At 44.3% G+C, this 288,358-nt stretch overlaps 2 protein-coding genes and 1 pseudogene across 3 annotated transcripts; 1 reads left to right on the top strand and 2 right to left on the bottom strand.

Moving 5' to 3' along the window:
* Positions 1–309: 309 nt before the first annotated feature.
* On the bottom strand, positions 310–52,111 carry LOC311147578 (sodium/hydrogen exchanger 8-like; annotated as a pseudogene). The gene is made up of 9 exons: positions 52,092–52,111; positions 51,611–51,757; positions 4,904–5,045; positions 2,005–2,144; positions 1,784–1,889; positions 1,573–1,689; positions 1,382–1,458; positions 802–913; positions 310–506 (listed from the first exon to the last, which is right to left on the bottom strand). The product of its transcript is annotated as a sodium/hydrogen exchanger 8-like (transcript).
* Positions 52,112–66,414: 14,303 nt separating this feature from the next.
* Positions 66,415–172,618, top strand: LOC311147909 (beta-1,4-galactosyltransferase 5-like). Its single transcript, XM_084184748.1, has 9 exons — positions 66,415–66,955; positions 132,802–132,921; positions 133,951–134,064; positions 149,269–149,396; positions 150,660–150,776; positions 155,132–155,319; positions 155,448–155,570; positions 156,587–156,688; positions 166,319–172,618. Exons 1-9 carry the CDS (start codon positions 66,850–66,852, stop codon positions 166,464–166,466), a joined length of 1,146 nt encoding a protein of 381 aa, XP_084040874.1. The 5' UTR covers positions 66,415–66,849; the 3' UTR covers positions 166,467–172,618.
* Positions 172,619–178,117: 5,499 nt separating this feature from the next.
* emilin3b (elastin microfibril interfacer 3b) lies at positions 178,118–202,668 on the bottom strand (the record flags this gene model as incomplete). Its single annotated transcript, XM_084184747.1, has 6 exons — positions 178,118–179,260; positions 179,568–179,918; positions 180,180–180,517; positions 180,627–180,973; positions 188,207–188,329; positions 202,469–202,668. 6 exons carry the CDS (start codon positions 202,666–202,668, stop codon positions 178,118–178,120), a joined length of 2,502 nt encoding a protein of 833 aa, XP_084040873.1.
* Between the last annotated feature and the right edge of the window lie 85,690 nt (positions 202,669–288,358).

Here is a 288,358-nt window from a genome sequence, read left to right on the forward strand (position 1 = left end):
ACAGCCACGTCTGTTTGCGATATAACAACAAATTAGTTATTACAAACCACAAACACTGCTTTCTTCCCCTCGGACATCATTGCACGTGCAATAGAAGAGCACTACATTTACTGCAATTGATATTACCATTCTGCACAACGTCTCCTCAGCTCGGCGACAAAAACAATAACAGCGGTGGTGGGGCGGCCGTGGCGCTGTTTCCGCCTACTGCGGATTGCATCTTTAACGTCTGCTTGTGTATGTCTACATGCACTACTCTATACGTGCACACAGTTAAAACGGTGCAGTGTTTTTAACAATTTTCTCAGTCTAGCTGAGGTTGATGTCCTTGCTCTTGTGTCAGGATTGGCTCTCCTCGTTGTCAATAATGTGGATGAGGGGCATGGTCCAGCTGCCGAGGAGGAGGATGGCGAAGAGGATGATGATGGTGCCAATTAACTGCCGCTTCTCTATGGGCCCTAACCCAAGATGAAGGCTCAGGGCATAGGTAATGGCACCTATCAGACCTAACAGAGGAGAGGATTGAGGGATGGAGAGAGAGATGAGAAAGGGAGAGTATTTGTTATTTCAGGTACCATAAAACAGGAGAGAGGGATGTGGTCCTCTGTAGCTCAGCTGGTAGAGCACGGTGCTTGTAACGCCAAGGTAGTGGGTTCGATCCCCGGGTCCACCCATACACAAAAATGTATGCACGCATGACTGTAAGTCGCTTTGGATAAAAGCATCTGCTAAATGGCATATTATTATTATTATTATTAGAGCCAAACAGATGGAGAATTATTAGAGAACTGCTCTACTTACCACTAAACCACATGATGAACATCATCTTAGGTGTGATCTTGTGGTCTCTGAAGACGTTGAGCAGGAAAGAGAGCGGGAAGATGTTCACCGCCCGACCTACTAACACCAGTACCTGGAGAGAGACGGAACAAAAAACTCAGAACACTAACTAACCTCTACCCCTAACCTACCAACACCTGGAAAGAGAACAAACAGCTTAACCCTAACCCTAGCTTCATGTCCACATCTCGGCTCAACCCCTAACACTAGCTTTAACCCTAACCCTAGCTTCATGTCCACATCTCGGCTCAACCCCTAACACTAGCTTTAACCCTAACCCTAGCTTCATGTCCACATCTCGGCTCAACCCCTAACACTAGCTTTAACCCTAACCCTAGCTTCATGTCCACATCTCGGCTCAACCCCTAACCCTAGCTTTAACCCTAACCCTAGCTTCATGTCCACATCTCGGCTCAACCCCTAACACTAGCTTTAACCCTAACCCTAGCTTCATGTCCACCTCTCGGCTCAACCAGTTGTTGTATAGTATAGAATGCTAATGCTAGGCTGTATCTGGTCACTACAGTTTGGGAGTACTTATTATACACCAGATGGCGAAGGACAGCTCAAACTTGTGAGGGAAGCTGAAGAGACCCAGGAAGGCAAACACACACGTCTCTGTGGACAAGAAAACAATAGGATAAAACATACATAATGTACATGCCATCTTACTGGTCTGTTATTACAGGATTTGGGGAAAAGGACAGGTGAGGGAGAAAGAGGAGTGCTGACCACACATGAAGGCCACCATGTGGAGGGTCTGCTGCATCAGGGTCTGAGTGACAGGAGACAGGTTGTGATGTGTGTAGTGTGACATCATGATCCCCGAAAACAGGATCGACATTATACCTGCACAGAGAGATAGGGAGGTGAGAGAGGTTAGCAATTGTGTGGAACAATTCATGACATTCCATTGTGTTTACACTGAATAGAGAGGACTCACCAAACAGTTTGATGCCCTCTACCAGGCCTTAGGGCAGGTAGGCAAAGTTGATCATCATGCCAAACTCTAGAGACGGGGTCTACCTCAGGTCAAAGTGTTTCAGGGACTGGCACAGGGGTTAAGGGTTAAGGGTCAAACTGAAACATGTTGAATGGGAATATTATTAACATATTAACCAAAACGCTCAATCACACACGGGCACACACACACAGAGAGGATACGATGGCAGAGATGAGTATGGTCAGGGCTCTGAGTGCAGCAGAACCGAAGAACATCTTGAGGAAGTATCCCAACGCCTGGAGGAACGTCTCCCAGCCCGTTACCAATGGCATTATCATCCCGGGCAAATCCCTCCGCCATACTGGACGACACAACTAGATAAAGAGAGGGAAAATAATACATTATCGTGATGTTAGGCATAGTGTGTTTAATCTTGTTTTATGTAAACCAATAATTACTTAGGTAATATATTACATTAGAATGGATTACCTTGGGGAGGGAATATGTAAACCAGGACTGCCAAACCCTGTTCCTGGAGAGTTACCGTCCTGTAGGTTTTTTCTCCAACACTAATCTAGCACACCTGATTCTAATAATTAGCAGGTTGATAAGATGAATCAGGTTAGTAACACTTTGGGTTGGAGCGAAAACCTACAGGAGGGTAGCTTTCCAGGAACAGGGTTGGGCAACCGTGATGTAAACCATTTCAACTTAAAAGTGTATATGCTTTTTATTTTGCCAGAGGGCCATAGAGTAATTAATCCAACATGCACTACTACAATGTCACCCTAGAGGGCAGTCACGTTGCACCACTAAATACTGTCTACTGTGTGTGTGTCTGCAATCCCTCTATTGAGAACCTGTTCTCCCAACACAGGGTTATCAGATTGCGCTGTACAGATCTGAGAAGTGACAACAGTCTTCCCCTATGACCGAGTCAGTCAAAGATTAAACAAGGGACACAGTATATCTAATGTCTGAATACAACACAGGAGGTTGGTGTCACCTTAATTGGGGAGGACGGGCTTGTGGTGATGGCTGGAGCGGAATTAGTGGAATGGTATCAAATACATCAACCACATGATACCATGTGTTTGATGCCATTCCATTTGCTCCGTTCCAGCTATTATTAATGAGCCATCTTCCCCTCAGCAGCCTCCACTGGAATACAATAGCTCCTTAGATCAAACAAGTAAAATATACTAAGAACTATAAAACTACCTGTTTACCCTTTTTGTAAACATCTGTCACCGATGGGGTGAAACAAACCCGTTGTCTGTCCCTGTCCCAGTCTCTGAGCCACAGAAACAGATTGGGACTCTTCCAACTGGAGTGGGTATGGCCTGTTTCAACCCATTAGTGACAAGTGTTTACTGAAAGGGCACCACTTTTGTTTTGAGCAAAGGATATTATTGTTTGATCTCAGGATCTGGCACTCCAGTGTCTATGAAGCGTTCTCAAGTGTCTCTCTCTTTGTCTGAATAAAGATCCAATGATGAGCTTTACCATGCTGTTCCCAGAACCTTATAGGTGGCATTCGCCAACTGATCTAACCATCACCGTCATGACATACATAGAGGAGCAGGGTAAAAGCACAGATCTGGCTAGATCAAATAACAGCCAGACGATCATTGATACCACCAAATAGTGCTAATGATCTGGCAGTGGCATGTGTTTTCACAGCTAGTCGAATTACTACCATTAGCTGGCTATCCCACCCACTATCAGCGGTCAACTGCTGGCCTATCCACTATGCATGGGTTAATTTACTTTATATGGGCGAGGAGACACTTGAGGGCACCATGGTTGTGACACAGAGACACACAGAGAGAGAGAGAGAAAGAGACAGAGAGAGGAGTGGCAATAACAGGCTGAATGTTTCCGTCAAACCAGTCTGTCAGGATTCAGTATGTAATGTCTTGTACAGCCGAGGTAATTGAGGTAGATATGACATATACAGTGGCATGCGAAAGTATTCACCCTACTTGGCATTTTTCCTATTTTGTTGCCTACAACCTGGAATTAAAATGGAGTTTTTGGGGGTTTGTATCGTTTGATTTACACAAGATGTCTACCACTTTGAAGATGCAAAATATTTTTTATTGTGAAACAAACAAGAAATAAGGCAAAAAAACAGAAAACTTGAGCGTGCATAACTATTCACCGAACCCTGATCTGTACTTCTCAACAACTTTGTCCCTGACCTGTTTGGAGAGCTCCTCGGTCTTCATGGTGCCGCTTGCTTGGTGGTGCTCCTTGCTTAGTGGTGTTGCAGACTCTGGGGCCTTTCAGAATATACTGAGATCATGTGACAGATCATGTGACACTTAAATAAAGTCCACCTGTGTGCAATCTAAATAATTATGTGACTTCTGAAGGTAATTGGTTGCACAATATCTTATTTAGGGGCTTCATAGCAAAGGGGGTGAATGCATATGCACGCACCACTTTTCCGTTATTTATTTTTTTTGAATTTTATGAAACAAGTAATTTTTTTAATTTCACTTCACCAATTTGGACAATTTTGTGTATGTCCATTACATGAAATCCAAATAAAAATCCATTTAAATTACAGGTTGTAATGCAACAAAATAGGAAAAACGCTAAGGGGGATGAATACTTTTGCAAAACACTCCTCTGCAAACTGTTGATTCTGATTCTGAATAACACCTGCTTCTAATCACACACAAGAAGAGAGATATGTGAAAAGAAAGCTTGGCATGTTCTGGCATGTTTCTGGTGGTGGTTAGGCTGTAGGATTGTCAGAACTGTTACTGTGCATGCCTCAGTCAGGCTGTGAAATAAGTCACTCTCTTTCCTCGGAGCTTTGTGTGTTGTTCTTTGCTATCAGCATAAAGCAAACGTACACACACACACAGCATAAAGCAGAGCGGGTCAAAAGGTCAAAGGTCGGGAGAAGACTGGGGCGCCACAGAGGAGCATGGAAGCTCAGCTGATTTACAAGGACAACACTGAGACAGAGCGTGACTGCACCGACTCTAAGAATAATACTGGCCTTTTCCAGAAGATGTAAGATGCCTGGATAAAATGTAGTGCCTAGATAAAACAGTATGTGGAGGAAGAGAGGAGGAAAGGAGGATCAGTAGGAGGAGTACGTACTCGGTGAGTACGATGGAGACAGCGTTGTTGAGGATGCTCTCTCCAAACACCAGCATGTTGAGTACAGGGTCCACGTTGAGGGCATTGAAGATGGCGATGGTCGCTACGGGGTCCACGGCTGAGATCAGAACCAAACGCAACGCTACCGGAGTGAGAGGTACAAGAATGTGTTGGACAAGACTTTGGATTTGCAATTATTTTAAAAGATAGAAAGGTCAGTGTACTAGGCTATATTCATCACTGTTAAAACACTCAGAGCATGCGCTGAGCAGCTGGCAGGCATCTTCACTGTAATTTTCAAACTCTCCTTGTCGCAGTCTGTAATCGCCACATGTCTCAAGCTGACCACCATCATTTCTGTTCCCAAGAACTCTAAGGTTACCTGCCACAATGACTACTGTCCTGTAGCACTAACATATGTAATCATGAAGTGCTTTGAAAGGCTGGTCATGGCAAACATCACCTCCATCATCCCAGACACCCTAGGCCCACTACAATTCGCATACCGCCCCAACAGATGTACAGACAACGCAATCTCAATTGCACTCCACACTGCCCTCTCCCACCTGGACAAGAGGAATACCTATGTGAGAATACTGTCATTGACTACAGCTCAGCGTTCAACACCGTAATGCCCTCCAAGCTCGTCACCAAGCTCGGGACCCTGGGACTGAACACCTCCCTCTGCAACTGGATCCTGGACTTCCTGACAGGTCGACCCCAGGTGGTGAAAGTAGGTGTCAGGGTAGCTGTAGGTGGGTGTGGTGGTGGAATCAAGCGCAGGACGCACGAAGTAAGTCAAACGACTTTAGTGGCGTAGCAAATTGCACAGCACGAAAACAAATGCCCTGAGGCGAGAAACTCCGTACACAGGCGAAATAAAACGGGCGCACTAAACACGTGCGACAAAATACTCCAAAGTACAAATGGAGAGCAGCTCAACCGAGCAAACTGTAGAGACACAAGCCATACGCATGACAGTGAAAACAATAACACACAACACTAGACAAACACAACGAGAACTTATAGGACACTAATTACACTAAACGATAACAGGTGTAACAACAATCAGACAAAAGCAAACGAACATAGAAACATGCAACGGTGGCAGCTAGTATTCCGGAGACGACGAACGCCGAAGCCTGCCCGAGCAAGGAAGAGAGGCAGCCTCGGCCGAAACCGTGACAGTACCCCCCCCTTGACACGCGGCTCCAGACGTGCGCCGACTCCGGCCTCGGGGACGACCAGGAGGACGCGGAGCAGGGTGCGTCGGGTGCCCACGATGGAATTCCGTCAGGAGAGACGGGTCCAAAATGTCTCTCCTCGGCACCCAGCACCGTTCCTCCGGGCCGTACCCCTCCCACTCCACTAGATATTGGAGACCCCCCATCCGACGTCTCGAATCCAAGATGGACCGCACGGAGTACGCCGGTGCCCCCTCGATGTCCAATGGGGGCGGAGGAGTCTCCCTGATCTCACTTTCTTGGAGTGGGCCAGCTACCACCGGCCTGAGAAGAGACACATGGAACGAGGGGTTAATACTTTTATACTCAACGGGTAGTTGTAATTTGTAACACACCTTGTTCAACCTTCTCAGGACTTTAAATGGCCCTACAAACCGCCGACCCAGTTTCCGACAGGGCAGGCGGAGGGGCAGGTTTCTGGTAGAGAGCCAGACTCGATCACCAGGTGCGTACACCGGTCCCTCACTGCGGTGGAGATCGGCGCTCGCCTTATGACGACGGAGGGCCCGCTGCAGGTGGACGTGTGCAGCGTTCCATGTCTCCTCCGAGCGCCGCACCCACTCATCCACCGCAGGAGCCTCGATCTGGCTCTGCTGCCAAGGTGCCAGAACCGGCTGGTAACCTAACACACATTGGAAAGGGGTTAGGTTAGTGGAGGAATGGCGTAGGGAATTCTGGGCCATTTCGGCCCAGGGAACGTACCTTGCCCACTCCTCCGGCCGGTCCTGGCAGTATGTTCTACGAAACCTACCCACATCCTGGTTCACACGTTCCACCTGCCCATTACTCTCCGGGTGGTAACCCGAGGTGAGGCTCACCGAGACCCCCAACCGCTCCATAAACGCTCTCCAGACTCTGGAGGTAAATTGGGGACCTCGATCAGACACAATATCCTCGGGTACCCCGTAGTGCCGGAACACATGGGTGAATAGTGCTTCGGCGGTTTGCAGGGCAGTAGGAAGGCCCGGCATAGGGAGCAAACGACAGGCCTTAGAAAACCGGTCCACAACGACCAGTATGGTGGTATTCCCCTGTGAAGGAGGAAGGTCAGTGAGGAAATCCACCGAGAGGTGAGACCATGGTCGTTGTGGAACGGGCAGGGGTAGTAACTTACCCCTAGGCAGATGTCTAGGCGCCTTACACTGGGCGCACACCGAGCAGGAGGAAACATAAATCCTCACATCCCTCGCCAACGTGGGCCACCAGTACTTGCCACTAAGACAGTGCACTGTCCGGCTGATACCAGGATGTCCAGAGGAGGGTGACGTGTGAGCCCAATAGATCAATCGATCCCGAACCTCGAGCGGAACGTACTTCCGACCCTCCGGGCATTGAGGTGGACTAGGGTCGGTGCGTAACGCCCGCTCGAGTTCAGCATCGACCTCCCACACTACCGGTGCCACCAGACAAGACTCCAGCAGTATGGGAGTGGGCTCCACGGACCTCTCCTCCGTGTCATACCGCCGAGACAGTGCGTCTGCCTTACCGTTCTGTGACCCAGGGATGTACGTGATCTTAAATGTGAACCGGGTCAAAAACATATTCCACCTCGCCTGGCGAGGGTTCAGCCTCCTCGCTGCCCGGATGTACTCCAGGTTACGGTGGTCCGTCAAAATGAGGAAAGGGTGTTGAGCCCCCTCAAGCCAGTGCCTCCACACCTTTAGGGCCTGTACCACGGCTAACAGCTCCCTGTCCCCTACGTCATAGTTTCGCTCCGCCGGACTGAGCTTCTTGGAATAAAAAGCACAGGGGCGGAGTTTAGGTGGCGCGCCGGACCGTTGCGAAAGCACGGCTCCTACACCGGCCTCTGACGCGTCCACCTCTACCTGAAATGGCAAAGAGGGATCCGGATGCGCCAGCACCGGGGCCGAGGTAAACAGGTCCTTCAGCCTCCCAAACGCCCTGTCCGCCTCGGCTGACCACTGCAGACGCACCGGACCCCCCTTCAAAAGAGACGTTATGGGAGCTGCCACCTGTCCAAAACCCCGGATAAACCTCCGGTAGTAATTCGCAAACCCCAAAAACTGCTGCACCTCCTTCACAGTGGTTGGCGTTTGCCAATTACGCACGGCCGACACCCGGTCTACCTCCATCTTCACCCCTGACGCAGACAACTGATAACCCAAAGAGGAGACCGACTCCTGGAAGAACAGACACTTCTCTGCCATGACATACAGGTCGTGCTCCAACAGCCTCCGCAACACTCGGGCGCACCAGGGCCACATGCTCGACTCAGGTAGGCGAGTACACGAGAATGTCATCTATGTACACGACCACCCCCTGCCCCTGCATGTCCCTGAAGATCTCATCCACGAATGATTGGAAAACTGAAGGAGCGTTCATCAACCCGTATGGCATGACAAGATACTCGTAATGGCCCGAGGTGGTACTAAAGGCTGTCTTCCATTCATCGCCCCCCCTAATGCGCACCAAGTTGTACGCGCTCCTGAGATCTAATTTAGTGAAGAAACGCGCCCCGTGCAATGACTCCGTCATGGTCGCAATCAGCGGGAGTGGATAACTGTACTTCACCGTGATCTGATTGAGACCACGGTAGTCAATGCACGGGCGTAACCCCCCATCCTTTTTCTTCACAAAAAAGAAACTCGAGGACGCAGGGGAAGTGGAGGGCCGTATGTATCCTTGTCTCAGAGATTCGTCTATGTAAGTCTCCATAGCTCTCTTCTCCTCCTGAGACAGAGGATACACATGGCTCCGTGGGAGCGCAACTCCTGCCTGGAGGTCTATCGCACAATCTCCCTGCCTATGGGGAGGCAACTGCGTCGCCCTCGACTTACTGAACACAATAGCCAAATCCCCATACTCAGGGGGAACGTGCAATGCGGGCACCTGGTTTGGACTCTCCACCGAGGTAGCCCCTACGGAAATGCCTAAACATCGACCCACACACTGGGCAGACCACTCCATCAGAGCCCTCTCCTGCCACGAAATCGTTGGGTTGTGGGTACTCAACCAGGGCATGCCCAGCACCACCGGATACGCAGGCGAGTCGATCAGAAATAGCTGGATCATCTCCTGATGACCCCCCTGCGCACACATCCTAAGTGGTGCCGTGACCTCCCTGATCAAGCCAGCACCCAACGGACGGCTATCTAGGGCATGAACGGGGAAGGGAACGTCAACAGGGAGAAGGGGAATCCCTAAGGCTAAACAAAATTTCTTATCAACAAAATTCCCAGCCGCGCCTGAATCTACCAGCGCCTTATGCTGGGAATGAGGTGCTACCTGTGGAAAACGCACAGGTATACAGAAATGTGCAACAGAGAGCTCTGGGTGAGTGGGGCGCCTACTCACCTGGAAGGACTCCCCAGTGCGGGACCTGTCGTCTTCTCCCCTAGGAGGCCATCCCCAGCACCTAGCCGCGGTGTGTCCTCCCCGACCACAGTTGGTGCAGGAGATGGACCCCCTCGTCATCCGACCCCTCCTCTCTCTAGCGCCAGCGCCCCCGAGCTCCATGGGGCACGGCTCGGAGGCGCTGGAGGGTGAAATGGACGGACCCCCCTCGGGACGTCCGCGGGTAGCTAGCAGGGTATCCAGCCTGATGGACATGTCGACCAACTGGTCGAACGAGAGGCTGGTGTCCCTACAGGCCAGCTCCCTACGGACGTCCTCACGTAGACTACATCGGTAGTGATCGATGAGGGCCCGCTCATTCCACCCTGCATCCGCCGCTAGAGTACGGAATTCTAAGGCGAACTCCTGGGCACTCCTCTTCCCCTGCCGGAGGCAGAACAGACGCTCCCCCGCCGCTTTCCCCTCCGGGGGATGGTCGAACACCGCCCTGAAGCGGCGGGAGAACTCGTCGTAGGTGATGGTGGTAGCGTTTATTCTCCTCCACTCTGCGTTGGCCCATTCCAACGCCTTACCGGAAAGGCAGGAGATCAGGGTGGACACGCTCTCGTGTCCCGAGGGCGCCGGGTGCACGGTGGCCAGGTAAAGCTCCACCTGGAGAAGGAATCCCTGACACCCGGCAGCGGTCCCATCGTAGGCCCTCGGGAGCGAGAGTCGAACTCCTCTGGGTTCCGGAGCGGGAATGGGCTGACTTGCCGATGGTGCGGGCAGGGAGGATGGTGGTGGAGGTGTCCCTCGGGTCTCCCAGCCTCGGATGGTGGTGATCACCTCCTGCAGTGCGGACCCCATCCGCAGGATCTGTTCATTCTGCTCGCGGACCCTGTCCTCCAGCGTCGCCTGTGCTGCTGCGGCTCCTGCTGATTCCATTCTTGTGGTGTGTTATTCTGTCAGGGTAGCTGTAGGTGGGTGTGGTGGTGGAATCAAGCGCAGGACGCACGAAGTAAGTCAAACGACTTTAGTGGTGTAGCAAATAGCACAGCAAAGAAAACAAATGCCCTGAGGCGAGAAACTCCGCACACAGGCGAAATAAAACGGGCGCACTAAACACGTGCGACAAAATACTCCAAAGTACAAATGGAGAGCAGCTCAACCGAGCAAACTGTAGAGACACAAGCCATACGCATGACAGTGAAAACAATAACACACAACACTAGACAAACACAACGAGAACTTATAGGACACTAATTACACTAAACGATAACAGGTGTAACAACAATCAGACAAAAGCAAACGAACATAGAAACATGCAACGGTGGCAGCTAGTATTCCGGAGACGACGAACGCCGAAGCCTGCCCGAGCAAGGAAGAGAGGCAGCCTCGGCCGAAACCGTGACAGTAGGCAACATCACCTCCGCAACGTTGACCCTCAACACAGGGGCCCCCCATGGGTGTGTGTAATTAGCTGCCCTCCTGTACTCCATGTTTACCCACGACTGTGTGGCCACACAAGACTGCAACTCAGGCCTACGACATAACAGTGTTAGGCCTGATCACCAACGGCGATGAGACAGCCTAAAGGGAGGAAGTCAGAGAACCGTCAGTGTGGTGCCAGGACAACAACCTCTCTCTTAATGTCAGCAAGACCAAGGAGCTGATTGTGGACTACAGGAAATGGGGTGAAGAGGGGGGTGCACACCACCATCCACATCGACGGAGCCGCAGTGGAGAGGGTCAAGAGCTTCAAGTTCCTCAGTGTCTATATCACTGAGCACTTAACATGGTCCTCTCACACCAGCACAGTCGTGAAGGTACGACAACACCTCTTCTCCCTCGGGAGTCTGAAACAATTTGGCATGGTGGTGGCAGCATCATGGTGGTGGTGGCAGCATCATGCTGAGGGGATGTTTTTCAGCGGCAGGGACTGGGAGACTAGTCAGGATCGAGGGAAAGATGAACGGAACAAAGTACAGAGAGATCCTTGATGAAAACCTGCTCCAGAGCGCTCAGGACCTCAGACTGGTGCGAGGTTCACCTTCCAAAAGGACAACAACCCTAAGCACACAGCCAAGACAACGCAAGAGTGGCTTCGGGACAAGTCTCTGAATGTCCTTGAGTGGCCCAGCCAAAGCCCAGACTTGAACCCGATCTAACGTCTCTGGAGAGACCTGAAAATAGCTGTGCAGCGACGCTCCCCATCCAACCTGACAGAGCTTTAGAGGATCTGCAGAAAAGAATGGGAGAAACTCCCCAAATACAGGTGTGCTAAGTTTGTAGTGTCATACCCAAGAAGACTCGAGGCTGTAATCGCTGCCAAAGGTGCTTCAACAAAATACTGAGTAAAGGGTCTGAATACTTATGTAAAAGTATATTTCAGCTTTTTATTTTTACTAAAATGTGAAGAAGAAAAAAAACTAAAAACCTGTTTTTGCTTTGTCATTATGGGGAATTGTGTGCAGATTGATGAGGAAAAATAACAATTTCATCCATTTTAGAAAAAGGCTGTAACGTAACAAAATGTGGAAAAAGTATTTCCGAATGCACAGTATATTCACATTATTTTAGCATATATTTATATATTCCTGCTACCAGTTAATTTTTTGTATATATATATACAGTGAGGGAAAAAAAGTATTTGATCCCCTGCTGATTCTGTACGTTTGCCCACTGACAAAGATATGATCAGTCTATAATTTTAATGGTAGGTTTATTTGAACAGTGAGAGACAGAATAACAACAAAAAAATCCATAAGAATGCATGTCAAAAATGTTATAAAATGATTTGCATTTTAGTGAGGGAAACAAGTATTTGACCCCCATGCAAAACATGACTTAGTACGTGGTGGCAAAACCCTTGTTGGCATTCACAGAGGTCAGATGTTTTTTGTAGTTGGCCACCAGGTTTGCACACATCTCAGGAGGTATTTTGTCCCACTCCTCTTTGCAGATCTTCTCCAAGTCATTAAGGTTTCGAGGCTGACGTTTGGCAACTCGAACCTTCAGCTCCCTCCACAGATTTTCTATGGGATTAAGGTCTGGAGACTGGCTAGGCCACTCCAGGACCTTAATGTGCTTCTTCGTGAGCAACTCCTTTGTTGCCTTGGCCGTGTGTTTTGGGTCATTGTCATGCTGGAATACCCATCCACGACCCATTTTCAATGCCCTGGCTGAGGGAAGGAGGTTCTCACCCAAGATTTGACGGTACATGGTGTCAAGTTGCGTCAATTCAAATCTGGTATTTGGGACAAAAGAGGTCAACACGACTTCTAAGATATACTAGTATTTTAATTAATGCAAAACCTTCAATGGTAAATATGATGTTCGTATATACGGGTCCACTGAAATACATCGCAGGGCACTCAGAGAACTAATCCATTGTTACAGGTTCTTCTTCAAATACTCTGACAGAGATTTTTCCCACTCCCTGCTGGCCAATCAGAGTAATAATAATAATAATAATAATATGCCATTTAGCAGACGCTTTTATCCAAAGCGACTTACAGTCATGCGTGCATACATTTTCTTTTTTTGTGTATGGGTGGTCCCGGGGATCGAACCCACTACCTTGGCGTTACAAGCGCCGCGCTCTACCAGCTGAGCTACAGAGGACCACGAGAGTAGAGACTGAGCGTGGTTTAGACTTACTCAGCCTATCTGTTGGCGCACCGGCTGGTCCCAGCCCCTTGGCTCTCCATCGTTGCACACTGTTGCCAGGCATAAGTTCTTATCATAACAACCTGTCATGGTAAGAAAAGCCAGCTCCCCTAGACACCATTCCTACGTCCAAGGACGGTTCACAGATCACAAAGAAGCAGTGTAGTCTAGTATTTGGAGACACAAATTCTTATCTTCACCTTCTCCCTAAAACAGCTCCTCACATTAATCACAGCATGCCAGGTGAAACAATTTATATCAGTACAGTACAGACCTTTTATGCTTATCATCAATGCATTCCTTCCAAGGTAGGTATCACATCCAGTTATGAGAAAACAAATCCCAACAATGGCTCCGTCCATCGGCCCTTTGATGCGGTGAAGTTGTCCTGTCACCTTAGCAGAAAAACACCCCCAAAGCATAATGTTTCCACCTCCATGTTTGACGGTGGGGATGGTGTTCTTGGGGTCATAGGCAGCATTCCTCCTCCTCCAAACACGGCGAGTTGAGTTGATGGCAAAGAGCTCGATTTTGGTCTCATCTGACCACAACACTTTCACCCAGTTCTCCTCTGAATCATTCAGATTTTCATTGGCAAACTTCAGACGGGCCTGTATATGTGCTTTCTTGAGCAGGGGGACCTTGCGGATGCTGCAGGATTTCAGTCCTTCACAGCGTAGTGTGTTACCAATTGTTTTCTTGGTGACTATGGTCCCAGCTGCCTTGAGATCATTGACAAGATCCTACTGTGTAGTTCTGGGCTGATTCCTCACCGTTTTCATGATCATTGCAACTCCACGAGGTGAGATCTTGCATGGAGCCCCAGGCCGAGGGAGATTGACAGTTCTTTTTTGTTTCTTCCATTTGAGAATAATCGCACCAACTGTTGTCACCTTCTCACCAAGCTGCTTGGCGATGGTCTTACAGACCATTCCAGCCTTGTGTAGGTCTACAATCCTGTCCCTGACATCCTTGGAGAGCTCTTTGGTCTTGGCCATGGTGGAGAGTTTGGAATCTGATTGATTGATTGCTTCTGTGGACAGGTGTCTTTTATACAGGTAACAAACTGAGATTAGGAGCACTCCCTTTAAGAGTGTGCTCCTAATATCAGCTCGTTACCTGTATAAAAGACACCTGGGAGCCAGAAATCTTTCTGATTGAGAGGGGGTCAAATACTTATTTCCCTCATTAAAATGCAAATCAATTTATAACATTTTTGACATGTGTTTTTCTGGATTTTTGTTGTTGTTATTCTGTCTCTCACTGTTCAAATAAACCTACCATTACAATTATAGATTGATCATGTCTTTGTCAATGGGCAAACATACAAAATCAGCAGGGGATCAAATACTTTTTTCCCTCACTGTATGTATTTTAAATTTATATTAGTATCTGTATTATTATCATCATCAACTGCATTGTTGGGAAAGAGCTCTTAAGGTAAGAACTTCACTGCACTTGTTTACACCTGCACGTGGCAAATAAACTTATGAAACTTAAAAAACAGTAGTTCAACAGTAATTCACTGTATCACAATTCCAGTGGGTCAGAAGTTTACATACTCTAAGTTGACTGTGCCTTTAAACAGCTTGGAAAATTCCAGAAAATGATGTCATGACTTTAGAAGCTTCTGATAGGCTAATTGACATAATTTGAGTCAACTGGAGGTGAACCTGTGGATATATTTCAAGGCCTACCTTCAAACTCAGTGCCTCTTTGCTTGAAATCATGGGAAAATCAAAAGAAATCAGCCAAGACCTCAGAAAAAAAATTGTAGACCTCCACAAGTCTGGTTCATCCTTGGGAGCAATTTCCAAACGCTTGAAGGTACCTCGTTCATCTGTACAAACAATAGTAAGCAAGGATAAAAACCATGGGACCACGCAGCCGTCATACCGCTCAGGAAGGAGACACGTTCTGTCTCCTAGAGCTGAACGTACTTTGTTGCGAAAAGTGCGAATCAATCCCAGAACAACAGCAAAGGACCTTCTGAAGATGCTGGAGGAAACAGGTACAAAAGCATCTATATCCACAGTAAAACAAGTACTATATCGACATAACCTGAAAGGCCGCTCAGTAAGGAAGAAGCCATTGCCCCAAAACCGCCATAAAAAAGCCAGACTACGGTTTGCAACTGCACATGGAGAAATGTCCTCTGGTCTGATGAAACAAAAATTGAACTGTTTGGCCATAATGACCATCGTTATGTTTGGAGGAAGAAGGGGGCGACTTGCAAGCCGAGGGAACACCATCCGAACCGTGAAGGACGGGGGGTGGCAGCATCATGCTGTGGGGGTGCTTTGCTGCAGGAGGGACTGGTGCACTTCACAAAATAGATAGCATCATGAGGGAGGAAATTTATGTGGATATATTGAAGCAACATCTCAAGACATCAGTCAGGAAGTTAAAGCCTGGTCGCAAATGGGTCTTCCAAATGGACAGTGAACCCAAGCATACTTCCAAAGTTGTGGCAAAATGGCTTAAGGACAACAAAGTCAAGGTCTTGGAGTGGCCATCACAAAGCCCTGACCTCATTCATATAGGACATTTGTGGGCAGAACTGAAAAAGTGTGTGCGAGCAAGGAGGCCTACAAACCTGACTCAGTTACACCAGCTCTGTCAGGAGGAATGGGCCAAAATTCACTCAACTTATTAAGGGAAGCTTGTGGAAGGCTACCAGACACGTTTGACCCAAGTTAAACAATTTAAAGGCAATGCTACAAAATACTAATTGAGTGTATGTAAACCTCTGACCCACTGGGAATGTGATGAAAGAAATAAAAGCTGAAATAAATAATTCTCTCTACCATAATTCTGACATTTCACATTCTTAAAATAAAGTGGTGATCCTAACTGACCTAAGACAGGGAATTATTACTAGGATTAAATGTCAGGAATTGTGAAAAACGGAATTGAAATGTATTTTGCTAAGTTGTATGTAAACTTCTGACTTCAACTGTACGTTAGCAACATACGGTACCCTCCATCTGTCAAAGCACATCTTTCACTTCGATTTCATGAGTGCTGCTCTCACACAGACATACACACACAGCCTAAGCTTGCACAGTCACTGCTCCCTTACTCATCTTCAAATTGATGACACATCTCGAGACTCCCCTTACGTCATTTACGTCATTTTTTTTTAGCAGACGCTCTTTTCCAGAGCGACTTACAGACACCCATGTGCACACACCCATGTGCACACACAACTCTGAGTTTGACCTGTTCCTAACCTAGCACCATCACACACCCATGTGCACACACCCCTTACACACACCCATGTGCACACACAACTCTGAGTTTGACCTGTTCCTAACCTAGCACCATCACAATGCACATGTTAAACCCAGAGGCACATGTCTACAAACCTACTCACGCATGCATATCGTACATACAGATACTCAGAGATTTACACACACACACACACACAATGGTACTTAATCTCTGACTCACACACTGTACCCTCTTTCTGATAATTTCTGTGATATAATGAAATCATTGTTTGCTCAGCTAAATTGGCTGTGCTCCTGGATCAGGTGTAGGCATCATGTGCTGTTGCATTACGCTGTTTCTATGTGTTAACTGGAACCACATAAGTGTGTGACATCCCTTTGCCTCTTCATTCATCATATAATCAGTGAAGAGGGGAGCACGCCTGTGTGTGTATCTTTGTGCCCATGTGACTGTGCTAGTGCTAGACTATGCTAGTAGCGCTACACATGAGATTGTGTATGTGACTCATTCTCTATAGGCTCATCCAGTGGCGGGCCCTGACAGTCAGTTCCATTTTCTGTTTGAACTGTGCAACATTTACAGGCCTGGCCTACAGTGTGTTTCCTATTACATGAGTTACTCCCGCCACTCAACAATCTCCCTTATTGTGTGCTGGGAGGGGCTGAGTGCCTAAAACACACACTGCCTGAACCATATTGGGTAAGAGAAGAATACAGTTGCAGCTAGATACTGATCTAAGGTCAGTTTTCCATTCCTTGTCTTTACATTCCTTGTCTAATGGTTAAGGTTAGGATTGGGGAAGGGTACAGTAAGCTGATCGTAGGCCTGTGTCTATGGTGTACTTGTGAGGTTGGGCTGGCTATTTGTTATCTTATGCTCTGTTTTGACTAACCTCTAATGGTCTGCTTTGTGGTGATGGAACAGCTTGGACATGCAAAGCAGAATTCTGAGCAAACAGAAATGGCTTACCTACTGAGGTACAGTATGTGTCACCACCAGTCATCACTCTATATAAGAGGAAGTAGATCTTAGACTGACAGACGCTTTATATTCTGGATAGGAATTAGCAACTGTTTCTAGTTCAGAGTTAATTAGTTAGATCTAGGCCTAATAGAGACCATCCAGAGTGATTTTTGTAGTCATATTTTGTATGCGGTTTATTCTTTTAGAGAAGGGTAGTACTGTACTATTCTGGTTTAGGATATACCATAAGTACTTACATTTACATTTAAGTCATTTAGTAGACGCTCTTATCCAGAGCGACTTACAGTTAGTGAGTGCATACATTTTTCATACTTTCAGGTAGTCAGCCGGCATTTTGCCCAGGCCCGGCTTCTACATCTGCTTTGCTTGCAGTTTGGGGATTTAGGCTGGGTTTCTGTATAAGCACTTTGCTGATGTAAAAAGGGCTTTATAAATAAATGTGATTTAAATCTGATTTATATATACACTGCTCAAAAAAATGAAGAGAACACTAAAATAACACATCCTAGATCTGAATTAATGACATTTTTTCTTTACATAGTTGAATGTGCTGACAACAAAATCACACAAAAAGTATCAATGGAAATCAAATTTATCAACCCATGGAGGTCTGGATTTGGAGTCACACTCAAAATTAAAGTGGAAAACCACACTACAGGATGATCCAACTTTGATGTAATGTCCTTAAAACAAGTAAAAATGAGGCTCAGTAGTGTGTGTGGCCACGTGCCTGTATGACCTCGCTACAATGCCTGGGCATGCTCCTAATGAGGTGGCGGATGGTCTCCTGAGGGATCTCCTCCCAGACCTGGACTAAAGCATCCGCCAACTCCTGGACAGTCTGTGGTGCAACGTGGCGTTGGTGGATGGAGCGAGACATGATGTCCCAGATGTGCTCAATTGGATTCAGGTCTGGGGAACGGGCGGGCCAGTCCATAGCATCAATGCCTTCCTCTTGCAGGAACTGCTGGGACACTCCAGCCACATGAGGTCTAGCATTGTCTTGCATTAGGAGGAACCCAGGGCCAACCGCACCAGCATATGGTCTCACAAGGGGTCTGAGGATCTCATCTCGGTACGTAATGGCAGTCAGGCTACCTCTGGCGAGCCCCCCAAAGAAATGCCACCCCACACCATGACTGACCCACCACCAAACCGGTCATGCTGGAGGATGTTGCAGGCAGCAGAACGTTCTCCACGGCGTCTCCAGACTCTGTCACGTCTGTCACATGTGCTCAGTGTGAACCTGCTTTCATCTGTGAAGAGCACAGGGCGCCAGTGGCGAATTTGCCAATCTTGGTGTTCTCTGGCAAATGCCAAACGTCCTGCACGGTGTTGGGCTGTAAGCACCTGTGGACCACCTCATACCACACTCATGGAGTCTGTTTCTGACCGTTTGAGCAGACACATGCACATTTGTGGCCTGCTGGAGGTCATTTTGCAGGGCTCTGGCAGTGCTCCTCCTGCTTTTCCTTGCACAAAGGCAGAGGTAGTGGTCCTGCTGCTGGGTTGTTGCCCTCCTACAGCCTCCTCCACGTCTCCTGATGTACTGGCCTGTCTCCTGGTAGCGCCTCCATGCTCTGGACACTACGCTGACAGACACAGTAAACCTTCTTGCCACAGCTCGCATTGATGTGCCATCCTGGATGAGCTGCACTACCTGAGCCACTTGTGTGGGTTGTAGACTCCGTATCATGCTACCACTAGAGTGAAAGCACCGCCAGCATTCAAAAGTGACCAAAACATCAGCCAGGAAGCATAGGAACTGAGAAGTGGTCTGTGGTCACCACCTGCAGAACCACTCCTTTATTGGGGGTGTCTTGCTAATTGTCTATAATTTCCACCTGTTCTCTATTCCATTTGCACAACAGCATGTGAAATGTATTGTCAATCAGTGTTGCTTCCTAAGTGGGCAGTTTGATTTCACAGAAGTGTGATTGACTTGGAGTTACATTGTGTTCCCTTTATTTTTTTGAGCAGTGCATTTTAAAAGAGCCATAGAAAGGGCAGAGAGAGAGGGAGAGAGAGATAGAGAGAGAGAGAGAGAGAGACAACAATTGCGAGACAGAATAATCAAATGGGAAGTTTAAACAAACCTTATACATGTCTGGCCTCCACCTGACCAAAGCTTTAGGAAAAACTAATTGTGTGCCGCTGGAAAATCCTTGCAAACCAAACAGCCAATAATGTAGGCCTACACTAGAATACTGTCAATACAATTTGCAGTAAACGTTACTTGTACAAGTTAAACTTCTAAACAGATATGTATATTATTGTGGAAGTGTTTATTCATATCCTTGAAATGCACAACGGGCATTACATAAGCTCCCACAGCAGCGCTTTCGATAAGCGGGAACAAAAAATGTAATGTTTCCTATAAAAAGAATAAACCACATTTGGATACGCTACAAATTACCGAATAAATAAAGTAAACAAAATAACTATGAAATTAACCAAATAAATGACAGTGCAAATAAGTTTAAGGTACACAACAGAATATTTTAGCCTAGGCTACATTTATTGTTGCGGAGTGAGGTAACAATATTGCCTGCTGTAGGCCTCCTGAAAACACGTTCAGACAGAACGCTTTTTGCACAGATGCAGAGGTATTTGATGGTAACGTTGGCCAAGAGCGGAAAGCAACCTCCTTCCCTCTCCACCATGCCAGTGGGTCATCATCTCATATTACATTTTAGAGTAGGTAGGATGTGAGTGCTGCGCTGGCCCGCTGTCGCGCACTGAGTGTGACTGTTTGTATAGCTCTCCCAAGAAGACTGCCCAGTGATGTCTTCTATCGTGAACATGCGCACTCTCAGTTGAAATTGTCTGAAATCACCATTGAAAGGGTCTCGTATCATACTGTCGGCCTACCACGTTTGGTTCCAAATCACCATTCAAAGTTATCGGTACCACATATCACCATACGATTGGTTTATATTTATACACTGCTGTATTCCTGAGGTACTGAAGCCATAGAAGGAGAATAGGGGAACCCAGAGAGAAAATAAACTAAGACGGGAAATAGCTTCTCTCTCAATCTACTATCTGCAATGTGCATCTGTGTGTATCCTTACAATGTAAAACATTTTTTTAAAGCATTGGGAAAGCGCTAGGACTATGTAAATGCAATCAATTCCTAATTACCTTGTGTGAAGTTTAGTACATCGCTTTAGACTTTCTCTATTGTATCAGCCCTAGTGCAACCAGCAATAATCCATGCCTAAACTGGTTCATTATCTGTGTCAATGCACACTGGGGGAAATGGAGAGCGTGGTGGCGGAGAAGGATGAGAGGAGGACTCAGGGGGGGAGAGAAGCACGTAAGGGAAAAGAAAAGAGACTTAACATGTTGGAGTGGATGAGGAGAGAGAAGGACGGGGTGAAAAAAAAGTAGACATGCTGGTCTTGTGGAGAAAAGAGATGGAGGGATGAATGGAAAAATATGAGAGCAGAGTCGTTGCCTGAGGGGATGGTAGAGTATGGCCTTGGCAGTTAGCAGTGTGGTTCTGGGGGTAGCCCCAAAACAACAAGTCTACCATTTCAGTGTGAGGTTATGACTGTGGATATGGGGAGTAGAGCAATTAACCATGGATCATAACTACACTACCAGTGTTTTCCACAAGCACATGGCGTAGCCAGCTAAATAGAAAAAGTAGCCAGCCAGGCTCCCCTGGGCTGGGGGGTCCGGAGGGGCTTCCCACCCCCATCCCCTGGGTTAAGACATCTTTGCCGAACAAGCTCTATTTTGGTGGCCTCTGGTACTTTCTAGTGCTAGATTGTATTTTCAACACTGATACATTTTTTTTCAAACTTTTACAGTTAATTTCATTCGCTGTTGTACAGCATGACATAAAACACAGGAATAACTTAATTTTGACTGCACTGGGCCTTTAAAGAATCCTGTCAGAGTCTGCAGACGTCCACAGGCTTCAAGCTTCCTTTTAAGAGGCATTTTCTCAGCTATCTGCAATCCAGGTACGTATGATTGAAGCATATGTTAAAGATGGACTTTGAAAGAAGCAGTTGACTACTCCACTGTCAACACTTTGATTAAATCAGTAGACCTATATCAATATCTTTGAAAATACCATATTAGCTTTTAAAACAATTCTGTTTTCTTTGTATTTGTATTTATTAAGGAGCCCCATTAGCTGCGGCCAAGGCAGCAGCTACTCTTCCTGGGGTCCAAACATATTAAAGCACTTACATTACATATAAAACAAAAGATAAAACAGTACACCATATAAAATTATTACACCACTACATATCTACAATACAAAATGTTTAATACCACCATACAACAATATCACAATGTGTGCGTATGCATGTGTCTGTACCTTTGTGTGTGTCTCTTCACAGTCCCCGTTGTTCCATAAGGTGTATTGTACCTGCTTGCATCAGTTACCTGATGTGGAATAGAGTTCCATGTAGTCATGGCTCTATGCAGTACTGTGCGCCTCCCATAGTCTGTTCTGGACTTGGGGACTGTGAAGAGACCTCTGGTGGCATGTCTTGTGGAGTATGCATGGGTGTCCGAGCTGTGTGCTAGTATTTTAAACAGACAGCTCGGTACTTTCAGTCTTGATGAAGTCAATCTCTCTTCCACTTTGAGCCATGAGAGATTGACATGTATGTCATTAATGTTAGCTCTCCATGAACTTTTAAGGGCCAGCCGTGCTGCCCTGTTCTGAGCCAACTGCAATTTTCCCAAGTCCCTCTTTGTGGCACCTGACCACACTACTGAACAGTAGTCTAGGTGTGACAAAACTAGGGCCTGTAGGACCTGCCTTGTTGATAGTGTTGTTAAGAAGACAGAGCAGCGCTTTATTATGGACAGACTTCTCCCCATCTTAGCTACTGTTGTATCAATATGTTTTGACCATGACAGTACACAATCCAGGGTTACTCCAAGTAGTTTAACCACCTCAACTTGCTCAATTTCCACATGATTCATTATGAGATGTAGTTGAGGTTTAGGGTTTAGTGAATGATTTGTCCCAAATACAATGCTTTTTGTTTTGGAAATATTTAGGACTAACTTATTCCTTGCTACCCATTCCGAAACTAACTGCAGCTCTTTGTTAAGTGTTGCAGTTATTTCAGTTGCTGTAGTAGCTGACGTGTATAGTGTTGTGTCATCCGCATACATAGACACACTGGCTTTACTCAAAGCCAGTGGCATGTCGTTAGTAAAGATGGAAAAAAGTAAGGGGCCTAAACAGCTACCCTGGGGAATTCCTGATTCTACCTGGATTATGTTTGAGAGGCTTCCATTAAAGAACACCCTCTGTGTTCTGTTAGACAAGTAACTGTTTATCCACATTATAGCAGGTGGTGTAAAGCCATAACACATACTTTTTTTCCAGCAGCAGACTATGATCGTTAATGTCAAAAGCTGCAGTGAAGTCTAACATTCCCCACAATCATTTATCATCAATTTCTCTCAGCCAATCATCAGTCATTTGTGTGAGTGCTGTGCTTGTTGAGTGTCCTTCTCTATAAGCGTGCTGAAAGTCTGTTGTCAGTTTGTTTACTGTGAAATAGCATTGTATCTGGTCAAACACAATTTCTTCCAGAAGTTTACTAAGGGTTGGTAACAGGCTGATTGGTCGGCTATTTGAGCCAGTAAAGGGGGCTTTACTATTCTTGGGTAGCGGAATGACTTTAGCTTCCCTCCAGGCCGGAGGGCACACACTTTCTAGTAGGCTTAAATTGAAGATGTGGCAAATAGGAGTGGCAATATTGTCCGCTATTATCCTCAGTAATTTTCCATCCACATTGTCAGACCCCGGTGGATTGTCATTGTTGATAGACAATAATTTTTTCACCTCTTCCAAACTGACTTTACGGAATTCAAAAGTACAATTCTTGTCTTTCATAATTTGGTCAGATATACTTGGATGTGTAGTGTCAGTGTTTGTTGCTGGTATGTCATACCTACGTTTGCTTATCTTGCCAATGAAGAAGTCATTAATGTAGTTGGCAATATCAGTGGGTTTTGTGATGAATGAGCCATCTGTTTCAATGAATGATGGAGCCGAGTTTGCCTTTTTTCCCAACATGTCATTGAAGATGCTCCAAAGCATTTTACAATCATTCTTTATATAATTATTTTTTTCATAGTATAGTTTATTTGATTTAGTTTAGTCACATGATTTCTTAAATTTGCAATAAGTTTGCCAATCGGTTGGGCTGCCAGACTTATTTGCCATACCTTTTGCCTCATCCGTCTCAACCATACTAAATTCCTCATCAATCCAAGGGGATTTCACAGTTTTTACAGTAATTTTCTTAATGGGTGCGTGCTTATTAATAACTGGAATAAGCAATTTCATAAATGTGTCAAATGCAGCGTCTGGTTGCTCCTCATTACACACCACAGACCAGCAAATATTATTTACATCATCAACATATTAATCACTACAAAACGTATTGTATGACCTCTTATACAGTATACTATGCCCAGCCTTTGGAACTTTGGTTTTCCTAGATATGGCTACTATATTGTGATCACTACATCTTATGGATTTGGATACTGCTTTAAAGCAATTTTCTGCAGCATTAGTAAAGATGTGATCAATACATGTTGATGATTTCATTCCTGTGCTGTTTGTAAATACCCTGGTAGGTTGACTGACAACCTGAACCAGGTTGCAGGCACTGGTTACAGTTTGACGTTTTGTCTTGAGTGGGCAGCTTGATGAGAGCCAGTCAATATTTAAATCTCCCAGAAAATATACTTTTCTGTTGATATCACATACATTATCAAGCATTTCACACATATTATCCAGATACTGACTGTTAGCACTTGGTGGTCAATAGCAGCTTCCCACCAGAATGGGCTTTAGGTGAGGCAGATGACCCTGTAGCCATATTACTTCAACAGTATCTAACATGAGATCGTCTCTAAGCTTTACAGGAATGTGGTTCGGAATATAGACCGCAACACCACCCCCGTTGGCATTTCTGTCTTTTCGTTAGATGTTATAACCATGTATTGCTACCACTGTATCAAACATTTTATCTAATTGAGTTTCAGAGATAGTCAGAATATGAATGTCATCTGTTAGAAGCAAGTTATTGACTTCATGGACCTTGTTTCTCAGGCTGCATATGTTAATATGGGCTACTTTTAGCACTTTTCTGGGTTGCTTGATTGTTTTTAATGCTTTACTGGGAAGCTTATCAGAAGTAGACTTGTTCATGTTATTTATATTGGAGCTGATAGTGCAGGGTGAGCTGCATACAATAGTCTTCCTACTAGGCTCATGATTACTGCATACAATAGCTGTAGGATCAACAGAGGTATTCAGGGCAATTAGGGGGACATAAATTAAGTTACTTACATTATGTCTGCCAACGCCCCTAGGATAATGTACATTTGATGCAGCATTATGACGACTCATTGTCACAATGGTAGGGATTAACTGAGCTGGTCTTGGGTCATTGATAAGTCATTGTTTCAACGCAGCCTTGAAATGCGTGGACAGAGCCCAGGAGCCAAGATGATTTGGATGGACTCCGTCATTCCTGTAGAGTATCTTCTGTTTCCAGAAGGTGTCAAAGTTATCTATAAAAGTGATTCCAGCAGAGCTACAGTAATCTCTTAGCCAGATGGCCAAAAATCTACTGGCCCGAACATAATTTATTCTGGCCCGGACATGGTATAGTTCTTAAATGCAAATTCATGCGCTCTCTCCGCGTGTAAAGAAATCTGACTGCAACCACAGTGCACACAACACACACAACCAGGTACCGAGAGACGGGACAGACAGCAGACTGACAAACCAGCAGTGTTTCCCTGTCATCGCTCACTTTGTGACTGACAGGCGCCTGTCCTATCAATAGATCACTAGAAGATGTATATTGTTAATTCTAGCGGGAGAGTGCAAGGCAGACTTTTCTGACAAGTGAATTGAAGAGTAGCATAGTTAAATTAAGTGGAAAAAGTAAGGACCTTGATGAGAATGAGTCTATAATTGGTTGTATTGCCGATAGCCGGTGCTATTGGAAAACACTGACTACAGTAAATGAGAGAGAGACGTTATCCCAAAGACCCCTGCCTGGCCATCCAATACCCCAATCCACGCACACATGCACAGAGTCTGCTACCAGCTCTGGAGGACCAGGGGCCGCATGGAGAGGGGTAAAAGGGGGAGAGGGGCTCTGGTTACTGGGACTGATGACTCAGCAACACCCTGGTGCCCCCGGCCTCTGGAACAATGGCCCCTGTGTTCACACAACCCTGACAGAACCTGCCTCTCTCTCTCTCTCTCTCTCCATCTCTCCCTTTCTCTCTCAATCGCCCTCTCCCGCTCTCTCTCGCTAACTCATTGGCAGAGGAAAAGGAATGTTAATTAAAGACTGTGAGAACTATAGGAAGAGAGATTGGCTCTAAGAGACGGAGAGAAAGAGAGAGACCGAGAAAAAAAGACGGAGATGGTGAATGAATAAAAGAAGAGAAGACAGAACAGAGGGACCGAGATGAGCTGAAAGAACAAAAAAAGGGACCAGGGAGTGAGAGAGGGTAGAGTGACAGAGAAAGGGGAGGAGAATAAAAAGATAGCGTGATAGAGAAAAAGTAGCCTACGAGCATGAAAGACTCATATGAAATACTCCCCTCAGATAGGTTGTGTCACCATCACACATTAAACAACATGAAGATTATGGGTGTGTCAAACATGGAATGGTTTATGTTGGCACCAGATTGGATTTCACTAATTGAGGGGCTTGGATTGTAGCTAGCTATTGGGATACAATGTATTTCTGCAGTAAACCTCCTGGATGCCAACTGTGCAGGGCAAAACACAGTAGGAATACACTGCAGGTCTGTATGTATGTATGTTTAGTGTGGTGATGAAATACATCCCATAAATGAGAGAATGATACTCTGTTGCACGGGCCAGACTAAGTCTACTCCGAGAATAAAAGGCACTTTTAGGGGAGGTTCATTCAACACGCAGGAATTAGAGATGAAGAGCAAATTAAGTGTGTAGTGTACCTTCCAGTTGGCCAGCTACTGAAACTCTATGATCTTTATGAAGCCTCCCATCAGGATCCCTGTAAGAGCAAGACAACCACAATATATGAACCATTTAAAAGCACACTCATCTCCATTACAGTTTCAAAGGTCTCACATTCTCATCAAAGTTAAAGGCCACATCATTTAAATAGTAATACAAACTCCTATAGAGCGCCAGTGTCTGCTTGGTAATACCAAGTATCAATTTATTATCTACTTCTGTTAATTCTTAAGGACGTGTAATTGGCTTTTTAGTGGGGAATGAGAATAAACTTAGAAAATAAGAAACCTATTTTCTAATAATGTATTTGAGGAAGGCCCCTTGGACACACTGGTAAGGACTGGGGTTAGTTCTCCTATTTCAATGCTTTGGAGTGGACATTAATTAAAGAGAAGAAAAAAAAGAGTCACGGAAAGGGCAGAGAAAATGAAAGAGAAAGAGAAAGAGAGAGAGAGGATGAAATCAGTATGGGTTTAGGGGAAATCTAGAGTAGAGAAGGACAGAGGAAGTTAAGACAGAAAGAAGTGTGTCTGTCAGCATTCAACTTCAATAGCAGAAAGGAAGCCAGTGTTTGAAGAATTATGCAGCCCATTGAAATGGGAAAGAGAAAAGGTCAGGGGTGACACAATGGAAACGTGTGTGTGTGTGTGTGACATTAAATGGGGCAATCTGCAGTTGCTACATCCATTTTTGGACTTATACATTTATGATATGTACCCATTGATTCTTACATTTACATTTTAGTCATTTAGCAGACGCTCTAATCCAGAGCAACTTACAGTTAGTGAGTGCATACATAATTTTTTTATTTTTCATACCCCCGTGGGAATCGAACCCACAACCCTGGCATTGCAAACGCCATGCTCTACCAACTGAGCTACATCCCTGCCGGCCATTCCCTCCCCTACCCTGGACGACGCTGGGCCAATTGTGCGCCACCCCATGTGTCTCCCGGTCGCGGACGGCTACGACAGAGCATGGATTCTTGAAGATTATAACTTAACTTATAAATGCCTCATGAGCTTAGTTCAACTGTCGTACCCCATCAGAACCCAAAATATAAGCTTGTTTTACTCAAATGTTGGTAAATATTGTAAATGTAAACAAACAGTATATAGCCTCAAAAAATGCTTAAAACTGTGATGTTGATACAGTGGGTGGTTAGTCCTTGCATCCATAGCTCTGTCTATTAATTTGAGAGTGGTTACCTTTCTCCAGGCCCATCATCCAGCTTTTCACCAAAACAGAGGCGGTTTGTTATTGTTTCAACTACTGAATGCCGCTTTAAAGGGGTACGGCTAGATTCTGGCACTACAGTACCTGTAGACTACCAGTCATTGTGCTAACACAAAACGACCGCTAACTTCCTTCATACTGCACGCAGACATAAAAACAATTAAATATCAATAACATCAAAGGCTGAACTGAAATCTAACAATAAAGCTTCAACAATAATGTATTTTAACGAATCTGTAATTTGAGTCAGTGCAGTACAAGTTGAGTGCTCTTTTCTATATGCATGCTAAAAGTCAGCAGTTAACTTGTTCTCTGAAAAATAGCATTGTATTTGGTCAAACACAATTCTCTCCATCAGTTTGCTAAGAACAGGTAGCAAACTGATTGGGCGGCTGTTAGAGCCAGCAAAGGGTGCTTTACTATTTTTAGGCAGTGGAATTACATTAGCTTCCTTCCACACCTGTGGACACACACACTCCTTTAGGCTTTGGTTAAAGATATAGCAAATAGGGGTGGCAGTACAGTCTGCTACCATTCTCAATAGTTTCCCATCAAGGTTGTCTATACCTGGTATACCTTGTCATTATTGATGGATAACAGTTTTTACACCTCTCCCACACAAACTTCATGAAATTCAAAACCGCAATCCTTATTTTTCATTATTAGATATTTTATAAAAAAATATGATGGTTCACTGTTCAATGTTGTCATGTCACTTCTGCGTTTTTTTCACTTTACTAGTGAAATAGTAATTGAAATGACTGGCAATATCGAAAGGTTTTGTTATAAATGACGCATCAACTTTAATGAACAATGGAGATTAATTGGGTTTTCTGCCCATGATATCATTTAAGGTACTCCAGTCTTTATCCAATGTGTTTTATGTCATAAGGAAACACTCAACCCATTTAAACCCTTCACTTAAAGATGCACTGTGCAGAAATTGCTCCGACATTTCCTGGTCGCTAAAATTCTAATAGTTAGCCTAATTTCAGTTAATGTAACAAAACAAGCAGTCACATTGTATTTTCTGCTGTTTGATGCTGGTGTACATAACCAAAAGTAAAAACTGAACCGCAAAAACTAAACTTAACAGGAAGCATTGAAATAGCGCACATAGAACAGATCTACCGCTTCTTAGACTTGCTTTCAATGGGAATGAAAGATATATAACTCACAATTCTATGTGAATTTGGTCGATAGCCCAAAAAGTTACATATTGTAGCTTTAAAAAGATACTCTAGTACTTTTGTATAGTTTTTAGCCAGTAGTTCTGAAAGTAGCGCTCACGAGTCAAAAGTGGTCACCGGAAAATGGAGATATGTGTACTACTGGATAACGCAGGGCAGGCCTGGGCCAGACTTCTTCCTTCACTGTGCAACCTCATTGGACCTAATCACATGATTGTGCCTACTTCTAAAAATGGTTATCTTTAATGCACATAGCTAGCTCTCTCACTCACTCACTCACTCACTCAAGCTCCAGCCATAATTGTGCAAAATTTTTTTGCTTGGATGCTATTGATACTTATGTCAGAGAATGGCTGGGCTGTTCATGAAAGACAAAGGCAGAACATTTTTAGATATCGGATGCTTTTTCGAAATGGCCTCTAGGGAAGAGAAAAAGTGTTGCCTCATCCAGTGTTCGACATCCATAAACATAATCTTCGGTCGAAAGGTACGCCAAGCCCCTGACGCAGCCTCAGTTTGTTACTTTGACTTTTTTGTATCCTTTGTTAATAATATGATTATTTTCCAGACAATAATTCCAGATAGATGAACAAATAGTGGAACTGGTTGCAGACATGCCAGATGACCAAGGCTATGCGGAGTTGACACTTGTATTTATTTTCTGCACTGTCTATGCACACTCACACCACACACACTTCATCATTTGCTCATGTATACACACACACATTTATACGGACTCTACCCACACACATACACTCAAATACAATCATCATATACACTGCTGCTATCATACAGTGCCTTCGGAAAGTATTCAGACCCCTTGACTTTTTCCACATTATGTTACGTTATAGCCGTATTCTAAAATTGATTAAATAAAACAATTTCCTCAGCAATCTACACACAATACCCCATAATGACAAAACAGGTTTATAGAAATGTTTGCAAATGTATTAAAAACAAAAAACTGAAATACCTTATTTACATAAGTATTCAGACCCTTTGCTATGAGACTCGAAATTGAGCTCAGGTGCATCCTGTTTCCATTTATCATCCTTGAGATGGTTCTACAACTTCATTGGTGGTAAATTCAATTGATTGGACATGATTTGGAAAGGCACACACCTGTCAATATAAGGTCCCACAGTTGACAGTGCATGTCAAAGCAAAAATCAAGCCATGAGGTCGAAGGAATTGTCCATAGAGCTCTGAGACAGGATTGTGTCAAGGCACAGATCTGGGGAAGGGTACCAAAACATTACTGCAACATTGAAGGTCCCCAAGAACACAGTGGCCTCCATCATTCAGCAAGACACTTCCTAGAGCTGTCCGCCCGGCCAAACTGAGCAATTGGGGGAGAAGGGCCTTGGTCAGGGAGGTGACCAAGAACCCAATGGTCACTCTGACAGAGCTCCAGAGTTCCTCTGTGGAGATGGGAGAACCTTCCAGAAGGACAACCATCTCTGCAGCATTCCACCAATTAGGCCTTTATGGTAGAGTGGCCAGACAGAAGCCACTCCTCAGTAAAAGGCACAACAGCCCACTTGGAGTTTACCAAAAGGCACCTAAAGACTCACAGACCATGAGAAACAACAACTCTTTGGCCTGAATGCCAATCGTCACGTCTGGAGGAAACCTGGCACCATCCCTACGGTGAAGCATGGTGGTGGCAGCATCATGCTGTGGTGATGTTTTTCCACGGCAGGGACTGGGAGACTGGTCAGGATCGAGGCAAAGATGAACGGAGCAAAGTACAGAGAGATGCTTGATAAAAACCTGCTCCAGAGCGCTCAGGACCTCAGACTGGGGTGAAGGTTTACCTTCCAACAGGACAACGAACTTAAGCACACAGCCAAGACAAAGCAGGAGTGGCTTCGGGACAAGTCTCTGAATGTCCTTGAGTGGCCCAGCCAGAGCCCGGACTTGAACCCGATCTAACATCTCTGGAGATACCTGAAAATAGCTGTGCAGCAACGCTCCCCATCCAACCTAACAGAGCTTGAGAGGATCTGCAGAGAAGAATGGGAGAAACTCCCCAAATACAAGTGTGCCAAGCTTGTAGCATCATACCCAAGAAGACGAGGCTGTAATCGCTGCCAAAGGTGCTTCAACAAAGTACTGAGTAAAGGGTCTTAATACTTATGTAAATGTAATATTTCCGTTTTTTTCTTTTTAATAAATTTGCAAAACATTCTAAAAACCAATTTTTGCTTCGTCATTATGGGGTATTGTGTGTAGATTGATATGGGGGAAAAATAAACTATTTAATCAATTTTAGAATATGGCTGTAATGTAACAAAAAGTGGAAAAGGTCAAGGGGTCTGAATACTTTCAGAAGGCACTGTATATCCTGATGCCTAGTCACCCTACCTCTATCACTCCAGTATCCCTGCACATTTTGAATATGTTATTGGAACTGACTGACCCTGTATATAGTATGCTTACTTACCTTCTCTGGTTCTTATTTCGATTTCTGGTCTTTTTGTTCTACCTTATGTTATTTTTAGTATTACATTGATTACTGCATTTTTGGGTTTAGAGCTTGCAAGAAATGCATTTCACTGTACTTGACAAGAAGCCCCTGGTGTCAGGGAAGGTTTGATTTGGACCAGCTGTCTTTTGTTGATGGGATGTTTCCCATGTTATGTTTATGTGTCATATATGGACTCTGAAGAAAGATTTATAGGCCTAGGTTCGTCATGTTCTGGCCTGTTGCGTTTTCTATTTGAAGAATGGGCAAGATGAGTATTGCTGATGAGGATGATGGCAGTTTGAACAAGGATGAGATCAATAACATTCACAACAGCATGTAAGTATTACTGTGCGCTGTTCCCTGTAATGTAGTTCCATTACATACTGTATGCTTTTTGTAAAACTAGAATGCTGTGAGAAGCATCACATAAGCATGCATGTAGGTCATGTGATGGATTGGTATCAACACTCTTATGTGGTCTGTAAGGAAGATGTCGCCCTGGCCTCTGCCCTGTGGAATATCAAGTAGATAGGTGGCTAGGACGATTGTTCCAGCAGTTTACAAACAATAGGTCTGACCCATCAGGGAGTGTACCTGTTGGGCCAAGCATGTTGTTTGTAAATGGCTGGAATCATCTCCCTAGACCACCATCTACCTGCCTGTTGTTTCACAACGACAATTTGCAGTTGTACACATTACAATATAGTGTAGCCTATTGTCAGCTGATGCTTAGCCGCTTTTAAACAATAGCCATCTCTAATTGAGGTTATGTGATGGCTGACATCAGTGATTCTATAGAAGTGACAGCAGTGTAGAGTTTACTTGACTCATTTATGTTTTCAGCATTGCATGGGCTGATAATTGTGAGAACTGAGGAAATTGAAGATGATGCTGAGATTGCTAGTGGTTTTTAAAGTGATTGATCATATCACACAAATGTCAAATCCACTAACACACTCATAGACACATCTACTGTAGGGTTCACATGAGCAAAGGACTAGGTATGAGAACAGAATCAGAATATCGATCCAGAATATCTACTTGTTTAGATTTTGGTAAATCTGGTGCACAGCTTTATGTTCATGACAGTCACTGTGTGCAAATTCCCACTCTTATTGCCATAAAGTTTTGAAAGGCGCTGCCTGTATTGTTTTGTTTAACATGTAACCCTTTTTTGTAAACTAAAGACATTTTGTATATGCTCTTTATCCTCAGGAGATGGACATCAGCAGTCATGATGTCAAGTATAAATACTGTTCACACAGACAATGTTATTTTCTTGGAACATTCTTCAAAACAATAACATTGAAAAAAAGCCAGTGGACTTTTGAACCTCATAAATAACAAAAATTCACAAACACAAATGTCAACATGGGTTTTTCATAAGACATCAAGATGTCTATAAAGCTATGGCTGCAGTAAGCTGTAATCACTTTCTGATGTCCCATATGAATAATAATGTATACACATTTTTAAAAGCCAATCTTATGATTATGGCCTACTTCCTATAACAAAAACAAACACATGATTCTTATACAATTCCTGTGTTCCTCACATATGTGACAATATACTGTGTATGTCAAACATACAGTTCTGTATTATGCTTGTGTATGAATGTGGCCTACTTCATAATACAGTCCACTTATGTTAGTTACATGTTTCAGGAGTACCCATATAAGAATCATAGAGACCCTTTCAAAAGTGCCATAAGTAGCACAGTTATACAGGTGTAACAGGACGGGCTATTGTGCTAGAAAACTTTTTATAGTGTGGTGTCGAGACAACGATGCTGATATGCTGTGTTGACAAGGAATCCGCTGACACTGTACTTTGATTATAAAGGTTTATTATATCAAAAGATTTCACCGTCAATTTACAGATTTCAGGGGGCCCCTATAGTAATGCTTTCCAGATGTTTCAGCAAAGCAGAGTAAAGTTCATCTATCACACCATTTGCAAACGTCAACCAAAATTATAAACTGTTCAGATACTACATATTTCCCCCCTTTGAGACTAATTAAGTCTCGAAAACAAAAAGAATAGGATTATGACAAATCTTGTGTAACTTTAGCAATAAAACAAAATTTATGAAGTGTGAGCACATTTTTATGTAGACACATTTTCATGGAGTGTGAAAAAAAATGTATGGAGTGTGAGAGCGAAAAACCTGTCTGGCAGCTTTCATTCCAAATATCCATCAATCAATCAAGACAGGAAAATTCTCTCACGACCCCTCTGCCCCAGGCGACCACCTAAGTACTCCAGATTAATTTATACATTTTTATCAATGCATTTTAAGCTATGATGCAATTGAATACATACGAAAACTTCAGAAACAAAATACAATCAAAAATCTCCACATTCAGGCTGGTCGACCCATCGGACCCTCCTGTGGATTCTCTCTGTCCCTGCCTAGACCCAATATCCCTAAGCATCCACAAAAAAAAAAAAACATCTGAGGTCCCCACATGTACCCAACCACAGAAAACATCATTCTTCAAAAAATTTATACAGAAAGAATATGACACAAATTATGTATTACACATGCAAATATGTATATAAATCATTGCAGACACTGGAATGTAGTCCACTACACTGCATCTCCTCAGCAGTGTCGACTTTCAATGCAACGTCGATGATGGAATCTGAACATTTCCACACCTTCCTTGTTCAACTTCCTCCAGTCCATTCATATTGTCCATGTTTGAGTATTTGAATCCAACTCTACACATTCCCCTATGCTTCTGGATGAAAAGAAAACACCAACCAGTATCTTTTGCAAAGCAACACATGCAAATTAAAACATCAATATCAAAAATAATATAAAAATGATCTATAAAATGATATATAAAATGAATCACATTCCATTTCCCCCCATTGATTCATAAGAAAATACTAAATATCACAAAGAAATGTGAAAAATGATCGAACAATGAGATATTCAAAATGGATATCTATCCATCAATACTCCATCCAGTCCCACTTGTTCATCTCCATCTAGATCAGTAACAGTTAACAACGGCATCTGAGTGTTTTCTCCAGACATCACAACTCAACAACCCATCTCAATATCATAGCCTTCGCAAAAGTCAATAACAAAGTACAAAAGCAAAACATCACACACAGTGCTACAAGAGCTGCTACTAAAATCTGAACTATCACTGCTCCCACTGGGCCTAACTGATCTTGCAACCAAGCCTTCGCTGACCATCCACCTCCTTCAGATCGACCAAACGCATCCCTTATACTCTTCAATGCATCTATAACACTTGTGATATTATCGGAACTATCGGGGATCAAAGTATAACAATCATCCCCCGTCAAGTTCATAGCCACACATAAGCCACCCTGTTTGGCTAAAATATAGTCAAGAGCCATATCATGTTTCAACAGCATCAGTCTGTGACTTCTTTGAGTAATTGACAGAAGGTTAAACCCTCGTATCGTTTCGTTTGCAAAACCCTGCAAAGTATAGGTAATATTATCAATGTGATCTGCCAAAAATGTTACACCATACCATGGAAAAAGTCCAAGTCCCCACTTCTCTCCTAGACTTATCCTCCAATGGTAGGATTCCAGATTATGAAAATTGCGCCATTTCCCTTTTCACCCTATTTCCAGACCTAGAATCAGATTGAGCTGTGTCCGGTGCTTCCCCCTTTTGAAAGGTATAAACCTCATATGGAATCTTCAACGTCGACATGTAACAACATCCAGTCCATCCATAGGGTAAGAATATATAGGCTTTATCACCACAAACCCACCAAATATCTCGAAAATTCCCTATAGTCACATTGCCAGGCAAAAGCTGATCTTTTACCATCAAAGTCCTGCTCTTCTTACTAAATGGAACAGAAAAAGTTACTTTATATGTGTCATCACTAACCTTACGTTCATGCTTACCCAAAGTCATCATATAATCATCACAATCTGATATTCCCATAAACATACCCGGTCCATCATATGTTTTATTTGAACAAAAACAGCTTTTAGCCCTCACGGGTTTTACCTCCAGTGCTTCAGGAATCGCTGTTAACTTATTTTCCTTCCGATCTAACAAATTCACATAGGGTCATTCATTTAACCAAGAACAATTAAACCTAGGCCTAAACAAGTGCTTCGACAACGACATCATTATATCTGTTAATGATTGTTGCTGATACAACAGCCATGATAAAGCATAAGATTGACACGCAGTTGATAGAGGTTGAGCCGCCGTCTCTAAAATTGAACCCCATATGCCTGGTGCTGGAATTCTCAACAGACATGGACCCTCCAGATTCCTCACTGATCTTACAGAATGAGAAGAATCAAATCCATATGCCTTCCATTTAGTTTCTCTCTTCCCTAACGAGCGGTATTGATCAGCTATATCTTCTGGTGTTCCATCAAAATTAAAGAACTCATCCTGTACCTCCGGGATAGTATTCTGCACTATTTCCGATGAATCTTCATCATTCTCTGCTACCATCTGCTCTCCTATTTCAACACTGTCCTTACTACCATTTACACCAATCTCCATCTGTATCATAGACTTCCGAGTCACATTTAATACATCCTTTAATTTCAGAAAAGTTGTTGTTGGTGTCTGTGTCACATATCCAAAATTTGTTATCGCCGTCGTAACATTCATCTCTTTCAGAGTTATTGTTAAAATAGTGGCTTTAGTTGATGTATTAACACTCTTAATTATTTCCAAGGGCAAAGTGGCAGATATCCTCTGTGTATTATTTACTCTTGGAGTGACTACTGTAATATACTGCTCCTGAACTCCTTTGGTGACTGTGGAAATTTCAACAGACTTTAAATCTTTCATCATAAGCATCACCTTACGAGTTACATAGCCTTCTAACCAGTAATTCTTAAATTTGAACGCTGGCTCTAAATAAGTACAAGTATATTCTCCCTGATCTCCCCATGTAGTATTACGCAAAAGAAGTGAGCAATCACTCATAACCCTCTTCCACTACATATCGTTGTACAAAATATATTTCCTTTGACTAGGGGGCACAGCTTCTACTTCTGGTCCTGATAACAACACTTCTTCTCCATAATTATCTCTCCACGTGGGAGGAATGTCACCACCCCCACTCCGTCTCTCACATCTACAAGGAAGATGAGCTGTACCACCCATCCTAACCCTAATCACAGTCTTTTCTAAAATCGGTGTTGGAGCGATTTTCTGAGGCGCCATTGTAATCAAATGTGATACATTTATAGCTTTAATAACTGTCAACGTTAAAATAATTGAATTGCTTCTCATTGTTGTTGTATTAGGCTGAAGTGTTGATGTCATTGTTGTTGATTCATCTATTTTCCCTACAGCTTGGAGCTCTTTACTTGTATTTCCATCTATCACCACTAGTGTCACTACATTAACTCTCAGTCCCGACTCTAATCCCTCACTTTCAAACTGTGGATTATAAAAAGTACATTTATAATCACCTTGATCCTCCTGCTGGGAATTGTACACATAGAGACTGCAATCACCCTCAATCTTCAGTCTTCTTTTATCATTCAGCAATGCATACTTTCTCAATGCAACTGCTCCTAACAGATCTAAACTCCTGCCATAGCTATCTTCCCACTGAACTCTAAATTTCCCTTCACCACTGTTCTCTCTCATACACTGACATGGGAGCTGAGCTGACATTCCTAGAGTTACTTCAACCCTAGTTTTCAAAACGTTTTGGTCTGACTTTTTTCCTAACTGGTCTGGGGCTACTTTGTCTAACCGAATCACCAGCTTCTCTTGTAACAGAGTTTCCCTTGGTGATCTCTGCGGTTTCACATTCCACTGAAATATACCCTGTTGTTTCTGGGACGCATTGAAAATCAATGTCCCCAAATCTCCTTTCCTGTCCATCCATTGCAGAGTCATCTCTGGCATCATCAGAAGTGTACACATCATCATCAACGTTGTCCACAGCATGGACAATCTCTCCTTCTGGGTTTTGACTCTGGATATTGTCATGCATCTCTCCTTCTGCCTGTTCTTCCCTATCTTCATCCTGCTCACTTGAGCCTTCAACATCCTGTCTCTCTGCGCGTGGCACCTCTTCTCTAGGCGCTTTAACACAATGTGACAAATGATACCACGTTGGAGACCCTTTAACCTGGACAGCCGTTCCAGTACTACGAACAACTTCAAATGGTCCCTCACGACGTTCGTTATACCACTTCCTTCTAAATACCTTCACGAACACCTTGTCCCCAGGTTGCACTGTACTCCTTTTTTGCTCATCGAGCTTCTCCTGCACCTCTTCTTTTCTCTGCCTGTCAGAAACATATGTGGACAACTTTTTATGAAAATTGGCCATATATGTAACGTACGCTCTCATTTCATCTTCCAAAAGAGCCAAACTTGGACCCTTTCCACTTGTTCGCAAACAAGGCGTAGGCATCCTTCTTCCTGTGACCAGTTCATGGGGTGCCATACGTAGATCACGCAACTCACTTGAGCGACACACCATTAATGCTAAAGGAAGCGCCGCTATCCAGTTTAGACCCGTATGCTGGCAAATTTTGACAATGCGTTTTTTCAAAACACCGTTCATTTTTTCACAAATCCCTTGACTTTGTGGGTGATAAACTGCTCCAAGACGTAGCTTGATTCCCAATTTTTGCAACATCAATTTCACTGATTTATCCACAAATTCTTTCCCATTATCTGAGGATATTCGATCAGGAAGTCCCCACCTGCTTATGACTTCTTTACACAAGAACTTGGCAACTGTCACGGGCTGAATGTGGATGTGGTGTAGGAATCAGGCGCAGGACACAGAAGCTTCGTCCAACAGACTTTAGTCAACGACAACAATACAAACTAACGGGCCTCTATGAGCCCGGAGGCGAGCGATTACGCAACAGTGCGCAAAACACCAAAATACAACTGATACGCAAACAGTGCGTCTACTCTCCAAACATAGGAGCAAAATAAACACTGCACCTACTGACAGGCGGAACAATTACACACAACTCACGACTAACAAAACGAGAAACTTATAGGAGACATAATTAACACTAAAAGGAAACAGGTGTACAAAGAAGACAAAACCAAACAAACATCGATAACATACAACGGTGGCAGCTAGTACTCCGGGTACGACGACCGCCGAAGCCTGCCCAAGCAAGGAGGAGGAGCAGCCTCGGCCGAAACCGTGACAGTACCCCCCTCTTGACGCTCGGGGACGACCAGGAGGACGCGGAGCAGGGCGCGTGGGATGACCACGGTGGAACTCAGTCAGGAGAGATGGGTCTAAGATGTCCCTCCTCGGCACCCAGCACCGTTCCTCCGGGCCGTACCCCTCCCACTCCACGAGATATTGGAGACCCCCCATCCGACGTCTCGAATCCAAGATGGACCGAACTGTGTACGCCGGAGCCCCCTCGATGTCCAGTGGGGGCGGAGGAGTCTCTCCTATCTCACAGTCCTGGAGTTGACCAGCTACCACCGGCCTGAGAAGAGACACATGGAACGAGGGGTTAACGTGATAATTAATAGGCAGTTGTAACCTGTAACACACCTCGTTCAGTCTCCTCAGGACTTTAAAAGGCCCCACAAATCGCCGACCCAGCTTCCGGCAGGGCAGGCGGAGGGGTAGGTTTCTGGTCGAGAGCCAGACTCGATCTCCAGGTGCGTACACCGGACCCTCACTGCGGTGGAGATCGGCGCTCGCCTTTTGTCGACAGATGGCCCGCTGCAGATGGACGTGTGCAGCGTTCCACGTCTCCTCCGAGCGCCGCACCCACTCATCCACTGCAGGGGCCTCGATCTGGCTCTGATGCCATGGTGCCAGAACCGGCTGGTACGCTAACACACATTGGAAAGGGGTTAGGTTGGTGGAGGAGTGGCGGAGAGAATTATGTGCCATCTCTGCCCAGGGGATATACCTCGCCCACTCCTGGCAATACGATCTCAGAAACCTACCCACATCCTGGTTCACTCGTTCTACCTGCCCATTGCTCTCCGGGTGGTACCCCGAGGTAAGGCTCACCGAGACCCCCAAGCGCTCAATGAACGGTCTCCAGACTCTGGAGGTGAACTGGGGACCTCGATAAGACACTATATCCTCGGGTACCCCGTAGTGCCGAAAGACGTGGGTGAATAGTGCCTCAGCGGTCTGTAGGGCAGTAGGGAGACCCGGCATTGGGAGGAGACGACAGGCCTTAGAGAACCGATCCACAACGACCAGTATAGTGGTATTCCCCTGAGAGGGGGGAAGGTCTTTAACGAAATCCACCGAGAGGTGAGACCAGGGTCGTTGTGGAACGGGCAGGTCTGTAGGGCAGTAGGGAGACCCGGCATTGGGAGGAGACGACAGGCCTTAGAGAACCGATCCACAACGACCAGTATAGTGGTATTCCCCTGAGAGGGGGGAAGGTCTTTAACGAAATCCACCGAGAGGTGAGACCAGGGTCGTTGTGGAACGGGCAGGGGTTGTAACTTCCCCCTGTGCAGGTGTCTAGGCGCCTTACACTGGGCGCACACCGAGCAGGAGGAGACATAAACCCTCACATCCCTGGCTAACGTTGGCCACCAGTACCTAGCGCTAAGGCAGTGCACTGTCCGGCCAATACCTGGATGTCCAGAGGAGGGTGACGTGTGAGCCCAATAAATCAGTCGATCCCGAACCTCGAGCGGAACGTACGTCCGACCCACAGGACACTGTGGAGGACTAGGGTCGGTACGCAACGCCCGCTCGATTTCCGCATCAAACTCCCACACTACCGGTGCCACCAGACAAGACTCCGGCAGTATGGGAGTGGGCTCAACGGACCTCTCCTCTGTGTCATACCGCCGGGACAGGGCGTCTGCCTTACCGTTCTGGGACCCAGGGATGTACGTGATTTTAAATACGAACCGGGCTAGAAACATGTTCCACCGAGCCTGACGAGGGTTCAATCTCCTAGCTGCCCGGATGTACTCCAGGTTACGGTGGTCAGTCAAAATGAGAAAAGGGTGTTGAGCCCCCTCAAGCCAATGCCTCCACACCTTTAGGGCCTGTACCACGGCTAACATCTCCCTGTCCCCTACGTCATATTTTCGCTCCGCTGGGCTGAGCTTCTTGGAGTAAAAAGCACAGGGGCGGAGTTTAGGTGGCGTGCCGGACCGTTGCGATAGTACGGCCCCAATACCGGCCTCTGACGCGTCCACCTCTACCTGAAAAGGTAAAGCGGGATCCGGATGCGCCAGCACCGGAGCCGAAGTAAACAGGTCCTTCAGTCTCCCAAAAGCCCTGTCCGCCTCAGCTGACCACTGCAAACGCACCGGACCCCCCTTCAGAAGAGACGTTATGGGAGCTGCCACCTGTCCAAAACCCCGGATAAACCTCCGGTAGTAATTTGCAAAACCCAAGAACTGCTGCACCTCTTTAACCGTGGTTGGGGTTTACCAATTACGCACGGCTGACACCCGGTCAACCTCCATCTTCACCCCTGACGCGGACAACTGATAACCCAAAAAGGAGATAGACAGACATTTCTCTGCCTTGACATACAAGTCGTGCTCCAACAGCCTCCTCAACACTCGGCGCACCAGAGCTACATGCTCGGCTCGGGTAGAAGAGTACACAAGAATGTTGTCAATGTACACGACCACACCTTGCCCCTGCATGTCCCGGAAGATCTCATCCACAAAGGATTGGAAGACTGAAGGAGCATTCATCAACCCGTATGGCATGACGAGATACTTGTAATGACCCGAGGTGGTACTGAATGCTGTCTTCCATTCATCGCCCTCCCTAATGCGCACCAAGTTGTAGGCGCTCCTGAGATCCAGTTTTGTGAAGAAACGCGCTCCGTGTAATGATTCCGTCATAGTCGCAATCAGAGGGAGTGGATAACTGTATTTCACAGTGATCTGATTGAGACTACGGTAATCAATACACGGGAACAATCCTCCATCCTTTTTCTTCACAAAAAAGAAGCTCGAGGACGCAGGGGAAGTGGAGGGCCGTATGTATCCTTGTCTCAGAGACTCGGCTATGTATGTCTCCATAGCCCCCTTCTCCTCTTGAGACAGAGGATACACATGGCTCCGCGGAAGCGCTGCTCCTGCCTGGAGGTCTATCGCACAATCCCCCTGTCTATGAGGAGGCAACCGCGTCGCCCTCGTCTTGCTAAACACAAGTGCTACTTCCTCATACTCAGGGGGAATGTGCATTGCGGGTACTTGGTTCGGACTCTCCACCGAGGTCGCCCCCACGGAAACACCTAGACATCGCCCCACACACTGGGCAGACCACTCCTTAAGAGCCCTCTGTTGCCACGAAATGGAGGGATTATGGGTAATCAACCAGGGAAGCCCCAGCACCACTGGATACGCAGGAGAGTCGATCAGGTATAACTGAATAGTTTCCTCATGACCCCCCTGCGTACTCATCCTAAGCGGCGCTGTGACCTCCCTAATCAACCCCGATCCCAACGGGCGGCTATCTAGTGCATAGACAGGGAAGGGAGCATCGACAGGCAGGAGGGGAATCCCTAACTCTACACAAAAATTCCGATCAACAAAATTCCCAGCTGAGCCTGAATCTACTAGCGCCTTATGCTGGGAATGAGGTGCAACCTGTGGAAATCTTACAGGTATACATAAGTGCACAACAGAGAGCTCTGGGTAAGTGGGGCGCCTACTCACCTGGAAGGACTCCCCAGTGCGTGGCCTGTTGTCCCGTCCCCCTGGAGACCCTCCCCAGCACCTAGCCGCAGTGTGCCCTCCACGGCCACAGTTGGTGCAGGGGACGGCCCCCTCGGGCTCCTTCTCCTCCTCTCTCTAGCGCCAGCACCCCCGAGCTCCATAGGGCTTGGCTCGGAGGTGCTGGAGGGTGGAATGGACGGCCCCCACTCGGGACGTCCGCGGGTGGCCAGCAGGGTGTCGAGACGGATGGACATGTCCACCAACTGGTCGAACGAGAGGTTGGTGTCCCTGCAGGCCAGCTCTCGGCGGACGTCCTCCCGCAGACTGCATCGATAGTGGTCGATGAGGGCCCGCTCATTCCACCCTGCATCCGCCGCTAGAGTCCGGAGTTCCAGGGCGAACTCCTGTGCGCTCCTCTTCCCCTGTCGGAGGTAGAATAGACACTCCCCCGCCGCTTTCCCCTCAGGTGGATGGTCGAACACGACCCTGAAGCGGCGGGAGAACTCCGCGTAGGTAATGGTGGCGGCGTCTATCCCCCTCCATTCGGCGTTGGCCCACTCCAACGCCTTGCCGGTGAGACAGGAGATGAGGGCGGAAACACTCTCGTGTCCCGAGGGCGCCGGGTGTACGGTGGCCAGGCAGAGTTCCACCTGCAGGAGGAACCCCTGACACCCGGCAGCGGTGCCATCATACGCCCTCGGGAGCGAGAGCCGAATCCCACTGGATTCCGGAGCTTGGATGGGAGGACTGACCGATGGTGGTGGTAAGGTAGGTGGAGGTGTGGGTACCCCTCTGGTCTCCCATCGGTGCAGAGTGTTAATCACGTCCTGCAGGGCGGTCCCGAGTTGTAGGATCCTATCGTCCTGCCCGCGGACGAGCTCCTCCAACGACTCGGGCGCTGCTGCTGCTCCTGCTGACTCCATTAGTTGGTGTGTAATTCTGTCACGGGCTGAATGTGGATGTGGTGTAGGAATCAGGCGCAGGACACAGAAGCTTCGTCCAACAGACTTTAGTCAACGACAACAATACAAACTAACGGGCCTCTATGAGACCGGAGGCGAGCGATTACGCAACAGTGTGCAAAGCACCAAAATACAACTGATACGCAATCAGTGCGTCTACTCTCCAAACATAGGAGCAAAATAAACACGGCACCTACTGACAGGCGGAACAATTACACACAACACACGACTAACAATACGAGAAACTTATAGGAGACATAATTAACACTAAAAGGAAACAGGTGTACAAAGAAGACAAAACCAAACAAACATCGATAACATACAACGGTGGCAGCTAGTACTCCGGGGACGACGACCGCCGAAGCCTGCCCGAGCAAGGAGGAGGAGCAGCCTCGGCCGAAACCGTGACAGCAACCCATTGAGCGTCTTTCAGCTTGGTTGGACAGGCCTGCATCCATCGTGAAAATCTATCCACAACCACCAGCATATATCTTTTTTGACGGCACCTCTGTCTAGCCATAACTGTTTGTCAATCGTAGAAACAGCTTCCTGCATCAAAATCACATTCTTAAGCGTAATTTTGTCTTCCAAGTCCACTCCATGAGTGACCAGAAAAATCTTGCCCAATTTGTCTGCTCCTGTGACGGCTTTTGCAGCTTCATCAGCAGCTTTGTTCCCTTGTGTGACTTTTGACACATCTGTTTTATGAGCTGCACACTTAGCTATCGCTATCTCTTTAGGCTTCATCATGGCATACAACAATTTCATTATTTGCGCATGATGTTGTATCGGAGAACCATCCGTTTTCTTAAACCCTCGACCTTTCCACACTGCTCCAAACAAATGACATACACTATGTGCATATGCAGAATCAGTATATATCGTCACTCGCTTTCCTTCTGCTAACAAACACGCTTCTGTTAGCCCCACAAGTTCAGCAAGTTGTGCGGACACAGGCTGTGGTATTACTTAAGCCTTTTCAACAACAAATCCAGTTCCTTGGGCTTTAACTATTGCATAGCCAGCACACAATTTATCTCCCACACGATAACAAGACCCATCAGTCCAATACTCCAGGTCTGCCTCACGTAATGGAAAGGCTTGCAAATCTGATCTAAGCCTCAAGTATTTCTCTGCTTCTTGAACACAATCATGTGGCTCACCATCCTCTGAAGTTGGCAAGTTCTCGGCTGGATTCACCGTATCACACCTCACTAGGGTGACATCTTCCTGCTCTAAGAGCCTATGATAGTCTCTGAGCCTAGGCATAGTCAATGTATATTTTCCATAGTTCAGAAGATTTCTGAGACTATGATGGGTAAGAATTGTTACTGGGTAACCCATCGTAACAGATGATGCTTTGTCATACATTGAATATACTCCCACCATTGCTCTGTAGCACAGTGGTAGCCCTAGTTCTACTTCTGAATAGGCAGTAGAGTAGTAGGAAATAGGGTGAGGATTCGTCCCTGTACCTGTCGGCTGACAAAGAACTGCACATGCATATTTACCTCCAGTAGAAGTAGACACATATAACAATAAATTCTTAGAGTAGTCTGGTAGTGTGAGTGCAGGTGCCTCCTGTAGCCTCTGTTTGATCATTTCAAATGCCACAAGGCCTTCCTGTGGCCAGGAAAGATTGCTATGGAGTTGACCACTCCCAGTATCTTTAACCATAGCTCTCAAAGGTCCCGTCAAACTAGCATAGCTCTCAACCCAAGCTGAAGAATAACCAGCAATACCAAGAAATGTCATCATCTCTCTGACAGTTCTAGGCTTCGGAGCCTTTCGAATAGCTTCCAATTGACTGTCCGAAATGCTTCTGTGTCCATGCGTTATTTTCTGACCCAAATAAACAACCTTCTCCTGGCAATATTGCAACTTTTTCTGTGAAACCTTATGCCCCTTTTCTGCTAATACCTGTAGCAATTTAATTGAGTCTTTATGACATGTTTCCTCATTCTGTGAGCAGATAATTATATCATCCACGTACTGAATGACAGTGCTTTGCAATATCTGATCAATCCCTACCAAATCTTCCTTCAGTACTTTATTGAAAATGTGAGGGCAAAGCTTGAACCCCTGTGGTAATCGACTGTACTCATAGAACTGTCCCTTATATGTGAACCCAAATAAACCCTGACTTTCTACACTAAGTGGAACACTAAAAAATGCACCACATAAGTCTAATACCGTGAAATGTGTCACATCAGGAGGAATTTGGGCTAACAAGGTATGCGGGTCTGGCACTTCTGCTGGAAAATCAGTCACTACCTCATTCACCGCTCTCAAATCATGAACCACACGATAAGTTTAATCGGGTTTCTTCACAGGCAACAAAGGCGTGTTACTCTGAGGATTTTTTGTTGTCCTCAAAACACCTGCTTTCGAAAATCCTTCAATTTGTGGTTCGATCCCTTGGATTGCTTCATCTTTCAATGGATACTGATTCTTCCAAGGAGGTCTGGCTCCTGGTCGAAGTTCAACTTTCACCGGTTGGGCTGATTTCACAACTCCAATATCGGCACTGTGTTGAGACCACAAACCTTCTGGAACTTGTTGCAACATCTCCTCTTTCATAGAGTCTGAATCCATCTTCGCACTGCAAATAGATTCATGTGTCATCCATACAGCTTGTGGCTGTCCTTGTCCTTGAGCCGAAATCATGATTTTGAGAAATCGCTGATCTTCACTCCTCCAAATCGCCAAATTCTCTTTCATTGGTACGAAAACAGCTTTCTCTGCTTCTGTCATCATTTCTCCTATATGCTTCTGCTCATAGTCTTCAGAAACCAACAAGGTCACATGTGACACACTCTTCTCAATCTCAAATTCTTTATCCAGATAATCGTTTGTGTTTATCTTCATAGCTGCTCCTTGTGGTCCTAAAATTATGCAACATGAGCTGAGTTTAACTTTCTTTGGTTGATGACTCAACCATTCCTCTGAGTTCGATTGGGCAGCATTCTTGAAATACTTCAGCGTACAATGAAATGGATATTCCGGAAGCCTCGCACCTGGCATGTTTGCCACAATGAATTTCTCCCATATCTTAGCCTGCTTCAAAAAATCTGCACTGAGATTTCCAATCCAAAATACTGAAGAAGAGTCCATCTCTGTCGTCATCAACAATTGGTAAACCTTTTCTTTTGGCACTTCTACGAGACAGCCGTCTGGCGTACATTTTATTGTACTATTCAATTTACACAATGCATCTCTTCCCAACAATGCAATAGGTGTATGTTCCGATACCAGTATGGGTATTGTAATTTTCTGATTTTTATAGCAGAGCTCAATTGGTTCCGTAAGAGGAATCAGCTGTTTCACTCCCTCAAATCCGATTGTCCGAATTAGTTGATTGGACATGGGGAGATGTGTAGCATCTTCAGGCCGAACACAGGTGAAAGCAGCTCAGCTATCTGCCTTCACTTCCAATGGTTGATTGTTTACTTTCACCTCAATTGTTGGATCTTTTTCCGTTCCTGATGCTACCAGCTGACAACCCCCTTTCGGATCTTCTGGGCACCTCTAGAATCCTTTCTCCGGGCCCCTATAAGGGTTCACCGGTCCTCCAAATGATCTTGACTGGCCCCTGTATCTTCCTCTGAAATTCCCTCTGGTGTTTCCTCCTGGCCCGTTACACTCACGGGCAAAGTGACCAACCTGTCCACAATTATAACACACTTCTGAAGATTGCTGGAAGTATGGCTTAAATCTTCCTCCTCTTCCTCTTCCTAAGCCTTCTCGCCCTCTTCCTCTCCATTTCTGTGTCTGTCCAGAAACTGGCTGTGGATATGAAACAACTGGTCCCACTAGTGGTGGCTGGTACAATTGCGGTTGGACCTGGTTCGGTTGAAGCTGTGGCAGTGATTGTTGATTTGGTGAACACTGATTCTGCATAACCAAAGCCTGTTTCTTATCCTTCTTCTTATTCTCCACCAGTTGTATTTGATTGAGTTTTCTGAGAGTTTCTTGGTCCTGTTCTTTCTGGTTGTGTTCCTTTTTCCGGTACAGATCCACTTGATGGGCTATATGATCTGTATAGACACCTTTTGTCATGCTTCCAAGTCCAACCACCTCTGCCAATTTGCTCCTTACTGGTGAGGGCAGCCCCATCTGCAGTTTAGCTTGCAAAATTGACTGCTCTATTTGACTCACATCTGGATTATTTCCGGTAATATTTCTCCACACTTGATGAACTCTTGACACATAGGCTCTCGGATTTTCTTGTTGTCCTAGTGGGTCAATCAGAATGTTGTCAGGATGCACATTTGTTGGAAACATATCTTTCAGTGCTCTCCACAGCCGATTTCTACTTGCAGCTAACAACTCAGGATCATTCACCGCAGTCCCCACATATCGATTAAGTCCAGCTCTCTGAAAAATGTCTTCCATACCTGGAATCCCAAGGAGATTAGCCAAAAGTCTCTTAATGTCTCCTATGGCAGACTGTGTTCCCACCGTAATTTCTTCCAACTTAGAAATGCAAGGATATGCTCCATCTTGAAGAGTAGGCAGCTTCTCAAGTATATCTGACATATCGGTATTCTGCAAAGGCTTATACTCCAGGTTCTGTCCTCGAATTATCACTGGCATCATCTTCTTACTCGTGCTCCCTTTTCTTGGCCGCAATATATATTTCCTCTCCAATTTTTTAGATTCTTTTTTCAGCAGTTTTTCCTTCTGTATCTTCAACATCTTGAGTTGTTCTTCCAATTCTCCTTCTTCTTCTAAATTATTTGCCTTATCCAAGCATGATATGCATCGATCCATATCTCTTTCTATTTCTTCTGTGCTAGTCATTGTAGAATACAATCCTCTTGAACATGAAGCACCTTTAATCTCCAAATCTTCATCGCTGTCTTCATCTTGACTTTCATCAGAGCTCGGATCTCTTGTATCCTTCTTCTTCCAACTTCCATCACCCCTTCTTTCCGCTCTGGCCAACCTCTGTCTGATCACAGGGTCATATCCACCCATGATCTCTTCTGAATCACTCAAATCTCCTCCATCATCATCATCTTCAAATTCCATCCTCCTGAACCTCACTCTACCCTTAGTTTCCAGACATGTCGTTTCCTTCTTACTTTTGGAGTTCGGATTCATCTTTATGGTTGTTTCTGCTTGTCCTCTCTCTATTATTTGTTCATCTTCATCTCTGATGCAATAATCCCCCTCCTGAATGATCATTGGAAGCTGAGGATAGACGTCCTTAAACTCTACTTTTTCCTCGTAAGGTGGGGGCCTTTTTGCTGAATCCGTATGTGAGAAAGGTGTATTGACTTCTGCCATTAGTTTTTCTGTTACCTTCGCCTCTTTTGCCATTTTCTCTATACCTCTGTCTCTTTTATCTTTTGTATCTTTTATCAGTTTTTGTCCCTCATTTTCAAACAACTTAAGAACACCCAGCTCTCTTTGTCTCTTTACTTTACGTTGTTCCCCTTTTTTCCCCTTCTTTTGATCTGCCTTATATGTGGACACAAGCACTTGCATTATTTTAATTACTTCTGGGTTAAGAGTCCCTTCCACTGGCCATGGTTGTTCAATGTCAGGCCAAGGTTTATTCAATTTTCCAGATAACCTTGCAATATCATTAACTAGAGGATTACTATTTTGTACTACATCAACAGGAGTAATTACTTTCATAGTTTTGTTGTCCTTTTTCCGCATTGTAACAACTCTTTTATATTCCTTTATTGTGAATTATTTTATTATTATTATTATTTTAAACTAATTAATTTGTAAACCAAAAAATACTTTAAGCTATATAGCTTATCATTCCCTCCTATTTTATTTTTTTATTTTTTTTATTTTTTTCTACCAAGGTATTGATTAGTGGCAATCTTGCCACATCTGATAAAGAAAAGTAAAGGAAACTAGTCAACTTCAGAGCAATCAAAAAAGAAAGACCTGTAATCCAGCAACACTACAGCACCCACAAACCAATTGCTTAATAAGCACCCAATCACTTTAATTTTACAGAATAATCTCAGTGCTGGATTTCCAACACAACTCTAATCAAAACAACTCATGCACAAAAAACCCTAATGTTCAATTCTCAATTACATCAATTGATCAGTCTGTTGCCATGTCCCTGTCAAATGGTCACAACATGAAATATTCTATGCATACACAATGTATCTATTATATCCTGTAAGGGAAAGTAAGTTTGTGGATAGAACAGTACTGGCCTTAATTTGGACTGGATCCGGGGCAGCACACGCTGTCGCGTGACGCACTGGTCAGCACCTCCTCTCTCTCTGTCTCCTCCTTCTCGTTTCTCACATCACAGGAGAACAAAAGAAACAGACAAGAATTTAGTCTTTTATCCACTCACTGGGTTATTTCAACCATACAATACCCTTTTAGACATACCTAGGTTCACATTCGCGCTAAGAAATAAGTAAACAGCTTAACTCAGGAATATTATAAATAGCGCAATAATATTTTATTTTCTTTATTTCTTTATTTCTTTACTTTTAATCCGTCAACATAACTCTAATTTATAAATTCAATGGATCTCAATCAAATAGTTTCATAATTAAGCAACAGCCGCTTAACAAACAAAATACTTTATTCGTGTGTATTCAAATCTCCCCCTTTCTTTTTTCAGCTATAAGTCTGCATTTCACAGCAGCTCAGTGCAGGCAGGGGAGTGGCATATTCGCTCTGTGCAACAACAAAATCCTTAGAACTCCACACATGCGCAGTTCATTTATTAGTTCGGTTTCAGGGTGAAAGGAGCTCTCCCGCAAGTAACTTTTCTCTAAGTCAAACAGCAGACAGACCAGCTGTCCCTCCGTTCTTTCCAACACAGACAAACAGTAACACTGAACAAAACGCACAAACCAACACAAAACATAGAACACAAATCCTACTTCGAAGTTTCTTAACTTTACTATTTTCACTTATTCTACTCTAATCTGCAGATTTATAGTTATTTTCTTATCCATTACAATTCCTCTCTATACAATCATAACGTCCTCCCGGGGGCTCATAGATTTTAACAATGTTGAAAACGAATCCTCTCCATACAATCATAATGTCCTCCCGGGGGCTCATAGATTTTAACAATGTTGAAAACGAATCCTCTCTATACAATCATAACGTCCTCCCGGGGGCTCATAGATTTTAACAATTTTGAAAACGTTCTCTCAAATGGAGACTCATATGGTTTTAACCGTAATTAACATATTTCCTTACAAAAACTAAAACCCCTGTTCTCAACCAAAACATATATATGTACATATCTCTAACATAATCTTATCATAGCATGAGTCGACACACAGCTGAAACCCAACAGAGACCTCTTTATTTTGTGCACACACCCACTCTCTTTCTCTCACACACACATAATCAACAAGAATGCATCCATTCATACGGTCCTTAAAAGCATGCTTCCGTCGTTCCTATTTCCTTTATATTCCTTCCTACATTTCTGCTACCTTGAGTTGCAGATATTCAATGAGAGGCTACTTCGGACATATACCTCGTCAATTATATACCGAGAGGTAACATACAATTGAATGTATATTCTACAATCTCCAGTCCCTTGAACTGACCTGAAACTCCACCTAGTGACTCTTCAGGATTTGTGGCCCATCTTAATGATCGCCTCGTTTGAGGGCTTCCGTAGATCAGCGACGACCTAACAGTATACATTTTTCCTTAGTTCCTTTTCCATTCTATTACGTTATTTTATTCCTTTTCCCTTTAATTTTATTCAAGCCAAATATCCCTGGGCCCAGTGTTATCAATTCCTTTTTTCCTTAGATCTTGTATTATATTCACACTCCCCCCTCTTTGCGTTGTTTCCAACGCAAACAAATTTAGACATTTTGAACGGATTCTCATCCCACAGCAAATAACAGCAAGGCGCACACACAAGTTCTTAACGGTGCATCCCCCAACGCACACACAGTCACACGAACTGACCAGCGCCCAAAGTTGTGAGAAAGCTCACCTTATCTGCCGGCCTCTGTAGCGGGAGACAGCTCGGGGCCCATGATGCAACGCCGAACAGACGCAACTCGTCCCAAAATCCTCGTTGCCAATTTCTGTGGTGTCGAGACAACGATGCTGATATGCTGTGTTGACAAGGAATCCGCTGACACTGTACTTTGATTATAAAGGTTTATTATGTCAAAAGATTTCACCGTCAATTTACAGATTTCTGGAGAACAACTAACCCAATCTCAAATATGATTATGCTCTCCGTCCTTTGTTCAAAACCTGGTATATATCCTATGTAACATAAGATGGGGGTTTTGGATAGACCAATCCCTGGCTTCCACATATCCAAGTGTCCTCTGTTTCAGGGGGCCCCTATAGTAATGCTTTCCAGATGTTTCAGCAAAGCAGAGTAAAGTTCATCTAACACACCATTTGCACATGTCAGCCAAAATTATAAACTGTTATAATAAATTATAATTATAATAATTATAATATGCCATTTAGCAGACGCTTTTATCCAAAGCGACTTACAGTCATGCGTGCATAAATGTTTTGTGTATGGGTGGTCCCGGGGATCGAACCCACAACCTTGGCGTTACAAGCGCCGTGCTCTACCAGTTGAGCTACAGAGGACCACGTTCAGATACTACAATAGGCAACTGGAATTATATAGAAAATTGTTTATTCATGCTATCGAATATCACTGCATTACAGTGGGAAAGAGAGTTATGTTTACAAGTTAACCATTTGAAAATAAATTAGGCCTATGAAATATCCATTTACATTTTGTCATGCTGAGTGCAAATGCACCTCGTACTGTTATCATCTGCTCCCGCATTCTCGGTCCTCGGCCCTAGAACACCTACTCCAGCCCTCGCTGCTCGACTTTGCCCCTGGGCAGCTTGAGCCTGCTCCCCGAGGAGCACCTTGCACAGCCCGTCCTCGTCCTCTGTTACCCTGATGACAAGCAACACATTGTATAAGTTTATTGTCAATATGTGAAGCTACTAATATACATATGTTTTTTAGATTTCATGTGTAAATGGTAAGTAATAAAAAGTCATTACAGAAGTTATGAATGGGTACTGCTAATCCTGTAGCTTTATCAGTAGAATATTTGCATTAGCTACTATCTATTTTCCCTTCCATTTCCTTTTCGATTCACCTAATATGATTTTGTGTTTCTAAATACATGGCTTTTGCTATTAGCTAGCTAGCTCGCCTAACAAATGGTGAAGTTATAAAAATACATTAGTTCGTGAATTGAAAATACTATGCATAGCCTGTATACCTTACCTCTTCAGCTGACATGTTGAAAATAATGGCAATTGTTTACACAATTCATGCATCGACATCGTTAGCTACTCTCTGTCTCTCGGCAATGAAGAGTCAGGTGCAAATTCACTGAGAATACATTAGCTCCATACTAATTGTCAAAAATAGAAAACTGATACTATTTACTGGTTGTTGGGGTGGGATTGCCGTGGGGTGTCTGTGGATGGTTTCTGACCACTTCTTTATGGAAAAAAGTTTGGTCCAAATCGGATGTTAGGTACTATAATGATTGACTATTATATTAAGCCAATTTGGGTCCAAACAATTAGCTCAAAATATATTTCAACAAAATAATGCTTCTGGAACGCTCATCTTATCGGTTTCTAACTACAGAAATGATTTCAAAACAATCTGAGATGGTGGGTGTCATGGATTGCTGAAATGACATGGAACAACCCATCGGAGCTTTGGTCCCCATGAAAGGAAGAAAGAGGGAGGCAGACAGTCACAAAAACATAGACGAAGAAGACAGACACTACTGACCAATGACCAGTAGGCTGAAGAATATGGTCATCCCGCTGGACTATTCATTCCTCCTCCTGGGCTTAACCCCAGCACCTGGAGGATGGGTTTATGGGTTTCTTTGACACCCACGGTGGAGTGGAGGGTGTCATTGCTGGAGTTATCTGTGTTGTTTAACCTGCTGAAACAGGGAGACAGAAGTTATACTTTTTTTGGTGTCATGTTGAGACGTGGGTAAATATCTAATTACATCCTATGGCTATCCCATAGTCTATAGTGGGCCCATAGTGCACTAGCCTACTTCTGAACAGAGGCAGATGCAAGTACGCTACACACTATGGTCAAAAGTGCACCTGGCTCTGGTCAGGCGTAGTGCACACTGCACTGTGCCCTAGCTTATGTGGGGAATATGGTGTCATTTGAGAGTAATTTGTCAGTGTGTACTGTCAGTGTACCATGGGTAATGCTATGTCTCAATGGAAAGGAGTATCATTATCGACATTACATTATAGGTAACATGGCTTGAGAAGGAACTGAGGAAGTGTGCAAGACTACATTTTAGGTCAACTACCAACAGCATGCAATGGATTACCTACCAACTCCTAGCTTGATCCATCAGTGACTACGTTTACATGCACACAATATACCGGATAGTAGTTCATATTCCGCTTAAGGTCTAATTCGGGATAAGCTGTTTACATGCACCTTTGATATCCTGCCCATGAGTATCTGTGTAACCATGAATAAACAGAATATTCCTTGTTTAAGTCTATGGATTAAATGGAATAGTAACTGAAATATGGACACTGACTGTAGGCCTATAACCTCTCACATGTAGTGCAATATAATATTAACTCCTGCAGAAATATGCATTTCTTGCAGTGAAATTACACAACAAATGTACATTTTGTCTCGGGAACAGGAGTGGAGAAATATGATTACTTTCTTTCAGCATCTCTTGAGAAAATGCAAATGGTCGTGTAATGTGTTATCTTTGACACTTATGCAAGCAGACAGTATTTCAACCACATAATATGCACCCAAGAGGAACTGAAGTCTTTTCGGAAAAGTGTTTCATTGTTTTATCAGCTTTTAATTTCCTTAGGACTGAACTGATGACTTTTCGACATTTTGCACAGGACCATCATTTTCCCACTGATTTGGAGTTATTGCATTCTCTCCCCGCTCCCTAAACAAAACAGACAACTTTACCGGTGTTAACTAGATTACTAATAAATTCATTCTGTCGACGTTAAAATATTATTCTGGGGCAACAAATTACGACAGAAAGAGACGCTGCATATAGCTGCCAAACAAATTGCATACCAAATGTCGGAAATTATAAGCAGAAATGTGTCTAAATCAGGGATGAAAGTATCCAGTAGTAATTTATAGTAGGTTTAGGCTATATTATTATGTTGGATCGAACTATGCAGGTAGCCTACACTTTGAAGTGATTTGTTTGACAATCAGATTAAATCAAACACCAATGATATGGGAAACTGAAGCTACCCAGACCGCAAAAACAACAGTAAAGGGGATATGTTTACATGCCACAGTATCTGCATACCGAGGCATCTTTCCCCGGTTTCTTATAACCGGGATACAAGCTTTTTTGGGTTATTGTAAACGGGATATGATGTTTATATGCGTCAACTCAAAAACAGAATACTTGAGTATCTCGAATACAAACGGGATATTGGTGGGCATGTAAACGTTGTCAATGTCATCCACGAATGACTATGGCTGTTTCACCTGCTGCAGCGCATTAAAAAGCAAAGGTAGCTATAGCGATAGCTATAATTCTCACACCTGGTCGATTGCCTGATCGGTGATTGTTGCTCGTCATCGGGAATAATCGTATGCTCCTGTTCCAATACATAATCTCTCTCTTGCAAATCCAACAACGATTCTTGTCTCTCAATTAGTTCTGTCGCGCACGAATTTGGCCATGGCAACAAAAGTAAAATTGCAAGATGATACCTGATGCGTTTCATTCTGCAAACAATTATTTTAAAACAGTGAGGCAATGTGTTTTAACAGAAAATACTTGTAAATCCATTTCTATTTTATACCTTGTTATCCACATCACAACTCTGCTTCCTAATTGGACTACAAGCAGGAAGTTGTAGTAGTTACGTGCCACCAGCAATGCATTTCAATTGACTAGATCATTTGTTGTGCTGATTAATGGATAGAACATATAAACTCACCAACAATTGTAATATCAACAATCATACTGTACTATATATATATATATATTTTAAAAAATCCAGAAAATCACATTGTAGGATTTTTAATGAATTTATTTGCTAATTATGGTGGAAAATAAGTATTTGGTCAATAACAAAAGTTTCTCAATACTTTGTTATATACCCTTTGTTGGCAATGACACAGGTCAAACGTTTTCTGTAAGTCTTCACAAGGTTTTCACACACTGTTGCTGGTATTTTGGCCCATTCCTCCTTGCAGATCTCCTCTAGAGCAGTGATGTTTTGGGGCTGTCGCTGGGCAACATGGACTTTCAACTCCCTCCAAAGATTTTCTATGGGGTTGAGATCTGGAGACTGGCTAGGCCACTCCAGGACCTTGAAATGCTTCTTACGAAGCCACTCCTTCGTTGCCCGGGCGGTGTGTTTGGGATCATTGTCATGCTGAAAGACCCAGCCACGTTTCATCTTCAATGCCCTTGCTGATGGAAGGAGGTTTTCACTCAAAATCTCACACGATACATGGCCCCATTAATTCTTTCCTTTACACGGATCAGTCGTCCTGGTCCCTTTGCAGAAAAACAGCCCCAAAGCATGATGTTTCCACCCCCATGCTTCACAGTAGGTATGGTGTTCTTTGGATGCAACTCAGCATTCTTTGTCCTCCAAACACGACGAGTTGAGTTTTTACCAAAAAGTTCTATTTTGGTTTCATCTGACCATATGACATTCTCCCAATCCTCTTCTGGATCATCCAAATGCACTCTAGCAAACTTCAGACGGGCCTGGACATGTACTGGCTTAAGCAGGGGGACACTCTTTTGAGTCCCTGGCGGCGTAGTGTGTTACTGATGGTAGGCTTTGTTACTTTGGTCCCAGCTCTCTGCAGGTCATTCACTATGTCCCCCCGTGTGGTTCTGGGATTTTTGCTCACCGTTCTTGTGATCATTTTGACCCCATGGGGTGAGATCTTGCGTGGAGCCCCAGATCGAGGGAGATTGTCAGTGGTCTTGTATGTCTTCCATTTCCTAATAATTGCTCCCACAGTTGATTTCTTCAAACCAAGCTGCTTACCTATTGCAGATTCAGTCTTCCCAGCCTGGTGCAGGTCTACAATTTTGTTTCTGGTGTCCTTTGACAGCTCTTTGGTCTTGGCCATAGTGGAGTTTGGAGTGTGACTGTTTGAGGTTGTGGACAGGTGTCTTTTATACTGATAACAAGTTCAAACAGGTGCCATTAATACAGGTAACGAGTGGAGGACAGAGGAGCCTCTTAAAGAAGAAGTTACAGGTCTGTGAGAGCCAGAAATCTTGCTTGTTTGTAGGTGACCAAATACTTATTTTCCACCATAATTTGCAAATAAATTCATTAAAAATCCTACAATGTGATTTTCTGGATTTTTTTCCCTCAATTTGTCTGTCATAGTTGACGTGTACCTATGATGAAAATTACAGGCCTCTCTCATCGTTTTAAGTGGGAGAACTTGCACAATTGGTGGCTGACTAAATACTTTTTTCCCCCACTGTATACAGGTGCTGCATTCAACCAGTTTCAGGGTTTCCCAAACTCGGTCCTTAGGACCCTAAGGGGTGCATGTTTTGTTTTTTTGCCCTAACACTACACAGCTGATTCAACTAATCATCACACTTTGATAATTTGAATCAGCTGTGCAGTGTTAGGGCAAAAAACAAAACAAGAATTAGGCCCTGGCATTTTATACAAACCAGCCCACATTACTACGCGTGCTGCCAACAGGGCTCCAGACTAACATTTCCCCTGGTGTCACTGGTACCACTAACTTTTACAGTTGGTTGCACCAGCCCATGATTTGGTCTGACCCAAATTATGAGTAATCATCTTATAAAGTCATTCACAGTGCTTTATTAATAAGTGTAATAAATAGACTGCTGGGATATTCAATAAGTACGTTGTTTCATTTAACATGTCCAAGCAGGAATCCATGTGCAACCTAATCCAGTGATTTAATTTTGGGTTGACAATTAGACAATAGTTGCCATATTTTACTGTCAAAATAGGACTCTAGAATGTCCTTTTTTTTAAATAGAGTTGAATTACATACATATTTATGTGCACTTGTCACGCCCTGGCTCTGGGGACTTTTAAATGTTGAGCCAGGGTGTGGATTTTCATTGTTTAGTTTTCTATGTTGTGTTTTCTAGATCGTGTAGATCTATGTTGGCCAGGGTGGTTCCCAATCAGAGACAGCTGTAGCTCGTTGTCTCTGATTGGGGACCATACTTAGGTAGCCTGTTTTGCACCAGTTAATTGAGGGATCTTGTTCCGTAAGGTTTGTTTGGGTGTTAAACTAGGACTTCACGTATCGTTTGGTTTGTTGTTTTGTTCGTGTTGTGTACTGAAATAAAATGTACGCTTATCACGCTGCGCCTTGGTCCGTGTCATCCGGTAACGATCGTGACAGAAGATCCCACCATAAGAGGACCAAGCAGCGTGCCCAGGAGGTGAAGATGGCGATGTCCCAGGTGGGCAAATGGTGGTCTTGGGAGGAGATATTTGCGGGCAGAGGGCCATGGGCAAAGGTAAATGCCCAGGCAGGAGAGGAGAAACGGCGCCAACCACGCGGACGACGGACACGCGAGAGGCAACCCCAATATTTTTTTTTTGGGGGGGGGGGCACACGGCGTGGACGACGGGGCAGCAGGAGGCAGCTACAGGGCGAATCTGCGGACTAGGAGAGGAGGCCACCAGGTTACGGGGGCTATTGGTCATGAGGGAGAAGGAGAGTGTAGAGGCACGGCGAGAGGAACTGGTTAGGCAGCAGAGGGAGCGGAGGTTTATAAGGAAACCCAGTCCCGCTCCTCGCACCAAGCAAGTGGTGTGTGTCACCAGTCCGGTCCGGCCCGTTCCTGATTCCCGCACAAGGCCAGTGGTGTGTGTTCCCAGTACGGTCCGGCCTGTTCCTTCTCCCCGCACTAAGTTAGTGGTACATGTTCCCAGTACGGCCCGACCTGTTCCTGTCCCTCGCACCAAGCCTGTGGTGCGCGTCGCCAGCCCGGTCCGGTCTGTTCCTGTCCCTCGCACCAAGCCTATGGTATGCGTCGCCAGCCCGGTCCGGCCTGTTCCTGCCCCTCGCACCAAGCCAGTGGTGCGCGTCGCCAGCCCGGTCCGGCCTGTTCCTGCCCCTCGCACCAAGCCAGTGGTGCGCGTCGTCAGCCCGGTCCGGCCCGTTCCTGCTCCCCGCACCAAGCCAGTGGTGCGCGTCGTCAGCCCGGTCCGGCCCGTTCCTGCTCCCCGCACCAAGCCAGTGGTGCGCATCGTCAGCCCGGTCCGGCCCGTTTCTGCTCCCCGCACCAAGCCAGTGGTGCATGTGTCCAGTCCAGCTCCGGCCAGCGGGGCCAGACCAGACCAGGGGCGCAACGGGGGGGTAGAGAGAGAGTGGTGGTCATGCCCGGAGCCGGATCCGCCTCCGAGGCGGAATGCCCACCTGGCCCCTACCCTGTTGTGTTGGTGTGGCGTGGTCGCAGTCCGCGCCTTTTGGGGGGGGGGGGGGGGGGGGGGGGGGGGTACTGTCACGCCCTGGCTCTGGGGACTTTTAAATGTTGAGCCAGGGTGTGGATTTTCATTGTTTAGTTTTCTATGTTGTGTTTTCTAGATCATGTAGATCTATGTTGGCCAGGGTGGTTCCCAATCAGAGACAGCTGTAGCTCGTTTTCTCTGATTGGGGACCATACTTAGGCAGCCTGTTTTGCACCAGTTAATTGTGGGATCTTGTTCCGTAAGGTTTGTTTTGGTGTTAACCTAGGACTTCACGTATCGTTTGGTTTGTTTTGTTCGTGTTGTGTACTGAAATAAAATGTACGCTTATCACGCTGCGCCTTGGTCTGTGTCATCCGGTAACGATCGTGACAGCACTAACTAATATCATAGGCTAATTCATTTGGGGTTCAACACCCAAGTGGAAACTCAAAACACATGAACTAGATCGCTAACTCTAAAATATAATACCCACTGCTAGTAGCCATGTATTCATCCAACAGTAAATGTAATATCCTAAGAAACTTTGCAGTTGTAGGCTACTACCCATGAGACCTATAGGCCCATGCCCTCGCAATGGCTGGTGCGCATTTCGCTCACGCCACGCCATATCTCAAAGCCATATCAAATATCTTGGTTGTAAAATAGTTGCAATTGAGCTGAATATTGAGAGTTGAGGAATTAAAATACCTAGAGAAAGCTGAGACCCTCCTCTCTTTGACAAGGGAACGAAGCTTCCAAAGCTATGTTTTTCCCGCAATTGCATTTTTAAATGTTATACGATCAGAACGCATTTTGCTCATGGGGTAGAGGAGAGTGGCTTGCTCATCACAGCAGAAGGCCTCAGCGAAGGCACAGGGGCAGGGCAGACACTTTCATTACAGGAATCATTAGTATATTGACCTTTACTGTTTGACCAAATCATGGTTTTAGCCACCCAAATAATATAACGTTTTGAGTGAGGTGACAACGTAGAATGTGCTCTTTCTAAGTTTAAAGGCACCCTTTCAGTTTTTTACGATCCATGATCTTGGCTGTCTAACTGATGACAGTCGGAGCAGGTCTCTTTGCTGATGGCGCATTTGACTTGGTTAGAAAGAGGTCTCAAATATCACTTTCATTTAAATCCCCTGTAGCTTTACCCTGTGTTCATAACCAAGTGGGAAGGTGGAAATTACCAGTTGTAAAGTTGTAAATCCCAGTTGGATGCATTCAGGTGCTTTGAACTAATTGAGAAATGCCGATTGGCTAATGGCCAACAAGCTGCATCAACCATTAACTAAAAGTACAGCTATCATGCTTGTTAACAAATTATAGTGTTAAAAAACGATATTAATAGATTGTTTGTATAAATAACATTTTGTTGTTGCGAAAATGCTGTTATTGAGGCAATTTCCTTAGTAGGTAATGTCAGAGGTCAGCATGTGGGAGAAGTCGGAGCTCAGGGATGATAGACGAGTTTCCCACTAGTAATTACCAGTTTGAGGGGGCATTCAAATGGATTTTTCCCAGTCGTATGTGGTAAATACCACCTTCTTCCCACTTGGTTATGAACGCAGGCTTAGAATTGTTGGTTCCTGTTTCAGTCTCATCTTTTGTCACGTTCACGTGGGTCAATCAAAAACACCCTAATGATTAGTTGACAAATAGTGCCTTCCACAATGCAGGTGAAGGCTGCACGGTGCAGTTGGTGAGAAGCAAATGCAGCGACTTGAAGGTGATTTCATATAAAACGGCATGACCTTTGATCACATGGTTTTAATAAAGTTAATGTAGTCGACATGTAGGTGCAAGTCGGACAATTTTTATCCCCATAATGCAACACACTTTGAAAGGCAGTGACCCACGATGGTCACCGACTAGACAAAATTGATCTGCTCGAACAGGCCCTTTGTGAGTTTTCGTGACCTCAGCTCAGCCTGTCAGAAAACCGGGCCGGCCGTTGCCCACTGATCAGCCAAAGGCTCATTATACACTATACACCACCAGTCAAAAGTTTGGACACACCTACTCGTTCAAGTTTTTATTTATTTTTACATTGTAGAATAATAGTGAAGACATCAAAACTATGAAATAACACATATGGAATCATGTAGTAAAGAAAAAAGTGTTAAACAAATCAAAATATATTTTATATTTGAGATTGTTCAAATAGCCCCCCTTTGCCTTGATGACAGCTTTGCACACTCTTGGCATTCTCTCAACCAGCTACACCTGCTTTTCTAACAGTCTTGAAGTAGTTCCCACATTTTCTGAGCACTTGTTGGCTGCTTTTCCTTCATTCTGCGGTCCGACTCATCCCAAACCATCTCAATTGTGTTGAGGTCGGGGGATTGTGGAGGCCAGGTCATCTGATGCAGCACTCCATCACTCTCCTTCTTGGTAAAATAGCTCTTACACAGCCTGGAGGTGTGTTGGGCCATTGTGTGTTGAAAAACAAATGATAGTCCCACTAAGCGCAAACCAGATGGGATGGTGTATCGCTGCAAAATGCTGTGGTAGCCATGCTGGTTAAGTGTGCCTTGAATTCTAAATAAATCACAGACAGTGTCACCAGCAAAGCACCCCCACACCATAACACCTCCTCCTCCATGATTTACGGTGGGAAATACACATGCGGAGATCATCTGTTCACCCACAACGCGACTCACAAAGACACAGTGGTTGGAACCAACAATCTCCAATTTGGACTCCAGACCAAAGGACAAATTTCCACCGGTCTAATGTCCATTGCTCGTATTTCTTGGCCCAAGCAGGTCTTTTCTTCTTATTTGTGTCCTTTAGTAGTGGTTTATTTGCAGCAATTTGAGCATGAAGGCCTGATTCACACAGTCCCCTGTGAACAGTTGATGTTGAGATGTGTCTGTGACTTGAACTCTGTGAAGCATTTATTTGGGCTGCAATTTCTGAGGCTGGTAACTCTAATGAACGTATCCTCTGCAGCAGAGGTAACTCTGGGTCTTCCATTCCTGTGGTTGTCCTCATGAGAGCCAGTTTCATCATAATGCTTGACGGTCCTGGACAAGAGGAACACCTACGTGAGAATGCTATTCATTAACTACAGCTCAGCGTTCAACACCATAGTGCCCTCAAAGCTTATCACTAAGCTAAGGATCCTGGGACTAAACACCTACCTCTGCAACTGGATCCTGGAATTCCTGACAGGCCACCCCCAGGTGGTAAGGGTAGGTAATAAAACATCTACCACGCTGATCCTCAACACGGGGGCACCTCAGGGGTGCGTGCTCAGTCCTGTCCTGTACTCCCTGTTCACCCATGACTGCATGGCCAGGAACGACTCCAACACCATCATTAAGTTTGCCGATGACACAACAGTGGCAGGCCTGATCACTGACAACGATGAGACAGCCTATAGGGAGGAGGTTAGAGACCTGGCCGTGTAGTGCCAGGATAACAACCTCTCCCTCAACATGATCAAGACAAAGGAGATGATTGTGGACTAAAGGAAAAAAAAAAGAGGACTGAGCAAGCCCCCATTCTCATCAACGGGGGTGTAGTGGAACAGGTTGAGAGCTTCAAGATCCGTGCTGTCCACATCACCAACAAACTGTGATGGTCCAAACACACCAAGACAGTTATGAAGAGAGCACGACAAAGCCTATTCCCCCTCAGGAGACTGAAAAGATTTGGCATGGGTCCTCAGATCCTCAAAAAGTTATACAGCTGCACAATCAAGAGCATCCTGACTGGTTGCATCACCGCCTGGTATGGCAACTGCTCGGCCTCTGACCACAAGGCACTACAGAGGGTAGTGCGTACGACCCAGTACATCACTGGGGCCAAGCTTCCTGCCGTCCAGGACCTCTATACCAGGCGGTGTCAGATGAAGTCCCTAAAAATTGTCAAAGACTCCAGCCACCCTGGTCATAGACTGTTCTCTCTGTTACCGCACCGCAAGCGGTACCAGAGCGCCAAGTCTAGGTCCAAAAGTCTTCTTAACAGCTTCTACCCCCAAGATATAAGACTCCTGAACAGCTTATCATGGCTACCTGGACTATTTGCATTGTCCCCCACCCGACCCCCGACCCCTCTTTTGCGCTGCTGCTACTCTATTTATTATCTATGCATAGTCACTTTAACTCTATGCATAGTCACTTTAATGTTCGTCGTCAAACCCACTGGCTCCAGGCCATCTATAAATCACTGCTAGGCAAATCCCCGCCTTATCTTAGCTCATTGGTCACCATAGCAGCACCCACCCGTAGTCTGCACTCCAGCAGGTATATCTCACTGGTCATTCCCAAAGCCAACACCTCCTTTGGCCGCCATTCCTTCCAGTTCTCTGCTGCCAATGACTGGAACGAATTGCAAAAATCTCTGAAGCTGGAGACTCTTATCTCCCTCACTAACTTTAAGCATCAGTTGTCAGAGCACCTTACCGATCACTGCACCTGTACACAGCCCATCTGAAATTAGCCCACCCAACTACCTCATCCCTATATTGTTATTTATTTTGCTCTTTTGCACCCCAGTATCTCTATTTGCACATAATCTCTTGCACATCTATCATTCCAGTGTTAATTCTAATTGTAATTATTTTGCACTATAGCCTATTTATTGCCTTACCTCCATAACTTGCTACATTTGCACACACTGTATATATATTTTCTGTTGTATTTTTTTACTTTATGTTTTTTACCCCATATGTAACTCTGTGTTGTTGTTTTTATCGCACTACTATGCTTTATCTTGGCCAGGTCGCAGTTGTAAATGAGAACTTGTTCTCAACTGGCTTACCTGGTTAAATAAAGGTGAAATTAAAAATCAATAAATAAAAAACTCTACCGACATGTACAGCTGAAGTCAGAAGTTTACATACACCTTAGCTAAATACATTTAAACTCAGTTTTTCACAATTCCTGACATTTAATCCTAGTAAAAATTCCCTGTTTTAGGTCAGTTAGGATCACCCCTTTATTTTAAGAATGTGAAATGTCAGAATAATTGCAGAGAGAATGATTTATTTCAGCTTTTATTTCTTTCATCACATTCCCAGTGGGTCAGAAGTTTACATACACTCAATTAGTATTTAGTAGCCTTGCCTTTAAAATTGTTTAACGTGGGTCAAACGTTTCCGGTAGCCTTCCACAAGCTTCCAACAATAAAATGGGTGAATTTTGGCCCATTCCTCCTGACAGAGCTGGTGTAACTGAGTCAGGTTTGTAGGCCTCCTTGCTCGCACATGCTTTTTCAGTTCTGCCCACAAATATTCTATAGGATTGAGGTCAGGGCTTTGTGATGGCCACTCCAATACCTTGACTTTGTTGTCCTTAAGACATTTTGCCACAACTTTGGAAGTATGCTTGGGGTCATTGTCCATTTGGAAAACCCATTTGCGACCAAGCTTTAACTTCCTGACTGATGTCTTGAGATGTTGCTTCAATATATCCACCTAATTTTCCTTCGTCATGATGCCATCTATTTTGTGAAGTGCACCAGTCCCTCCTGCAGCAAAGCACCCCCACAGCATGATGCTGCCACCCCCGTGCTTCACGGTTGGGATGGTGTTCTTCGGCTTGCAAGCAACCCCCTTTTTCCTCCAAACACAACGATGGTCATTATGGCCAAACAGTTCTATTTTTGTTTCATCAGACCAGAGGACATTTCTCAAAAAAGTACGATCTTTGTCCCCATGTGCAGTTGCAAACTGTAGTCTGGCTTTTTTATGGCGGTTTTAAAGCAGTGGCTTCTTCCTTGCTGAGCAGCCTTTCAGGTTATGTCGATATATGACTCGTTTTACATTTACATTACATTTAAGTCATTTAGCAGACGCTCTTATCCAAAGCGACTTACAAATTGGATCCATTTTACTGTGGATATAGATACTTTTGTACCTGTTTCCTCCAGCATCTTCACAAGGTCCTTTGCTGTTGTTCTGGGATTGTTTTGCACTTTTCACACCAAAGTACGTTAATCTCTATGAGACGGAACGTGTCTCCTTCCTGAGCGGTATGACGACTGCGTGGTCCCATGGTGTTTATACTTGTGTACTATTGTTTGTACAGATGAACGTGGTACCTTCAGGCGATTGGAAATTGCTCCCAAGGATGAACCATACTTGTGGAGGTCTACAATTCTTATTCTGAAGTTTTGGCAGATTTCTTTTGATTTTCCCATGATGTCAAGCAAAGAGGCACTGAGTTTGAAGGTAGGCCTTGAAATACATCCACAGGTACACCTCCAATTGACTCAAATTATGTCAATTAGCCTTTCAGAAGCTTCTAAAACCATGACATCATTTTCTGGAATTTTCCAAACTGTTTAAAGGCACAGTCAACTTAGTGTATGTAAACTTCTGACCAACTGGAATTGTGATACAATTAATTATAAGTGAAATAATCTGTCTGTAAACAATTGTTGAAAAAATTACGTGTGTCATGCACAAAGTAGATGTCCTAACCGTCTTGCCAAAACTATAGTTTGTTAACAAGAAATCTGTGGAGTGGTTGAAAAACAAGTTTTAACGAATGTATGTAATCTTCCGACTTCAACTGTACATATTACCTCAATTACCTCGACTAACCGATGACCCTGCACATTGACTCTGTACTGGTCGCCCCTGTATACAACCTCCCTACTATTATTTTATTTCACTGCTGCTCTTTAATTATTTGCTATTTTTATTTTTTGCTTATCTATTTTTTACTTAACATTGTTTACTTAACTGCATTGTTGGTTAAGGGCTTGTAAGTAAGCATTTCACTGTAAGGTCTACACCTGTTGTATTCGGCGCATGTGGCAAATAAAATGTGATTTGTTTTGAGAGAATGCCAAGAGTGTGCAAAGCTGTCATTAAGGCAAAGGGTGGCTATTTGAAGAATCTCAAATATAAAATATATTTTGATTTGTTGAACACTTTTTTGGTTACTACATGATTCCATATGTGTTATTCCGTAGTTTAATGTCTTCACTATTATTCTACAATGTAGAAAATAGTAAAAATAAAGAAAAACGAGTAGGTGTGTCCAAACTTTTGACTGGTACTGTATATACAATAGTATTTAGACACCCCTTCAAATTAGTGGATTTGGCTATATCAGCCACACCCGTTGCTGACAGGTTTTTAGCATCAAGTACACAGCCATGCAATCTCATAGACAAACATTGGCAGTAGAATGGCCCATACTGAAGAGCTCAGTGCCTTTCAACGTGGCACTGTCATAGGATGCCACCTTTCCAAAAAGTCAGTTCGTCAAATTTCTGCCCTGCTAGAGCTGCCCCGGTCAACTGTAAGTGTTGTTATTGTGAAGTGGAAACGTCTAGGAGAAACAACCGCTCAGCTGTGAAGTAGTAGGCCACACAAGCTCACTGAACAGGACCGCAGAGTGCTGAAGCACACAGCGTGTAAAAATTGGTTGTAAACTTTCCAATGTGTCAAATAGTTATCATTTTGCTTTTTCATAATTTGGTTGGATCTAATTGTGTTGCTGTCCTGGGGTTCTGTTTGTGTTTGTCTCGGAACCATCTGGCTGAGGGGACTCTTCTTTAGGTTCATCTCTCTGTAGGTGAAGGCTTTTCTCTCTCTTGCTCGAATAGTGCCCATTCCCCAGGCATTTCTCTCAAAATGCTCTATTTAAAGCTTACACTGATGGATAGGCTGGTGAGACCTAGAGCTCAACGTAGTCTGCATGTCAAGCAGACACATACCAAAATACACATTTCTAAATACTTGCAACAAGAAATATTAATGTCCATGCATAATCTCCAGAACAATCATGCGCGCACACACACACACACACACATGCACGAACACACATACGGATGAATACACACACACACACACAAATTGTTTGTTTTTTTACATATAAAAACATTATAGGCTTGAGTAGGCCTAGGCCTACCAGAAGAGCACAAAATAGCTTTTTTATTTAATATATTATAGGCAAATAAAACTACATTACAGAACATAATTAAGTATTTTTCCATCCATACTGGCAATATTGTAGTGCTATCATTTTTACAGCTTGGCATAAAATCAATCAGTATCAGTGACGTCGAGATAGAGTTTGCACACAATCCCTTTGTGGATACACGCCGCCCCCTCATAAAGGTAGCCTATGTCTCATTTTTGCGGAACGTAGGCACTCGTAGTTTTCCAAACATACCACCGCAGGAGCGGCCGAGTTGTAGGCATACACAGTTTTAACTGCATTGTTGTAGTTATCTGTTCTGCATTGGGACTAATTCTCGACTGAAATGCTATCTTTAGCTGGGAGCGGATTTTGGATGTCCTGATTGGGATAATCGGTTATTGGAATGTAACCCTCCGATTCTGTCTGTGTGTGTCTATTTGCTGAGGATTTCCTTCTCGCTTGGCGACACATCTTTCCTGCTGATCCCTAGTCTCGGATATCCCAGACTTTAGAGCAACCCATCTGCCTAGAGAGACAAGCAGAACCCCTGCTCCAGTGGGCAGAGAAAACCGATTATTCGCACACTGCGCTTACATCTGGACACACTCGGGAGATTTTAAGCGAAAGGGGACTAAGTGTTTTTGCCGCCTATATAATGCCGAGACAGTTGCGATTTCGGAAAAGGTCATTCCTTGGGTTTATATTCATCTTCTCACTGTCCACCTCCGCATTGTACTTCCTCTATTCTGCGCCTGGTGTCGGTAAGTCAGTCCCGAATGATCTGTAATGAAACTGAAGTCGCCCTTTATGTGATTATAATGAGATTATCCTCATGTCTGTCTGTGAGCTCGCGCTGGCCACTAAAGGGAGTGTTTGACATGCTCGGGAAATTGCGCGCCTCTCAGCGGAGGTTGCTTGGAGGTCTCCAGCCAATTTTATGGCTCATGATTCCGGGATGCAACTGGATGCGGTGCGCCCATTCTAGCAATGCACCTGCATGATGATGATGATGATGGCGAGGTCATTATGGATTTCCTTCTCGGCTCTGGGGTTCCTGCTCTTTGGCAGATGAGAAAAGTAGCCTATTTGATCAACCCAACTTGTATTATGGGTTATCCTCACTGATGTTGGAAATTATCCTGTGTTAAATCAACACTGACAGTGTTCAATTTAACACTGGGACAGTGTCTATCCAGGTCCACACTTTTCGGTGTTACATTAACACAGTGCTTAATGCTGACGCTGTTACACTTTGTCATTGTTAGGGAATTAACACTTTTAGTGTTATGGAATAGCACCTCATAGTATTTTTAATGGTGATGGGGCAACAAAGCTTCCTGAAGCATTGAGCATTTCCAGCCAATTGTGTCGAAAATAGGTTCATTACTCAAAATCCATCCCTGACCTAATCCATTCAAACTGGAAGAACCATTTCAGTAAAGGGTGCAATAAATCTAACTAAATGATTAGATTAGTTTAGAAAAATTTATGTTATTTATCTTTGTGTAGCATAATATTAATCAATCAATGTACATGAAAAAACCCAGATATGAAAAACAATCCTAAAAATGTCTACTTGCAGTAGAGCATGCTGGGAAATCTGCTAATGATGGATGTGGTTTTGATGGGCATGTTTTACCACAGAGTAAAACTGACACAATCACACTTTCACTCAACTGGTTATTAACACCAACACTGGGGTTATTTTACACCACTGAGTATTAATTTCACTCTTACAGAGTTAATTTATTTCCTGAATCAACATTATAAATGTTACACTAAAAAACACTAAGTTACAATGGCCAATTTGCTGTGTGCATGGTTGAATAAAAAATAATAGAATGGAATGGAAAATAATACAATAGAATACAGTTTAGTTCCCCAAACCTGGCCTGCAGCGTACTTTAGCTTTGGGGATGTGGTTCAGACTTTTCCTGTTCTCTCCACTGTACAGTAACTGGGCTGGTCCCACTCCTACAGGGCCAGTGCCGTGTCCAGCTGTAGTCATGAGTCTCTGTGGCCCAAAGGTCAGATGTTTTTATTACACCACACTGTACTGTATGTAGGTCTCTTATCTTGTTGTGTCATTTTGAAATTGTATTGCCTGGTTTATGCAGCCGTGGTCTGGTGTCATCCACTTCTCTACCCGCTCACTGTGAGAGTCTACCACAGCAAATTGTGCCGCAGAGTGCCAATACAATAATATTAATTCCACACCATGCTAGGCTACTGTTTAGAAAATATTATTATTTCTTGATCAGACGTAATTAGTGATGCGATAATTGATTGAATGATTAGAACATTTTGATTTCCACAGCGAGTGGAGAGATACAGTACCTGTAAGGTTCTGTATTTCTTTTCTTAGTTCACCTTGTGTTCTTGAACGTAGCCCTGTTTATTTGTGTTCTTGAACGTAGCCCTGTCTTTCTTTTTTGTTCATTGATTTCACCTGTGTTAGTTACTCACCTGGTCTCATCAGCTCATTATTTAGTTCAGTTCTTTCTGTTTGTGCCTTGTGAGGTATTGTTCGTTTTGACTCTACTAAGCCTTTTCCTAGCTCATTTGTGAGAACCAGTTTTAGCCTTCAGTCCTAGTTTTGTTTCACCTGCCTGTTTGCCTGCCTGTGACCACGATTCCTGGCTTCTGCGAAGGCATAATAAACACTTGCCGCGCTCTGCGCGTGAATCTACACCTTTTTCTCCCCGAGTATTCATTACACTACCGGTCCAAAGTTTTAGAACCTACTGATTCAAGGGTCTTTCTTTCTTTTTTACAATTTTCTACATTGTATATTAATAGTGAAGACATCAAAACTATGAAATAACACAAATGGAATCATGTAGTAACCAACATTTGTGTTGTGACAAGGTAGGGGTGGTATACAGAAGATAGCCCTATTTGGTAAAAGACCTAGTCAATATTATGTCAAGAACAGGTCAAATAAGCAAAGAGAAACGACAGTCCATTATTACTTTAAGACATGAAGGTCAGTCAATACGGAACATTTCAAGAACTTTGAAAGTTTCTTCAAGTGCAGTCGCAAAAACCATCAAGCACTATGATGAAACTGGCTCTCATGAGCACCGCCACAGGAATGGAAGACCCAGAGTTACCTCTGCTGCAGAGGATAAGTTCATTAGAGTTACCAGCCTCAGAAATTGCAGCCCAAATAAATGCTTCACAGAGTTCAAGTCACAGACACATCTCAACATCAACTGTTCAGAGGGGACTGTGTGAATCAGGCCTTCATGGTCGAATTGCTGCAAAGAAACCACTACTAAAGGACACCAATAATAAGAAGAGACTTGCTTGGGCCAAGAAACGCGAGCAATGGACATTAGACCGATGGAAATTTGTCCTTGGGTCTGGAGTCCAAATTTGAGATTTTTGGTTCCAACCGCCGTGTCTTTGTGAGACACGGTGTGGGTGAACGGATGATCTCCACATGTGTATTTTCCACCGTAAAGCACAGAGGAGGAGGTGTTATGGTGTGGGGGTGCTTTGCTGGTGACACTGTCTGTGATTCATTTAGAATTCAAGGCACACTTAACCAGCATGGCTACCACAGCATTCTGCAGCGATACACCATACATTTACATTTTACATTTTAGTCATTTAGCAGACGCTCTTATCCAGAGCGACTTACAGGAGCAATTAGGGTTAAGTGCCTTGCTCAAGGGCACATTTACGTCATTTAGCAGACGCTCTTATCCAGAGCGACTACAAATTGGTGCATTCACCCTATAGCCAGTGGGATAACCACTTTACAATTATACTTTTTTTTTTTTTTTTGGGGGGGGGGGGGGGGGGGGTAGAAGGATTACTTTATCCTATCCCAGGTGTTCCTTAAAGAGGTGGGGTTTCAAATGTCTCCGGAAGGTGGTGAGTGACTCCGCTGTCCTGGCGTCGTGAGGGAGCTTGTTCCACCATTGGGGTGCCTGAGCAGCGAACAGCTTTGACTGGGCTGAGCGGGAACTATGCTTCCGCAGAGGAAGGGGAGCCAGCAGGCCAGAGGTGGATGAACGCAATGCCCTCACCTGGGTGTAGGGACTGATCAGAGCCTGAAAGTACGGAGGTGCCGTTCCCCTCACTGCTCCATAGGCAAGCACCATGGTCTTGTAACGGATGCGAGCTTCAACTGGAAGCCAGTGGAGTGTGCGGAGGAGGGGGGTGACGTGAGAGAACTTGGGAAGGTTGAACACCAGACGGGCTGCGGCATTCTGGATGAGTTGTAGGGGTTTAATGGCACAGGCAGGGAGCCCAGCCAACAGCGAGTTGCAGTAATCCAGACGGGAGATGACAAGTGCCTGGATTAGGACCTGTGCCGCTTCCTGTGTAAGGCAGGGTCGTACTCTCCGAATGTTGTAGAGCATGAACCTGCACGATCGGGTCACCGCCTTGATGTTGGCGGAGAACGACAGGGTGTTGTCCAGGGTCACGCCAAGGCTCTTCGCACTCTGGGAGGAGGACACAACGGAGTTGTCAACCGTGATGGCGAGATCATGGAACGGGCAGTCCTTCCCCGGGAGGAAGAGCAGCTCCGTCTTGCCAGGGTTCAGCTTGAGGTGGTGATCCGTCATCCATACTGATATGTCATCCCATCTGGTTTGGGCTTAGTGGGACTATCATTTGTTTTTCAACAGGACAATGACCCAACACACCTCCAGGCTGTGTAAGGGCTATTTTACCAAGAAGGAGAGTGATGGAGTGCTGCATCAGATGATCTGGCTTCCGCAATCCCCCGACCTCAACCAAATTGAGATGGTTTGGGATGAGTCGGATGGCAGAGTGAAGGAAAAGTAAGTGCTCAGCATATGTGGGAACTCCTTCAAGACTTTTGGAAAAGCATTCCAGGTGAAGCTGGTTGAGAGAATTCCAAGAGTGTGCAAAGATGTCATCAAGGCAAAGTGTGGCTATTTGAAGAATCTCAAATATAAAATGTATTTTGATTTGTTTAACACTTTTTTGGTTACTACATGATTCCATATGTGTTATTTCATAGTTTTGATATCTTCACTAAAATTCTACAATGTAGAAAATAGTAAAATTAAAGAAAAACCCTTGAATGAGTAGGTGTTCTAAAACTTTTGACTGGTAGTGTATATTTCAGATTTTTATTTATATAAATTAGCAACAATTTCTAAAATCCTGTTTTTACTTTGTCATTATGGAGTATTTTGTGTAGATTGATGAGGGGGGAAAAAACAATTTAATCAATTTTAGAATAAGGCTGTAACGTAACAAAATGTGGAAAAAGTCAAGTGGTCTGAATACTTTCCGAATGCACTGTATGATGACTAAGCTAATCACCACAGAGGTGTGTCTGGTGTACTAGTAGTAGGATGAAGTTGCCCTTTGTATTGGGGGAGGGTTGATCAAGCCTTTTTAATAAGTTCCATTTCAGCTCTGATCATATAGCACTCCAGCCCCATGCTGTTAAGAAGCTCAGACATGAATCAATGTGCAGCTTTATATTCTGTATTCAATCTGACACAAATTACACGACTGATTCTAGTAACAATTCATAAAATGAAGTGCAATATAAAGCAGTCATTTTTAGTTGAACTGTCCATGTAAAGTGACTCTACCAATCACATGGTTCATACTATTCAAACTGCCCAATCAGAAACAGTGAAGAAGGGTTACTACAGGGCATTCTTTTTGTACAGTAGGTTGTGAATGGTTTCATGGTTAGTCGAAGATGGCCTTGCTAAAACTGACAAAGTGGTCATATTTAATGATAAGCAAGTGCACAAGTTCGAGATGGAGTTGGCTTCAAAGTAGCCTATAGTCAAAATCCCACAATAGAAACGTGGAGGCAATTATTTTATTAAGACTTTCTCATACTGTATGCTTTCTCCTGTTCCATTGGTTTTCTTTAAACTTTCTCTTTCATTGTCAAGCAGCCAAAGGCATTATCCTAGTCATATTAGCAACCTATGATAGTTATTGCATCTTTATATCTCCCCTCTTTCAACATTTCTAACTGATATTTGCATCAATGTCCATTAAACCACTCGCATGTGTGGTGCTCATTTTAGAACGTGTATACCCTCCACTACACCACCAGTTTGATGGCTGAATGTTGAAACAGAAGTGGGATGTTCTGGCTATTGTCTCTCACTCAGAAGCTACAGTGATTATTTCCTTTTTATTGAAGTCAGCTCCTATTCAAGCAGGACATGGTGGTTCAGCCACTTCACTGTAGGATATCCTGCTTTTCTAATGATTTAGTAAATCTACTATACAGTACTGCTTCACCAGGACTAAAGGCACATGCAGTATTATCTGATCTACAAATTACCTTACTCAACCACCAACCAATTGGCCATGGACAAACCCATATAATACATTTATAAAACTTTATAAGCGTATGAAAGATTGATTTATAATGGGCTATTTAAGTTCTAGCTCAAGCCAGCCGTTCAGAACAAGCAGGTATATTTGCTGGTAAATATTAACTTTGATATCCAGCACCTCCCTTGTAAATCACTCATGATGGGAGTTTCTAAATCATCAAAAGGTAAGCTGATCTCTTTGTCATCAGAATGGCTATTGACCGACCCACGCATTTTACCTATTCATGCTGACTTAATCAATAACTGAATCAATGCTCATATGGGGGAAGACATCAACTGACGGGAATTGGCTGTGTAAGCCATGGTGTTGTTTTTACCCTGACTCTTGGCTAGTATACTATTTTTCTAAATGTCCGACAGATTACTCCTTGAACAATCGATGGCCCTTCTTAAACTATCATTGGCTTCATTCGTTTGGTCATATGATAGCTCAGGTTGGGGAAGGAGGGAGGGAGTTAGCTAGGAGAGGGAGGGATGACACGGGGAAGAGAGGTAGAATGGCGGTAGAGATGTTGGACACAGGGATGTAAGGTCATACAGGGAAGGAAGGGGGATGAGGAGTTTAGCTGTGTGAGTGATGGAGAAGAGATGGAAGGTATGAAGGAAACAGATGGGTTGGAAGAGAGTATGGTATATGTGTAGATATAAGGGAGGTAGTCAGAAAAGGATGAGGAATGGAGTGGGTGGGGAGAGAAAGGGAGAGAGAGGAGGAGATGAAGGGTGAGGGAAGAATTCTGGGAAGAGTAACGGTAGCTAACGCACTTTTGTACATCGCGCTGTTCCGTACATTTGACCTTATTTTAGCGCCCCAAAAACGGAATACTTCCAGGTCAACTGTAATATGAATTTTTATTTGACCTTTATTTAACAAGTCAGTTAAGAACAAATTGTTATTTACAATGACGGCCTACACCGGCCAAAGCCGGACGACGCTGGGCCAATTGTGCGCTGCCCTATGGGACTCCCAATCACGGCCGGTTGTGATACAGCCTGGAATCGAACCAGGGGGTCTGTAGTGACGCCTCAAGCACTGAGATGCAGTGCCTTAGACCGCTGCGCCACTCGGGAGCCCATTGAATACCATTGTAAAGCACAATTTCTCCCCTTTCCAGCAAAGTCAATGACAAGGCCTTCATGCTGCCCGTCTCTGCATGATCGAAGAAAGCAGTGGAGCTCCGCCGGGTCTTTTTAAAAATGGCGGGTGGGGAAGCGAAAGCTACTCCGTCATAGTGAAAGGGGGAGATATGTCGTGTGGGGAACCGGCTTTTTTCACCCGATTTGTCCAACTTATCACCTCTAAAATGTAAATAAAACACTATAAAGAGTTTATATAATGTCTAATTACATACCTATTTGAAGGTTTGTGTCGAATTTGAATAGGGTTTTTAGGGCGGCGCTACATTTATCTTCACAATTAAACTGTGGGTGTCACGGTTTTTGATGGCTCGCAGTGATTACATGAAAAATTAACAATTGATTGAATTAACTATTGATGAACTCACGAGTAATTAACTTTACACTCACTATTGATCATTTCTTGTTTTTAATCTGCGAGAGAAGCGCTACACCTGGTGGAAAGAGGCAGTACGGCACAGAATTAGTTGAATAATGCGTGCCGTACGTTACATGTCACACTTTAACGTACAGCGTCAGTTTTTTTTCAACTTTTTTCCAATACTATTGGTCCATTACCATGTCAATCAATGCTGAATCGAAACTTAGTTCACACCCCGGATTTTGATGCCAACACTGGGCCAATTGTGCGCTGCCCTATGGGACTCCCAATCACGGCCGGATTGTCGGATTGTGATACAGCCTGGAATCGAACCAGGGGGTCTGTAGTGACGCCTCAAGCACTGAGATGCAGTGCCTTAGACCGCTGCGCCACTCGAGAGCCCATTGAATACCATTGTAAAGCACAATCCCATTGCAGCCTCATTTGAATGCTGCAGTTGCCCACGTATGTACGGAACGGAGTTAGCTACCATTAGGTGAAGATATGCGGTAGATTCAAGTTAAGTGGTCATGAAGGAGAGAATAAGGGCAAATAAAATAGATATAGAGGGAAGGGAGATAGAAGGAGAATGAAACAAATAGATATATAGAGAGAGGGATAGACAGATGGGGGAGTACCCTCTCGTTCTCTGTCACACTCCAGGTGACCTTTCTGGAACATCTGATCGGGACTTCCCATGGAGCACCAGTGTGTTTTACCCAGAATGCCCCTCTCCCTGATGCTCAGTCCCTAGTCTGTGCATCACTGGAGCATAGTCATACAAACACTTATACACTGACACACTCCAACGAGCCCAACAAACTGCATCACTCCTGTGACACACACGCACACACACACACACACACACACACTCAGCTTCTCATGGCCCCTCATGGTGTGTTTCAGTGCTGTGTGTGTGGGATATGTTGTTTGTGCTGAGCCATTGGGGTGTTTACTACTACATGAGCTGTGGCGCTGTTAAAGTAACATCATGCATTATCTATCTCGTATTTAGGATTTCACAGTGAATTGGTAATTACGTAATACTTTCTTTCTTTAGGTATCAAGCGTCACTGCATCAACGTTGATGTTAACAATGACTTATTGTGTGCAACATGCATAAAATGGACATCATTATGTCAAGGAAGTTCACACTGCATACCAGGAAGAAGTAGGCCACAGTATGTTTGTGTGAGGCATTCTGTGGCTGGTTATTCATTTATAAAGGCTTTGAACCAGTGAAACAATGCTGTAGCTTAGTTAAGTGTCAGTGACTGACTACCCTGACACACACACACACACACACACTGACACACTCACAAACACACACACCTGCCAGGGTGTCGACTGATAAAGCTTGTCCTGCGAAGCCAGGATGTTGCCCATGGTTTTATGGCAAAGAGAGGGACACACACCACATACACACACACCCCTTTACCCCTCTCAATCGTATAATTCTCCCATCCTGATAGCATGCGAGTCTGTCGTTAAGAGGGAGAGAGTGGGTGTTGCCATCTAAACCTGTTGTTGGTAACTACGGCTGTGTGTTATTGTGTTCGGTTGGTCGCCCACACACTCCTCTCCTTCTCAAACTGTAGGCTAAAATGTGTTCCTAGAGAGTACAGACAGACACAGGGTCCATACATGTTGTCATCACCCAGCTGCAGGAGAGGGTTGGTTGAACTCCAGGACACTAATACCTAGCAGCTTCCCTTGGCTCGAATGCTTATTTAGTTTTCACTACGGCTCTGTACATCAGACCCAACCGGCCTGCTGATGATATTATACTGTCTCACGCTAGCTGCGTCTGAAATGTGTAGATAACAGGTTATAGTCTGTCTTATCCGACAACATCTTGTGAAAATGTGAGTGAGCTCAGCTTTCACTCAACGTTCTCTGGTTGGGTTTTTTTACTATTTTATTTCTCTGCAATTCTAGATGACCTCCTTTCACTGTGACTCACCTTCCCTGTTTGACTGTCTGTTTTTGTGTCCATGTGCCAACCTTTCTCGCACACAGTGGAGGCTGCTGAGGGGAGAACGGCTCATAATAACGGCCGGAATGGAGCAAATGGAATGGCATCAAACACCTGGAAACCATGTGTTTGATGTACACTACATGACCAGAAGTATGTGGACACCTACTCGTTGAACATTTAATTCCAAAATGATGGGCATTATGGAGTTGGTCCCCCCTTTACTGCTATAACAGCCTCCACTCTTCTGGGAAAGCTTTACAGTTGGCACTATGTATTGGGGCAGGTAGCGTTCTCTTGGCATCCACCAAACCCAGATTTGTCTGTGTGGACTGCCAGATGGTGAAGCGTGATTCATCACTCCAGAGAACGCGTTTCCACTGCTCCAGAGTCCAATGGCGGTGAGCTTTACACCACTCCAGCCGACGCTTGGCATTGAGCATGGTGATTTTAGGCTTGTGTGCGGCTGCTCAGCCATGGAAACCCATTTTATGAAGCTCCCGACAAATAGTTATTGTGCTTACGTTGCTTCCAGAGGCAGTTTGGAACTCGGTAGTGAGTGTTGCAACCGAGGACAGACGATTTTTACGCGCTTCAGAACTCGGCGGTCCCGTTCTGTGAGTTTGTGTGGCCTACACTGCACGGCTGAGCCATTGTTGCTCCTAGGCGTTTTCACTTCACGATAACAGCACTTAATGTTGACCGGGGAAGCTCTAGCAGGGCAGACATTTGACGAACTGACTTGGAAAGGTGGCATCCTATGACGGTGCTATGTTGAAAGTCACTGAGCTCTTCAGTAAGGCCATTCTACTGCCAATGTTTGTCTGTGGAGATTGCATGGCTGTGTGCTAGATTTTATACACCTGTCAGCAACGGGTGTGGCCGAAATTGCCGAATCCACTAATTTGAAGGCTTGTCCACATACTTTTGTATACATAGTGTATTTGATACCATTCCACTGATTCCGCTCCAGTCATTACCATAAGCCCGTTCTCCCCAATTAAGGTGCCACCAACCTCCCGTGCTCTCACATCACCACTTGCTCCCTGCAGGCCACCTTTGAAATCTGTTGAGTGGTTTTGGCTGGCTCTAGTTGTCTTCCATCTATATAATCAACCCTACAGCTGGGGATAATTCCCCTGTGAGTTTGCAGTGTTTCTTGCGGGGCCCATAATCAGGTATTCTAAACCCTGAGGGTTGGAAAAACCATCTCAGTCAGGGAAATAACTAGAGGAAATACTGTGCCTTTTGAAGCAAAGTTTTTTAGGATTTTTCTTTCCTGTTGACTTTGATTTGTCATTGCTTTGGTGAGCCCTGTCTTGGCTGTGACCAGTTGTGTCAATTTGTGCCCCCTGTGCCCCCTGGTGCCCCTCTTCCTGCCTCACCTGCCTCTCTAGGCTTTCTAGTTTTCCCTCCTGAGTTTCCTGCATGGCAGCTCAAAGAATGGCTGTTTTTCCCAGCTTTTAATTGTGTGTGTGTGTCTGTGCACGGGTACGTACGTGCATGCGTGGGTGTGCACTGTGCAGCCTTCCAAGCTGCCATTTTGGCATAACAATGGGCAGCAGCATTATTCTCATAACATCATTTGAATCCTGATTTGTGGAAATATGAAAAGGTGTGTGTTTGTGTGAGCAGAGTGGTGTGTAGCAGGGTGGTTTGCATTTTGGCAAAGCGAAGGGAGGTAGAAACCACGCCTGCCTGTAACTCTGGGTTGTTGACCTCCAGTGCAGTGCAGTCAGTGTGTAGCTGGTTGGTAGGGACTAGGAGTCTGACTACAGAACGCCCATTGAGGATTATGTGGGTAACTCATTAACTTTGTTGGCCAAAGAGAGGCAGCACTTTAGAGCCAACAAACTACAAACAACCTTTTGGGCTCTATAACTTGTAATTGAATTCATCTGCCTAACAATACCAGTCAGTCCATCATTTTGTTCCACCCATGGATGCATCAGAATAGTCTGAACTGGCTTCATCTCCTTGTCTCCTTTCCTCTATCACCTCTGATGTGAAAGAACTGGACATGTGAAAGTATGTTCCATCCGCCATATTTCTTTCATGTGTTTTCAGTTCAGTGAAGATGAAGAGAAGGGGACTAGAAAGGAAGCCTTAGAGAGCACTGAGATGCACACATACACTGAGTCTACCAAACATTAGGAACACCTTCCTAATATTTAGTTGCACCCCCCCACCTCCTTTTGCCCTCAGAAAAGCCTCAATTCGTTGAGGCATGGACTCTACAAGGTGTCGAAAGCGTTCCACAGGGATGCTGGCCCATGTTGACTCCAATGCTTCCCACAGTTGTGTCAAGATGTCTAGATGTCCTTTGGGTGGTGGTGGACTGTTCTTGATACACAACGGAAACTGTTGAGGATGAAAACCCAGCAGCGTTGCAGTTCTTGACACAAACCGGTGCACCTGGCACCTACTACCATACCCCGTTCAAAGGCACTTCAATCTTTTGTCTTGCCCATTCACCCTCTGAATGGCACACATACACAATCCATGTCTCAATTGTATCAAGGCTTAAAAATCCTTCTTTAACCTGTCTCCTCCCCTTCATCTACACTGATTGAAGTGGAATTAGCAAGTGACTATAAGGGAACATAGCTTTCACCTGGATTCACCCGGTCAGTCTATAGTCCTATTCGCACGGGACTAGCATTACTAGAGAACGTTGGTTATGTATCTATTACCCCAGAATGTCCGTTATTCCACAGGACGATTCGGATGGGATTCGTTTTTTCCAAACTGCCCCCTGTAATTCTTTCTTTTTTTTTTTCAATAAATTGACAGTTCTGACAGAAGCATGGAGGTTTTTTTCTAGGCGTGAAGATATTTCAACAAGTCCGGGTGATAACGGGCTACACTGATAACTAAAAATTGGTTCCCAAGTTTCCAAACCATCTTTGGTAGAGTGTCACAATAATATTTGAATTGAGGAAGTGTGATCATAATCATTAGGATATTTTAGCGATCCGCAGTAGAAGACGTCCTAAATGCCCCTCAGACTTCAGATGTGAGCTAAACAGCGCACTTGCACTTGAAATGCATTTTTAGGCTATGGATGAGAAAGTGAACTTGTCATTTCCAAACGTTTAGCACATTTGTATGCTGGTTTGCGATCTAATGCAAGGGTTGTATTAAATAGGCGCAATATTTGTTTATGATGTAGAAGTCAGGTGCAGGAGGGTAATCACTGAATACAGAGTTTAGTCCTTCGTAGACACACAAATGCGCTCAAATAGCGATCAACGAAACAGGCACAGGGGAAACTATCAACCCCGGCAAATACACTGTAAAGGATATCCAAATATACATAGGCACAGGGGAAAATCTACCCTGGCAACACAATGTTACGAGTAGCTCCACCGAGCTACACTACTCTCACAACTAACAATAACCCACAAGGACAAGGGGGCAGAGGGAACACTTATACACGGACTATTTAGGGGATAGGAACCAGGTGTGTGTGATTGACAAGACAAGACAATTGTGATGATGATTGGGGCGGCAGTGGTTAGTAAGCCGGTGACGACGAACGCCGAAGCCTGCCCGAACAAGGAGGGGAGGCAGCGTCGGCCGAAGTTGTGACAGCAGCACTTCGTTCAATTTATCGAACCAGTTGTTGTTTTCTTGCTCGAACCGCGAGCAACACCTGTCAAACTCAGACATTTCTCTCAAAACACAGGGATGTCGATTCGCACAGGACTAGTATGATCAGAGGACCTTGGATTTCACCAAAAAACTGTAGGTTATTCTGGCTGGAATTGTTACTCTCCTGCCATGTAAAATTACTGCCATGGCAGATTCGGACGGGACTAAAATTACAGATGTTGTGTTTTGTGCTTTGTGCTTGTGCACATAATTACATTACCCGACCTCCCCCAGTTAAACTAATCCTGTCCGAATCCCGACATGGAAAGAACAGGTGTTTTTAATGTTTTGTGTACTCAGTGTATACGATCTTAGAAAGAAAGGTGCCATCTGGAACCTTAAAGGGTTCTTCTGCTGTCCCCATAGGAGAACCCTTTGAATAACCCTTTTTGGGTGCAGGTAGAACCCTTTCTACAGAGCGTTCTACCTGGAGCCCAAAAGGGTTCTACTTAGAACCAAAAAGGGTTATCCTATGGGGACAGCCGAAGAACCCTTTTGGAACCCTTTTTTCTAATAGTGTACCGCATATAGCTCTAAGGTGTTTACACTCTATCCCAGATTAACCATGTAGCATTTCTCAGTCAGCTGTCCAAACCTAGTCTTGTAAAGATACTGCTATTTTTTCTGGACACTTTTATAGACCTGGCTGTCTGGCATTACATTGCCATGTGAGTAAAATAGTATGTGCCTTGACGTGTGTGTGTGTGTGTTTTTTTTGGTATGTCTACACCTTCCTTGGTCTGTAGGATGTGCTCTTACAGTGGCTCCACTTTAGAGCAGGACTCTGCAACTGCAGTCCTTGAGGCCGATGTATTAATTGATTTTCTCTCTGCTGCTTCATCGATCAATTCCTTGTGATCAATTCACACAGTTGGCTTCTTAGGGCTAATTTCCAGTCACTGGTTAAAACAGAATGACAAAAGCCAGCACACACACACACACACACACACAGCAGACTTTGGATGTCCGGAGGTTGAATGGCTCCTCTTCAGACACTGACACCTACTGTCTGTCTGGCGTCTGACATTTTCTTGTGGTTTCTATAGTCCCCAATGGCTTGATCAGACCAGAACACTGACTCCTCTTTATCATCACAGTAAAAACACAAACATTCTGCTTCCAGCCGCAGGGCTAGCGTGTGTGTGTGTGTGTGTGTGTTTAGGGACTGCAGTTCCCCCAAGAGAACCAAATGGAACAAGTCCATATTGTTCTGTGAATTATATGTCCAAACACACTAAATCAGTCCCCATGTGTTTGAAAGGAATTATTGCTTTGCTGTAAAGGGAGTTGAGTATGTTTGGAATTAAATTGATTACGCCATTTGTGTGGTTTGAGAGATTTCTCATTTTGCTCTATTAGTAGGCTTATTCATTCATATCAAACGAACAAGCAATTTGTCAAAGTGACATGGCCACAAATGGGGAATCAAAACATCAATGCTCTATGAATGTAGTACTTTTCATTTGTGTTCCATAGAAAACTGCCCTACTGCCCTCTTGAGTGTTTGGTAGGTAGGCCTATTTCTTTCTGCACTGGCTCCTATTGGTCTTGTTGTTTAAAGGATAGGTAGCATAAACATAACCACATGTAATACAGTGCATTCGGAAAGTATTCAGACTCCATCCCCTTTTCCACATTTTGTTACGTTACAGCCTTATTCTAAAATTGATTAAATAAGAACATGTCTTCATCAATCTACACACAAAATCCATAATGACAAAGTGAAAACAGGTTTTTCGAAATTTTAGCAAATGTATTAAAAATAAAAAACAGGAATACCTTATTTACATAAGTATTCAGACCCTTTGCTATGAGACTCAAAATTTACCTCAGGTGCATCCTTTTTCCAGTTATCATCCTTGAGATGTTTCTACAACTTGATTGGAGTCCACCTGTGGTAAATAAAATTGATTGGACGTGATTTGGAAAGGCACACAGCTGTCTATAAAAGGTCCCACAGTTGGCAGTGCATGTCAGAGCAAAAACCAAGCCATGAGGTCGAAGGAATTGTCCGTAGAGCTGCGAGACAGGATTGTGTCGAGGCACAGATCTGGGGAAGGGCACCAAAAAATGTCTGCAGCATTGAAAGTCCCCAAGAACACAGTGGCCTCCATCATTCTTAAATGGAAGAAGTTTGGAACCAACAAGACTCTTCCTAGAGCTGGCCGCCTGGCCAAACTGAACAATTGGGGGAGAAGAGCCTTGGTCAGGGAGGTGACCAAGAACCTGATGGTCACTCTGACAGAGCTCCAGAGTTCCTCTGTGGAGATGGGAGAACCTTCCAGAAGGACAACCATCTCTCCAGCACTCCACCAATCAGGCTTTTATGGTAGAGTGGCCAGACAGAAGCCACTCCTCAGTAAAAGGTACACGACAGCCCGCTTGGAGTTTGCCAAAAGGCACCTAAAGGACTCCCAGACCATGAGAAACAAGATTATTTGATCTTTGGCCTGAATGCCAAGCATTATGTCTGGAGGAAACCTGGCACCATCCCTACGGTGAAGTATGGTGGTGGCAGCATCATGCTGTGGGGATGTTTTTCAGCGGCAGGGACTGGGAAACTAATCAGGGTTGAGGGAAAGATGAACGGAGCAAAGTACAGAGAGATCCTTGATGAAAACCTGCTCAGGACCTCATACTGGGGCAAAGGTTCACCTTGAAACAGGACATGACCCTAAGCACGCAGCCTAGGCAATCCAGGAGTGGCTTCGGGACAAGTCTCTGAATGTCCTTGAGTTGCCCAGCCAGAGCCCGGACTTGAACCCAATCGAACATCTCTGGAGAGACCTGAAAATAGCTGTGCAGCAACGCTCCCCATCCAGCCTGACAGAGCTTGAGAGTATCTGCAGAGAAGAATGGGAGAAACTCCCCAAATACAGGTGTGCCAAACTTGTAGCGTCATACCCAAGAAGACTCTAGGCTGAAATCGCTGCCAAAGGTGCTTCAACAAAGTACTGAGTAAAGGGTCTGAATACTTATGTAAATGTATTATTTAAGTTGTTGTTTTTTATATAAACTTGCAAAAATGTCTATAATTTTTTTTTTGCTTTGTCATTATGGGGGATTGTGTGTAGATTGATGAGGGGAAACAAATAATTGAATACATTTTAGAATAAGGCTGTAACGTAACAAAATGTGGAAAAAGTCAAGGGGTCTGAATACTTTCCGAATGTGCTGCATATGGATTTGCATTAGTATACGCATCAAAAGTCCCAATGCAAAATTACACCTCACTTTTCGAGTCATTACATAAAACCGATCAGAATTCCAAAGAATGCCGAAGTCATGCCTGAAAACGTTTTTGACTAGGGCTGTTAAGGTTACCATATTACCGCCACACCGGCAGTCACGTGTCATGATGGCAGTTCAATTCCCCATGACAGTTGAGTCACGGTAATTAAGCTTCTTCAAAACTGCACTCTGATGCCGCTGATGGTCATTAGTAGCCTACCAAACGTGCTAATGGCCTGGTACTCAGCACCCTCTAATCGCTCTGACATCAATGCAAATGCAATCAAAATCTAATCCAACACTTCATGAGAGCCCTTGCATTCAGAGTTTGAGCGCAATAGTATCAGTGAGAGCCAGCTCATCATAGCTGGTTGATGCATGGAATAAAATAAGTGTTCCTGTAAGCCCCCGTTGCGCATAATTTCTATTAAAAAGAGGACAATCCCATCAGATTTCTATAGGGTAGGCCTACTATATTTATTTCTCAACTTTCCTAAAATAAAACACATTGCTTCGCTTTACAACTGGAGTAGCCTACCTGACTGGCATGAACATTTACAGCGGGAAAAGCGTCCTCCATTCGCTGTTCAAGTGCATTTTTTCCCTTGCCCCTGTTCCGACAGGTGCATGATAATGTTCCATTCTAAATCAAAACTAATTTCACACATGTATTATTATATGTCAAGACAGAGAGTAGTCTGATGGGTGTGAATATTATCACTTGTGAATGATGCCCAGCTTGTGCAGTGTAAGGCAAGAAACAGCGTATAACATTTTTTCCTCACATATATTAGTGGGCTATATGTAAAGACCATATTAAATTGAGAATAGTCTGATAGTTGAGAATATTGTCAATTGCTTGTCAAATTTGTGAATGAGAGACTGATGAAGTGTGTGCGGTCTGCGCAAGAAACAGAGCAGAGCGCATGCCTTTTATGCTACGTTTTTCAAATCATCATTAGTCGCTTCATGCAGCCCTAGAAATGTATTAGAAGTCAAAACATATAAGCCTATGGTTTTATCACAACTAAAGATGCATAAATAACTCTAAATTAAGCATATAGGAGGACCTGTTTCAAATGATCACTTCATTAATCGCTCAACACAGAATAGTGTGTGTGCACCGCATTTGTGCACTCCCTCTGAAATCGTTTGGGGAAAATATCCCTTCTATTTTATTCAGCTATGTTCAATTGTATTCTTTTAAATATAAAATAATGCCACTGGAATTATAAGCAAAATTAACTAGTGTAGCCCACAGCCATTTGACATAGCCAGATCAGGGCCTAACATAAGGACGACTCAGAAAATTATATTCTGTTCTTCTGAAATAGGCTACATTTTCTTCATATCATAATGTTTCTTTAGACCTGTGTAACTGGTGTGAAATGGCTAGCTAGTTAGCATGTGCACTAGTAGCGTTTGAATCGGTGATGTCACTCACGCTGAGACCTTGAAGTAGTTGTTTCCCTTGCTCTGCAAAGGATGTGGCTTTTGTGGAGTGATAGGTAATGATGTTTCGTGAGAGGCAGTTGCTGATGTGTTCAGATAGTGCCTGGTTCAAGCCCAGGTTGGAGCGAGGAGAGGGACGGAAGCAATACTGTTACACCTGCCTAAAATAAAGAATGGATTTATTGTGATGGTGTAGGCTATATTAAATTGAATTATTATACTTTTTTAAATGTAGATGTTCCAAAGGTCCGCATCAGTGGCTTTTATGCATGGATGGAAGCCCGGAGATGCTAAACATGTTTATGTTAATTAATGGTCAATTACCGTGAGACCGGCAGTTATTTGCATGACAGTTACCGGCTGACAAAATGTCATGACAGCCCTAGGTGTGACGTAATATGGAGGACCCAACAAGGCAGCCTATTCCCTATAATGTAAAACCTAACAGAAATAACTTCAAATGTATAACTTCAATTTAAACCAAATCATTTACACTAATGACTACTGGTTTCAATTACATTTTCAGCCAACTTAAAAGCTAATACAGTGAGGGAAAAAAGTATTTGATCCCCTGCTGATTTTGTACGTTTGCCCACTTACAAAGAAATGATCAGCCTATAATTGTAATGGTAGGTTTATTTGAACAGTGAGAGACAGAATAACAACAATAAAATCCGGAAAAACGCATGTCAAAAATGTTATAAATTGATTTGCATTTTAATGAGGGAAATAAGTATTTGACCCCGTCTCAATCAGAAAGATTTCTGGCTCCCAGGTGTCTTTTATACAGGTAACGAGCTGAGATTAGGAGCACACTCTTAAAGGGAGTGCTCCTAATCTCAGTTTGTTACCTGTATAAAAGACACTTGTCCACAGAAGCAATCAATCAATCAGATTCCAAACTCTCCACCATGGCCAAGACCAAAGAGCTCTCCAAGGATGTCAAGGACAAGATTGTAGACCTACACAAGGCTGGAATGGGCTACAAGACCATCGCCAAGCAGCTTGGTGAGAAGGTGACAACAGTTGGTGCGATTATTCTCAAATGGAAGAAACACAAAATAACTGTCAATCTCCCTCGACCTGGGGCTCCATGCAAGATCTCACCTCCGGGAGGATCTTGTCAATGATCTCAAGGCAGCTGGGACCATAGTCACCAAGAAAACAATTGGTGACACACTACGCCGTGAAGGACTGAAATCCTGCAGCGCCCGCAAGGTCCCCCTGCTCAAGAAAGCACATATACATGCCCGTCTGAAGTTTGCCAATGAACATCTGAATGATTCAGAGGAGAACTGGGTGAAAGTATTGTGGTCAGATGAGACCAAAATGGAGCTCTTTGGCATCAACTCAACTCGCCGTGTTTGGAGGAGGAGGAATGCTGCCTATGACCCCAAGAACACCATCCCCATGGTCAAACATGGAGGTGGAAACATTATGCTTTGGGGGTGTTTTTCTGCTAAGGGGACTGGACAACTTCACAGCAACAAAGGGACGATGGACGGGGCCATGTACTGTCAAATCTTGGGTGAGAACCTCCTTCCTTCAGCCAGGGCATTGAAAATGGGTCGTGGATGGGTATTCCAGCATGACAATGACCCAAAACACACGGCCAAGGCAACAAAGGAGTGGCTCAAGAAGAAGCACATTAAGGTCCTGGAGTGGCCTAGCCAGTCTCCAGACCTTAATCCCATAGAAAATCTGTGGAGGGAGCTGAAGGTTCGAGTTGCCAAACGTCAGCCTTGAAACCTTAATGACTTGGAGAAGATCTGCAAAGAGGGACAAAATCCCTCTTGAGATGTGTGCAAACCAGGTGGCCAACTACAAGAAACGTCTGACCTCTGTGATTGCCAACAAGGGTTTTGCAGAGGTGTCAAATATTTATTTCCCTCATTAAAATGCAAATCAATTGCTAACATTTTTGACATGGGTTTTCTTTGTTGTTATTCTGTCTCTCACTGTTCAAATAAACCTACCATTAAAATGGTAGACTGATCATGTCTTTGTCAGTGGGCAAACGTACAAAATCAGCAGGGGATCAAATACTTTTTTCCCTCACTGTACCTAAAGTGTCTTTTTAGTATTTAACACATTTTGTGTTATTTTCTACCTATTTGGTTTTAAAGCACTTGTCAAACTCATTCCATGGAGGGCCGAGGGTCTGCGGGTTTTCGCTCCACCCTTGTACTTGATTGATGAATTAAGGTCACTAATTAGTATGGAACTCCTCTCACCTGGTTGTCTAGGTCTTAAATGAAAACAAAAAACCTGAAGACACTCGGCCATCCGTGGAATTAGTTTGACAGCCCTGTTGTAGAGGGTTTGTGTTGTGGTTTTACCCTGCTAATACACAGTTCTTCATATGACTGATACTGTACTATTGGTCATATTTCTACCTGTTCATAGTTTTTACTATTACATTTTACATTTTAGTCATTTAGCAGACGCTCTTATCCAGAGCGACTTACATGAACAATTAGGGTTAAGTGCCTTGCTCAAGGGCACATCGACAGATTTTTCACCTAGTCGGCTCGGGGATTAGAACCAGCGACCTTTCGGTTACTGGCACAACGCTCTTAACCACTAAGCTACTATAAAGACCATTGCTGCTATTACCAGTGTGTTAAATTATGTATCTGTTCTAGTATTACTGTAGCATAGCGTCCTCACTGTAATTCTCCAATAATGTTGTCTAGTAAAAACACTCATGTCTGAGGGGAAGTAAGTAGCAGCATTATACTATTGTATTGTTATACTATTGTATGGCAGCTTCCTCAATGAAAAACCTAATGTTTGAGGGAAAGTAAGCAGCACCTCTAGGTGTCTTCCTGTTTCAGCCCACCATCCTGACTATGTCTTTGATGCAGTTTAGTCCCACCTTGTGACTGCACCTAGCAAAACCACATGGTCCCTTAATCTAGGTTCAATACATGGTATGCTATGATCAATGCACCATATGTACACATGTCGACCATGAGCTCTGCTGGGGCAGTCCCAGCAGTTGTCTTATATACGGCTATACACAGACAAGTCATATTTGCATGATTTAGCATAATTCATTCATCATTAGCGTTTTGTTTCATTCAGGTGACCGACCAACTCTGGTTCTTAACATGTGACAGACCAATACCTCACGAGGCTTCTTCTCTCTAAGCTGAGACCTTGGAACTGAGAGATCTTCTGGTCTCAAAACAAAGGTCTGAGCGTACTGCCAAATTGCAGCTACTGATAGTGAGGATTCGTTCAGTCAGTCACTTGCATGAACACAGAAATTGGTTTATAGAAAAGCACAAACATAGAACATAGAAATGTATAGAATAGAAAAGCACCAACATAACAATTTCTATCACAGAGGATTCTAGTTATAATACATGATACATTATATGACCTTAGCCTGGTATGGAATTATATAGCAAACAGTGTATACAAACTCCCCAAACCATGCTGTCCATCACAAAACACCCTATCCACCTTATACAATATACAATATGAGCCTATTTCTTATTCTCTACACATACCCTGTACTGTAAACTGTGTAAGATGATACACCTCCAATAGTATGCCCTAAGACGAAATGTTACTGTTAAAATAACTGTACATGACGGCGAGCCTGTAGGGCTGGCACACCTGGTCTACTGGCTCTTATAGGTCTCAGTGGACAAATGGAGGAGTTGGAAAGGGCAGGAGTGGGTGAAGGAAAGAGTTGAGGATAGGTGTACGAGAGGTGGGAGGGGTGAGGTGGGAACGGTGGAACGGGATGGGAGAGGTAGGGGTGTGTTGTTTGTTAGGTGTGTGAGGGTGGGGGTAGCTGGGAGGGAGGGAGGGAGGAGAATCTATCTCTTTGTTGCAGCGGCCCGTCCCTCACCTTTTTATTGATACTGCTACCGTGGTTACACTGGTCATGTGAGGCTGACACACAGCAGCTGGTGGTAATGGAAACGCTCAATGTCAACAACATGACCACAACATAAACAGCCCAGTTTTCTTATTTTTTTAAAACATTTTAGTCATTTTAGCAGACACTCTTATCCAGAGCGACTTACAGTTAGTGAGTGCATACATTTATTTTATTTTATTATCTCATACTTACAAGAGGGGCGGGGCTGATGATGATGATGGTGGTGATGATGGTAATGATGACGATGGTGATGATGATGCCATTGTTTATTATTATGCTGGTGAGGATGATGATAAGACAAATACAATAATGATGATGATAATGATGGTGATGACAATTTTAACAATGTGGTCTTTCTACTTTGCTACTGCAACAGACCATGTTGTTAATCATGTTGTCTCATGCAGCTTTCTGCTTTCCAGGCACTGTGTATTCCTCGTATGTCTGTTCACCATGGTACAACTTGTAAACAATCAACACAAAGGCTCGTTAGATCTCACCTCTAATAAATCCTCTAGAGCAGGGATCCTGGGGCCCCCCTGGGATGCACATTTTGTAATTTGCCGTAGCACTACACAGCTTATTCAAATAACAAACTCAACTGTGTAGTGCTAGGGCAAAAACCAAAATGTGTACCCAGGGAATGTAGCTAGCGGGCTGTTCCCAGATCTGAATTTGAACCATCCTGGCCAACGCTAAGTCAATGAGGGCTTATTAGAAACAGATCCTTTGTCAGTGGGAGTTTGACGTGCTCAGATAAGAACCTGTTATAGTAAAGTAGCTGTGTCAAACATCCCTTTGTAGTTGTAGCAGGTGTAGTTTAATGTAACAACTGATTAGCTACCAGGCTAGTAGCTACTAGCTGTACAATTAGCTGAGTATTGACGAGTCTTACTCTCCATTCATGTTATTGTCTCCAATGTGTTTGTAGCAAAATATAACAGCCAGATTGGGAAGGACACCGGAGTTAACACCCCTACTCTTACGATAAGTGCCCTGGGATCTTTAGTGATATTTATTTTAGACCAGAGGAAAGAGTGCCTCCTACTGGCCCTCCAACACCACTTCCAGCAGCAAGCCAGCAGTGGGATATGCTCAAGGGCAGAACGGCAGATTTTTCCACCTTGCCGGCTCTGAGATTCTCCGCTAGGCTACTGTACGCTAATGTACTAAACTCTACAATACTGAATTATACTCTACTTTTCTGTACAATTGTAATATGCTCAATGGCAGAATGGCAGATTTTTCCTTTACCTTTTGGTTACTGGCCCTATACTCTTAACCGCTAGGCTGCTGTACTCTGCTCTAATGTACTAAACTCTACAGTACTGAACTGAACTCTACTTTTCTGTACAATTTTAATATGTTCAAGGGCAGAATGGCAGATTTTTTCCACCTTGCCGGCTCGGGGATTCGAACCAGCAACCTTCCGGTTACTGTCCTAACGCTCTTAACCGCTAGGCTACCTGCTAGGCTACTGTACTCTACTCTAATATGCTCTACTGTACTGTACTAAACTCTACTGTACAGTACTGAACTGTATTATACTGACCTATACTGTCCTTTTCTTTACTGTACTGGACTCTATGGTACTGTACTGTGCTGTCCAAACTTGTGAAACAGACATCTGTAATATTTGTGTTGTGGAGAAAATCACCAGGCAGAAGACAGTACAGTTTAGTGTTGTTTAGTAAAAACATCTCGTGCCCCACAGCCAGCGGGTCCAATAGTGCGCATGTGCACTTCCTATTAGGTGTTGTAACATAACACTGCCATAATACATTACTTCTTAGTAACAGCATAGTAACCAATATAGACAGATATAGATCACTACAACGTCTATGATTGGTTCAGATTTGGACTGACCAAATTTCAACAACTGTTTAATGTAGAGCTGGGACAATAAACCAAAAATTACAGACACCGACATTGACTTCCTCTTACTGTAATTTTCAGTGAACACAGCGTTCCTGTAGATTGTTCTAAAACCAATAATTAGTAGGCCTAATAGCCTATGCATTATGTTGATTCCTGCTATGAAAGTATCTGCCTGTCCCCATTTCGCTGATGTGTGTGTGAGAGAGTCCCTCTCACTCCCTCTCCCCACTGTGCGCACTGTGCAAACGGAGGAGGGAGAGATGCATTCAGTGAAGCAGAAGCATATGACCTTGCTCAAAATGCATTTGCAGGAAAAAGACAACTACTGTTATTCTAGATAAAGAGAGGAGAATCACAGCTTTCTGTGAGTATATGATTTATTTCTCACCTCTTAATGTGGAGTTCATGGCACCACTTTACAACTGGAGCAGGCTGAAGTATGGTTTTGATGCGCCCGCGGAGCAGGACAGAGCGCGCCATTTGTAGTGAATAGGCCTACGTCAAGTAGCCTAGACCTCATGCTGGAAAGTTTTTGTAGGACATTAGGATATTTTGACAGGTTATACATACAATTATCAGTCATGCATTCCCAGGATATGTTAGATGAAATAGCTTACTTTTTGAATTGTACGCTACCTTCTCAGGTGTCTAAATTGGCACTAGAAAAAAGTTGTATAGAGCCTTGCCACTAATGTAAAGTAACTGTCCATTAAAACATTTGTTTTATCGTTGTATTTATTGTTATCGAGCAAAGTAGTTTCATTTATCATGATATTACTTTTTGTGCATTGCCCAGCTCTATCTCCTCCCTCAAAATAATGTATTGTTGATTTATCATATCGTTTTTGTCCATATCGCCCAACTGTATTTCACGTCAGGTGTCGGTCGGTGCTACCGGTGCTACAGAAACCCAGCCTAAAACCCCAAACAGCAAACATGCAGATGTAGAAGTGCAGTGGCTAGGAAAAACTCCTTATAAAGGCAGAAACCTAGGAAGAAATCTAGAGGACCCAGGCTCTGAGGGGTGGCCATTTGTGGGGGGGTGTGTATGTCGCGCGTCACTACTTCACAGGAGAGCCATTTGAACGTAAACTTTTTTTACAAATCAAAATGCGTTTTTTTGGCAGAAATGCCTTCTGGAACATGTGAACTTTCATGTGCCTTAATAACAAACTTGTATGCATCTGTAAATACAAATAAAATGGTTAAATTATGAGCCTAGTTGGTTTAGCCATGGAAAAAGACAGCAACCTTCCCGCTAGCCATGATTGGCTGAGATAATGGGTGGTGAGTTCGGATTGGTCTGCCATGTAGCAGGCTTCTGTCTATAATATGAGCTGGTCAGTATGTTTAGGTAATCCTTTCTAATGCTGCTTTTTTGAAAGATATCACATAGTAGAACTGCATAAGTGTTGCTCTCCACTTTCTGGAGGACAAAGTTTTGAAATCAGTGGAATTAGAGTATGATAGCTAAGGAGATGGAAAAAATTCTGGCGTTTGATTGCAAATATGCAGACGGAGTCGAAAATAGAACACAGAAGGCTCCGGATTACATCTTCAAACTAAGGGCAACCATGGCATCCGTGACAGAGAGGGAGAAGCGTCCATCCATGTATATTGGTAAGAGAGTCTAGCTAGCTACATTTTCAGATATTACACGTTTCTAATTTTGTCAGAAAGTCATTTTCATTTCAAGTTAAAGTGTACTGTTAGCTAGCTAGCTAGCTAACGTTAGCCAGCCAGCATGCATCCTGGCTAGCTAGCAAACAGGATGCATGTTTTGGAATATTTTTATTCTGTATAGACTTCCTTCTTTTCACTCTGTATTGTGGAGTAATTACAATGTTGTTGATCCATCCTCCGTTTTCTCCATTAAACTGTGTAACTATTTTAAAGTCACCATTGGCTTCATGTTGAAATCCCTGATTGGTTTCCTTCCTCTCCGGCAACTGAGTTAAGAAGGACGGCTGTATCTCTGGGGTATTGTGTGTAGGCCAGTGAAAAAAAATCTCAATTTAATCAATTTTAAATTCAGGCTGTAACACAACAAAATGTGGAAAATGTCAAAGGGGTGTGAATACTTTCTGAAGGCACTGTATATGCCTTAATTTCTCAGAAATATAGACTCTTAGCTTTCGTTTGACACCAAATTTGATGTGCTCCAATGAACTTCACATGTTAGTGCTCATGGGGCTTTTTACATGGAAGAGCAAGGGAAACAACTACTTTAAGGTCTCAGAGCGAGTGACATCATTGATTGAAACGCTACTAGTGCACACAGCTAACTAGCTAGCCTTTTCACACCGGTTACACTCACCCCCCTTTGACCTCCTCCATCTCCGCAGCAACAAGTGATCCGGGTCAACGGCATCAATGTAACAGTCTTGCTTCCATTCCTCTCCTCACCCCAATCAGGGCTTGAACCAGGAACCCTGTTAACACATCGACAACAGTCACTTTTCCAAGCATCATTACCTATCACTCTACAAAAGCCATGGCCCTTGCAGAACAAGGGAAACAACTGCTTTAAGGACTCAGAGTGAGTGATGTCACCGATTGAAACACTACTAGCGTGCACCGCTAACTAGCTAGCCATTTCACACTGATTACATATGTTCTTCTGAGCCATAGTGAGCGACTGCAATAATACAAGACTGCTCTGGACAGCTGCCAAATAAAAGAGCAGTCTAGAATCTGTCGGCAGAGAGGAGAGAGAGGGGGATGAGAGGAGAGGGGGGTGAGAGGTGAGAATGAGAATGAGAATGTGAGAATGAGAATGAGAGAGAGTGAGGTTTGAGTATGGTTTATTCTACCTTTTTTAACCACTACATCCTTCTCTCCATCCCTCCTCCTAGGCTGTACTGGTCTCTGGGTCCAGTTCTTCCTGCAGCTGACTCTTGTGTAGAATCACAAGACAGATGAGAGAGGAAGGAAGGAAGGGATGGGGAATGGATAGAGGGAGGGAAAGGAAAGGATGGGGAATAGAGGAATGTGGCAGTGTGGGGAATCATACTATTGGAATGGTAGTGGAAGAGGAAATTCCATACAGAGTACAGACTTCCGGCATATAGACATGGCCCTTTTTTTATTTATTTATTTATTTATTTCACCTTTATTTAACCAGGTAAGCCAGTTGAGAACAAGTTCTCATTTACAACTGCGACCTGGCCAAGATAAAGCAAAGCAGTGCGATAAAAACAACACAGAGTTACATATGGGGTAAAAAACATAAAGTCAAAAATACAACAGAAAATATATATACAGTGTGTGCAAATGTAGCAAGTTATGGAGGTAAGGCAATAAATAGGCTATAGTGCAAAATAATTACAATAGTATTAACACTGGAATGCTAGATGTGCAAGATATTATGTGCAAATAGAGATACTGGGGTGCAAAAGAGCAAAATAAATAACAATATAGGGATGAGGTAGTTGGGTGGGCTAATTTCAGATGGGCTGTGTACAGGTGCAGTGATTGGTAAGGTGCTCTGACAACTGATGCTTAAAGTTAGTGAGGGAGATGGGAGTCTCCAGCTTCAGAGATTTTTGTAATTCGTTCCAGTCATTGGCAGCAGAGAACTGGAAGGAATGGCGGCCAAAGGAGGTGTTGGCTTTGGGAATGACCAGTGAGATATACCTGCTGGAGCGCAGACTACGGGTGGGTGCTGCTATAGTGACCAATGAGCTAAGATAAGGCGGGGATTTGCCTAGCAGTGATTTATAGATGGCCTGGAGCCAGTGGGTTTGACGACGAACATGTAGTGAGGACCAGCCAACAAGAGCGTATAGGTCACAGTGGTGGGTAGCGTATGGGGCTTTGGAGACAAAACAGATGGCACTGTAATAGACTACATCCAATTTGCTGAGTAGAGTGTTGGAGGCTATTTTGTAAATGACATCGCCGAAGTCAAGGATCGGTAGGATAGTCAGTTTTACGAGGACAAAACAGTGAGTTTAAAGTGGAACGTACAGCATTTTAGCAACATGATGTCTTATAATAATCTGTTCATACACACCCCCAGGACGAATATGAGCACTTAGATATGGTCATTTTGAAGTTTTCGACTTTCATAAAATGTTTGGGAATGACGTAGAGTATAGCATTTGTGAAAATTCTATAGCAATATATAGTGGGAAAGCGGCCGTGCGTTTGGACAATTAATAGACACTGCAGGAAATGAAACCTAATGAAAACATGTTAGTCTTGTGCAGGACCGGACTCTACACAGACCGGTGTGCCATAGCCAATCAGAGCTACAGTAGGCCTATATGCAAATAAGCCATTTGCCACACGGGCCTGCCATCATTCACTTTGAAATGAACTGTGTGTTTTCAGGCAGCAGCAACAGCGTGACTTTAGACCATTAGAAAGCATTCGCCAAAAGCAACAAAATATACCTGAATGGAATGTAAATACTGTACCACTGGAGTCCTCTTATATTTGGGAACTTTACAGTCCTATTTATCAAACAACCATGAACAGTTAGGCTATCTCTCCCTCCCTAAGATCAACAACTAATGTTAGCCAGAGCGAGATTAGCTCAAATCTAATTAGGCAAGAGTAGATAAAACCTCTCAAACGTTTTCAGCTTGTAGTTTGCTTTCAAAATTGCACTGATAAACGATGGGGAATAGTAGCCTGCTCGCCCTTCTGCAGCTTGCCTGCCAATGCATGCTTGTCCCAACCCATGTTTTGACAACTGAATGGGAACTGCCTGCCCGCCCATTTGATCGATGCCAAATACATTTGATTGACAACTAAGAGAGATGCATGCTAACTGTGGATAACAGTTGTTCAAGTTCAGCATAGCTAACTAGCAAAGCGATTCACATTTCTTGCTAGTTAACTAAATGACACCTGCATCTCTAGCTGTAGCACACCGAAAAATGATATGAGGGGAAAACGTTTTTCACTCACCCACTCTTCCAATGACGACATCCTCCCGGCAGCTAGCTAACGTTAGGCTCCGTGTTTTTAGCTTGCTAAATAAATAGCTACATAAATAGATATGCCAGCCTATTAGCCACGTTACGACTGACTTGTGATCATTGCCCTTGCTAGTTTGATTGTATTGACATTCCAATCCTCAGTTACATTCGTCCGTTTTTGTCCAAAATATTGAGTCTCTAGCTAGGTTTCCATCCAATTGGCGACAGATTATCATGCAAATATTCTAAAATATGCATAAAGAAAATATGCACATTTTCCCACCAGTGGTGTGTTTCAACCAAACTGACTTGTTGCAGATGAAAATCAGTTTACCAAATGAAAATTGAATGTTCAATGTGTTTCCATCGCATTTTCAACTCTACTGATAGTTTTGTCACAAATTGTTGCGTTAAAGAGCAAATGTGCCTACTCTGGTCTTGGCACATGCGCTCTAGCCAACAGCTCGCGTATATAGTGCGTGTAGGCAATGTGAGTAGGTTAGTCTACGTTATGAGATTATTATGGATAGTAATCAAATGTCAGTCAAGCATCTATCATCATGTCACCAGAATAAGACCCTCAACATTTATTGGAAAGGAGCATGAAGCTCATACCATACATTTTCACCACCCTGTGAAGTTCATCATAATTTATTTCATCTGTAGCCTAATAAACTGCATGGTTTCCTGTGTCATAGTGGGAGGACCACACCATGTCATCGTGTGACTCCAAATTTACTTTGATATGATGGTTATTATTATTAGCTCATAAAGGTGTTTCCACCACCATTTCCACCACCATATACAGTTGAAGTTGGAAGTTTACATACACCTTAGCCAAATACATTTAAACTCAGTTTTTCACAATTCCTGACATTTAATCCTTGTAAAAATTCCCTGTCTTAGGTCAGTTAGGATCACCACTTTATTTTAAGAATGTGAAATGTCAGAATAATAATAGAGAGAATGATTTATTTCAGCTTTTATTTCTTTCATCACATTCCCAGTGGGTCAGAAGTTTACATACACTCAATTAGTATTTGGTAGCATTGCCTTTAAATTGTTTAACTTGGGTCAAACTTTTCGGGTAGCCTTCCACAAGCTTCCCACAATAAGTTGGGTGAATTTTGGCCCATGGCTTTGTGATGGCCACTCCAATACCTTGACTTTGTTGTCCTTAAGACATTTTGCCACAACCTTGGAAGTATGCTTGTGGTCATTGTCCATTTGGAAGACCCATTTGTGACCAAGCTTTAACTTCCTGACTGATGTCTTGAGATGTTGCTTCAATATATCCACATAATTTTCCTTCCTCATGATGCTATCTATTTTGTGAAGTGCACCAGTCCCTCCTGCAGCAAAGCACCCCCAAAGCATGATGCTGCCACCCCCGTGCTTCACGGTTGGGATGGTGTTCTTCGGCTTGCAAGCCACCCCATTTTTCCTCCAAACATAACAATGGTCATTATGGCCAAACAGTTCTATTTTTGTTTCATCAGACCAGAGGACATTTCTCCAAAAAGTACAATCTTTGTCCCCATGTGTAGTTGCAAACCGTAGTTTGGCTTTTTTATGGCGGTTTTGGAGCAGTGGCTTCTTCCTTGCTGAGCGGCCTTTCAGGTTATGTTGATGTAGGACTCGTTTTACTGTGGATATAGATACTTTTGTACCTGTTTCCTCCAGCATCTTCACAAGGTCCTTTGCTGTTGTTCTGGGATTGATTTGCACTTTTCGCACCAAAGTCATATCAAATTAAATTAAATTGTAGTTGCCACATGCGCCGAATAAAACAGGTGTAGACATTACCGTGAAATGCTTACTTACAGCCCTTAACCAACAATGCAATGTAAAATAAAACAACAACAACAAAAAAGTGTTGAGAAAAAAAGAACAGAAGTAAAATAAAATAACAGTAGGGAGGTTATATACAGGGGGGTACCGGTGCAGAGTCAATGTGCGGGGGCACCGGCTAGTTGAGGTAGTTGAGGTAATATGTACATGTGTGTAGAGTTAAAGTTGTCACGGTTCAGACAGACGACCAGAGGACCACAATTGCGTCACACCAGAAAGTTTATTAAACTTAAGGGAAAAGGGAAGTAGGGAGTGAATGAAGGCTCCAGGGGTAACAGGGATCCCGTCCAATGCGCTGGGTCTGTGCCCCCCCCAGTGGCAGCGATGCGTCCTATGAAGCCGGTGGTGGGTGGTCCAGAAGTCCTGGGGGGGGGAGACACAGACACAACAGGGCGGAATGAAACCAGGCAGCAGTACAGTTCAAGGGAAATCCAAAATACGTAGTAGCAAGGCAGAAGGCTGGTCAGAGTTACCGGGATTGAAGAGTAGTCAGGAGTCGTAATGGCAGAAGCAGGTCTGGATCTCCTGAGGCAGAAGAGTATCCAAAAAACAGGCAGGTCCGGGGTCACAAAACCAGGGTGAGCCAGAAGCGCGAGCAAACAGGTTCCGGGTGTGAGCTTTGCAGACGATCTGACACCGGAGAGCTGAAAGACAGGGCCTTAAATACTGGGAGAGGTAGTGGGTAATGCAGCGCAGCTGGCAGAGTAATTAGAGCAGAGCAGAGCAGGGACAGGTGGAGCTAGTTAGGCTGAGTAGAGAGAGTGGTGAGCAGAGTGGAAGAAAATTAAGGTGGTAACCCGGTGGAGTGAGAGGCCCATGACAGAACCCCCCCCCCAAGGGACGGCCCCAGAAGTCCCAAGAGCAACACCACGCCGGGCGGGAGGAGGGGAGCCGGAGGAGGGCTAGAACTCCTCCGAACGGTCCGAGTGAACGTCCTCATCCTCGGAGGAAGCCGGAGGGCCGTGGTCGGGAGATGGGACAGGTCCCGAGACAGGATCAGGCACAGGACAGGAAGCCGAGCGGGCCGGACGGTTAGGGACCCCTCTGGGGCGGCCCCTACGGATTGCAGGTTGATCAGGATGCCGTTGGTGGAAAGCGGTGATGAGAGTCCTATCCACAATCCGACTAGCTGGCACCCAGGTCCTTTCCTCAGGTCCATAGCCCTCCCAGTCAATGAGGTACTGGAGACCCCTACCCCTCCGTCTGGACCGAAGCAGGCGGCGGACGGTGTAAACCAGACCACCATCGACGAGCCGTGGAGGAGGAGGACCAGGCGCAGCAGGGACCAGCGGACTCTCATGGATGGGCTTAATCTTAGACACATGGAAAGTGGGGTGCACCCTCAGGGAATTAGGCAGTTGGAGCCGGACAGCAGTTGGGCTAATCACTCTTATGATAGGGAATGGGCCAATGAACCGAGGTGCCAGCTTCTGCGACTCCACCCTGAGTGGCAGGTTCTTCGATGACAACCACACCCTTTGACCAACATGGTAGGTGGGAGCAGGAATTCTCCGACGGTTGGCCCCGGTAGTGTAGCTGGCAACGGATCTGAGGAGTGTGGCTCGGGCTTGTGACCAGGTGCGGCGACATCGACGGGCAAAAGCAAGTGCAGATGGGCAAGTAACCTCCTCTTCCTGGCTGGCAAATAGAGGAGGCTGGTATCCATAAACACATTGGAAAGGGGACATACCGATGGCAGAGCAGGTCAGAGAATTGTGTGCGTACTCCACCCATGTCAATTGCTGCGACCAGGAGTGGGGGTTGCGTGAAGTCATGCATCGCAGTGCCTTCTCGAGCTCCTGATTAGCCCGCTCTGACTGCCCATTGGATTGGGGATGGAATCCGGAAGTCAGACTGACTGTGGCTCCCAGCAGGTGACAGAACTCCTTCCAAAAAGCGGAGGAGAATTGTGGACCACGGTCAGAAACTACATCCTTTGGCAGTCCGTGGATCCGGAAGACGTGTTCCAGGACCACCTGGGCGGTCTCCTTGGCGGTTGGGAGCTTGGGGAGGGGAATGAAGTGTGCCATCTTGCTGAAACGGTCAACGATGGTGAGAATGACGGTCATGCCACTTGAAGGGGGCAGCCCCGTGACAAAGTCAAGGGCGATGTGAGACCAGGGACGTCTGGGCACAGGCAGGGGCTGCAGCAATCCGGCTGGGGGCTGGCAGGACGACTTGTGTTGGTTGCAGATGGGGCAGGCTTGGACGAATTCCCGTACATCCTTCCTCAGAGAGGGCCACCAGAACCTCTGGGCGAGCAGGTTGTAAGTGCGGGTGGAGCCAGGGTGACAAGCTAGGCGGGAGTCATGTCCCCACTGAACGACCTGGGACCTCAGATCTTCGGGGACAAAAAGGCGGTCAGCTGGGCAAGTGCTGGGACCTGGCTGGTTACGGAGAGCCTCCAGCACCTGTTCCTCAACAGCCCAGGTCAGAGCTGCAACGATGCAGGGACTTGGCAGAATCGACACAGGGTCCTTGGAGGGGGTGTCATCCTTCTGGAATTGACGGGAGAGGGCGTCTGGCTTGGTGTTGCGTGATCCAGGCCGGTATGACAGAGTGAAATTAAACCTGGTGAAGAACAGGGCCCAGCGGGACTGCCTGGAGTTCAACCGTTTGGCCGTGCGGATGTACTCCAAGTTCTTATGATCGGTCCAAACGAGAAATGGAATGGTGGACCCCTCCAGCCAGTGACGCCACTCCTCCAAGGCAAGCTTCACAGCCAGCAGCTCACGGTTCCCTATGTCGTAATTGCACTCAGAGGGGGACAACCGACGTGAGAAAAAGGCACAGGGATGGAGCTTCCTATCCTCCGCAGCCCACTGAGAAATCACAGCACCAACTCCCACATCCGAGGCGTCCACCTCCACAATGAATTGCCGGTCCACATCAGGCATCTGGAGGATGGGAGCGGAGGTGAACCTCACCTTGAGGGTACTGAAGGCTTTGTCGGCTGCTGGGGTCCAGGTGAAGGGTTGCTTGGTGCTGGTTAGAGCAGTGAGAGGGGCAGCAACGGTACTGTAGTTCCGGATAAACTTCCTATAGAAGTTAGCAAACCCCAGAAACTGTTGCAGCTTCTTTCTGTTCTCCGGAACTGGCCATGAAGTGACTGCTGATACTTTGGCAGGATCCATTTGGATACTTCCCTCTGCCACTATGTACCCCAGGAAGGCCACTGTCTTGACGTGAAACTCACATTTCTCTGCCTTGGCGTAGAGGGAATTCTCCAGAAGACGATGAAGGACTTGCTGGACATGGCGGGTGTGTTCAGACAGGTTTCTGGAGTAGATTAAGATGTCATCCAGGTAAACGAAGACAAACTTGTTTAACATGTCCCGCAGTACATCATTCACTAGAGCCTGGAACACAGCAGGAGCATTGGTGAGGCCAAAAGGCATAACCAGATACTCGTAGTGGCCTGTTGGTGTATTGAATGCGGTTTTCCATTCATCTCCCTCCCGGATCCGCACTAGGTGGTAAGCGTTTCTGAGATCCAACTTGGTAAAAACAGTGGCTCCCTGGAGCAACTCAAAAGCAGAGGTGAGCAGAGGCAGAGGGTAACGGTTTTTCACTGTGATGTCGTTGAGTCCCCTGTAGTCGATGCAGGGGCGAAGAGATCCGTCCTTCTTCCCCACAAAGAAGAAGCCAGCACCAGCAGGAGATGAAGATGAACGGATTAATCCTGCGGACAGAGAGCCATTGATGTAGTCCTCCATGGACTTTCTTTCAGGAGCAGACAACGAATAAAGACGACCCTTTGGAGGAGCTGTTCCAGGGAGGAGGTCGATGGCACAGTCGTACGGTCGGTGAGGGGGCAGAGATGTGGCTCTTGCTTTGTTAAACACCTCTCTGAGACCATGGTAGCATTCTGGGACATTGGAGAGGTCAGGAGCGGAGTTAGTAGGTACTGGCCGAGGGGGTAGTGCGGCAGCAAGCAGGCAGGTTCGGTGGCAGTCCTCTCCCCACTCCCTGATCACCCCGGTCACCCAGTCGAGCTGAGGGTTGTGCCGGCGGAGCCATGGGTAACCCAGGATGAGGGGTTGGCCTGGAGAGGGGAGCAGGTGAAACTGGATAGTTTCTTGATGGTTTCCGGACAGACCCATCGAGACCGGGGCCGTGACATGAGTGACCGATCCGAGTAAGTGTCCGTCCAGTGCCCGGGCAGGAATAGGAGGTGTCAAACGGAGGTTCTCCAGTCCCAGTTGGCGTGCCAGCTTGATGTCCATTATGTTGGCTTCGGCGCCAGAATCCACCAGAGCAGCCAGGGTGTGAGTTGAGTCAGAGAGGCGGAGGTGAACTTGCAGCAGGGGTTTGCGGTCGGAGGACTGGATGGTCATTGAACTCAACCGGACTCCCCCTATGCCCGGTGAGCTTCGGCCCTTTAAAGGGCAGGTTACCACACGATGTCCATCACCTCCACAATAGAGGCAGAGGTTTGAGGTGAAGCGGCGCTGGCGCTCTGCAGGAGTGAGGGAGGCTCGCCCAATCTCCATAGGCTCAGACTGATCAAGCTGACCTGGGTGAGTGGCAGTAGATGACAGGAGCCCAGTCGGATCTCTCCGAATGCCGGTAGTAGGTGGACCTTGGCGCCCCCTCTCACGACGACGGGTCTGTATCCTTCTGTCGATCCTGACAGTCAGTGCGATGGCTTCATCAAGAGTGGAAGGCAGTTCATGGGAGACCAACTCGTCCTTGATATAGTCAGCCAAACTATGGAAGAACGCGTCCACCAACGATGGTGTGTTCCAAGAACTTCGTCTAGCCAGGGTTCGGAAGTCGATGGAATGGTCTGCGACTGTACGTCTGCCTTGTCGAATACTGAACAGTTCACGAGACGCCTCTGCGGTGGGTGAATCCAGGTCAAACACCCTCAGCATCTCCTCAGCAAACAGGTCGAAGGTTGCACATGCGGGGGTTTGACGTTCGAACTCTGCTGTTCCCCAGAGTCGAGCTCGGCCCGTCAGGTGAGTGATGGCATACCCAACTTTAGCCCCCTCCGTGGCGAAGGTCCTTGGCTGCAAGGAGAACTGAAGTCGGCAGCTAGTCAGGAATGGCCGGACCTGGGTTGAATCGCCGTTGAACCGCTCGGGGTTTCCAATCTTGGGTTCCGGAGCAGCGGCTGCAATGACCGGGGCAGGTAACTCGGGGGCTGGGCTGGTGGGCAGACTGGCTGGGGTAAGGTTGGTGAGGAGTTGAATGATCATGGCGAGTTGTTGTTGCTGCTGCTGGAACTGCTGCTCATGCTCATCGGTTTCCATGTCGGGGAAAGTGTGCGCTGAGTCCATAATGGTCAGATCGTACTGTCACGGTTCAGACAGACGACCAGAGGACCACAATTGCGTCACACCAGAAAGTTTATTAAACTTAAGGGAAAAGGGAAGTAGGGAGTGAATGAAGGCTCCAGGGGTAACAGGGATCCCGTCCAATGCGCTGGGTCTGTGCCCCCCCCAGTGGCAGCGATGCGTCCTATGAAGCCGGTGGTGGGTGGTCCAGAAGTCCTGGGGGGGGGAGACACAGACACAACAGGGCGGAATGAAACCAGGCAGCAGTACAGTTCAAGGGAAATCCAAAATACGTAGTAGCAAGGCAGAAGGCTGGTCAGAGTTACCGGGATTGAAGAGTAGTCAGGAGTCGTAATGGCAGAAGCAGGTCTGGATCTCCTGAGGCAGAAGAGTATCCAAAAAACAGGCAGGTCCGGGGTCACAAAACCAGGGTGAGCCAGAAGCGCGAGCAAACAGGTTCCGGGTGTGAGCTTTGCAGACGATCTGACACCGGAGAGCTGAAAGACAGGGCCTTAAATACTGGGAGAGGTAGTGGGTAATGCAGCGCAGCTGGCAGAGTAATTAGAGCAGAGCAGAGCAGGGACAGGTGGAGCTAGTTAGGCTGAGTAGAGAGAGTGGTGAGCAGAGTGGAAGAAAATTAAGGTGGTAACCCGGTGGAGTGAGAGGCCCATGACAAAAGTGACTATGCATAAATAACTAACAGAGTAGCAGCAGCATAAAAAGATGAGGTGGGGGTGGGGGTGGGGGGGGGGGGGGCAGTGCAAATAGTCAGGGTAGCCATGATTAGCTCTTCAGGAGTCTTATGGCTTGGGGGTAGAAGCTGTTGAGAAGCCTTTTGGACCTAGACTTGGCGCTCCGGTACCGCTTGCCGTGCGGTAGCAGAGAGAACAGTCTATGACTAGGGTGGCTGGAGTCTTTGACAATTTTGAGGGCCTTCCTCTGACACCGCCTGGTATAGAGGTCCTGGATGGCAGGAAGCTTGGCCCCAGTGATGTACTGAGCCGTACGCACTACCCTCTGTAGTGCCTTGCGGTCGGAGGCCGAGCAGTTGCCATACCAGGCGGTGATGCAACCAGTCAGGATGCTCTTGATTGTGCAGCTGTAGAACTTTTTGAAGATCTGAGGACCCATGCCAAATCTTTTCAGTCTCCTGAGGGGGAATAGGCTTTGTCGTGCCCTCTTCACGACTGTCTTGGTGTGTTTGGACCATGATAGTTCGTTGGTGATGTGGACACGAAGGAACTTGAAGCTCTCAACCTGTTCCACTACAGCCCCGTCGATGAGAATGGGGGCGTGCTCAGTCCTCTTTTTTTCCTGTAGTCCACAATCATCTCCTTTGTCTTGGTCACGTTGAGGGAGAGGTAGTTATCCTGGCACCACACGGCCAAGTCTCTGACCTCCTCCCTATAGGCTGTATCATCGTTGTCGGTGATCAGGCCTGATCAGTCTTACTCACATTGGCTACGGAGAGCATGATCACATAGACATCCGGAACAGCTGGTGCTCTCATGCATGCTTCAGTGTTGCTTGCCTTGAAGCGAGCTTAGAAGTGGTTTAGCTCGTCTGGTAGGCTTGTGTCACTGGGCAGCTCGCGGCTGTGCTTCCCTTTGTAGTCTGTAATAGTTTTCAAGCCCTGCCACATCCGACGAGCGTCAGAGCCGGTGTAGTATGATTCAATCTTAGTCCTGTATTGACTCTTTGCCTGTTTGATGGTTTGTCTGAGTGTATAGCGGGATTTCTTATAAGCGTCCGGGTTAGAGTCCCGCTCCTTGAAAGCGGCAGCTCTACCCTTTAGCTCAGTGCGGTAGTTGCCTGTAATCCATGGCTTCTGGTTGGTGTATGTACGTACGGTCACTGTGGGGACGACGTCGTCGATGCACTTATTGATGAAGCCAGTGACTGATGTGGTGTACTCCTCAATGCTATCTGAATAATCAAAGAACATGTTCCAGTGTGTGCTAGCAAAACAGTCCTGTAGCTTAGCATCTGCGTCATCTGACCACTTTTTTTATTAACCGAATCACTGGTGCTTCCTGCTTTAGTTTTTGCGTATAAGCAGGAATCAGGAGGATAGAGTTATGGTCAGATTTGCCAAATGGAGAGCGAGGGAGAGCTTTGTATGCGTCTCTGTGTATGGAGTAAAGGTGGTCTTGAGTTTTTTTTTCCTCTGTTTGCACATTTAACATGCTGATAGAAATTAGGTAGAATGGATTTAAGTTTCCCTGCATTAAAGTCCCCGGCCACTAGGAGCGCTGCCTCTGGATGAGCATTTTCCTGTTTACTTATGGCCTTATACAGCTCATTGAGTGCAATCTTAATGCCACCATTGGTTTGTGGTGGTAAATAGACAGCTATGAAAAATATAGAAGAAAACTCTCTTGGTAAATAGGGTGGTCTACAGCTTATTATAAGATACTCTACCTCAGGCGAGCAAAACCTCGAGACTTCCTTAGTATTTGATTTTGTGCACCAGCTGTTGTTTACAAATATCCACAGACCGCCACCCCTTGTCTTACCGGAGTCGGCCGTTCTATCCTGCCGATGTAGCGTATATCCCGTCAGCTGTATGTTGTCCATGTCGTCGTTCAGCCACGACTCGATGAAACATAAGATATTACAGTTTTTAATGTCCCATTGGTAGGATAACCGTAATCTTAGGTACAAATGATTGAACATTGGCTAATAGGATTGATGGAAGAGGCAGTTTACTTGCTCGCCGTTGGATCCTTACAAGGCACCCCGACCTACGTCCACGATATCTCCGTCTCTTTCTTCTGCGAATGACGGGGATTTGGGCCTTGTCGGGTGTCTGTAGGATATCCTTCACATCCGACTTGTTGAAGAAAAAATCTTAGTCCAATCCGAGGTGAGTAATCGCTGTCCTGATATCCAGAAGCTCCTTTTGGTTATAATCAATCAATTTCAATCAATTTTATTTTATATAGCCCTTCTTACATCAGCTAATATCTCGAAGTGCTGTACAGAAACCCAGCCTAAAACCCCAAACAGCTAGTAATGCAGGTGTAGAAGCACGGTGGCTAGGAAAAACTCCCTAGAAAGGCAAAACCTAGGAAGAAACCTAGAGAGGAACCAGGCTATGAGGGGTGGCCAGTCCTCTTCTGGCTGTGCCGGGTGGAGATTATAACAGAACCATGCCAAGATGTTCAAAAATGTTCATAAGTGACAAGCATGGTCAAATAATAATCAGGAATAAATCTCAGTTGGCTTTTCATAGCCGATCATTAGAGTTTAAAACAGCAGGTCTGGGACAGGTAGGGGTTCCATAACCGCAGGCAGAACAGTTTAAACTGGAATAGCAGCAAGGCCAGGCGGACTGGGGACAGCAAGGAGTCACCACGGCCGGTAGTCCCGACGTATGGTCCTAGGGCTCAGGTCTCTCAGTTGGCTTTTCATAGCCGATCATTTAGAGTTGAAAACAGCAGGTCTGGGACAGGTAGGGGTTTCGTAGCCGCAGGCAGAACAGTTGAAACTGGAATAGCAGCAAGGCCAGGCGGACTGGGGACAGCAAGGTGTCATCATGCCCGGTAGTCCTCTTTGCTTGACATCATGGAAAAATCAAAAGAAATCAGCCAAGACCTCAGAAAATAAATTGTAGACCTCCACAAGTCTGGTTCATCCTTGCGAGCAATTTCCAAACGCCTGAAGGTACCACGTTCATCTGTACAAACAATAGTACTCAAGTATAAACACCATGGGACCACGCAGCCGTCATACCGCTCAGGAAGTAGACGTGTTCTGGCTCCTAAAGATCAACGCCGGAGAAGATGGCTGCCGTTTTACAGCCCTCTAACCAATTGTACTATTATAAGAGACGATGGCAGAAACATTATGTACAGAATAAATTACAAATAACGCGAAAAAACACACATAATAGTACAATTGGTTAGAGGGCTGTAAAACGGCAGCCATCTTCTCCGGCGTTGATCTTTAGGAGCCAGAACACGTCTACTTCCTGAGCGGTATGACGGCTGCGTGGTCCCATGGTGTTTATACTTGAGTACTATTGTTTGTACAGATGAACGTGGTACCTTCAGGCGTTTGGAAATTGCTCGCAAGGATGAACCAGACTTGTGGAGGTCTACAATTTATTTTCTGAGGTCTTGGCTGATTTCTTTTGATTTTTCCATGATGTCAAGCAAAGAGGCACTGAGTTTGAAGGTAGGCCTTGAAATACATCCACAGGTACACCTCCAATTGACTCAAATTATGTCAATTAGCCTATCAGAAGCTTCTAAAACCATGAAATCATTTTCTGGAATTTTCCAAGCTGTTTAAAGGCACAGTCAACTTAGTGTTTGTAAACTTCTGACCCACTGGAATTGTGATACAATGAATTATAAGTTAAATAATCTGTCTGTAAGCAATTATTGGAAAAATTACTTGTGTCATGCACAAAGTAGATGTCCTAACCGACTTGCCAAAACTATAGTTTGTTAACTAGAAATTTGTGGAGTGGTTGAAAACAAGTTTTAATGACTCCAAACTAAGTGTATGTAAACTTCCGACTTCAACTGTATCTGTCAGGCTCGCACGCCTCAGCCGGTTCATCAGGCTCACATCTCACGCCTCAGCCGGCTCGTCAGGTTTCCACGCCTCAGCCGGCTCATCAGGTTTCCACACCTCAGCCGTGTCTCCTGAGACCCACTCCACTTATATGCTCTGTCACGCCTGCTCCCGCTCCCTCTCCCTGGCGCTCGAGGGCACCAGGCTGCCCATCATTACGCACACCTGTTACCATCATTACGTTCATCCTTCACTTTGTTGATTGCCCCTTCTGTATCTGTCTGTTCCCCAGTTTGATCCCCGTGTCTGCATTGATGTTGTTTTCCCTGTCCAGACGCTGTCCGTGTTTTGTTCCATGTCTTTTATTTATTAAATAAATAATAAAATAAATATGCCATTTAGCAGACACTTTTATCCAAAGCGACTTACAGTCATGTGTGCATACATTTTTACGTATGGGTGGTCCCGGGGATCGAACCCACTACCCTGGCGTCACAAGCACCATGCTCTACCAATTGAGCTACAGAGGACCACCCATAAATCATCACCCTGTACTTGTACTTGCTGTACCTGTACTTGCTTCCCGTCTCCCAGCGTCTGTCGAACCGAGATCGTTAAAGCAAAGCTGGCAAGGCATTCTGTGCTTTCTGTAAGTGTTTGTGCATGCATGTGTAAATGTTAATGACAATGTAATCAGTGAAACAGAAACATTTACATAGAGATGTAGGGCAGTTGTGTTTGCTTTCGGCTGACTGAATTTAAGGAATGTTTTTCTCTCTAGTCTAAAACAATGGTTCTGAATTCCTCAGAAATGCAGCAGGTCTGCAGGCTATGTGTACAGAAACCCAAGAGTGCCCAGATAAGCAAAGTGTGTGTGCATGCGTGAGATGCGTGTGTGCATGTGTGCGTGCATTAAAAAGAGATAGATGGGAGGTGTTGAATGGAGTTGAAGGATGGGACTAATAACAACTATCAACAACTAATAACAACAAGATAACTAATGTAAAGCATACTGTGTCCATAATAAGTATATACAGTGGGGAGAACAAGTATTTGATACACTGCCAATTTTGCAGGTTTTCCTGCTTACAAAGCATGTAGAGGTCTGTAATTTTTATCATAGGTACACTTCAACTGTGAGAGACGGAATCTAAAACAAAAATCCAGAAAATCACATTGTATGATTTTTAAGTAATTAATATGCATTTTATTGCATGACATACAGTGGGGAAAAAAAGTATTTAGTCAGCCACCAATTGTGCAAGTTCTCCCACTTAAAAAGATGAGAGAGGCCTGTAATTTTCATCATAGGTACACGTCAACTATGACAGACAAAATGAGAAAAGAAAATCCAGAAAATCACATTGTAGGATTTTTAATGAATTTCTTTGCAAATTATGGTGGAAAATAAGTATTTGGTCAATAACAAAAGTTTCTCAATACTTTGTTATATACCTTTTGTTGGCAATGACACAGGTCAAACCTTTTCTGTAAGTCTTCACAAGGTTTTCACACACTGTTGCTGGTATTTTGGCCCATTCCTCCATGCAGATCTCCTCTAGAGTAGTGATGTTTTGGGGCTGTCGCTGGGCAACACGGACTTTCAACTCCCTCCAAAGATTTTCTATGGCGTTGAGATCTGGAGACTGGCTAGGCCACTCCAGGACCTTGAAATGATTCTTACGAAGCCACTCCTTCGTTGCCCGGGCGGTGTGTTTGGGATCATTGTCATGCTGAAAGACCCAGCCACGTTTCATCTTCAATGCCCTTGCACATGGAAGGAGGTTTTCACTCAAAATCTCACGATACATGGCCCCATTCATTCTTTCCTTTTCACGGATCAGTCGTCCTGGTCCCTTTGCAGAAAAACAGCCCCAAAGCATGATGTTTCCACCCCCATGCTTCACAGTAGGTATGGTGTTCTTTGGATGCAACTCAGCATTCTTTGTCCTCCAAACACGACGAGTTGAGTTTTTACCAAAAAGTTATATTTTGGTTTCTTCTGACCATATGACATTCTCCCAATCCTCTTCTGGATCATCCAAATGCACTCTAGCAAACTTCAGACGGGCCTGGACATGTACTGGCTTAAGCAGGGGGACACGTCTGGCACTGCAGAATTTGAGTCCCTGGCGTCGTAGTGTGTTACTGATGGTAGGCTTTGTTACTTTAGTCCCAGCTCTCTGCAGGTCATTCACTAGGTCCCCCCGTGTGGTTCTGGGATTTTTGCTCACCGTTCTTGTGATCATTTTGACCCCACGGGGTGAGATCTTGCGTGGAGCCCCAGATCGAGGGAGATTATCAGTGGTCTTGTATGTCTTCCATTTCCTAATAATTGCTCCCACAGTTGATTTCTTAAAACCAAGCTGCTTACCTATTGCAGATTCAGTCTTCCCAGCCTGGTGCAGGTCTACAATTTTGTTTCTGGTGTCCTTTGACAGCTCTTTGGTCTTGGCCATAGTGGAGTTTGGAGTGTGACTGTTTGAGGTTGTGGACAGGTGTCTTTTATACTGATAACAAGTTCAAACAGGTGCCATTAATACAGGTAACAAGTGGAGGACAGAGGAGCCTCTTAAAGAAGAAGTTACAGGTCTGTGAGAGCCAGAAATCTTGCTTGTTTGTAGGTGACCAAATACTTATTTTCCACCATAATTTGCAAATCAATTCATAAAAAATCCTACAATGTGATTTTCTGGATTTTCTTTTCTCAATTTGTCTGTCATAGTTTACTTGTACCTATGATGAAAATTACAGGCCTCTCTCATCTTTTTAAGTGGGAGAACTTGCACAATTGGTGGCTGACTAAATACTTTTTTCCCCCACTGTAAGTATTTGATCACCTACCAACCAGTAAGAATTCCAGCTCTCACAGACATGTTCATTTTTCTTTAAGAAGCCCTCCTGTTCTCCACTCATTACCTGTATTAACTGCACCTGTTTGAACTCGTTACCTGTATAAAATACACCTGTCCACACACTCAATCAAACAGACTCCAACCTCTCCACAATGGCCAAGACCAGAGAGCTGTGTAAGGACATCAGGGATAAAATTGTAGACCTGCACAAGGCTGGGATGGGCTACAGGACAATAGGCAAGCAGCTTGGTGAGAAGGCAACAACTGTTGGCGCAATTATTAGAAAATGGAAGAAGTTCAAGATGACGGTCAATCACCCTCGGTCTGGGGCTCCATGCAAGATCTCACCTCGCGGGGCATCAATGATCATGAGGAAGGTGAGGGATCAGCCCAGAACTACACGGCAGGACCTGGTCAATGACCTGAAGAGAGCTGGGACCACAGTCTCAAAGAAAACCATTAGTAACACACTACGCCGTCATGGATTAAAATCCTGCAGCGCACGCAAGGTCCCCCTGCTCAAGCCAGCGCATGTCCAGCCCGTCTAAAGTTTGCCAATGACCATCTGGATGATCCAGAGGAGGAATGGGAGAAGGTCATGTGGTCTGATGAGACAAAAATAGAGCTTTTTGGTCTAAACTCCACTCGCCGTGTTTGGAGGAAGAAGAAGGATTAGTACAACCCCAAGAACACCATCCCAACCGTGACGCATGGAGGTGGAAACATAATTCTTTGGGGATGCTTTTCTGCAAAGGGGACAGGACGACTGCAACGTATTGAGGGGAGGATGGATGGGGCCATGTATCGCGAGATCTTGGCCAACAACCTCCTTCCTTCAGTAAGAGCATTGAAGATGGGTCGTGGCTAGGTCTTCCAGCATGACAACGACCCGAAACATACAGCCTGGGCAACTAAGGAGTCGCTCCGTAAGAAGCATCTCAAGGCCTGGAGTGGCCTAGCCAGTCTCCAGACCTGAACCCAATGGAAAATCTTTGGAGAGAGCTGAAAGTCCGTATTGCCCAGCGACAGCCCCGAAACCTGAAGGATCTGGAGAAGGTCTGTATGGAGGAGTGGGCCAAAATCCCTGCTGCAGTGTGTGCAAACCTGGTCAAGACCTACAGGAAACGTATGATCTCTGTAATTGCAAACAAAGGTTTCTGTACCAAATATTAAGTTCTGCTTTTCTGATGTATCAAATACTTATGTCCTGCAGTAAAATGCAAATGAATTACTTAAAAATCATACAATGTGATTTTCTGGATTGATATGATAAAAATTACAGACCTCTACATGCTTTGTAAGAAGGAAAACCTGCAAAATCGGCAGTGTATAAAATACTTGTTCTCCCCACTGTAGGTTATAGGTTGAGAGCTTTTGTGAAAGAGAACAGTTAGAAAGATATTGCATATAGAAGCAAACCGGATGGACATCTTGAAAGGTTGAGGGTAGAGGAAGTTCAGGAGTACCAACAAACAAAATATAATTATTGTAAAATTGACTGTGTCCATAAAATGTATATAGTATGTATAAGCTGGAAGTAGAGGCCTAAGCATTGTTTTTCACTAGTTTATTAGGGAAGGGGTGGTGGGGTTGGAAAGTAATAAAGGGAAATATATTGTTAAAAAAGGATGTGTGTATATATATGTATGTGTATGTATTTATATGTATATATATCTTGCGAATGTATTCACCCCACTTGGCATTTTTCCTATTTTGTTGCCTTACAACCTGGAATTTAAATTGATTTTTTGGGGTTTTGTATAATTTGATTTACACAACATGCCTACCACTTTGAAGATGCAAAATATTTTTTATTGTGAAACAAACAAGAAATAAGACAAAAAAACAGAAAACTTGAGCGTTCATAACTATTCACCCCCCCCCCCCCCCCCCCCAAAGTCAATACTTTGTAGAGACACCTTTTGCAGCTATTACAGCTGCAAGTCTCTTGGGGTATGTCTCTATAAGCTTGGCACATCTAACCACTGGGATTTTTGCCCTATCTTCAAGGCAAAACTGCTCCAGCTCCTTCAAGTTGGATGGGTTCCGCTGGTGTACATTAATCTTTAAGTCATACCACAGATTCTCAATTGGATTGAGGTCTGGGCTTTGACTCGGGACCACTGCGCCTCCCGAGTGGCGCAGCGGTCTAAGGCACTGCATCGCAGTGCTAACTGTGCCACTAGAGATCCTGGTTCGAATCAAGGCTCTGTCGTAGCCGGCTGCGACCGGGAGACCCATGGGGCGGCGCACAATTGGCCCAGCGTTGTAGGGGAGGGAATGGCTGGCAGGGATGTAGCTCAGTTGGTAGAGCATGGCGTTTGCAACGCCAGGGTTGTGGGTACAATTCCCAAAATAATGTATGCATCACTAACTGTAAGTCGCTCTGGATAAGAGCGTCTGCTAAATGACTAAAATGTAAATGACTAGGCCATTCCAAGACATTTAAATGTTTCCCCTTAAACCACTCAAGTGTTGCTTTAGCAGTATGCTTAGGGTCATTGTCCTGCTAGAAGGTGAACCTCCGTCCCAGTCTCACATCTCTGGAAGACTGAAACAGGTTTCCCTCAAGAATTCCCTGTATTTAGCGCCATCCATCATTCCTTCAATTCTGCCGATGAAACACATCCCCACAGCATGATGCTGCCACCACCATGCTTCACTGTGGGGATGGTGTTCTCGGGGTGATGAGAGGTGTTGAGTTTGCGCCAGACATAGCGTTGACCTTGATGGCCAAAAAGCTACATTTTAGTCTCATCTGACCAGAGAACCTTCTTCCCTATGTTTGGGGAGTCTCCCACAACGCCTTTTGGCGAACACCAAACGTGTTTTCTTTTTCTTTTTCTTTATGCAATGCTTTTTTCTGGCCACTCTTCCGTAAAGCCCAGCTCTCTGGAGTGTACGGCTTAAAGTGGTCTTATGGACAGATTCTCCAATCTCTGCTGTCGAGCTTTGCAGCTGCTTCAGTGGTTATCTTTGGTCACTTTGTTTCCTCTGATTAATGCCCTCCTTGCCTGGTCTGTGGGTTTTGGTGGACGGCCCTCTCTTGGCAGGTTTGTTGTGGTGCCATATTCTTTCCATTTGTTAATAATGGATTTAATGGTGCTCCGTGGGATGTTCAAAGTTTCTGATATTTTTTTATAACCCAACCCTGATCCGTACTTCTCCACAACTTTGTCCCTGACCTGTTTGGAGAGCTCCTTGGTCTTCATGGTGCCGCTTGCTTGGTCGTGCCTCTTGCTTAGTGGTGTTGGAGACTCTGGGGCCTTTCAGAACAGGTGTAAATATACTGAGATCATGTGACAGATTTCGCACAGCTGGACTTTATTATTTTGGTGACTTCTGAAGGTAATTGGTTGCAACAGATCATATTTAGGGGCTTCATAGCAAAGGAGGTGAATACATATGCACGCACCACTTTTCCATTATTTATTTTTTTGAATTCATTGAAACAAGTTATTTTTTTCATTTCACTTGACCAATTTTTATTATTTTGTGTATGTCCATTACATGAAATCCAAATAAAAATAGGAAAAATGTCAAGGGGGATGAATACTTTTGCAAGGCACTGTATATACACTGCTCAAAAAAATAAAGGGAACACTTAAACAACACAATGTAACTCCAAGTCAATCACACTTCTGTGAAATCAAACTGTCCACTTAGGAAGCAACACTGATTGACAATAAATGTCACATGCTGTTGTGCAAATGGAATAGACAACAGGTGGAAATTATAGGCAATTAGCAAGACACCCCCAATAAAGGACTGGTTTTGCAGGTGGTGACCACAGACCACTTCTCAGTTCCTATGCTTCCTGGCTGATGTTTTGGTCACTTTTGAATGCTGGCGGTGCTTTCACTCTAGTGGTAGCATGAGACGGAGTCTACAACCCACACAAGTGGCTCAGGTAGTGCAGCTCATCCAGGATGGCACATCAATGCGAGCTGTGGCAAGAAGGTTTGCTGTGTCTGTCAGCGTAGTGTCCAGAGCATGGAGGCGCTACCAGGAGACAGGCCAGTACATCAGGAGACGTGGAGGAGGCCGTAGGAGGGCAACAACCCAGCAGCAGGACCGCTACCTCCGCCTTTGTGCAAGGAGGAGCAGGAGGAGCACTGCCAGAGCCCTGCAAAATGACCTCCAGCAGGCCACAAATGTGCATGTGTCTGCTCAAACGGTCAGAAACAGACTCCATTAGGGTGGTATGAGGGCCCGACGTCCACAGGTGGGGGTTGTGCTTACAGCCCAACACCGTGCAGGACGTTTGGCATTTGCCAGAGAACACCAAGATTGGCAAATTCGCCACTGGCGCCCTGTGCTCTTCACAGATGAAAGCAGGTTCACACTGAGCACATGTGACAGACGTGACAGAGTCTGGAGACGCCGTGGAGAACGTTCTGCTGCCTGCTACATCCTCCAGCATGACCAGTTTGGTGGTGGGTCAGTCTTTGGTGTGGGGTGGCATTTCTTTGGGGGGCCGCACAGCCCTCCATGTGCTCGCCAGAGGTAGCCTGACTGCCATTAGGTACCGAGATGAGATCCTCAGACCCCTTGTGAGACCATATGCTGGTGCGGTTGGCCCTGGGTTCCTGCTAATGCAAGACAATGCTAGACCTCATGTGGCTGGAGTGTGTCAGCAGTTCCTGCAAGAGGAAGGCATTAATGCTATGGACTGGCCCGCCCGTTCCCCAGACCTGAATCCAATTGAGCACATCTGGGACATCATGTATCGCTCCATCCACCAACGCCACATTGCACCACAGACTGTCCAGGAGTTGGCGGATGCTTTAGTCCAGGTCTGGGAGGAGATCCCTCAGGAGACCATCCGCCACCTCATCAGGAGCATGCCCAGGCGTTGTAGGCAGGTCATACAGGCACATGGAGGCCACACACACTATTGAGCCTCATTTTGACTTGTTTTAAGGACATTACATCAAAGTTGGATCAGCCTGTAGTGTGGTTTTCCACTTTAATTTTGAGGGTGACTCCAAATCCAGACCTCCATGGATTGATACATTTGATTTCCATTGATCATTTTTGTGTGATTTTGTTGTCAGCACATTCAACTATGTAAAGAAAAAAGTATTTAATAAGATTAGTTCATTCATTCAGATCTAGGATGTGTTATTTTAGTGTTCCCTTTATTTTTTTGAGCAGTGTATATACTGTATATTCCAGTCTCCGACATTGCTCGTTCTTAATTTCAAATAATATTTTTTCAGGATTATGTGTGTATTAAAAAACATGTATATTGCTAGGTATTACTGTTAGAGCTAGAAACACAAGCATTTCGCTGCACCTGCGAAAGCACCTGCATATCGTTGTATGTGACCAATAAACTTTGATTTGATTTGTTTTTGTGGTAATTATTTGAATACACAGCCATTTGAATCACTAACTGGTTCAATTGATTGCTAAATGATTTGTAGGCACTCCAAATTATATGAATTATTATAAATACAAGCAGCCCACTTTATGATCAAAGGGTTGCTTATTTGGAGCCCATACTGAAAGTGCTCTAGTTGTGGGCTGCATTTTCAGAGAAGTGTGTGTTTGTGCGTGTGTCTGCTTTTAGACAGGCAGCCCAATTCTGATATATTTTTCACTAATTGGTATTTTGACCAATCAGATCAGCTCTGAAAAAGATGTGACAAGATCTGATATGATTGGTCAAAATTGTGACAATGTGACATAGAGGAAAACACATCAGAATTGGGCTGCCTGTCTAAATGCAGCCTACGTGCAGCCTACGTGTGTGTGTGTATACAGTGCCTTCAGAAAGTATTCACACCCCTTTACTTTTTCCACATTTTGTTGTTTTACAAAGTGGGATTAAAATTGATTTAATTGTAATTGTTTGTCAACGATCCACACAAAATACTCTAATTTCAAAGTGGAACTAAAAATTATAACATTTGTAAAAAATATATATGAAAAAAAAACACTAATATATCTTGATTAGATAAGTATTCCACCCCCTGTGTCAATACATGTTAGAATCAACCTTTGGCAGTGATGACAGCTGTGAGTCTTTCTGGGTAAGTCTATAAGTGCTTTGCACATCGGGATTGTACAATATTTGCACATTATTATTTGTTTAATTCTTCAAGCTCAGTCAAGTTGTTTGTTGATCATTGCTAGACAGCCATTTTCAAGGCTTGCCATAGATTTTCAAGTCAATTTAAGTAAAAACTGTAACCAGGCCACTCAGGAGCATTCAATGTTGTCTTGGTAAGCAACTCCAGTGTATATTTGGCCTTGTGTTTTAGGTTATTGTCCTATTGAAAGGTGAATTTGTCTCTGAGTGTCTGTTGGAAAGCAGACTGAACCAGGTTTAGCTCTATTCCGTTCTTTTCATTATAAAAAAAAACTCCCTAGTCCTTGCAGATGACAAGCATACCCATAACATGATGCAGCCATCACCATGCTTGAAAATATGAAGTGTGGTACACAGTGATATGTTGTGTTGGATTTGCCCCAAACATAACGCTTTGTATTCAGGACATAAAGTTAATTACTTTGCCACATTATTTGCAGTTTTACTTTACAGTGCCTTATAGCAAACAGGATGCATGTTTTGGAATATTTGTATTATGTACAGGCTTCCTTCTTTTCACTATAACAATCAGGTTAATATTATGGAGTAACTACAGTGTTGTTGATCCATCCTCAGTTTTCTCCTATCACAGCCATTCAACTCTTTTACTGTATTAAAGTCACCATTGGCCTCATGGTGAAATCCCTGAGTGGTTTCCTCCCTCTCCGGCAACTGAGTTAGGAAGGACACCTGTATCTTTGTAGTGACTGGGTGTATTGATACACCATCCAAAGTGTAATTAATAAATTCAATCTACCAATAGGTGAGCTTCTTTGCAAGGCATTGGAAAACCTCCCTGGTCTTTGTGGTTGAATCTATGTTTGAAATTCACTGCTCGTCTGAGGGACCTTACAGATAATTGTATGTGTGGGGTACAGAGATGTTAGTCATTCAAAAATCATGTTAAACACTATTATTGCACACAAATTGAGTCTATGCAACTTATTATGTGACTTGTTAAACACATTTTTGACTCCTGAACTTATTTAGCCTTGCCATAACAAAGGGGTTCAATACTTATTGACTCAAGACATTTCATATTTTCAGTTTTTATTCATTTGTAAAAATGTCTCAAAACATAATTCCACTTTGATATTATGGGGTATTGTGTGTACACCAGTGACACAAAATCCTAATTTAATCCATTTTACATTCAGGCTGTAACACAACAAAATGTGGAAAAAGTCAAGGGATGTGAATACTCTCTGAAGGCACTGTCTGTGTGTGGTGGTGGGTGCTCAAGCTGTGTTGGGGGTATGTGGGAAGTGCTGATATGGGCTGCTCGTAAAAATCACCCCTTTTCAGAGCGACAGCTTTAAAGCCTTAAAGCCATGTATGTGTGTGTTCCTACTGTAAAACTGCATTTCAGCTCTTATCAGCCAGCCAGCAGGATCACCTACTGCTTAGCTTTTAATGTAAAGTAAATTGCATTTTGAGGGGTGTGTGTGTGTGTGTTTGTGCACGTGCGTGTGTGTGTGACAGTATGTTTACGATCAATATTGGCTTCATAGCAGTATATTGTGGTTGAGGGTGTGTTCTTTTAAGCCACTTATCTTTCTTTTAGATATTTCATCTCTGCAGATAAAAATGACCAAAGAGAAATCACAATAAAAGATACAAATACATAATATAGCTGCAAGCAGCAATGCCGGGGTTCAGCTGTGGGACCACTGTGCCACCATCAGGACAATTGGACACATCATCCTAGGATGAGCTACTTCTGTACTGTTTACCACACTTGCCAAATATCAGAACTGAAAATCAAACTGATCATGCAATATGCTTTAGAATATTTTGAATACTTTAAATGTCTTCTTCTCCAGAATCGCTGGACTGTTCGGCACCTAATTTTATATATAGCATCTATTGATGCACATCTTCAACCACAATATTTTCCAGGACTCTACCTCAAAGAATATGGATGCTATGAGCAAATGATCTTGCATTAATGTTGTTTCCTGTCCAACTGTGCCACAATTTGGCCAAACTGAACCATAGTTCCATGACGTTTTTTGTTGTAGTTTTTTCCCCCCACATAATTAAAATCACAGTGCAGTTATCACAAAACATGTTTTTTTCTGTGTTATAGCCTAACTAACAGAGAGGAAAAGGTGAACTTTAGGCTACTTTGGTGAATTTACAAGGCATGCAAGACAAGACATTGCAAGATGCAGATTACCAAGATTTACAGTGAGCTCCAAAAGTACTGGGACAGCAACAATGTTTTTGTTGTTTTGGCTCTGTACTCCAACACTTTGGAGTTTAAATGATACAATGACTATGAGGTTAAAGTACAGTCTGTCAGCTTTAATTTGAGGGTATTTTCCTCCATATCGGGCGAATCGTTTAGAAATTACAGCACCTTTTGTACAAAGTCCCTTCATTTTAGGGGACCAAAAGTATTGGGACAAATTCACTTATATGTGTATTAAAGTAGTCAAAAGTTTAGTATTTGGTCCCATATTTATAGTCATTGTTTCATTTCAAATCCAAAGTGTTGGAGTACAGTACCAAAACAACAAAGAATGTGTCACTGTCCCAATACTTTTGAAGCTCACTGTGTATGCGCACGGTTCTGCCTGCCCCTCCTTTCTCTCTCTCTCACACGAGCCTGCCTGCTATTTCTCTTCGCTAATGACGCTAGAGACGCAATGCATCCATAGAAACCTTCTGCAGGATTGTTGAAAATGATATAAGTGTCTCCTCCCCCAGGTAGACCCATTATGGCAGCAATTGACTCTGTGACGTCCAGCATTTCTAAGTTTGTGGACCACCACATTAAACCGATGGTTGAGAATCTCCGATCTTATGTCAAAGACACTAGTCACATGATCTCATTGATAGAGGGCTTAGGAAGGATACCAGAGGGCACCCTGCTGGCCACTTTTGATGTGGAGAGCTTGTACACTAACTGCAACACTTCCTTCAGTATAGAGACCCTACCCTTGCTCCATCCAATGATTGCATCTTGCAACTCGCTGAACTGGTATTATCCAATTACTACTTTATCACTTTTATACAACGGGTTACCAACATATTCAAATAATGATTGACATATTGTCATTAAAAACGTTATTTTGATTAATTTATTCATGCTATTTCATCCTTCCACAAGATATAGTCCCGACACAAATCTAGGGTTGCTAACCAAGCCGGCTGGTTGTTCGTTCTATCGGTTCAGTTGCCAGTCATTCAGTCTTTTTGTTCTCTGTCTATGGACGTGACCCAGTCGTTCTAAATTTTCTTATCCCTTGCTTGCTAGCTAGCCAACTACGGCTAACTTAAAGTCACGTCAAAAGCCAGAATAACAGCAAAGGAGCCATATTTGCATTTGTTGAGGCTGTTTTTAGTGACATTTATTTGGATACATCCATAACAATGAGCTAACGAGGCACGATTTTGCCTGGCATAGACAATGTGCTCACTCGTCAGGACACTGTTGTTCAGAGGAGCTAGCCAACAACACAGCTAACACAATCACTTCAAAATTGTCACGTATACTCGTCCTCTGGCCTCTAGGTCACCAGGCTGCTCTTTATTACGCATACCTGTCACCATCGTTACGCACACCAGCGCGTCATCAGACTCACCTGGACTCCATCACCTTCCTGATTACCTCCCCTATATGTGTCACAGCCGGCTCGTCAGGCTCCCGCGCCTCAGCCGGCTCGTCAGGTTCCTGCGCCTCATCCGGCTCGACAGGTTCCCGCGCCTCAGCCGCCTCGACAGGTTCCCGCGCCTCAGCAGAGGTGACCGGGCCGCTCCTGATCCCCGGGATCGTCCCTTTAGTTGGCGTCCTGCGGCTGGAGCCGCGCGTCAGGGAGGGGGTACTGTCATGTATACTCCCCCTCTGGCCTCTAGGTCACCAGGTTGCTCTTTATTATGCACATCTGTCACCATCGTTACGCGCACCAGCGCCTCGTCTCTCACCTGGACTCCATCACCTTCCTGATTACCTCCCCTATATATGTCACTCCCTTTGGTTCCTTCCCCAGGCGTTATTGATTCTGTTACTCTGTTCCTGTCTGTACGCTACTCTTGTTTTGTTCCATGTTTTACTTTATCATTAAATGCACTCCCTGTACTTGCTTCATCGACTCCCAGCATACATTGTTACAAAAATGAAGCTGGAAATAATGCAAACTAGCTGCACTTAATTTCGTTTAACCTTTTTTCAATTGACATTTCTTTGTATATATCCATAAAAATTATGCAGGTTGATTCATGATTTCGACTGGCTGAGAAACACTGCTCATCTGTCTCGTCCCGATACGTTTATTACTATGGGACAGCTGGAGATCGAATTTGAAAATTGAAACAATGGTGCAAATGTCGGAGAGACAGACAGCAAGGTTTATGCAAATCTCCGCTGTTGAAAACTAAATGTTAGTCTAAAAGAAATGTGAGAGGATGTTTAGATGTTTTTTATAGTGGAGATCAAGTTCATAAATTGCCTGGCTGGGCTGGTGAGACAGTGGATTGCGCAGTCAGATGGAACAGAGTAAATAGGCATTTTAACATCATAGATTTAGCCGGTGGTAACTTTTGGAATAGACACTGGCTGGAATGCGGTTTTAACCAATCAGCATTCAGGATTAGAACCACCCGTTGTATAATCTGCCAGAAACCATTGTGTCCCTGGGCAGTACCGAAGGGGTGGCATGCATCTCACGGATAAGAGCACCGTTCTCCTTGAGAGTCAGAGAGCTGGTCTCTCCTCCGTTCTAGCAAGACGCACACAGTAGTACACATCCCCAGACTCACTGCCACTTGCCTGCCACTCCACAAACCCAAAGGCTATTTTAAGAGCCACCTAATGAATGAAAATAAGTGTGTGTGTGTGTTGAGATGGGGCTGTCAAAACTATAAACAAAATAATTGTCAAAATGTGTCTTTTGGGAGGTGAACCCACAATCTTCAGATCCACAGGCAGTAATTGTAACCATCACAATACAATCCCTGCTCTTCAAACTATGATTTCGACAGACCATTTAAATGGACAGTTCGTTCCAAAATGATTTGGTTTATTCACTCAGTACTGACTGAACGTTTATTTCTCTTGCTTGGTTAAAATACAATAGTCTAAAACAGTTGATTTGTTTTAAACAGACTCATTTAACCATGTAGCTAACCAAGTTAGCAAGCATGTCATTTTCTTTTGACTGCGCACAGCATGCTGCACAATTTAAGCAAGCAGAGAGGGGGCTCTATTAATCTGGCCTGGGGTACACCGGGCTATGGCCCGTCACATCATAGGGCGAAAGCGGGGAGGGAAGGCAGATAAAGCATTTTTATCAAAAGCAATCACTTTTGCGTCTGAAAACACAAATCCTACTCATTACTACACGTGCTTAATTAGGTCACTTGTTTTGAGCCGACATCGCCATCGGACAGAGCAGGGCACCTGGCTTATGCCCAAGAGTCAGCCCGGTTCCAAATCAAATGCAATCAACTTTCAGCCGGTGCAAAACATGCCTGCCCGGGCGAGATTAATTTAACCCTCTCAATGATTCTGATGTTGTTTTACCTGGGTGCACCTTGTGCAGCACCCGTGCCCCTTGACTACTTTTTACTTGTGAATGGCGACTTCAGATTTTCTGAGAACACATTGAAAAGTAACTTGACACTGTGTTATTCAGTCAGCACAAATGTGGATTATAATGATGACAAGAAGCCATGAGAGGGAGAGTATGCCGGAGCTGGAATGTACATAATTGAAACAGTGATGCTGTCAGTTGAATCTGGTAAATTGGCTTTGATTCTATTTAGCTAGCTAGCTATGTTTTGTGGAAGAATGTATGATGATATATTGTGGTGCATGAACTGGTCATACGCGTTAGCTAACGTTACAGTCTTACATTGGCTAACGTTACCTAGCTAATTTTAACTGGCTATCATAGCAGCCAAGGAGGTTCGCCAGATTTTTTGCGCATATTCGTTTGTGCTCTGATTACAATCAAGTTTCTAGGTTAGCAGTTTTACACATGATGACTTCAGCCTTTAATGAAAAACCTTACTTGGAAAAAAGATAGCTAGCTTTCCTTGCTTGTTGGTTAGCTACCTTGCCAACGTTAGCTCTCACCTGACTGGTATAGCATTAGCAAGCTAGCTACCTTGTTAATCAAAACAAAACCACTTTCATTGTCTAGCTACATCTATTTGCCTGTTTGTTAGTAGGCTGGACACATGACACTTTTTTTCAGATAAAAACTAGTTCATTGCATCCGCCGTGGAGCCCAGTTTCATAATATTAGCATATGTCCCAGCTGCTTGCCGCATTTATTTGCCGCATTTTTCTCCCTGCCAGCTCCTATTAGTTCTATTGAGCACCGTGGCACCAACTCACCTTCCAAAAGTTATATTCCCAGCCCATTGTTCTGCATCACAATGCCTGCTTCGCTATTGCTAGCAATGAGACCTGCCCACATTAAAGTTGTAGGCTTACCTCAGGTAACTGGTCATGGTTAACCATATTTCTTTCAGAAAAAGGTGTAAACCGAAATAAAACGCATGTCCCTGTCCTCTTTTTCAAGATGTCACCGATTTAAACAGCCAGAAGACATTTTTTTATTAAGAAATAACCTTCTTTTTTAAAACGATTTGTTGTTTTAAATGGATGCTGGGTTATTTGATATGCGTCGAAATCTGTTTGTTCGTAGGCATCGAATTGAGCGAATGCTGCGCAGGTTCACTGAGTTGCAAACCAAATGGATAGGTCTAGCTCATTGATTTGTAGATCTGACACAGATGCAACCTCATATTATGAGCCTAGCAAGTGTCGCGAATGAGTGATATAGTACCCACAGAAGGCCACAGGGAGGCACAAGAGAGCTATAAACCCATACTGTTTTTTTGCCTTAAAAGCTCTAAACCTACGTATAACCTATTTTAGCCTTAACCCTAGGTATAACCTATTTTAGCCGTAACCCCTAACAATAGGTATAACCTATTTTAGCCTTAACCCTAACCTTTATTCTTAGGTAGGGTAGCCTAGAACACTTTTAGAAACTAGTAATAATATTATGTTAGTAATTACCATTATAGTACATTTAATTGCTAAATATTTCCAATAGATGGAAAAATAAGACCACGAAGCATCAGTCAGGCAATAGCAGAAATATGATTGACATAAAATAGCACGCAACCAAGGACTATATGTCCCATGGTTTGCTAAAATGGTTACTCATTACTTTACAGTTATATATATATATATATATATACGGTGGGGAGAACAAGTATTTGATACACTGCCGATTTTGCAGGTTTTCCTACTTACAAAGCATGTAGAGGTCTGTCATTTTTATCATAGGTACACTTCAACTGTGAGAGACGGAATCTAAAACAAAAATCCAGAAAATCACATTGTATGATTTTTAAGTAATTAATTTGCATTTTATTGCATGACATAAGTATTTGATCAAATACCAACCAGTAAGAATTCCGCCTCTCACAGACCTGTTAGTTTTTCTTTAAGAAGCCCTCCTGTTCTCCACCCATCACCTGTATTAACTACACCTGTTTGTACTCGTTACCTGTATAAAAGACACCTGTCCACATACTCAATCAAACAGACTTCAACCTCTCCACAATGGCCAAGACCAGAGCGCTGTGTAAGGACATCAGGGTTAAAATTGTAGACCTGCACAAGGCTGGGATGGGCTACAGGACAATAGGCAAGCAGCTTGGTGAGAAGGCAACAACTGTTGGCGCAATTATTAGAAAATGGAAGAAGTTCAAGATGACGGTCAATCACCCTTGGTCTGGGGCTCCATGCAAGATCTCACCTCGTGGGGCATCAATGATCATGAGGAAGGTGAGGGATCAGCCCAGAACTACATGGCAGGACCTAGTCGGTCAATGACCTGAAGAGAGCTGGGACCACAGTCTCAAAGAAAACCATTAGTAACACACTACGCCGTCATGGATTATAATCCTGCAGCGCATGCAAGGTCCCCCTGTTCAAGCCAGCGCATGTCCAGGCCCATCTGAAGTTTGCCAATGACCATCTGGATGATCCAGAGGAGGAATGGGAGAAGGCCATGTGGTCTGATGAAACAAAAATAGAGCATTTTGGTCTAAACTCCACTCGCCGTGTTTGGAGGAAGAAGAAGGATGAGTACAATCCCAAGAACACCATCCCAACCGTGAAGCATGGAGGTGGAAAAATCATTCTTTGGGGATGCTTTTCTGCAAAGGGGACAGGACGACTGCACCGTATTGAGGGGAGGATGGAAGGGGCCATGTATCACGAGATCTTGGCCAACAACCTCCTTCCCTCAGTAAGAGCATTGAAGATGGGTCGTGGCTGGGTCTTCCAGCATGACAACGACCCGAAACACACAGCCAGGGCAACTAAGAGTGGCTCCGTAAGAAGCATCTCAAGGTCCTGGAGTGGCCTAGCCAGTCTCCAGACCTGAATCCAATAGAAAATCTTTGGAGGGAGCTGAAAGTCCGTATTGCCCAGCGACAGCCCCGAAACCTGAAGGATCTGGAGGAGTGGGCCAAAATCCCTGCTGCAGTGTGTACAAACCTGGTCAAGACCTACAGGAAACGTATGATCTCTGTAATTGCAAACAAAGGTTTCTGTACCAAATATTAAGTTCTGCTTTTCTGATGTATAAAATATTTATGTCATGCAATAAAATGCAAATTAATTACTTAAAAATCATACAATGTGATTTTCTGGATTTTTCTCACAGTTGAAGTGTACCTATGATAAAAATGACAGACCTCTACATGCTTTGTAAGTAGGAAAACCTGCAAAATCGGCAGTGTATCAACTACTTGTTCTCCCCACTGTATATATATATATATATATATTGAATGAGTAGGGTTGTCCAAACTTTTGACTGGTACTATATATATAGTATACAGTGAGGGAAAAAAGTATTTGATCCCCTGCTGATTTTGTACGTTTGCCCACTGAAAAATAAATGATCAGTCTATAATTTTAATGGTAGGTTTATTTGAACAGTGAGAGACAGAATAACAACAAAATAATCCAGAAAAACGCATGTCAAAAATGTTATAAATTGATTTGCATTTTAATGAGGGAAATAAGTATTTTACCCCCTCTGAATCAGAAAGATTTCTGGCTCCCAGGTGTCTTTTATACAGGTAACGAGCTGAGATTAGGAGCACACTCTTAAAGGGAGTGCTCCTAATCTCAGCTTGTTACCTGTATAAAAGACACCTGTCCACAGAAGCAATCAATCAATCAGATTCCAAACTCTCCACCATGGCCAAGACCAAAGAGCTCTCCAAGGATGTCAGGGACAAGATTGTAGACCTACACAAGGCTGGAATGGGCTGTAAGACTATCACCAAGCAGCTTGGTGAGAAGGTGACAACAATTGGTGCGATTATTCTCAAATGGAAGAAACACAAAATAACTGTCAATCTCCCTCGGCCTGGGGCTCCATGCAAGATCTCACCTCGTGGAGTTGCAATGATCATGAGAACGGTGAGGAATCAGCCCAGAACTACACGGGAGGATCTTGTCAATGATCTCAAGGCAGCTGGGACCATAGTCACCAAGAAAACAATTGGTAACACACTACGCTGTGAAGGACTGAAATCCTGCAGCGCCCGCAATGTCCCCCTGCTCAAGAAAGCACATATACAGAACTGGGTGAAAGTGTTGTGGTCAGATGAGACCAAAATCGAGCTCTTTGGCAAAAAAAAAAAAAGCTGGGATGGGGCTGGAGAAATGTAACCACTAAAATATATAGAGAGAGTTATTTTATTTAGCAAACATTCTTATCCAGAGTGACATACAGGAGCAATTAGGTTAAGTGCCTTGCTCAAAGGCACCACAACATAATTTTTCACCTAGTCGGCTCGGGGATTCAAACAAGCGACTTTTGGGTTACTGGTCTAACGCTCTTAACCGGGTAGGCTACCTGCCTCCCGTTAGGCAAGTTATGAATGGAAGGACTGACCATCCATGGGATAAAAATTTTAGTTTTAACCATGCTTTGAGGCTTTACAGTGTTTGTTTTTTAACAAGTAAGCTGGTTAAATAAAAGACTGCACTTTTTAGACCCCTATTTTCCCAACATAATGGCAATGTCTGTATTTTGCCAAATAACTCAAAATGGATGTATTTTGATGTTTTGAAGTTCTACACCATTTCATTCAGGATAATATTTTCTTTCTAATGATGTAAATGTGGGTAGCATAGTATGCTGTGATCAATTGCTTGTAGTTAAAACTTTAAAATGACATTTTTACTCATGGAACTCTGAGGTCGTCCCATTGTTTCCTATAGGGGAAATAGGGGTATGACTGTCTATTTCGTCAAATATCTCACAATGTGTATATTTTCATTTTTTTCAAGTCGGACACCATTTTAATCAGGAGAATCTCCTCTTTGTAATGATGTAAGTCTGGGCAGCGAGCTCGGTTGTCATCAAATGCTAGCCCCAAAATACCTTTTGCCCTTGGAACTCTGAGCTCTGCCCATTGTTTTCCTATGGAGAGGCATGCCGGTCTATTTCGCCAAATATCTCACAATGTGTATTATTGGGACAGTGAAGCATTTTTTCTTCTTTTGGCTCTATACTACGAAAGTTTGGATTTTAAATCAACCAATTACTATGAGGTTGTGTTTCAGATTATTTTGTTTCCCCAAAAAATTTATAGAAAATAATGTAATGTGTCAAAATGTTACAGATGCACAAATATTATCCCCCCCCCCCCCAAAAAAAAACACTATAATAAATATCGTAAATATTTTTTTAAAATGCCAACCTTCGCTGTTATTGTAATGGTGAGCGGTTAACATGTCTTGGGTGTATGATATTTGTGTTTCTGTAACTTTCTCACTTATCATTATTCACGATTCATTCAGGACTATTCGTAATAATAATAAGCCATTTAGCAGACACTTTTATCCAAAGCGACTTACAGTCATGCGTGCATACATTTTTGTGTATGGGTGGTCCCGGGGATCGAACCCACTACCTTGGCGTTACAAGCACCGTGCTCTACCAGCTGAGCTACAGAGGACCATGGTAGCATCCACATGAATGTAGAAGTGTTTAGAAACATATTCTATTCTTATTTACAATAAAAGTGACTCCAAAATGACACAATACATTATTTACCAGTATAGAGACAAAATAAGAAAAACATCTTCACAGTCCCAATAATTACTGAGGGCACTGTATGTGCCAGACCACGGTACTAGTCTGAAAATACTGCGTTGGGGGAACTTTGTCCATAGATGACACATATTAAGTTTTGTGCAGATTGGTCATTGTGTTTTTCACAAAAGTCTAAATGGTGTAAAGTCCATAATGGTGGATCTTATGGGTCCTTGAGGCAAATGTGTTCCTTGTGAGGAAAGGGACCTATGTACAGATTTTCATGACTCTAGGTCAAACGGGCGTGACCTTTCAAAGTTAGCATTTTTATTCGCTTGTTATTGTGCCACCATCTGGCCAATTGGGTGCGGCCCTTTACCGTTATGCAAGGTTGCACCCTCCTAAGCCTTACCATCTCTGGAATGTGCATGTGAATAGGTCGTTACGGAAGAAGAGGAATAATAAACAACGCCAACAAATACAATAGGGCAGGGCTCTCCAACCCTGTTCTTGGAGAGCTACAATCCTATGTTTTTGCTCCAATCCTAATCTAACACACCTGATCCTAATAAATACCTGGTTGATAAGCTGAATCAGATTAGTTACAAATGGGGTTGGAGCAAAAACCTACAGGAGGGTAGCTCTCCAGGAACAGGGTTGGAGAGCCCTGCAATAGGGATTCACCAGCTTCGCTCCTAAAAAATAACACAACTTCATACAGCATCTGCAGGGCCCATATTCACAAACATCTCAAAGTAGGAGTGCTGATCTATAATCAGATCCTCCCTGATTATGATCTAAAAGACCAAACTGATTCTAGAGTCTCGCATCAAATAATTGAAAAGACCAAACCCTGCTTAGCTTCAGAGGCGAGCCACAGTAGGATGCAGGGTGGTATGGCTGCTGGCTTACCAGAGGCCTCTTCCTTTACAGTTTCACATTCATCACTGATGGTTGTCATGGTGGAACCTTGAAACATGACAGAACATGTACAGAGAGAGGGGGGAGAAAGCAGAGGGATAGAGATGGAGAGAAAACATGAGAGAGGAAGAAATAGAGACAGAGATGCAGAGGAAAAAAAGGAGAGAGAGAGAGAGAGAGACGGATCGGAAAAAAGAGCGAGAGTGAGGTAGGGGTGAGCTTGGCATGAGAACAGTGTGTTTTTGGAGAGCTATGGAGGACATGGTCGACCAAGGTCTCCCATCACACTTGTAATGGTTCAGTGGGGTTTTATTCTGACAGGGTGTGTGTGTGTGTTTGCTTGTGTGTGTGTGCACGCGTGCATGCATGCGTGTGTACGTGTGTGTGATAGGGGTCTTGCCCTCTCTCTCATGCATGAGTGGAGTGGCATGTGGTATGTCCTTGGATGTGTGTGTGAGTCTGTCTGTGTGTGTGTGTGTTGCTGGTTGTGGTCCCGCCCTGTGTAGAGCCCAGGTCCTTTGTGTCTAATTGCATTTGTCATAGTGTGCAGACCTGAATACCCCAATACTGATCAGTGGCCTGGAGCTCTGCAGGCCAGCGTTTAATGATGGAGGGAATAACGGAGAGGAGGAGAGAACAGAGAAATGGCTTACAGAGCTGACATCTATCTGTAGCTCTCTCTCTCTCTCCATTTGAATCTCTCTCTCTCTCTCGATCTATCTGAGAGCAGTACACCAGTAGTAGCTTGTCTTTCCAACAGCGCGAAGATCTGTGAATAAACATAAACAAAGGTTAGCTATCTCTTAGTTACAACAAAGATTAGATATGCCAGGCTGTGAATCCACAGTGAAAAGCTAGGCTCTAACCTCTGAGTCCAAACTCCTCACCTCCTCAAGTGAATAGTTGATTAGATAAACACAGATGCAGGTTTAATTTCTGTGAGGCATTGTAAAGATCAGGTATGACATTTATGCCAGTTCTGCATTCATCCTACAGCCCTCGACTTGTCTGTGAGCTCCGAGATACGCTCAGGCATAAGAGGAGTTGGCATCGGTACAGAGGGAAAAACTGCTTCTATCTCAAGGCCATCAGACTGTTAAATAGCCATCACTAGCACCTTAGACTAAGAGGCTGCTGCCCTATATACATAGACTTGAATTCACTGGCCACTTTAGTAATGGAACACTAGTCACTTTATGAAAAATGTATGCACTCACTAACTGTAAGTCGCTCTGGATAAGCTAAATGACAAAAAAAATGTAAAAATGTGAAATGTAATAATGTTTACATATTTTGCATTACTCATCTCATATGTATATACTGTATTCTATTCTATTCTACTGTGTTTTAGTATATGCCGCTCCGACATTGCTCGTCCGAATATTTATATATTCTTAATTCCATTATTTTACTTTAGATTTGTGTGTATTGTGTTTATTGTTATGAAATTGTTAGATATTACTTGTTAGATATCACTGCAATGTTGGAGCCAGAAACAAAAGCATTTTGCTACACCCGCAATACCATCTGCTGAACATTTTGTATGTGACCAATACAATTTGATTTGATTTTAAAGACTGTGTGATTGCATGTGGAAAGTGTGTGTGTGTGTGTGTGTGTGTGTGTGTGTGTGTGTGTGTTTGGTTTTATAATCCTTGTGGGAACCAGAACTTCTTACAAGGATAGTAACGGAAAATTCTGACAAGTGGGGACATTACGCTCGACCAAGGGGAATGTGATGGAAATGGTAATAGAATTACTGATGATAAATCACATCTCATGGATTTACACACACACACACACACACACACACAAATCAAATCAAATCAAATTGTATTTGTCACATGCGCCGAATACAACAGGAGTAGAAAATAGTAAAAAACTAAAAGATAGATAAGTAAAAAATAGAAAATAGCTAATAATTAAAGAGCAGCAGTAAAATAAAATAACAGTAGGGAGGCTATATACAGGGGGTACCGGTACAGAGTCAATGTGCGGGGGCACCGGTTAGTCTAGGTAATTGAGGTAATATGTACATGTGGGTAGAGTTAAAGTAACTATGCATAAATAATAAACAGAGTAGCAGCAGCGTAAAAGAGGGGGTTGGGGTGGGGTGGGGTGGGGGGGCAATGCAAATAGTCCAGGTAGCTCTGATTAGCTGTTCAGGAGTCTTATGGCTTGGGGGTAGAAGCTGTTAAGAAGCCTTTTGGACCTAGACTTGGCGCTCCAGTACCGCTTGCCGTGCGGTAGCAGAGAGAACAGTCTATGACTAGGGTGGCTGGAGACAATTTTTAGGGCCTTCCTCTGACACCGCCTGGTATATAGGTCCTGGATGGCAGGAAGCTTGGTCCCAGTGATGTACTGAGCCATACGCACTAACCTCTGTAGTGCCTTGCGGTCGGAGGCCGAGCAGTTGCCATACCAGGCGGTGATGCAACCAGTCAGGATGCTCTCGAAGGTGCAGCTGTATAACTTTTTGAGGATCTGAGGACCCATGCCAAATCTTTTCAGTCTCCTGAGGGGGAATAGGCTTTGTCGTGCCCTCTTCACTACTGTCTTGGTGTGTTTGGACCATGATAGCTTGTTGGTGATGTGGACACCAAGGAACTTTAAGCTCTCAACCTGTTCCACTACAGCCCCATCGATGAGAATGGGGGCGTGCTCAGTCCTCTTCTTTTTCCTGTAGACCACAATCATCTCCTTTGTCTTGATCACGTTGAGGGAGTGGTTGTTATCCTGGCACTACACGGCCAGGTATCTGACCTCATCCCTATAGGTTGTCTCATCGTTGTCGGTGATCACGCTTACCACTGTTGTGTCGTCTGCAAACTTAATGATGGTGTTGGAGTCATGCCTTGCCGTGCAGTCATGGGTGAACAGGGAGTACAGGAGGGGACTGAGCACACACCCTTGAGGGGCCCCCGTGTTGAGGACCAGCATGGCAGATGTGTTGTAACCTACCCTTACCACCTGGGGGCGGCCCGTCAGGAAGTCCAGGATCCAGTTGCAGAGGGAGGTGTTTAGTCCCAGGGTCCTTAGCTTAGTGATGAGCTTTGAGGGCACTATGGTGTTGAACACTTAGCTGTAGTCAATGAATAGCATTCTCACGTAGGTGTTCCTCTTGTCCAGGTGGGAAAGGGCAGTGTGGAGTGCAATAGAGATTGCATCATCTGTGGATCTGTTGGGACGGTATGCAAATTGGAGTGGGTCTAGGGTTTCTGGGATAATGGTGGTAATGTGAGCCATGACCAGCCTTTCAAAGCACTTCATGGCTACAGACGTGAGTGCTACAGGTCTGTAGTCATTTAGGCAGGTTATCTTGGTGTTTTTGGGCACAGGGACTTTGGTGGTCTGCTTGAAACATGTTCGTATTACAGACTCAGTCAGGGACATGTTGAAAATGTCAGTGAAGAAACTTGCCAGTTGGTCAGCACATGCTCGGAGTACACGTCCTGGTAATCCGTCTGGACCTGCGGCCTTGTGAATGTTGACATGCTTAAAAGTCTTACTCACATCGGCTACGGAGAGCGTGATCACATGGTCATCCGGAACAGCTGATGCTCTCATGCATGCTTCAGTGTTGCTTGCCTCGAAGCGAAGCGAGCATAGAAGTGATTTAGCTTGTCTGGTAGGCTTGTGTCTGTAATAGTTTTCAAGCCCTGCCACATCCGACGAGCGTCAGAGCCGGTGTAGTACGATTCAATCTTAGTCCTGTATTGAGTCTTTGCCTGTTTGATGTTTCATTGGAGGGCATAGCGGGATTTCTTATAAGCATCCGGGTTAGAGTCCCGCTCCTTGAAAGCGGCAGCTCTACCCTTTAGCTCAGTGTTGATGTTGCCTGTAATCCATGGCTTCTGGTTGGGGTATGTACGTACAGTCACTGTGGGGACGACGTCATCGTTGCACACACACACAACCCATGCATGCACGGTGGTACACACACTCACAAAGAAAGGGATTGTTTTGCAGCATGCTCCTGGGAATGGGACATTGGTTTGTTAGATTAATAAAGAAATATGAAACACACACACACACACACACACACTAGGCCAAAGCTCCTTTCTGCTCAAAGGGTCATTGTGTTCTACTTTATCAGGCTGGCCTCGTGAATCAGAAAACCAGCTAACGAGTGACACACACACACACCATATTATGGAGACAGACCACAAAGATCAGAGAGTTCACACACACACACACACACACACACACACACACACACATACACACACACACACATTAATGAATGGGGAACTACAGGCAGTGCTCCACTCAACTGATATCACTGACCTGGTATGAATACCTGTAGTTAAGCCGTTTGATCATCACATATGATAGGTATGTGTTGTTTACTAAAGGAGTAATACACAACTTATAGACAGCTTCCCACCTGATATTAATACACACACACACACACACAGGGTCCAGTTTATAACCACTAACCATAACCATAATGTCCAGTAAAAAAGGAATGCAGAGCTCTTCTCTCTCATTCTGCTGACAGAATGAATAATAAATTACAGAAATCTTCATTTGCAAAAGAAAGCAACTGAATTAGGAATTAATTCAGACAGGCTTGATTATTTTTCCACAACTTACACTACCTGTATGGTCATGTGATTGTAGTGCCTGTATGTGGTGCTGCCTCTTAGTGGGGGGTGAAGGTTTTCAGAAGGTTAAAGAGAGGAGAAACAGGCTTATTACCGCAATGCCTCCTCAGAGACACATACAGCTGTGAGCACGTTTGTGCATGTGTGCATGTAAATCAGCCAACAGTTTAGTACTTCCTTATTGCCTGTTTGTCTCACACACACTGTATGATGTGTCGCTCTCAATCACGCTCACACTCTCTCTTTCTCTCTAATTCTCCTAGTTACTCTCTGCGCGCTCTTATTTCTTGCCATTAAAACAGAACGATGCATTCTCACTAGGCTTCCTTCTTTTCACTTCTCTCCAAGAGATTGGAACCATGCAGGATCAGAAACTTACCAAATTGCAGGTAATATTGCCAGAGTATGACAGTATGAAGTAATTAACGTTTCTTTCTCTCTCACTTCCCCCCTTCCTCTATCCCTCCTCCTTCCTTGCTCTCTCTCTATTTCTCTCTATCTCTCTCTCCGCAGTAAATGAGTACCTGTTTATGGTGCAGGCCACAGGGATCCACTTCAAGGAGAACGTGAAGAACATCGGTACTCAGGTTCTAGAGCAGGTGGTCAGAGGGGGCTACAACGTCAATGGAACAGGTAACACAGGTTCTTAACGTTAGGGGACAACTTACAAGACACAGCTGAAACAGGTTCTTAACGTTAGGGCACAACCTACAAGACACAGCTAACACAGGTTCTTAAGGTTTGGTTGCAACTTACAAAACACAGCTAACGTTAGGGCACAACTTGCAAGACACAGCTAACACATGTTCCTAATGTTAGGGCACAACTTACAAAACACAGCTAACACAAGTTCTTAATGTAAGGGAACTCACTACACATATAGGCTGACTCCCCTAGTCAGAGGACATGAAGAAAACTGTCTACAGGCTCTAACATTAAAGGGTAGTCTGAGGGGGGTCATGATTTAAGGAGGCGTTGCCTATTGGGGGAGTGGCTTGTATATAGTTATTTTTGACCACCCGTGAGAGTAAATGTCATTCATGCTCATCTTGTTAAATTTGTACATTGCAAATTTCACTTTTCTTTCACTATCTTAGCAAATTACATGTTCTAATATAAAGTGATTATTTAAATATTATAACAATGTGGTAACTCTCCCAACATTGGAACATGCATAGGCACGTATGAGCCTCATAAAAGCTACAGAAGTGTCACTGCTCAACATACAGATAACAATACAACAGAACAGATTAATCGGAATGACAGTTACTCCCATGAGTGGTCAAAAATAACTATCTGAAAGCCACGTCCCTACTAAGCCACGCTTCCAGTCTTCTGATCTGACCCGGTGGGTCATAGCTCAATAACCCAGCATCAACAACCCAACAACCCAACTGAGTGACCCAACTGGCTGGGTCAAAATAATCCAACATGTGTTCTGTCCAATATTCACCCAAATTGGGTTGTTTTTAACCCAGCATTTCTTTTTGTAGGCACCCTATTCCCTTTAAAGTGCACTACTTTTGACCTGAGCCCTATATCTATGTGCCAATTTGGACACACCCTGTGTGTCCAGACTATTAACACAGAGCAGCACACTGACAGTAGCCTAGATGTGTTTAGGTCAGTGCATTGATGGTGTATCCTTCTGTCTTTGTCCAGATTATGCCTATGACTTCAACATGAGTGAGAATGATGTGCCGCCCACCACATATCTCCCGGAGGGCTTCACCTATCTGCCCTCACAGATATGCCCAGAGAGACTGCCCTCCATGAGTGAGTACAAACACATGCACACAGATGCATGTGCAGACACACACACACACACACACGTTACGTTATGGTAGTCCATTGTATCCGATGATGACTTCTCCTTCTGAGTTACCAGTGGATTTTTTGGTGGCTACAGAGCCCAATCCGAGATCCACAAACTTTATTGCAGATGGGTCATGTGCAGTCTGTGTTGGTGGGGGCAGGCATGAGCTGTTTTTGCTGTTTCTTTGTGCTCCTCTCCTCCTCCCACCTCTGTACACCGCTCTGGCAGAGCTGCCGCCAGGTGGAGCGGTCGGCAGCTGTGTCCTCCAGGTCTGTGGGTTTGATGTTGCACTTCTTCAGCAACGTTTTCAGCTGGTCCTTGTAGCGCATCATCTTCCCCCCTGCAGACCGACGGCAAAGGTGTAGCTGGCCATACAGGATCTTCCCCAGCAAGCGCTCCTGAGACATTCTAATGACATGCCCAAGCCAGCGCAGCGTTGGTGTTGGGTGACCATGGCCTCCATACTCTTGCAGTTGGTCTTAGCAAATATTTCCGTTGGGAGCACACGGTCACACCAGGTGATTCCCAGGATGCGCTGCAGGCCTCTTTTGTGGAATCGCTCGAGCTGCTTGTTGTGGTGACTGTAGGTGACCCAGGCTTCACAGCTGTAAAGAAGTGTGGTGATGCAGACGGCTTGATAGACGGCAACTTTGGTGTGGAGGTGGAGATCACTGTTTTGGAACACCCTGCGTCGGAGTTTCCCAAAGGCAGCTGATGCTTGCTTGATCCTGTTTTGAATTTCGAGGTCGATGCTGCAGTCCTCCGAGAGGATGCTGCCCAGGTATTTGAAAGACGGGACTATTGCCAGTTATTTGTGTTCAATGGTGAAGACAGGCATGGTGGGTGGAGGACTGGATCTCCATTGGCAAAGCACCTCTGTCTTGGTGGTGTTGATAGACAGTCCCATCCTACTATAGACCCTCACAGCCGTTACAAGGATGGACTGAAGGTCTTCCGGAGTGTGGGCCACAAGAGCACAGTCATCCGCATACTGCAGCTCAAGAACCTGCTCTGTCGAAACCCCGCTGCTCAAGCTCAAGCTCCTTGTGGAGAAGCTGGGTGACACATAGGAGGAAGATGTTAAAGAGTACAGGTGCCAGCACACACCCCTGCCTCACACTTATGCTTACTCTAAAAGGCACTGACTCCTGCCCTCCTATGGCCACCCGAGCGATCATCCCGTCATGGAATTGGCAAAGGATGTTGACAAATGTGTCTGGACAGCCAAATTTGAGTAGAATGCCCCATAGTAGTTCCCTGCTCACAGTGTCCAAGGCCTTGGAGAGGTCGACAAAGGCCATGAAAAGGTTCTGATGTTGTTCACGGCACTTCTCCTGGAGTTGCCGTGCCGTGAATATCATGATGACCGTACTCCTGTTCTTTCTGAAGCCGCATTGTGACTCTGGCAGCAGTTCCTCTGTGAAGTTGTTCACCAGCCTGTGTAGCATCACTTTGGCCAGGACCTTGCCGGCAACAGCCAGAAGGGATATCCCCTGGCTGTTGCTGCAGATGGACTTGTCACCCTTGTTCTTATAGATGGTGACAATGTTTGCATCCTGTCACTGTTGGGGAACGATCTCCCAGTCCCAAACCTCCGTGATGTACTGGTGGAGCGGTCTGGTGCAGAAGTAACCTCTAAGGGATGCTGTCAGCACCAGGAGTCTTGTTCTTGAGGGAACGGATAGCAGATAGCACCTCTTGGAAGGTTGGCGAATGGTTGAGGTGTTGAATGGGTGGACGGACAGGCAGTTCTTCCAGAATGGAGTGGTGCTGATTGAGTAGTGCGTCAAAGTGGTCAGCCCATCTCATCAGGATCTGGTTTTGGTCCTTCAAGAGAATCAGACCATCAGCTGTTTTCAGGGGGGGTGATGGAGCGACTTCTAGGGCCATAGACAGCTTTAGCTGAGTTGTAGAAATTGTGTATGTCGTTTTTGTCTGCATTAATTTGGATTTCCTGTGCCTTATTCGTCCACCATTCATTCTGCAGAGCACGCAATGTTGTTTGCACTTCCTTGCGTGATGCTCACCATTGCTGGCGGAGGGTAGCAGATGTGGGGCTGTTGAGAGTATCCCTGTGCGCTTTGTCCATATTGTCCAGAACGGTGATGGTGTCCGAGTTCTCATCGAACCAGTCCTGATGTTTCCCACCTCTGTAGCCAATGGAGTGGGCCACTGCCTGATAGAGCACTGAGCTGATAGATGGCCACTTCTGGTCCATTGGGTCCTCTGTGCTCAGAAGAGGCTTAATCTCCCTCAGCCTTTTAGCGAGAGAGCGACAGAAGTCGTCCCGTACTGCAGCTTTCTCAAGACGGGACAGTGCAGACCCCTCTTACTGGACTTCTGCAGGCGTTGGAGGGGACATTCTCACCTGGAGTTTAGCCAGTATCATACAGTGATCTGTATAGCATTCTGCACACCTCATGGCATGTGTCAGCAGGATGTCATTAGTGTCAGAACGTATCACTATGACATAGTCGATCAGGTGCCATACACACATGCACACCCACACACACACAAGACAAACACCAAGGAAACACTACAGTGGTGTGGGTAAGGATTCAGATAAAGAGTATGTTATTGGAGACCCCAGCTATGGTTGTAACATTTGTATGTACTGCAGATGTAAGATGAGAACATTGATTTAGGTTGTGTGGTCTGTAGTCTCTAGTTCTGCAAGCCAAGGCTAATTGTCTCTACCAAGGGGAATGTGATGGAAATGGTAATAGAATTACTGATGATTCATCACATCTGAGAAAGTTGAGAAAGTTACAGAGGCATAAATATCAACCCCCCCCCCCCCCCCAAAAAAAAAAGCTAACCTCCCCTGTTATTGTAATGGTAAGAGGTTAGCATGTCTTGGGGGTATGATATTTATGCCTCTAACTTTCTCACTCATCATTATACACGATTAATTCAGGACTATCTGTAATCATGGTAGGATCCACATTAATATAGAAGTGTTTAACAACATATTATATTCTTATTTACAATAAAAGTGTCTCCAAAATGACACAATACATGATTTACCATTGATTTAATCGGAAACAGAGCCCCACCTGTTTTGAGCCCCACATTATTATTATTATTATTATTATTATTTTATTTTTTTGGGGGGGGGGGCTTGCGTGTTTTGTATGTTATTTTGACATTAATACTTATCACATATCAGTTTGCAAACAATGTCCAACAAATATATATCATTGAGTTAATAAAGCCGCATACAAACATGGTCTCTTTTTTGTTTTATTGAGTAAGGCAGCTCCAAAATGCAGGTGTTTCAGCCTAGCTCAGTGCTTTCTGTGGTGGTGGGGCAAGCCAGCAGAAAATAGGAGCGTTGCGCCGTGATTGGCTCAGTGTTCTGTCACTCATGAGGACACTACGTCACTGCCAAGTCTAAGTCCTTAGTAAGGGTAGACATCGAAAATTCAAGCCCTTTGGGTCCTGCAATAGAGTTCCATTAGAAGGGCCCTTCCAAGAAGGCTCAAGGTCATTGGCCACAGATAAAATGACGTCAAATCACGTTATATGTACAGTAGCTTTGATTGGACTGATCATGTCAACAACTGACTTTCAAAATCTTAGCTAGCCGTCATCATCATGAATCAAGTCGACAATCTACTGGCAAATCCTTTTTAATCCTTGTCATATGAAGAGAAAAGATGAAGAGAAATTATAGATAAAACGTATCGGTGCTCATCGGCCATTGGACATAAACATTACACAACAAATTGGAAATCGCAAATTCAACAATGAGTGGTTTGGAAGGAATCGATGACAGTGGCTAACTGCAAGCATTGCAACTGGGAAGTCGGCAGTAAATGAGCTCCGACTGGGAAAATACGTTTTGAACGGTCATCCAACTCAGAATTGTACATCCGGCCTCGTTCTCTTTCTTTGATGACAAAATTTGCCCACGAAGGACAAAAATGTCTTATATGCTGCTGCATAAATGATGTAATATGCAAGGGAGATATGTATACTTTAGCTAAGAAAGTAATACTAAGTGTATGTTGTGTAGTAAGCTGTTAGTAGCCCATGTGACTCACCCTAATAATTTGGTCTATTTTCACCTCTCAATTTCGCCTACTGTTCTGACTCGGTGGTGCACATGTAGCCTATAACCTGTTTTTGAGAAATGTAATCATCGAATATTGTAAGAGCTTTCATTGTCTGCTTATGTCCCCTTTATTTATCCTACGGTTCTGACTTGGTGTACAGGGAGAACACTGTAAGAACGGCCCATGTTCTGAATTATGTCGCTGTACATTTCAAAAGTGCTGAACAAATAGTTAAATTGACTACGTCCGTCCTGGCTTGCTCATTAATGTCTTAATCGAAATTACGGATTATTGTCCCTGTATGCCATAGTTTGTACATCTCAATTGTTAGTAGAAACCACATTTGTTTAAGCAAGTCAGCCATATCAGCTATGTAAATGAGGCTGAATTAACTGTTTCGCTGCAAGGCAAGGCACCGCTGATAGCCAGGTGTAGCAGTGGTAAGGTGTTGGGACTGCTGTTGGGACTCTGCTGTTGGGTCAGCTTTATGTAGGCCCAAACAGTTTGTGGGCACCGTTTGTCACAGTTATAGTGCCATTAATGTATTGTTTAGTGTTGTGTTGTGTAGTGGCTTTGCTGGCATGCATCCCACTTTTGTTTTTTTTGCCCCACCAAGATTGAGCTTCCTGAGTGGCGCAGTGGTCTAAGGCGCTGCATCGCAGTGCTAACTGTGCCACTAGAGATCCTGGTTCGAATCCAGGCTCTGACGCAGCCGGCCGCGACCGGGAGACTCATGGGCGGCGCACAATTGGCCCAGCGTCGTCCAGGGTAGGGGAGGGAATGGCTGGCAGGGATGTAGCTCAGTTGATAGAGCATGGCGTTTGCAATGCCAGGGTTGTGGGTTCGATTCCCACGGGGGGCCAGTATAAAAAAATAAAAATAATATGTATTCACTAACTGTAAGTCGCTCTGGATAAGAGCGTCTGCTAAATGACTAAAATGTAAATGTAATTGACATGCTACAATTGCCATTGTATAAAAGGTAGAAATGTACCTAATTTCTACCTTCAATTTAACAGCATGAAGTGAAGCATTCAAAGAAAAGAACACCCTCCCTATAATCAAACATGAGGGAGGTTTGATAATACTATGGGGTTGCTTTGCTGCCTCTGGAACTGGGGACCTTTAATGTGTGCAAGACATCATAAAATCAACAGATCAAGGTGTTTTGGAGTGTAACGTTCAAACCAGTGTACTAAAACTGCATCTCTGTTGAAGGTTGTGGGTCTCCCAGCAGTACAACAACCCCAAACCCACATCAAATGCACCCTGGAATGGTTCAAGAAGAAACACTGGACTCTTCTGGATTGGACAGTGAAGAGTCCAGATCTGAATTACATCCATAGCCTACAGTGTGGTGAGAGCTGATAACAGCAGTTGGTGGACACCCCTCAAACATTGAGAAATTAGAGCAGTTTACTGCTGAAGAGTGGGCCAAAGTGGGAGTAGAAAGGTGCAGCAAGTGCATTGATGGCTACAAGAAGCATTTGTCTGCAGTTGTCTTGGCCAAAGGCTGTGCAACCAAGTACTAGCTCCAGTGTGCCCATAATTTTGTATTTTCTAAATTAAAATTGTAAACATAAATTTACAAAAATACAATTGGTTATGCAAAATTGAAAATCTAATAACAAGGTGTGGAGACCAGAAGTTTTTTAAAAGTTCAACATATTTTAGAAGAAATAGGGAATTACAGTTGAAGTCGGAAGTTTACATACACCTTAGCCAAAAACATTTAAATTCAGTTTTTCACAATTCCTGACATTTAATCCTAGTAAAAATTCCCTGTTTTAGGTCAGTTAGGATCACCACTTTATTTTAAGAATGTGAAATGTCAGAATAATTGTAGAGAGAATTATTTATTTAAGCTTTTATTTCTTTCATCACATTCCCAGTGGGTCAGAAGTTTGCATACACTCAATTAGTATTTGGTAGCATTTCCTTTAAATTGTTTAAACGTTTCGTGTAGCCTTCCACAAGCTTCCCACAATAAGTTGGGTGAATTTTTGCCTATTCTTCCTGACAGAGCTGGTGTAACTGAGTCAGGTTTTTAGGCCTCCTTGCTCGCACACGCTTTTTCAGTTCTGCCCAAACATTTTCTATAGGATTGAGGTCAGGGCTTTGTGATGGCTGCTGCAATACCTTGACTTTGTTGTCCTTAAGCCATTTTGGCACAACTTTGGAAGAATGCTTGGGGTCATTCTCCATTTGGAAGACCCAATTGCAACCAAGCTTCCTGACTGATGTCTGAGATTTTGCTTCAATATATCCACATAATTTTCCTTCCTCATGATGCCATCTATTTTGTGAAGTACACCAGTCCTGCAGCAAAGCACCCCCACAGCATGATGCTGCCACCCCCGTGCTTCACGGTTGGGATGGTGTTCTTCGGCTTGCAAGCCACCCCCTTTTTCCTCCAAACATAACGATGGTCATTATGGCCATACAGTTCTATTTTTGTTTCATCAGACCAGAGGACATTTCTCCAAAAAGTACGAACTTTGTCCCCATGAGCGGCCTTTCAGGTTATGTCGACATAGGACTAGTTTTACTGTGGATATAGAAACTTTTGTACCTGTTTCCTCCAGCATCTTCACAAGGTCCTTTGCTGTTGTTCTGGGATTGATTTGCACTTTTCTCACCAAAGTACGTTCATCTCTAGGAGACAGAACGCGTCTCCTTCCTGAGCGGTATGACGGCTGCGTGGTCCCATGGTGTTTATACCTGCATACTATTGTTTGTACAGATGAACGTGGTACCTTCAGGCGTTTGGAAATTGCTCCCAAGGATGAACCAGACGTCTGGAGGTCTACAATTGTTTTTCTGAAGTCTTGGCTGATTTCTTTTGTTTTTCCCATGATGTCCAGCAAAGAGTCACTGAGTTTGAAGGTAGGCCTGGAAATACATCCACAGGACCACCTCCAATTGACTCAAATTATGTCAATTAGCCTATCAGAAGCTTCTAAAGCCATGACATCATTTTCTGGAATTTTTCAAGCTGTTTAAAGGCACTTAGTGTATGTAAACTTCTGACCCACTGGAATTGTGATACAGTAAATTAGAAGTGAAATAATCTGTCTGTAAACAATTGTTGGAAAAATTACTTGTGTCATGCACAAAGTAGATGTCCTAACCGACTTGCCAAAATGATAGTTTGTTAACAAGAAATTTGTGGAGTGGTTGAAAAACTAGTTTTAATGACTCCAACCTAAGTGTATGTAAACTTCCGACTTCAACTGTATTTAAGAAAATAGCAAGGGTTCACATATAAATGGCCGGGACTGTACATGAATGAGCAAAGTTGGTTCTTGTTTCACGTTCGTGTGGCTCAAACAAAAACACCTAAATGATTGGTTGACAATAGAGCCTCCCACAATGCAGGCGATGGCTGCAAGTTGCAGCTGGTGAGGAGCAAATGCAGACAAACAGGTTTGTAGAGTCACAAGCTTGATGTAATCATTGTGTGCTAGGAATATGGGACACATAAGTGAATTTGGCCCAACACTTTTGGTCCCCTAAATGGATGGGGAGACTATGTACATAAAGTACGGTTCACCCGATATGGACGAAAATACCCTCAAATTAAAGTTGACAGTCTGCGCTTTAACCTCATAATCATTGTATCATTGTCACGCCTGCACCCGCTCCCCCTCCCTGTACTTGCTTCTCGTCTCCAAGTGTCTGTCCTTACAGATACCCCCTCTCAATCAGAAAGATTTCTGGCTCCCAGGTGTCTTTTATACAGGTAACGAGCTGAGATTAGGAGCACACTCTTAAAGGGAATGCTCCTAATCTCAGCTTGTTACCTGTATAAAAGACACCTGGCCACAGAAGCAATCAATCAGATTCCAAACTCTCCACCATGGCCAAGACCAAAGAGCTATCCAAGGATGTCAGGGACAAGATTTTAGACCTATACAAGGCTGGAATGGGCTACAAGACCATCGCCAAGCAGCTTGGTGAGAAGGTGACAACAGTTGGTGCGATTATTCGCAAATGGAAGAAACACAAAAGAACTGTCAATCTCCCTCGGTCTGGAGCTCCATGCAATATCTCACCTCGTGGAGTTGCAATGATCATGAGAACGGTGAGGAATCAGTCCAGAACTACACGGGAGGATCTTGTCAATGATCTTAAGGCAGCTGGGACCATAGTCACCAAGAAAACAATTGGTAACACACTACGCCGTGAAGGACTGAAATCCTGCAGCACCCACAAGGTCCCCCTGCTCAAGAACGCACATATACAGGGCCGTCTGAAGTTTGCCAATGAACATCTGAATGATTCAGAGGAGAACTGGGTGAAAGTGTTGTGGTCAGATGAGACCAAAATCGAGCTCTTTGGCATCAACTCAACTCGCCGTGTTTGGAGGAGGAGGAATGCTGTCTATGACCCCAAGTACACCATCCCCACCGTCAAACATGGAGGCGGAAACACTATGCTTTGGGGGTGTTTTTCTGCTAAGGGGACAGGACAACTTCACCGCATCAAAGGGACGATGGATGGGGCAATGTACCGTCAAATCTTGGGTGAGAACCTCCTTCCCTCAGCAAGGGCATTGAAAATGGTTCGTGGATGGGTATTCCAGCATGACAATGACCCAAAACACACTGCCAAGGCAACAAAGGAGTGGCTCAAGAAAAAAGCACATTAAGGTCCTGGAGTGGCCTAGCCAGTCTCCAGACCTTAATCCCATAGAAAATCTGTGGAGGGAGCTGAAGGTTCGAGTTGCCAAACGTCAGCCTCGAAACCTTAATGACTTGGAGAAGATCTGCAAAGAGGAGTGGAACAAAATCCCTCCTGAGATGTGTGCAAACCTGGTGGCCAACTACAAGAAACGTCTGACCTCTGTGATTGCCAACAAGGGTTTTGCCACCAAGTACTAAGTCATGTTTTGCAGAGGGGTCACATACTTATTTCCCTCATTAAATTGCAAATCAATTTATAACATTTTTGACATGCGTTTTTCTGGATTTTTTTGTTGTTATTCTGTCTCTCACTGCTCAAATAAACCTACCATTCAAATGATAGACTGATCATGTCTTTGTCAGTGGGCAAACGTACAAAATCAGCAGGGGATCAAATACTCATTTCCCTCACTGTATAGGGGAGGTAATTAAGCAGTGATGAAGTACAGATGAGTCCAATGAATCGCTGATGCGCGTAACGATGGTGACAGGTGTGCGTAATGATGGGGAGCCTGGCGCCCTTGAGCACCAGGGAGGGGGAGCGGGAGCAGGCGTGACAATCATCATTCAATGCGCTGGAGTACAGAGCCAAAACAAACAAAAAATGTCCCAGTACTTTTGGAGCTCACTGTATGCTTGACGGCTGGCCTGTGCTTTCAGAGTTGATTGATGATGCATACACATATGCAGTGATGTTGGAAAATAACACATTTCTCCGAAATGTATGTAATGTACTGCTTAAGTGTTACAGGTTCTTTATAACTCTCTCTCTCTCTCTCTCTCTCTCTCTCTCTCTCTCTCTCTCTCTCTCTCTCTCTCTCTCTCTCTCTCTCTCTCTCTCTCTCTCTCTCTCTCCTCTCTCTCAATTCAATTCAATTTCAAATTAAGGGCTTTATTGGCATGGGAAATATATGTTTACATTACCAAAGCAAGTGAAATAGATAATAAACAAAAGTGAAATAAACAATAAAAAATGTACAGTAAGCATTATACTCAAAAGAATAAAGATATTTAAAATGTCATATTATGTCTATATACAGTGTTATAATGATGTGCAAATAGTTAAAGTACAAAAAGGAAAATAAATAAATATAGGTTGTATTTACAATGGTGTTGGTTCTTCACTGGCTGCCCTTTTCTTGTGGCAACAGGTCACAAATCTTGCTGGTGTGATGGCACACTGTGGTATTTCACCCAATGGATATGGGAATTTATCCAAATTGGATTTGTTTTCGAATTCTTTGTGGGTCTGTGTAATCTCAGGGAAGTATGTGTCTCTAATATGGTCATACATTAGGAAGTGCAGCTCAGTTTCCACCTCATTTTAGCGGGCAGTGTGCACATAGCCTGTCTTCTCTTGAGAGCCAGGTCTGCCTACGGCTACGTCGGCCTTTCTCTATAGCAGTGCTTCTCAATTATTTTATGTTACGCCCCCCCCCTAGGAAGAAGTAAACATTTCGCGCCCCCCAACTTTCCGCCGCGACTGTAAATAGTATCATTTGTCTATAAAATTGTTATAAATACACCTCTGCATAACATTGTATCCTTATTAACATTAAAGAAAACAAAAAAAAGAATAAAGAAAGAAATATAGATCAACTTACAACAAAGAATAACTTTATTAACATTGTTTTTTAGTCTGTAACAGAAAATACTTAATGAGGAAGTCAGGATTAATGGCTACAATGAGCACGTTTTGCAGTGCACAACTTTTCGAAACGGGGTTTGAAGCATGATACTGCAACTCTCAGCTCCTGCTCAATGTTTAGCTGGGAGCTGTACTTGGTCTTCAGTGCAGCAACAGCAGAGAAGCCAGTCTCACAAAGATAAGATGTTTCAAAAGGAAGAAGAATGCCCATGGCCCTCTGCCCTAAGAGTGGATACTGCCTCTCTACACTCAGCCAGAATTCACTGTCTGTGATGTGAACCTCAGTCTCAATGTGGAGTCAGACGTCATATCAATAAACTGGTCCTCCTCTGCAGAGCTGAAACCAATTGGAGCTGGTGCATTGAAAGGATCTCTCACCCAGTCATATTGGGAACTGTTTTCAGGGAAGTACTTTTTAAAGAATCCCATCAGTGATGAAATATGCTCCTTAATATATGGAATCACTGAGGTAGCATCATAGTCAGTAGTGTCAACAAATTCATGCAGGTTCTCGAATCAATCAGTATTTCCTTCATCAAGTCGCCTGCCCCACATTGCAAGCTTTCGAGTGAAAGAGCTGATCTTGTCTTTGACCTGAGGGAGGTGTTTATCTTTCCCTTGAAGCTGTTGATTTAGTTCATTTTGCTTTCCAAATATGTCACTCAGGTAGGCCAGTTCTCATCACAAAATTTTTCTGCAAGGTCATACTTGTGCTCTTGCTCCGAAAACATTCTTATCTGCTCTCTGAGCTCAAAAACTCGGGACAAGACTTTTCCTCGTGACAGCCACCTTGCTTCACTGTGAAAGAGCACAGCTTGATGTTCAGCTCCCATCTCCTCACAGATAGCAGAGAAGACTCTTGTTTTTAGTGGTCTGGTCTTTATAAAATTGACTACACCTACAATGTCAGTCATAACCTCACTTAATTCAGAGGAAAGGTGCCACTCAGCATTAGGTGAGGCCTTCTTGATGAGTGCCCAAAGTCCTTTTCTCATCCCTGCCATGGTCTGTGCACCATCACTGCAAACACCAATGCAGTTCTCCCACTTTAGCCATTCTCAGTCAGGAAGCAGTCCAGCATTTTGAATAGCTCTTCAGCTGTGGCTCTGTCTCTGACATATTAACAAAAAAGTAGATCCTCACACAGGGAGTTTGTCATGTCAAAATGTACATAAGCGATAAACAAACAGTCTTTGTTGCTGTCAGCTGCTTCATCGAACTGTAAGGCAAAACGTTTGTCTTTGTCATGAGCCTCTCACTCCACCGGGTTACCACCTTAATTTTCTTCCACTCTGCTCACCACTCTCTCTACTCAGCCTAACTAGCTCCACCTGTCCCTGCTCTGCTCTGCTCTAATTACTCTGCCAGCTGCGCTGCATTACCCACTACCTCTCCCAGTATTTAAAGCCCTGTCTTTCAGCTCTCCTTTGTCAGATCGTCTGCAAAGCTCACACCCGGAACCTGTTTGCTCGCGCTTCTGGCTCACCCTGGTTTTGTGTTCCCGGACCTGCCTGATGTTTGGATACTCTTCTGCCCCAGGAGATCCAGACCTGCTTTTTGCCATAACGACTCCTGACTACTCTTCGATCCCGGTAACTCTGACCAGCCTTCTGCCTTGCTACTACGTATTTGGATTTCCCTTGAACTGTACTGCTGCCTTGTTTCATCCGCCCTGTTGTGTCTGTGTCTCCCCCCCCCCCAGGACTTCTGGACCACCCACCACCGGCTTCATAGGACGCATCGCTGCCACTGGGGGGGGGCACAGATCCAGCACATTGGACGGGATCCCTGTTACCCCTGGAGCCTTCACTCACTCCCTACTTCCCTTTTCCCTTAAGTTTTAATAAACTTTCTGGTGTGACGCAATTGTGGTCCTCTGGTCGTCTGTCTGAACCGTGACAGTCTTTGAGTTTATCTACCAGCTGTTCTTTAAGATCGTTAGCAATGTCATTTATACGTCTGGCGACAGTGTCATTGGACAGAGGGATAGTTTTTATTTTTGCAGCACTTGCGTCATCCAGCATGACAGAGACCATGTCTAATGCTGCAGGCAGTATCAGCTCCTCTGCTATGGAGTGTTATTTTTTGCACTGAGCAATTTGGTACGCCACCTTATATGATGCTAACAGTGCTCGCTGGTTTACTGAAGTAGCATTCACAAAGCGGGACGATTGTTGGCAATATTCGGCACGTTTTCGCTGAAAAAACTCAAGCGGCTTATCAGCGTGATTGGGGTGTAATGTCTTTAAGTGACGCCTTAATTTATTTGGCTTCATGCTGTCCGCTGCCAACATTTTTAGACACAGTAAACATACCAGTCTTTCCTCGTCTCCCACCGTAGTCACAGTGAAGCCAAGCGCTACATACGCTTCGTCATATTTCCTCGTCTTAGCTTTCGGGAGACTTACGTTTGTCTCATTATCTCCGTCTCTCTCCGCCTTTCTTTTCATCCCTGTTAGATATGTTTCCATGGTGTCTCTTAAGGGTTTGTTATCTGCACTTCATATCTCCTGCTCTGTGCTGTGTGCTCTTGTTCGGTGCAAAAAAAAACCTACTCCCTGCGGCAAAAAAAAGCATGTTTCCCGGGGTCACACGCGCCCCCCCTGGCATCGCTCCGAGCCCCCCCAGGGGGGCACGCCCCACTATTTGAGAAGGACTGCTCTATAGCAATGCTCACTGAGTCTGTACATAGTCAAAGATGTCGTTAATTCTGGGTCAGTCACAGTGGTCAGGTATTCTGCCACTGTGTACTCTCTGTTTAGCGCCAAATAGCAATATACACTGCTCAAAAAAATTAAGGGAACACTTAAACAACACAATGTAACTCCAAGTCAATCACACTTCTGTGAAATCAAACTGTCCACTTAGGAAGCAACACTGATTGACAATAAATGTCACATGCTGTTGTGCAAATGGAATAGACAACAGGTGGAAATTATATGCAATTAACAAGACACCCCCAATAAAGAAGTGGTTCTGCAGGTGGTGACCACAGACCACTTCTCAGTTCCTATGCTTCCTGGCTGATGTTTTGGTCACTTTTGAATGCTGGCGGTGCTTTCACTCTAGTGGTAGCATGAGACGGAGTCTACAACCCACACAAGTGGCTCAGGTAGTGCAGCTCATCCAGGATGGCACATCAATGCGAGCTGTGGCAAGAAGGTTTGCTGTGTCTGTCAGTGTAGTGTCCAGAGCATGGAGGCGCTACCAGGAGACAGGCCAGTACATCAGGAGACGTGGAGGAGGCCGTAGGAGGGCAACAACCCAGCAGCAGGACCGCTACCTCCGCCTTTGTGCAAGGAGGAGCAGGAGGAGCACTGCTAGAGCCCTGCAAAATGACCTCCAGCAGGCCACAAATGTGCATGTGTCTGCTCAAACGGTCAGAAACAGACTCCATGAGGGTGGTATGAGGGCCCGACGTCCACGGGGGGTGTGCTTACAGCCCAACACCGTGCAGGACGTTTGGCATTTGCCAGAGAACACCAAGATTGGCAAATTCGCCACTGGCGCCCTGTGCTCTTCACAGATGAAAGCAGGTTCACACTGAGCACATGTGACAGACTTGACAGAGTCTGGAGACGCCGTGGAGAACGTTCTGCTGCCTGCAACATCCTCCAGCATGACCGGTTTGGCGGTGGGTCAGCCATGGTGTGGGGTGGCATTTCTTTGGGGGGCCGCACAGCCCTCCATGTGCTCGCCAGAGGTAGCCTGACTGCCATTAGGTACCGAGATGAGATCCTCAGACCCCTTGTGAGACCATATGCTGGTGCGGTTGGCCCTGGGTTCCTCCTAATGCAAGACAATGCTAGACCTCATGTGGCTGGAGTGTGTCAGCAGTTCCTGCAAGAGGAAGGCATTGATGCTATGGACCGCCCGTTCCCCAGACCTGAATCCAATTGAGCACATCTGGGACATCATGTCTCGCTCCATCCACCAACAGACTGTCCAGGAGTTGGCGGATGCTTTAGTCCAGGTCTGGGAGGAGATCCCTCAGGAGACCATCCGCCACCTCATCAGGAGCATGCCCGGGCGTTGTAGGGAGGTCATACAGGCACGTGAAGGCCACACACACTACTGAGCCTCATTTTGACTTGTTTTAAGGACATACATCAAAGTTGGATCAGCCTGTAGTGTGGTTTTCCACTTTAATTTTGAGGGTGACTCCAAATCCAGACCTCCATGGGTTGATACATTTGATTTCCATTGATCATTTTTGTGTGATTTTGTTGTCAGCACATTCAACTATGTAAAGAAAAAAGTATTTAGTAAGATTATTTCATTCATTCAGATCTAGGATGTGTTGTTTAAGTGTTCCCTTTATTTTTTTGAGCAGTGTAGTTTGCTCTGTTTTTTTGTAAATTATTTCCAATGTGTCAAGTAATTATATTTTTGTTTTCTCATGATTTGGTTGGGTCTAATTGTGTTGCTGTCTCTCTCTCTCTCTCTCTCTCTCTCTCTCTCTCTCTCTCTCTCTCTCTCTCTCTCTCTCTCTCTCTCTCTCTCTCTCTCTCTCTCTCTCTCTACCCCTCCCCATTCTCTCTCTACCCCTCCCCCTTCTCTCTCTCTCTGTCTCTCTCTCTCTCTACCCCTTCTCTCTCTACCCCTTCCCCTTCTCTCTCTCTGTCTCTCTCTCTCTCTCTCCACCCCTTCTCTCTCTCTACCCCTCCCCCTTCTCTCTCTCTCTCTCTCTCTCTCTCTCTCCACCCCTTCTCTCTCTCTACCCCTCCCCCTTCTCTCTCTCTCTTTCGGTCTCTCATTCTGTCTCTCTCTCAGAGGGGAGGCTGGAGGTGAATATGAGTGAGATAGCTCTGGAGGACGTGGAGAGGATTCTCTTGAATGCTGAGCCTAGCATGGCCCTGGGAGGCTTCTGGAAGCCCAGGGACTGTGTCCCACGCTGGAAGGTGAGTTAGTGTTCGGAGCAACCCAGCTCAGAACACACAACATAACAGTACTGTCATGCTGTACCTCCACCTGCATGTAGCCTTTATTGGACTCTGGTGGAGACACTGTACTGTACAGTAGTCTCTAGGTCATTGCAACAGCCTAGTTCTGTCTTAACAGAGTGCACTAAACTGGATAATGCAGTTATTAGTCATTCAAATGGAACTGGAAAGCTATATTGCACTTCAAGAGTGTGCAGCCAGGTCTACATTCATCCCATGTATAACTTTCTGTCTAGAAAATTGAGACACACAAACACGAACACACAATTACGAGTCCCATAACGTCTCAGGTATTTGAACAGCCAAACATTGAAACCTAATTCCTACCAGATGTGTGTGATCCAGACTCTCAAGGAAGTGTGTGTCTAGAATCAGACAGCTGATTGGCAGAAGAAATCACACTACAAGCCAGTATTTGGTCTTTTAAAGGGTGTTTACATCACCATTCCCTACTGAGCCTCAAAGGAAACTTCAGTAAAGCTGCTGCTGCTACTAAGATGAACTCTTCTAAAAAACAAACCCAGGGAACGCATTTAGTTGGCCCTCTCCAGGGTGACCTTCAATACGCCTGTATCCCCTGCTATGATCAATACATGCCATATCTCATTGTGTGAAACCGAAAGCCCTGTTGAAATCCTTTCTTTCTTTCTCTCTTTCTTTCTTTCTTTCTCTCTTTCTTTCTTTCTTTCTTTCTTTCTTTCTTTCTTTCTTTCTTTCTTTCTTTCTTTCTTTCTTTCTTTCTTTCTTTCTTTCTTTCTTTCTTTCTTTCTTTCTTTCTTTCTTGTGGTAGGGCTTTATCTTTCCCTGACGACTCAAACTGAATTATTTTGCTGCCCTATGTTCGCATCATACTTCAGTCTGAGACTGCCGTTCTTGAAATTGTTTGTGGTGACGTCAAAATGAGGGGTGTTGACAAAACAAAGTCACAAGCGATTGGATTGTCTCTAACCAATCGGAGTATCAAAGCCAATGACTCATTTTTTAAACGCTGCTTTACCCTCGTGTGTTCTGGCTCTGGCCCAACCCATCATTTCTGGAACTAATCAGAACGGTTAGAATGTGTTTGTGTTCTAGAAAATCGTCAGGGAGGGACTCAAATCCAGACTCATTGCGGAGAAGAAAAGTTTGTCTGCATGCCGTTTGGCCGGAGCAATGAGTTTGGGTAGCCAGTCAAGCTTTATCTGATATGTGAAATAATGTTGAACCCCTCCTTGTCCCTAGGTGGCGATACTGGTCCCATTCCGGAACCGCTACGAGCACCTGCCCATCCTGCTCAGACACCTGGTACCTGCACTACAGAAACAGAGGCTTCAATTTGCCTTCTATGTTGTAGAGCAGGTAAACACACACGCACACACATGTGCGCGCACTGGAGACTGAGGAACAAGACTCATGGCTCATATCAACATACTGTCACAGTATGTTAGCCCTATCAATGCTTACTAAACTCTTACTGACTTCACTCTGCCATCGCCCCAGTTATCTCCTGTTGATGTGCAACTCTGTTGGTCTTCTACGCCTCATCTCTATTCTACTAGAAATTGACAGTACACAGCAAATTGGCCAGTGTTACCTAGTGTTGATTTTTCAGTGTAACATTTCTAGTGTTGATTCAGGTGTTAAGTTAAATCTATGAATGTTAAATTAACGCTCATAGATGTAAAAGAAACCCGGTCTTTGTGTTAATAACCAGTGTTGAATGTGAGAGTTTGATTGTGTCAGTTTTACTCTGTGTAGAGTAAAACATTCCCATCAAAACCCTGCCCAGCATTATCATATTTCCCAGCATTCTCTACTGCAGGTAGATTTTTTAGGATTGTTTTTCATATATGTGTTTTTGCATGTACATTGACTGATTAATCTTATGCTACTCACAGATAAATAACATATATTTTTCTAAACTAATCCCATCAGCTAATTCGATTTTTTTTGCCCCAGTTACTGAAATGGTTGTTCCAGTTTAAATGGCTTACGTCAGGGATCATCAACTGGATTCAGCCATTGGTAGATTTTTTTCTTGAGCAGATGGTCAGGGACCAGAGCATAATTACAAATCATTTGTAGGCTGCAAATGTACCACAAGAAGCCAAAAATAGATGTAATATTTCACTAAAACATAATGATTTCATATCTTGCTTACATTAGTATATGATCACATATACAGTATCTCTCTATTATGCGTGGGAATACTTTGGAACAGATTTACAAAATTACAATCACTTGGAGCTGATTTGCTGGTGTTTTTACTAGTGATGGGGAAACAAGGCTTCCTGAAGCATTGAGCATTTCCAGCTTTTGTGTCAAAAATAGGTTCATAACGTGAGGCTTTGATCAACACAGTGGCACCTGCTGGTCAAAAATAATTTAGAACAGCCAAATTATTATAGATGACGTTGCACACGTCGTAGTGCGTGTGCAGGGTAGCCTTTTGTCTTCTACCGAAACCAATACCAAACCAATCAGGTATTGTTCGACAAAACGAAGCTTTGGACATCATTGATCACGTGCTTCTGATAAAGTGATACAAGCATCGGCACACTGTTTCGAAGCAAACTGCTTAGCGATTTTGACTAGTTTTTACAGTCGTTTATGTCCAACAATAAAAAAAATACATATATACAGTGGGGAGAACAAGTATTTGATACACTGCCAATTTTGCAGGTTTTCCTACTTACAAAGCATGTAGAGGTCTGTAATTTGTATCATAGGTACACTTCAACAAATAAAATGCAAATGAATTACTTAAAAATCATACAATGTGATTTTCTGGATTTTTGTTTTAGATTCCGTCTCTCACAGTTGAAGTGTACCTATGATAAAAATTACAGACCTCTACATGCTTTGTAAGTAGGAAAACCTGCAGTGTATCAAATACTTGTTCTCCCCACTGTATATCAAATCAGGCCCGAGAGGCGCCAGTTGGGGAACCCTGGATTACGTATTCTCCTCACAATGTACCTAACCTTGGCAGTCATTCTCAATTCCAGCTGTTGGATATCCTAACTCTGGCTGGATTCCAATATGAATTACATGTCACTTTGCAAACCAGCATAATGTGACTTGCAAGTAGGTTTGCAAAATTCTGGTAATTTTGCCATAAAATGTCATTTCAAATCAAAATGTTTTTGTCAGACTAACAGTGAAATGCTTACATACAGTGAGGGAAAAAAGTATTTGATCCCCTGCTGATTTTGTACGTTTGCCCACTGACAAAGACATGATCAATCTATAATTTTAATGGTAGGTTTATTTGAACAGTGAGAGACATAATAATAATACAAAAATCCAGAAAAACGCATGTCAAAAATGTTATAAATTGATTTGCATTCTAATGAGGGAAATGAGTATTTGACCCCTCTGCAAAACATGACTTAGTACTTGGTGGCAAAACCCTTGTTGGCAATCACAGAGGTCAGACGGTTCTTGTAGTTGGCCACCAGGTTTGCACACATCTCAGGAGGGATTTTTTCCCACTCCTCTTTGCAGATCTTCTCCAAGTTATTAAGGTTTCGACGCTGATGTTTGGCGACTCAAACCTTCAGCTCCCTCCACAGATTTTCTATGGGATTAAGGTCTGGAGACTGGCTAGGCCACTCCAGGACCTTAATGTGCTTCTTCTTGAGCCACTCCTTTGTTGCCTTGGCCGTGTGTTTTGGGTCATTGTCATGCTGGAATACCCATCCACGACCCATTTTCAATGCCCTGGCTGAGGGAAGGAGGTTCTCACCCAAGATTTGACGGTACATGGCCCCGTCCATTGTCCCTTTGATGTGGTGAAGTTGGCCTGTCCCTTTAGCATAAAAACACCCCCAAATCATAATGTTTCCACCTCCATGTTTGACGGTGGGGATGGTGTTCTTGAGGTCATAGGCAGCATTCCTCCTCCTCCAAACACGGTGAGTTGAGTTGATGCCAAAGAGCTCGATTTTGGTCTCATCTGACCACAACACTTTCACCCAGTTCTCCTCTAAATCATTCAGATGTTCATTGGCAAACTTCAGACGGGCCTGTATATGTGCTTTCTTGAGCAGGGGGACCTTGTGGGTGCTGCAGGATTTCAGTCCTTCACGGCGTAGTGTGTTACCAATTGTTTTCTTAGTGACTATGGTCCCAGCTGCCTTGAGATCATTGACAAGATCCTCCCGTGTAGTTCTGGGCTGATTCCTCATCGTTCTCATGATCATTGCAACTCCATGAGGTGAGATCTTGCATGGAGCCCCAGGCCGAGGGAGATTGACAGTTATTTTGTGTTTCTTCCATTTGAGAATAATCGCACCAACTGTTGTCACCTTCTCACCGAGCTGCTTGGCGATGGTCTTGTAGCCCATTCCAGCCTTGTATAGGTCTATAATCTTGTCCCTGACATCCTTGGAGAGCTCTTTGGTCTTGGCCATGGTGGAGAGTTTGGAATCTGATTGATTGATTGCTTCTGTGGACAGGTGTCTTTTATACAGGTAACAAACTGAGATTAAGAGCACTCCCTTTAAGAGTGTGCTCCTAATCTCAGCTCGTTACCTGTATAAAAGACACCTGGGAGCCAGAAATCTTTCTGATTGAGAGGGGGTTAAATACTTATTTCCCTCATTAAAATGCAAATCAATTTATAACATTTTTGACATGTGTTTTTCTGGATTTTTTTGTTGTTATTCTGTCTCTCACTGTTCAAATAAACCTACCATTAAAATTATAGACTGATCATTTCCTTGTCAGTGGGCAAACGTACAAAATCAGCAGGGGATCAAATACTTTTTTCCCTCACTGTATACACTGGTCCAGTGTTGAACACTAACCACATTTCTATCCACAGTTTGGGAGGCCCATAAAAAAAGCACGACATCTGTGATGGAAACAGGAAGTGTCGGTACAATTTTATAAATGCCGACAGATCATTTGTTTGTTCGACATGGTGGGATCTTTTTGTGTTGATAAAATGTATTATTTGAGAAATGGTGGTGGAAACGCCTTTATGCACAAATATTGCTATAATAAGCATCATATCGAAGTAAACTTGGAGTCACGTGATGATATGGTGTGTTGTCCTTTCACTACGACTCGGAAAACCATTTATTAGGCTACAGATTAAATTACTTATGATGAACTTCTCAGGGTGGTGAAAGTGCACGGTGATGAGCTTGATGCTCCTTTCCAGTAAATATTGAGGGTCTTATTCTGGTGACATGATGATCGATGCTTGACTGCCATTTGACAAAAAAAAAAAATGATTATCCATAATAATGTCATGATGTAGAACAGCTTACCCTCACTGTATCTGCGAGCTGTTTGCTAGAGAGCATGTGCCAAGACCAGAGAAGGGCACATTTGCTATTTAACGTTTTTGTGACATAACTATCGGAAGAGAAAATGCGATGGAAACACATTGAACTTTAGATTGTTATTCGGTAAATCTGCAACATGTCCGTTTGGTGGAAACACACCACTGGTGGGAAAATGTGCATATTGTCTTTATGCAGATTTTAGAATATTAGCATTAAAATCTGTTGCCAATAGGATGGAAACCTAGCTACTGTCACTGTTGATTCACCACTGGAGAATTTGCTGTGTACAAGTCTTTTGGTTAGTGTTGTGACTTTCCATGAAAGAGAGTGTTAGTGCTTACTATAAGCGTGTCAATACTAAGAACTGCTTGGGTATGTGTAGGTCACTTGGTAACTTCCCTCCCCCTCTCCTCCCAGGTGGGTATTGAGCCCTTCAATAGGGCCATGTTGTTTAACGTGGGCTTCCAGGAGGCTATGAGGGACCTGGACTGGGACTGTGTGGTGTTCCACGACGTAGACCACATCCTGGAGAACGACAGAAACTACTACGGTTGTGGAGACATGCCTCGCCACTTCGCTGTCAAACTCAACAAGTACTCCTACATGTGAGTCTCATACACACTTTCAGACACATGCGCACATTATTTTGCTGTTAGTTAGAGTTGTCCTGGTTTCTCCTAACTGTTTCTTATACATGTTTGTGTGATACTACCTGTGTGTATGTCCCCTGTAGGCTTCCGTACAATGAGTTCTTCGGTGGTGTCAGTGGTCTGACAGTGGAACAGTTCACAAAGATCAACGGCTTTCCCAATGCATTCTGGGGCTGGGGTGGAGAGGACGACGACCTTTGGAACAGGTGAGGAGAACTCCCTCTATACACACGCTCCACTCCTCCCTTTTCTCAGTAATAAACCCTGTTGTGTACTAACATCATAATATTTTCCTGTCTTCATCATAACCCTTCCTGACCTATGCTCAAGCAAAGAAACACGCATACAGTTCATAGACAGTACACACACACACACACACGTTATGTTCTTCTATCCTTGTGGGGACCTTAAATTAATTTCCATTCAAAATCCTATTTTCCCTAACCACTAACCATAACCTTAATCCTTAACACTAAACCTAACTCCTAAACCTAACCAATAACCCCTTACCCTAACCCTAATTCTAACCCTAACCCTAAACCTAACCCCTAAGCTTAAATTAGCCTTTGTCCTCATGGGGACGTGGGAAATTTGTTTTACTATCCTTGTGGGGACTTTGGATAGAACCAACACACACACACACACATACAGTCTTGCATAACCCTAGCTCCTAACCCTAAACCTACTAATCCTAACACTAATTCTAAACTTAACCCTTAACCCTAACAAAATGTCCCCAGTTGGTCAAATGTGGGTTTGTTTACTATTATTGTGGGGACTTCCCTCATTCCCTATCTATTAGCAGGAACACACCCGGCTCAGTATCATGATACCTCAGTCCCCTCACCCATTTAACACAACCTCCCTCCCCACACACACACACACCCATCCATACATACACCCTGTCCCCTGTGACAGTTTTACAGTGCGAGACTGTTGATGGTGTTGACATTATGTTAGCTCAGGGGACTGATCCATAGTCAGGGTGACACATTTTTTCTCAGTTTGTCTTTGCCATACAGCATTGTTGTCCCAACCCCCTTCCTCTGCAGTGATCGAGCAAACACACACAGAGACCGAGAGAGTCCACTCCCATTAAGCAGCTGTGTCTTCTGCGCCCCCAAGCTTTACATAATTACTTTTGACTACAATATGTACTGTTGGAATTTATACTTTACTGTTCTGAGTGTGTGACTCTGTTGTGTTGCTGTTTGTGTGACAGGGTGCAGTATGCCAACTACACAGTCAGTCGGCCCCAGGGAGAGTGGGGCCGCTACATGTCAATCCCACACCACCACCGTGGAGAGGTGCAGTTCCTGGGCAGGTTAGTCGCATGTGGCTCAGGCCCTTATAGCCATTCACATCACATGAAGAGTCAGAGTTAGTGGCTTTGAGGGATTTCTCCACTCCTCCAAAGATTTTACATTTGATTTGCTTGGGAGCTACATTCCAAGCATGCCCTTTCTACTAACATTTCTAGTTACTTAACATATTTTACAAGTTCTACTCACACACTTGCTGAAAAAATGGCGGACTGAAGACAGTGGTGCAGAATTCCTCAAGATAAAAAAACGTAATATTCAATATCTGTATATATTTGACGAAATATTAGCACTTCACGCCACATACTTGTGGGAAATAACCTTCGATCTGCATAACAACACAAAACAAATTATAAGGCTAGAGAAATGTATCGACCAATATCACCAATACAATCAACACCAAAACATGTCAGAGAGTAAGCATGGAGAACCAATCCCCAAAAGAAAACGAGACTCCTCGACTGACACAGACGATTTATGCTTTTCACCACCGGGAATAGTAAGTGTAGAAACCGACTTGCTAAAGTCGATAAATTATAAATTAGGTATACAGTGGGGGAAAAAAGTATTTAGTCAGCCACCAATTGTGCAAGTTCTCCCACTTAAAAAGATGAGAGAGGCCTGTAATTTTCATCATAGGTACACGTCAACTATGACAGACAAATTGAGAAAAAAAATCCAGAAAATCACATTGTAGGATTTTTAATGAATTTATTTGCAAATTATGGTGGCAAATAAGTATTTGGTCACCTACAAACAAGCAAGATTTCTGGCTCTCACGGACCTATAACTTCTTCTTTAAGAGGCTCCTCTGTCCTCCACTCGTTACCTGTATTAATGGCACCTGTTTGAACTTGTTATCAGTATAAAAGACACATGTCCACAACCTCAAACAGTCACACTCCTAACTCCACTATGGCCAAGACCAAAGAGCTGTCAAAGGACACCAGAAACAAAATTGTAGACCTGCACCAGGCTGGGAAGACTGAATCTGCAATAGGTAAGCAGCTTGGTTTGAAGAAATCAACTGTGGAAGCAATTATTAGTAAATGGAAGACATACAAGACCACTGATAATCTCCCTCGATCTGGGGCTCCACGCAAGATCTCACCCCGTGTGTCACGATCGTCGGGAACAGATGAGGACCAAGGCGCAGCATTGCAGACGAACATACTCTTTATTTGTGAAACACGACCAAAACAACAAAAAACGATAACGTGACAGTCAACGGTCAAACACAAACCAACTCGAACAAGATCCCACAACCACTGTGGGCAAACAGCTTGTTTAAATGTGGTTCCCAATCAGAGACAACCAGCCACAGCTGACACTCGTTGCCTCTGATTGAGAACCACACTGGCCAACATAGAAATGGAACACATAGAATACAAATGAAACTCACACCCTGGCTCAACATACAAGTGTCCCCAGAGCCAGGGCGTGACAGTACCCCCCCCTAAAGGCGCGGACTCCGACCGCGCCAACTAAATACCACAGGGGAGGGACCGGGTGGGCACTCCGCCTTGGCGGCGGATCCGGCTCCGGGCCTGATCCCCACTCCCTCTCCAACCCCCCAAAGTACCCCTGGTCCGGTCTGGCCCCGCTGGCCGGAGCTGGACTGCACACTGATGGAGCGGATTGCTCTAGCTCCGGCATAACGCATCTGACCGGTGCCGGACCAGGCACCAGTGGAACAGGCAGGGGCCGTGCCGGACTGACGACGCCCACCACTGGCTTGGTGTGGAGAACAGGCACGGGCCGTGCTGGACTGGCGACGCACACCACTGGCTTGGTGTGAGGAGCAGGAGCGGGCCGAACCGGGCTGGCGACGCGCACCATTGGCTTGGTGCGGGAAGCAGGAGCGGGCCGGACCGGGCTGACGATGTGCACCCCTGGCTTGGTGCGTGGAGCAGCAACGGGCTGAGCCGGGCTGACGATACGCACCCCTGGCTTGGTGCGTGGAGCAGGAACGGGCTGGAACGGGCTGACGACTCGCACCCCTGGCTTGGTGCGAGTGGCAGGAACAGGCCGGACCGGGCTGGCGACGCGCACCATAGGCTTGGTGCGGGGAGCAGGAACAGGCCGGGCCGGGCTGGCGAAGCGCACCATAGGCTTGGTGCGGGGAGCAGGAACAGGCCGGGCTGGGCTGGCGACGCGCACCGTAGGCTTGGTGCGAGGGGCAGGAACAGACCGGACCGTACTGGGGACACACACCACTGGCCCTACAACGGGCCGGACCGGACTGGTAACACACCCCAGTACCTCTCGCCGTGCCTCTACACCTTCCTTCCCTTCTTTGACCAGTGGCCCCCGTAACCTGGCGGCCTCCTCTGCCAACCCGCTGGACCGCTCTATCGCGGCCTCCTGCTGCCCCGACGTCCACGTCGTGAGCCCCCCCCTAAAAAATTTCTGGGGGTCTCTCCTCCCCGTGGGCCAGGCCTCTATAGTCCTCGCCCAACTCTCGCTCCTCTGCTTCCAACTCCAGCCATTCTGCTCCTCATTTGGCTTGACCCAGTCGAGACTCTTCCTCCACTGTTCCCAAGTCCACCCTCTCTGCTCTTCATTAGGCTTGACCCAGTCGAGGTTGCCACGGAGATCTGCTAGCGACTCCCCTGGCGATGGCTCCTGGACACGCTGCTTGGTCCAGTTTTGGTTGGATCTTCTGTCACGATCGTCGGGAACAGATGAGGACCAAGGCGCAGCGTTGCAGACGAACATACTCTTTATTTGTGAAACACGACCAAAACAACAAAAAACGATAACGTGACAGTCAACGGTCAAACACAAACCAACTCGAACAAGATCCCACAACCACTGTGGGCAAACAGCTTGTTTAAATGTGGTTCCCAATCAGAGACAACCAGCCACAGCTGACACTCGTTGCCTCTGATTGAGAACCACACTGGCCAACATAGAAATGGAACACATAGAATACAAATGAAACTCACACCCTGGCTCAACATACAAGTGTCCCCAGAGCCAGGGCGTGACACCGTGGGGTCAAAATGATCACAAGAACGGTGAGCAAAAATCCCAGAACCACACGGGGGGACCTAGTGAATGACCTGCAGAGAGCTGGGACCAAAGTAACAAAGCCTACCATCAGTAACACACTACGCCGCCAGGGACTCAAATCCTGCAGTGCCAGACGTGTCCCCCTGCTTAAGCCAGTACATGTCCAGGCCCGTCTGAAGTTTGCTAGAGTGCATTTGGATGATCCAGAAGAGGATTTGGAGAATGTCATATGGTCAGATGAAACCAAAATAGAACTTTTTTCTCATTTTGTCTGTCATAGTTGACGTGTACCTATGATGAAAATTACAGGCCTCTCTCATCTTTTTAAGTGGGAGAACTTGCACAATTGGTGGCTGACTAAATACTTTTTTCCCCCACTGTACTTGAACTAATCGTTAAAGATATAAAGGATTTGAAGGCGAGCCTCTATGAGTGACGAAAAAGCTGCGACAATACTATTGAAAAGGACGTTAAAGAACTTAAAAATGAGAACATGTTTCTGAGAGAAACTTTACTTGGAATACAGACTAGATCTATGTGAGAAAATCTGGTACCTACTGGTATTAAAGAAAATTAGGGTAAAGATCCTGAAAGTGAGGTGAAAGAATTCCTTCTTAAAGCACTACAGATCCCAGGCGATACTGTCAACAAAATCAAACTCGAATGTGTACACCTTTTCGGACAGAGAGGACAGGGATACGAGCTCCCAGTTGTTTCCAAATTTGCGTCGTTTAAAGATAAAATAATGGTTAAAAGCCTTGGCAAAAGACTCGCTGGCACAAAATGATCAGTTTCCGAATTAAATTACAGAAAGGCGCAAAGTTCTGTACCCACTCTTCCAGGTGAATCGACTTAAAGGGAAACGTGTAGCTCTCAAAGTCGATAAACTGTACATTGATAACCAACTGTTCGAAACACCAAGACTAGTGGAAGACAGCTTTTAATATACCAGGTGGGCATTACGTGTACCAAGTCATGCCGTTTGGACTAGCCAACGCGCCTGCTGTGTTCCAGGCATTGGTCAATGACGTGCTCAGGGACCTCCTCGACTACAGCGTCTTTGTGTATTTGGATGACATTTTCGAAGGACATGAGTGAACACCAGCAGCATGTTTGGCAGGTCCTCCAACGCCTTCTCCATCACCAGCTCTATGTGAAGGCGGAGAAGTGAGTGTTCCACACAGAGACAGACTCCTTCCTGGGGTTCATAGTCACCCAGGGGGACCTACGGATGGACCCAGCCAAGGTCAATGTGGTACTGGATTGGCCCCAGCCCTCATCCCTCAAGCAACTACAACGGTTTGTAGGGTTCGCTAATTTTTATAGGTGATCTATTCGCAATTTTAGCTCCCTAGCCGCTCCCCTGACAGCCCTCACCCAGACAAGCTTTACATCGGCCCCGGTCCTCGGGCATCCTGATCCGTCCCTGCCATTCATTGTGGAGGTGGATGCTTCAGATGTTGTGGTGGGAGCAATCCTGTCCCAGTGGTTCCTCATGGACGGTAAGACTCACCTCTGTGCGTTTTTCTCCTGTCGGCTGTCCCCAGCGGAGCGGAATTACTACGTGGGGAACCGTGAGCTGCTAGCGGTCAAGCTCGCCCTGGGGGAGTGAAGGCATTGGCTAGAGGGGGCCGCCCATCCATTCGTCGTATGGACTGACCACAAGAACTTAGCCTACATTCAGGGGGCCAAGAGGCTCAACTCGCGCCAGGCCAGGTGGGCATTGTTCTTTACCAGGTTCCGGTTCACCATCTCATACCGTCCGAAGAACACCAAGCCTGACGCGCTCTCCCGGCAGTTCGACCCCGTGGGCCTGGTGGAGAGGGATGACCCCACTGTCCCCAACACCCTGATTGCTGCCTCAGTTTCGTGGGGAATTGATAGGCTGGTCAGAGGAGCACTACGGCGGGAGCCCGATCCGGGCGGAGGTCCATCGGGGAGGATGTACGTACCCAAGGCTGCGCTCTTGTGACTGCTTCAGTGGGCGCACGCGTCCGACCTCACCAGCCATCTGGGGGGCGCCAGGACGTTGGAGTTCCTGCGTAGGAGGTTCTGGTGGCCATCTGCTGAGTGTTATACGCGCGCCTTCGTGGCTGCTTGCCCGGTGTGCGCGCGCACGAAGAGCTCACGTCAGCCCGCGGCAGGGCTGCTCCGACCCCTGCCTATCCCCAAGCGCCCCTGGTCCCACATCTCACTGGATTTCATTTCTGCCCTACCCCACTATGATGGATACACGGTCATCCTGGTCGTTGTGGACCGGTTCTCGAAGGCTGCCCACTTCATTCCCCTTCCCAAACTCCAGTCGGCCCGGGAGACGGCTAAGTTGTTGGTGCAGCACGTTTTCCGGGACCATGGCCTTCCCCAAGATGTGGTGTCGGATCGGAGCCCTCAGTTCACCTCCAGGTTCTGGAAGGCGTTCGCCACCTGCCTCAGCGCCTCCGTCAGCTTGTCTTCCATCCCCAGTCGAACGGGCAGACGGAGCGCATCAACCAGGATCTGGAGGGGGTGCTGAGGTGCTACGCCTCCAGCAACCCAGCTACGTGGAGTCAGCGACTGCCGTAGGCAGAGTACACCCACAACACCCTTCTCTGCTCGTCCACCGGCCTGTCCCCCTTCCAGTGCCAATACAGGTACCAACCCCCCCCTATCTCCGAGCAAGAGGAGGCGACGGTCCCGTCGGTCCAGGCCCACATCAGTCGCTGTCGCCGCACCTGGAGGCAGTGGTCTTTCGCCCAGGACAGAGGTTGTGGCTCTCCACGTGGGATCTTCCTCTCTGCGTGGAGTCCAGGAAGCTGTCTCACCGGTTCGTCTGGCCATTCAGAGTGGTCTGGCGAGTCAACCCAGTGGCCTACCGCCTGCAACTTCCCCCCACCATGCGGGTGCATCCCACATTCTGGCGGGTGGGGAGGGGTCTCTGATTTCTGATGGACTGGGAGGGTTATGGGCCGGAGGAGCGGCCCTGGTTGCCCAGGAGGGACATTCTGGACCCAGGGCTGATAACAACATTCCGTCGCCTCCACCCGGAGGCGCCGAGGTGAACGGCTGGGGCCGTTCTTCATGGGTGCACTGTTACAGGAGAGGGTCGCAGTTCCGGAGCGACCCACTAGGTGTCATCCTCCGACAACCTTAGGCACCTCCTCACTCACAGTCGGGACTAATCATCATCCTATTGGTGTCACCTGTGTCTATCTGTTCATCTGTGTATTTATACCCTCGCTTCCCTGTGTTCCCTTGCTCAGTTTTCTCTGCTAGTTTCTTGATGTCAAGTATTACGAATCATTATCTGATCACGAGACGGAAGTACAGGTACTTGAGAAGTGTTCTCCCTGTTTCATTGTTGTTTTCAGTCATACAGTGGGGGAAAAAAGTATTTAGTCAGCCACCAATTTGGCAAGTTCTCCCACTTAAAAAGATGAGAGAGGCCTGTAATTTTCATCATAGGTACACGTCAACTATGACAGACAAAATGAGATTTTCTTTCTCCAGAAAATCACATTGTAGGATTTTTAATGAATTTATTTGCAAATTATGGTGGAAAATAAGTATTTGGTCAATAACAAAAGTTTCTCAATACTTTGTTATATACCCTTTGTTGGCAATGATACAGGTCAAACATTTTCTGTAAGTCTTCACAAGGTTTTCACACACTGTTGCTGGTATTTTGGCCCATTCCTCCATGCAGATCTCCTCTAGAGCAGTGATGTTTTGGGGCTGTCGCTGGGCAACACGGACTTTCAACTCCCTCCAAAGATTTTCTATGGGGTTGAGATCTGGAGACTGGCTAGGCCACTCCAGGACCTTGAAATGCTTCTTACGAAGCCATTCCTTCGTTGCCCGGGCGGTGTGTTTGGATCATTGTCATGCTGAAAGACCCAGCCATGTTTCATCTTCAATGCCCTTGCTGATGGAAGGAGGTTTTCACTCAAAATCTCACGATACATGGCCCCATTCATTCTTTCCTTTACACGGATCAGTCGTCCTGGTCCCTTTGCAGAAAAACAGCCCCAAAGCATGATGTTTCCACCCCCATGCTTCACAGTAGGTATGGTGTTATTTGGATGAAACTCAGCATTCTTTGTCCTCCAAACACAACGAGTTGAGTTTTTACCAAAAAGTTATATTTTGGTTTCATCTGACCATATGACATTCTCCCAATTCTCTTCTGGATCATCCAAATGCACTCTAGCAAACTTCAGACGGGCCTGGCTTAAGCAGGGGGACACGTCTGGCACTGCAGGATTTGAGTCCATGGCGGCGTAGTGTGTTACTGATGGTAGGCTTTGTTACTTTAGTCCCAGCTCTCTGCAGGTCATTCACTAGGTCCCCCCGTGTGGTTCTGGGATTTTTGCTCACCATTCTTGTGATCATTTTGACCCCACGGAGTGAGATCTTGCGTGGAGCCCCCGATCGAGGGAGATTATCAGTGGTCTTGTATGTCTTCCATTTACTAATAATTGCTCCCACAGTTGATTTCTTCAAACCAAGCTGCTTACCTATTGCAGATTCAGTCTTCCCAGCCTGGTGCAGGTCTACAATTTTGTTTCTGGTGTCCTTTGACAGCTCTTTGGTCTTGGCCATAGTGGAGTTTGGAGTGTGACTGTTTGAGGTTGTGGACAGGTGTCTTTTATACTGATAACAAGTTCAAACAGGTGCCATTAATACAGGTAACGAGTGGAGGACAGAGGAGCCTCTTAAAGAAGAAGTTACACGTCTGTGAGAGCCAGAAATCTTGCTTGTTTGTAGGTGACCAAATACTTATTTTCCACCATAATTTGCAAATAAATCCATAAAAAATCATACAATGTGATTTTCTGGAGAAAAAAAATCTCCATTTGTCTGTCATAGTTGACGTGTACCTATGATGAAAATTACAGGCCTCTCTCATCTTTTTAAGTGGGAGAACTTGCACAATTGGTGGCTGACTAAATACTTTTTTCCCCCACTGTAGTTAGTATTTCGTATTTTTGCTGTCAGCCTGTTTTTGGAGACTTGCTCCTCCTTTATTTTTGCCTAATGCCTACTGTCTATCCTGCACCGCACATGGGTCACACCTCACACCAACCCTTACAGAGATGTCCTTATCTGTTTTTTAGGCCTACTGCAAGTAGCCTATACGCAGCCAAGACAGGTAGATAAACGCGGTCAAGGAATTTCTCAAATCTGCTAATGAGAACCTTCAAGACCTTGTACTTAGCCGGTGGTGGGAGTTCCCCTCACCCAGGTAGTGGTAGTGCTGGCAACCCTAGCTGCAGTAACCCATTGGGAGGGGGTCACACTCAGACAATCAGAGAGGGGGCAAATTATTGTGGCCCTGGTGGCATAAAAAGAATCAAAAGGTCTGACTGCACAAAGATGCTTGGGAAAATGGTCACAACGGGGGACCAGCGTGTGTGTGTGTTTCAGGGTAGGGGGGTGTATATTAGCTCCATCAGCTAGGACTTGACAATGGTTAATCAAATCTCCCCATTCTTGCTCAATTTTGCATGCCTTCTCAAACAGCTACAACTGTATATGCATTCGCACATCAATTATTCTCTTAAGTTGTGCTCAGGGATGGAACAACTGTTGAACATCTGAGCTTGTGGTTGTTTGTGGGGGAATGGTGGGAAGTTTGAATGAGTGTGTGTGTGTGTGTGTGTGTGTCACACATCTGTTGCTATGGGGTAATGATGTTAGGGACAATACAGGATGAATCACAATAAGTGTTTGCCAAAATAATAATTACTTCGCAAAAATGAAATTTTTGTAATGCAAATCCTGGTTATGGGTAACAGTCCTTCGTATGAACTGCCTACATTATTACGCATATTATTGGTTATTTGTGGGAATAAATTAAGATATGCAAGATTATATACAGCACCAGTCAAAAGTTTGGACACACCTACTCATTCAAGGGTTTGTCTTTATTTGTACTATTTTCTACATTGTAGAATTATAGTGAAGACATTAAAACTATGAAATAACACACATGGAATCATGTAGTAACCAGATTTTTTTTTTTTTTTTTATAAATTAGCAACATTTTCTAAAAACCTGTTATCACTTTGTCATTATGGGGTATTATGTGTGTAGATTGATGAGGGAAATGTTTTATTTAATCAATTTTAGAATAAGGCTGTAACGTAACAAAATGTGGAAAAAGTCAAGGTGTCTGAATTATTTCTGAATGCACTGAATATGTATGTATGTATGTGTACATATATATATAAGTCTGCAACTACTCTGTTCAAACAGATATAATTAAGGCATTGTAAACCTAGGGTGTGTCCCTTGATAAAAGGCACATTGTCCGAGAGAGATTAACATGGTTATCAAAACATCATGCCAGGGTAACCCTGCACGAAACACAGCCCATATTTTAAGTGTTTCTAAAATTCCCTATGGGAAAAATAATTGGTTGAAAAACGATTCGAACCATTTCCCTGTTTGACCGTTAGGTTTTATGGGTATTATGACACCTCCACTGTGGGGCTCTATAGTCTACCATTACTTCTTTCTGGTCTCCTCTCCTTCATCTGTTCTGGGGCCAAAACTGACCATGGATCAGCGTCTAGGCTCAAGGCCAATAGACTTCATCCTCCTCTTTCTGAGCCCCCTGTTTCTTCTGTCCTTCCCAGGTACACACTTCTACGGCACTCTAAGGAGAGACAGAGTCTGGATGGGCTCAATAACCTACATTACTCCCCCCTAGTGTCCCGGAGGCCTCTCTACACCAACATATCAGTCAGCCTGAGCAGAAAGCTAGCCCCTATAGCGGACTACTGACCAAGAAGGGACATCAGCCATATCTCACCAGTCGCAGCACTGCTTAGGACTGATTCTGTTTTTTTAAGCAAAAAAGGAGACACGTAGAAGGGTATTGGATGATCAATCCTTGTGACGTGTGAGAGAAAAAAGGAGAATGCTGCACTTGTTTTGTGCCGTGGGCCATCCATCGCTCCTATCATCCGGGCTTCCCGGCGTCTCCACCTGCCTTCCACACCATTTTGGCCTTTAGCATTAATTATTTCATTCACTTGTTAATTCACTCATGGAGACAATTGCAACCGTAACCATGACCACAGCATGAACACATTCCCTCCATAGGACATCAGAGTGGTGTGGAGGGGACAGTAGTGTAATTTACGAATGTGTATGTGGCTGAGTTGGTTTGTACACACAAAGACACAAACACGCACACAAACGCGCGCACACACAGACAATTTTAATTTGTCCCTGCACTGAATATTTGTATTGATATATTAAACCTCACACACACACAGTAGGTCCTCACAGCTGGCTCTGCGTAGGGCATGAAAAACGTATGCACTGACCAGAGACAACACTGCATAAGAGCTAGAGAAGAGATGAGAGAGAGCAAGAGAGTATTTGTGTGTGTTCAGTATTATGCACACACTCCGTGTATGTCTTGAGAATACATGAACACACACATGTGCACACATACTGTAGACAAAGGTATAACATTAACTTGAGACTGACTTGTGTACAGAGTGGCAGGCTGGTAAGGAACCTCCGTATCAATACACAGAGCAAACTCACAGGAGACCCACCTTTACCTAAATTAACACAGCTCAGCCAGTCAGAAATAAAAAACCTTTGACAACACAGTGTGTAGGTGTGTGCATGAGCATATGTGTGTGCGTGCGCATGCCTGTGTGTGTGCATGCATGTGCGTGCGTGTGAACAGGAGAGGGAAGGCTATGCAAATGTGTGTCAGCATCCTGTTTTCACTGCTTTGAAGGATTCTCTTAGGTCAGACAGATGTTTAGTGAATCTCTTAAACTGTGAAAGATGTTATTGTTGACCTCATGACACCCTATTCCCTATAGCCAGCCCTGTGTGGTCAAAATAATGTAGCACACTGTATAGGGAATTTGATATTTTTTGAGCGACAGTCTAAGAATAGAGAGCACGATGGCGAGGCTGTTTTTCTCTCCTCTTTACTCTTCAGTGTTTATTTAAGTAATTATTAGTTTAGGCGACATATCAAATGGCACCCTATTCCCCATATAGGGCATTACTTTTGACCAGAGACAGATATAGTACTATATGGGTATAGAGTAGGGGTAGGCAATCCTGTTCCTGGAGTACCGCAGGTACTGCATGATCTTGTTCCAACTAGGCACCACACCTGACCAGCTCAGCTTATTGATCAGTTCAGTGTGTTGAGGAAAAACTAGTTACAAGGATCAGGCAGCGCTCATTTTCCAGTTTATAAGAGTTTATTCAAGCAATTGCAAGGAAGTTCCCTCTCAGGATAAAGCCAGAGAGTAACTTGATTATTTACAACTCACTCAGTCTTTATATACTTAATCTACACAAAGAGCAAGAACAGGTTATAACCAGTTCTCACAGCCTATGTGTCTAAGATAGGAGAGTGATAAGATTTTTAGATTCTAAACAGATAGAACAAGAATTCAGCCTGGCTGGACTTTTAGTGCCCCAATGAGACAGTAATAATAGTAAAAATTCTAGTCATAATAAATCACTCCTTTGTGCTGTGTGTAAAGAGGTTACTGGACAGAAGGGAAGATTACCAGTGAATTGCACTATTCAACTCAAGCATTAGACTGTAACAAAACCATTTTGTCCCAACAAGTGATTGCCTCAATTCAACACACCTGGTCTTCCAGGTTGGTTACAGTTTTTCTCGATTGCTTGAGCACATTTGTCCAAACAGAATTCACTTTTTCAAAACAATTAACACGTTGGCCAAAATGGCACATTTAATTTGCAAAATGAATTAAGACTCTCAAAACATTAAATATATGACACAAAATCAACTACCTCCATCAAAACATATGACTTGTTATCTAATGAAAAGTTATTTCAATCAATCGTTGCACAATGGCCCAATAAATACTAACTCCAACTATCAATATACCCTACCATGGTTAACCCTCTTTTATATGTCTGTGCCATTTGTTGATACTATAATTATATAGTATGCACTATAAAAGGCAAGTAAACATATTATCACAGAATGGGCTGTATTCTTTTTTCCTAAAATGATTTGACCAAAGCTGACTAATGCAGAAATGATGTAATTTAAGAGCATTCATATTCAGAAACAAAAAGCTTTATTTGATATTTTTCCATTTTGTCCTTGACAAATTCAATGATGCTGTACAGTATATACAGAGAATGAAAAATAAAATACACCAAACTAACAAATCACTGCAAAAACAAAGCAATGTCAAAAAAGGCAGCAGAAATACAGTGTACACCACATTCAGACCATTTGTTCTTGTCGATCAGGACACATGTTTTCATCAACATCACACTGGATGTTTTCCCTTGCAATGCAGTGAGGAAAAACATCTCCTTGCATAGCGCATCCACACTTGGCAGTCCTCTGCGGTGATCGCCAGACAACCAGCATTCATTGCATCTAGGAGGGACATCTGGTCATGTGGACTGTAATCATAAACTTTCCACCTTCCTCTATGGGCCCCTCTACCTCTCCTTTGTCCTTGCCCTCGGCCTCTTACTTGGTCCATTTTTTCAAACAGCAACTCAGAGGTGACCTCTTTTATGCATGAATAAGGACTGATTGCTCAAATAAGTTTTGCACACGTGCAGAAGAGGTTCACATTCATGGGAGTAATTTGTATCATCTGTGAGCAAAATGTTTTAATTTTGTTTGACATGATTTACTAAACTGAGATTTGCGTCTTTTGTAGAGAGTTGTGTTTACTGTTTAAGAAATGTTTGCTTAGCATTTGCATTGTGTGTGTGAAAGCAATGAGAAATGACTTACAGTTTTGCAAAAAATAATACTGTTGTGCTCATTAGGTTATGATGGAGATCAAGTGGACGCCCAGTTTAATTAAAAGTGTCTTAGCAATCAAGAAAAACAGTAAATTTAAAAAATGGAGTGGCGTACCAGGGTTGCCTGCTCCTGGTATAGGGTGTCATTAGAGACATAGCCTTAAAGAGTCAATATCAGAAAAAAATAAAACGTTTTACAATGTTATCTTTCACCAGAGTCTACTGTATCTAAAGGGACACTGCACTGTATTCACAGCTGCTTCATGTAATGTTATTCTGACGTTGGTTAGATGTTGTGATAACGCTCAGCAGCCCTGTTCTATCCTACTGGATTACGATGGGATTTGGAGACATTAATCTGATTCTAGATCTGTACCTAGGGGCTTCTACCTGAAGCATAGTGCAAGGATGCCTTGGTTGATTGGAGTCACTGGGCCAGTTTGACAGGAAGGTGAAGCTAATTACCTGGCGCCACACATTAGGTATTGGTATATTATACCCTTAATAACTGGTTTAGCCTTATTTTTTAGCTGATAGTGGTTATACTGGCTTTTGTGTGTGGGTGGTATGCTTCTACGTAACACCTCACACACTAACATAAACTGAAGGTGCATTCACCTCACAAAATATCTTGAGCAATTCAAGCACTTCGTCGTCTTCTCAGATGAGTGTGTGCTTGTGCGCATTTGTTTGTGTGTGTGTGTGTGTTTGGCAGTGTTTATTTGAGTGATTTGTTATGTCATAGTATTGTAGTAATATAAAATGCAGTCCTATCGTTGTGTCTCTTAAAAGCCCATTTCCAACACATTGTTGTGTCCCCTTAGCTGCCATATACAGCTACTTCATTACACACACATCACCTTGTCCAAACAGTGACTTTCTTCAGATGTATCATTAGGGAAAAACATTTAGCGGTTGAAATAACTGTTCATTTTCAGTTCCCATGATAATATGACAGAGGCGGGACCTCCTTTTATTAATTCACTATTTTATGGATTACTTCCTGTGATTGATTTTGTTGTGGTTGCTATTGTGATGATGAGGAGACTTGTAGGAGGCTTGCTGTGAGACAGGCTGTGTTAGAAGCACTGAAACGTAGTGTTAGTGTGAGACTGTGAGAGTCCAACCTGTGTGGAAAGATGTTCCAAATCCCAAATCAACTGCTAGCCCCTAAACTCTATGCCCTTAGATCTGAAAGAATTGGATAAGTATAAACAAAATGGTAACAGCTCCACCATGCCTTTTAATTTGCTAGTTGGATTGTCTGCCATATTGCTTACACCGTTCAAATCCTGTCAGATCTACGCAAGTGCATAGAGATTAGGGTGGAGGGGTTGATTTGGGATTTTACATGTTTATTCATCTGCTGAACAGACACTGTAGAAGGAGGAGACCATTTTGTGTGACAACCACAGGAAGAGGGAGACGCCTAATCAGAAAGTGATTGATGTCACTTACTCCCACTTAGCACCTTCAATTTCCTGATTGATAATCAATGGTGCTGATCTGCTAGACCTCCGATTGGGGGAGTCACTAATTACGTGCTACATGGAAACCAATCTGTACTTAAATAGCTACAGGAAGTATCCCTCTTATTGGTTAATCAATTCCTCTTTTTAACATCACCCAACCAGAAGCACGTGTTTACCCATTGTAGCCAATTTGGAGGTGCTTAGTGGAGAGTTGTTGACATTAGCTGCTAATTTCTAAAGTCTTCCTCCCCGAGTGTGTTTGATTGAAATGGTGGAGCCTGTCAATGCCAGGGGCCATCCACAAGAGACTGTGGTTGTTTTTGCTTGAAAAGATTGTTTGTTTTCAAGCACTGATCTGAGAACTGCTCAGAGTGGCTTAGGCACAGTTTGTAGGCCAGAGTGTTCCAATACGAGCCCAAATGTTTACAGTCCTGATGGAAGAGGAGGAATAAAACCCAGAAGTGGTACTGACCTGGAGGCCTGGATTTGAATCCCCCTGGTGTTAGCTCTAGGTAAACCCCACCCCAGCTCTTGAGGCCTGTAGCCACGGGTTCTCTTCCTTTGCCTTGAACCAGAGTGACTTAGACCTGGGAAACAAAGTGAACATGCAGTATTCTCTGGCCTGTCAATGAAATTGGTTGGTCTTTACAGTGCTGCAGCCCTCGAGGACTAGGACTGGGGACACCTGGGTTTAGGTTGTTGTTCTTACAGGGGCCTTGGAGGACAAGGTGTGTCCTTGTGCACAAGGTGTGTCCTTGTGCTCCAAGGCCCCTGTCTTGTCAGGCTCCTCTCTGTCCTAGCAGAGCCATGATCTGACTGATCTGATCCATTCTGATCCATTCTGTGCCAGTCCAAATGAAGGGCCCAGTGCCGCTCAGCCCTGGTATGGCTAACCTCAGTTATTATTCGGTCTAGATGTACATGTAATAGATTGGATAATCATGTAGGCGACCTGTCGCAGAGCTAAGCACTGACAGACTGATTTTGCCTTAAAAATCTATTTGATTTATTTAAGTGTTTTCAAACAAGTTTAAATGTTTTATAAGCAAATCCATTTAAATTAAGGAATATCAGATAAATGCATATCAGATAAATGTCCAATCTTATTGTGTCTTGTGTTTTAGAAAAGATAAATTAAAAGGTCTTAAATCACTAAAGATGCTACCTTAACGAACAACCTCATCCAGATAGATAAGCACTTTCACATTATTAGTTCCTTACTCATTTTAAATAAGGAATAATGTGAGGGTTAGTCCATCAGCTTTAGAAGCCATCAGATTTCTGGAATAGTTTGGTATTACAAATGCTTTCCCCTTGTCATGCAGCAGAAGATATTGTATGGAATCTAAATAAGTGGGTAATCTCTGTAGTCTGAAGTGGTACGGTGTAGGGTTAGGGTGTAGCTTATAGTTGGTAGAGAGCACTACATCAGCCAAAAACACAACCAACTCCAGATTCTACACCCCCAAAAGGTGTTTGTATGAAAGCAAATTAAAAGATGAATAAACGACTATATTATAGTTTATTTCTCCTTGAAATAAAGCCATCTGAAGCCACTTGTAAAACTTGATGTCAGCCTTATGTGAATCTGTTTGTGTATCTGATTATTTTTTTTATTTTTTTTTACCATCGTTGTTATTGTCAAAGTACACCAATTAAATGAGCTTCAAACGATGTCCATGTTGCCCTGAAATTATTGTACACTCTTAGAGGGGGGAGGGGCTAGAAACAACATTGGTCCAGAAAAGGGCTAGAAAGAAAAGAAAGAGGGTTAGGAGGAAGGAGAAGAGGAAGAGGGAGTGGTCAGAGCTGGTCACATCTGTACTGTAGGAGAAACAGACCACATCACATCTCCTGTTAACAGTACTCTAGTCTCCTCACTGCACAGCTGTTCAGATTACTGACTGGGAAAAAGTGTGCGTGTGTGTGCGTGCGCGCACGCACTCTATCACAGCAGTTCCACGGCCTTGTCGTGACTCCTGCCTGTACACCCATCTGATCCTCAAACACTCTCCTCTCCTCCTCCCCATCTTCCTTCCTCCCTCTCACCCATCCCCTTCCATCTCTAACACTGCCAACCTCAGCAGTCTTTCCCATCTCGATACACTCACCCTTCCTCCCCCTCCTTTCACTTCCATCCTTTCTTTCACTCGTTGAAATTATTTCCCTCTGTAGCCTGCCCATCCTTTCTCTATGACTGCATCCTATCTCTCACCCCCCCCCCCCCCCCCCCCCCCCACCAAAACAAGGACTCACGGTTAGTCTTTGGTTCTCATTGTAATATCTTGTCGACTTCCAACCAGTGCTGATGATGCAGTAAACCTGCTGACAGTGCAGCTCTTGTGCGCAGAGTCATATCCTATCGCTCTGTTTACTCTCTAGTTGGAAATACCACTGAAATACTAAATAAACCATAAAATCTCTGTTATCAGAGGAGTTGATGCCTCCTGCTGGTTATTCTTAGAACTGCATCAGAACATGAGAAATGTGACGTTTTCTTTTTACAAGTGCTGGTCTGTTTTTGCTATTATGTCAACTCCCTGTCATTCATTGTTTGGCTTGACAATGAGAAATGGAGATGGTAAGAGCACAAACAGATCTGGGACCAGGCTACTAGAGACCCTCTAGTACCAAAAAACTTCAGCATACTACTATTATATCTTAGACATCAGAATGACCAGAAAAGAAACCACAACAGTTTAAAAGTAAAAATAGCCTTTGAATGACCAAAGCATCACCCATAGCATTTTTACACTATTAAAACGCTCAGAATTGAAGACATTGTACCTTTCTCTCTCATCTCTAAATATCAGGAAGCCTGAAAGAACAGTCTGCTTGGGTGGGGAGCTTATACAGTGGGGAGAACAAGTATTTGATACACTGCCGATTTTGCAGGTTTTCCTACTTACAAAGCATGTAGAGGTCTGTAATTTTTATCATAGGTACACTTCAACTGTGAAAGACGGAATCTAAAACAAAAATCCAGAAAATCACATTGTATGATTTTTAAGTAATTCATTTGCATTTTATTGCATGACATAAGTATTTGATCACCTACCAACCAGTAAGAATTCCGGCTCTCACAGACCTGTTAGTTTTTCTTTAAGAAGCCCTCCTGTTCTCCACTCATTACCTGTATTAACTGCACCTGTTTTAACTCGTTACCTGTATAAAAGACACCTGTCCACACACTCAATCAAACAGACTCCAACCTCTCCACAATGGCCAAGACCAGAGAGCTGTGTAAGGACATCAGGGATAAAATTGTAGACCTGCACAAGGCTGGGATGGGCTACAGGACAATAGGCAAGCAGCTTGGTGAGAAGGCAACAACTGTTGGCGCAATTATTAGAAAATGGAAGAAGTTCAAGATGACGGTCAATAACCCTCGGTCTGGGGCTCCATGCAAGATCTCACCTCGTGGGGCATCAATGATCATGAGGAAGGTGAGGGATCAGCCCAGAACTACACGGCAGGACCTGGTCAATGACCTGAAGAGAGCTGGGACCAGTCTCAAAGAAAACCATTAGTAACACACTACGCCGTCATGGATTAAAATCCTGCAGCGCACGCAAGGTCCCCATGCTCAAGCCAGGGCATGTCCAGGCCTGTCTGAAGTTTGCCAATGACCATCTGGATGATCCAGAGGAGGAATGGGAGAAGTTCATGTGGTCTGATGAGACAAAAATAGAGCTTTTTGGTCTAAACTCCACTCGCCCTGTTTGGAGGAAGAAGAAGGATGAGTACAACCCCAAGAACACCATCCCAACCGTGAAGCATGGAGGTGGAAACATCATTCTTTGGGGATGCTTTTCTGCAAAGGGGACAGGACGACTGCACCGTATTGAGGGGAGGATGGATGGGGCCAACAACCTCCTTCCCTCAGTAAGAGCATTGAAGATGGGTCGTTGCTGGGTCTTCCAGCATGACAACGACCCGAAACACACAGCCAGGGCAACTAAGGAGTGGCTCCTTAAGAAGCATCTCAAGGTCCTGGAGTGGCCTAGCCAGTCTCCAGACCTGAACCCAATAGAAAATCTTTGGAGGGAGCTGAAAGTCCGTCTTGCCCAGCGACAGCCCCGAAACCTGAAGGATCTGGAGAAGGTCTGTATGGAGGAGTGGGCCAAAATCCCTGCTGCAGTGTGTGCAAACCTGGTCAAGACCTACAGGAAACGTATGATCTCTGTAATTGCAAACAAAGGTTTCTGTACCAAATATTAAGTTCTGCTTTTCTGATGTATCGAATACTTATGTCATGCAATAAAATGCAAATGAATTACTTAAAAATCATACAATGTGATTTTCTGGATTTTTGTTTTAGATTCCGTCTTTCACAGTTGAAGTGTACCTATAATAAAAATTACAGACCTCTACATGCTTTGTAAGTAGGAAAACCTGCAAAATCGGCAGTGTATCAAATACTTGTTCTCCCCACTGTATATATTCATGAGCTTTCCTTGACTGACAGGTCTTTGAAATGCCTTTGTGGTCATTGCCAGGTAACAAGGTAAACAATGGGCCACATCTCATTCTGAGCCTACATTTTCTCTGCAAATGCTCTCATGGTCAACAGAGCTGATCGTGGGCTGTTGGATACTAGACAAACAGCAGCAATACACAATTGCATTTCTATTGTTTTGTAACTAATTACAGAATACAGTTCACTGATACACTTCTTCACAAGAATTTGTAAAGCCTGCGTCACCTTAGACATAAGGGAATGTACATGAGCATACAATAAATGTACTGGACAATTTATTGGTGCCTCTGCATTAGCATTATAAATGACAATATGTTCAGAATTGTATGTATTGATCAGACATTTATTTGGTATTTTACGATAGGCCAGCATAGCTAAAAGATCAACATGAACACTCATGAGAAATAAAGGTGAGAAATAATGGTGAGACATCATTTGACATAAAATACATCATTAGAGCCATAAGCCCAATATAGGGCCAGGCCGCCCTACAGTGTGCAGGACCCATTGATTTGTATAATTTGTAACACATCTCCTGTCCGAATGCTTAAAAAAAAAAAAAGTGATATCATATCACGTAAAAGTTAATTACTTAGGATTCAGGAAATACAACCAACTACAGAGATTGTGGGGAGGGGAGAGGAAGAGGGGGACTCATGTACCCGCTTCAATCAAGCAGGCTTCAGTCACCCACTTGGCTTCAGTCACCCCAAAGATTGAAGCAGGAGACAAATCCAGCTCACACTGGGTAGACAGGGGTCCTGTTATGCTCGTACAGCTTCCTCACATATGGCGCTGGATCAAAGGTGATCTCATCGAAGAGGAGATCCAGGAGCCTGTCTACGTAGCCTGTAATGTTTTTGAAAAGGGAAATGTTTGTTAAATGGGTAGTGAATTTAATTTAATTTACTGTTCTAAGTTAGGATGCTATCCATTTGTTAATGTAGTTATCTACTCATTCTACAATGTGTTTTCTGGTGTTTTTGAATTTGAACATTTTGAATGAAATGGCAAAATATTATTTTCAGGGGTAAATTACAAATACTATACACACTGCAAATCATTTTGTGGACAACATTCCTTCGGGCCAGCTGTGTGCTGGCAGTTCTAAGACTAAATGTAGGGGGCTTAGGGATGGAAGATAAAAAATACATAGTGACTATCATGTGTCTTACGGAAAGTATACCGTTCACAAGTCAAAGCAGCCACAGCCACAGTTGCATTATCTAACGTTAGCCCTTCGATCCCCCCAAAATGTTGGCTACCGTGTCAGACTCATCAAACTCTGATACTTACATTATGGTCAGCGCTTGCAAGATCCACTGTCAATGATGGGACAGCATCTGTCTTCAGGATTAGCTTCCTGGCAAGACTCATCGAATGTTCTCCCCAATTGATAAAGCAACTTCACTCGAAATGTGCACTGCACGCGCGTGACATGATCATAATTCTTGCTGCAGCCTGTCCACCCGAAATGAAAAGCAGCCACTGCTATCTGATGTCTTAATTCTTCGGAAAATAGCGTAAGGTTAATTTTACACTATAGCATCCAGTCACAACATAGTGTGCTTTTGCTGGCACGCTGGTAAGTAGCTTGCTACCTAACAGTCAGACAACAGATGAAAGGTTACCAGAATCTTTGGTCGTACGTTCTGTTTGAGCTAGATACTAGCTTACGGTTTGTAAACAAAGTCAAATCAAGGCATAGGCGCACATGTGATGACGGTTTTAAGGCAGTACATACAGTATTTAATATGTTCATGTGATAAGACCCTACCATTGGTGTATTACATTTATGTGACGTTGCATAAAGCCGGAAGCAAATCCTTGGTTATGCATGTCCAGAGATATTAGAGAAAGGAGTATCTGGCCTTCCTCCTAAATCCAAGTGTTTGACATGGTTGGAGGGGACCAGTAACTTTATTATAAAACTTTATCAATGTATCAGCTACAGTCATTTTGAATACTTGGGTCACCCTACTTTGAACTGGTTTCATCAAAATCTCATCTAATTTGATGATGTTCGGGACCTTTAAGGAGAAATACAAAAAAGGAAAATGTTTAGAAAATGTATAGCAGCTTTCATATTGACATACAGTATTTTTAAAGGAACAGTCCACACAGAGGGTAGAGTGTGCTTGCAGGGTAGAAACCCATAGCAGCTCATTAGTCCCAACCCACTGGGCACACACTGGTTGAATCAATGTTATTTCCACGTCATTTCAATCAAATTATGTTGAACCAACGTGGAATAGACTTTGAATTGACGTCTGTGCCCAGTGGGATATCATTCACTTTGTTTTTGTTTTTGGTTTATACAAATATCTCTAATACAGTATAACAATGCAGTCATCTTTTCTTCATATAAGTTAAAAAGTCAGTTAATATCAATATAAAATATGAAAACAACAAAAATATCAGAAAGAAACTAAATGCCCCTTTAGAATAAAAACTTGAGGGAAAATATTGCCCAACTATACATCCAAGGGTGCATTTCAATAGCTTCAAATGGCCTATTCTCCTCATCTCCTCTCCTTCACTGATCTGAAAACACAGGATAGGTGAAAGAAATATGAATCCTGCTCGGAATTTGTTCTCAACTTTCCCATTAGATCAGATGAAGGAAAGCAGACGACGAGAGGAAGCCTCTCCACACTACTGACATACACACGTCTTTCTCTGTAGCTCAGGTGCTACTGGTCTCCCCTCTGATTGGCTAAGCCCTTTCCGACATAGTCTTTCATTTCCCCCTTCAGCACGGACAGCTGTGTAGAGTGACTGGCCATCGTTCCTTTGACCTGTGACAGGTACGAGTCTGAGTGTCTCTCCAGCTCTGTCCTGATCCTCTCCAGGTGGTCCGCCAGCTCCCCCAGGCTGCCACACTGTCCCTCCACCTGGGTCACGCGACTATCCACCTCCTTCACCTCCCTCTGCACCCCCAGGGCCGTGCTCCTGCAGCCCTGCAGCTCCCCGGCCAGCCTCCTTCTCAGGCTCACCAGCTCCCCCTTCAGCTGGGCAAGTCGGTGCTCCCCGGCCCCTAGGAGGGAGGCCTGGCGCCCCACTAGCTGGGTGATGCCCTGGACCTGGGTGGCTAGCTGGTTCTCCCTGTGTGTCCACGTGGCGTTAGCATGGCCCACTTCCTTAGTGAACAGGCTAACAGAGTCCCTCAGGCCCTTCAGGGTGCGGTTGACAGAGTTGACGTTGATCTTGAGGAGGGTGATCTCTCCCTGGACAGAGCCTTCCTCGTCCTCCTGGGCAATGCGGTTCAGTAGGGTCTGCAGAGTGGTATTGAGACGGTCCAGCTGGTCAGCATGGGAGTCTAGACGGCCTGACACCTTCTTTTCCACCTCCTCACACTCCTCTGCTAGGCCTATCACTGCGCCTCCTCCAGGGGGAGTGGCGTGGGAGCAGGAGGAGGTGCAGAGGAGCTCCAGGTCTGTGAGTTGTCTCTGGATGCCGTCCAGGTCTCCCTCCACCCTCCTCATGACCGACTCAATCTCTGTCTCCAGGGCGGGCATCACCTGACCCTCCAGCACAGCTGGGGTGGTGGCGTTACTCAGCTCCTCCACGGCCACAAACACCCTCTCCTCCAGGGACTTCAGCTTGTCCTCCAGCAGGGTCTTGAAGCCGTCCAGGCCTCCAGGCACCCCGCCAACCCCTACATCCCCAGACTCGGTGGCATGGAGCCTGGCATCTATGTCTTCCAGACGGGCCTCTATCAGGGTCTCAATGTGGATGGTCTGGTCAGTGAGAGCAGCCTGAAGCTGCCGCTGGGACTCTGTTAACCCCTTCACTGACTCCTCCAGCATCAACATCCTCTGGGACAGGCTGTTCACCTGCAGGGACAGTCACATGTCAGGCATATAGTTTAGCGATAAGACATTTTGCAAATATTTTTGTGATATACAAGTTTTAGCCATTTAGCAGAACCTCTTATCCACAGAGGCTTATCATAAATAAATGAATGTTGCAGTAGGGGTAATATTTAACTGAATATTTAATATTTACAGATAACTAGTAACTGGTAGCTAGCTACCACATTTGATGTGGTAGCTAGTGTTTGAAGTATTGATGTATTTCTGTTGCCTCAATAAAAACATGCCATGTCCAGTAGCATTGAGAAACACCAAAGATAATTGGTACCTGTCCACAGCAGCTCTCCGTGAGGGTGAGTCCCTGTATCTGGGCTTGCAGAGTACCCAGCTCCTCTCTCAGTCCAGTCTCTCTGCCGTCCAGCGACTGCTGCATCTGCTCCTGGCCGTTCATGTGTTCATTATGGCACTGTCTCTGGACCTCTCCTATCCTCTCCTCACAGTGGTTCTCCAGGCCAGACAGACGCCTCTCAAAGCCGTCCAGGATGTCAGCGCGGACACCTGCTAGTTTAGCATCCAGCAGCTCCTCCAGGATGGAGGGAGAGACTGACCCAGTGATGGGCCTGCCGGTCGCAGCTTCCAACAGCCTTTTCAGCTGCCCTTCATGGCCCAGAACCATTCCCTGAGGAATGACAATGACAATGGTTTGGCTTTAGGTAGCACTTTCCTCAAATTCATTTGACACTGTAAGTGATTGACATTGTGTGGAAATAGCCCAGTCCAGAGACATAGATATACAGAATCTCAGTGTGAGATTCAGAATGTTACCAATCAGCATTGTTCCAAAAGTTATATTATTGATTTAGACATCTGCTTGTTTTTCTACATTTCCATAAACTAGCATAAACCAGTCTAATAACATTAACAAAAATGTGGCACCCACCTGTATTTTCTCAAGCACATGTCCCTTGGCTTTGAGCTCATCCTTCACCTCTGTCACCCTCCCAGCCAGTTCTCCAAACCCGGGAAAACCCTCTCCCCACTCCAGGCCATCTGGGGTCCCGTCTGGGATCACCCCGAAGCCAACAGAGGAGTCTGAAAGACGAGGGATGGTGGAGAGCAGGGAGCCCAGCATATTTTTTGTGTCCTCCCGGAGAGAGAGGCGCAGGCGGTCCTCTAGGCCAGCCATCACCCCGTTCAGAGTGTCCAGACCCTGGGTTAGACGAAGCAGGTCCTCCTCCATACGATCCAGACAGTCTCCACTAACACCAATTGTATTACCTAGAGATAAAAAAAAGTTATTACATAGGGCAAGGGGAGGAGAGGGGAAGAGTATATCAGGGTTTGAAAATATAAATTGGCAAATATTTCACCCCCTGTCTGGTCTCACCATATTTGGGTTTGCCGTTCCCGGCGGGCAGTTGTCCAGTGGGGATGGGTCTTCTATCAGGCTGACTTGGGAAGGGCCTCCCTGGCTCCAGATTAGCCCCACCAGGGACAGGTTTGTGGTTCAGGGGAGGTCGGGGGTGCCCGTGGGGGTGCCCATGGGGGTGCCCATGGGGGTACCCCTTAATCCCTGGTCGGTGTGGGGCACCCCCTTTGAAGGGAGGCATATCGGGCAGAGAGGTGGGTCCATCGTAGCAGTTCTCCCCAGAGTAGCCAGGACAACACCTCCACTCCAGCTCAGTAATCCTCTTATAGCCCACCTTATACTTAGGCTTGTAGAAGGTCCGGTACCTGGAGTGGAGGATGGAGAGGAGCAGAGAGAAGATAACAAGAGGTCAGTGACTATCTTAGAAAGTGAGATGGGAGGAGAGGAGAGGATAGATCAAAGGATCAGGGTTTGTATAATGAGATTGGGGAGGGTATGAACAGTAGATTAGGAGATAAAGAGACGGTTTAGTGTGAAGATGATGCGTTCTCAGATGAGGGATTGTTACAAGGGTCATTGCCCTCACTGAGACTGTTATGTCTTAAAGTGTCTACTCTACTCTTCTACTGAAGAATAGTGATCTCTACTCTCTCTCTTCTCTCTCTCTCTCTCTCTCTCTCTCTCTCTCTCTCATTCCCTCCATTTTATTTGAAGTAGAAATCCTTTGATTCTTTCTCTCTGTGATGTCACTACAGGTGACCTTTGAGAGGCTTCAGTCACATCAGCAAGAATCTGACATCCCAGCTCATACACTCATTACAGAGATGAGCTATAGACACACACACACGCACAAACACACACACACACACGCACACACACGCACGCACACACACGCACTCATGCATGCACACAAACAGAAACAGCACAATTTCACTGACAGGTTATTGTAAGCTTATACTGAAAAGGTTGCCTCTGTAATAACCATAATATGAGTTTGTTTATAATCCACTGAGATGGAAAGAAATTGTCCAATTTTATAACAATCCAATTATTGTGAAAACTAGCAGAGCATTAACACTTTCCAACCTTTGAGGCCTGAGCAGAGTCACAGAGCCACTGACCACAAACACAGCTGGAAGTGCAGCTGGAGGGACAGTGTGGAGTTAACTAGTAGTATAAACTGACACCACCAGGGGGCAGCACTAATACATGTGTCCCAATGCATAGAACAGTCGTGGTCAAAAGTTTTGAGAATGACACAAGTATTGGTCTTCACGAATTTTGCTGCTTCAGTGTTATTAGATATTTTTGTCAGATGCTACTATGGTATACTGAAGTATAATTACAAGCACTCCATAAGTGTCAAAGGCTTTTATTGACAATTACATTAAGTTTATGCAAAGAGTCAATATTTGCAGTGTTGACCCTTCTTTTCCAAGACCTCTGCAATCCGCCCTGGCATGCTGTCAATTAACTTCTGGGCCACATCCTGATTGATGGCAGCCCATTATTGCATAATTAATGCTTGGAATTTGTCAGAATTTGTGGGTTTTTGTTTGTCCACCCGCCTCTTGAGGATTGACCACAAGTTCTCAATGGGATTAAGGTCTGGGGAGTTTCCTGGCCATGGACCCAAAATGTTGATGTTTTGTTCCCCGAGCCACTTAGTTATCACCTTTGCCTTATGGCAAGGTGCTCGATCATGCTGGAAAAGGCATTGTTCGTCACCAAACTGTTCTTTGATGGTTGGGAGAAGTTGCTCTCAGAGGATGTGTTGGTACCATTCTTTATTCATGTGAGTGAGCCCACTCCCTTAGCTGAGAAGCAACCCCACACATGAATGGTCTCAGGATGCTTTACTGTTGGCATGACACAGGACTGATGGTAGCGCTCACCTTGTCTTCTCCGGACAAGCTTTTTTTCGGATGCCACAAACAATCGGAAAGGGGATTCATCAGACAAAATGACTTTACCCCAGTCCTCAGCAGTCCAATCCCTGTATCTTTTGCAGAATATCAGTCTGTCCCTGATGTTTTTCCTGGAGAGAAGTGGCTTCCTTGCTGCCCTTCTTGACACCAGGCCATCCTCCAAAAGTCTTCACCTCACTGTGAGTGCAGATGCACTCACACCTGCCTGCTAGCATTCCTGAGCAAGCTCTGCACTGGTGGTGCCCCGATCCCGCAGCTGAATCAATTTAGGAGACGGTCCTGGCGCTTGCTGGACTTTCTTGGGCGCCCTGAAGCCTTCTTCACAACAATTGAATCTCTCACCTTGAAGTTCTTGATGATCCGATAAATGGTTGATTTAGGTGCAATCTTACTAGCAGCAATATCATTGCCTGTGAAGCCCTTTTTGTGCAAAGCAATGATGACGGCACATGTTTCCTTGCAGGTAACCATGGTTAACAGAGGAAGAACAATGATTTCAAGCACCACCCTCCTTTTAAAGCTTCCAGTCTGTTATTCTAACTCAATCAGCATGACAGAGTGATCTCCAGCCTTGTCCTCGTCAACACTCTCACCTGTGTTAACGAGAGAATCACTGACATGATGTCAGCTGGTCGTTTTGTGGCAGGGCTGAAAAGCATGGACATTTTTGGGGGGGATTAAGTTCATTTTAATGGCAAAGAGGGACTTTGCAATTAATTGCAATTCATCTGATCACTCTTCATAACATTCTGGAGTATATGCAAATTGCCATCATAAAAACTGAGGTAGCAGACTTCGTGAAAATTTATATTTGTGTCATTCTCAAAACTTTTGACCACGACTTTTGACACTGCCTACTTTGCTATGCCTGTCAAAACTATGGAAAGTGTACAACAGTAGTCTCACAAACCACGCTTCCATCCACAGTTTTATGCGAGTAAAGTCATACCATATTTTAAAAAATTATGACAGTTGTGATGGAAACAGGAAGTTTTGGTACAATTTAATTAATGCTGACAGATAATTTGTTCGTTCGTCATTGTGGGATCTTTTTGTGTCTGTAAAATAAATGTTACAAGAAATGGCAGTGGAAACACCTTTATGCACAAATATTGATATAATTCCCACGGGGGGCCAGTATGAAAAATGTATGCACTCACTAACTGTAAGTCACACTGGATAAGAGCGTCTGCTAAATGACTAAAATGTAAAATAATAACTATCAAATCAAAGTAAACTTGGAGTCATGCGAGTCATGGTGTGTGGTCCTCCTACTACAACTAGCGATAGGCCTACCATGCAGTTTATTAGGCTACAGATGAAATACGATATGCTGAACTTCACAGGGTGGTGAGCTTTCCAATAAATATCCAGAGTGTTATTCTGGTGACATGATGATCGATGCTTCACTGCTATTTTGATAAATAAAAACATTCTCGCTCTTACAGTGAGGGAAAAAAGTATTTGAACCCCTGCTGATTTTGTACGTTTGCCGACTGAAAAAGACATGATCAGTCTATAATTTTAATGGTAGGTTTATTTGAACAGTGAGAGACAGAATAACAACAAAAAAATCCAGAAAAACGCATGTCAAAAATGTTAGAAATTGATTTGCATTTTAATGAGGGAAATAAGTATTTAACCCCTCTGCAAAACATGACTTAGTACTTGGTGGCAAAACCCTTGTTAGCAATCACAGAGGTCAGACGTTTCTTGTAGTTGGCCACCAGGTTTGCACACATCTTAGGAGGGATTTTGTCCCACTCCTCTTTGCAGATCTTCTCCAAGTCATTAAGGTTTCGAGGCTGACGTTTGGCAACTCGAACCTTCAGCTCCCTCCACAGATTTTCTATGGGATTAAGGTCTGGACACTGGCTAGGCCACTCCAGGACCTTAATGTGCTTCTTCTTGAGCCACTCCTTTGTTGCCTTGGCCTTGTGTTTTGGGTCATTGTCATGCTGAAATACCCATCCACGACCCATTTTCAATGCCCTGGCTGAGGGAAGGAGGTTCTCACCCAAGATTTGACGGTACATGGCCCCGTCCATCGTCCGTTTGATGCGGTGAAGTTGTCCTATCCCCTTAGCAGAAAAACACCCCCAAAGCATAATGTTTCCACCTCCATGTTTGACGTGGGGATGGTGTTCTTGGGGTCATAGGCAGCATTCCTCCTCCTCCAAACACAGCGAGTTGAGATGATGCCAAAGAGCTAGATTTTGGTCTCATCTGACCACAACACTTTCACCCAGTTCTCCTCTGAATCATTCAGGTGTTCATTGGCAATCTTCAGACGGGCCTGTATATGTGCTTTCTTGAGCTGGGGGACCTTGCGGGCGCTGCAGCATTTCAGTCCTTCACGGCGTAGTGTGTTACCAATTGTTTTCTTGGTGACTATGGTCCCAGCTGCCTTGAGATCATTGACAAGATCATCCTGTGTAGTTCTGGGCAGATTCCTCAACGTTCTCATGATCATTGCAACTCCATGAGGTGAGATCTTGCATGGAGCCCCAGGCCGAGGGAGATTGACAGTTATTTTTTGTTTCTTCCATTTGCGAATAATCGCACCAACTGTTGTCACCTTCTCACCAAGCTGCTTGGCGATGGTCTTGTAGCCCATTCCAGCCTTGTGTAGGTCTACAATCTTGTCCCTGACATCCTTGGAGAGCTCTTTGGTCTTGGCCATGGTGGAGAGTTTGGAATCTGATTGATTGATTGCTTCTGTGGACAGGTGTCTTTTAAACAGGTAACAAACTGAGATTAGGAGCACTCCCTTTAAGAGTGTGCTCCTAATCTCAGCTCGTTACCTGTATAAAGGACACCTGGGTGTCACGCCCTGGCTCTGGGGACTCTTAATTGTTGAGCCAGGGTGTGGATTTTCTATGTTTAGTTTTCATTGGGTTTTGTTCTAGTTCGTGTTTATCTATTTTGGCCAGGGTGGTTCCCAATCAGAGATGGCTGTAGCTCGTTGTCTCTGATTGGGGACCATACTTAGGCAGCCCGTTTGGCACTAGTCAAATGTGGGATCATGTTCCGTTAAGGTTTGTGTTGTAACCTAGGACTTCACGTATCGTTTGTTTGTTGTTTTGATTCGTGTGTGTACTTAATAAAGTATGTACGTTTATCACGCTGAGCCTTGGTCCGCTTCATCCGGTAACGATCATGACAGAAGATCCCACCAACTAACTGGTGCCCAGGAGGAGAAGAGGGCGATGGCTCAGGTGGGCGAATGGTGGTCATGGGAGGAGATATTCGCGGGCAGAGGGCCATGGGCAAAGGTGTATGCCCAGGCAGGAGAGGAGACTGTGGAGGCGCGCTACAGAGAGGAGCAGCGGCAACGCAGAGGGTACTGGCCGAGGAGGAAGCTTGAGAGACAGCCCCAATAAAATGTTTGGGGGGGGCTAAAAGGGTGCTTGGCTGAGCCACGTACTGTGCCGCGAGTGTTCCGGCACAGTCCTGTACGTCCTGTGCTAGCACCACGCACGTGTCGTGCTAAGGTGGGCATGCAGCCAGGACGGAGTGTGCCGGCTCAACGCTCGTGGCCTCCAGTACCCCTCCTCGGTCCCGTATATCCTGCGCCAGTGCCACGTGCTGTAGCGCCAGTACGAGTGCACAGCCCTGTACGTCCTGTGCTGATGCCTCACACATATTGTGTGGAAGTAGGCATTCAGCCAGGACGGGTTGTGTCAGCTCTCCGCTCCAGATCTCCAGTCCGCCTCCACAGTCCAGCCCGGCCTGTTCCTGCTCCCCGCACCAAGGCAGTGGTGCGCGTCGCCAGCCCTTTCCGGCCTGTTCCTGCTCCCCACACCAAGCCTATGGTGCGTGCTCCCAGTCCAGCCCGGCCTGTTCCTGCTCCCCGCACCAAGCTTGTGGTGCGCGTTGCCAGCCCGGTCCGGCCTGTTCCTGCTCCCCGCACCAAGCCAGTGGTGCGCGTCGCCAGCCCGGTCCGGCCTGTTCCTGTCCCTCGCACCAAGCCTGTGGTGCACGTCGCCAGCCTGGTCCGGCCTGTTCCTGCTCCCCGCACCAAGCCAGTGGTGCGCGTCGCCAGCCCGGTCCGGCCTGTTCCTGCTCCCCGCACCAAGACAGTGGTGCGCGTTGCCAGCCCGGTCTGGCCTGTTCCTGCTCCCCGCACCAAGCCAGTGGTGTGCGTTGTCAGCCCGGTCCGGCCAGTACCTGCTCCCCGCACCAAGCCAGTGGTGCGCGTCGTCAGTCCGGCACGGTCCGTGCCTGTTCCACCGGTGCCTGGTCCGGCACCGGTCAGCTGCTCCACTCCGGAGCCAGAGCAATCCGCTCCACCGGTGTTGAGTCCAGCTCCGGCCAGCGGGGCCAGACCAGACCAGGGGCGCAACGGGGGGGGTAGAGAGAGAGTGGTGGTCACGCCCGGAGCCGGATCCGCCTCCGAGGCGGAATGCCCACCCGGCCCCTACCCTGTTGTGTTGGTGTGGCGCGGTCCTGGGGGGGGGGGGGGGGTACTGTCACGTCCTGGCTCTGGGGACTCTTAATTGTTGAGCCAGGGTGTGGATTTTCTATGTTTAGTTTTCATTGGGTTTTGTTCTAGTTCGTGTTTATCTATGTTGGCCAGGGTGGTTCCCAATCAGAGACGGCTGTAGCTCGTTGTCTCTGATTGGGGACCATACTTAGGCAGCCCGTTTGGCATTAGTCAAATGTGGAATCTTGTTCCGTTAAGGTTTGTGTTGTAACCTAGGACTTCACGTATCGTTTGTTTGTTGTTTTGGTTCGTGTGTGTACTTAATAAAATATGTACGCTTATCACGCTGCGCCTTGGTCCGTCTCATCCGGTAACGATCGTGACACTGGGAGCCAGAAATCCTTATAATTGAGAGGGGGTCAAATACTTATTTCCCTCATTAAAATGCAAATCATTTTTGACATGCGTTTTTCTGGATTTTTTTGTTGTTATTCTGTCTCTCACTTTTCAAATAAACCTACCATTAAAATTATGGACTGATCATTTCTTTGTCAGTGGGCAAACGTACAAAATCAGCAGGGGATCAAATACTTTTTTCCCTCACTGTATCCATAATATCATCATGTAGACTAACCTACCTGCAGAGCCTACCCGTACTGTATCTGCGAGCTGTTGGCTAGAGCGCAAGTACCAAGACCAGATTAGGCACATTTGCAATTTAAAACAACAGTTTTTGTGACACACCTCAGTAGAGTTGAAAATGCGATGGAAACAATTTGAACATTAGATTTTCATTGATTTTTATCTGCAACAAGCCAGTTTGGTGGAAACACCACTGGTGGGTTTCAGATTTTAGAATATTTCCATTAAAATATGTTGCCAATTGGATGGAAAGCTAGCTACTGTCAGTATCTAATTTGTATGTATCCTCTCTCATGTTACTGTAAGTATGGTAGAGTCAGAGGCTGGTGGGTCTGAATTGAGTACAGTAACTTTCAGGGTTGGGGTCAATTCCAATTGAATTTGAAATTCCAATTAAATTATTGAATTCACTCATGAAGTGGAGCATTTAAATATAATTAAATCCTAATTTAAAAAATCTTAAAGTTATAGAATTGGAATTGAATTGGAATTAAACTGTTTGGACTTTTTTAATGGGAATTGAATTGGAATTGTAAAAACATTAAATCTTTGGAATTTAATTTAGTTGGAATGTAATATTTTTTGTAAGAGTGTAGACTTACATGACGACAGGACACTTCTGCCCCCAGATGCACTTGGTGGTGTATTCAGCTTTCACATAGGTGGCCATGCCGTCCTGCATCGTACATGTGATGTTCTTCTGGACCACATACGCACAGTGGTTTCTGTTAGAGAGCGAGAGAGAAAGAGAGAGAAGAGAACAACAACAACAACAAACAACATGTCATCAAGTCCTCAAGCCGATGCTGAGTCTCCTGTAGAACTCTGTGTGCTAAAGCTGTCTAGAACAACATTAGAGACAGTTGCAAATCCAACACTCACAGCTGCTTTTCACAATGGCCAAGGTCGGAATTCAATCATTTTGTACCGCACTTTCTGAAAGTGCAGTGATGAAATTCAAGATTGAATTCTGGCCATAATTTGACATTTCCAATGACACTTGATTCCCCCATTCAGTGCACTATACTTTAGTCCAAAATCATACGTGAAGACATATGTGTCATTGAGACTCCCCTTGCGGAGAAAACACATACATTTGTGATTTACATGTGATTTAATGTGAAGTTAATGTGATAACATAAAACTATACACGTGACAACATGTTGGCACATGTGAGAACATGATCTCGTGAAATTTATGTGAAATAAATGTGACAACACGGGGATGCAAAATCTCTACATGTGATAACATGAAACAACACGTGACAATCACACAATTATTGACTTGATTCCGGGCAACTTTTAGCAAAATGCATAAATGTATTCTTGCTAATAAATCTGTGGTTGATCTCTGTCATGGCCACATACCTGGTGGCAAAGCAGGAAATTCAGGTTACCGGCATCCTAGGTTGTGAGTTCAAATCCCAGGTGTGGTTGCGTCCAAGTATGCTAACAATGTTGAGGCCAATTCCACTTACATTCCAGTCAATTCAGAATGTAAACCAAAATCCACTTCCAAATTTTCCAGAATTGGAAATTCTGTGTACTTCCTGAATATAGTTCGGTGTTGTATATTTACTGACAAAATACAGTTCAGCTGTAGAAATACATTAAAAGTTGTTTCCACTATTTTAGCCGCAACTCGGTAGCCGGTAACTTACTATAAAATAATAAGCGCATCTAAAGTGTCCTATAAGTTTAAATGCAATTGCAAGTGAGGCATGCCAAGTTAATTTGCAGGACGGGCCAAAAAGTTGCCTACCCAAGTGCATTGCAATTGGCAGTAAATATATAGCAAAATACAGTATGTTATTACTGTAGAAATGCACCGTAAAATTACAAAAAAATCCCACAAAATTAACAGCAATGGCTAACAGTGCAGTTTCATGTTATCACACGTGGAACCACATGATTTCACATGTGGAAAATCACATGATTTTACAAGTGACATGTGAAATTTTACATGTGAAATCATCTAAAAACATACATTTTTAGAACACTTCAAATGTGACATTTCATATGTGAAAACGTGTTTTTGGAACTTCACGTGATCACGTGCAATTTCATGTGTTATCGCTGTTCAGCTAAAGTATGAACCCATCTGGGATTTTAACTCACAATCTCTGGAGTTCAGGTACACTGACTTTTCTGTTGCGCCACAAAGTCTATAGCACTCCCACACACATTCAATACCTATAATACATCTCTGCACTTAGCAAAATCATGCCATCTGCACTGCTATTTTAGTTATCAGTTAATCTGACTATTCTCTCATCATTCATTTAATTTTTTTTATTTCAGCATTTTGAGGATTTTCTGAATAGTTGTCTAATGTTGGTGGAGCATATTATTCTGCTTTAATGTTACACCTGTATCACTATTATAAATATAATAGTTTTTCTTGAGTGTATTTTTAACAAAGCTGAGATGTACTTTGAAGTCCAAAGTGTAGGAATACAGGTGAAATCAGTTATTGACACAGACATGGTGGCTGGTGTAGCAGAACGATAGGAATGCAGTGAATCAAGATGTTGTGAGTTCAAATCCTAGGTAAGGACATGTTGAATAATAATTACTGTATAAATAAACATGTAGTCAAATATGTAAGTAGACAAAAGTTAAAAGCACTGTGTGTATCATAATTACACATTTCTGTTAGCAGGGCATCACCCGTGAAATCTCATGTAAAAATTTGAATGCACATGTTAAAGGTTATGCGACCATGTGAAAATCCACATGTAAAAATATCATCACATGTGAATTGTTCCAAAAACACATGATTTCACATGTGCAAAACATGTGGAAATGTTAAATCATGTGTTTTTTCCGTAAGGGTCAGCCATCGACTGTCTCGGCATTGCATCTCCACAAACCCTGAACAGCTTCTCTATGACCACTCTCAACTGTTATCGCATGATTTCTTCAATCTGTCTCTTTATCGCTAGTGCAACTATATCAACTGCTAAATGTTCCTTGGCCCGTCCACACAGGAAGCAGTGCTAGGGCCTCTTTAGGCTCAGATGTTAGGCATTGTTAAGGTTCCAAGGGGTCCTTATTATTTAGTGCATGTGAAACGTAGCACTGCTGCACAGCTGTTCCAGGGCACACAGAAGTGTTTTGGGAGGAAAGAAGAGGAACAATTTTGAGGCAGAGAAGTGTGTGAATGCCAAGTTAACAGGTTCATAGGGCTATCAAAAATGATGAGAAACCACTGATTTAGCCATCCCCCTTTCTGTGTGTGAGGTGTGTGTGTGTGTGTGTGCTTGCGCGTGTGCGTGCGTGCGTGGGCATGCACGCACTCTCCTGCTCTCTCCCTGTGTTGACTCTGTTGATAGGGGACTGGGGCAGGATAGATATCGCTGTGCACACATACACAGACAAAGGCAAACATGAACACACACATCCCCACACACCCACACTCACACACAGGGCCTCCTTTACAGTAAAAGGTCACAACATCGCAACTGGTTTTAAAATCATACAGTAAAAAGCTAAAGAGGATTTTATTGTGGTAGTTTCCTCCCTATAAATAGTGGATTTATTGACAGCATAAAACTGCTTTACTATCTGTTGTCTGGTTAATTCGTGAGAGTGCGTGCGCGTGTGTGTGAGAGAGACTCTTCTCGCCTTACCGACAGGGTCAGACGGAGGAGTGAAAACAGACTGCACTCCCAGATTTGTTTGTCAGGTGCACTTCTGGGCTGAGTGAGCGTCCTTCAGACTGTCAGCACTGAGGCCTAGAGCTCAGGAATCCAGATGTACACAGCCACCAGAAAGACTCTACTCCCCTCCTACTTTACCCCCTCTCTCCCTACTGCCGTTTTCATCCCTCTCGCTCCACTCCTCCTCCATTCTTCCTCCTCCACTGTGATTACTCCCCCTCTCCACATCCTTCTCCCCCTTCACTCTTCCTCTCATTCCTCCTCCAACTCACTCTCTTCTTTCTCTCCAACTCGTCACCTTTTTTCATTCCCTCTTTCGACAGATTTGGGTCGGAGAACCTCAAATCCAACCCCTCTGCTTTGGAAAGCAGCAAATGGGGTCAATGACAAATAGAGATCGCAAAGAGAGATAAACCTGAGAGCAACAGAACTGCACACATACACATACACACACACTGGAGCTCTCACTTCCCTGTCTCACGACCACTGAGACCACACAGCAAGAGCCGTGAAGATTAGGAAGGCTTCATAGCCCTAGTGTGTGTGTGTGTGTGATAAAGAACGAGACTGTGTGGTGTGTATGTGCGTGTATGTGTCTGTGTATCTGTTTGTGTATTATCAACTCAGCTGGCCTCAGCTGCTGTCCTGGTGCTGAGAACTTGGACTTGGTCTATTGTGTGTATTTGTGAGACATCCCAGCAATGGTAAGGCTGTGTTAATCCAGACTCTGGGTAATAGGGATGAGCAGAACTGATCTGGGACCTGAAATGAGAGGATACTGAGTGTGAATCTGTGTGCGTGTTTGAGAGTCTTCTCCACACTCCCCTGCAGGGTTCCTGAGAACCTGTCCTATACTGTAAACTCAGACGGCTTTATTTGTGGTTTTATTTGTGGTACTGGTCTTGAGGTACAAAATTCAAAAGGCACTCACATCTGAGCTATCTTTTTTGTAGGTGCATGGTAACAGTTGAATAAGATGAGAAAAAAGAAGAAACCCTCACACTGCTCTTGCTAGTATCACTGCTCTTGCTAGTATCACTGCTCTTGCTAGTATCACTGCTCTTTAATAAGCTTTACGTATTGGCCTCAAAATTAACAGCAATGGCTAACAGTGCAGTTTCATGTTATCACATGTTGAACCACATGATTTCAAATGTGGAAAATCACATGATTTACAAGTGAAATGTGACATTTTACATGTGAAATCATGTGAAAACATGCATTTTTAGAACACTTCAAATGTGACATTTCACATGTGAAATCCTGTGAGACCATGTTTTTGGAACACATCACGTGACATTTCATATGTGAAAACTTGTTTTTGGAATACTTCATGTGACATTTCACATGAAAAAACTGGCTAATGTATTAAAAAGGTGATTTCTACCTGCTGCTACTCCATTGTGGACATACAGTATACAGCACACATAGCTGGATGCATGCATGTCAAAGCATCTTGGGGAATGTCAAGAATGTCTGTCACTGCTGTCATCTCTGCACGTCTAAGAATATATACGCAACATGTGTAATTGTCAACAATGACAGTTTATAGGATGACAGACAGACAGACGGAGGGACGGACAGACAGGGTATAGCCTATGTCCTCCACCCACTATGATCCATAGCTGGGTCTGGCTCCATCTCAGGCTCTCACTGAAGGAACAATACAAACACACTGCAATGACTCATGACCTCCTGACCTCAACAACATTTCACCCCTAACCTGTGACCCCTGTCTAATTCATCAGCAATGACCTCAGATAAATCGACTGAATGAATGTCACAGCACGTTTGTACACAGAGAAGAGCACTAAGTGATTCATACAAGGATACATGTTGTGGCTTGTGGTCTAGAGTGTGAAATATCTCACATAACCATTTGCAGAGTCTATTGATAAGATGGTTTTCAAAATCAGTTTAAAGGGGTAGTCTGCAGTTCAAACAATAACAAAGCATCCACCCCACCGCTGTTCTGGTAAACGAGTCGGCAGCTCTGGACGTTCTGCTTACTCCGGACCAGGCCCTAATCCCTGGGACTCGAAAGTGGAAGCAACGGCGCTAAAGAGGCAGATGTGCCGTCAATCTGACTAGACTACGTTAGCGTGCAAATAAACCGACTCTACCCTCTGTTCTGTTGGCAAACGTACAGTCACTAGGGAACAAACTGGGCGAGCTCTGTTCGATACTATACTACCAACGCGACCTGAAGAACTGTCATATTCTATGTTTCATGGAGTCGTGGCTGAACAAGGACATGGATAATATACATCTCACTGGCTTTTCCATGCATTGTCAAGACCGGTCGGCAGCCTCAGGTAAGATGAGGGGGAGGGGTGTTTATCTTTGTTAACAACAGCTGGTGCGTGATCTCTAATGTTAAGAAAGTCTAGAGTTTTTGCTCGATTGAGTTAGAATACCTCATGATAAACTGCAGACCAAACTATTTACCAAGAGAGTTTTCTGAAAACTCTGCCCATTGACACGAGCCTACCAGATGAGCTAAATGCCATCTATACTCTATTCGAGACAAGCAACACTGAACTATGCATGAGAGCACCAGCTGTTCCGGACGACTGTGTGATCTTGCTCTCCGTAGCCAATGTGAGTAAGACCTTTAAACAGGTCAACATTCACAAGGGAAAGCTTAATGCTACCACATTCAATTACATTCCAACTTTGTGGCAACAGTTTGGGGAAGGCCCTTTACTGTTTCAGCATGACAATGCCCCCATGCACAAAGTGAGGTCCATACAGAAATGGTTTGTCGAGATCGATATGGAAGAACTTGACTGGCCTGCACAGAGCCCTGACCTCAACCCCATTGAACACCTTTGGGATGAATTGGAACGCTGACTGCGAGCCAGGCCTAATCGCCCAACATCAGTGCCCGACCTCACTAATGCGCTTGTGGCTGAATGGAAGCAAGTCCCCACAGCAATATTCCAACATCTAGTGGAAAGCCTTCCCAGAAGAGTGGAGACTGTTATAGCAGCAAAGTGGGGACCAACTCCATATTAATGCCCATGATTTTGGAATGAGATGTTCGACGAGCAGGTGTCCACATACTTTTGGTCACGTAGTGTACAAACCTAAAAAGTAACTTCTATTGCTATTGCCAACTATGTAAAAATAACCTACATAAAGCCAACAAATAAAAACATTGCAGCCTGCAAGTAGAAAATATCCTGATAAAAATAAATAACCAATCAATCACATTGGCTATGCATGGCCTGTCTGCAACGAACTTTATTTTTTAAAATCAACTATTAACTTGGGTCTGGCCTGAGGCTTTCTCTAGCAAACTTGTAACATTGTATCAAATATTCTGGGCCCTCAGAGTTTCCCTTGCCAGTGAGCTTGGGACAGCCACAGGTGTAGGCTATTTGTGCAAGGGATAAGAAGTAATCAGGTAGGCCTATTTTATGATGTTTCCACTGGATAAGAGCATGACATTTTTCCCTTTCACGCTGAGTGGTTATCGAAAGGTGGAAAGATTTTTCAAATACATTGAGGAACTATTGTCATTCTCAATGCATGTAAGAACAGACTTTGTTTGCTTGCTGTTTGAGGTGAAGAAAACATTACTTTGAAAAGCTCCACAGCTCATTAGTGGTGGTGTGTTAAGCCAATCAGAAATACTATCAGATCCCCAAATGGTCATATAGGCCTACTTCTATGCGTAATCAGGTGCACGTCCTTACTCAACATTGACAGGAGCTCCAAACAAAAGACAACAACTAAATTGATAAAACTCGTAAATGGAATGAAATAAACCAAAACTTGTTTCTCACAAGTGTAGCATAGGTTGTGCGCTCTGCAAATAACGTGTCCAAATATTGAAAGCATTAACAGAAATTACCTTAACCAAACCAACATTGTAGATTAGAAATTATAGGAATGAACGGTAAATGTACTACTGGTGATATATGTCATGGGGAATTGATAGACACTAACAATCAAACACAAACAATTCACACAATGAAGTTATGAAACAATGAATGTGCACAAATTGGAGGGAGAGAGCACATTATGGAGAGAGACGTGCATTGCGCATTTTAGCCACACCTTCCTTCTTCTTGGACTGTGCCATTCCCGCAGCCTCCGCAATGTATTAGTATCGGCCTCCGCAATGGATTTGTTCACTGAGATGAGCGCGAATAAGACAGGTGTCTCGTGTGCCATAAAATATATATATATATATATATTTGCTACTGCTCTACAAAAAAAAATATTTGTCGACCAACAGCCTTTCGACCAAGTAATTGACCAGTCGACTAATTGGGGTCAGCCCTACTTTGCCGCAAGTGGATCTTTCAGCAAGACAATAACCCCTACACACATCAGAATTCACAAAGAAATGGTTAATTGGCCACAAAATCAACAGTTTGAAATGGCCATCTCAGTCTCCCGACTTGAAACCCATTGAAAACCTATGGTTTGAATTGAAGAGGGCAGTCCATAAGCACAGACAAAATATATCAAGGATCTGGAAGGATTCTGTATGGCGGAATGATCCCTTTCAATGTGTTCTCCAACTCACAAAACATTTTAGAAAAAGGCTCAGTGCCGTTATCCTCACAAGGTAAGGTATTGAAAGGTATTGAAAACAGGGGTGTCAATAATTTTGACCCCTACCTTTTTGAGAAAAAAAATATTACTTGTTCAACAAAATCTCTATCTGAGCAATTGTATTAACATAAAATAATATAATTTCCCCAAAAAAATGTAGTCAAAGTGTGTCAATAATTTCGGACCCCACTGTATAACATTAATTTAAAAGTCCAAATTATATTTAACAATCGCAGATTGCCACTTGAAGCTACACTCTCTAATATTTGTTTACCATCAATAAGTAGGCCCACCAACAAAACAAAACACTATCAAGCAATATTAAAGTAATATTACAAGATATTTTCATATGCAAAAGACTGAACTGGCATTGACCTGGCTTGACTCCTGCTTCTGAGTTTGAAAGATGCATTTGTCATGTGCCAATAAGATGAATGACAAAGGACCATACGTTCCCAAGTGAACCTATCTTGGGGCTGCACTCATAACTTTCTTATGGACCACTCCCTCTGCATGCTCTGTCTGCAGCCACTATATTTATGGTAATTGAAACAGAAACATGGCAGCAGCAGAATACACTATAACAACATCCCAATGAGCTGGATTGGAGTGAAAAACACAACCTTTCACCAATACTCCCCCCTGTAACCCTCTGTGGTCTGTGTAAGTCCCATGCAGTTGAGTTGTAGCCATTGTGATCATTGTCTGCCTTGTCACTAACAATGAGTAGCGGGCACATTCCCTCCCACCACGAAATAGTCGGCATGAATGGGGCTGAACGTCTGTTGAATCACACGCTCCATTGCAACAAGAAAGAAAAAAGAAAAAAAAGAATAAACGCCAACAGACCGACAGCTGAAGACTTGACGGAGATGTCCCGTGTAGCTCAGTTGGTAGAGCATGGCGTTTGCAACGCCATTGTTGTGGGTTCGTTACCCCTAGGGGGCCCAGTATGGATTAGAGCGTCTGCTAAATGACGTAAATGTAATGTTGTGATGTGTTAATACTATTAGGCTACATATTTTGCTACCTAGCTTTTGTACATGTGTTATGTTCTTGGTGGGGTTTTTTATGTGTTAGAAATTCCAGATAATCACACACATATACACACGCACACGCACACACACACATTTTGTTATATCCCCCGCCCCCTATATTTCCACTGCCCTGGAGACGGCTAACTGAAGTCATATATCTGCTGTGGTGGTCTGCCTGTGACATATCCCCAGGGTCCTGTTGACCTGGGTAAGTTAGGAGGCCTATTACGACCTGGAGAATAGATAGAGATGTCCACACTGTCTCTATCTGCTTAACTTGAACTCTGTCAGGCTCCACTGCTGCTAAAGGCATAGTATAATTAAAGATTGCCATGATCAGCTCTGTATAGACTCATTGGATGCAGGGGTTCAAGTACCTATTATACTTCTATGCCACCATGGACTGTGTGTGTGTATTTAAACAAATTGGCGTCAGTGCCACTGTAAGAAATCTGACACTATAAATGGGCACCAGGTAGTGCATTGGTAAGCCCAGTCTCATGACAGCTTTGTAAGCCGTTCACAATAAAATACCTACTGTCTCTATAGAAATTTAAGGCAATGGTGAGAGGGAGGGCTAGGAAGGAAGGGGGAGGTTGAGGGTGAGACAGAGGGATATGGAGGAAGGGGGAGGTTGAGGGTGAGACAGAGGGATAGGGAGGAAGTGGGAGGTTGAGGGTGAGACAGAGGGATAGGGAGGAAGTGGGAGGTTGAGGGTGAGACAGAGGGATAGGGAGGAAGGGGGAGGTTGAGATGGAGGGGGAGATCGAAGGATGAGGGAAGGGGGAGGTTGAGGGGAGAGAGTGACTGAGGAAGGGGAGAGAGAGTGCGTGAGATATAGTGAGGAAGGGTGTGGTGAGTATGTAGGTGAGGGTCGGGATAAAAACTAAATGTTAGGTCAGACCCTCTCTCTGGGTGAATTAAGATGAGGAGAGGTAAGGGTGAGGCGGGTAAAAAAGGGGGTAAAGGCTATGTTGGGCCGGGTCAGGGTATGTCTCCTTGGTGAATTAGGGTGATGAGGGGTGAGGAGGGAGGGGTGAGGGTGAGGGTAAAGACTAAGTAGGGCCAGGTCAAGGTCTGTCTGCTGAGGCTGTTAGAGGAAAGCAGCAGGGAGCTGGGGTGCTGTCCAGAGTGGTACAGCTCGCAGGGGAAGCCAAGCAAGAGAAAGGGGAAAAGGACAGAACTGAAAACCCCCAGGGCCAAACAACAACCTGCTATGTGGAACTGTCTTTCTCTACAACGCTGAACATCTCGATGTTCTTCACAGTCCTTTCATCTTTCAGCATGGGTCACTCATAACAATTCCTATGTTCTTGTATATAATCAATTAATTGCAATGACAATCCTTTTAGTTTTTATGATAAAATGAGGAAAAGGGAGAAAACCACACGAACTAGAGCGAGAGATTCTCCCCCTAGATCCAGCTATGTTATCACTTGAGTAAGTATTTGTTGGTGTCGTGACATGACTTACATTAATGTGATGACTGTTATTTATCGAATCAACTAACTATGTTTAATTGTCACTCGATTAAATTAATCACATAACAACTCATTAGGAATTTGAGGCACCACGGAATAAGTTGTTTAACGAGTTACCATCTCCCAAATTAAACTCTAAGAAGAGACATATGTTATATATCGATAACATAATAATAATTACCTCATATCAGTCTCATTCTGAACGTCGCATAATCCTTGAACCTGCAAGAACCCTAACCTTATTGATGAATCAACAATACACACATTGGCTTAATTATTTCTTTTCTAACTAACTAAATAATAACAGAATCACAATATAGGTTATTGATTACTAATGTAATACAATGAAAACAGGTCCCTAGTGGACTGGACTAACAATAACATGACTGCGTGGATAGGAGAAGGAGGGGTCAGAGTGGAAGGGAGAGACAGAGATTCAAACTATTGCTGTTACATTTTGGAAACTACGCTCACAGTATCATAATACTTAGCACCCTAACCACCGCTCATTCGGATAAGAAATGCAATGTACAGTTGAAGTCGGTTTTTCACAATTACTGATATTTAATCCTAGTAAAAATGCCCTGTCTTAGGTCAGTTAGGATAATCACTTTATTTAAAGAATGTGAAATGTCAGAATAATAGTAGAGAGAATGATTTATTTCAGCTTTTATTTCTTTCATCACATTCCCTGTGGGTCAGAAGTTTACATACACTCAATTAGTATTTGGTAGCATTGCCTTTAAATTGTTTAGCTTGGGGCAAACGTTTCGGGTAGCCTTCCACAAGCTTCCCACAATAAGTTGGGTGAATTTTGGCCCATTCCTCCTGACAGAGCTGGTGTAACTGAGTCAGGTTTGTAGGCCTCCTTGATCGCACACGCTTTTTCAGTTCTGCCAACAACGTTTCTATAGGATTGAGGTCAGGGCTTTGTGATGGCCACTCCAATACCTTGACTTTGTTGTCCTTAAGCCATTTTGCCACAACTTTGGAAGTGTGCTTGGGGTCATTGTCCATTTGGAAGACCCATTTGCGACCAAGCTTTAACTTCCTGACTGATGTCTTGAGATGTTGCTCCAATATATCCACATAATTTTCCTTCCTCATGATGCCATCTATTTTGTGAAGTGCACCAGTCCCTCCTGCAACAAAGCACCCCCACAGCATGATGCTGCCACCCCCGTGCTTCACGGTTGGAATGGTGTTCTTTGGCTTGCAAGCCTTCCCCTTTTTCCTCCAAACATAACGATGGTCACTATGGCCAAAAAGTTCTATTTTTGTTTCATCAGACCAGAGGACATTTCTCCAAAAAGTACGATCTTTGTCCCCATGTGCAGTTGCAAACCGTAGTCTGGCTTTTTTATGGCGGTTTTGGAGCAGTGGCTTCTTCCTTGCTGAGCGGCCTTTCAGGTTATGTCGATATAGGACTAGTTTTACTGTGGATATAGATACTTTTGTACCTGTTTCCTCCAGCATCTTCACACAGTCCATTTCTGTTGTTCTGGGATTGATTTGCACTTTTCGCACCAAAGTACGTTCATCTCTAGGAGACAGAATGCGTCTCCTTCCTGAGCGGTATGACGGCTGCGTGGTCCCGTGGTGTTTATACTTGTGTACTATTGTTTGTACAGATGAACGTGGTACCTTCAGGCGTTTGGAAATTGCTCCCAAGGATGAACCAGACTTGTGGAGGTCTACACATTTTTTTCTGAGGTCTTGGCTGATTTCTTTGGATTTTCCCATGATGTCAAGCAAAGAGGCACTGAATTTGAAGGTAGGCCTTGAAATACATCCACAGGTACACCTCCAATTGACTCAAATGTCAATTAGCCTATCAGAAGCTTCTAAAGCCATGACATCATTTTCTGGAATTTTCCAAGCTGTTTAAAGGCACAGTCAACTTAGTGTATATAAACTTCTGACCCACTGGAATTGTGATACAGTGAATTATAAGTGAAATAATCTGTCTGTAAACAATTGTTGGAAAAATTACTTGTGTCATGCACAAAGTAGATGTCCTAACCGACTTGCCAAAACTATAGTTTGTTAACAAGAAATTTGTGGAGTGGTTGAAAAACGAGTTTTAATGACTCTAACCTAAGTGTATGTAAACTTCCGACTTCAACTGTAGCTAGATGTGGCAGGGTGGTGGTTATAGCATTTCCTTCACATGAACCATCCATTTAGACAAGTGTGTTGGGTAAGCGTCATCTAATAATTATGAAATATTTATGAAATATTTTTAGCTGGACACTTTCTGTTTTTGATATTGCCACTATGCAAGTAACCATTTCACTGTACCGTGTACACCTTTTGTATCCTGTGCATGTGACAAATACACTTTTATTTGATATAGTGTGTGTTTACCAGAGACAGTAATGTGAAGAACAACATGACTTGCACATTTTACATTACATTTTCGTCATTTAGCAGACGCTCTTATCCAGAGCGACTAACAAATTGGTGCATTCTCCTTATGATAGATTGGGGGGGTGGGGGAGGGGGAGGGTAGAAGGATTAATTTATCCTATCCCAGGTATTCCTTAAAGAGGAAAGTCAGATTAGGAAATAGGCCAAAGACTAGATAAAGTGTAGTTTTACCTGGAGTTTTTCCTTATTGTAGGCTACTACTTCTACCACTTTTAGTCTTGAAATCTTTGGTTTTTTACTAAACTACTCACTCTGTTTAGTGCATGGTCTCACATGTGAATCTTTAAAGAGCTGGGCGGGGCTAAGGCTTAAGAGGGTGTGAACGATGCTGAATGGGTGTAGACAAAGAAGAGCTCTCCAGTAGGTCTACCAAAATATTTAAGGGCCATTTTCTCTGGGATTACAAGTTCATCAACTTTCAAATCAGAACTACAGTATTTTCCCATTGTTCCTCAACTGCAGTGCATGATATACCATTTTCTATCTCTGAGTCTCTACTTTTATCCAATGTAAAAAAACACAATTTCAAATGTAGCTACACATTTTGCTACACATCTCTTTGATAGAATTTGTAGAAATATCCCATGTTCACTATCTGACTGTTAAATGATGACACTACTTTGGGCCTGTCTCTCAAACAGCTACGTATTTGGCTGGCTGGTTCAACAGCAGACAGAAAAATTATATATTTGTGTTGGCAGGCTCCTCCAGTCTTTAAAAAGACAGCAGTGGCTGCTGTCATTCATGGACATTATAAACATGGAAATATCTGTAGCACGGATACATGGAGCAAGTGAAAGAAACATAATGGTTCTTATATCAGCGTATGACTCTCTAAGACTGCTATTGTGAATCAGTAATCTAACTATGGGTTAGGGAAGTTCTGTGGGAGGGGGGTGGGAGGGTAAATGTTTGCCTTGTTCTGTCTTCTCGCTTGTTTCTTTGTCCATTACCAGAGACACCAAAAAGAGACACCAAAAAATAAGGGTTTGATTGAATTGATTATTACTAAATGACTAAAACAGGATCAGAAAGCAACAAGCCCTGGTACTAGTTTAGCCTTCCACTAGCATCACACCCATCTGGCTAGGGGTACCCAGCTGTAGGTCTTCTAGTCTTCTAATTGAACCCCCCCCCCCCACACACACACACAAAGGCATGCACGCACACATACACACACACACACACACACTGGCACACACAGAGCTCAGAAGATCAATTCCCCTGTCATCAGCTAAGCTCTCCCCTCCACAGTGCAATACACCTTATAATGACTCTGTCTCCATAATGCAGCATGTCATTGTTTCTCCATAATGTTTATCCTCAGTCACAGATGGTTTTAAATGTGAACCGCAGAGAAAGGCTGACGATGTTTGTGTGAGAGAGAAAGAAACCACGAGTCAATTCAGCCAGTGTTATTGAAGCGATACGCTAACCAAAAGCATATTTCTATTACCCATCCGTAATGTGTTGCTCATGTGAAAATACGGCTGAAGGTGGGTTCCCCTGTTATATTGTAAATTGTTTTGGAAAAATACTATAAGTCCATATTTCGATTTGCAATGGAAATCCCTATTGCCAGGTAAACCACTTTGAGCACTTTGAGCGGTGCTGTATGAATCCAAGTCATTACAAAGTATGACTTGTACAGGTGAGGCTGGAGACAGTTTCAGGAGGTGCACTTACTTGTGGCGGCCCATGGGTTTGCCCGGGGTGTAGTGTGGGTTGACTCCAGACTTGTACAGGTTGTATCTGTTGCCATGGCCTCCTCCATAGAAAGGGTTCCCATGGCCTGTTCCATAGAAGGTTCCTTTGGTGTCCACCAGTGACAGCAGCACTCCTAGAACAAAGGGCTGCAAAGCGGCTTGAGACAACCTGGACCTCATCTTCTCTTCTGAGTGGCTGCAAAAATAGCACCCGTGGAAAAGCACCAAAAAGGAGGAAAAAAATGAACAACTGAGGGACTGAGGGACCGATTGAGAACCAAGGGAGATGCAAAAAAAATAGACAAGCTGTGTTTTAGGATCCTGGTGCATCCAGTGTTTTTGTCTTGTCTTCAGTCAGCCCTGAGGGAAACCTGTAGACGCATACATCTGCAGAGTCCACAGCATCCTGACCCGTCCTGCAGCTCTTCTCTTCTGTTTTCTTCAACACACACTCTCTCAGACAACTGCCAGCCACAGGCAGAGCAGAAGGAAAACTAGAGAAGGAGAAGGGAGGAGGGAGGGAGAGAGCACAACCAAAGGTAAAGTAAAGGAAAGAGCGAGATAGAGAGGGTGTTTAGGAATGCCACACATCCAGACACACATGCGAATGTGTGTGTGAAAGGGGGGACGTTTCTGACTAAGCTCCCTCAGTCTTCTGTGCTCTGTGTGTGTGTGTGTGTGTGAGGGTGTGTGTGTGGAGCAGCATGCTCCACTACTGACTCTGAGGGGGCAGGCTGACAGGCAGTAGCCATTTGTATATCCCCTATCCCTCCCCAGCCCCAGCCACTACCCCTACCCGTGCCCTGAAATGCTACCCAGCCCGGACAAAGGGGAACAACCCCATACTTTCTCTCTCTCTCAGATTCAGATAAGCTTTATTAACATGAATGACAATGCCACTGTTGCTAAACCTATGTGTGATAATGACCTCAACAATAATAGTAAAAAATAAATAACAAAAATCGGTGATTAGAGAAAGGGGAAAATATATACAGTACCAGTCAAAAGTTTGGACACACCTACTCATTCTTTATTTTTATTATTTTCTACATTGTAGAATAATAGTGAAGACATGAAAACTATGAAATAACATATATGGAATCATGTAGAAACCAAAAGAGTGTTAAGCAAATCAAAATAAAATTGATATTTTAGATTCTTCAAAGTAGCCACCCTTTGCCTTGATGACAGCTTTGCAAACTCGTGACATTCTCTCAAACAGCTTCACCTGTGCTGAGCACTTGTTCCCACATGTGCTGAGCACTTGTTGGCTGCTTTTCCTTCACTCTGCAGTCAAACTCATCCCAAACCAGCTCAATTGGGTTGAGGTCAGGTGACTGTTGAGGCCAGGTCATCTGATGCAGCACTCCATCACTCCCCTTCTTGGTCAAATAGCCCTTACACAGCCTGGAGGTGTGTTTTGGGTCATTGTCCTGTTGAAAATCAAATGATAGTCCCACTAAGCGCAAACCAGATGGGATGGCGTATTGCTGCAGAATGCTGTGGTAGCCATGCTGGTTAAGTGTGCCTTGAATTCTAAATAAATCATAGACAGTGTCACCAGCAAAGCACCCCCACACCATAACACCTCCTCCTCCATGCTTCACGGTGGGAACCACACATGCGGAAATCATCCGTTCACCTACTCTGCGTCTCACAAAGACATGGCAGTTGGAACCAAATATCTCAAATTTGGACTCATCAGACCAAAGGACAGATTTTCACCGGTCTAATGTCCATTGCTCGTGTTTCTTGGCCCAAGCAAGTCTCTTCTTCTAATTGATGTCCTTTACAACTGATTGGCTCAAACGCATTAAGAAAGAAAGAAATTCCACAAATTAACTTTTAGCAAGGCACACCTGTTAATTGAAATGCATTCCAGGTGACTACCTCATGAAGCTGGTTGAGAAAATGCCAAGAGTGTGCAAAGCTGTCATCAAGGCAAAGGGTGGCTGCTTTGAAGAATCTCAAATATAAAATATATTTTGATTTGTTTAACACTTTTTTGGTTACTACATGATTCAAATATGTGTTATTTCATCGTTTTCATGTCTTCAATATTATTCTACTGTCACGCCCTGGCTCTGGGGACTCTTTAATGTTGAGCCAGGGTGTGTAGTGTCTGTGTTGTGTTTTCTATGTTCTTGTTCTAGTTCGTGTGTTTCTATGTTGGCCGGGGTGGTTCCCAATCGGAGGCAGCTGTGGCTTGTTGTCTCTGACTGGGAACCTTACTTAGGCAGCCTGTTTTGCACTTGTCATTTGTGGGATCTTGATCTGTATAGGTTTGTGTTGGTGAACCTTTTGACTTCACGTATCGTTTTGTTGTTCGTGTATTTAGTACTCATTAAAAGATGTACGCATATCATGAGGCCTTGGTCTGCCTCTTACGACGATCGTGACATCTACAATGTAGAATAATAGTAAAAATAAAGAAAAACCCTGGAATGAGTAGGTTTGTCCACACTTTTGACTATATATATATGTATAAATACTACAATATATATATTTTTATGAATAGAAATAAAATAAATTAATATTATGAATAATAATGTGATAATCTAAAAAGCATTTTGCTTTGATAAGTAAAAAAAAGAAGACATATCGGTACAGTGAGATTATACAATGTTTACATGTAACACCATTAAGTAGGTAAAATGAGATACAATGAGATTATACAATGTTTACATGTAACACCATTAAGTAGGTACAATGAGATACAATGAGATTATATATGGAATGTATGTGTGCATGCAGGTGTCAGTAGTGTGTGCACACACGCAAGCAGACACACACACCGACTTGTGCACATCGTTTTGTATGGGTGTGTGCATAAGGGAGTGTGTGGATAAGTGTATGAGTGTTATACGTGTTATTTGATGTATTACGTAATGTGTATTTAGAGCAGGGGCGCAACTTTGGTTTTAGAAGTAGGGGGGGCCATAATATTTGTTATTTATTTATTTCATTTTTTTACAGGGTAGATCAGCTTTAATATAGCAGATAGATTGTGGCTTCAATCAATGTAATTGCCTGCATCATTTCCAATCCCTCATATCTTTTTTTAAATGTATATTTTCCTTTATTGTTTTCCCCTAACCCTACCATCCAAACTAATGGACAACAACACTTACGCTTCTACTTCCAGCTTATACATACTACAGTGGGGGAAAAAAGTATTTAGTCAGCCACCAATTGTGCAAGTTCTCCCACTTAAAAAGATGAGAGAGGCCTGTAATTTTCATCATAGGTACACGTCAACTATGACAGACAAAATGAGATAAAAAAATCCAGGAAATCACATTGTAGGATTTTTTATGAATTTATTTGCAAATTATGGTGGAAAATCAGTATTTGGTCAATAACAAAAGTTTCTCAATACTTTGTTATATACCCTTTGTTGGCAATGACACAGGTCAAACGTTTTCTGTAAGTCTTCACAAGGTTTTCACACACTGTTGCTGCTATTTTGGCCCATTCCTCCATGCAGATCTCCTTTAGAGCAGTGATGTTTTGGGGCTGTCGCTGGGCAACACAGACTTTCAACTCCCTCCAAATATTTTCTATGGGGTTGAGATCTGGAGACTGGCTAGGCCACTCCAGGACGTTGAAATGCTTCTTACGAAGCCACTCCTTCGTTTCCCGGGCGGTGTGTTTGGGATCATTGTCATGCTGAAAGACCCAGCCACGTTTCATCTTCAATGCCCTTGCTGAGGGAAGGAGGTTTTCACTCACAATCTCACGATACATGGCCCCATTCATTCTTTCCTTTACACGGATCAGTCGTCCTGGTCCCTTTGCAGAAAAACAGCCCCAAAGCATGATGTTTCCACCCCCATGCTTCACAGTAGATATGGTGTTCTTTGGATGCAACTCAGCATTCTTTGTCCTCCAAACACGACGAGTTGGGTTTTTACCAAAAAGTTATATTTTGGTTTCATCTGACCATATGACATTCTCTCAATCCTCTTCTGGATCATCCAAATGCACTCTAGCAAAATTCAGACGGGCCTGGACATGTACTGGCTTAAGCAGGGGGACACGTCTGGCACTGCAGGATTTGAGTCCCTGGCGGCGTAGTGTGTTACTGATGGTAGGCTTTGTTACTTTGGTCCCAGCTCTCTGCAGGTCATTCACTAGGTCCCCCCGTGTGGTTCTGGGATTTTTGCTCACCGTTCTTGTGATCATTTTGACCCCATGGGGTGACATCTTGCGTGGAGCCCCAGATCGAGGGAGATTATCAGTGGTCTTGTATGTCTTCCATTTCCTAATAATTGCTCCCACAGTTGATTTCTTTAAACCAAGCTGCTTACCTATTGCAGATTCAGTCTTCCCAGCCTGGTGCAGGTCTACAATTTTGTTTCTGGTGTCCTTTGACAGCTCTTTGGTCTTGGCCATAATGGAGTTTGGAGTGTGACTGGTTGAGGTTGTGGACAGGTGTCTTTTATACTGATAACAAGTTCAAACATGTGCCATTAATACAGGTAACGAGGGGAGGACAGAGGAGCCTCTTAAAGAAGAAGTTACAGGTCTGTGAGAGACAGAAATCTTGCTTGTTTGTAGGTGACCAAATACTTATTTTCCACCATAATTTGCAAATAAATTCATTAAAAATCCTACAATGTGATTTTTCTCAATTTGTCTGTCATAGTTGACGTGTACCTATGATGAAAATTACAGGCCTCTCTCATCTTTTTAAGTGGGAGAACTTGCACAATTGGTGGCTGATTAAATACTTTTTTCCCCCACTGTATATACATTTCACGGACAGAGTATATTTGACAATAGATATCTTTTGTTTGTTTTTAGTCCCATCCTTCAGCTCCACTCAACCCCTCCCATCTACAGTGAGGGAAAAAGTATCTGATCCCCTGATGATTTTGTACAAAGAAATGATCAGTCTATAACAGAATAACAACAAAAACATCCAGAAAAACGCATGGCAAAAATGTTATACATTGATTTGAATTTTAATGAGGGAAATAAGTATTTGACCCCCTCTCAATCAGAAAGATTTCTGGCTCCCAGGTGTATTTTAAACAGGTAACGAGCTGAGATTAGGAGCACACTCTTAAAGGGAGGCAACAAAGGAGTGGCCAAGGCCAAGGCAACAAAGGAGTGGCTCATGAGAAGCACATTAAGGTCCTGGAGTGGCCTAGCCAGTCTCCAGACCTTAATCCCATAGAAAATCTGTGGAGGGAGCTGAAGGTTCGAGTTGCCAAACGTCAGCCTCGAAACCTTAATGACTTGGAGAAGATCTGCAAAGAGGAGTGGGACAAAATCCATCCTGAGATGTGTGCAAACCTGGTGGCCAACTACAAGAAACATCTGACCTCTGTGATTGCCAACAAGGGTTTTGCCACCAAGTACAATGTCATGTTTTGCAGAGGGGTCAACTACTTATTTCCCTAATTAAAATGCAAATCAATTTATAAAATGTTTTACATGCGTTTTTCTGGATTTTGTTGTTTTTATTCTGTCTCTCACTGTTCAAATAAACCTACCATTAAAATTATAGACTGATCATTTCTTTGTCAGTGGGCAAACGTACAAAATCAGCAGGGGGTCAAATACTTTTTTCCCTCACTGTATGTCTGAACACCATTCCGTTTTGAGTTCTATTTGCCATATATTTTTCCGCTGTGATGTTTCAGAAAAGTTCTGAACCTTTCTATTATTATAGATTCTACATATTGTAAATACAAAATTAACATTTTTGCGTATTATTATATTATTGATCGATTGACTATGACTTTTTAAATCCCCCAGCAGCGCTATTTGCAGAGGGGGACATAACTTGGCAGGGTGTCAGGGGGCCCTCCCATTTTTTGGGGCATCCAAAGCGTATTTCCTGCATTTCTACACAATCTAATATGACCCATGGCCCTTCTAGCAGTCTGTATTTAGAACAACAAAAAGTAAGTAAAAATGCCCACCGTCATCAAGCTAGGTATGAGATTATTAAATATGTTTAAGTGATTGATAAGACTGAACTAGATCCATGATAATTCATTAATCAATATTGTGTTGCACCTTTAACCAATAGCCTAACAAATGAACAACTCTTACAAATAAAGTACAAAGACAACTTTAGATTGTCTTTAAGACATCCTCCATATAAAATTTCAGCCAGACCGCCCAGCTAACCCGAGCCGCCTACACGCCCGACCCCAACCAGTCTAGTCAAAAACTAAACTCTCTCCACAACACAACTTACTTTCCATGTCTCAACGGAAAGGTTTGTAAAACAAAAGTTGAATGAAAACACACATACACCTACACACTGACACAGAAACAGTACACCCTCCATCTAATTCATATCATAGGCCTAATAGTACTGTAGAGCTCTTTTTACACAATATAGCTGGGTCAGCCCGTCCTGCCCCTAGGGGTCCACGGCCCTGTAGCGCCCCAACCCAACACACCCCACTCAGCTTTAGGATCTTAGTGAAACATGCATTATTGGTTTCAGGTGTGTTAGGCCAAGGCCAGCGTGACAACAGTACAGCAGACCCCCAGGGCCAAGACTGTGCAGCCCAGCAGCAAGGGATTGCCTAAATCTCCCCTGATGTGGGCATGTTTTCAATACAGGCTCCTTTTGTCGTAAAGTATCCCATATAAGGCATCCAGACCTTATGAAAGTTGCACAGTATACCCTTAATCTTAAAACAAATCTAGTGATATTGTACATAACTTGATATTTCTTCCATACATTGTGGGAGGATAACCAACCTTCCAATTAATGGCAATGCATTTATTAGCCACTATAAATGCTAGGTTACACAGTTTCTTCTGATAACAGTCTCCAGTATCAACATTTCCAAGCAAACAAAAACAGGGAGAAGGGAGAATCTGCAGACATGCTGAGATAAAAGAAACATACTCTTTGCCAGAATTCAGCCAGCATTCACAAGACCACAACATATGCAAATATGTTCCATTTTGTGCTTTACACCTTCAGCAGAATAATACAATTTCTAAGTGCATGATATTCAGTTTCACTGGCATTTAGTATGTTCTATAGATTGTCTTAAACTGCAGTAATTTACGTCTGAGATTACAGTGCCTTGCAAAAGTATTCATCCCCCTTGGCGTGTTTCCTATTTTGTTGCATTACAACCTGTAATTTAAATGGATTTTTATATGGATTTCAAGTAATGGACATACACAAAATAGTCCAAATTGGTGAAGTGAAATGAAAAAAATAACTTGTTTCAAAGAATTCCAATAAATCAATAACAGAAGAGTGGTGCGTGCATGTGTATTCACCCCCTTTGGTATGAAGCCCCTAAATAAGATCTGGTGCAACCAATTACCTTCAGAAGTCACATAATTAGTTAAATAAAGTCCACATGTGTGCAATCTAAGTGTCACATGATCTGTCATATGATCTCAACACCACTAAGCAAGGGGCACCACCAACAAGTGGCACCATGAAGACCAAGGAGCTCTCCAAACAGGTCAGGGACAAAGTTGTGGATCAGGGTTGGGTTATAAAAAAATATCAGAAACTTTGAACATCTCAAGGAGCACCATTAAATCCATTATTAAAAAATGGAAAGAATATGGCACCACAACAAACCTGCTAAGAGAGGGCCGACCACCAAAACTCACGGACCAGGCAAGGAGGGCATTAGTCAGAGAGGCAACAAAGAGACCAAAGATAACCCTGAAGCTGCTGCAAAGCTCCACAGTGGAGATTGGAGTATCTGTCCATAGGACCACTTTAAGCCGTACACTCCACAGAGATGGGCTTTACGGAAGAGTGGCCAGAAAAAAAGCCATTGCTTAAAGAAAAAAAGAAAAAAAGAAGCAAACACATTTGTTGTTCGCCAAAAGCCATGTGGGAGACTCCCCAAACATATGGAAGAAGGTATTCTGTTCAGATGTGTCACGACTTCCGCTAAGGCTGCCTCCCCTCCTTGTTCGGGCAGATTTCGGCGTTCGTCGTCACCGGCTTACTAGCTGCTGCCGATCCATTTATCATCACTCCACTAGTCTTGTCTAATTAAATCACACACACCTGGTCCTTATCCCTAATTAGTCATTGTATAATTGTTCCCTCTGCTTCCTTGTCTGTGTGGGTGATTGTTTGTAGTGAACTGTGTGTAGCTCGGTTGAGCTACCCTTACCTTGTTGTTGCCAGGGTAGATATTTCCCCTGTGCCTAAGTTTTGTTGTCGCATGCTTGCGCAACTGCTTATCGACGGAATACACTTTTTGGATGAGTATTACTCTCCTGCGCCTGACTTCTATCACACGCATCACATAATCACCCACCTCCTATGGAGTCAGCGGGAGAAGAGCGCATGCCTGGAGTCGTGGCACGGGTCCAGGAGCACTCCACGATGCTGGCCAGCTTGGGGGAAGCGATGAATCGGGTTCCTCAGGTCGTCCAACGCCTGGACAGGAGCAGACCCAATCTGTCGAGACCAGCTGGCCAACCGGATCCAGCCACCTACACCCCAGGACCAGTAGGGATCCAGATACCCCGACCACGGGCGTTTGAGGGGACAGCGGCGCTGTGCCAAGGATTCCTCCTCCAATTGGAGCTTTACTTCACCAGCATCAGGCTGGCACCATCGGAGCGGGAGAAGGTGTCCGTCCTCGTTTCCTGCCTCTGTGGGAAAGCCCTGGAGTGGGCCAACGTTGTGTGGAACGAAGGAGGAGCCGCATTGGAGGACTACAGGGAGTTCGCTCGTCCCTTTTGGGCAGTATTCGAACACCCACCAGAGGGTCGAGAGGCGGGTGAGCAACTGGTCCACCTGAGAAAGGGGACGAGGACCGCGCAGGACTTCGCGTTGGAGTTCCGGACGCTGGCAGCGGGGTCCGGGTGGAACGAGCGGGCCCTGATCGACCATTTTCGGTGCCATCTGCAGGAGGACGTCCGACGGGAACTAGCCTGCCGGGACACCATGTTGTCCCTCGATAAACCGGTGGACATGGCCATTCGGTTGGACAACCTGCTTGCAGCCAGAGGACGTCCTGGTAGGGGTCTGCCTGTTTCCACCCCGGAAGACTCGGACCGATGGAGCTGGGTGGAGCCGCTGGCCGAGAGAGCGGAGGACGACAGCGCCAGTGCCACACTGGTGGCGTGAAGGGACATTTCACCACACGTTGTCGTCAACGCTCTTCTAGGTTTGGAGGCGACAGTCAGTGCACTCTCGCATCACCCCAGGTATCGAACACCCACACTCGTTCAGAGCCTTCTGCTGTGCACTGTAAGATACTCGTCTCCTTTCCTGAGCACATGGATGTTCCCCAGTATAAGGTGCTAGTCTATTCAGGTGCAGCTGGGAACTTTATGGACAGGGCATTCGCCCACCGTATAGGCATTCCATGGATTCCCCTATCCATTCCATGCCCCATTAGAGCACTTGATAGTCGACCATTAGGGTCCAGGTTGGTTAAGGAAGTTACATTTACATTACATTTTAGTCATTTAGCAGACGCTCTTATCCAGAGCGACTTACAGTTAGTGAATACCTTTTTTTTTTTTTTCATACTGGTCCCCCGTGGGAATCGAACCCGCAACCCTGGCGTTGCAAACGCCATGCTCTATCAACTGAGCTACATCCCTGCCGGCCATTCCCTCCCCTACCCTGGACAACGCTAGGCCAATTGTGCGCTGCCCATGAGTCTCCCGGTCGCGGCCGGCTGCGACAGAGCCTGGATTCGAACCAGGATCTCTAGTGGCACAGCAAGCACTGCGATGCAGTGCCTTAGACCACTGCGCCACTCAGGAGATCAAAATTTACTGCAGTTACTGCACCAGTCACCATGATTACCCAAGAGACTCATTGTGAGCAGGTTACTTTTTCCATTATTGAGTCTCCTGCTTTCCCTGTGGTATTAGGTATTCCTTGGCTAGCACTCCACAACCAAACCATTTATCATCATTCCACTAGTCTTGTCTAATTAATCACACACACCTGGTCCTTATCCCCAATTAGTCATTGTATAAGTGTTCCCTCTGCTTCCTTGTCTGTGTGGGTGATTGTTTGTAGTGAGCTGTGTGAAGCTCGGTTGAGCTACCCTTACCTTGTTGTTGCCAGGGTAGATATTTCGATCCCCGGGACCACCCATACGTAAAAATGTATGCACACATGACTGTAAGTCGCTTTGGATAAAAGTGTCTGCTAAATGGCATACTATTATTATTATTATATTTCCCCTGTGCCTGAGTTTTGTTGTCGCATGCTTGCGCAACTGTTTATTGGTGGAATAAACTTTTTGGATTACTCTCCTTGTCAAGAATGCTGTAGGTGGGTGTAGTGGTGGAATCAAGCGCAGGACACCGAAGTATAGTCCAAAAGACTTTAGTTCAATTTCCAACAAGGAAAATACGAACAAACTTGCCCGAAGGCGAAACTACGCACGAAGGCGACAAAACAAAAGGCGCACTAAACATGTGCGTAAACGTTCCAACACAGTGGAGGGAAGCTCAACCGAGCGAATAAGCAATATACAAGCACAACACACGACAGAAATAAATCAATCACACACAACACTAGACAAACACAACGAGAAACTTATAGGACACTAATTACGCTAAACGAGAACAGGTGTCACAACAAACAGACAAAAGCAGGGTGCGTCGGGTGCCCACGATGGAATTCCGTCAGGAGAGACGGGTCCAAAATGTCTCTCCTCGGCACCCAGCACCGTTCCTCCGGACCGTACCCCTCCCACTCCACTAGATATTGGAGACCCCCCATCCGACGTCTCGAATCCAAGATGGACCTCACGGAGTACGCCGGTGCCCCCTCGATGTCCAATGGGGGCGGAGGAGTCTCCCTGATCTCACTTTCTTGGAGTGGGCCAGGTACCACCGGCCTGAGAAGGGACACATGGAACGAGGGGTTAATACTTTTATATTCAACAGGTAGTTGTAATTTGTAACACACCTCGTTCAACCTTCTCAGGACTTTAAATGGCCCTACAAACCGCCGACCCAGTTTCCGACAGGGCAGGCGGAGGGGCAGGTTTCTGGTAGAGAGCCAGACTCGATCACCAGGTGCGTACACCGGTCCCTCACTGCGGTGGAGATCGGCGCTCGCCTTATGACGTCGGAGGGCCCGCTGCAGGTGGACGTGTGCAGCGTTCCATGTCTCCTCCGAGCGCCGCGCCCACTCATCCACCGCAGGAGCCTCGATCTGGCTCTGCTGCCAAGGTGCCAGAACCGGCTGGTAACCTAACACACATTGGAAAGGGGTTAGGTTAGTGGAGGAATGGCGTAGGGAATTCTGGGCCATCTCGGCCCAGGGAACGTACCTTGCCCACTCCTCCGGCCGGTCCTGGCAGTATGTTCTAAGAAACCTACCCACATCCTGGTTCATGCGTTCCACCTGCCCATTACTCTCCGGGTGGTAACCCAAGGTGAGGCTCACCGAGACCCCCAACCGCTCCATAAAGGCTCTCCAGACCCTGGAGGTAAATTGGGGACCTCGATCAGAAACAATATCCTCGGGTACCCCGTAGTGCCGGAACACATGGGTGAATAGTGCTTCGGCAGTTTGCAGGGCGGTAGGAAGGCCAGGCACGGGGAGCAAACGACAGGCCTTAGAAAACCGGTCCACAACGACCAGTATAGTGGTATTCCCCTGTGAAGGAGGAAGGTCAGTAAGGAAATCCACCGAGAGGTGAGACCATGGTCGTTGTGGAACGGGCAGGGGTAGTAACTTACCCCTAGGCAGATGTCTAGGCGCCTTACACTGGGCGCACACCGAGCAGGAGGAAACATAAACCCTCACATCCCTTGCCAACGTGGACCACCAGTACTTGGCACTAAGACAGTGCACTGTCCTGCCGATACCAGGGTGTCCAGAGGAGGGTGATGTGTGAGCCCAATAGATCAATCGATCCCGAACCTCGAGCGGAACGTACTTCCGACCCTCCGGGCATTGCGGTGGACTAGGGTCGGTGCGTAACGCCCGCTCGAGCTCAGCATCGACCTCCCACACTACCGGTGCCACCAGACACGACTCCGGCAGTATGGGAGTGGGCTCCACGGACCTCTCCTCCGTGTCATACCGCCGAGACAGTGCATCTGCCTTCCCGTTCTGTGACCCAGGGATGTACGTGATCTTAAATGTAAACCGGGTCAAAAACATATTCCATCTTGCCTGACGAGGGTTCAGCCTCCTCGCTGCCCGGATGTACTCCAGGTTACGGTGGTCCGTCAAAGTGAGGAAAGGGTGTTGAGCCCCCTCAAGCCAGTGCCTCCACACCTTTAGGGCCTGTACCACGGCTAACAGCTCCCTGTCCCCTACGTCATAGTTTCGCTCCGCCGGACTGAGCTTCTTGGAATAAAAAGCACAGGGGCGGCGTTTAGGTGGCGCGCCTGACCGTTGTGAAAGCACGGCTCCTATACCGGCCTCAGACGCGTCCACCTCTACCTGAAATGGCAAAGAGGGATCCGGATGCGCCAGCACCGGGGCCGAGGTAAACAGGTCCTTCAGCCTCCCAAACGCCCTGTCCGCCTAGGCAGACCACTGCAGACGCACCGGACCCCCCTTCAAAAGAGACGTGATGGGAGCTGCCACCTGTCCAAAACCCCGGATAAACCTCCGGTAGTAATTCGCGAACCCCAAAAACTGCTGCACCTCCTTCACAGTGGTTGGTGTTTGCCAATTACGCACGGCTGACACCCGGTCTACCTCCATCTTCACCCCTGACGCAGACAACTGATACCCCAAAAAGGAGACCGACTCCTGGAAAAACAGACACTTCTCTGCCTTAACATACAGGTCGTGCTCCACCAGCCTCCGCAACACTCTGCGCACCAGGGCCACATGCTCGACACGGGTAGGCGAGTACACGAGAATGTCATCTATGTACACAACCACCCCCTGCCCCTGCATGTCCCTGAAGATCTCATCCACGAATGATTGGAAAACTGACGGAGCGTTCATCAACCCGTATGGCATGACAAGATACTCGTAATGGCCCGAGGTGGTACTAAAGGCTGTCTTCCATTCATCGCCCTCCCTGATGCGCACCAAGTTGTACGCGCTCCTGAGATCTAATTTAGTGAAGAAACGCGCCCCATGCAATGACTCAGTCATGGTCGCAATCAGCGGGAGTGGATAACTGTACTTCACCGTGATCTGATTGAGACCACGGTAATCGATGCACGGGCGTAAAACACCATCCTTTTTCTTCACAAAAAAGAAACTCGAGGACGCAGGGGAAGTGGAAGGCCGTATGTATCCTTGTCTCAGAGATTCGTCTATGTAAGTCTCCATAGCTTTCTTCTCCTCCTGAGACAGAGGATACACATGGCTCCGTGGGAGCGCAGCTCCTGCCTGGAGGTCTATCGCACAATCTCCCTGCCTATGGGGCGGCAATCGCGTCGCCCTCGACTTACTAAACGCAATAGCCAAATCCCCATACTCAGGGGGAATGTGCAATGCGGGCACCTGGTTTGGACTCTCCACCGAGGTAGCCCCTACGGAAACGCCCAAACATCGACCCACACACTGGGCAGACCACTCCATCAGAGCCCTCTCCTGCCACGAAATAGATGGGTTATGGGTACTCAACCAGGGCATGCCCAGCACCACCGGATACGCAGGCGAGTCAATCAGAAATAGCTGAATCATCTCCTGATGACCCCCCTGCGCACACATCCTAAGTGGCGCAGTGACCTCCCTGATCAAGCCCGCACCCAACGGACGGCTATCTAGGGCATGAACGGGGAAAGGGACATCAACAGGAAGAAGGGGAATCCCTAAGGCTAAACAAAACTTCTTATCAACAAAATTCCCAGCCGCGCCTGAATCTACCAGTGCCTTATGCTGGGAATGAGGTGCTACCTGTGGAAAACGCACAGGTATACAGAAATGTGCAACAGAGAGCTCTGTGTGAGTGGGGCGCCTACTCACCTGGAAGGAATCCCCAGTGCGGGACCTGTCGTCCTCTCCCCTAGGAGGCCATCCCCAGCACCTAGCCGCGGTGTGTCCTCCCCGACCACAGTTGGTGCAGGAGATGGACCCCCTCGTAAGCCGACCCCTCCTCTCTCTAGCGTCAGCGCCCCCGAGCTCCATGGGGCACGGCTCGGAGGCGCTGGAGGGTGAAATGGACGGACCCCTCTCGGAACGTCCGCGGGTAGCTAGCAGGTTATCCAGCCTGATGGACATGTCGACCAACTGGTCGAACGAGAGGCTGGTGTCCCTACAGGCCAGCTCCCGACGGACGTCCTCGCGAAGACCACATCTGTAGTGATCGATGAGAGCCCGCTCATTCCACCCTGCATCTGCCGCTAGAGTACGGAATTCGAGGGCGAACTCCTGGGCACTCCTCCTCCCCTGGCGGAGGAAGACCAGACGCTCCCCCGCCGCTTTCCCCTCCGGGGGATGGTCAAACACCGCCCTGAAGCGGCGGGAGAACTCGTCGTAGGTGATGGTATCCGCGTCGATCCTCCTCCACTCCGCGTTGGCCCATTCCAACGCCTTCCCGGACAGGCAGGAGATCAGAGCGGACACGCTCTCATGTCCCGAGGGCGCCGGGTGCACGGTGGCCAGGTACAGCTCCACCTGGAGAAGGAATCCCTGACACCCGGCCGCGGTCCCATCGTAGGCCCTCGGGAGCGAGAGTCGAACTCCTCGGGGTTCCGGAGCGGGAATGGGCTGACTGGCCGATGGTGCTGGCAGGGAGGATGGCGGTGGAGGAGTCCCCCAGCCTCGGATGGTGGTGATCACCTCCTGCAGTGCGGACCCCATCTGCAGGATCTGGTCACTTTGTTCACGGACCTTGTCCTCCAGCGTCGCCTGGGCTGCTGCGGCTCCTGCTGATTCCATTCTGAAAGGTGTGTGATTCTGTCAAGAATGCTGTAGGTGGGTGTAGTGGTGGAATCAAGCGCAGGACACCGAAGTATAGTCCAAAAGACTTTAGTTCAATTTCCAACAAGGAAAATACGAACAAACTTGCCCGAAGGCGAAACTACGCACGAAGGCGACAAAACAAAAGGCGCACTAAACATGTGCGTAAACGCTCCAACACAGTGGAGGGAAGCTCAACCGAGCGAATAAGCAATATACAAGCACAACACACGACAGAAATAAATCAATCACACACAACACTAGACAAACACAACGAGAAACTTATAGGACACTAATTACGCTAAACAAGAACAGGTGTCACAACAAACAGACAAAAGCAAACGAACATGAAACATACAACGGTGGCAGCTAGTATTCCGGAGACAACGAACGCCGAAGCCTGCCCGAATAAGGAAGAGAGGCAGCCTCGGCCGAAACCGTGATACTCCTACGCCTGACTCCTTCTATCACACACATCACAAGATAAAAATTGAGCTTTTTCGCCATCAAGGAAAACACTATGTCTGGCGCAAACCCAACGCCTCTCATCACCCCGAGAACACCATCCCCACAGTGAAGCATGGTGATGGCAGCATCTTGCTGTGGGGATTTTTTAATATCCAGGGACTGGGAAACTGGTCAGAATTGAAGGAATTATGGATGGCGCTAAATACAGGGAAATTCTTGAGGGAAACCTGTTTCAGTCTTCCAGAGATTTGAGACTGAGACGGAGGTTCACATTCCAGCAGGACAATGAACCTAAGCATACTGCTAAAACAACACTTGAGTGGTTTATGGGGAAACATTTAAATGTCTTGGAATGGCCTAGTCAAAGCCCAGACCTCAATTCAATTGAGGATCTGTGGTATGACTTAAAGATTGCTGTACACCAGCGGAACCCATCCAACTTGAAGGAGTTGGAGCAGTTTTGCCTTGAAGAATGGGCAAAAATCCCAGTGGCTAGATGTGCCAAGCTTATAGAGACACACCCCAAGAGACTTGCAGCTGTAATTGCTGCAAAAGGTGTCTCTACAAAGTATTGACTTAGGTGGGGTGAATAGTTATGTCTTATTTCTTGTTTGTTTCACAATAACAAATATTTTGCATCTTCAAAGTGGTAGGCATGTTGTGTAAATCAAATGATACAAACCCCCAACATTTTTAAATTCCAGGTTGTAAGGCAACAAAATAGGAAAAATGCCAAGGGGGGTGAATACTTTCGCAAGCCACTGTATATAAACATGACTGGGCATTCTAACATATCTGTAGCCATTCATCATCAACAGTAGCGTCTTCCAGGTCTTCCTCACATGTTTTGTGTCATCGGGAAAAGCCTCTATCAACCTTTGATAGAGTTTGGAAATCAACTCTGGAGGTTTGTCAGACTGCTGTCGTATATGATGAATGGTGGTCATTATTGCTGTCAACAAAAGGAGTCTGCTCATACTGAACATTGATCATAAGGTTTATTCAAACCACAAGATTACAGCATATGTACAGACCCGCGGTGTCCGGAGAACGGCTCCCCAGATTGCTATGGCCGTTCTGACGTCTCATCGTTTAACCCCTATTTATAAACAATGCAAAAAGAGGGGTGACTCCCTCTTCTGGCCAATCACCAGTCTCCCCTGGGGCATCACCCTCCAAACGCTACATTTGAACTAAGATCATAAAACAACATTCTTTGTTCCTCCAAAACATTTAACAAAGGCATAATCTTCAGATACGATACTGCCTTAAAATAGCTTCTGGCTTGTCCAGTGTTTGCTGGACAGAGAGAATAAAATTCACCTCACCTCTGTCACAGACTGGTCTTCCCTGGCTGCCTGACTCCGCTGAGACCCCTGTCACCATCTGATCCTCCTAAAATGAGGCATGACAAAGAATTACCTTGGTATACATTTATACATTATATTATCCAAGAATAGAATCAATGGTTCAGTCATTGAAATGACCATTATGCCCAGATGCCAGACTGTAGCTTTAAGCTTAAGCTGCTGTCCTGTAGCTAAAGGTAGTAGGTCTACCCATCAATTCAAGATGGAACTTTGTATCAATCACTGGATATTCAGTTGAAGTCGGAAGTTTACATACACTTAGGTTGGAGTCATTAAAACTTGTTTTTCAACCACTCCATACATTTCTTGTTAACAAACTATAGTTTTGTAGGTTAGGACATCTACTTTGTGCATGACACAAGTAATTTTTCCAACAATTGTTTACAGATAGATTATTTCACTTATAATTCACTGTATCACAATTCCAGTGGGTCAGAAGTTTACATAGACTAAGTTGACTGTGCCTTTAAACAGCTTGGAAAATTCCAGAAAATGATGTCATGGCTTTAGAAGCTTCTGATAGGCTAATTGACATCATTTTGAGTCAATTGGAGGTGTTCCTGTGGATGTATTTCAAGGCGTACCTTCAAACGCAGTGCCTCTTTGCTTGACATCATGGGAAAATCTAAATAAATCAGCCAAGACCTCAGAAAAAAAATTGTAGACCTCCACAAGTCTGGTTCATCCTTGGGAGCAATTTCCAAACACCTGAAGGTACCACGTTCATCTGTACAAACAATAGTATGCAAGTATAAACACCATGGGACCACGCAGCCATCATACCGCTCAGGAAGGAGACGTGTTCGGTCTCCTAGAGATGAACGTACTTTGGTGCGAAAAGTGCAAATCAATCCAAGAACAACAGCAAAGGACCTTGAGATGATGCTGGTGGAAACAGGTACAAAGGTATCTATATCCACAGTAAAACGAGTCCTATATCGACATAACCTGAAAGGCTGCTCAGCAAGGAAGAAGCCACTGCTCCAAAACCGCCATAAAAAAGCCAGACTACAGTTTGCAACTGCACATTGGGACAAAGATCGTACTTTTTGGAGAAATGTCCTCTGGTCTGATGAAACACAAATAGAACTGTTCGGCAATAATGACCATCGTTATGTTTGGAGGAAAAAGGGGAAGGCTTGCAAGCCGAAGAACATCATCCCAACCGTGAAGCACGGGGGTGGCAGCATCATCCTGTGGGGGTGCTTTGCTGCAGGAGGGACTGGTGCACTTCACAAAATAGATGGCATCATGATGAAAGAAAATTATGTGGATATATTGAAGCAACATCTCAAGACATCAGTCAGGAAGTTAAAGCTTGGTCGCAAATGGGTCTTCCAAATGGACAATGACCCCAAGCATACTTCCAAAGTTGTGGCAAAATGGCTTTAGGACAACAAAGTCAAGGTATTGGAGTGGCCATCACAAAGCCCTGACCTCAATCCTATAGAAAATGTGTGGGCAGAATGGAAAAAGTGTGTGCGAGCAAGGAGGCCTACAAACCTGACTCAGTTACATCAGCTCTGTCAGGAGGAATGGGCCAAAATTCACCCAACTTATTGTGGGAAGCTTGTGGAAGGCTACCCGAAACGTTTGACCCAAGTTAAACAATTTAAAGGCAATGCTACCAAATACTAATTGAGTGTATGTAAACTTCTGACCCACTGGGAATGTGATGAAATAAATACAATTTGAAATAAATCATTCTCTCTACTATTATTCTGACATTTCACATTTTTAAAATAAAGTGGTGATCCTTTCTGACCTAAGAAAGGGAATTTTTAGTAGGATTAAATGTCAGTAATTGTGAAAAACAGAGTTTAAATGTAATTGGCTAAGATGTACAGTGGGGAGAACAAGTATTTGATACACTGCCGATTTTGCAGGTTTTCCTACTTACAAAGCATGTAGAGGTCTGTAATTTTTATCATAGGTACACTTCAACTGTGAGAGACGGAACCTAAAACAAAAATCCAGAAAATCACATTGTATGATTTTTAAGTAATTCATTTGCATTTTATTGCATGACATAAGTATTTGATCACCTACCAACCAGTAAGAATTCCGGCTCTCACAGACCTGTTAGTTTTTCTTTAAGAAGCCTTCCTGTTCTCCACTCATTACCTGTATTAACTGCACCTGTTTGAACTCGTTACCTGTATAAAAGACACCTGTCCACACACTCAATCAAACAGTCTCCAACTCTCCACAATGGCCAAGACCAGAGAGCTGTGTAAGGACATCAGGGATAAAATTGTAGACCTGCACAAGGCTGGGATGGGCTACAGGACAATAGGCAAGCAGCTTGGTGAGAAGGCAACAACTGTTGGCGCAATTATTAGAAAATGGAAGAAGTTCAAGATGACGGTCAATCACCCTCGGTCTGGGGCTCCATGCAAGATCTCACCTCGTGGGTTATCAATGATCATGAGGAAGGTGAGGGATCAGCCCAGAACTACACAGCAGGACCTGGTCAATGACCTGAAGAGAGCTGGGACCACAGTCTCAAAGAAAACCATTAGTAACACCGTCATGGATTAAAATCCTGCAGCGCACGCAAGGTCCCCCTGCTCAAGCCAGCGCATGTCCAGGCCCGTCTGAAGTTTGCCAATGACCATCTGGATGATCCAGAGGAGGAATGGGAGAAGGTCATGTGGTCTGATGAGACAAAAATAGAGCTTTTTGGTCTAAACTCCACTTGCCTTGTTTGGAGGAAGAAGGATGAGTACAACCCCAAGAACACCATCCTAACCGTGAAGCATGGAGGTGGAAACATCATTCTTTGGGGATGCTTTTCTGCAAAGTGGACAGGACGACTGCACCATATTGAGGGGAGGATGGATGGGGCCATGTATCGCGAGATCTTGGCCAACAACCTCCTTCCCTCAGTAAGAGCATTGAAGATGGGTCGTGGCTGGATCTTCCAGCATGACAACGACCCGAAACACACAGCCAGGGCAACTAAGGAGTGGCTCTGTAAGAAGCATCTCAAGGTCCTGGAGTGGCCTAGCCAGTCTCCAAACCTGAACCCAATAGAAAATCTTTGGAGGGAGCTGAAAGTCTGTATTGCCCAGCGACAGCCCCGAAACCTGAAGGATCTGGAGAAGGTCTGTATGGAGGAGTGGACCAAAATCCCTGCTGCAGTGTGTGCAAACCTGGTCAAGACCTACAGGAAACGTATGATTTCTGTAATTGCAAACAAAGCTTTCTGTACCAAATATTAAAGTTCTGCTTTTCTGATGTATCAAATACTTATGTCATGCAATAAAATGCAAATGAATTACTTAAAAATCATACAATGTGATTTTCTGGATTTTTGTTTTAGATTCCGTCTCTCACAGTTGAAGTGTACCTATGATAAAAATTACAGACCTCTACATGCTTTGTAAGTAGGAAAACCTGCAAAATCGGCAGTGTAACAAATACTTGTTCTCCCCACTGTATAGTATAAAGTCATCCTTCAACCCCCCCCCCCCCCCCCCCCCCCCCCCCCCACACCACCCCATAAAAAAAAAGTGGTTGTCCCACTTGCTATCATAAGTTGAATGCACCCATTTGTACGTCGCTCTGGATAAGAGCGTCTGCTAAATGATGTAAATGTAAATGTGTATGTAAACTTCCAACTTCAACTGTGCTACAAAATTCACCTGAGCTCCGTAGACTGGTCTTCCCTGGCTGTCTGACCCTGCTGGGACCCCTGTCACCATCTGATCCTGCTAGGACATGATGAGCAAAGTGTTGTGTACTGACTGCAATAGAGGGCTCATTCCGGCGGGATCATTGCGGCGCGGTCTGCATTTTTCATGCTGCAGGTGGGAGCAGGCAGTCAGACACGTCTTTATTGTCCCACAGATTATTTTGAAACGGTTCTCTTTCTGCTTTATATGCTTTAGCCTACCTATTGTATTAAAAGCACATATGTTTCGCATTATTCACACTCAGAATTCGCTGCTTCAACTTCAGTAGCCTACCTCTCCTAGTTGGGTCTGAGTTCAAGTGCGCCAAGAATGTGTGGTCGCATTGAAACAGAGTAGGCTGCCTACATGGGCGGAGAATCACATGGCATTAACTTGAATATGAAATTAACTTAAACATAATTAGACTGTAGTTTACTACAGTGTCTGTAAATAAATATTGATAGTGAAAAGAAGTGGAGGGCGCACAACCAACGTGAGTCGAAGTGCAATCAAAAAATGTAATCATGATTGAAAAGGAAAAGGCACAATGCGCACATAGGTTAGGCTACTATGGTGAGCGAGCGTTGCGCCGTAGTATAGATTTCCCATTTATTTGTCTCTGCCTGCAAATCGTCCTCTTAAAAAGGTAGGCTATATCCTATAGGACTATGCAAAACTTAGCAAGTGTCGCTGTCATCATTCTTGCTGCCTCCAGTTCAGTAGCCATACCTGTGAGATCAGGTGCTCTGTGGTCTCAATTAAATAGAGTAGGCTATAGCCTATGCATACATAGATTTTTTAGTGGACTATGAGATAAAACTGGGTTCTTTGTTATTGGGCCAGAAATTAATTGGATCATTTCACTGTGTGTGGGGGGGTTTGTGTATGTTTCAAGGATTTAGGGACCAGTCATGTCCAACAATTGGTCTTCAGGTCAAGGCCGGGAGAGCCGGGGTTGAACAGAGTTTAAACTAAACATGAGTGTTTTTGCAAGATAAGGGATTGATTGATGGTATTACTATTGATTTGAACTGAATGCAAGTCGAATTTAGCCGCCACCATAGACAAAGGGAGTGGGCGGAGCAATAAAAGAACGGGAAACTGAAGAGGGAGGGATTTAAAGCTAGGGTATGTGGAGGGCACTATATAAGATGGAGGGAGAGAAGAAGAGGGGGCGCTACTCTGCAGACCGGCCTCGGCTTTGTTGAAATTGTAATAAAGTAATTATTTGTTCTACAAAAACTCTGGAAGTATTTTGATGTGTAATAAAGTATAGTGATTATTTTCCACAACATAATTGGCGAGCTAGCCAGGAGCTATTTATAGAGATCTTTGAGTGCTTTACCGTCGGAGAAAGTTTGAGCGACTCACACAGATTCAGTGGCCACTGTTTAAATGGTAAGCTACGTTCTTACTTAAACTGTGTGTTTCGATCAAGCTGAATCTGGGGATGGGGTACGGAAGGGTTCTCTCCAGAATTTAAGGACCAGATTTAGCATAAGTACAGAGTTTTGGGGGAATAAGGAATAAGCATGCATGCAATGTGATTGTTGATAAGTGAAAATAAGTTAAATCCTACGGATACCGCTTTGGGGAGCTAAAATTAGCACCCCAGAGGGCTGCACGGCGGTAGGTGGCTAGCCAAAAGTCCACTACGGATACCGCTCTAACGTGTTGATCATTGTTAGAGGCTGCTTGGGAGTAGGTGGGACATACATTACTAAAACGGCCTATGGTTACCGCTCTAACATGTTTATCATTGTTAGAGGCTGCTCAGGGGTAGGTGACGCATCATCCTGGATGAGGGGATGCACAAATTAGACAGCTAATCGGGTAAAAAAAGTAGGTCATACAAGTAGGTGACACTATACATTGGAAGTTGCGCCGTTCATCTCAGGTAGGTGAATGGTTGTGAACGCCACCAGGGCTTCAAAGTATAGAGAAATAATTAGATAGAGTAGGTCTGCTCATCTCGTACGGGTGAATGGTTAGCTTGAGCGTCTGTGAGTCATTCAGTGATTCATTCTGTCTGATTCAGTTAAGCACGAGTGGCTGCTTGTCTGTGTGGGTGATCGGACAACAAAAAGAAATCCTGTAAATAATAGCCTTTTCTTTGTGGAGAAAGTGTAAGGAAAGGGACTATATTTTAGGTCGTTTGAAGCTTCTAAGGCTGGTGGAGAAAGAGCAAGCCCAATCTTGCATTTGGCAGAGGAGAATTAATAGTATGTGGATATTCATTTACTAACGGAGTGTGGAAAATTCACGTTACTGGGAGAAGAAGGAAGAGGTGTGTATGTCTTTTCCCGGAGGGGAGAGAGAAATCCTGTTGGAGGAACAGGTCACGTGTACGGGGGTGATCATATGACGTCAACACATTGAATTTCGGTCAAGCTTTTAGGGGGTAATTAAAGTTGGGAAATTTAGAAGTAATATAGGATTACGGTAAAAATGACCACAGTAAAATAATAACTGATAGGGTGAACATTCCAAATTGTGGCCCGTTGGTAGAATAAAATATTCCTGTAGGTTATGCAAATAGTGATTAAGCGTGTTTGAGAACGACGTTGTGTGAATGTGATAAGAGAGTGGATAAAAGTGGAATAATATATAAGTGCTGGCTTGCGCGCCCAAACACGTAGACGTATGTGGTGGGTGGGAGTCAGTACATAGATCATGTGATGGAGGTAAAATTAAGCATTATAATAACTAGCTATCATTTCAGAAGCAGAGGTGATATAGTAAAGGAATTGTAGTATATTGGGGGGGGAAACATAATCCAGTTGATTAAATTCGTTTGATCTGTTACCAAATTAATGAATGTAGAGTTGACTCGTTGACTGCTAAATTATTTCCTTTGAGCTTATGAGATCGTTGTCCGGTAAAGCTATTTTCTGATAAGTATGGTAGGTGCAAGATACTAAAACTACATATCCTTATAATTTGAATAAAGGAGGATTTACTTGTCATTTCAATTAAGCATAGTTCTGTATTACTGACTAAAATTTAGATTTTCTGATTAGAGTGTAAGACTGGGATTTAGAAGTTTGCGGGGTTTGAAGTGAACGACTCCCGTATTCAACAGGAATAGTGGGGGGGAGAAGATAGATATTTCTGCGGCGCCGAATGAGTTGATAATTTGAAAACTACTGAGAATATAGTTGTAATTTGGAATAGTGAATTGAATATGGATGTGAATTAAATGTATGCTTGTCAACGATAGCAAGTGTTTGTTTTAGTAATTAGAGCATAATCAGAAAGGACAGTTACAGAAATTGAAAAGCGGACTGGCAGTTGAGATAGAGCTGAGGCCGTGATTTGAATTGATAACAAAGGAAAGTAATTTAATAGGGAAGTTAGAATTTCAACGGTGAATTGTTTGGGTAGACAGAGGAAAGTAATGTATTTTAGTAATATGAATGCAAATATACTAGTAGATATTGGGGGTTTGGGAATAGACTTTACTAATGCCATGTTTTAGTTCGCGGGTAAGAGAGAGACAGACCAGCGAGTACGAATTGAGCTGTAGGAGATATTTGAAGCAAAAGTCTGAATAGTTGAATGGAAAACATTTATTTGACAAAATTCTAATTATTATTACGTTATTCTATAGTTTGCGTAACACCAGTGACGTATGCAAATAGTTAATGAATTCTAAAACGATAATTTGTTTTCGATTACGTGGACTAGTGGAGTGTAGGTAGTTTAATTATTATACTGAGGGGATAGTACCAACTTTATGTAGGTTCTAGATTTGTTAAACAACAAGTTTGTGGTTTAAAATAAATTAATGCAATAAAATACAATTATAACATTATCAGAAAAGGGCACAATATAATGCGAAACGGTTAATACCTATGTCATTGATCCAGTAATGATACAAGGATAAGAAGGATAGTGAAGGATAGGGAATGGATACAATCTCATTTAAGGAAAGAAGAAGAGTATGAAGATATATTAGGAAGAAGAATATCATTAACTGAGGGATATAAAAATGTTTAGTTGAGAAAGGCAACAGGAATAATTTACCTTCCACCCTAATATAGACACTGAACCACACAAGGAGTAGGGATGGCAGGAACACCAGTAGCAATGATGAAGAGAAGGTTCCCAGAAAATAGTAAAGATATTGGTAAACTCTCTGACAAATGGGTAAAAAGGACCACGAAAATAGTAACTAAATGTCTCAGCTGGTAGAGCACGGCGCTTGTAACGCCAAGGTAGTGGGTTCGATCCCCGGGACCACCCATACACAAAAAAAATGTATGCACGCATGACTGTAAGTCGCTTTGGATAAAAGCGTCTGATAAATGGCATATTATTATTTTATTATTAACATTTGATGTAACAGTGTTCGAGGAAATGGATACCCTAATAAAGAACCATAAAACAGGAGAGAAAGGGGAGAAAAGAAAGAAGAAGAGAGAGAAGTCTTGAAAATGTTCTGGGAGTAAGGAAAGAGTTGGAGGGACAGCATAGCAAAGACTAGAAGGATACTAATGGAGAGGGAGAGTGACCCATAAAAGGCTGGTTTAACTACACCACCACCATACACAGAAGGGGGGCAGTATTCTCAGGTCACAGGTCTAGTCTCAACAACAGGGAATGTAGAGATAGAAGTAGAAAAAGGAAGCAGCAGGGTTCCTCACCAAGAAGAGGAGAACAATCACATGTAAATATAGACTGTTACGGAGGACTGAGGGGCATGGTAACGAAACTGGAAAATTATGGGAAAGATGAACAAGAGTATGATGGGCAAAGAGATGGGGGGAATACAAGTGATGAGGAAGGTGAAGAATTTGGACAGTATGCTGACTCTGATTTACATTTACATTTACGTCATTTAGCAGACGCTCTTATCCAGAGCGACTTACAAATTGGATCAAGGACAGAGTGAGACAGAGGGACTAATGTCAGAATCACGCAAGGAATTCTGCGACCATATAATCCACGAAATGGAGAAATACAGGAGGGATGAACGGAAATTGGCGAAGAAGTGGAGAGAGATTCTGAGAAAACTGGGACAGTTGCAGCAAGAAGAGCTGACAAGAAAGGACAAAAAGAAAACACAAGCTACACCCGTTTTCTCCAAGGACGTCAACAGATACCGCCTCAGCAGCAAGGCCAAAGAGCTCCTGCCTTACCAGTAGTGAATGTGTACACACAACAATCCCCTGGAGAGTGGCAAAACAAGAATAATGAAAATGGACCCAAGAATCAATGGTACCAACCACAGCATCAGACACACCAGAATGGTGGACCAAGAAGACCAGGTGTCTGCTGGGGGTGCAATCAAATCAGGACATATGAGAAGGGATTGTCCTACCAAGCCATGGGTGCCTAGTCAACCACAACAGGGAAATTGGCAAATAAATGGCACCAGCTAAGATGAATGGCAGCAGTCTTAGAACTCATGGGAAGGACCAAATCAGGGTAGCTAGAGAAGCATGTATTTTTGACTAGGGGACAGGGGACATCACTAACTTTTTGTAGGTTCTGGATTGATTGCACAACAATTTATATTTTTACTAAAATAAATGCAGCAGGTTGAAATGATTAGATTACTGGAAAGTGGTCATGGGTTTGTTATGTTATAGGTGTATATTCCACTTAATGAAGCATTATAATGTCTGATGTGTCTTGATTGGGAGTCTTTTTTCTGGGATTGATGGAAATCCCCTACAGTATGAATGATGAGGGAGATGTAGGAGACCCACGTCTCAAACAACATTTTAATAGATACTTGGGATCAAATATCACTGATTCCTTACACTGAGAAATTGACTGTATTTGTGACAGGGAAAAGTATTACATTCAGTGGGGTTAATGAATCCTTCCGAGGGTCAAATATAATGGATTCTGAAAGGTGAAATGTAAATTGACAGTATGTATGGGTGACAGCGCGAATGAGGGTTACAAATAGTCAAATGGTGTATCATGCTGCATTTAACCAATTACTGGAGGGGTTGAATTATAGTGTTGTGGATTGTAGTAAAGTGTTATGGGCGTCGAATGACGAGGACACTAATGGGCAAAACCCTCATCACATTAGTAAACTATTTTGGTAGAAGAGAAGCCACAGGGCATGTGGGAAAGTACAACCAATGAGGCAAGGGATAGCATATTTGGGGATTTGAGTTTTCGACGTCACAAAGCATGTTGGGCATGATCGAGTGGTAGCAGTGTGACTAGGGAAAAGCCTAGGGGTTTAAATCTTATGGGATTTTATTTCGTTTTATGTGCACTGGATTGTGGAATTCAACGGGGAAGGGAGCAGTCATGAGTGATGTTCTTGAGGGTTTTCTGAGTGAGGGGATGAGGAGATGTGGACTAGTATATTCAATAGAGAGTGAGATTTTCAAATTTAGATTGTTTAGACTGGTTAAGAGGTATCAAAATGGAAACTAACTAAATGTGTACTTTTTCTTCCAGAAAAAATGGGGGAGTGATTTTCTCTTTTCTATGAAATATTTTCAGAGACTATAAATAAGGCCGGCCATTTTTTGTTTTGTTTATTGTTTTACTATATGGTGTTCAAATAACCACAAACAACCTACTTAGTATGAAATGTTAGCTGTATAGCATTTTAATTTTTTATTTTAGGGTTCTTTTCATGGGGTAGAAGTGGTATGTCTTAAGGGGGAAACATGTATTTTGGGCTTTTATTTACTGAATGATAAGTAACTACATGTGATTTATTTTGAAAAGAGCTGTACTAAGGACTTAATATATACTTGGTATACACAACATTTATGAGATGTTTTGAATGTTGGTAATGTTTAGTATACTATTGGATGGAACAATTCATTGAATGATTTCAATGACCTCTGCAATCTTTCCTGGCTTTATAGTGTGACTTGATCACCCGCACTGTAAATCCTAGAGGAATGCTGAATTGGGGGTTGGTTATAATAAGGAATTGTGAAGAAGTATATAATTTGGCATTAATCCTATATATAATTCCAAACAGGACAAGGATGAAGTGAGAGAGTTAGTCTGGAAGGAGAGATATTCCTTGAATAATGTTATGGAATGCAAGTAGGTTAAGATATTATCAAAGGTTGTCATTTTAAGTTAAGTTATTATTTTTGGTTTAACAGGCAATATTGTTGTTGTTTTGTTTTTTGAACACATGAATCACGATTTGATGCATGTGTCCAAAGGGGGGAAGTTGGGCTTACAGGGGTTTTAACGGTTTTAATGTTTTTTGTTTTTTTTGGGGGGGGGGGGGGGCTTACAAGGGTTTTACAGGGTTTTTAATGTTTTTAATGTTTTTGGGCTTACAGGGGTTGTAATGGTTTTTAATGTTTTTGTGGTGAAATATGCAAGTTGTATTAAGGATATGAGCAGTAGTAGTAATGTGTTATGGGTTAGGTTAAATGTTTTTTGTTTTTGTGATAGGAGGCAGGGTGTAGAGGATGTCTGTCTATGAAACGAGTGGACTGCAACAAGCTGCAAGGAGGGGCGCTTCATAATCTCAAGGCTTCTCCTGACAGAGGAGAGGACATAAGTAGCATACTGTGTCTCACCTAACCTAACAATGTTCTTTAGACTTTCTACCCATGGGTGAAGGTAACTGCCTAACTGAGTAGGAGAATCTGAGCATTTTCTGCGACCTGGAGACTATGTGACGGTAAAAGATTACAGAAGGAAGAGCTGGAAAGACCCTATGTGGAGGGGCCCGTACCAGGTGTTGTTGGCTACCTCAATTATGGTAAAAGTGGCAGAGACAGATACTTAGATCCCACTATAGGAGTGTTCCAACCCCAGGAGAGGAAGATGGCCCCGCCATTGGGTAGCATTGTTGTCTTTTGTGTTTGTCTGTGGTTGTGTGTCTTTGCAGCAGTAACTCAGAGCTTCCCTATGGGTAGGATGGAAGAAGGACACTCTTCGCAGACTGATGTCGATAGATTGAGAGGGACTCTGGCTGATCCGGAGACCCTATTGACGGAAGAAGGTTAACAGCTAAAGTGACCATATATCGTCATCCAGGTTACACCAACGGCTGTACGGATAGAGGGGAGCGCGACCTGGTATCATCTAAACCATTGTACCAGAGTACCACGAGGGAACCAATGACTTAGAGATGAGCTGGGATGAGCTACGTGTTCTTGCTGATTCCCTCGGCGGAGGGGCAGACCTTCGAGACTTTCGAGACTGTCGAGACTGTCGAGACCTTCAAGACCTTCTAGATCTTCAGGATATTTCATACATCCAAGACGCACCAGATATCCCCATCATTGATTTCTCTGCCCTTGATTAGTTCCCCTAAAAATAAGGGGAATAGCATACTGACATTAGTGAAGAGCAAAATATCAAGACATAGAGATATATAAAGGATTAAAATGTATATTCCTGCACAGACAGGAACCAGTACTAAAATACAGAAAGGGATCGCTATTAAAGTACGAGGGTAAACTGGTTATTGGTGTGGGAGGAACCAGCACAAGTATTATGGGGAAATCACATGGGGTAACTGTGACCTTAAGATAATAAAAGACAGATGGATCGTAGACATAATGATAGAAGTCCAAGACTTAGATAAACAATTTGATGTAGTACTTAGTGCTACATTTTCAGGGGGAAGTGTGGTGAAGTAGTTATTCCTTAGGAAAGTGCACTAAACCTTGTACATGTTAGAGCCATACCAACTGCAGAAGAAAGGGAATGGAAGGAGCCATTAAACAATGAATGGTATAAGATGAGTACAATATATTACATTAAAATTTGATAAAGAAAATAGTCTAAAATGCACCACATCTCCTTTAAAAGAATTAACAGTAATTCCAAATCCTCACAGTTACCAGGACTGTGCTATGATTCAACCACAACTCTTGTCATTTAAGGAACTCAGAAAGACCATATTGCCCAGCAGAATGTTTGTCATATTTAGGAAAGCCTAAATATGACCAATTTTATAATCAACCAGGATGAGGAGAGAAGTGTAAGCAATTGTTAGAATAGGAACAAGGAAAAGGGAAACACCAGAGTAATATCAAAATAGACTATGAGCAGCAAATATAGGAGTGTTACAATAAAATATTTGGGTTATATAATTTGGGAGAATTCAAGGGAGAATGTGGAATTATGTGGCATTGATACAGATAGCCTTTGGAATGCAGACACCCTTCAAAGAAAAATCTATCAGGCAGCAGGATCAAGTATTAGAAATTGGTATTAAGAATGAGTGGTGAAACATAATAATTTGTCATATAGTCAATGCTTATAGGGATGTTTTGGATTGGAAATGAACTCAACTAAACTGTTATGATTTGTCCTTTCTCGAGGTTACTACGGATGGTGTCTTAATGAATAGCAGAAATAATTCAGTCCAGAATGCTGTGAACCTCAATAAAAACCCTCTACCCGGCTGAAGAGGAGCAACAAAGGCGTTGAAGACGTTCCTGTTCAGCACCACCTCTACCAGGAGACCTGAATCAGAACCAGCCTCCAATCGAAGCAATCAACTGTCTTTTCTCTTATGCCTTTTCTTTCAAGAACGTGACAGGAGTCCATGTGGAGTGGGCAGGAAGAGAGATCTATTCAAATACAACATTTCTCATATTTTGGGTATACTGGTTAGCAAAATGGACAAAACAGAATGGAGGTAGAGGTGGGGTGGCTCAGGTGTGACATTGGAATTGGGACATTGCCATGGGCAATCTAAGATGAACTTTGAAGCTATCTGAAGAACATAATGAAGACACGCCAGAAGATTGAGAGCCGGGGGAGGAAGGGATTATTATTTGAGGTAGCAGGTTGATTAAGGAGGTATTATACACTGCTAAATTTATAGTAATTTACACTATGAATGCATTGAGATACTGATCTGTTGTAATTCTCTTTATGAGGAAGATAATGCAAAAAGTATGGATAATATAAATGTACATTCTGCCAGTGTCAGTATGTGCCAAGGTGAGAGTTTTAACTTTGAATTATGGAACCAAGGTGACTAACTAAGAATTGTCATTTTAAATTTGTTTTGGGTAATTTGATTATAATTATGAATTGTAAGCTGAATGATTGAACTGAATGAAGATATGTGAGTAAAAGATGTTGACACTATTCTTAAACATGTCCTAGGTAGTATGGTTAAAACAATTCTACGTTAGTTTTAATGTGTTAGGATACTAACACTTATATTGGAATTATTATGAGTAGAAATAGTGATATTTCTATTATGAGTATAACCTGGAATGCAAAGATTGTGATTGATAGCATAAACATAATATACTTTTGTAAATTTATGGGATTAGTAATCCCATATGCGGGGATATGATGGAGATTTTTTAATGGACTGTGAGATAAAACTGGGTTAATCACGAACATAGAGTTAGAGTTCTTTGTTATTGGGCCAGAAATTAATTGGATCATTTCACTGTGTGTGTGGGGGGGTTTGTGTATGTTTCAAGGATTTAGGGACCTGTCATGTCCAACAATCGGTCTTCAGGTCAAGCCCGGGAGAGCCGGGGTTGAACAGAGTTTAAACTAAACATGAGTATTTTTGTAAGATAAGGGATTGATTGATGGTATTACTATTGATTCTGAACTGAAAGAAAGTCGAATTTAGCCGCCACCATAGACAAAGGGAGTGGGCGGAGCGATAGATAGCGGGAAACTGAAGAGGGAGGGATTTAAAGCTAGGGTGTGTGGAGGGCACTATATAAGATGGAGGGAGAGAAGAAGAGGGGGCGCTACTCTGCAGACCGGCCTCGGCTTTGTTGAAATTGTAATAAAGTCATTCTTAGTTCTACAAAAACTCTGGAAGTATTTTGATTTGTAATAAAGTATAGTGATTATTTTCCACAACACTTTCAAAGGTAATGTACTTCCTAAATAGTTCTATGATTAGGCTATAGTTTACTACATTGCATAGAAATAGGCCAAAATATTGATCACCCATATTTCTCTGTTTGAAAATCTTCCAACTCCTAAAAGGTAGGCTATAAAAATTTGAGAAAGTGTAGGTCTCTCCAACTCTGTTCTCTTCAAACTACATCTAGCATATTGGCTGATATAGCCAAGTAATACAATAAAAAAAACATGTAAGGGCCATGTGAGGATAGGCCATAGAAGGATTACTTTTATACTATCCCAGGTGTTCCTTAAAGAGGTAGGGTTTCAAGTGTCTCCAGAAGGTGGTCAGTGACTCCGCTGTCCTGGCGTCGTGAGGGAGCTTGTTCCACCATTGGGGTGCCAGAGCAGCGAACAGTTATGACTGGGCTGAGCGGGAACTGTGCTTCCGCAGAGGTAGGGGGACCAGCAGGCCAGAGGTGGAAGAACGCAATGCCCTCGTTTGGGTGTAGGGACTGATCAGAGCCTGAAGGTAAGGAGGTGCCGTTCCCCTCACAGCTCCGTAGGCAAGCACCATGGTCTTGTAGCAGATGCGAGCTTCAACTGGAAGCCAGTGGAGTGTGCGGAGGAGCGGGGTGACGTGAGAGAACTTGGGAAGGTTGAACACCAGACGGGCTGCAGCGTTCTGGATGAGTTGTTTGGGTTTAATGGCACAGGCAGGGAGCCCAGCCAACAGCGAGTTGCAGTAATCCAGACGGGAGATGACAAGTGCCTGGATTAGGACCTGTGCCGCTTCCTCTGTAAGGTAGGGTCGTCCTCTGCGAATGTTGTAGAGCATGAACCTACAGGATCGGGTCACCGCTTTGATGTTAGCGGAGAACGACAGGGTGTTGTCCAGGGTCACGCCAAGGTTCTTTGCACTCTGGGAGGCTTGCTGGTCCAGCCAGCCTTCCAGAAGGTTTGCCTTCACACAGCCTGTCAACCCGCTCTGCGTTGTCCGAGTGGTTCTAAGTCCAGTCGGATAAACACTCCAAACAGCCTACCCGACCGCTCGGAGACATCCGCATGGTCTTAAGGTACACTGTTGGCCTGTTTTGTATCACATTCCAATGATAAAACTGGGGGGAACAAAAATGCAATTTCAGTGAAAGTTGCACCTCTGATTTAGAGTGCATGCATGAGTTGTTGAGTGTGAGTACAGATGTAGGATTTGAGCCAGTTTGCTACAGCAGGAAAATAATCCTGCAGCAACAGGAAATGTGAATTATTATGTGGATAATTTCTAATATACATTTTTGTAGGGGTTGATACATTTTTCGTAAGTGGAGATTACAAACTTCAGAAGCATGAAGGTAGGTAACAACACATCTGACACCCTGATCCTCAACATGGGGGCCCCTCAGGGGTGCGTGCTCAGTCCCTTCCTGTACTCCCTGTTCACCCATGACTGCATGGCCAGGCACGACTCCAACACCATCATTAAGTTTGCCGACGACACAACAGTGGTAGGCCTGATCACCGACAACGATGAGACAGCCTTTATGGAGGAGGTCAGAGACCTGGCCGTGTGGTGCCAGGATAAGAACCTCTCCCTCAACGTGATCAAGACTAAGGAGATTACTTTTTTTTTCTTTTTTTGGGGGGGGGGGGGGGGGGAATGGATCAGCTTAATATTGCAGATAGATTGTATCTTCTATCAATGTAATTGTCTGCATCACTTCCAATCCCCCATGTTTTTTTTTATTTTTTATTTTTTATATATATACTCCCCTTTATTACTTTTCAACCCCACCATCCTTTCCCTACTTGGAGTAAATTAGTGAACAACAATGCCCAGGCCTCTACTTCCGGTCTATACTTACTATCTACACCTTATGGACAGAGTTAATTTTACAATAATTCTATTATATATATATATACATATATATATATATATATATATATATATATATATATATATATATATATATATATTATTACTTTTTTGCTCCTGAACTTCTTCTACTCTCAACCTCTCCGATCATTTTCATGATGTCCATCCGGTTTGCTTCTATATGCCATATCTTTCTAACTGTGCTCTTTCCCAAAAGCTCCCAACATACAACCTATATACTTATTATGGACACAGTATGCTTACATTATTAGCTATCTTTGTTATTATTTGTTGTTATTTGTTATTAGTCCCATCCTTCAACTCTATTCAATACCTCCCATCAATCTCTTAACACCATCCATATAGGATTTCTATTTGCCATATATATTTCAACCGTACTGTGATGTTTTACAAAAGTTCTGAACCTTTCTATTCTCATTGCTTCTACAGATTGTGAATTAAAAATAAACATTTTTGCTAAAAGTATTTTTATATTATTGATTGATTGACTATGACTTTTCAGATCACCCAGTAATGCTATCTGCAAGGTTAGTTCCAGGTAAATATTGCAATCCTTTAGCCATTCCTGGACCTGTGTCCAAAAACAAGCTACAAATGGACAGAACCAAAACAAATGATCTAATGATTCTGTCTCTTCACAGCAAAATCTGTAGAGCTGGGAAGATTGTATCCCCCATATAAATAACATTCTATTTGTAGCAAGAATTTTATATAATAATTTAAATTGAAAGATTCTAATTTTTGAATCCGGTGTCGTTTTGCATGTCAGTTCATAAACACTGATGATTGTCGCCGCCGGCTCTGTCGCCGCCGGCCGCGACCGGGAGACTCATGGGCGGCGCACAATTGGCCCAGCGTCGTCCAGGGCAGGGGAGGGAATGGCCGGCAGGGATGTAGCTCAGTTGATAGAGCATGGCGTTTGCAACGCCAGGGTTGTGGGTTCGATTCCCATGGGGGGCCAGTATAAAAAAAAAAAAAAAAAAAAAAATGTATTCACTAACTGTAAGTCGCTCTGGATAAGAGCGTCTGCTAAATGACTAAAATGTAAAAAAAATGTAATGATTGTGGACTACAGGAAAAAAAAGAGGACTGAGCACGCCCCCATTCTCATCGACAGGGCTGTAGTGGAACAGGTTGAGAGCTTCAAGTTCCTTGGTGTCCACATCACTAACAAACTATCATGGTCCAAACACACCAAGACAGTCGTGAAGAGGGCACGACAAAGCCTATTCCCCCTCAGGAGACTTGGCATGGGTCCTCAGATCCTCAAAACGTTCTACAGCTCCACTATCGAGAGCATCCTGACTGGTTGCATCACCGCCTGGTATGGCAACTGCTCGGCCTCCGACCGCAAGGCACTACAGAGGGTAGTGTGTACGGTCCAGTACATCACTGGGGCCAATCTTCCTATCATCCAGGACCTCTATACCAGGCGGTGTCAGAGGAAGGCCCTAAAAATTGTCAAAGACTCTAGCCACCCTAGTCATAGACTGTTCTCTCTGCTACTGCACGGCAAGCGATACCGGAGCTCCAAGTCTAGGTCCAAAAGGCTTCTCAACAGCTTCTACCCACAAGCCATAAGACTCCTGAACAGCTAATCATGGCTACCCGGACTATTTGCACTGCCCCTCCACCCTACCCCACCCCATCCCCCTCTTTTACGCTGCTGTTACTCTGTTTATTATTCATGCATAGTCACTTTAACTCTACCCACATGTACATATTACCTCAATTACCTCGACTAGCCGGTGCCCCCCCACATTGACTCTGTACCGGTAACAAGAGGTCTCTTCACAATCCCCAAGTCAAGAACAAATGATGGGAGGCACACAGTACTACATAGAGCCATGACTATATAGAACTATATTCATTTAGCAGACGCTCTTATCCAGAGCGACCTACAGTTAGTGAGTACATACATTTCAATACTGGCCCCCCGTGGGAAACGAACCCACAACCCTGGCGTTGCAAGCACCATGCTCTACCAACTGAGCTACAGGGGACCCTGGATATTCCACATCAGGTAACCAATGCATACCAGACACCCATGCATACCCCACAAGACATGCCACCAGAGGTCTCTTCACAGTCCCCAAGTCCAGAACACACTATGGGAGAAGCACAGTACTACATAGAGTCATGACTACATGGAACTCTATTCCACATCAGGTAACTGATGCTAGCAGTAGAATCAGATTTAAAAAACAGATAAAAATACACCTTATGGAACAGCGGGAACTGTGAACACAAACATACAGTGGGGAGAACAAGTATTTGATACACTGCCGATTTTGCAGGTTTTCCTACTTAAAAGCATGTAGAGGTCTGTAATTTTTATCATAGGTACACTTCAACTGTGGGAGACGGAATCTAAAACAAAAATCCAGAAAATCACATTGTATGATTTTTAAGTAATTAATTTGCATTTGATCAGTTATACTTGGATGTGTAGTGTCAGCATTTGTTGCTGGCATGTCATGCCTAATCTTGCCAATTAAAAAATCGTTTAAAGTAATTGGCAGTATCAGTGTGTTTTGTGATGAATGAGCCATCTGATTCAATGAATGATGGAGCTGATCACATCACTGACAACCTGAAACGATCGCTTCACACAGACAGAATGGTGAAGAAGGCGCAACAGCGCCTCTTCAACCTCAGGAGGCTGAAGAAATTTGGCTTGACCCCTAAGACCCTCGTGAACTTCTACAGATGCACCATTGAGAGCATCCTGTTGGGCTGTATCACCACCTGTTATGGCAATTGCACAGTCCGCAACCGCAGGGCTCTCCAGAGGGTGATGATCTTCCGGGGGCACACTGTATGCCATCCAGGACATCTACAGCACCCGATGGCACAGGAAGGCCACGAAGATCATCAATTACCTCATCCACCCAAGCCACGGTCTGTTCACCCCACTACCATCTAGAAGGCAGAGACAGTACAGGTGCATCAAAGCTGGGACCGAGAGATTTAGAAACAGCTTGAATCTCCAGGCAACCTGTTTCACCGACTTTATATGTATGTACTGTATTGTAGTCATGGCTCATCCTATTTAACTATTTAACACTATTTAACACTTAATTACAGCTACTGATTGCAGTCTGCCACCCAGACAGCTGGCGTCGGGTAAGTTTGGCTTTATACATAGCTTGGGCTTTGTCGAGTAAGGCTTAAACTATGTATTTAGATTGTAGTTAGGTATTATAGGTAGGCATCGTGGGCTGTATATTATTAGGTATTATAGGTAGGCATCGTGGGCTGTTGTGGGTAGTTATTGTAGGTTAGCATTGTATTCGGCGGTGCCGGGTGTAGCACGAAGCTAGCTAGCTAGCTAACTCACCTCCTGGACTAGCTGGCGAGTAGCTATTAGCAACGGTAGCAACTAAATACAATATCCTTTTAGCCAGCTACATTTGTTCGCAGCGCCGCCGTTTTTCAAACAAAGTCAACACAGCAGCCATTGCTAGCTAGCCAACACGACCAGCTAGCTGTACTGTAGCAGCTAAATACAATATATTTGTGCTAGCTAGCCAACGTTTAATTATTGCTGCGTTATGAAAGGAACTAGACACGGACACGAATTATCTGTTTAGTGTGTTAACACACTATTGGTAGTTTGTTGTAACCAAGTATTGGTGCTAAACTGTGTGTTATTGGATGCTAGCATGCTAGTTAGCTATAGCGTCATAGTTAGCTAGCTGAATAAAGTAAGTTGAGTCTATTCCTTGAAACATTGAACCGCTGTAGTTCTCAACAATTCTAATTTCTAAAGTGGAAGTTGGGAGAGTTTTATTCGGGTGGTTCAGTGAAACAATTATAGTTTCTGAGGTGAAGTTGGGAGAGTTATATTTGGGAGTTTTGGATTTTACTCTCTCCTTTCCCATTTCATTCCGATCTCCTCTGCATTATTGTAGCCATTTGCTACAGCCTGTCAACTATGCCTCTGCCTATCCCTGTTCTCTCCTCTCCGCACAGGCTACACAAACGCCTCACACCGCGTGGCTGCTGCCTCTCTAACCTGGTGGTCCCTGCACGCACCCCACACCTGGAGTTCCAGGTCTCAGGCAGCCTCTGGAACTGCCGTTCTGCTGCCAACAAGGCTGACTTCATCCCAGCCTATGCTACCATCCAGTCCCTCGACTTCCTGGCGGTGACGGAAACATGGATTACCACTGAAAACACTGCTACTCCTACTGCTCTCTCCTGGTCTGACCATGTGTTCTCGCATACCCCGAGAGCATCTGGTCAGAGGGGTGGTGGCACAGGAATCCTCATCTCTCCCAAGTGGACATTCTCAATTTTTCCCCTAACCCATCTGTCTATCTCCTCATTTGAATTCCATGCTGTCACAGTCACTAGCCCATTTAAGCTTTATATCCTTGTCATCTATCGCCCTCCAGGTACCCTTGGAGAGTTCATCAATGAGCTTGACGCCTTGATAAGTTCCTTTCCTGAGGATGGCTCACCCCTCACAGTTTTGGGGGATTTCAACCTCCCTACGTCTACATTTGACTCATTTCTCTCTGCCTCCTTCTTTCCACTCCTCTCCTCTTTTGACCTCACCCTCTCACCGTCCCCCCCTACTCACAAGGCAGGCAATACGCTTGACCTCATCTTTACTAGATGCTGCTCTTCTACTAATCTCACTGCAACTCCCCTCCATGTCTCCGACCACTACTTTGTATCCTTTTCTCTCTCGCTCTCCTCCAACACTACTCACTCTGCCCCTACACAGATGGTAATGTGCCGCCGCAACCTTCGCTCTCTCTCTCCCACTACTCTCTCCTCTTCCATCCTATCATCTCTTCCCTCTGCTCAATCCTTCTCCCTCCAATCTCCTGATTCTGCCTCCTCAACCCTCCTCTCCTCCCTTTCTGCATCCTTTGACTCTCTGTGTACCCTATCCTCCCGGCCGGCTCGGTCCTCCCCTCCAGCTCCGTGGCTTGATGACTCATTGCGAGCTCACAGAACAGCGCTCCGGGCAGCGGAGCGGAAATGGAAGAAAACTAAACTCCCTGCCGACCTGGCATCTTTTCACTCCCTCCTCTCTACATTTTCTTCATATGTTTCTGCTGCTAAGGCCACTTTCTACCACTCTAAATTCCAAGCATCTGCCTCTAACCCTAGGAAGCTCTTTGCCACATTCTCCTCCCTGCTGAATCCTCCCCCCCCCCCCCTCTCTCTCTGTGGATGACTTCGTCAACCACTTTGAAAAGAAGGTTGACGACATCCGATCCTCGTTTGTTAAGTCTAATGACACTGCTGGTCCTGCTCACACTGCCCTACCCTATGCTTTGACTTCTTTCTCCCCTCTCTCTCCAGATAAAATCTTGCGACTTGTGACTGCAGGCCGCCCAACAACCTGCCCGCTTGACCCCATCCCCTCCTCTCTTCTCCAGACCATCTCCGGTGACCTTCTCCCCTACCTCACCTCGCTGATCAACTCATCCTTGACCGCTGGCTATGTCCCTTCCGTCTTCAAGAGAGCGAGAGTTGCACCCCTTCTCAAAAAACCAACACTCGATACCACTGATGTCAACAACTACAGACCAGTATCCCTTCTTTCTTTTCTTTCCAAAACTATTGAGTGTGCCGTCTTTAGCCAACTCTCTTGCTATCTCTCTCAGAATGACCTTCTTGATCCAAACCAGTCAGGTTTCAGGACTGGTCATTCAACTGAGACTGCTCTTCTCTGTGTCACGGAGGCTCTCCGCACTGCTAAAGCTAACTCTCTCTCCTCTGCTCTTGTCCTTCTAGACCTGTCTGCTGCCTTTGATACTGTGAACCATCAGATCCTCCTCTCCACCCTCTCCGAGCTGGGCATCTCCGGCGCGGCTCACTCCTGGATCGCGTCCTACCTGACCGGTCGCTCCTACCAAGTGGCGTGGCGAGAAGCTGTCTCCGCACCACGTGCTCTCACCACTGGTGTCCCCCAGGGCTCAGTTCTAGGCCCTCTCCTATTCTCCCTATACACCAAGTCACTTGGCTCTGTCATATCCTCACATGGCCTCTCCTATCATTGCTACGCTGACGATACACAACTAATCTTCTCCTTTCCCCCTTCTGATAACCAGGTGGCGAATCGCATCTCTGCATGTCTGGCAGACATATCAGTATGGATGACGGATCACCACCTCAAGCTGAACCTTGGCAAGACGGAGCTGCTCTTCCTCCCGGGGAAGGACTGCCCGTTCCATGATCTCGCCATCATGGTTGACAACTCCATTGTGTCCTCCTCCCAGAGTGCGAAGAGCCTTGGCGTGACCCTGGACAACACCCTGTCGTTCTCCGCTAACATCAAGGCGGTGACCCGATGCTGCAGGTTCATGCTCTACAACATTCGGAGAGTACGACCCTGCCTTACACAGGAAGCGGCACAGGTCCTAATCCAGGCACTTGTCATCTCCCGTCTGGATTACTGCAACTCGCTGTTGGCTGGGCTCCCTGCCTGTGCCATTAAACCCCTACAACTCATCCAGAATGCCGCAGCCCGTCTGGTGTTCAACCTTCCCAAGTTCTCTCACGTCACCCCGCTCCTCCGCACACTCCACTGACTTCCAGTTGAAGCTCGCATCTGTTACAAGACCATGGTGCTTGCCTATGGAGCTGTGAGGGGATCGGCACCTCTGTACCTTCAGGCTCTGATCAGTCCCTACATCCAAACGAGGGCATTGCGTTCATCCACCTCTGGCCTGCTGGCTCCCCTTCCTCTGCGGAAGCATAGTTCCCGCTCAGCCCAGTCAAAACTGTTCGCTGCTCTGGCACCCCAATGGTGGAACAAGCTCCCTCACGACGCCAGGACAGCGGAGTCACTCACCACCTTCCGGAGACATTTGAAACCCCACCTCTTTAAGGAATACCTGGGATAGGATAAAGTAATCCTTCTACCCCCCCCCCCCCCCCCTAAAAAATAAAAAATAAAAAATAAATATTGTAAAGTGGTTATCCCACTGGCTATAGGGTGAATGCACCTATTTGTAAGTCGCTCTGGATAAGAGCGTCTGCTAAATGACGTAAATGTAAATGTAAATGTTTATTTTTCAGGATTTTGTGTGTATTGTTTTTTTTATATATACAGTGGGGAAAAAAGTACTTAGTCAGCCACCAATTGTGCAAGTTCTCCCACTTAAAAAGATGAGAGAGGCCTGTAATTTTCATCATAGGTACACGTCAACTATGACAGACAAATTGAGAGAAAACATTTCCAGAAAATCACATTGTAGGATTTTTAATGAATTTATTTGCAAATTATGGTGGAAAATAAGTATTTGGTCAATAACAAAAGTTTCTCAATACTTTGTTATATACCCTTTGTTGGCAATGACACAGGTCAAACATTTTCTGTAAATCTTCACAAGGTTTTCACACACTGTTGCTGGTATTTTGGCCCATTCCTCCATGCAGATCTCCTCTAGAGCAGTGATGTTTTGGGGCTGTCGCTGGGCAACATGGACTTTCAACTCCCTCCAAAGATTTTCTATGGGGTTGAGATCTGGAGACTGGCTAGGCCACTCCAGGACCTTGAAATGCTTCTTTGAAGCCACTCCTTCGTTGCCCGGGCGGTGTGTTTGGGATCATTGTCATGCTGAAAGACCCAGCCATGTTTCATCTTCAATGCCCTTGCTGATGGAAGGAGGTTTTCACTCAAAATCTCACGATACATGGCCCCATTCATTCTTTCCTTTACACGGATCAGTCGTCCTGGTCCCTTTGCAGAAAAACAGCCCCAAAGCATGATGTTTCCACCCCCATGCTTCACAGTAGGTATGGTGTTCTTTGGATGCAACTCAGCATTCTTTGTCCTCCAAACAAGACAAGTTGAGTTTTTACCAAAAAGTTATATTTTGGTTTCATATGACCATATGACATTCTCCCAATCCTCTTCTGGATCATCCAAATGCACTCTAGCAAACTTCAGACGGGCCTGGACATGTACTGGCTTAAGCAGGGGGACACGTCTGGCACTGCAGGATTTGATTCCCTGGCGGCATAGTGTGTTACTGATGGTAGGCTTTGTTACTTTGGTCCCAGCTCTCTGCAGGTCATTCACTAGGTCCCCCCGTGTGGTTCTGGGATTTTTGCTCACCGTTCTTGTGATCATTTTGACCCCACGGGGTGAGGTCTTGCGTGGAGCCCCAGATCGAGGGAGATTATCAGTGGTCTTGTATGTCTTCCATTTCCTAATAATTGCTCCCACAGTTGATTTCTTCAAACCAAGCTGCTTACCTATTGCAGATTCAGTCTTCCCAGCCTGGTGCAGGTCTACAATTTTGTTTCTGGTGTCCTTTGACAGCTCTTTGGTCTTGGCCATAGTGGAGTTTGGAGTGTGACTGTTTGAGGTTGTGGACAGGTGTCTTTTATGCTGATAACAAGTTCAAACAGGTGCCATTAATACAGGTAACGAGTGGAGGACAGAGGAGCCTCTTAAAGAAGAAGTTACAGGTCTGTGAGAGCCAGAAATCTTGCTTGTTTGTAGGTGACCAAATACTTATTTTCCACCATAATTTGCAAATAAATTCATAAAAAATCCTACAATGTGATTTTCTGGAAAAAAAATTCTCAATTTGTCTGTCATAGTTGACGTGTACCTATGATGAAAATTACAGGCCTCTCTCATCTTTTTAAGTGGGAGAACTTGCACAATTGGTAGCTGACTAAATACTTTCTTTCCCCACTGTATATTGCTAGGTAATACTGCACTGTTGGAGCTAGAAACACAAGCATTTTTTTGCACCTGCGATAACATCTGCAAATCTGTGTACGCAACCAGTTGAACATTTCCTGCATTGCAGGAAAGTAATCCTGCAACAGGGTGATCAAATTAAGCTCCTACATCTGTATGTGCAGAAAGTAAATGAGTACAATAATTAAATAAGGAAACACAACAAAAAGAGAAAACACAACATAAACGAACAACCTCAAAGTCTTTCCCATATCTCTCTGGTTGTGGCACAGGGTCACAAATTTAGCGGACTGCTCCTCTCCAAGCAGGATGGGGAGTTTATAAACAGGGATCTCTCGCTCTCTCTCTCTCTCTCTCTCTCTCTCTCTCTCTTTTCAACCTCTTCAACCTCATCAACGTCTTCAACCTTTTTAACCTGATTAAAAATAAGGAAAAACAGAGCAGTTCTGGACAACACCCCTCGTAGCCTACCCCTCTTTCCTCTTACCCGCTTTATAGGGGTAAGGGGTCCCTATCCTTCCCCCCCTTACACAAGCTCTAGTGCAGCAGGCTTTTTTCTTTTTCCCTTTCTCCCCCTCTCTGCACTTCCCTCATATCTACCGTCCACCTCCTCTATCTCGCTCTTTCTCCTCCCTATACAGTCCCTCACTCCCTCTTTAGTAGCTGGACATCAAAGTGGAGCCAGTGTGCAGTGAGGGGTTGCCATGTGTGCCTCTACCCAGGCACAGGGATACAGACCAGGAGACAATGGAATCCCTACCAGCCTCCCTGTTGTTCCCCAACCACTTACCCCTTACCGCCTACCCTACATCTCTCACCCCCAACTGGATACATTCATATAGCCACCTCATCCATCTTCCAGAGTAGCTCTCACTAGAAAACATGTCTACAGAACCCCAATGGAGTGCTGAAACCCTAAGGATATTTTATCCAATGCAACATACTTTTTTAAACAGATACAATTAAGGTGATGAATAGCGTCAGCCAAAGCAACACCGGTGATCTCGTAGACAGGCCCAGTCCCCAGGCAACCCTATCTTTCTAGGTCCTGGTAAACTCAAATGCACTCAAAACTCATGTGTCAGAGACCTCACAGACTCACATACTGCTTCTTATCATTCAACTATCACCTTGCTTTCTGTATGTCGATTATCAGTTAAGGGAAACAGATAGCAAAAGGGATAACAATGTCATTGGGACTCACCTGGATAAATAAACAGTAAGTAGATGGTCATCTGTTCCTGGTTTAGGGCACTAAGCTTCACTTCCCTCATCTCTGACTGAGTGTCGATTGTTGACTGTGAGAAGAGAGGAACCATCCTGAGAACAGTGGAGGGAGAGACAGGTGTCTGAAACGGACCCTTTGTTTCAGTGTTTGAGATCCTGCTCACCACTGTGTGCACTGACCACCAATTACACTGCCTTGTTTGCTCTTCATTTGCAAGTCATAGTGAAAGGAAAACAGGCCCTAAAGGACACACACACGCACATACACTCACACACAAATGTACACGTGCACACGTACGTGCACAGTCACACATACACATGTCCAAAAAGCCCAAAGTGTTGATATTTGCAGAATAGTTGTGCTTACTTACTATGACTGATACAGAATATGGTTGTCTCACCTTGAGATAAATACCCTAACTGTAAGTCACTCTGGATACGAGCGTCTGCTCAATGACTACAATGTAAATGTACGATTCTGGAAGTTGCTGAAGATTTCCTCTCTGTCACCCCCTTAAGAGACACACTCACATGCAAGCACACACACGAAAGCACACACACACACAAACACACACACACAGGCTCTGTCTATGGAGGCAGCTGCTTAAGATTCACCCTTTGTCCCCATCATAACTGTCACCTCCAAGACAGATGTGAAAAATGAACTGTGTCTTCTCTGGCAAGGAGCGATCCATTGAGAGGTGTGTTTTGAAGCCATCTATCTGGTGGATCACTGACAGGAGGCTTACAGTGAGGGAATAAAGTATTTGATCCCCTGCTGATTTTGTACGTTTGCCCACTGATAAAGACATGATCAGTCTATAATTTTAATGGTAGGTTTATTTCAACAGTGAGAGACAGAATAACAACAAATGTTATAAATTGATTTGCATTTTAATGAGGGAAATAAGTATTTGACCCCTCTGCAAAACATGACTTTGTACTTGGTGGCAAAACCCTTGTTGGCAATCACAGAGGTCAGACGTTTCTTGTAGTTGGCCACCAGGTTTTCACACATCTCAGGAGGGATTTTGTCCCACTCCTCTTTGCAGATCTTCTCCAAGTCATTAAGGTTTCGAGGCTGACGTTTGGCAACTCGAACCTTCAGCTCCCTCCACAGATTTTCTATGGGATTAAGGTCTGGAGACTGGCTAGGCCACTCCAGGACCTTAATGTGCTTCTTCTTGAGCCACTCCTTTCTTGCCTTGGCCGTGTGTTTTGGGTCATTGTCATGCTGGAATACCCATCCACGACCCATTTTCAATGCCCTGGCTGAGGGAAGGAGGTTCTCACCCAAGATTTGATGGTACATGGCCCTGTCCATCGTCCCTTTGATGCGGTGAAGTTGTCCTGTCCCCTTAGCAGAAAAACACCCCCAAAGCATAATGTTTCCACCTCCATGTTTGACGGTGGGGATGGTGTTCTTGGGGTCATAGGCAGCATTCCTTCTCCTCCAAACACGGCGAGTTGAGTTGATGCCAAAGAGCTCCATTTTGGTCTCATCTGACCACACCACTTTCACCCAGTTCTCCTCTGAATCATTCAGATGTTCATTGGCAAACTTCAGACGGGCCTCTATATGTGCTTTCTTGAGCAGGGTGACCTTGCGGGCGCTGCAGGATTTCAGTCCTTCATGGCGTAGTGTGTTACCAATTGTTTTCTTGGTGAATATGGTCCCAGCTGCCTTGAGATCATTGACAAGATCCTCCCGTGTAGTTCTGGGCTGATTCCTCACCATTCTCATGATCATTGCAACTCCACGAGTTGACACCCTGACACCCTTGGAGAGCTCTTTGGTCTTGGCCATGGTGGAGAGTTTGGAATCTGATTGATTGATTGCTTCTGTGGACAGGTGTCTTTTATACAGGTAAAAAGCTGAGGTTAGGAGCACTCTCTTTAAGAGTGTGCTCCTAATCTCAGCTCGTTACCTGTATAAAAGACACCTGGGAGCCAGAAATCTTTCTGATTGAGAGGGGGTCAAATACTTATTTCCCTCATTAAAATGCAAATCAATTTATAACATTTTTGCCATGCGTTTTTCTGGATTTTTTTGTTGTTATTCTGTCTCTCACTGTTCAAATAAACCTACCATTAAAATTATAGACTGATCATTTCTTTGTCAGTGGGCAAACGTACAAAATCAGCAGGGGATTAGATACTTTTTTCCCTCACTGTAGATGTTTTTCTCCAACCCAGCCACTCCAAAACCAGATGCTAACTAGACCCTACCCACTGGGCACAAACTGGTTGAATCAACGTTGTTTCAACACAGACAAACCTTATATAAAATATGTTAAATTTGTACCCTGAAAACAATTTCAGATCTTTAACGTTATAGGCTGGGCAGCACCTCCTATTGGAGAATGTATCTCTCTACAGCTACCCTTTCGTCTCCCATACAGTTTTTTAACCTAAGGCCAGTCCTGCTTAGCTATGATATTTGTGACTGACTATTACCAATGTGCTATCGTGAGAATTATTGTTGAGCGATCTCCACTTAAAAACAAAATAGATTCACTGTTGCTATTGAAGTCATTCCAAAAGGTAGGTTTAACAGAGCAAATACAATGTGACCGTACTTTATCACTCATATATCATCAATGATGCTATTTAGGCCTATATAGCGTTTGCAAAGTCATCAACAGCTATTGTTTTAATTCAACCCAGAATTCAATAAAACCCAGACAATACAATAGGCCTAGGGTTTCAAGCTCTGGTTGATTTAAAATGTAATGATATTTATTTATATTAAATTGTGTTTGGTTGTCAACGCAATCTAATTCTAACTTGTCTACAAATAAAAAATTGATATGTTGGATTCACGTCTCCATCTCAACAAAAATCTATGTTAAAGATTAGGACTAAATCAGGATCCCCCCCCCATTCTAAAAATGTTTTAAATAAATATCCCGCACTACAGACAACTATATCTGTCTGCTAATTCAAGACTGGTAAAGGCCCAGTGCACTACTGGTAAAGGCCCAGTGCACTACAACAACAAAGAAAGAATTGCCCGCGCTACAGACAACTACAGACAGCTAGGTTGGTCCGCTAATACAGGACTGGTAAAGGCCCAGTGCACTACTTTGTGAAGAAAAAAAAACATGTACAAAATAAATTAAAAATAAATAAATGTATGTATGTATTTTTTCCCCCAGATTTTTGTGGCTATGGTTATACCACATTAATATGTTGTAAAATAAACAAAATATCTGACGTATTCCCATTTGAACTTTGCTGTGCTTTTAAATGGTTGAAAGCGCAGTGCTATACATTTGGGTGACAACTAAATAAAAAATCTGACATTGTTTTTCCATTTGAATTTGGTTGTGTTTTTAGACGGTTGAAAGCATAGTGATAACTCTTTTTGAGTGGGGGAATATAGGTTGTAATCTCATTGATCGACATCTCAATCAAATATTACCCAATTATTAACGTTGAATATAGGATGGCGCTGGAATGCATAGCTGCCATCGTACGGGCTCCTGACCAATTCTCCTATTTTGTGTGTTTTTTTGCGCTGATCATAACTTTTTTGTGCATAATGTTTCCGCCATTGTATCCTATGACTGAAAAAAGCTTCTGGACATCAGAACAGCAATGACTCACCTCGATCTGGATGAAGACTTCTACTTCAATGAATCTTTGGCACAGGGCATACTGCTCACCTCGGACCAGGCCCTAATCCCCGACACTCGGAAGCGGAAAATTTTTGCTATAAAGGTCGCTGTGCGGGCACATTGATCAGACTACAGCGAATTTGTGAATAAACCACCCCTAATCTCTGTTCTATTAGCGAATGTGAAATCACTGGAGAACAAACTGGATGAGCTCTGTTCAAGATTATCCTATCATTACATAAAGAACTGTAATATACTATGGAGTCAAGGTTGAACAAGGACATGGATTATATACAGTTAGCTGGGTTTTCCATGCATCAGCAGGACAGAACAGCATTGTTCGGTAAGATCTGTGGGGGTGGGGTGTGTCTCTTTGTCAACAAAGACTGGTGCGCAATCTCTAATATTAGGGAAGTCTCAAGGTTCTCCTCGTCTGAGTTAGAATACCTCATGATAAGCTGTAGACCATACTATTTTACCAGTTTTCATCTATATTTTTCGTAGCTGTCTATTTACCACCACAAACTTATGCTGGCACTAAAACCGCACTCAACAAGCTATATAGCCATACGCAAAACATTAATGTTCATCCAGAGCCGGCGCTCCTAGAGGCCAGTGATTTTAATGCAGGAGAACTGAAATCCGATTTAACTCATTTCTACCAGTATGTCACCTGTGCAACTAAAGTGAAAAAAAACATCACATTTATTCCACACACAGAGACACATACAAAGCTGTCCCTCGCTCTCCATTTGACAAATCTGACCATAACTCTATCGTCCTGAATCCTGCTTACAAGCAAAAACTCAGACAGAAAGTATCACTGTCGCACTCAATACATTATTTTATTTTTTTTGTCATTTAGCAGACACTCTTATCCAGAGCAACTTAACAGAGAAATTAAGGTTAAGTCCCTTGCTCAAGGGCACATCAACAGATTTTTCACCTAGTCAGCTCGGGAATTAGAACCAGCAACCTTTCAGTTACTGGCACAACGCTCTTAACCACTAAGCTACCTGCCGCCCCATACAGAAGTTGTCCATTAAGCAGAAGCTAGCACAGACTGGAATATGTTCCGGGATACATCCAATGGCATTTTGTGAGTTCATCACATCAGTCACTGGCTTCATCAATAACTATCACGGATTACAAAGGGAAACCCATCCGAGATCTGCCCAGTGTCTTCACTGACATTTTCAACCTCTCCCTGACCCAGACTGCAATACCTACATATTTCAAGCAGACCACCATAGTCCCTGTGCACAAGAACACCAAGATAACCTGTCTAAATGACTACCGCCCGGTAGCACTCACATTTGTAGCAATGAAATGCTTTAAAGGCTGGACATGGCTCACATCAACACCATCATCCCAGAAACTCTGGACCCACTCCAATTCACATACCGCCCAAACAGATCCACAGATGACTCAATCTCTACTGCACTCCACACTGCCCTTTTCCACTTGGACAAAAGGAACACCTACTTGAGAATGGAATTCATAGACTACAGCCCAGTGTTCAACACCATAGTGCCCTTCAAGCTCATCACTGAGCTAAGGTCCCTGGGACTGACCACCTCCCTCTGCAACTGGATCCTGGACTTCCTGAGGGGTGCGTGCTTAGTCCCCTCCTGTACTCCCTGGTCACCCATGGCTGCGTGGCCGCGCACGACTCCAACACCATCATCAAGTTTTCCGATGACACAACGGTGGTGGGCCTGATCACCAACGATGATGAGACAGCTTATAGGGAGGAGGTCAGAGACCTGGCAGTGTGGTGCAGGACAACAACCTCTCCCTAACGTGGGCAAGACAAAGGAGCTTATCGTGGACTAAAGGAAACGCCCCCATTCACATCGACGTTTAGAGAGCTTCAAGTTCCTCGGTATCCACATCGTTAAGGAACTATCATGGTCCAAACACACCAACACAGTCGTGAAGAGGGCACAATAATGCCTGTTCCTCCCGCATGGGTCCTCAAAAAATTATACAGCTGCACCATTGAGAGCATCCTGACTGGTTGCATCACCGCCTGGTATGGCAACTGCTCGGCATCCGACCGCAAGGCGCTACAGAGGGTAGTCCGTACGGCCGAGTACATCACTGGGGTCGAACTCCTTGCCATCCAGGATCTCTATACCAGGCAGTGTCAGAAGAAGGCCCTAAAAATGTTACAATATTCCAGCCACCCAAGTCATAGACTGTTCTCTCTGCTACCGCACGGCAAGCAGTACTGATGTACCAAGTCTGGAACCAACAAGACCCTGAACAGCTTCTACCCCCATGCCATTAGACTGCTAAATAGTTAACCAAATAGTTACCCAGACTATCTGCATTGACCCTTTTTGCACTAACTCTTTTGACTCATCACATACGCTGCTGCTGTTTATTATCTTTCCTGTTGCCTAGTCACTTTACCCCTACTTATATGTATATATCTACCTCAATTTCTTCAAACCCCTGCAAATCAACTCGGTGCTGTTGATTTACACCTGTTGTTTATGAAGCATGTGACAAGATGTTTTTTTATTTGATTTAAAATTTTATTTTATTTTATTTTAAATGACATGGTGTGCCCAGTGTGTAGCCTCCCCAGTTGGGAGCTATGCGGGGAAAGGAGCTATCCTTAACTCAATAAATCATTTTCACGTCTCTGTTGATTCTGAGATTATTTTCACAATATAAAGTACAGTGCATTCGGAAAGTTTTCAGACCACTTAATTATTCCCACATTATTTTACATTATAGCCTTATTCTAAAATTGATTACATTAATTTCTTCCTCATCAATCTACACACAATACCCGATAATGACAAAGCAAAAACAGGTTTTTAGAAATGCTTGCAAATGTATTAAAAATAGAAAACAGAAATACCTTATTTACATAAGTATTCAGACCCTTTGCTATGAGACTCGAAATTGAGCTCAGGTGCATCCTGTTTCCATTGATCATCCTTGAGATGTTTCTACAACTTGATTGGAGTCTACCTGTGGTAAATTCAATTGAATAGACATGATTTGCAAAGGCACACACCTGTCTATATATGGTCCCAAAGTTGACAGTGCATGTCAGAGCAAAACCCAAGCAATGAGGTCGAAGGAAATGTCCGTAGTGCTCCGAGACAGGATTGTGTTGAGGCACAGGTCTGGGGAAGGGTACCAAAAAATGTCTGCAGCATTGAAGGTCCCCAAGAACACAGTGACCTCCATCATTCTTAAGTGGAAGAACTTTGGAACCACCAAGACTCATCCTAGAGCTGGCCACCCGGCCAAACTCAGCAATCGGGGGAGAAGGGCCTTGGTCAGGGAGGTGACCAAGAACCCGATGATCACTCTGACAGAGTTCCAGAGTTCCTCTGTGGAGATAGGAGAACCTTCCAGAAGGACAACCATCTCTGCAGCACTCCACCAATCAGGGCTTTATGTTAGAGTGGCCAGACTAAGCCCCTCCTCAGTAAAAGGCACATGACAGCCCGATTGGAGTTTGCCAAAAGACACCTAAAGGACTCTCAGACCATGAGAAACAAGATTATCTGGTCTGTTGAAACCAAGATGGAACTCTTTGGCCTGAATACCAAGCATCACATCCGGAAGAAACCTGGCACCGTCCCTACGGTGAAGCATGGTGGTGGCAGCATCATGCTGTGGGGATGTTTTTCAGAGTCAGGGACTGGGAGACTAGTCAGGATCGAGGTAAAGATGAACGGAGCTAAATACAGAGAGATCCTAGATGAAAACCTGCTCCAGAGCGCTCAGGACCTCAGACTGGGGCGAAGGTTCACCTTCCAACAGGACAACGTCCCTAAGCACACAGACAAGACAACACAGTAGTGGCTTCAGGACAAGTGTCTGAATGTCCTTGAGTGGCCCAGCCACAGCCCGGACTTGAACCCGATAGAACATCTCTGGAGAGACCTGAAAATAGCTTTGCAGCAACGCTCCCCATCCAACCTGACAGAGCTTGAGAGGATTTGCAGAGAAGAATGGGAGAAACTCCCCAAATACAGGAGTGCCAAGCTTGTAGCGTCATACCCAAGAAGACTCTAGGCTGTAATCGCTGCCAAAAGTGTTCAACTGAGTAAAAAGTGTTCACATCTCGCCACTGGGATTTTTGCCCATTATTCAAGGCAAAACTGCTCCAGCTCCTTCAAGTTGGATGGGTTCCACTGGTGTACATTAATTCTTTAAGTCATACCACAGATTCTCAATTGGATTGAGGTCTGGGCTTTGACTAGACCATTCCAAGACATTTAAATGTTTCCCCTTAAACCACTCAAGTGTTGATTTAGCAGTATGCATTGTCCTGCTGGAAGGTGAACCTCTGTCCCAGTCTCAAATCTCTGTAAGACTGAAACAGGTTTCCCTCAAGAATTGCCCTTTATTCAGCGCCATCCATCATTCCTTCAATTCTGACCAGTTTTCCAGTCCCTGCCGATGAAAAACATCCCCACAGCATGATGCTGCCACCACCATGCTTCACTGTGGGGATGGTGTTCTCGGGGTGATGAGAGGTGTTGGGTTTGCGCCAGACATAGCGTTTTCCTTGATGGCCAAAAAGCTAAATTTTAGTCTCATCTGACCAGAGTACCTTTTTCCATATGTTTGGGGAGTCTCCCACACGCCTTTTGGCGAACACCGAATGTGTTTGCTTATTTTTTTCTTTAAGCAATGGCTTTTTTCTGGCCACTCTTCCATAAAGCCCATCTCTGTGGCGTGTACAGCTTAAAGTGCTCCCATGGACAGATACTTAAATCTCCGCTGTGGAGCTTTGCAGCTCTTCAGGGTTATGTTTGGTCTCTTTGTTGTCTCTCTGATTAATGCCCTACTTGCCTGGTCCGTGAGTTTTGGTTGGCAGCCCTCTCTTGGCAGGTTTGTTGTGGTGCCATATTCTTTCAATTTTTAACAATGGATTTTTTAACGTGGGATGTTCAAAGTTTCGGATATTGTTTTATAACCCAACCCTGATCTGTACTTCTCCACAACTTTGTCCCTGACCTGTTTGGAGAGCTCCTTGGTCTTCATGGTGCCACTTGCTTGGTGGTGCCCCTTGCTTAGCGGTGTTGTATCAGATCTTATTTAGGGGCTTCATAGCAAAGAGGGTGAATACATATGCAAGCACCACTTTCACGTTCTTTATTTGTATTTATTTTTTTAAACAAGTTATTTTTTTCATTTCACTTCACCAATTTGGACTATTTTGTGTATGTCCATTACATTTAAATTACAGGTTGTAGTGCAACAAAATAGGAAAAACGCCAAGGGGGATGAATACTTTTGCAACGCACTGTAAATCTGATAGTTCCGTTTTTGTTTTTTTTACTTGCAAAACATTTTCTAACCAGTTTTTGCTTTGTCATTATGGGGTAGTGATGAGGAAAAAATGTTTTAATCATTTTTAGAATAAGGCTGTAACGTAACAAACTGTGGAAAAAGTAAAGGGGTCTGAATACCTTACGAATGCACTGTAGATTAAAGAATAGAGGAGTACATTTGTGAATGTGTTCTGTAGCAGAGCTTTCTACTTTCTGGGATCTCTCTTTATTCTTTAATCATTGCACGTGTGCATATGGGTTGATTTGGACTCTCTGGTATTTGAAGCAAACGTTTATAACATTTTCTTCAGCTATGTTTAGTCATCTAATTGGTAAATTGTTATTAAAAAAACATGAATCACCTGGGAATCCATAGGAATACACATGGCATCTGTTTTCATGTGTCTTCTCTTTGTTAAATATGGTTCCATTTAGCTTCATAGTTCATTAAAACATCTGTGACCAGTTCCTGATAAGCACCCTTATCTATCTGGCCAAATAGTTTCCATACTGTACATCCAAGACAACTGAGGATATAAAAAATTTTTTTGATTGTATCCATGTATTGCCTCCTACTGTTTTGTTCATGTGAAGATGTCAAATGCTTTCCAGACTTAAGACTTCTCAGCCTAGAGAACTCCCTGAGCCCAACTGTCAGCTATGTGACCCACACTGCAGTCCTTTACTGATAGAGCCACCAGAGACTGACTTAATGAAAGCACTTTACTGAAACAGCACACCACTCAGTTAGTTTCATTACTTTAACCCTGCTGTGACCCATCAATGGCTCTTTCTAGGGCACTTGTACTGGACATTCTCTTATTATATTCAGCCATTAAGCCACATCTAGAGAGAGCAAGAGAGAGAGAGAGGGAGAGAGAGAGAGTATAGAATTCTGGGTTGTGACATCATCCACTTATCCCAGAGTTAGAACACTTGATCCATTCTCACAGTAGTGACCTGGGAAACTACCCGCTCTCCATAAAGAGAGGGATGATGAAAAAGGAAGTATTTATTTCAGTTATTATGGATTTCATATGCATGTGGATTTCTCTCCAGCTTAGCAGCTGCTGCAAGAGGAAAGCAATTGGCCTGGGTCACGTGTGTACACAATCAGCTCTACTAGATGGAGATATGTTGAGTTCCCTTCGCCATGCTTTTGCCAATGGACATGGGCCATTGAAGCCTCATGGTGTGTGAGGGAGGGTGTTTGTTCTTGAGTTCATACTGTATGTGTGTGTGTGCACATGTGATTGTTAGTTTTCAGGTAGCCTAAAGTTAGTTTTCATTCATCTTGTATCAACGACCACAATAAATGCATTAAGCTACTTCCTGTGGCAAAACCTATAGTTGATTTGTCCTCGCTCACTTATACTATAAACCCTGGCCGTTAACATCTGACAAACACACACTCACACACACACAAAATCAGACCCCCACCTTTAACCCCTGACCATGGACCGCGATAATTTAACCCCCGATTTACACACGACTGGTAGTAGAGGCCCACTGGTGATCTCCACAGAGAGAGGGGGAATACAGGGTAATAGATTGTTGGTGAGCAGTGGGTTAGTGGGCTTTCACATGGAGTGGAGAAGAAGTACCTTGATGAAGTCTAAACTTCCATTGTCCCCCATGAGTAGAGCACATTGTTACTGATCCATTTAAAGTATTTTCCCCCATACACGTGTGCATGCGAACACACAGAGGACCTATTGTCATCCCTATAGACCACCCCTATAGCCACCCTCAGATATAGGGATAAAGATGCTTCCTGTGTATAAATCAGCTATCTTGTCCCACAATAAGACCAGGAGGAGTATGAACTCAAAAAGACATAGGTGTGGGAATGGAAGAACATTTCAGTATATAGTCCCAATACTCACTTTTTCCTCTCCTCTTTTGTTTGTTCAACCCACACATTCCCTCGTGTGGTTCTAGAGTCCCTCTGGCAGGTATGTATGAGTACTCACCCTCTCAGTTTTGGGGTAGGACGTGAGGAGGGAATAGTGGTGAGGGGGCACAGGAGGAGGGTGAGGACATTGTCACAGAGGGGTGAGGTGAGACAGAGAGGCACCCAGTTGTAACCAAGGGGGAAGAAGCAACATGACCATTGTTAAAAGAATGACAAAAGTCCCAAATGAAAAAGAGTTCTAGTGTGAGCTCTAGAATGTCAGATATATTCCCAGATTCCAGTCTGTCACTTCCTTCCTCCCTTTCTGTCACTATCTCTCTCTGAAGTGAATAAATTAGTGAGTTACCTCTCCCTGTGACTCAAAGAGGTATCTGGTTTTAAAGAACTGTTGTGAAGAGTCTCAGTTGTTTGATAGCTGAAGAGATCTTAGTAGCACCATGCAGAGGAATGCTTTCCGTCCTTAGATTACTTCATATTTAATCTTTCCCACCTGTGAATGTGATTGTGTTAGTAGAACTGACATCACTTTGCTTGGATTTGGAATACTGTCCGAGTTTATCCATGTCAGATGGCGTCATGGCAGGCACTCACACACAGGAGGGACTTTGTTACATTTTGTAGATCAACACAATGTCCTCTTCTGAGAGAACTTATAGGTTGATTAAATCTAGTCATTTATTCACTTTTTTTGTCAGAACTTTCAGATTCATCATACACTGTAAACCCCAGTGTGTAAACCCTGAGGCATTTTTTACTCAAATACTTCTAGTAAGTTGAACTCGAAGTCAATGAAAAGTCATTATTTCTTTAAAAGTTTGTAGTACTGACTCAAAAATAAATGAGAAGTCAGTTTCAGTAATGTGTGCAAAACAATCATGATTGGATTATTATATGTATATGATAAATGTATGTTAATTGTCATTGTGTAGCACAAGCTGATCAATCAATCACTCAATGTACATGCAAAAACACAGATATTAAAAACAATACCAAAAATCTACCTGCAGTACAGCATGCTGGGAACATTTTTAATTTATTATCATAACTTTTTTTATGTTGATGTGACTTCTCATGTAGTTTTGAGTCAGTACCACAAACATTTTAAGTTATAATGATTTTCATTGACTTTGAGTTCAACTTACTAGAAGTATTTGAGTTAAAAATGCCTTGGGGTTTACAGTGTAGTTTAAATACCAAACAAAATGATATGGGACTTTCCAGGTCAATCTATGCAACACTGATGGCATTGTTAACAAAAAAAGGTACACAAAACCATTTGCACAAAAATAAAAGCCCTTACCAAAAATCTGCATGGATGGATCTAAATTAAATCACGTCTAAATGGGCCAATAGATTAAATAGATTAAATAAGTCCAGGTTACTTGTTAAGTTAACATGTATAAATAGATATAAATGCATCTATGAGGTCTGAATAACAAATAACAAATAATGTATGTTTTTTGCCAAACTGTACGTGTCGGTAGAGTTATTCAATGCAATCCATATGATTTATGGATCAAACCATACGAGGCATGAGCTCATTCCAGCTTGCATGACATCCCTGGTCTGCCATTGTGGTTTGTCAAAATATGAGATTACATTAGATTTGTAATCAATGCTGTCTCTGTCACATTTTAGACACATACACACACACATACACACACATTTCCACATTCATACGCAGACACGCACACACACACACTCACACACACTCACACAGAGACACAGAGACACGTAGAGCCCTTCTCTCTCCGGGGGGACGATAGTCTACTCAGCATCTGGCTTTGATTACCAGACCACCACCACCCTCCCCAAAAATACCGCAAAACACACACACACAAACACAGCCATCGTCTCACCCATATTCCATACTGCATTATACAGCTCCCCATTGTACTGAAACACCTAAGCAATGTCTCTTTTTATCCAAGGACAGAGCCAAGCTACGTACCTCTATCCCCTCGCCATGCTGGGCAAAGAGCTGGCTGTAGGCTATCAGACCAAAACGACTGTGCTCGTGTGTGTGTGTTTGTGTGCGAGTGTGTTTGTGTGTGTGTGTGTGTGTGTAGGACTGGGAGCCTGTATCTTAACCCTAAAAGTGCCAATATAGTGTACTTTTATCTTAAAAGCACAATAGGGGGTTATTTTGTACCCCAAATTGGTAATGATTGCAGAGAGGCTGTCAAGCAGTAAGACTTTTTATTTTATTACATTTTTGTAACACACGTTATTGGTTTGAATTCCCCCAAAATAAACATACAGTATATTTGAAAATGTTCACACATTTATAGTCAAATTGTATGTTTAAAAAAAGTTTGGGGCTGTTGTTTATGTTTTTAACAGTTATTTAGATACATTTCATCCATAGCAACTTGTCATGAAAATGTTTCTGTTATTCAATCAAAGTGTTGTGTTGCTGTGATACTCAGAGGTTGAGAAATTGGCAATTGAGCTAATCTGACGTACTGGTACAACCTAAGATAGCCACCGATATGGGCGTTAAAGGCAATATGGGCGCCGGTGCCGTCAGATTTTTTACTAATTGACTGAGTTCAATTGACTGGTATATAGACATTGATTGAGTTATGTTGTCGCATCCCCCAGACTCTTGTATAATCTATGCCAAGGTGCATTAAAACTATTCTGGCTCGTGGTGGCTAGGTTACCATTTTTCCGCCACACCGGCAGTCATGAGTCATGACCGCAGTCAAATTTCACGTGTTGAGTCACGGTAATCTCCTTTTATGCATTGGTAGTACCCAACTAGCTAACGACCATCAGGTCTCTAATGGCCTGGTACTCAGGGCTCTATTGTCCCTCTAACCACTCTGACAGTGCAAATGCATAGGCCTATATATGAGCCCAAGCCCGAAAAAATCCCTGAATTAAAATAATGATTGGGCCCTTATACAGTACATAGCCTACCGAAAAACTGATTTAAGATGTGTACTCCAAAATGTTACAAATTCTAATATACACCTTTGAGTGTGGACTGTATTATTATGTACAGTGCATTTGGAAAGTATTCAGACCCCTTCACTTTTTGCACATTTTGTTACGTTACAGCCTTATTCTAAAATGTACATAAGTATTCAGGCCCTTTGCTATGAGAGTTGAAATTGACCTCAGGTGCATTCTGTTGGCATTGATCATTCTTGAGATGTTTCTAGAACTTGATTGGAGTCTACCTGTGGTACATTTAATTGATTGGACATGATTTGCAAAGGCACACACCTGTCTATACAAGGTCCCATAGTTGACAGTGCATGTCAGAGCAAAAACCAAGCCATGAGGCCGAAAGGAATTGTCAGAAGATCTCCGAGACAGGATTATGTCAAGGCACAGATCTGGGGAAGGGCACCAAAACATTTCTGCAGCATTGAAGGTCCTCAAGAACACAGTGGCCTCCATCATTCTTAAATGGAAACACTTTGGAACCACCAAGACTCTTCCTAGAGCTGGCCGCCCAGCCAAACTGAGCAATCAGGGGAGAAGGACCTTGGTCAGGGAGGTGATCAAGAACCCAATGGTCACTCTGACAAAGCTCCAGAGTTCCTCTGTGGAACCTTCCAGAAGGACAACCATCTCTGCAGCACTACACCAATCAGGCCTTTATGGTAGAGTGGCCAGATGGAAGCCACTCCTCATTAAAAGGCACATGACAGCCCACTTGGAGTTTGCCATAAGGCACCTAAAGGACTCTCAGACCTTGAGAAACAAGATTCTCTGGTCAGGATCGAGGGAAAGATGAATGGAGCAAAGTATCCTTAGCTGCGTCCTCAGAGCATGCGCAGACCAGCTGGCTGGAGTGTGTACAGACATATTTAATCTCTCCCAGTCCCATTCTGCTGTCCCCACTTTCTTCAAGATGTCCACCATTGGTCATGTACCCAAGAAAGCAAAGGTAACTGAACTAAATGACTATCACCCCGTAGCACTCACTTTTGTCATCATGAAGTGCTTTGAGAGGCTAGTTAAGGATCATATCACCTCCACCTTACCTGACACCCTAGTCCCACTACAATTTGCATACCGCCCCAGTAGATCCACAGATGATGCAATTGCCATTGCACTGCACACTGCCCTATCCCATCTGGACAAGAGGAATAACTATGTAAGAATGCTGTTAATTAACTATAGTTCAGCCTTCAACACCATAGTACCCTCCAAGCCCATCATTAAGCTCAGGGCCCTGGGTCTAAACCTTGCCCTGTGCAACTGAGTCCTGGACTTCCTGACAGACCACACCCAGGTGGTGAAGGTCGGAAACAACACCTCCACTAAGTTGATCCTCAACACAGGGGCCCCATAAGGGTGCGTGCGCAGCCCCCTCCTGTACTCCCTGTTCAACCATGACTGCGTGGCCAAACACGCCTCCAACTCAATCATCAAATTTGCAGACGACACAACAGTAGTAGGCTTGATTACCATCAATGTCGAGACAGCCTACAGGGAGGAGGTGAGGGCCCTGGCGGAGTTTTGCCAGGAAAAAAACCTCTCCCTCAACGTCAACAAAACGAAGGAGCTGATCGTGGACTTCAGGAGACAACAGAGAGAGCACACCCCTATTCACATAGATGGGACCACAGTGAAAAAGGTGAAAAACTTCAAATTCCTCGGCGTACACATCACTGACAATCTGAAATGGTCCACCCACAGGAGGCTGAAGAAATTCGGCTTGCCCCCTCACAAACTTTTACAGATGTACAATTGAGAGCGTCCTGTCGGGCTGTATCACCGCCTGGTATGGCAACAGCACCGCCCGCAACCGCAGGGCTGTCTAGAGGGTGGTGCGGTCTGCCTAACGCATCACCGGGGGCACTCTGCCTGCCCTCCAGGACACCTACAGCACCTGATGTCACAGGAAGGCCAAAAAGATCATCAAGGACATCACCCACCCGAGCCAAGGCCTGTTAACCCCGCTATCATTGAGAAGGCGAGCTCAGTACAGGCGCATCAAAACTGGGAACGAGAGACTGAAAAACAGCTTCTATCTCAAGGCCATCAGACTGTTAAATTGCCATCACTAGCTGGCTACCACCCAGTTAATCAACCTTGCACCTTGGAGGCTGCTGCCCTATGTACATAGACATGTAACCACTGGTCACTTTAAATAGAACACTAGTCACTTTAGTAATGTTTACATACTGTTTTACTAATTTCATATCTATATACTGTATTCTACTGAATTTTAGTCAATGCAACTCAGACATTGCTCATCCTAATATTTATATATTTCTTAATTCAATTATTTACTTTTTAATGTGTGTGTATTGTTGTGAATTGTTAGATCCTACTGCACTGTTGTAACTTGGAACACTAGCATTTCGCTACACCTGCAATAACATCTGCTAAATATGTGTATGTGACTAATCAAATTTGATTTGATTTGAAGTACAGAGAGATCCTTGATGAAAACCTGCTCCAGAGTGCTCAGGACCTCAGACTGGGGCAAATGTTCACCTTCCAACAGGACAACGACCCTAACCACACAGAGAAGACAATGCAGGTGTGGCTTCGGGACAAGTCTCTGAATGTCCTTAAATGGACCAGTCAGAGCCCAGACTTGAACCTGATTGAACATCTCTGGAGAGACCTGAAAATAGCTGTGCAGCGACGCTCCCCATCCAACCTGACAGAGCTTGAGAGGATCTGCAGAGAAGAATGGGAGAAACTCCCCAAATACAGGTGTGCCAAGCTTGTACGGTTATACTCAAGAAGACTTGATGCTGTAATCACTGCCAAAGGTGCTTCAACAAAGTACTGAGTAAAGGGTTTGAATACTTATGTAAATTTGTTATATCAATTTTTTTTTTATATACATTTGCAGAAATATCTAAAAAACTGTTTTTGCTTTGTCATTTTGGGGTATTGTGTGTAGATTGATGAAAAACTAAACAATTTAATCAATTTTAGAATAAGGCTGTAACGTAACAAAATGTGGAAAAAGTGAAGCGGTCTGAATACTTTCCAGATGAACTGGATGTATTGGATGGACTGGTTACTTTATGCTATGCTCCAATCTTTCTATCCATGAGTCTGGTAGAGAACATATAGGCCTATGCAATGCTGATGGGTCATTGATTGTGCAGGGCGGCTTACAGGGTTAGCTTACAATTATAGTGAATTTGTATTTGATTTTGAGTAGCCTATCAATAGGGGATTTTTTATATTTTCATAATAGGCTGACACTTTACCATACCTTTAGCTACAGAATATCTCTCCACAGTGCATTTCTATCTCCTCCCCTCTCTCCTTCATTGCTTTCTCAAGGGCGCAGAGAGAGGGGCTGTCAACATTTTAATGAAATATGTTTTGTTGTGAAAACATGTTACTATCGATGTTCCTGAACAGATTTCACTTGGTTTCCCAAATTAAGCACCGGGTAGCTGCAGGAACAGGGATGGAGATCGGCGAGAGCCCATGGCATACAGAGTTTGGGCTGATTATCACCTGTCGCGCAGCGAGAGGCTGCATGCTCCTCAAACAGTGATTGATTCATGGAGTGAAATAACCAGAGTAGCGTATCTGGCATGATTGAAAAACGAACAAGCGGGAAAGCCTCCATTCGCTATTCAAGTACATAGGCTATGAATGACATGTATTTTTACCCCTGCCCCTGTTCCTGCCCATTTGATAATGGGCCATTTGAAATCAAAACTAATTGTACATATTAGTAAAGACAAGATTCAATTGAGAATAGTCTGATGGGTGAAAATATTATCTTCAATAGCCTATAGTTGCATCATGTAGCCCATATATGTTTTTATTTGTAAGACATTCTAAGGTTTGTATCATTCACAATTAAAGTTGGAAAATAACTCTAAATCTAGCATAGCCTATAAAAATGTAAAATAAAATAAAATAATTGAACGGGACTTATTTTCATATCATAATGTTTCTTTAGACCTGTCTGAAATAAATAATAGATTTATTGTGGTGGTGTATATTACATTGATTTATTAGGCTTTTTTAAATGTAGATGTTCCAAAGGCGCACATAAGCGGAGGCCTGGAGTTGCTAAACATGTTTATGTTAATTAACAGTCAATTACCGTGAGACTGGCAGTCATTTGCATGACAATAACCGGCTGACAAAATGTCATGACCGCCAGAGCCCTTAGTGGTGGCCCAATGCCATAAGACACTTTATGTTGGTTTATTCTGGCTACCTGTACCTTTATGTTAAATTTGGTGCTTTTATCACAAAGTGGACTATTTAGTCAACATTTCCAGTTTAGCCGCTCACCACTAGCATACAAAATATAGATTATAAACACAGAATTCATCGTAAATTGTGTGTGGCTTTTGTCGGGAAATACTTGCTTGACTAAGTCTTAAAATCTTAGCAGGAAATAAAAAGGGTTTCAAACTGATGACATTTTGATGTTGCTGCTTTTAGAGTTAATTGTTGCGTTCATGTATCCTAATTGTTCTGTTTTGTGTTAGCTTGGAAATGTACTGGACTCTTGCTGGTGTGTGTGTGTGTGTGTGTGTGTGTGTGTGTGTGTGTGTGTGTGTGTGTGTGTGTGTGTGTGTGTGTGTGTGTGTGTGTGTGTGTGTGTGTGTGTGTGCGTGTGTGTGCGTGTGTGCGTAGAGCGGGGAGAAGTGGTGTGATGAAAATGAGGTGTGTTGAGATGAACATACATTGGGCCCCTTGTTTTCCAGACCAATGTGTTCTCAATTGTACAGCAAATAAAGAGCAGTTTACTGGCCAGGACTGGTCCTGTTCCTCTTTCCACTGCTGATGCAATCCTCCCTCTGCACTGGCCCTGGAGCTGTGACTGATTGGTATGTTCACAAACCTTCCAGGTCTGCCACAGAGAAAACATACTGTGTTCACAATGCACAGGGCTTGCACTGTATCTGGCCCACATTAAAACCGTTCTCAGCTGATTCAGGAGGCAGGTAGATGACGCAGGTAGATGACGCCATGACGCCATGGTACCGCTGTGGTCAGACTCTCTATTGTCCTGATTTGCTTTTATTTATTTATCTATAATTTCATAAGCCAGGTAGGTGACTGAGAACACACTCTTGTACAGTAAAAGGCAGTGTGTAGAAATATAGTTATCTTAAGTTTAATTGATTTAACCCCTCTACCAGTATACAGTTTGAATCAACATTTAGTTGAGATTAGCTCCAATAAGCCATTACATATTTTGGTTTTTTATATTGCCTCCCCTTTATTTTGAGTTAGAGATGTGACCCCCCCTATGTGACCTCTCAGGACAGTTCAAACCACTGGTGACCTTTCCAAACCGAGGCTGGGCTGAATGTGCACAGTGCCTGCAATATGTCAATTTTATTCCCTATAATAGCACAAACAAACGCCCTGTGTAATGAATATTCCAAGGCTACATATTATTGTGGGTCGGTATCCAGGGATCTGGTTTTATATGTGCAAGTTGTGTGTTTTTGCTGTGGGAATACCTTGGCAGTCCCTCTCATGGTAAAACTAAACTCCACATTGTGTGAAGTGGCATAACTGTGTCCATCTGTGGGGGATATTACTTACTTACTTTCCCCATCTCTCTGATTCCTCTCCAACAAGACTAGAGATATACACATGAAAGAGGAAATATGGAGTCATATGGAGGGTCTGGAAGCTGTGTTTGGAAATAATTGAGCCAGTAAAGTTCAATGGGTTTGCTTTTCTTTGAGTGGGCATTTTTTCATAGAGTGCCTTCGGAAAGTATTCAAACCCCTTGACTTTTTCCACATTTTGTTACGTTACAGCCTTATTCTAAAATAGATGCAAATGTTTTTTTCCCTCATCAACCTACACACAATACCCCATAATGACAAAGCAAAAACGGATTTTGATACATTTTTGCAAAGAAAAAAATTATATATGGAAATACTACATTTACATAAGTATTCAGACCCTTTACTCAGACTTTATTGAAGCACCTTTGGCAGCGATTACAGCCTTGAATTTTCTTGGGTATGATGCTTCAAGCTTGGCACACCTGTATTTGGGGAGTTTCTCCCATTCTTCTCTGCCGATCCTCTCAAGCTCTGTCAGGATGAATGGGGAGCGTCGCTGCACAGCTATTTTCAGGTATCTCCAGAGATGTTAGATCGGGTTCAAGTCTGGGCTCTGGCTGGGCCACTCAAGGACATTCAGAGACTTGTCCCGAAGCCATTCCTGCGTTGTCTTGGTTGTTTGCTTAGGGTCGTTGTCCTGTTGGAAGGTTAACCTTCGCCCCAGTCTGAGGTCCTGAGCGCTTTGGAGCAGGTTTTATCAAGGAAAACTCTGTACTTTGGTCCGTTCACCTTTCCCTCGATCCTGACTAGTCTCCCAGTCCCTGCCGCTGAAAAACATCCCCACAGCATGATGCTGCCAACACCATGCTTCACCATAGGGATGGTGCCAGGTTTCCTCCAGATGTGAAGCTTGGCATTCAGGCCAAATAGTTCAATCTTGGTTTCATCAGACCATAAAATCTTGTTTCTAATGGTCTGAGAGTTCTTTAGGTGCCTTGTGGGCTGTCATGTGCCTTTTACTGAGGAGTGGCTGAGGAGTGGCTTCCGTCTGGCCACTTTACCATAAAGGCCTGATTGATGGAGTGCTGCAGAGATGGTTGTCATTCTGGAAGGTTCTTCCATCTCCACAGAGGACCTCTGGAGTTCTGTCAGAGTGACCATCGGGTCTTGGTCCACCCACACAGACAGTGTGGTGAAGAAGGGCGCAACAGTGCATCTTCAACCTCAGGAGGCTGAATAAATTAGTCTTGGCCCCTAAGACCCTCACAAACTTTTACAGATGTAAAATTGAGAGCATCCTGTCGGGCTGCATCACCGCCTGGTAAGGCAACTGCACTGCCCGCAACCGCAGAGCTCTCCAGAGGGTGGTGCGGTCTGCCCAATGCATCACTGGGGGCACACTGCTTGCCCTCCAGGACACCTACAGCACCCGATGTCACAGGAAGGCCAAAAAGATAATCAAGGACATCAACCAACCGAGCCAAGGCCTGTTCACCCTGCTATCATCCAGAAGGCGAGGTCAGTACAGGTGCATCAAAGCAGGGACCGAGAGACTGAAAAACTGATTATTTCTCAAAGCCAACAGACCGTTAAATTGCCATCTCTAGCCAGCTACCACCCGGTTACTCAACCCTGCACTTTAAAGGTTGCTGCCCTATGTACATAGACATGGAATCACCTGGTCACTTTTAATTGAACACTAGTCACTTTAATAATGTTTAAATAATGTTTAACACAAACTGGAGCAATTCCGCGGGTTGTCTGTTAGGCAGCCTACCATGACGGTAACCTCCCAGCCCCTCAGTAACCCGGCTGTTGGCAGCGCGGCCTCCCAGCCACCCCGGTTTTCCAAGAACCCTGCTTACCTCCATCGGAACGCTTCACCGGAGAGTCGGGAACCTGTCGGGCATCAACGAGCTGCAGCCCTCCTCCTTCCCCTCAGACCGCTCTAAGATAGCGTACCTCATCACACTGATGTCCGGGAGGGCTCTCGCCTGGGCTACGGCAGTGTGGGAACAACAGTCGGCCATATGCTTCAGTCTGGAGGAGTTCATACAAGAGGTAAAGAAGGTTTTTGATGCTCCATTGTCTGGGAGAGAAGCTGCACAGAAGTTACTCCAGCTTCGGCAAGAATCCCGCAGTGTGGTAGACTATGCAGTGGATTTCCGCACGTTGGCAGCTGAGTGTGCCTGGAACCCGGAAGCGCTGTTCGACACTTTCCTGCACGAGTATCGGAGGAAGTTAAGGACGGGCTTGCAGCCCGGTAACTACCGACAGATCTCGACTCACTCATCGCCTTGACCATTTGGATCGATGGGCGACTACGGGAACAAAGAAGGAGAGAAAGTCTGATTCCTGGAAGTCCCCGACGGCTCCGTTGCAGAGAGAACCCAAGGCTACCCGAGTTCCCCCGAGAGTCTCCGAAGTCTGCCGATTCACCTCTTCCCGAGCCGATGCAACTAGGCAGAGCCAGGCTGTCTCCAGCTGAACGGCAATACAGGCTAGTTTGTTCTGTACCTTTTGGACTCTGATCTGGATTACTCACCTCTGCCTGCCCTTGACTTGTCGTTTGCCTGCCCCCTGTTTTTGTAATACACTTTTGTTACTTCGACACTGTCTGCATCTGGGTCTTCTCCTGAAAAGTGATAATAATAAGTTGTATGGACTCACTCCGTGTGCAATAATAGTGTTTAACATGATTTTTGAATGACTACCTCATCTCTGTACCCCACACATACAATTATCCCTCAGTCGAGCAGTGAATTTCAAACAGAAATTCAACCACAAAGACCAGGGAGGTTTTCCAATGCCTCACAAAGAAGGGTACCTATTGGTAGATCGATAAAAATAAATAGAAAAAAGCAGACATTGAATATCCCTTTGAGTGTGGTGAAGTAATTCATTACACTTTGGATGGTGTATCAATACTCCAAGTCAATACCAAGATATAGGCGTCCTTCCTAACTCAGTTGCCGTTGAGGAAGGAAACCAATGAAGCCAATGGTGACTTTAAAACAGTTACAGAATTTAATGGCTGTGATAGGAGAAAAATGAGGATGGATCAACAGCATTGTAGTTACTCCACAATACTAACCTAATTGACTGAGTGAAAAGAAGGAAGCCTGTACAGTATAAAAATATGCATCCTGTTTGCAACAAGGCACTAAAGTAATACTGCAATAAATGTGGCAAAGAAATTAACTTTTTGTCCTGAATACAAAGCTTTATGTTTGGGGCAAATGCAATATAACATATTACTGAGTACCACTCCCCATGTTTTCAAGCATAGTGGTGGCTGCATCATGTTATGGGTATGCTTGTAATAAATAAGCATAGTGAGGTCAGGCACTGACTTTGGGCAATTAGGCATGGCTCGCAGTCGGCATTCCGATTCATCCCATAGGTGTTCGATGGGGTTGAGGTCAGGGCTCTGTGCAGGCCAGTCAAATTGTTCCACACCGATCTTGACAAACAATTTCTGTATGGACCTCACTTTGTGCATGGGGGCATTATCATGCTGAAACAGGAAAGGACCTTCACCAAACTGTTGCCACAAAAGCACAGAATCGTCTAGAATGTCATTGTATGCTGAGATTTCCCTTCACTGGAACTAAGGGGCCCTGCCCGAACCATGAAAAACAGCACCAGAACATTATTCCTCCTCCACTAAACTTTACAACTGGCACTATGCATTTGGGCAGGTAGCGTTCTCCTGGCATCCGCCAAACCCAGATTCGTCCGTTGGACTGCCAGATGGTGAAGCGTGATTAATCACTTCAGAGAACGCGTTTGCACTGCTCCAGAGTCCAATGGCGGCGAGCTCTACACCACTCCAGCCGATGCTTGGCTTTGCCCGTGGTGATCTTAGGCTTGTGTTCGACTGCTCAGCCATGGAAACCTATTTCATTAAGCTCCTGACGAACAGTTATTGTGCTGACGTTGCTTCCAGAGGAAGTTTGGAACTCGGCAGTGAGTGTTGCAACCGAGGACAGACAATTTCTTACGCACACACATGCACTCACGCACACACTCAAATGTGCAAACATGCACAACACACACACATACAATGCTAGGAATCCCTGGACTGCATACCTGCAAGAGCAGAGACAGGAGGCAGGAGGTACAGCAACAAATTATCAAACACAGCCGCTAGTTTAAACACTGGAGCAGAGTATTAGCTCTAGACTGGGCTGGGGTGGCCAGTATCAGAGCCTTGAGTGAGTATCTTTCTCCATAAGATAGACATCTAACATTATACAACAGGTGGGTCTAATACTGAATGCTGATTGGTTAAAACCACATTCCAGCCGTTGTCTATTCCACAAATTACCACCGGCTAAATCTATGACTTTAAAATGCCTATTTACTCTGTTCCATCTGACTGCGCTATCCACTGTCTCATCAGCCCAGCCAAGCAATTTATAAACTTGATCTCCACTATATAAAGCATCTAGACAATATCTCACATTTCTTTTAGACTAATATTTAGTTTTCAACAGTGGAGATTTGTATAAACCTTGCTGTCTCTCTCGCTGACATTTGCAACATTGTTTCAATATTCAAATTTGATCTCCAGCTGTCCCATAGTAATGAACGTGTCGGGAATCGGGACGAGACAGACAAACAGGCAGCGTTTCTCAGTCAGTCGAAATCATAAATCAGCTGGCATCATTTTTATGGATATATACAAACAAATGTAATTGAAAAAAGGTAAAAACGAAATGAAGTACAGCTAGTTTACAGTCTTTCCAGCTTCAGTTTGAAGTGATTGTGCTAGCTGTATTGTTGGCTAGCTCCTCTGAACAACAGTGTCCTGACGAGTGAGCACATTCTCTATGCCAGGTGAAATCGCGCCTCATTAGCTCATTGTTATGGATATATCTAAATAAATGTCACTAGAAAACAACTTAAACAAATGCAAATGCAGCTACTTTGCTGTTATTCTGGCTGCACATATTGACGTAACTAAGTTAGCCGTAGTTGGCTAGCTAGCAAGCAAGGAATAAGAATGTTGCCAGCCAGTATGGCAATGGAACATTTAGAACAAATGACTGGGTCGCGTCCATAGATCCAGAACAAAAAGAACGAATCACTGGGTCACATCTCTAGCACCGAACAGATAGAAAGAAATGACCAGCCAGCTTGGGTAGCAACCCTAGATTTGTGTCGGGCCTATATCTTGTGGAAGGATGAAATAGTATGAATTAATTCATAAAATTAACGTTTTTAATAAAAATATCTCAATCATTATTTGAATATGTTGGGAACCCGTTGTATAAAAGTGATAATGCCCTCGAAGCCATTGTTTGGAGGGTATATTGGCACAGTTTGACTTTGTCTCGGGCATAACAACACCCGTGCCAATATATCCTCCAAACACCGACTTCTCTGGCATTATCACTTAAGTATAAGGACAGGAACCATCTCTTGAAGACATGAGTAAAAAAAAGACGGACAATCCCTGTCTCTATCTCTTTGAAAAATAGTAGCCAATATTGAAGTGATGCAAATATGAAAGGATAGTCTCTTTTTATCTCTCAGAGAAAGAGACTATTTCCGAAGGTTCATCCGTGGCTTCAGCACGGTGGTCGCGCCACTTACCTCCCTGCTGAGAGGAGGTCCCCAGCGGCTTCGTTGGATGGCAGAGGCGGAGGGCTAAATGCTGCTGAAACGTTCAATGCCACAATTTAGGGAGGGCAGAGGGCCAGACATAATGGGGCGTTTGTTGGTGTCAAGCAGTGACCCAATCGATTCTTCAAAATCCATCTTCAGCTGTTCTGAGCTACCCTTTATAATGTCATTGAATGCCACATGAACTATGATAGACTCAATTTCTGATGCTGGTTTAAAATGTTTGGGAGCAGCTTATTGACATCCTGTACTCGTGCTCCTGAATAGCACAACGTTTTTGCTCCAGGGACTGAGACATTTCTCACCATTGAACTGCCCAATACAACGGCCGGAGAACGGAATGGAGAAATCGACGACTTCCTTGGCAGGCAAGGTCCAGGTAGCACAGGCGATTCAGATAGGGACAGATGACAAAGCAGGGAAACATCCGTAAGGCCCGAGTGGCGTCCAGCCATAGGAGTTGAGAACGAGAAAGTTCCAATTTATGTTTTCCCCACAAGTAAGTGCAACATTGACATTTGCTTGCCAAGCATAGCCACCTCATTCCTGTAATCCTCCGCTAGCAAACAATTGCCGCATTGGAACTCCTGATTGTCAATATTGTCCCGGACAAGAGCTTAATACAGTGCTGGAAACATTTGTTAGCTATTCCAGACGGGCTCCATTGCAACCTAGCTAGCTGGCTAGTTGGTAGCAGGTGTTGACACAAACACTCATGAACAAAATAACAGGCTGAATCAACAGGTCGAGGCGCAGGAGGTATCCGGGTTCATTACAGGAAATGACGCAAGTGTTGTTGGGAGAAACACTCTCAGGACCATGTTGTCTTTAGTATCTGTGGGACAATGACATAAGGTATTAGGGAACAGTCAAAATGGATAAATGTGGATGAACATTTGAGAGACTACATTTATCTCAATATGTAGCTACCTGCGCTGTGGTGGGAGAAACACTCTCTGGACCATGTAGTCTTTAGTATCTGGAGGACAAATATATAACTTTAACACAGTTGAAGTGGAGAGTCAAAATGGATAGCCTAAACTTGGATGAACAACAGAGACACTCCTTTAATTTCCAAAACAGATAACAAATACACCTTATGGACAGCGGGGACTGTGAAGAGACACACACAGGCACAGACACACGCATACACACACGATAACATACGCACTATACACATGTACACAGCTCTCTAGGCCCATTACTTTTTTCAATCTATACTAATTACATGCCACCGGCTTTGAGTAAAGCCAGAGTGTCTATGTATGCGGATGTCTCAACACTATACCTGTCAGCAACTACAGCGACTGAAATGACTGCAACACTTAACAAAGAGTAAGGAATAAGTTAGTCTTATTCTTAAATTCCATTCCTTACTAGATTTGTGTGTATTGGGTATATGTTGTGAAATAGTTAGATATTACTTGTTAGATATTACTGCCCCGTCAGAGCTAGAAGCACAAGCATTTCGCTACACCCGCAATAACATCTGCTAAACACGTGTATGTGACAAATAACATTTGATTTGATTTGAATAAGTTAGTCCTAAATATTTCTACAACTAAAAGCATTTTGGGACAAATCATTCACCAAACCCTAAACCTCAACTAAATATTGTAATAAATAATGTGGAAATTGAGCAAGTTGAGGTGACTAAACTGCTTGGAGTAACCCTGGATTGTAAACTGTTATGGTGGCGGCAGGTAGCTTAGTGGTAAAGAGCGTTGTGCCAGTAACCGAAAGGTCGCTGGTTCTAATCCCCGAGCTGACTAGGTGAAAAATCTGTCGATGTGCCCTTGAGCAAGGCACTTAACCCTAAATGCTCCTGTAAGAGCGTCTGCTAAATGACGTAACTGTAAAATGTCCAAAACATATTGATACAACAGCAGCCAAGATGGGGAGAAGTATCTCCATAATAAAGTGCTGCTCTACCTTCGTAACAGCACTATCAACAAGGCAGGCCCTAGTTTGGTCACACCTGGACTACTGTTCAGTCGTGTGGTCAGGTGCCATAAAAAAGGACTCAAGAAAATTGCAATTGGCTCAGAACAGGGCAGCACGGCTGGCCCTTGGATGTACACAGAGAGTTAATATTAATAATATGCATATTGATGTCTCCTGGCTCAAAGTGGAGGAGAGATTGACTTCATCACTACTTGTGTTTTATGAGAGGTGTTGACATGTTGGGTGCACCGAGCTGTCTGTTTGAGCTACTGGCACACAGCTCGGTCACCCATGCATACCCCACAAGACATGCAACCAGAGGTCTCTTCTCAGTCCCCAAGTCCAGAACAGACTATGGGAGGCGCACAGTACTACATAGAGCCATGACTACATGGAACTCTATTCCACATCAAGTAACTGATACAAGTAGTAAAACTAGATTTAAAAAACAGATTTAAAAAACACCTTATGGAACAGCGGGGACTGTGAAGTAACACAAACATAGGCGCAGACACATGCATACACACACATGATAACATACGCACTATACACACACGTACACATGGATTTTTGTACTATAGAAATGTGGTAGTGGTGGAGTAGGGGCCTGAGGGCACACAGTGTGTTGTGAAATCTGTGAATGTATTGTAATGTTTTTAAAATTGTATGAACTGCCTTAATTTTGCTGGACCCCAGGAAGAGTATCTGCTGGCTTGGCAGCAGCTAATAGGGATTCATAATAAATACAAATACACATAGATTTTGTGTTGTAGATATGTGGTAGAAAAGTAGTGGCCTGAGGCCACACACTTAATGTGTTGTGAAATCTGTTGTGAGATGTATTTTAATATTTGTAAAATTGTATATAACTGCCTTAATTTTGCTGGTCCCCAGGAAGTGTAGCTGCTGCCTTGGCAGCAGCTAATGGGGATCCATAATAAATGTAGCTAGCTAACTAAGCTATAGCTATCTAACGTAACTAGCTAGTTAGCTAACTCATAGAAACAATTAGGCTAAAAACATACAGTATCTGAACCACCATCAAAGCATGAGTTATAAGCTTGCCAACTAGCTAAAACCATGTTAAATGAACCCAGACAGGGAATAGTTTAGTAAAACTATAACGTTAGCTAGCTAGTTGGTCTTGCTAGCCAAACCGGGTGAGAAACCAAGTTTGAATTAGCTAGTTAAGCTAAATTATCTAGCTAGCTACCTGATATGAAAAAAACGTGGATAGATGGCAGCATTCGCTCAAAACTGAAAGCGCGAACCACAGCATTTAACAACGGCAAGGTGACTGGGAATATGGTTGAATACAAACAGTGTAATTATCCCCTCCATAAGGCAATCAAACAGGCAAAACATCAGTACAGAGACAAAGTGGAATTGAAATTCAACGGCTCAGACACAAGACCTATATGGCAGGGTCTACAGACAATCATGGATTACAAAGGGAAAACCAGCCACGTCACGGACACTGACGTCTTGCTCCCAGACAAGCTAAACACCTTATTTGCACCCTTTGAGGATAACACAGTGCCACTGACGCGGTCCGCTCCCAAGTACTATGGGCTCTCGTTCTCCGTGGCCGACATGAGTAAGACATTTAAGCGTGTTATCCCTCGCAAGGCTGCCGGTCCAGACAGTATCCCTAGCCGCGTCCTCAGAGCATGTGCAGACCAGCTGGCTGGAGTGTTTACGAACATAATCAATCTCTCCCTGTCCCAGTCTGCCTTCCCTACTTGCTTCAAGATGTCCACCATTGTTCCAGTATCCAAGAAAGCAAAGGTAGCTGAACTAAATTACTATCACCCCGTAGCACTCACTTCTGTCATCACGAAGTGCTTTGAGAGGCTAGATAAGGCTCATATCACCTCCATCTTACCTGAAACCCTAGACCCACTTCAATTTGCATACTGCCCCAATAGATCCACAGATGATGCATTGCCATTGCAATGCACACTGACCTATCCCATCTGGACAAGAGGAATAACTGTGTACGAATGCTGTTCATTGACTATAGCTCAGCCTTCAACACCATAGTACCCTCCAAGCTCATCATTAAGCTTGGGGCCCTGGGTCTGAACCCCGCCCTGTGCAACTGGGTCCTGGACTTCCTGACGGGCCGCCCCCAGGTGGTGAAGGTAGGAAACAACATCTCCACTACGCTGAGCTTCAACACAGGGGTCCCACAAGGGTGCATGCTCAGCCCCCTCCTGTACTCCTCGTTCACCCATGACTGCGTGGCCACGCACACCTCCAATTCAATCATCAAGTTTGCAGACGACACAACAGTAGTAGGCCTGATTAACAACAATGACGAGACAGCCTACAGGGAGGAGGTCAGGGTCCTGGTGGAGTGGGGCCAGGAAAATAACCTCTCCCTCAACGTCAACAAAATGAAGGAGCTGATCGTGGACTTCAGGAGACAACAGAGAGAGCACGCCCCTATTCACATCGATGGGACCGCAGTGGATATGATGAGTGCTTCAAGTTCCTCGGCGTACACATCACTGACAATCTGAAATGGTCCACCCACACAGACAGTGTGGTGAAGAATGCGCAACAGCGAGGCTGAAGAAATGCGGCTTGGCCACTAAGACCCTCACAAACCTTTACAGATGTACAATTGAGATCATCCTGTCGGGCTGTATCACCGCCTGGTAAGGCAACTGCAGCGCCCACAAACGCAGGGCTCTCCAGAGGGTGGTGCGGTCTGACCAACACATCACGGGGTCATAGTGCCTGCCCTCCAGGACATCTACAGCATCCGATGTCTCAGGAAGGCCAAAAAGATCATCAAGGACATCAACCACCCAAGCCAAGGCCTGTTAACCCAGCTATCATCCAGAAGGCATTATTCTAAAATTGATTAAATATTTTTCCCCCTCATCAATCTACACTCAAGACCACATAATGACAAAGCAAAAACAGGTTTTTAGAAATTATTGCAAATGTATAAAAAAATAAAATATCAAATATCAAATTTACATAAGTATTCAGACCCTTTACTCAGTACTTTGTTGAAGCACCTTTGGCAGCGATTACAGCCTCGAGTCTTCTTGGGTATGACACTACAAGCTTGGCAAACCTATATTTGGGGAGTTTCTCCCATTCTTCTCTGCAGATCCTCTCAAGCTATTTCAGGTTGGATGGGAAGGTTCGCTGCACAGCTATTTTCAGGTCTTTCCAGAGATGGTCGATTGGGTTCAAGTCCGGGCTCTGGCTGGGCCAAATCAAGGACAGTCAGAGACTTGTCTCGAAACCACTCTTCCGTTCTCTTGGCTGTGTGCTTAAGGTCGTTGTCCTGTTGGAAGGTGAACCTTCGCACAAGTCTGAGGTCCTGAGCGTTCTGAAGCAGGTTTTAATCAAGAATCTCTTTGTACTTTTCTCTGTTCATATTTAACCTCTATCCTGACTAGTCTCCCAGTCCCTGCCACTGAAAAACATCCCCACAGCATGATGCTGCTACCACAATGATTCACCGTAGGGATGGTGCCAGGTTACCTCCAGACGTGATGCTTGGCATTCAGGCCAAAAAGTTCAATCTTGGTTTCATCAAACCAGAGAATCTTGTTTCTCATGGTCTGAGAGTCTTTAGGTGCCTTTTGGCAAACTCCAACCGCACTGTCATGTGCCTTTTAGTGAGGAGTGGCTTCCATCTGGCCACTCTACCATAAAAGCCTGATTGGTGGAGTGCTGCAGAGATGGTTGTCCTTCTGGAAGGTTCCCCCATCTCCACAGAGGAACTCTGGAGCTTTGTCAGAGTGACCATCAGGTTCTTGTTCACCTCCCTGACCAAGGCCCTTCTTCCCCGATTGCTCAGTTTGGCTGGGTGGCTATCTCTAGGAAGAGTCTTGGTGGTTCCAAATTTCTTCCATTTAAGAATGATGGAGGCCACTGTGTTCTTGGGGACCTTCAATGCTGCCAACAAATGTTGGTACCCTTCCCCAGATCTGTGCCTTGACATAATCCTGTCTTGGAGCACTATGGACATTTCCTTCGACCTCATGGCTTGGTTTTTGCTCTGACATGCACTGTCAACTGTGGGACCTTATGTAGACAGGTTTGTGCCTTTCCAAATAATGTCCAATCAATGTACCACAGGTGGACTCCAATCAAGTTGTAGAAACATCTCAAGGATGATCATTGGAAACAGGATGCACCTGAGCTCAATTTCGAGTCTCATAGCAAAGGATCAGAATACTTATGTAAATAAGGTATTTCTGTTTTATTATTTGTAATAGATTTGCAAAAATGTCTAAGAACTTGTTTTCACTTCGTCATTATTGGGTATTGTGTGTAGATTGTTGAGAATTATTATTTTTGAATCCATTTCAGATTAAGGCTGTAATGTAACAAAATGTCGAAAAAGGGAAGGGATCTGAATTCTTTACGAATGCACTGTATGTTATTAATCTTTGTGTAGCATAAAATGTATCAACATTGATTGTACATGCAAAAACTCAGATATTACAGTAAAACAAACAATTCTGAAAATGTCCCTGCAATAGAGCATATTGGGAAATATTTTATATGGTTCTATGTAGAATCCTTCTTGCCTTCCAAAGAATCCTTGTCTCCCAAACAATCATCAAAGAACCCTTTCTTCCAAAAACGGTTCTAAGGATGTTAAAGGTTCTAGGTAGAACCATTTGCCTTACAAAGATCCCTTGTCTATAACCCTTTTGTAATGCTTTTTCCGAACAGTGTAGTGTTAAAGCTAATTTCCTGCAATTCTACACATTTTGCCATGACTTATGCCATGTTCGATATCAGAGTGAGTGTGACTAACAAAATCAATGGGTCCCTTTAGAGGTTCGGTCCCCTGGGCACGTGCCTTGCATGCCTGGTCAGTAATTCGGCTATCATTACTACACAGCAAATTGGCCAGTGTTGATTTTTTTGTGTAACATTTCTAGTGTTGATTCAGGAGTTCAATTCACTCCGTTAGAGTGAAATGAACACTCAGTGGTGTAAGAAAAATCAGTGTTGGTGTAAATAACCAGAGTTATTGTTTTACATGGTGGAGAGTAAAACAGTCCCATCAAAACCACACCCATCACGATCATATTTCCAGCATGCTATGCAGGTTGATTTTTTTAGGGTTGTTTTTAATATCTGTGTTTTTGCATGTACATTGATTGATTGATTAATCTTATGCTACACAAAGTTAAATAAGATACATTTTCCTAAACTAATCCAATCCGTTAGTTAGATTTATTGCACATGTTACTGAAATGGTTGTTCTGGATTAAATGGTTTAGGTGGTCTCCTTTACCAGAGTTCGTAACTCTGGTAGTCATTCTGTTGTATATCCTAACTTTGGCTGGATTCCAAAAGGAATTACACATCATGTGGCAGGCAGCATAATGTGACTTGCAGGCCTAATATTGCCTGTAATTTGTAATACAGGATTTTCCTAGCACAACTGTGTTACGGTTTAAACTTGGCCATCAAAGTAAGGCTTTATGATATATGTAATGCCATAATTTACAATTTTGATAACGTTCACCTAGGTACTCATTTGGTGAAAGCCACAGGCCTTTAAAAGAAAATAATTCTACAACCATTTCTCTGTCACTAACTAATACAGACATGGGTGGTAACTCTAACATTAACTCAAAAAGAACATGCACCATGGGAAATATGCAAATGAGGCTTTACACCATATAGTGTTAAAACAACATCCATAATCACTTTTTGCATAACACTAATAGGAGTTAATTCTAGATCAACACTAGATTTGAATAGAAATAACACTGTGAGTGTTAATTACCCCATAGTGTTACATAATTTTTTGGGTACTTTTTACCCCTTTTTTGTGATATCCAATTGGTAGTTACAATCTTGTCCCATCGCTGCAACTCCCGTACGGACACGGGAGAGGTGAAGGTCGAGAGCCATGCGTCCTCCGAAACACGACCCCGCCAAGCCGCACTGCTTGCTTAACCCGGAAGCCAGCCGCACAACCGTGCAGCTGGCGACCGAAGTAAGCGTGAATGTGCCCGGCCACCACAAGGAGTCGCTAGAGCGCGAAGGGACAAGGACATTCCAGCCGGCCAAACCCTCCCCTAACCCGGACAACGCTGGGCCAATTGTGCGCCCCCTCATGGGTCTCCCGGTCGCGGCCGGCTGCGAAACAGCCCGGGATTGAACCCGGATCCGTAGTGACGCCTCTAGCACTGCGTTGCAGTGCCTAAGACCGCTGTTACAGCCAGTTCTGGAGTTTGATGCCGCCGAACTGCCGCATGAGTTCATCTACGTGGATGAGGCAGGCTTCAATCTGGCCAAAACCAGGCGTCGGGGCCGTAACGTAGTTGGACAAAGTGCTGTTGTATATGTCCCTGGGCAGCGTGGGGGAAATATCACCTTGTGTGCTGCAATTAGTGTCCAAGGAGTCCTGCATCATCATGCCACTCTAGGTCCCTACAATACAGGACAGATCATTGCATTTCTAGATGCACTACATGCAGTTTTGTAGGACAGACCACAGCAGCCCAGGTTTGTTGTCATCTGGGATAATGTTAGTTTCCACCGGGCTGCTCTGGTCCGAGATTGGTTCAACAACCATAATCATTTCACAGTTTTATACCTGCCCCCTTACAGCCCCTTTCTAAATGCAATCGAGGAATTATTTTCAGTGTGGCGGTGGAAAGTATATGATCGGCAACCACATGCCCGCATGACTCTTCTGCAAGCAATGGAAGAGGCATGTGGAGACATTGAGGTGGGATCAATCCAAGGGTGAGCCAAATTCTGCAAAAAGTGTGTAAACAATAAGCAAAAACTTTAAAGAAAAAATAGAAAAAGAGGTTCTTAAGTCAGGAGCAAACCTGGATGCGGTCCATGGTGACAGAGCAGGCCAGCCTTTCAGGAATCTACAGTTTGGCTCATAAAGCCAATGAAAACCAGAGTGTAAAAACACAGCAAGGCCATCTTAACAAAAATAAACACAGCACAGAGACATGGGGACAGGTGAAGGAGAAGGCTAGGTTGAAGTAAGAGAGCTTTGTAGTGTTGGGTGAGGATGTGTTATGGAGTTGACTGGATTAGCTACAGACTGGGTTGTGCAACATGGAAACATCAGTCAATCTATAATAAACAGAAAAGTTCAGAACCCCCGCAGTAACTGGGGGTGGGGGGGGGGGGGGGGGGGTTGTGCTTGACCAGAGAGGGCAGGTTGAGACAGAAAGGTTGTGACATAGGTTAATGGGCAAATGGGCCCCAAAGCACCCAGTAACAAATGAAAGTGGAAAAAAGTTGATGGATAAGGAAAGCAAGAGCAAAAGAACAGCGTTTTGAGGCAGATTATTCTGAACGGATATGTAAACAAAGGAGCATAGGGTTTCCATCAGACATCTGAATGAACTCCAGGTAGCTGCTAGCATTGGCCTCTGACTCGATATTCCATAGAGAGAGAGAGAGAGAGAGAGAGAGAGAGAGAGAGAGAGAGAGAGAGAGAGAGAGAGAGAGAGAGAGAGAGAGAGAGAGAGAGAGAGAGAGAGAGAGAGAGAGAGAGAGAGAGAGAGAGAGAGAGAGAGAGAGAGAGAGGTTTACTGTTACATTCGTGGTCAAAAGTTTTGAGAATGACACAAGTATTGGTCTTCACTAAGTTTGCTGCTTCAGTGTTTTTAGATATTTTTGTCAGATGTTACTATGGTATACTGAAGTATAATTACAAGCATTCCATAAGTGTCAAAGGCTTTTATTGACAATTACATTAAGTTTATGCAAAGAGTCATTATTTGCAGTGTTGACCCATCTTTTTCAAGACCTCTGCAATCCGCCCTGGCATGCTGTCATTTAACTTCTGGGCCACATCCTGACTGATGGCAGCCCATTCTTGCATAATCAGTGCTTGGAGTTTGTCAGAATTTGTGGGGGAGGGGGGTTTGTCCACCCGCCTCTTGAGGATTGACCACAAGTTCTCAATGGGATTAAGGTCTGGGGAGTTTCCTGGCCATGGACCCAAAATGTTGATGTTTTGTTCCCCGAGCCACTTAGTTATCACTTTTGCCTCATGGCAAGGTGCTCCATCATTCTGGAAAAGGCATTGTATGTCACCAAACTGTTCTTGGATGGTTGGGAGAAGTTGCTCGCGGAGGATGTGTTGGTACCATTCTTTATTCATGGCTCTGTTCTTAGGCAAAGTTGTGAGTGAGCTCCCTTGGCTGAGAAGCAACCCCACACATGAATGGTCTCAGGATGCTTTACTGTTGGCATGACACAGGACTGATGGTAGCGCTCACCTTGTCTTCTCAGGACAAGGTGTTTTCTGGATGCCCCAAACAATCGGAAAGGGGATTCATCAGAGAAAATGACTTTACCCCAGTCCTCAGTAGTCCAATCCCTGTACGTTTTGCAGAATATCAGTCTGTCCCTGATGTTTTTCCTGGAGAGAAGTGGCTTCCTTGCTGCCCTTCTTGACACCAGGCCATCCTCCAAAAGTATTCACCTCACTGTGAGTGCAGATGCACTCACACCTGCCTGCTACCATTCCTGAGCAAGCTCTGCACTGGTGGTGCCCCGATCCCGCAGCTGAATCAATTTAGGAGACGGTCCTGGCGCTTGCTGGACTTTCTTGGGCGCCCTGAAGCCTTCTTCACAACAATTGAATCTCTCACCTTGAAGTTCTTGATGATCCGATAAATGGTTGATTTAGGTGCAATCTTACTAGCAGCAATATCCTTGCCTGTGAAGCCCTTTTTGTGCAAAGCAATGATGATGGCACGTGTTCCTTGCAGGTAACCATGGTTAACAGAGGAAGAACAATGATTTCAAGCACCACCCTCCTTTTAAAGCTTCCAGTCTGTTATTCTAACTAAATCAACATGACAGAGTGATCTCCAGCCTTGTCCTCATCAACACTCTCACCTGTGTTAACGAGAGAATCACTGACATGATGTCAGCTGGTCCTTTTGTGGCAGGACTGAAATCCAGTGGAATTTTTTTGGGGGGATTAAGTTCATTTTCATGGCAAAGAATGACTTTGCAATTAATTATAATTCATCTGATCACTCTTCATAACATTCTGGAGTATATGCAAATTGCCATCATAAAAACTGAGGCAGCAGACTTTGTGAAAATTAATATTTGTAAAATTCTCAGAACTTTTGACCACGACTGTAGCTTTAACTTGGATTCACATGGTCAGTCCGTCATGGAAAGAGCAGGTGTTCATTATGTTTTCTACACTCAGTGTATGTCTTAGTACATATGCATATCTACAGTACCAGTCAAAAGTCTGGACACACCTACTCATTCCAGGGTTTTTCTTTATTTTTACTATTTTCTACATTGTAGAATAATAGTGAAGACATCAACACGATGAAATAACACATATGGAATCATGTAGTAACCAAAAAAGTGTTAAACAAATTTATTTTCTATTTGAGATTCTTCAAAGTAGCCACCCTCTTCCTTGATGACAGCTTTGTACACTCTTGACATTCTCTCAACCAGCTTCATGATTTAGTCACCTGGAATGCATTTCAATTAACATTAGTGCCTTGTTAAAAGTTAATTTGTGGAATTTCTTTCCTTCTTAATGCGTTTGAGCAAATTAGTTGTGTTGTGACAAGGTAGGGGTGGTATACAGAAGATAGCCCTATTTGGTAAAAGACCAAGTCCATATTTTGGCAAGAAAACCTCAAATAAGCAAAGAGAAACAACAGTCCATCATTACTTTAAGACATGAAGGTCAGCCAATCCAGAACATTTCAAGAACTTTTAAAGTTTCTTTAAGTGCAGTCGCAAAAACCATGGCAAGCACCAAAGCGCTTTGATGAAACAGGCTCTCATGAGGATTTGTTTAACACTTTTTTGGTTACTACATGATTTCATATGTGTTATTTCATAGTTTTGATGTCTTCACTATTATTCTTCAATGTAGAAAATAGTAAAAATAAAGAAAAACCCTTGAATGAGTAGGTGTGTCCAAACTTTTGACTGGTACCGTATGTGCACCCCACCACAATCTGTCAGGCTATAATTTCACATGATTTCTGAAATCAAGTTCGTATGGAAAATAAAAGTCAAAACATCCCATCTTTACAATATATAAAGAAGATTGGTAGATACATTTTTTTATAGAATGTAATCACAACTGGACATATTTTGTTTTCTCTTGTGATGTCCTCACACTGTTCTTACAACATAATGAAATGTTTTGGGAACTTTAAAATAACATAAGAAAATATGTTCTGTTAGCATTCTTGCAACATCAGAGGAATGTTTTTTCCACCCTAATACCAACATTGTATAATCATCAACACAACTGGACAGATTTTGTGTTATTATAACTTTTTGGTGAATGTTCTTACAAATTTCCCACAACATAATGAAATGTTCTGGGAACATTCACAGAACCAGTTTTGGTTAGCTGGGTAGACATGTTGGATTACACTGGGATGACTGGGGTTACCGAGATCCTTTCAGATTAGGATTCTTCTGGGAAGTGTGAGAGATGATCACCGAGAATGTTGAATTACAGTCACTGGTGGGAAATGGAGATTTGGAATGTGTTAGAAAGATGTGGATAATTGAGGAGAATAATGTATTGAAACAATTGCTAGGACTGCTAGGATTTATTGAAGCAATGATTAGGGATTTTAGATTTGGTCAGAGATATTATCCTGTTCAGACCTCTTGAATGATGGGGAATTCACCTCAGCCACCACCAATGCATGGTATGAACAGGAGTGGTAGGGGATGTAGGGATGGTCTCATAGCAGCTGGCCGCCATCTCCTGAATCATTTTTCTCTACCACAGCTTATAATGAGGTGAGAGCCAGTGATAATTGACAACAGGGTTCTATTATCGCTTTGCATCATGGATAGAGAAATGTGATGGATAGAAAAACGAGGCGGTATAAAATGGGGAATAGAGGGGAAATTGAAGGAGATTATGGGGAGAGAAGAATGTGAGAAAGAATACATAACTAAATTAGATACTGAGCACGGAAGGAAGGCTCAATTCATGTATAAAACTGATTGTATTGGAGGTATGGGGGAGACAGTGGGAGCATCATTAGGGGGACATTACAGGAGAGTGGGGAGAAATGGAGGGAGGAAAGAGGGGTAGCTGGATAATTTCGTTTTTTTAATAGTTTAGATGCTCTCAGTTTTGACTCCTGCCAAAGTATAGCGTCAGTACTGTTGAATGCCGCAACAAATGACTTCAATTACAGCAGAATGTCCCACATGGCGCCTCCAATAGTTCTACAGTACACAACTGACTGCCTGACAGCCTCTCTCTCTGTGTGTGTGTGTGGGTGTGCGTGCGTGCGTGCATGCGTATGTGCGTGCTTGCGTGCTAGTGTGTGAGTGCGTGCGAGTGTGTTGCATTTTTGTCCCCCCCCCAGTTTTATAATTGGGGGGGACAAAACGAGGCAACAGTGTGCTTTAGGACCATGCGGACGCCTCCGATCAGTCGGGTAGGCTGTTTGGAGTGTTTATCCGACTGGATAAAAAAATATATATACAGTGGGGGAAAAAAGTATTTGATCCCCTGTTGATTTTGTACGTTTGCCCACTGACAAAGAAATGATCAGTCTATAATTTTAATGGTAGGTTTATTTGAACAGTGAGAGACAGAATAACAACAAAAAAATCCAGAAAAACGCATGTCAAAAATGTTATTTATTGATTTGCATTTTAATGAGGGAAATAAGTATTTGACCCCTCTGCAAAATATGACTTAGTACTTGGTGGCAAAACCCTTGTTGGCAATCACAGAGGTCAGACGTTTCTTGTAGTTGGCCACCAGGTTTGCACACATCTCAGGAGGGATTTTGTCCCACTCCTCTTTGCAGATCTTCTCCAAGTCATTAAGATTTCGAGGCTGACGTTTGGCAACTCGAACCTTCAGCTCCCTCCACAGATTTTCTATGGGATTAAGGTCTGGAGACTGGCTAGGCCACTCCAGGACCTTAATGAGCTTCTTCTTGAGCCACTCATTTGTTGCCTTGGCCGTGTGTTTTGGGTCATTGTCATTCTGGGATATCCATCCACGACTCATTTTCAATGCCCTGGCTGAGGGAAGGAGGTTCTCACCCAAGATTTGACGGTACATGGCCCCGTCCATTTTCCCTTTGATGCGGTGAAGTTGTCCTGTCCCCTTAGCAGAAAAACACCCCCAAAGCATAATGTTTCCACCTCCATGTTTGACGGTGGGGATGGTGTTCTTGGGGTCATAGGCAGCATTCCTCCTCCTCCAAACAGGGCGAGTTGAGTTGATGCCAAAGAGCTCCATTTTGGTCTCATCTGACCACAACACTTTCACCCAGTTCTCCTCTGAATCATTCAGATGTTCATTGGCAAACTTCAGATGGGCATGTACATGTCCTTTCTTGAGCAGGGGGACCATGCGGGCGCTGCAGGATTTCAGTCCTTCACGGCGTAGTGTGTTACCAATTCTTTTGTTGGTGACTATGGTCCCAGCTGCCTTGAGATCATTGACAAGATCCTCCCGTGTAGTTCTGGGCTGATTCCTCACCGTTCTTATGATCATTGTAACTCCACGACGTGAGATCTTGCATGGAGCCCCAGGCAGAGGGAGATTGACAGTTATTTTGTGTTTCTTCCATTTGCGAATAATCGCACCAACTGTTGTCACCTTCTCACCAAGCTGCTTGGCGATGGTCTTGTAGCCCATTCCAGCCTTGTGTAGGTCTACAATCTTGTCCCTGACATCCTTGGAGAGCTCTTTGGTCTTGGCCATGGTGGAGAGTTTGGAATCTGATTGATTGATTGCTTCTGTGGACAGGTGTCTTTTATACAGGTAACAAGCTGAGATTAGGAGTGTGCTCCTAATCTCAGTTCGTTACCTGTATAAAAGACACCTGGGAGCCAGAAATCTTTCTGATTGAGAGGGGGTCAAATACTTATTTCCCTCATTAAAATGGTAATCAATTTATAACATTTTTGACATGCGTTTTTCTGGATTTCTTTGTTGTTATTCTGTCTCTCACTGTTCAAATAAACCTACCATTAAAATTATAGACTGATCATTTCTTTGTCAGTGGGCAAACGTACAAAATCAGCAGGGGATCAAATACTTTTTTCCCTCACTGTATATGTCTCACTTCTAAAACCAAAGTTGCGCCCATGTGTTTAACTATACTTGTGGGGACCAGAAGTTTCCACAAGAATAGTAAACACAAATTTGACCAACTGGGGACATTTTGTTAGTCTCCACAAGGTAAGGGGTGTTTAAGGTTAAGGTTAAAATTAGTGTTAGGGTTAGAATTAGGTTTAGGGTTAGGAGCTAGGGTTAGTTTTAGGGTTAGAGTTAGGAGCTAGGATTAGGGTTAAGGTTAAGGTTTGGGGTTATGGTTAGGTAAAATAGGATTTTGAATGGGACTGAATTGTGTGTCCCCATACGGTTAGTTATACAAGACTGTGTGTGTGTTATTAAATTAGTTTGTTTACACTCTGAGCCAAATGATCACATAGTAATGAACGGAAATCAGCAAGTTGCATTCAACCATGTAATCATTCAATTACATAATGGTTCACAAACACACTTAAAAAACCACCTTAAACTAAATTGCAAGAATTGAATACATCTATTGTATTTGACCTAAATCCAGGGCTTGCGGAAAACATGTGGCGAGGTGGTATTTGCCACAGCACTTTTCAATCAGGTGTGGCAATGCTACACCTCTTTTGATTTAGTTTAATAAAATATATCGTCACAAAAAGAAGGGCAAAGTGCTGTTTTTTACACCAATTTTCATAATAACTTCGTCAACTCATGCACAATTTCTCTGTCCTTCAAATCAGAATGCTGCTGCAGGCTCTTTGTGTGTCTTAACCAATCAGATTCACAGAAATTGCAGGTCATGCGGGCAGGGCATTATGCACAAAGCTCAAGGCACGCTCTCTACTTTCCTCCTGTATTCATTTAGCAAGTGTGATAACACATCACTCCCGGCAGACACAAGCAAAAACGTACATGAATATAGCAGCATATACAGCTAAACATTAGAGATATGACATGCTGCATTGCATGGAAATGAGACTATCTTTCAGTCTGATCAACTGTAGGCAACTAACAACAGCAGCTGCATAGTCTAGCCTGCTTTGCACCCTGTCCCTCTAGCCAGGGTAAACGAAGCGGTAACGTTGTGTATTTATGGCCTGTTTGTGAGAAAATGTGAATGGGACAAAATGTGGTTTATATTCAAACTTGGGCTGACTAAGCTGCCTAGACTTTTTCAATCCAAAATGATGAATCAATAAACCCAATCTCTGACATAGACTGTGAGTTAACATGATACCTGCATAAAGCAAGCTCAGCCCTGTGAGTTTTATTGTCCAATTATGTTGATTTCTATGTGTCTTTGTATACTGTGTCCTAGTCCTTCTTTAAGATATAATCATATGAACAAGTACAAGGTTGCTGCAGTTTTTTAAAACCATGTGATCTGATTAGAAAAACTGTGGTCCCATCATAGCCCATAAACCTTTTTACAACAGATGAAACACGTCATACCATATAAGTTCCAGTTTTACCTGGTTAAGTTACCAGATCAGAAAAAAACTACAGGCCCCAGAATTCGCCACACCACTCTGGGACCTGTGGTGCCACCTCTGCCTCAATCTAAACCTGAGTTCAGTGAATGTTTTGTCATTACACTAAGAAATATTTATTTATGTACCATGGACTTTTATGGCTGTAAATTCATTAGTTGTACTCTTGCTGTTGATCATGATCATGTTATTGTTGTTGAGGTTGTTGTTGTAGTTTAGTTTGATGTTGTTGTTCAGGTTGTTGATGATGATGATGTTGTAGTCATCTGTGGCATGCCCTTGGTCCCCTGTGGGAATATGGAGTGTGAATGTCCCATGTGTTTACCTTTGACCCCCTACCAGTATGGCATCCCTCAGTCAGTCACAAGACTTGGCTCTCTGCTCCTGCACAGTTAGCACACACACACACACTCACGCTCAGGCACACACAAGCTCAGTGGCCAGCGCTCCCATGTGGCCAGTTAATGGCTGGAAGCGATGAAGTTGGGTGGCCTCCAGAGACAATCATAGCAGGAAAAACAAGCATAGCTGTCCAAGAGATCTCTTGATACAGTGTCACACCATCAGGACCCCTATCTCAGCGGGCTGCCTGACTGCTCTCTGTAAATCAGCACACACAGTCACACACGCTATCCCCCAATGAGAAATGACAGGAAAGGCACTCAGTGTGTTTACAAACCCTGTCTGGAGTTCCCACATGGCTACAAATTGGACAGGATGAAGAGGAATGTGGTTTTTCTGTTTGTGCTGGGTTTGTGTGCACTGATAACCTCTTTGTGATGTGTGGGGAGAGAGAGAGAGAGAGAGAGAGAGAGAGAGAGCGAGAGAGAGAGAGAGAGAGAGAGAGAGAGAGAGAGAGAGAGAGAGAGAGAGAGAGAGAGAGAGAAATGAAAAGAAGACAGTAGTAAAAAGAGACGGTGAAAGCGGAATGAGGGAATAATATACAAAGAGAGCGAAAGTGAGTATTCATGGGAATGAATGCAATGGAAGAGAGCGATAATAAACTGATTAAAGCAAATCGGTAGACTTTACCATGAAATGCTTACTTACAAGCCCTTAACCAACAATGTTCAAGAAAGAGTTAAGAAAATATTTATCAAATAAACTAATGTAAAAAATAATAAAGTAACACAATAAAAGAACAATAACAATGTAAACAATAACAATGTAAATAGTCTGGGTGGCCATTTTATTAATTGTTCAGCAGTCTTATGGCTTGGGGGTACAAGCTATTAAGGAGCCTTTTGGACCTAGACTTGGCGCTCCGGTACCGCTTGCCATGCGGTAGCAGAGAGAACAGTCTATGACTTGGGTGACTGGAGTCTTTTACCATTTTTGGGGCTTTCATCTTACATCGCCTAGTATGTACAGTTGAAGTCAGAAGTTTACATACACCTTAGCCAACTACATTTAAACTCAGTTTTTCCCAATTCCTGACATTTAATCCTAGTAAAAATTCCCTGTCTTAGGTCAGTTAGGATCACAACTTTATT

Source organism: Coregonus lavaretus (assembly GCF_964263955.1).
Source record: "Coregonus lavaretus genome assembly, chromosome: 20".
Lineage (NCBI taxonomy): Eukaryota > Metazoa > Chordata > Actinopteri > Salmoniformes > Salmonidae > Coregonus > Coregonus lavaretus.

What these genes read in the sequence shown, in the direction of transcription:
- LOC311147909 (XM_084184748.1), top strand. Translation starts at nt 66,850, where the DNA reads ATGCCGAGACAGTTGCGATTTCGGAAAAGGTCATTCCTTGGGTTTATA. An exon ending in ACTGTGTCCCACGCTGGAAG is followed by an intron (nt 149,397 to 150,659) that starts GTGAGTTAGTGT and finishes CCTTGTCCCTAG; the next exon opens with GTGGCGATACTGGTCCCATT. An exon ending in GAGGTGCAGTTCCTGGGCAG is followed by an intron (nt 156,689 to 166,318) that starts GTTAGTCGCATG and finishes TGTCCTTCCCAG; the next exon opens with GTACACACTTCTACGGCACT.